Below are 288358 nucleotides of genomic sequence, written 5' to 3'. Positions count from 1 at the left end.
TTTGGCAAACTCCAAGTGGGTTGTCATGTGTCTTTAACTGAGGAGTGTCTTCCATCTGGCCACTTTACCATAAAGGCCTGATTTGTGGAGTGCTGCAGAGATGGTTATCCTTCTGGAAGGTTCTCCCATCTCCACACAGGAACTCTAGAGCTCTTTCAGAGTGACCATGGGGTTCTTGGTCACCTCCCTGACCAAGGCCCTTCTACCTCGATTGCTCAGTTTGGCCATGTGGCCAGCTCTAGGAAGAGTCTTGGTGGTTCCAAATGTCTTCCATTTAAGGATGATGGAGGCCACTGTGTTCTTGGGGACCTTCAATGCTGCAGAAATGTTTTGTTAATCTTCCCCAGATCTGTGTCTTGACACAACCCTGTCTCGGCGCTCTACGGACAATTCCTTTGACCTCATGGCTTGGTGTTTGCTCTGACATGCACTGTCAACTGTGGGACTTTATGTAGACGGATGTGTGCCTTTCCAATCATGTCCAATCAATTGAATTGACCACAGGTGGACACAAGTCAAGTTGTAGAAACATCTCAAGGATGATCAATGGAAACAGGATGCACCTGACCTCTATTTCGAGTCAGAAAGCAAAGGGTCTGAATACATTTTTTTTTTAAGAATTATACATTTGCAAAAATCTCTAAAAACCTGTTTTAATTTTGTCATTGTTTTTTTTAATGTAATCCATTTTAGAATAAGGCTGTAACGTAACAATGTGAAAAAAGGGGTTTGAATGCTTTCCATAGGCACTGTAAATACATATACAATTACAATGATACAGACACAATACATACCAAAATTATACTGTTCACACATTAGCCAGCTTTTGAAATAATTTATGAAAGTATTTGTGGTTGGTACAGTATGGCCTTGAGTTGATTTGGTAGTTGTTCCACTCGACACTGCTGGTATATAAAAATGTGTTTTTAACAGATAGATTTATATATTTAAATCAGTGAATATTAGTCTCTGGTTTTGGTATTACACAGGTGGACAACTCTAACAAATTAAAAATAGATGGATAGGTACCTGGGGGCTGATAATTCTGTGGACCAGACCTAGTTGAATTAAAACCACTGTTTTTTTTCCACAGATAGCCAGCCAGCTGATTAAAATGCACAACCTCCAGATGAGTATGAGGGGGAAGTTTAAGTACTATTCTTACAAGCTTGTTTTGACTGGTCTAGCTTATTCTGGTCTAGCATAGATGTTTGAGGCGTCTGGTGAACCATGATGTGCATGCATAATGAGAGTGACACTGGACTAGTCTACTTGCCAGAGCCTTTAGGGTATCAATATCAATGTCCCTAAAATGCACACCTGGGTAAAGGCCATATGCTAAAACATGAAAGCTTAGTAATGCCAAGGCTTTTTCAAACAATCATTTTTTTCAGTGGCCTTCAATAAAGAATGCCTTAAACATCTATGCAAAACGTTTCAAAATTGTTGGCTGTTTTTCTGTATGTGGTTTAATAAGTGCCATACCCTTTTGGAAGAGCACCTTGTTAAGGTTAGGTTAGGGGAGGAAACCTGATCCTAGATCTGTACCTAGGGGAAACTTCACCCAGAGCGTATTGTTTGACCAGCGTTCAGTAGCTCACTATATCAAAATCAAATTGAACAACTGCAGTTATGTTCTCAGTTTTATTTTGAGGAAACAGCAAGTCAAATGAGAAACATGTGGTAGTCTATTTACAGTGTATGTGGAAAGTATACAGACACTTCTTGTTGGAGCGACTTCAAGGCACATGTCACTTTTTTAATCATGTGGTTATCTTATGTTCTTAAACATCAACTTTGCCAATCAGAACAGAGTATTTAACAAAGCTGTGCTATACGGTACATAGCTAAATCAATACCACTTTGATTTATATTTAGATTCAGTGCGAAGCAAACTTCTCGACACAACGTCATGACCTCTACGAATGTTTTAGTTTATTATTTTTTCACTTAAACCAGGTTTTCATTTGTTCTTGTTTTTTTTTGTGCCTCTACTGACTTGTGTGTTGCAAATGAAAACATTGCAAAAAAATTGCTCCAAAACAGTGTTGACATTTGACTTATGGGAATTTGTGCGAAACAATGGCTTTGAGGCGCAAACAGTTGAAGGTGTTGCTTCTTGGGATGCCCTTCTTGTTGTTACTACCTCGTTTTTGTGTTTTGCATACACGTGTGTGTGTGTGTGTGTGTGTGTGTGTGTGTGTGTGTGTGTGTGTGTGTGTGTGTGTGTGTGTGTGTGTGTGTGTGTGTGTGTGTGTGTGTGTGTGTGTGTGTGTGTGTGTGTGTGTGTGTGTGTGTGTGTGTGTGTGGAGTGATGTACTTCTTTCTTTAAAACAAGAATTGACTATTTCTGCTGTTATCCACTGGGCAGTATCAGAAGAATTTCACTTTTCTTAACATGAATACAATTCCTAATAACCTCTGTAGCATTATTGGGTGCAAAATCAACTCAGGTCATTATTTTGTATGAGAACAGGTCATACACAGTATGTAACCATGTATCAGAGTAACCACTATAGAGCCAATTGACACATTCCAATTTCTCTGACCCTTTTAAACAACATACACTATTAAACAAAGGAGTGCCTTTTGTAGGTTGTTTTGGTCAATGCCTGATGTTAGTTATGCTGAATTTGTTGAAGGATGGAGGATTCTTCCTGTCCTTCTTCAGGAGAATGAGATACTCCAGGTGTTCTTGTCTTCTCTTACAAGGTGAATGTGGAGGAGGCCTTAATGTACATACTCCCTGTGTTCATGGTACAGACAGACGCAATAGTCACAACTTACAATGCTATACCACAGCCTTCTGCTTCTCCAAAGTTAGACATTAAAAAGAATATGAAGCAAGCGATGGCGTGAGAGGCAGACACTCCATTGCCATGGCCTGCTGAGAACAGCACCCAGTTTTTCCTCTGCCCTCTGTCAAAGCTGGTTGGTAGGGGCCCCAAAATCGTAGTGGAGAGAGAGAGGAGGGTTGTCTCTTACTCCAGCGGAATGGGATCCTGGTGTTGTTAATTGAGAGGATCTTCCTCCTTTCTATTTCTTCTGTTCTTTCCTTCTCCTTCTAGTGTCAGCGAGGTGTTGATTTAGTGTTTCAACCTCGGTAGGAGGTGTGAGAACCCCACATGAATTACTTTATCAAGAGGCAGGAACTTCAACCAGTGGTACCAGTGGTACTGTATGACTACAGTTGTATCTTATCACTGCCATGCAGGTACCCCCACAGATTTTTTTTTGGGGGGGGGGTTGGGATTGTCAGGATTGGCTAACCTTTGGCATTATGTGTCATAATAGAGGGGATGGCCGGTGTTTAGAGATTAACGCAACACCAACATGTTGGTTAAAGTTGGTTAGACATATTCAGAATAAAATATTATGGACAACGGAAGTATTAACAATGAATATTACAAACACTCTCCTTCAGTCAGCCTGGTGCTGTGGAAGAAAGCACCTAAGAGAGAGGTAGAAAGATTTGTCATCTGTCAGAGAATCATCTCCAAAACTATATATAGAAATGGTTGATATGTGTGTATGCCCTCGCATGTGTATTTACAGATCAATGTGTCATAGGAGGAAGATGTGAGAGAAAAGGAAACCGGTGTCAGGGGGGAAATGTTCTGTGTCCCTGGGCGCTGGTGGTGCCAGCTTAGCCATTAAGATGTTAGACAGAAAACCTCAGTTTCACCGTAAAGGCACTACAACCAAACACCCACCCCAACACCCTCATCTCAGCCACCTCCCCTTTTCAAGACTGCAAAGTGAGATACCACAATGGGCAGCCAGGTGGACTACTCTGTTCTCTGCTGGCCTGTACTGGAACTGCACAACTTTCTATTGGATCTGCCATCTCAGCTCTAGTCCTGTCCATGAACTTTAGCACACATCGATATAGGGCGTTAGTAGAGGAATGCGCACTAAAACTCTGGACCACAGTGAATTAGTAATATGATGTCATCCCCCACAGTGGGATTGTGTGTGTAATTGTGTGTGATCGTTTGTGTGTGTGTGTGTAATGTATTATGATATAGTTTCTTTATAGTACAAACTATGGTATTTTCTAAACCACTCAGTTTGTCTCATCCGTGTTTAAGACTGTGTAATCTCTACCTCTTTCCCATCCAAACAAGTAAATTCCACTAACAGGATAAGCTCATGGTACAATAGGATTTGTTGGTGTTGTAATCTTACCCAGCACGATACCTGGCAGGTTACAAGATTTCCAGGGACTTTGGACTGATTGTAATCTTACGGCTTGTGGTTTAATACATTATTATAGGCCATAATGCTTCTCTAGAGGCTTGAAATAAAGAGATAGTTTCACAAACATTTTAGGCCAAGTTTGCATATCTGCATTCCATGCATGGTTTACTTGGCAGGGGTTTCTGTAGAGCTAGTATTAGAATTCTACAACAAAAATAATATTGAGATTGGTTTAAAATTTCTGAAAACTATCCCATTTATATGACATACAGAGTACTCTACAAATTATTAATTTGGAATTATATTATGTTGAAAGGTGATTGTTTTGCTCGAGCTTTCCAATGCAGGATGTGTTATTTTACTGTTGAAAGGTGATTGTTTTGCTCTAGCTCTCCAATGCAGGATGTGATATTTTACTGTTGAAAAGTGATTGTTCCGCTCTAGCTTTCCAATACAGGATGTGATGTTTTTCTGTTGACAGGGAACATGAATTCATTGGTATTCAGGGGCTGTTTTGCCCATCTTGCTGTACTAGTGAATGCATAGACTTTGTGACAAAGTTGATGAAGCCTGGATTTTCATCACCAGACACACACACACACACAGGAGTCCTGTGCAGTGCACCCGATGCTGACAATACGGTATTACGGAGTTTTTAGAATCGGTGCAAGAAAAAGTGTATAAGGACATTGTACATTGTTAAACACATACAGTGAGGGAAAAAAGTATTTGATCCCCTGCTGATTTTGTACGTTTGCCCACTGAGAAATGATCAGTCTATAATTTTAATGGTAGGTTTATTTGAACAGTGAGAGATAGAATAACAACAAAAATGCAGAAAAACGCATGTCAAAAATGTTATAAATTGATTAGCATTTTAATGAAGGAAATAAGTATTTGACCCCTCTGCAAAACATGACTTAGTACTTGGTGGCAAAACCCTTTTTGGCAATCACAGAGGTCAGACGTTTCTTGTGGTTGGCCACCAGGTTTGCACACATCTCAGGGGGTATTTTGTCCCACTCCTCTTTGCAGATCTTCTCCAAGTCATTAAGGTTTCGAGGCTGACGTTTGTCAACTCGAACCTTCAGCTCCCTCCACATATTTTCTATGGGATTAAGGTCTGGAGACTGGCTAGGCCCCCTCGTCAGGACGCAGCAGTCTCCAATTTCCAATGCCTTCTGAAGCTATATAAAAGCCAGTGTTCTGTTCAGAAGAGTGATCATTACTGGGAGGTCATTGCAGAGAGATTGAATGTGATATAGATCATTGCTGAGAGAGGAGGTTGATGGCTGAGGGTTATAGCGTGTTGGTCGTTGGTATGTACTGTGTTAGTTGTTGCTGGGAGCAGTTGGTATGTTCTGTGTGAGTTTGTTGCTGAGATAGAGCTTATTTGATGTCCTTTGTTTCTTAGTTTGTTTGAGAAAGTTTGTTCCCCTGTTTCATTTGTTCCCAGGGGGGAAGGGGAAGGCAGGCACCTAGGGAGTGCTTAGGCAAGAGGCCAGCGGGCATACATATACCCGTAGTATATTCACTGTCTAGGCACACTAGGTAAGACCTGGGCGGACCACCCCCTGTATTTTGGTTAGAGCACCATGTAGTGCTAAATTAGGTAAGTAGTGGTTAGGCAGGTAAGGTAGGAGAGGGGGCATTGATATTTACTTTCTTTGCTTTGGTTCCATCCAGCCCCTTTTCCCCATATTACTTTGTGCCTTTTGTCATCCTTACTCACACCTACAGTCCATACCTCTTTCACTTCACTGAGAGTTGAGTTGAAGCAGGGTGTTGCGTTCCTTCTTCATAGGTACGTAACAAGCTCGTTACCTGTATAAAAGACACATGGTAGCCAGAAATCTTTCTGATTGAGAGGGGGTCAAATACTTATTTCCCTCATTAAAATGCAAATCAATTTATAAAATTTTTGACAAGTGTTTTTCTGGATTTTTTTGTTGTTCTTGTGTCTCTCACTGTTCAAATAAACCTACCATTAAAATTATAGACGGATAATTTCTTTGTCAGTGGGCAAGCGTACAAAATCAGCAGGGGATCAAATACTTTTCCCCTCACTGTAGATATGTGTATGCAGATGTGTGTGTGTGTGTGTGTGTGTGTGTGTGTGTGTGTGTGTGTGTGTGTGTGTGTGTGTGTGTGTGTGTGTGTGTGTGTATCTGCATATAAGCTGCAAGGGTATTTGTACAACACTTTGTAGTAGAAAATACCAAAACAGTTACTGATGCAACTTACTAGTGACCTGGATTTAATTACAACACACACAATCCAATAAAAAAGAGGAATCCAAGAATAGTTTTAGTCCATTTATTTTCTTTCTTTCCAATAATCCAAAATCAAACCAATACGATACGACTCAATGCGGTTGAAAATTGCCTGTGCTCCCAGGCAGACTAGCCCACACCTGGCAGCCATATATAATCAATGGGGACAAATCAAAATCAAGGGGGGTTAGTCAGGGCTAAACAGGTAAGTAAATAGGGAGGAAGAGAATAAAACACAAAACATGAGAAATGGCTCCTACATTCTAGCCCCTAATTGTGGCTGCAAGCCAAAATAAAGCATTATTATATTTCATACATCATACATACAGTATTTCTCATGTCCATAGTTCTTTTGTGTGTATTACTCCTTTGTTGAGACCCACCCGGGGCCATGTTGGTGTATGGGCTCCCGAGTGGCGCAGCCGTCTAAGGCACTGCATCTCACAACCGGCCGTGATTTGGAGTCCCATAGGACGGAGCACAATTGTCGTCCGGGTTTGGCCAGGGCAGGCTATCATTGTAAATAAGAATTTGTTCTTAACTGACTTGCCTAGCTAAATACATATATTTAGCTAGGCAAGACACATTTTTAAAATGTGTCTTTGTAAAGTGTCAGTATACTCTAATGTTAGTCCTACTATGTTGCTTCCTGCAGCAAGCAGAGCTCGCTGATTGGCCGCTCCAAGATGCTCGTTTTGGTCTTGAAGAGTGAACTCCTTACCTGACCCTTAGAATCAGGGAAGGGTTTGATGACTCTGGCCATCAATCAGGAGTTGCGTGGTGCTATATCGTCCACTACTAGTATAATGTCATCTGTGGTGAGACTCCTTTTTAAGAGCTTTCATTTTTGGCGCTCCTGCATTAATGGAAGGTACTCGCTGATTAACATTTTCCAGAACAGATCCATCAGATACTGAATCTGTTTGCATCTTCATCTGGAATTACAAGTCCTCCTTCTGAAGCAGCCCTGGTGGCATGATGGGTTTTACCTTTCAGTAGTAGAAGGTGGTTTGGTCTGAGGGCCTCCAGATCATTGGGGTCATCAGACGCTGTGGTGATTGGACAATCATTCAGGATAGCTTCCACTTCACAGAAAGCTGTCTGTAAAGCCTTCATCATCCAGTGTTTGTTTTCTCATGACTGTGGTCAGAATGGATTTTACCTGGCGTATCAGCCACTCCCACACACCTCCACGACTTGACCTCCAAGTCAATTTTATTCCTTCAGGAAGTAAGTTGCTTTGGATCTAATTTATTTTCTGACTTTTCTTTGCTGTAGTGTTGTCTTTACTCTCAGCATCCAAACAACTGCCAATTTTCAAGCTACACTGTGAAAAGATTTCTATTTGTTGAATTGTGGGGCTCTTTTCTTTTTTTCACCACTATGTGATTGACAGTGATGTCTTTCTTTACCTCAGGATCTTCAGAAGGGACGGGGCTCATCTGGCATTTCTGGCCCCTGTGACTCCACCCTCAACAGGAAATCTGGACCTTCAATCCATCTCTGTATTTCAGGAAAGATTTGCAGTCGTGCCACGTGACGCATCATCTGCTGGAATGACTTTGGAGCTCACATACCGCCACCCAGTAGTCTTTGACAAACCTCTGATGACTGAGACTCTGTTTGCCATGAATGTGTGCAACCTTGTTTCTTTGGCTATGTAGCTTAACACAGATTTCCTATCAGTCCAGAAGACAGATTTTTGCAGCTGAATCTGAAACTCTGATTTCAACATGGTATCAACACATACTGCAAGACCTACTGCTGAAAGCTCTAGTTGGGGAGGGTAGTTTAGCAGGGCCACTCTCGCTCTTTCCATGATGCATGTGACGTGGGGATCGTCTGTGGGGTTTCTTTGCAGTAGATAGGTCACAACACTGGCATCGCAGAAATGTTGCAACTGCGCAGATATTACCTTGCCGAAGCCACTTGGTTTGATGCATCTGTTGACATAGAAACCAGTCAGTTGGTTCAGATCTGCAAGACGTTTCTTCCACTGCTGAGAAAATACATCTGGTATTTCTTCATCCCAGCCACAGTTGGATTTGCACAGCTCCTGGAGTATTCTCCTTGTTGTCAGGATGAAAGGTGCAAGGAATCCCAGAGGATCATACACTGAGCACACAACAGATACTATACCTCTTGTGTGTGGTCGATTCTTCGTGACTGTTCGGAATCAAAGTGTGCCAGCCTCCACGTCCCACTGGACACACAGTGCTTTTCCACAGGTAAATTCTCTCTGTCGTGGTCAAGCTCTTTCACCTCTTTCACCTTCTCCACTGCAGGTAATGAAGCCAGGACAGCCAGGACAGCACGTCAGCTCTGAGGTCTCCGACCGGGGTATCCTCAACAGTTTTACTAAGTGCAAAGCTTGAGCAACGGGGGGATGAAATTGCACTGAATAGATGGACTGTCATCCCGTACTCTGCCAGCTGTTGGCTTACATCAACATCAGGCCACCACAGGAAACTCAGGAAGTCAACGTCCTGAGGTGGTACTCTGACCTGAAGGAACGTGCCCTCAGTATTGGCCATCAAGGCAATGGGCTCTGGCTGAAACTTGAGCAGAACACTGAGCAGTGTGTTGGATAGGTCTGGGCCTTGCAGGAGCTCGTTGTTGAGAGATGTGGCCTTGAATGAAGCAGCGCAGTCAAAAACCACATGGATAGTCTTTAATCTTGGATGGTAGACAGCATAAGGTGGAATGTACCACACTTGTCCTTCATCAAGCAGCTGGTCTTCTGGTACCTTTTCAACGTGACCTTTCTGTATGACCTCGTTCATAAAAACCTTTGTAGTACTCAAATAGAACTTTGTCATTGTTGAACTTCATTATGAGGTTAAAGGCTTGCTGTTCTGATTCCGAAAAGGGTGTTGAAGGTGGTAATGTCAACCCTTCAGTGTCGCAGAGTCTGATGCTATCTTTAGGAACTGCTGGTCATTGTGACGCTGTTCTGGGAAATCGTGATTGTATTGATCAAATCAAATCAAATGTATTTATATAGCCCTTCGTACATCAGCTGATATCTCAAAGTGCTGTACAGAAACCCAGCCTAAAACCCCAAACAGCAAGCAATGCAGGTGTAGAAGCAGGCTTGTTTTGCTTGACAAGGAGTGCTTCGATGTTTGCAATAGAGATACATGTTTATCTACGCTGGTGCTGCTGTTGAGTGGACCATTGACCATTGATATTCTGTGATTGTGTTTTCGTTGGTGACAGGAATCTGTCTCTGAGTGTAGACCTCTGGCAGCTGTAAGAATATACAGTTCTAGGCCCTTGAATTTGTAGCTGCTCAAATATTTCTCCTGTCCCATTGTTTTTTGAAGAATCTCTTTCTTTCTTATCCTTCAGATGGAAGCAAGTCTATCATCAGCTTCTCAATACAGGTTGCAGAGCTACCTGAGCAAGCATGTTTGATTTGGACAGGCAAGATGGCTAGAGTACAATCTCCGTTACCGGTCCCAGTATGGCCACATGTTGACATGAAGCACTGCTCACTGTTTCTTCTGATGTCTCCAGCAGAACTTCACCTCTCTGGGATAACTCCAGTCATCCGTCTTTACGTGCAGCAAACTGGGGAGCTTTCGCTGACACATTTTTACACGTCAGCCATCTTTTGTGGTACCCGCCAAAGTGTCCTCTAGTCAACAATTCAAAACATAAATATTTAATTTTTGAGAAAGTCCATGTTTTTTTCTTTGTGTGGTCTTCATGTGGTCTTTCTGCAGCACTCTATTGTGTGATAGCGTGAGCAGAATAAACATAGCTTTAGAAGAGCAGTTTACTGGCTGTTCTCCTGAATATTTTCATGCAGTTTACAGTGCCTCCAAAAAGTATTCACACCCTTTGACTTTTTCCACGTTTTATAATGTTACAAAGTGGGATTAAAATGGATTTAATTAACTTTTTTTTTCGTCAATGATTCACACGAAAAAAAACTGTAAAATGTCAAAGTGGAAGTAAAATATATTTTTTAAAGTTTTTTAGGGAAAATAGAACACTAATATACAGTTGAAGTCGGAAGTTACATACACTTAGGTTGGAGTCATTAAAACTCGTTTTTCAACCACTCCACACATTTCTTGTTAACAAACTATAGTTTTGGCAAGTCGGTTAGGACATCTAGTTTGTGCATGACACAAGTCATGTTTCCACCAATTGTTTCCACCAATTGTTTCCAGACAGATTATTTCACTTATAATTTACTGTATCACAATTCCAGTGGGTCAGAAGTTTACATACACTAAATTGACTGAGCCTTTAAACAGCTTGGAGAATTCCAGAAAATTATGGCATGGCTTTAGAAGCTTCCGATAGGCTAATTGATATAATTTGAGTGAATTGGAGGTGTACCTCTGGATGTATTTCAAGGCCTACCTTCAAACTCAGTGCCTCTTTGCTTGACATCATGGGAAAATCAAAAGAAATCAGCCAAGACCTAAGAAAAATAATTGTAGACCTCCACAAGTCTGATTCATGCTTGGGAGTAATTTCCAAATGCCTGAAGGTACCACGTTCAACTGTACAAACAATAGCACGCTAGTATAAACACCATGGGACCACGCAGCCGTCATACCGCTCAGGAAGGAGACGTGTTCTGTCTCCTAGAGATGAACATACTTTGGTGCGAAAAGACTCCACTAACCATTTCATTAGAATGTTCATGATGTCCCTGTGACACAACTGTCGATAGACATAGCTGGTAAATTTATAGTTAAATTGTTGCCAGCAGCATAGTTACAGTCACCAATGCTCTGGATAACAGAAAAAACAGCCTAACCAGCGTCTGGAAGTAGCTAGCAAGCTAGTCAACTCCTTGGCCAGAGTCCAGTGTGCACTCTGAATGCTCCGAGAGCGAAAGGCTCTGAATTTACCAACAGACAATCTGACAACACTCTGAGTTTAGAAAGCCCAGAGCGCACTCTGAGCACACTCTGGCACTCTAGATTGAATTTACAAACACACCCGTAGTATAAACCTGACTTTAGTCTTAAATCTTTGGTTGTTTAGTACATGGCCTCACATGTGAATCCTTAAAGAGATGGGTGGGGGTAAGGCATAAGAGGGTGTGAATGATGCTGAATGGGTGTAGACAAAGAAGAGCTCTCCAGTAGGTTTACCAGAACATTCCAGGGTAATTTTCTCAAAAGTGAGGATACAAGTTTATTAACTTTCAAAACAGAATTACTTTCTCATTGTTCCTCAACTGTAATGTATGATATACAATTTTCTAGCTCTGAGTCTCTACTTTTATCCAATGTAAAAAAACACAATTTCAAATTTCGCTACATGAGACCAAATCGAGCCGGTCGGTCACATTTGTGTCCAATATCCTTTAAGAAATTCTTCAAGCTCTGTCAAGTTGGTTGTTAATCATTGCTATATAGCCATTTTCAATTATTGTCATAGATCTTAAAGCAGGGTTCAGTCAAAACTGTAACTAGGCCACTCAGGAACATTCAATGTTGTCTTGGTAAGCCACGCCATTGTATATTTGTTCTTGTGTTTAAGTTATTTGTTCTGCTGAAATGTGAATTTGTCTCCCAGTGTCTGATGCAGCAGACTGAACAAGGTTTTCCTTTAGGATTTTGCCTGTGCTTAGCTCTATTCTGTTTCTTTTTATCCAAAAAACCCTCCATAGTCCTTGACAATGTCAAACATACCCATAACATGATGCAGCCACCACCATGCTTGAAAATATGAAGAGTGGTACTCAGTGATGTGTTGTGTTGGATTTGTTACAAACATAACGCTTTGTATTTAGGACAAAATGTTTAATTTATTTGCCACATTTTTTGCAGTATTACTTAAGTGCCTTATTACAAACAGGATGCATGTTATGGGATATTTTTTTTATTCTGTACAGGCTTCCTTCTATTCACTTAGTAATTTAAGTTTGTTTTGTGGAATAGCTACAATGTTGTTGATCCGTCCTCAGTTCTCCTATCACAGCCATTCAACTCTGTAACTGTTTTAAAATCACCATTGGCCTCATGGTGAAATGCCTGAGTGGTGTCCTTCCTCTCCGGCAACTGAGTTAGGACCGGCAGCTTTATCGCTGTAGTGACTGGATGTATTGATACACCATCCAAAGTGGAATTAATAACCAGTGGTGTAAAGTACTTTAGTCAAAATACTTCAAAGTACTATTTAAGTCATTCTTTGGGTTATCTGTACTTTACTATTTATATTTTTGCCAACTTTTACTTTTACTCCACTACCTTCCTAAAGAAAAAATTTACTTTTTACTATTTTTTTACATTTTCCCTGACACCAAAAAGTTCTTGTCACATATTGACAGGAAAATGGTCCAATTCACACACTTATCAAGAAAACATCCCTGGTCATCGCTACTGCCTCTGATCCGGCGGACTCACTAAACACAAATGCTTCATTTCTAAATGATGTCTGAGTGTTGGAGTGTGCCCCTGGCTATCTGCAAATGAATAGAAAATAAAAACATTTGTGCCATCTGGTTTGCTTAATATAAGCAATTTGAAATGGTTTATACTTTTACTTTTGATACTTAAGTACATTTTAGCAATTCCATTTACTTTGATACTTAAGTATATTGAAAACCAAATACTTTTAGACTTTTACTCAAGAGGTATTTTACTGGGTGTCACGACTTCCACTGAAGATGGCTCCCCTTCCTGTTCGGTCGGCGCTCGGCGGTCGTCGTCAGCGGTCTATTAGCTGCCACCGATTCCCTTTTCTGTTGGTTATGTCTTATTGGTTTCACCTGTTTCTCGTTTGGGGTTTGGTTTAGGGCTATTTAAGCCTGTTATGCCCGCCTGCTTTTGTGCGGGCTTGTTTCTCTGTTCTGTTTTGTGGATGGTATTGTTTTGTATTTTTCCGGACCGTTTGTGTCCTGTTAGGGTTAGGGTTAGGGTTAGGGTTAGGGTTGGGCCGGTCATTTATTAATTTATTTGCCTTTTCTCACCGGAATAAATACTGTTTTCCTTAAACCTCTGCTCTCTGCGCCTGACTGGGCACCCACCACTCCTAGTTACGTAACACTGGGTGACTTTCACTTTTACTTGAGTCCTTTTCTATTAAGGTATCTTTACTTTTATTCAAGTATGACAATTGAGTACTCTTTCCACCACTGTTAATAACTGCACCATGCTTTTTACCCATTTACCAATAGGTACCCTTCTTCGCGAACCATTGGAAAACCTCCATAGTCTGTAGTTGAATCTGTGCTTGAAATTAACTGCTCGACTGAGCACCTTTACAGATAATTATATGTGTGGGGTACAGAGATGGGGTAGTTATTTAAGAAAGTGGAAGTCTGCTGCACAATTGAAATATGTAGTAAAGGAGCCTGAGTAAAGGCAAGGAGAATATACATGGTTTACATTATCAATAGATTTCCATTGTCTCAACAGAGTCACAAACTGGATTGGCAACATCAGAAAGTATTTGAGGAGCTGCCACAAGAAATGTTCTGGAAAGTGTGCATTTTTGTTAAAACAATATATATTAATTTTTTTTAAAGACCTGGCTTGTACAGTGTTTGTTTCCTTTTGAAAACTTTAGTTGTGCTTGGTTAAGTTTGCCAGGCTCAATGGTACCAATGGTCCTGAAAGTGCAAACTTCACCTATCCAGCACGTCAGGCCAACTATTTCAAGATATTGAAATTAAACAAATGCTATTTTGACCCAGGTATGGATTTGAATGTCTTGTCATGATGTCTCCATAAGGTTCTCATTAACATGACATATCATGTAATGTCATAATTTGCTGACATTATGCCCATTTATGTAAAATCACTGCTCTCTGCGCAGACACCTTCATGCTTAACCAAAGAGATAGTGTCTGAGTACATAACTTGTAATAATAGTTTATGACAACTTATGTCAAACTTTAAATCTTGTTTAAGACAACCTCATGATGGATCACTTGATTCAAACAAAAGCCAGCTAATGCGTTGAGACGTTTTACTCTTATACAGTCTAAATGCATGGCAAGAGATGTCACCATATCATGTTTGACAATCTCCAAAGACTCCATAACAAATTAGATCCGAAAGATAGCATAACAAATGGTCAGCGGCATATTGGCAAAATAAGTCCTCTTCAAAGGGATCTAAAGTGTTGGGAGTATAAAAAGATCTTCAAAGACGGCCCAGTTAAGATTCAAATAGATTACACAAATACCAGATCTATTACAACTTACCGAGGTAAAAACTAAGAATACTGAAGTAAAAAGCTTGTAAAGGGGAGATATTATGAAGTAGTCTTAATTATTTATAAAATGTATCTTTCGTGTGCCCTCTTTTAAACTTCACATGTGTCATATTATAAGAACTAACGGTATAGAGACCTCTCAGCTCAACTGTCCAAAGCTTTGGCATTTCATAAATAACTTTTAATCACACCTCAACACAGTGGCCCCCATTACCAGCTCATAACATATTCACATCAGTCCACTTTGCCGCAGGCTTTAAAAAATAGTTGCACCTAAGGGATGGTCAGTTCTGTTCCGAGGCTATAATATACTTCAGGAATCTAAAGAATAGGAAGCCTAGGAAGCCTCAGGGTTCAAGTCATTAGTACCGGTTTTGAGAACTCAAGAGAAACAAAGAATGATTACTACCGGTCAGACAGTAGTTTGACAAATGGTATTTTACATCCTGACGTGTTTAAAAAAAAAACAAGTATTGGTTTAGGCGTAATCTTCGACATAGGGACAAATAAGCCACTTCTTGGGAATAGGCACTGATATGCAAATGAACAACAGACGTGTCTCAACAACAAAAAACAAATTAGTAACACATTTATCACCCATTCCTCAGTGAATAGAGAGAATGAGAAGAATGAGAGATGCACTGTGGGGAGAGAATATATTGAGATCAGTTGGCATGCCGACTATAAATTATAGAGTCACAGACTGGAGCGGTGATGCAATTATTCTTTTTGAGACAAATTCGAGCAATCGATCAGATGCTGAGGATGGCTGTCGAGCAGGCAGCCTGCAACACGTCAGTTGCTGGGAGTTTTTCGAGACAATTTATTTGATAGATCTTAGCAAGGGGAGAGAATGCACAGGGAGTGCCTCAGAGGTTCAATAACCCACCATTGGTGTTGTTCGGGACCAGGGGAGTAGAGCTAGCTGCAGAGATGAAGGTAGATGGTATGTTGAAAGATGGCTCTGATATTCAAGATCCAAGGTGCTTTGGGTGTCTCATGTGGGTTAGAGAAAAAGCAGATGTTATATAGGCAAGTATACTGTATATACTTGGACTTTTAAAAGTGTCCGAACGGGATGTTCATCCATGTTTCATGGATTTTATCTTTGAAATATGCCAATGTCACAGAAGAATACTACCAAAATAATACTTTTACGGAACAATACTACCATATTACTACCATCATTACCACCTCCAGTAAAATGTTGTCCCATGACGTCTTAATTACATATTTTTCTAGTTGTAACCGGGTAAAGACATCTTTTATTATGACAGCATATTTTGCCTGTTATCTGGTCAGATAATCTGATTAAAACCAGATTAAGACTGGTTAAGACAGATTAAGTTTCTGGTTGCTAAAAACAAGTTAACAAAACATCCTTTTACAACCAGTACACAACCTGACCATGACGTCATAAAACACATCAAAACGACATCATTGCAACCAGTTTTGCCCGCTGGGTCACCACAGTTGGTTCATCTTCACTCATCATTCCTAGTTCATCACATCCCTCCAGTCTGCCCTATCTTTTTTTCACCCCATTACCACCCTCAGTCCTACACAATCTTATCAGCCCATTATTCAGAGATACTGGCCTCCATCACTCCTCCATTATAGGATCCATTAACCCCTACTTCCCCTCACGGTGACCTTTCATCATCCAGCCTTCAGTACAACTTCACATCATCACACGTCAGCATCATTCCCATACTACGCCAAAAACATGAAAATAATATACCAAAGCCAAAGAGATAGGCCTATCTAATGGTTTAATGTGATTATGTGCTATATACAGTGGGGAGAACAAATGTTTGATAAACAAATTAATTACTTAAAAATCATACATTGTGATTTTCTGGATTTTTGATTTCGGTTCCGTCTCTCACAGTTGAAGTGTACCTATGATAAAAAATTACAGACCTCTACATGCTTTGTAAGTAGGAAAACCTGCAAAATCGGCAGTGTATCAAATACTTGTTCTCCCCACTGTATATCCACACGGTACAATGAAGTTCACATCAAATCTACTACAGAAATACGAGCGTGGCATATTTTTCTCTCTCGCTGTGCTTGTTTAATGGCTAATAAATATGTTCCATCATTTATAATTATTTAATGAGCATGATTACTAATTAATGAACTTCCCCCACTGTGTAAACTCAATTAACAATCTATAAATATTGGTTGTCCGATATGCAATTACTTTTCCCAAATGCTCTCTCAAACTCAAAATGGCTTTTTCTCAAACAGTAAATAGCTGAGGTTTGGGTTATTGAACTTGCAAGTGAATTGTGTACAGGACATGAGAGTTGTGATTGCTTTCTCAACATTTCTCAGTTTGCAAGTGGCTGTGAGTGCAATCCTCTTAACTCACCCGAATTTCAACTACTTTTGAATGTATCTTTTCTGTATCTTAAAGGAAAATCAGCCCAAAACAGTCTTCTTTCCCATAGAGCCTGCAAGGTAACAGAAATCCAGAAGGTCTGATACAATCACACTCACACATAAAGCGCCGATAAGCATGCAAGCAGTTCCACTAACTGTTTAATAAACTACAACTTCATACAGACACTGCTAATAAAAGTACAACTTCATACAGACACTGCTAATAAGACCCTTTAGTGAGAAGGAGATGTAAAACCATAATAGTACCCTACGCCTATATGATAGCCAGTCCTGCTATTGGACAACGTTCTTGAGCTCTTATCACCTCATCAGTAACATGGTTGCGGTATCCCAGATGACTACAGTCACTATAGCCTCGGCTTCCTGCTTTCTGATGGGGCCGGTTCAGTTTATTGCCCTATCTGTGCTTGGGTGGACCTGTCACTTTTAAGGACCGAATGGTGTGAGCCGCAGCTGCTCGCAGACTTTGCTGGTCTCGTAAACCCAGCAGGAGCCTCGGAGAGTGAAAGCCCACAAACAATCTGCTGCCTCTTCTTAATTGGATTGTGTGTAAAGAGGAAGTGAAGAAGACATGGGAGTGTTTTAGAGGATCAAAGAGGGTGGTTAAGATCCAAAACACTGGCAGGGGGAGATCAGGCACTGGAAAGGAGAGCACTGGAGCACTGGAAAGGAGATCTTTTGTATGAAACGGAGGTGGCCTAACAGTTAATCCAACTGTGTATTACAGAATGGTAAATTGGATCAAACGTACGATCCAGGACATGTTTGCATGAGATGAAGAGATAGTTGCTGCTACAGTGCCTTCGGAAAGCATTCAGACCCCCTGACTTTTTCCAGATTATGTTACAGCCTTATTCTAAAAAAAATATTTTTTTTTATTAAATCCTCAGCAATCTATACACAATATCCCATAATGACAAAGTGAAAACAGGTTTTTAGAAATTGATTGGACATGATTTGGAAAGGCACACACCTGTCTATATAAGATTCCACAGTTGACAGTGCATGTCAGAAAAGAAAACCAAGCCATGAGGTCGAGACAGGATTGTGTCAAGGCACAGATCTGGGGAAGGGTACCAAAACATGTCTGCATCATCTGAAGGTCCCTAAGAACACAGTGGCCTCCATCATTCTTAAATGGAAGAAGTTTGAACCACCAAGACTCTTCCTAGAGCAGGCCGCCCGGCCAAACTGAACAATCAGGGAATAATATCCTTGGTCAGGGAGGTGACCAAGAACCCGATGGTCACACTGACAGAGATACAGAGTTCCTCTGTGGAGATGGGAGAACCTTCCAGAAGGACAACCATCTCTGAAGCACTCCACCAGTCAAGGCCTTTATGGTAGAGTGGACAGACGAAAGCAACTCCTCAGTAAAAGGCACATGACAGCCAGCTTGGAGTTTGCCAAAAGGCACCTAAAGACAAGATTCTCTGGTCTGATGAAACCAAGATTGAACTCTTTGGCCTGAATGCCATGTCTGGAGGAAACCTGGCACCATCCCTACGGTAAAGCATGTTGTTGACAGCATCATTCTGTGGGGTGTTTTTCAGTGGCAGGGACTGGGAGACTAGTCAGGATTGAGGTATAGATGAACGGCACAAAGGACAGAGAGATTCTTGAAGAAAACCTGCTCCAAAGTGCTCAGGACCTCAGACTGGGGTGAAGGTTCACCTTCCAACAGGACAACGACCCTAAGCACACAGCCATGACAATGCAGGAGTGGCTTCGAGACAAGTAAATGAATGGCCTTGAGTGGCCCAGTCAGGGACCGGACTTGAACCCAATCGAACATCTCTAGAGAGACCTGAAAATAGCTGTGCAGCCACGCTCTCCATCCAACCTGACAGAGCTTGAGAGGATCTGCAGAGAAAATGTGAGAAACTCCTCAAATACAGGTGTGCCATGCTTGTAGTGTCATACACAAGAAGACTTGAGGCTGTAATTGCTGCCAAAGGTACTTCAAAAAAGTACTTAGTAAAGGGTCTGAATAATTATGTAAATGTGATATCTGTTTTTTATTTTTAGTAAATTAGCAGAAATTTCGAAAAAAACAGTTTTTTCTTTGTCATTGTGGGGTATTGTGTTTAGATTGATGAGGGGAATTTAAAAAAATCTATTTTAGAATAAGGCTGTAACAAAATATGGAAACAGTGAATGGGTCTGAATACTTTCTGAAGGCACTGTATTTTACCTGGGGTTTGAAATACTGTTGTGCCCTCAATTTTAACCCAGCACAATTTGTACTCTAGCACTCCATATGGAACATGATTTTCTGAAAGTAAGTAGCCCATCTTTCACTACGTCAATATTCGTAATGTTTCAATACATCAAGGTCCAGTGGAGATCCGTTTGTCTTGGACTGTCTCACTCCCACTCAGGTTGCACCTGAGCTTTCCTCACATGAAATAGGGATGAGTCAGTCAGCGTAGTGCTCCGTCCAATTTCAGCACCATGCCACTGTCCTCAAGCGCTGCTTTGTCTCTGCGAGGCTCAAACTATTTCAGCACCACGTGCTTTCCACCAACACATAGACACATGCCAAACTGCTCTCTCTCTCTCACTCACTCACACCAATTTCCAATACCACCTTAATTGTATGTAATATGTTTGAATGTTGATGTGAATCTTGCATCATTTAGACTATCCCCTGAGGACATTTAGCAGTCTGCCAATGGACAGATGTTTTAGTATGAAGCCATCGATGGAGCCAACACCCAGCTTAATTTACAGAGTCGTGAGTCAGTGATTGACCTTCAGTCACAGAATCACTGTTAGCCCTTAGAAAAGCATCCAGTTTATATGGAGAGTGGCTAATGTGGTATTATATATGGCAAAAGACTAACACTTATGTAGGCAGGCCTGGCCTGTGCCATTACAGGGTAATAGTACTGTTGGTGGCAGGGGTTGTGTCGCTGTAATCCGGGCTCAAATCTAAATACAATACCATCAAGAAGCATGCGTGCGACCAATTTTTATGAGCTTGAAATCCCTCTAATATCTATATGGACTAAAATGTATGCATATAAGACCCACGATGTGTAATCCTATGTCTAAGAAATCAAAGCCTTCACGATGCAACCTGTTTACATTTGACAGCCTAAGTAAGACAAGCCACTCATCATGCCTGGGAAAATTGGGTTTCAGCTTTCAAACACATTCTACAATGAACAAGGTATGTGGTGAGATGGGCTGTCCGTGAGCAATGTATCCGCCAAAAGATGGCAATCGACTAGATGCACATTTCTATTCTGTACTGTATGTCATTCCCAAAATATGTATACATGCATTTTAAGGGAAATATCAATAAAGTTTCTTCCAACAAAACATGACCCAAATGTGGCATTTCCCTGGTAATCAAGAGAGAAATGATGCACAATTAAACCAGTAAAGAATTGACCTATTTATTCTGCTTTACTTTTATTCCCATAAGAGAGACAGGGACCTCCTCAAGTAGTTGCCAAAAGACGCAGAGCACGGTCTTGATGAACATTGATTGAGTTACTCTTAACAGGTCCATCTGGCCCAAATTCCCTTGAGACATCATATACACACACCAAAGAAACGTAGCCTAATTACGGCAATCTGTCAAGCTTTAAATGGCAATTTACTATTAGCCTATGGGTATGATGGATTAACTAAAATAACGCTGCTTGTCGTCATATTTTGTATTAACATGAAAGTGAATGGGTGGTGGGTTGAATCGATATGCCTTTTTTCAAAGGAATATATTGGTAGCATATTTCCCCCTCTTTCTTCTACTCGCGACGTGATCTGAATTTTAAATTGCTGTACTGCAGCATTGTGTGTAACTACAATGCTCTTTATCCTACAAAATATTTGCATTTGGCTTCAACATTTTTGCTTAACGCGCTGAACAGTATCCAACACACTGCTATAAAGTGAAATTAATCTTCAATATATAGCCTAATCTATGTGGTAGTACTGCAACATTTCTCAAACCCAACCACATCTAAAAACCAACAACAGCCACCAAACAGAGTATTAGGTCAAGTTAATAGCCACACATCAACATGATCGATCATTAAAACCAGGCCAAAGAGTTCTGGTCTCTTTTCGCAAATCTTTCCATCACAAAAAAAAGTTACATTTGCTCATAGAGGTGATCACATGGAACTTCTTGCTATTTTGCGTAATAACCCAAGCATAATAACGCAAGCTTAATACGGCAACAATTATGTTTCAAACTAACTTCACGTTTGCCTGTCCTTGTAGATATAAAGTTCATACCTTGGCCATAGCCTTCGAAGACACAGAAGACTGGCATTTCACTTGGTGCGAAACCCCGGCAGTTTGGTTCATCTTGGAAACCCACGAGCCGTTCCTATCCCCCCAAAAATGTAAAACACCTGGCAAACACCGACCAAAGCAAAATATAAAGCAGTGACCGTCTTTCCAGCAACTCCCTGTTGCATATGTGGACTCCGGGTATTCGGCGACTGACTCTTTTGTCGTGTATGATGCGCGCAACTGGCTTCTTCTCCTCGATGGGTGCAGCGCCGGCGCATAGGCTATCTGAATTGGTATTTGCAACGCTGTCTGTGGTTTGATCCACTACACCACAAACCAAAACAGGCTTGGAGAAATATGAACTCGACCGGACATGTGTGATTGCCAGCACTATATTCATTTGTCATCAATTTACTCACAATCATTGTGAAGTTGTTGATTCTCACTTAAATATACAGAAAAGTTTGTGAAAACAACAACCATTGAAACAATATAACCAGGTTATTAATAATACTCTATCGCATTACAATGAAGTCATAAATAATCATACATATTCGTATTTTAAATGGAAGTAGAGCTACCAAATGATGCTACTCATTAACACCATTAAAAGTAATGTGCATTCGATGTTATCAATATGATCAGTTTTTACAGCGTAAAAATATATTTGAATCCCGGTCCAGCAACTGTCAAGTCAACACCTCAACTTCATTAAGCCATGAGGTCTGAACCTCTTGACGAGGTTGCTAGGCGTTGGGTTAAGGTCACTATAATACACTTGTCTAGGTGGACTATAGCAAAGGTTTTCTAAATGGATTACAGAATCACATTTATTGATGAGCAAAATATATTTACTTCATGGTTTGTGGCACACGTTACTTTCACCACTGCCAACAGCACATTTTATGGAGAGAGGGAAGGCTAGGGATATGGGAATAGTTTACAGGCTTGGACAGAAACATGTTTTTTCATGACACTGAGTAAATGTGTCTGCAGTGGCCTTCAGAACCTGATAAATTACTGTTCTACAAGCCACCCATGTCAGAGCCTCAGACTCACCTCCTGTGTATGTGTCTCTGTGTGTGTGTGTGCATCAGACAGAGTGCTTTTCCTTTCTCTTTCATCTATTGTCCTTTTTTTCTCCATTTAAAATTTCCTTTCCTCTCTTGCCTCCTCCCCCCCCCCCCCCCCCCCTGTTCTTTGGATCTATTGTCCCTTTCCTCTGTTTACCTTCCCCCTCTCATCTCCCTCTTCTCCTCTGTCTCCCTTGTCCCATGCTTGCACTCCAGCAAATACCTTTAGGCTCCCTCCAGCGTCCCTCTGTATCCGAAGTGTGAACTGAACAGTTGTGGTGCATCTGTTCTCTCACCGTGTACGGTTATCAGTGGGCTCATCAAAAGGCGTGTTACACCATGCCTCTCCATGGCATTTTGAATTGCGTTGTGCATATGAGGATTGCATATCAATGTCCATAATACATCTGAAATGCAATGTACCCACCACTCGTGTTTTTTTTAGTATACTAAAAACATACTTTGTATCTCAGTAAAACATGTTTCAATTTGATTCAATATGCTGATACGCAGTGTACTGGAATTAAATAACTATACAAATGCATTTCAAATGAGCAACATATAAGCCTAGAGATATAGGCCTTACTACATAGCAAAGAGTCAATGACATACTGTACTAGCAGGTATAAATCTGTTAATGATATTCAGAGATTGTTTTGCGTGGTGTTAACCACACTGTGACATGTACAAGCAGGTGTAAATGAGACACTAGCATTTAGCTACAGATTATGTGGTAATTATTTAGTATGCACAGATGTGTGTTGGAATACAAATTTGTTTGACTGTATGTATTGGACAGAGGTGCTGGGATGACACCATGAGAAGTGTTACTAAATCAACAGAGTCAGGTTTCCCTACATTTCATCTTAGCTACAAGCTGAAATGGTATGAGAGGTTTGAATGAGTGTGTGTGTTTCAGTGTCTGTGTGAGTGAGTGGTTGTGCCTGTGTGCGTGAGGGAGAGATTGCATCGGCGTGCATATATAGCCTACCTTAAGATGTTTTCCCAGTCTATAGCTAATTCAAATAAATGTGTTCGTTGTTTACTTGTGTTTTTTGTCTCTTCAATAAGAAATATTTTGAGTTCTTGAACGGGCTATGGGGAGAGAGCTGCAGGCGATTCGCATGGCTGAGCATGTATGGCCTTCTGATGGGTTCTTTCAATGAGTCCCAGGTTTTGTTTGGTGACTACAAAGCGCCATTGTGTGCAGAGCGCTTAACACTCGACAAACGGTGGACAGGAGGCTAATAGATTATACCTGCTGGGTATAGTTGGATGACACCGAACGATTGAATGAATCACCCAAGAGTGCCTGTCTCTTCCTCCCCACTCCATATAGATAGACTCGAGAAGCATGCGATGAGCAGAATCTGAACATACACAAGGAAGTGAGGAAGAAACATCATATTATGTGGCTAATGCTATGCAAATTAACTGTGCTAGCATACAAACACATCAAAGTAAACTTTGAGCTAACAAAGTTTGTAATACGTTGCTCAGTCAACCAAGACATCCCATTATGTGCAAGCTTATAACATCTTGAGGGCATTACAATCATGTCACTGCAATCTGGAATTTTAAGTGCCCCTGAAAAACAAATGTACGATCTGTAGGTCTGCATGCATATCTATATTCCGTATTATGATAACATCTTGGAACATCTCTTCCAGCTATTGTATGCATCGTCAGCAAATTTCTCAAGTGAAGGCCAGGGTACCCAATCTTGTGAAGATAAAAATAAATATCTACACAGTTTAGATTCTCCCATTGTTTAGTATAGCTATGTCTTGTATACAGTATGTGGACTCTTGAGTATTCAGATGTCCTTGGAACCACAATTGCATCATTCAATAGCAAAGGTTTCAAGGACTTGTGGTACAGGACCATAATGCTCCAATGTCACTATTGGCCAGAGCTGGGTTGTACAGTATATGAATATACAGTTGAAGTCGGAAGTTTACATACACATAGGTTGGAGTCATTAAAAATATTTTTTCTACTAATCCACACATTTCTTGTTAACAAACTATAGTTTTGGCAAGTCGGTTGGGACATCTACTTCATGCATGACACAAGTCATTTTTTCAACAATTGTTTACAGACAGATTATTTCACTTATAATTCACTGTATCACAATTCCAGTGGGTCAGAAGTTTACATACACTAAATTGACTGTGCCTTTAAACAGCTTGGAGAATTCCAGAAAATTATGTAAGGGCTTTATAAGCTTCTGACGGGCTCATTTGAGTCAATTATAGGTGTACCTGTGGATGTATTTCAAGGCCTACCTTCAAACTCAGCGCCTCCTTGCTTGACATCATGGGAAAATCTAAAGAAATCAGCCAAGACCTCAGAAAAAAAATTGTAGACCTTCCCAAGTCTGGTTCATCCTTGGGAGCAATTTCCAAATGCCTGAAGGTACCGCGTTCATCTGTACAAACAATAGTACACAAGTATAAACACCATGGGACCACGCAGCCGTCATACCGCTCAGGAAGGAGATGCATTCCATCTCCTAGAAATGAACGTACTTTGGTGCAAAAAGTGCAAATCAATCGCAGAGCAACAGCATAGGACCTTGTGAAGATACTGGAGGAAACAGGTACAAAAGTATCTATATCCACAGTAAAACGAGTCCTATATTGACATAACCTGGAAGGCCGCTCAGCAAGGAAGAAGCCACTGCTCCAAAACCGCCATTAAAAAAGCCAGACTATGGTTTGCAACTGCACATGGGGACAAAGATCGTACTTTTTGGAATAATGTCCTCTGGTCTGATGAAACAACAATAGAACTGTTTGGCCATAATGACCATCGTTATGTTTGGAGGAAAAAGGGGGAGGCTTGCAAGCCGAAGAACACCATCCCAACCATGAAGCACAGGGATGGCAGCATCATGTTGTGGGGGTGCTTTGCTGCAGGAGGGACTGGTTCACTTCACAAAATAGATGGAATCATGAGGAAAGTAAAATGATGTGGATATATTGAAGCAACATCTCAAGACATCACTCAGGAAGTTATAGCTTGGTTGCAAATGGGTCTTCCAAATGGACAATGACCCCAAATGGCTTCCAAAGTTGTGGCAAAATGGCGTAAGGACAACAAAGTCAAGGTATTGGAGTGGCCATCACAAAGCCCTGACCTCAATCATATAGAGAATTTGTGGGCAGAACTGAAAAAGTGTGTGCGAGCAAGGATGCCTACAAACCTGACTCAGGTACACCAGCTCTGTCAGGAAGACTGAGCCAAAATTCACCCAACTTATTGTGGAAAGCTTGTGGAAGGCTACCCAAACGTTTGACCCAAGTTAAACAATTTAATGACAATGCTACCAAATACTAATTGAGTGTATGTAAACTTCTGACCCACTGGGAATGTGATGAAAGAAATACAAGCTGAAATAAATCATTATCTCTTCTATTATTCTGACATGTCACATTCTTAAAATAAAGAGGGGATCCTAACTGACCTAAGACCGGGAATCTTTACTTGGATTAAATGTCAGGAATTGTGAAAAACTGAGTTTAAATGTATTTGGCTAAGGTGTATGTAAACTTCCGACTTCAACTGTATATGTATGACATAATGTGCCTGCTTAACTGCCCAAGGCTAAAAGTATGCAAATGGTCTCTCCCTGTTCGCTCTACTCTCAACCATTTTAATTTCTCAAGTGACTCGTTAGATTTTAGCTATAATGCCAATTCTTACCAACCAAAACATTCATCATTGACAATTTTAGTAAGGATGTAGAGACAATGTAGTGATATAGTTTCATAACATTTTATCTGCCAGTTTACACACTTCACACAGAAGGGATAGGGCTAATTAAAGCTATATTCCTGTGAATACAGCCACATTAATATGATTGTTAATATTTGCCGTATTCACTTCATAGAGTATCTGCACATTTATCAACCACCCCGGCAACTCATTAGCTTTGTTTGAAATGTTGACTTGCCCAACTGCAGACTTGCCTAAGTGCTTGGAACGTACTAATTGTATTTTAGGGGAATTTAAAAAATACCTATCAGAGAGAAGATCAGAGAACACACAAGAGGCTTATTCAGCTGTCACTAGAATAACGAAGTCAACAAGCCACTCTGAAAAATCTTTTAGCTTATTTTTTCAGATCATTCCTTGTCCCCACCTATAGGAAGTAACTGGTCTGAACAATCAAAATCTACAGTGGCAAGAAAAAGTATGTGAACCCTTTGGAAATACCTGGATTTCTGCATAATTTGGTCATACAATTTGATCTGATCTTCATCTAGGTCACAGTCTGCTTAAACTAATAACACACTGTCACACCCTGACCTTAGAGATCCTTATTATTCTCTATGTTTGGTTAGGTCATGGTGTGACTCGGGTGGGAAAATCTATGTTTTCTATTTCTTTGTGTTTTTGGCTGAGTATGGTTCCCAATCAGAGGCAGCTGTCAATCGTTGTCTCTAATTGGGGATCATATATAAGTTGTCATTTTCCTTTTGGGCGTTTGTGGGATCTTGTTTTCTGTATAGTTTATTTTGCCTTACAGAACTGTGCGCTTCCGTTTTTGTCGTTATTATTTTGCTTTTGGTGTCATCAATAAAAATAACGATGTACGCCTACCGCGCTGCACCTTGGTCCGGTCATTCCACAAACGAGAACCGTAACACACACAAACAATTATATGTTTTCATGTCTTTATTGAACACACTGTGTAAACATTCACAGTGCAGGGTGGGAAATGTATGGGAACCCTTGGATTTAATAACTGGTTGACCCTCCTTTGGCAGCAATAACCTCAACCAAACGTTTTCTGTAGTTGCGGATCAGACCTGCACAGCGGTCAGGAGGTATTTTGGACCATTCGTCTTTACAAAACTGTTCCAGTTCAGCAATATTCTTGGGATGTCTGGTGTGAGCTGCTCTCTTGAGGTCATGCCACAGCATCTCAATCGGGTTGAGGTCAGGACTCTGACTGGGTCACTCCAGAAGGCGTATTTTCTTCTGTTGTTGATTTACTTCTGTGTGTCGGGTCGTTGTCCTGTTGCATCACCCAACTTCTGTTGAGTTTCAATTGGCGGACAGATAGCCTAACATTCTCCTGAAAAACGGCTTGATAAACTTAGGAATTCATTTTTCTGTTGATGATAGCAAGCTGTCCAGGACCTGGGGCAGCAAAGCAGTCCCTCCACCATACTTTGCAGTTGGGATGAGGTTTTGATGTTGGTGTGCTGTGCCTTTTTTTCTCCACACATAGTGTTGTGTGTTCCTTCCAAACAACTCAACTGTAGTTTCATCTGTCCACAGAATATTTTTGGTCCATTATAGTGCATTATTGCAAACTTCTGACGTACAGCAATGGGTTTTTTTGGACAGCAGTGGCTTCTTCCATGGTGTCCTCCCCATGAACACCATTCTTGTTTAGTGTTTTATGTATTGTAGACTCGTCAACAGAGATGTTGGCATGTTCCAGAGATTTCTGTAAGTCTTTAGCTGACACTCTAGGATTCTTCTTAACCTCATTGAGCATTCTGCGCTGTGCTCTTGCAGTCATCTTAGCAGGACGGCCACTCCTGATTAACATCAAGGCTTTTAGAGATACTTTTGTAACCCTTTCCAGCTTTATGCAAGTCAACAATTCTTCATCTTAGTTCTTCTGAGATGTCTTTTGTTCGAGGCATGGTTCACATCGGGCAATGCTTCTTGTGAACAAACTGTTTTTTTACAGGGCAAGTTAGCTCTAACCAACATCTCCAATCTCATCTCATTGATTGAACTCCACATTAGCTTTTGGAGACGTCATTAGCCTAGGGGTTCACATAATTTTTCAAAGCTACACTGTGAATGTTTCATTGATGTATTCAATATAGACAAGACAAATACAATAATTCGTGTTAATAGTTTAAGCACACTATGTTTGTCTATTGTTGTGACTTAGATGAAGATCAGATCACATTTGATGACCAATTTATGCAGAAATCCAGGTAATTTCAAAGGGTTCACTAACTTTTTCTTGCCACTGTATGCTTCAAGATTGTTTTGATCATGTGGACTGGAAAATGTTCCTGGTCGCCTCTGACAATAGTACTGACGTGTACATTGACTCGGTGACTGGGTTCATCAATAAGTGCAGAGGATGTTGTTCACACTGTGAAGATTAGAACTTATCAAAATCAAAAATTGTGGACAGATGACAGTGTTCGCATAAAACTGAAAGTGCGAACCACCGTGTTTAACCATGATTGGGAACATTAATGTGTACAAACAGACCACCTATGACCTCCGTAAGGCAATCAAAAACAGTACAGGGACAAAGTGGAGTCGCAATTCAACAGCTCAGACACGAGACGTATGTGGCAAAGACTCCAGTCAAATTACGGATTATAAAGGGAAAGCCAGACACATCGCGAACACAGACCAGCTATGCCCCTTCTCCGCCCGCGTCGAGGAAAACAACATTGAGCCACCGACGCAAGCCCATGCTGCTCATGTGGACTGTGTGCTCCCGTTCTCTGTGGCCGACGTAAGTCATTTAAGCATGTTAACCCTCGCAAGGCTTCATCCCAAGTTTATGGACATATTCAATCTCTCCATATACGTCTGCTGTCCCGACTTGCTTCCACCAATGTTCCTGTTCCCAAGAAAAAGAAGGTAACTGAATTAAATAACTATCCCACCGTAGCACTCACTTCTGTCATCACAAAGTGCTTTGAGAGGCTAGTTAAGGACCATATAACCTCCACCTTACCCAACAACCTAGACCCACTACAATTCACATACCGCCCCAACAGATCCATGGATGATGCAATCGCATACTGCGCTATCCCACCTGGACAACAGAAATACCAACACTACAGTTAAAAAGTTTGGGGTCACCAAGAAATGTCCTTGTTTAAGGAAAGTAAAGTCATTTTTTTGTCCATGAAAATAACATCAAATTGATCAGAAATATAGTGTAGACATTGTTAATGTTGTAAATTACTATTGTTGCTGGAAATGGCAGATTTTTTATGGAATATCTACATAGGCGTACAGAGGCCCATTATCAGCAACCATCACTCCTGTGTTCCAATGGCACTTTGTGTTAGCTAATCCAAGTTTATCATTTTAAAAGGCGAATTTATCATTAGTAAACCCTTTTGCAATTATGTTAGCACAGCTAAAAACTGTTGTCCTGATTAAAGAAACAATAAAACTGGTCTTCTTTAGACTAATTGAGTATCTGGAGCATCAGCATTTGTGGGTTTGATTACAGGCTCAAAATGGCCAGAAACAAAGAGCTTTCTTCTGAAACTCGTCAGTCTATTCTTGTTCTGAGAAATGAAGGGTATTCCATGTGAGAAATTGCCCAAAAAACGGAAGATCTCATACAACGCTGCATACTACTTCCTTCACAGAACAGCGCAAACTGACTCTAACCAGAATAGAAAGAGGAGTGGGAGGCCTAGTGCACAACTGTGCAAAAGGACAAGTACATTAGTGTCTAGTTTGAGAAACAGACGCCTCACAAGTCCTCAACTGGCAACTTCATTAAATAGTGCCTGCAAAAACCAGTCTCAACATCAACAGTGAAGAGGCGGGATGCTGGCCTTCAAGGCAGAGTTCCTTTGTCCAGAGTCTGTGTTCTTTTGCCCATCTTAATCGTTTCTTTTTATTGGCCAGTCTGAGATATGGCTTTTTCTTTGCAGCTCTGCCTAGAAGGCCAAAATCCCGGAGTCGCCACTGTTGAGTCCAGGACCCAGTTGCACAGGGCGGGGTCGAGAAACCAGGTTCTCAAGCTTAATGATGAGTGTGGAGGGTAGTATGGTGTTGAATGCTGAGCTGTAGTCAATTAATAGCATTCTTAAATAGATATTCCTCTTATCCAGATGGGATAGGGCAGTGTGCGGTGTGATGGCGATTGCATCGTCTGTGGACTTACTGGGGCGGTAAGCAAATTGGAGTGGGTCTAGGGTGACAGGTAGGGTGGAGGTGATATGATTCTTGACTAGTCTCTCAAAGCACTTCATGATGACAGAAGTGAGTGCTACGGGGCGATAGTCATTTAGTTCAGTTAGTTCAGTTCTGTTCTACTCATATACTGTCTATACACAGCATTTGTACAATCAGTGTATAATGATACACTGATTGTACAAAACACCAGGAACACATGCCTAATATTGAGTTGCACCAACTTTTGCCCTCAGAATAGCCTCAATTCATCGTGGCATGGACTCTACAAGGTGTCGAAAGTGTTCCACAGAGATGCTGGTCCATGTTGACTCCAATGCTTCCCACAATTGTGTCAAGTTGGCTGGATGTCCTTTGGATGGTGAACGGTTAATGATACACATGGGAAACTGTTGAGTGTGAAAAATCTGGCAGTGTTGCAGTTCTTGACACACTCAAACCAGCACGCCTGTTACCTACTACCATATCCTTGTTCAAAGGCACTTAAATATTTTGTCTTGCCCGTTCACACTCTGAATGGCACACATGCACAATCTATGTCTCAACTGCCTCAAAGCATAAAAATCCTTCTTTAACCTGGCACCTCGCCTTCATCTACGATGATTGAAGTGGATTTAACAAGTGATATTAATAATGGATAATAGCTTGACCTTTGTTCACCTGGTCAGTCTATCTCATGGGAAGAGCAGGTGTTCCTAATATTTTGTACACTTAGTGTATTTAAATTCCGGGCTTTCTTAATTTTTTCTTTTATGGATTATGTGTGTATTGTTTTGTATTGCTAGGTATTAATGCATTGTTGGAGCTAGAAACACAAGCATTTTGCTGCACCTTCAATAACATCTGCAAATCTTTGTATGTGACCAATAAACTTTGATTTGACTCTTATTTGACTTGAAGTCACATAAGTGCAATGAAGGAAAGAAAGCTTCTTTATCTTTCTGAACCTATGGTAACTCTATGCTTTATCATTGTCTTAATGTTGTTGCCCTCATTCAGACTTTGTTACACCCCCCATCTGTGTCCCCCATAGTTGGCCAAACAATGTCTCATTATGCCTAAACTCTTGACATGACATGACTACAAAAAACAATTCTCAACCCTCTTGCATCCAGATCGAGTTTAAGAGGCTACCCAGATTAGTTCCCCTTTCCAATTAGGGATTGTTTATTGATACATCTGAGCCTAACAAGAGCCTCACGATCCAATATTCAAGTCTTGTATCTCTACTTGTCTTTTAGCCAAGCACTGTGACCCATTCTCCCTTTTCTGCAGAATCTGACAATATGTGACCGACCGGCTCAAATCGTTCTTATGTAGCAACATTTAAAATGGTGTTTTTAACATTGGATAAAAGTAGAGACTCAGAGCTACAAAATGGTATATCATACACTACAGTTGAGGAAAAACAGGAAAGTAATTTTGCTTGAAATTTGATAAACTTTTAAACTCACTTTTGAGAAAATGTGTTTTGAATGTTTTGGTACAACTACTAGAGAGCCCTTTGTCTACAACCATTCAGCATTGTTCACACCCTCTTAAGCTTTAGCCCCACCTATCTGTTTAAGGGTTGAACCGACCGTTCTGTACTAACAGCGGCAGTCAAGCACCCAAGCTAACTTGCTAGCTACTTCCAGACACAAATGAGAGAAAAGCTCACTGAACATTACTTGCCCTAGCAGAGCTGGTTAGCCTGTTAAGTTATCCAGAGCGTTGACTGCAGCTATGCTGTCAGATTGTCCATTCGTACTCTCAGCGTTCAGAGCACACACTGGACGCTCTGGCCAATGAGTAGGGTTAATTTGAACGTTCTGACCTCACAACGATAGTCAAGCACCCAAGCTAACTGCCTAACATTGGCTAGCTTGCTAGATACTTCCAGACACATGAGCGAACACCCCACTTTGACCATTTCACTCGCCCTAGCAGAGCCGGGTAGGCTGTGTTCATGTTATCAAGAGTGTTGGTGACTAACTGTGCTGCAGGCAACAATTTAATTACGCTTTTTTTGCCAACATTTACTGACACCGGCCATATTCAACGGGTGTTGAGGATTTGTAAATTCATCAGTTATTCTGCGCTCTTGTACACTCAGATGAGAGTCTTTTGTTAAGACATGCAGCTAGCTAGGTAAACAATTAACCATAATCACAACTCACGATGTTACTACCCTGTATGAATCTGCATCTAGCTAACCAACCAGGTTCAATGTTAGCTAGCTAACATTAGAATATAACAAGTCAAGCAAATTTCTCAGAGATACGAATATTAAGATCTTTTAGGTAATTTTAGCTAGCGAGCCAGCTAATGTTAGCTAACTTGAAATGAAAATACTTTATTTCCAAATTAGAAACATGTCATATCTGAAAATGTAGCTAGCGAGACTGTCTTACACATGGTCTGAAATCGGAGTAGATCGCCAGAGCGAATTTACAAACTAGTACGTCTATCAACAGTTGTTAAAGTGACAATCTATTGAAATGGATACTTGCATAGTGGAGTCTTTTGTTAAGACATGACTCATGACGTTACTACCCTGCATGAATCTGCAGGTAGCTAACCAACCAGTTTCAATGTTAGCTAGCTAACTAATAATAAGATCATACACGTGATGTTAGCTAGCGAGCCAGCCAGCTAATGTTAGCTAGCTAACAGTACACTTCAACTTCAAATGAAACTACTTTGTCAAATTTAAAAATGTGTAACATCTGAAAATGTAGCTAGCTAGACTATTTTACCCGTATGCATCATGGATGGACGCATCTCCTGTCGGATGCCATGGTTGCACTTAGTTTGAAAATGTTATCTGGAGACAGGTGTTTTCTCCATCTCCTTAGCTATCTAACTCGAATTCCACTGATTTCAAAACTTGGTCCTCCAGAAAGTGAATTCTGATTGGAAAAAAAGTTGACGTTCAAACGGCTCTCCTGTGACATTCACCTAGTTTCCTGAAATGGGTCACATGTACATCAACAACCAATACATCCACCAGATCCATCGGAATCAAGACCATCAAAGGCAGACAAGCAATAAAAGGATAAGAATACCTGAACAGAGCAATCCACAACCCATCACTCAAGAAAACTGTATAAGAATAACAATGGGCCACATGAACACCTCTATCAATCATGCTCCAGATGTCAAAGCAAGACTGATACAAACACAACCCACACAACATCAACATATACCTCATTTACAAACACAACATACATACCTACTACAGGAGGTTGGTGGCACCTTAATTGGGGAGAACAGACTCGTGGTAAGGCTGGAGCGAAATTAGTGGAATGGTATCAAATACATCAAAAACATGGTTTCCATGTGTTTGATGCCATTCCATTCACTCTGTTCCAGACGCTATTATGAGGCATCCTACCCTCAGAAGCCTCCTGTGATACCTACCTAACTACATGTTATGGAACATTTGCTATTTTAGTATTTCTCCAGTAGGTTTTCTGAAGGGGAAAAAAACTCCACTTCTATGTCAAATTTAATAAAACAAAACACTATAGTAAAAGCTACAGTAATGTTTGCAAAAACACTACAGTAAATAGTACAGCATACTATAATCCACAAAAACACTACATTAATTACTATAGTATATACAGTTTTCTTTTACTACAGAAGTTTTTCTCTTGTTATGCCAGTCACTGACACTCAATTAGCCCATGTCAGATAACACTGGTTTTCTTTTGGTAAGTTAGTCTATCTAAACATTCTCACTCAGATATCACTCAAAACTGCAGCACACATTTGCAGGTCATTTGCTGTAAAACTGCAAAAATGTCTCTACTCCTCATGGCAAAATGAGTAGAATTGCACTCAAAAACTTCAATTTTGCTCAGGACCCCTAAACACTTGGGCGGGCTCTGACTGCATGTGTGGGTATGGATGTGGGTACGCAGACCTGCAAACCTCTACGGACCCTCATGATGATTTCATATTTTTTGTGGACCCCAACCCCATCAAAGTTTCCCATCCCTGATTTATGCCATAGTATACTAATACTATTTTTTCATGGAAAGTCTGATCATAACCAAAGAGGCAATTGTCTGGTGTCCAACTTAAAAAGTCACTGTCACTATGGTGGACAATGTAGAAATCAAAAAGCTGAAATTAGTTTTATTTTGAAATAGTTCTGCACAATACCAATGAGACAAAGTGAGTTGAAAAGGTAATACTGTTGCTTACTGTAAGACGACTCCTAACCAGACCAAGTGGATTAGTAAATGACAGCTCATCTTTCATTTCAGGACAATAAGGCGATGTCCTTTATTGCTCTGACTCGTTCCCTAATTGAAATGTAACTTAACTATTCCACGTCTTAAGAAAACTTAACCCACTTATTTGCTCTCTATGTGTCTTCTCTATTCACTCTGGAAGAAAATAAAAAAAAACTAGATGATTGCTTTCCAACACTTTATAGAGTTGCAATGTCCAGTCGCTGCCTTCTTTCAATAGAAAAGACCATGGAAAATTAGGAATGACCCAAAGATCTGTTTTCTTCCATTTGCAGTGTGAGAGCAGCTAGCCTGAGGCATATGTTCAGCACCATCCATCTTTTGATTAATAATCTATATGGTGATCCATCTTCTTACGCAGAGCAGACCTCCTGCTCCGGAGGGATCCCCTGAGAAATGGCACTCTACACAAATGCCTTGAGGCTATGGCATTCACTGACTCTAAATAAGATTTGTTGTTCTTAGGGAACACACTATAATACTATTTAGCTAGCAAAGGGAGTATGGACCCATGGGCATGAAGTCACTTGTTTTTGCAGTCAAATATGGGATTAAATCCATTGTTGATTAATAAAGCCAGAATCCATGTTAATGCACATGTTTACAATCCTTCTGAAGCAATGACAGGAATGAGTAACAAGACAAAGAGTGTAGAAATTGTAGTTCAGTACAACGAATCAATCAATAAGCTGTTACACAAATTGAACACAAGTTGGTGAAAAAAAGTTGTATTTCATAAGCATAAGCACATAAATATGAAGCAACCCCCCCCCCCCCCCCCCCCCGTTGCTGAATTTTTTCCGATCATAAGCACACATTTATCGTTTCAGACGAAAAAAATTGCACCACCATATTATCCTGATATTCGAGCAATCTGAGAGTGAAACATGGTTGTATCACCTAACTCATGAGTAGAGGACCAGTCCAGCTATGGTCCCTGGACATGACGTCATCCCTCCAAAATATTTCTGTCACTGCTTTTGAACTCCTGTTCTAACAGTAAGTTGAAACTTCTCACAACCATTTCTAAAGCTAGCAGTGTATAGAAAAGCCTTGAATGCTTGAGTAAGAAAGGGCAGAATCATGTTTTTGTTGTGTGTTCTTGTAAAGGCTTGACATTTACTGTATTTTCTACCTGATTTAAGGATGAGATCTTCCTCCCTTTTAAAGTCACTGATATTCAAGCTTCCCTGCTAGTAATCCCTCATTCTGATGGGAAAATATGCTTGGCCTAATTTACAGGCTCAGACTTTTCCCTTGGTATCTCAACATTCAGACTTTCTACTTTCACAGGGTAGACTTTTGGTTTGAAACTGAATGAAGTGTAGCTATATCACAAAATAGCAAAGCATTTAGATGGCCACAGACTGGAATTCAATCATTGCAGAGATTTTAAAGTATTATACAGCATATTGGAGGTGCTGGAAATGTTTTCAAAGCAGCCTCATCTTGCCATGTTCCTGTGACAGCCAACGAGACAAGGATGGTTTGTTATAAAATAGCTTAGTCATTAGCATCAGTGGAAGTGTATTGCTGTACAGTTAATTCTGTTTTCAACTGAACCAGGAATGTCAATAACCACTTAAATACAAGATAAACTGTGCCAATCCGAGTGTAGCAAGAGGCAAAACACCATAACAATCTGTAGTGAGCAAATAAGGACTACATCATAGTTAAATGTTGAATATTTAATTAAGATAGGAAGTCCCCAAAAGTAACCAAGAAAAGTGTCAATCGGGTCAATGTTTTTCTGGACAGTATTAGGGGACAGGCTCCACATTCGTCCATTGACTTATTAAGTTTTAACCTGCCAAAACACACATACATTTTTTTACAGTTTACTATACAATGCTATAGTACTTACTATAGACAATGCTATAATACTTACTATAGAATTCTGTAGTAAACTGTAGTATACTTAAGTGATAATGCCCGACAAGCCGGTGTTTGGAGGATATATTGGCACGTGTGTTGTTAGGCCCGAGACGAAGACCCGGGTTGCCAACATATTCAAATAATTATTTGCAAATTTTCATTAAAAACTTTATTTTGATTAATTTATTCATACTATTTCATCGTTCCACAAGCTTCATCGTTCCACAACAACACAGCAAACACAATCACTTCAAACTGAAGCTGGAAAGACTGCAAACTAGCTGCACTTTGTTTCATTTTACCTATTTTCAATTTACATTTCTTTATATCCATAAAAATTATGCCAGCTGATTCATGATTTATCGACTGTCTGAGAAAAGCCGAATTTGAATATTGAAACAATGTTGCAAATGTCGGAGGTACAGAAAGCAAAGTTTATACAAATATCCACTGGTTGAAAACGAAATGTTAGTCGAAAAGAAATGTGAGATAAATGTCTTGATGTTTTTTATAGTGGAGATCAAGTTTATAAATTGCTTGGCTTGGCTGATGAGACAGTGGATTGCACAGTCAGATGGAACATAGTAAATAGGCATTTTAACATCATAGATTTAGCCGGGTGGTAACTTGTGGAATAGACACCGGCTGGAATGCGGTTTTAACCAATCAGCATTCATGATTAGACCCACCCGTTGTATAATGTAGAGTACTATACTACACACTGTGGTATCCCTCTAACATATGTAGTACTTACTATAGAATGTTCTAGTATACTGTAGAATACTATTGTAAATACCACAATATTATCCGCAAAACAACACTGTAATAAATACTACAATGTCAGCAAAAACTACAGTAATATTATAACTACAGTAAGTAATACTATATAACTATAGTAAATATTACAGAATTTAATTTGCATAAACCTTGCCCATTCCCCTCCCCCAATTTTTGTGAGAAAGTGAGAAACCTACATGTCTACCTACATACCTACATGTCTAGTACATGTCTAGTATAGAGCATATAGTGTGTTGCGTACAGGTTATAGAAAAGATCTGAAGCTCTGAACTATCCGTTCAAATAATACGGTAGTATTTACAATAGTATTCTACAGTATACTAGAACATTCTATAGTAAGTACTGCACATAATCAAGGGATGCTACAGTATATACTAGTTTACCACAGAATTATATAGTAAGTACTGTAGTATTCTGTAGTAAAGTGTAATATTTTTGGGGCGCTAAGTGGGCGCTAATAGTTTAGAACAGCAAAATGTGAACTTCAACATATAGCCATCTTTATGAATAACATATTTAGAAACATGTGCCTGACATAAACCCAAAGGGTAGGCCTGTTAATTAATATGTCCCATGTTGATAACCCGACAGAGAACGTGACCTGACTCCCAGATGCATAATCCTCTACTGTGTAAATCAATCCTGTACATGGTTGCTAGATATTTGACTTGTTTTCATATCTTGTACGTTTCGTCATGTTTACCATATCACCTCTGTCCTGCGTGATCATGCAAGTCCGATGGCACTGGCACCCAGGGAGAGACACGCTTTTTGATTACCTGCGGTACCAAACCTGGGGCCACCGCTTCGGCTTTAATGTATTTTTCAGCTGTGTAGAGTGCGGGCACTGTCTCTCATCCGTCATTCCCCTTTATGTGGGAGCCCCTAAATCCAGCGTCTTCAAAAGGTATTCATACCCCTTGACTTATTGCAAATGTTGTTGCGTTACAGCCTTATTTCAAAATTGATTGAATATATTTTTTCCCTCACCCATCTACACACAATACCCCACAATGAAAGAGAAGACATGTTTTTAGAAATTTGTGCAAATTTACTCAAAATTAAATAGAGAAATGTCTAATATGCATATGCATTCACACCCCTGAGTCAATACTTGATATAATCACCTTAGGCAGCAATTACAGCTATGAGTCTTTCTGGGTAAGTCTCTTAATTTTTTTATTCTTCAAGCTCTGTAAAGTTGGTTGTTGATCATTGCTAGACAGCCATTTTCAAGTCTTGTCATACATTTTCAAACTGATTTCAGTCAAAACGGTAACTAGGCCACTCAAGAACGTTCAATGTCGTCTTGGTAAGCAACTCCAGTGTATATTTGGCCTTGTGTTTTAGGTTATTGTCCTGCTGAAAGGAGAATTTGTCTCCCAGTGTCTGTTGGAAAGCAGACTGCACCAGGTTTTCCTCTAGGATTTTGCTTGTGCTTAACTCTATTCTGATTATTTTGATCCCCCCCCAAAATATCTTTGTCCATGCCGATGACAAGCATACCCAAAACATGATGCATTTTATTGAGCTATAGTCACACAAGGTCCACTGTATGAGGCACAGGCAGCCAGGAATCAAAAAGGGAACATAGTGTTTTAGTTGGTAGCATAGCTTGAGGCAACGTGGTTTCTATTCAATGGTTTAGTTTACTTTAAGTAAAAGTAGGATGCTAAGGATGTTTCTTTTCAGAATCCAAATTACCCCATCATGTAAGCTGTAGTTTCTGTTTAAAATTGAAACATGTCATATTAGCACTATCTGCAAAAGGGAAAATGGCAAAGTTTGTTATTGGTTTGGAACGACGATGGAATTTTTCACCCATTGAATACAGGAACGGAATCACAAAATGAATCTGCAGCCGTATTCATGTGAGCCAGACTGATCTGATGAGGTGAATCATTCTCTTTCTATGGCCCGTTACATAAGGGTTGCTGCGCTTTCTTCCAACGAAGTTAGATGGCAATCAGGTTTTCAATGGAGCTCATCAATCTGCTTTTTAATTTTAAAAAGTACAACTAAAAATGTGTTTTGGGTTACAGTTATGCAATGAATAAACTAATACTGTATCCATCTAGCACATTTCAAAAAGCAAATAACCAAACAGAGCTTGTATAAACATTTTCCCAGATCCATGCTCAGATGATGAAAGAGAACTTTAGCACGCCACGTCTCTGTCCCTCATCGGTTGGTTGTTCACATTGAATATCACAGTCACTTGGGGGATGTTGGGGGATGTAATATGAGTGCTACTCTAGTGTAAGGCCATTAACATGCAGCTTCTGCAGCTCTTCATTTTCTTCAGGAGCAGTAGGAGGGAGAGCAGATGCCATCTGTCATGTTTTATTAAGTCTGTCCTGTTAGCTGAGAAATCTATAAGAAGTCAATGTACTCCTCCCAGTATGGACTTGCTTGCTGAACCAAGGGACTCCATTCTCATTTCCAGACCTGCAGCCTGGTCCTGAGGCTTTTCTGCCTAAAATGGTCCCTTCCCACGGATGGTCAGTAATGGTACTTGTGTTAAGTGCATGATGTGTGGAGTCGCACATACGTTGCATTGAGCTAATATTTTACAAGAGGTTGCAAAATCTGTGAAGTACACACCAATATCCTGAAACACAATACATAGATTTCATCAAAGTATTGCAGATTGTATGTAGGCCTATGTGTTGTTGCTTTTGAATGGACCAAAATCTGGATGTGAATTTATATTCTGCTGTTACAATAGGCTAACTGGTACATGTCTTGGAGGTGTTAGGTGAGATAAACCACACCAGACAATGCAACACAGACATCGGTATGAACACAGTTTGAAGGTTTTGATTTCCTGACATGTTGTCACCTTGAAGCAACGTTCTTTCAGTTTAGGTTTGTTGCCCTGTCTTTGCATTGTATGTTGTGTTTTGCTAGTTCTTCATGCAAAATGGGGGTATTACCTACGGGTGCATACTGAGATCATTGTGTTTGCCTCAGGCTGAAAATGCATGACACAAGTCTACCTCCCTTCTCCTGAGAAGAAATTCAAATTTGTTTCCAGACCACAGCTTTTACAGTCTTTGATGACTATTTTCCACAATACTCTTTAGAGACTACATGCATGGAAACAACATAACTTGCCCCACAAATTTCAAGTTTGAAAATCTATGTAATAACCAAGTTGTAACATGATTAGCTAATAGACTGGGACAGTACCTGGGCTTTTGTACAGTCTTCAGTCACATTATCACGAGTAGCCTCGTGACACAAATCTTTTATCGTTGAGTTTACTCCCCCCTCTCTCAATTTCCCAGTCCTGTTGCAGTGGCGCACACTCACTCGCACACATCGTCCATTAGTTATTCAGAGTAACCCGTGGTGAGGGGAGGAAAGGCCTGGCAGACCTATACCTCAGAGTGGAAGGCTGATGAATAGGCCCTATCAAACACTGCATCAGGAAACTCCAGATGAGTCCACCATAGCGAGCTCCATCACCCAGCTGTATCTGAAACTTATAGTCCTCGACCACAATGTGAATGTATACACTTCACTTACTGCCTATTCAAATGAGACAGGTCTATTTGTGGACATGTGAAGCCTAGCTTTTTAGACAAAAAAATCTAATCAAATTTTATTGGTCGTGTACACATATTTTGTAGATGTTGTTGCGGGTGTAGCGAAATGCTTGTGTTCCTAGCGCCAACAGTACAGTAATACCTAACAATACAAAACAATACACGTAAATCCCCAAAAAATTTAAGAAAGGAATTAACATAGAAATATTAGAACAGGCAATGTCAGAGTACAGGACATAAATATATATATACAGTATGTATAGACATTATGGACAGTATATGAATGGAAAAGACTTGTACAGCAGTAGTTATATAGGGATGAGCCTTGAGTAGAATACAGTATATACATATTAAGTGGGTAAAACAATATGTAAACATTGTTAAAGTGACCAGTGTACAATGACTATGTACATAGGGCAACAGTTTAAGGTGCAGAGTAGAGTAATGGGTGGAAGCCGGTTAGTAACAGTGACTGAAGTTCAGGGCAGGGTACTGGGTGGAGGCCGGCTAGTGGTGACTATTTAACTGTCTGATTGTCAGGCGTGTGCGTACTTGTGGTGAAGTCAGATGCAGGAGAGCAGAGAATTGTGAACAGGCGCACACTTTATTAAGGCAGGAGAAAGATTACAGACGGACGCAGCTGTGTCAAAAACCTCCTCCAGCCAACAAGGCAAAGTGTAAAGCGCGCAAAAACAGTCACAAACCATAAATGTATAACAATTCAAGCAAGCTTCATGAAAACACACGGCAATGACGAATGCCAGCCTGGAGTGTTACAAAACACGTAACACACAAACGATATCACACAAAGACATGAGGGGGAACAGAGGAATAAATACATGCAGTGTGATTGGGGAATGTAAACCAGGTGTGCAAAACATGACGATACAAATTGGTAAATGAACAATGGAGTGGCTGCCGAACACTGCCGAACAAGGAGAGGAGCCCACTTCGGCGGAAGTCGTGACACTGATGGCTGAAGATAGAAGTTGTTTTTCAGTCTCTCAGTCCCAGATTTGATACAGAGAGAGTTCTAATAAGACTAGAAGTGTGTAAATAAATAGTTTAAAGATGGCAACTGGGAAACTCTATCATGCCATGTAGGCCTACTTATTGTTAATATTGTATGTGCTTGAATAGCTGTCATTGATTCACGACAACTGACAGGACAGCACTGCCCATTTTGAGGCTTCAGTGCACATCCCTATTACTACAGCATACCCGCCAGAACCATGTGAATTGGACTCCTGTTAACGAAATGTTGTCCATTCTCTGTTTTAGATTAAATCGGTTGTGTAATGCCAGTCCCCATTGGATGTGAATGTGTGAAAGCCAGGTATAGCGAATGCATTTCTGCAGTTACATACGATGGCTATTTCAAAGGTAGTGCTTAGAGGTCAGAGCACCAATTTCATACTCAATGACTGAGCTGCCTTTGTGTACTTCCCCTGCAGTTTTGACACATCTTCACTGAACATCTCATATCACAGTCATACAGACGAGGCAGACTCTCCTCCTCAGCCGTGGTGAGCGGTGGGGTTGTGTGGCTTGATTGTGATTGCTCCGAATTGGTAGTCCTAAATTGAATTTTTTGATGAAAACAACTTATCTCCTAAGACACAGATGGAAGCGCTTACATACCCTGAAGTGTATCCATGTTCTCCTTTATCTTGTGTGTGGTTTGACACAGATCCGTTGGGTCCTAGTACAAATGCATGATTGTGGCTAGAAATCTCACATGAAAAAAAGAATTCACCTCGAATATTGTAAAGGCTGCTGTAGTCACCTGATTCCTGAAGGTGTGTACTCCCAAAGTTGTTGACTTGTTGTGTCCGCAAGTTATCTAGCAGTTCTCCCCAGTTAGACGTTTCATACTGGCAATAAAAACAGATGATTGCCATCATTTCTTTGAGTCATTGCTGAAATGCATCAAATCAAACATAAAAATACCATTATAGAAGGTATAATGTTTAGTTCAGTTCAGTTGGTATAGTTCAGTTGGTATAGCCCAGATATATATATATATATATATATTACAGATGAGATCTATGAAAGCTATTCAAAAGTAGTGTGCGCCTTCTACTTGGCATAAGAATGACCCACACGTGCAAGTCATCTTAAGAGGGTTTTCTGTTTTTGGTCATGTAAAAGTAATGCAACGAGTTACTTTGCACAGCAAGTAGCAAGTTACAGTACTTTTACAGTTTTTTCCAACTGCTTACACACGTTTTCAAAACTGTCTCCTTTTTTCAAAACTCTACACACAATTCCCAAAACTGCACCCACAAAATGCGAAATGCCTCACATCTCCTTCAAAATGTAACACTGCATTCAAAATGCCATAAACACATGTCAGAATGAAGCATTTGCATCAAATGGCAAACACTGCTTTCATAATAGTACATTTTTGGATATACCATGTAAACACTGTTGTTCTAAATCTAAAACTCTTTGGTCTTTCATAGGCTTATATCTACATTTCAATACAATGTTCTACAGTGAAAGTAATCTGCTGAGAGGGGTAACAAGTACTGTACACTGTAAAAACCAATGCAATGTAGAAACAGAGGGGGGGGGGCAGTCACCAGTGCTAAGCTACGCTTCATCTCTTCATCTCCGGCCTGGGTCTGGCCACAATACTTTGTCCACATCACAAGATACGTTTTCTCTTGCCAAACATCAAGGGAAGTATCTCATAGCATGGCGTATCAAACCTTGGACAGAGGCAACCTCTATGTCCCCACATGCGTCCTACATTGCCTGGAGAAGCAGCATGCGGGCATTTTTTTTTCACCTTTATTTAACCAGGTAGGCTAGTTGAGAACAAGTTCTCATTTACAACTGCGACCTGGCCAAGATAAAGCATATCAGTGTGAACAGACAACAACACAGAGTTACAAATGGAGTAAACAATAAACAAGTCAATAACACAGTAGAAAAAAAGAAAAGAGAGTCTATATACATTGTGTGCAAAAGGCATGAGGAGGTAGGCAAATAATTACAATTTATCAGATTAACACTGGAGTGATAAATGATCAGATGGTCATGTGCAGGTAGAGATACTGGTGTGCAAAAGAGCAGAAAAGTAAATAAATAAAAACAGTATGGGGATGAGGTAGGTAAATTGGGTGGGCTATTTACCGATGGACTATGTACAGCTGCAGCGATCGGTTAGCTGCTCAGATAGCAGATGTCTAAAGTTGGTGAGGAAGATAAAAGTCTCCAACTTCAGCGATTTTTGCAATTCGTTCCAGTCACAGGCAGCAGAGAACTGGAAGGAAAGGCGGCAAAATGAGGTGTTGGCTTTAGGGATTATCAGTGAGATACACCTGCTGGAGCACGTGCTACGGGTGGGTGTTGCCATTGTGACCAGTGAACTGAGATAAGGCGGAGCTTTACCTAGCATGGACTTGTAGATGACCTGGAGCCAGTGGGTCTGGCGACGAATATGTAGCGAGGGCCAGCCGACTAGAGCATACAGGTCGCAGTGGTGGATGGTACAAGGTGCTTTAGTAACAAAACAGATGGCACAGTGATAAACTGCATCCAGTTTGCTGAGTAGAGTATTGGAAGCTATTTTGTAAATGACATCGCCGAAGTCGAGGATCGGTAGGATAGTCAGTTTTACTAGGGTAAGTTTGGCGACGTGAGTGAAGGAGGCTTGTTGCGAAATAGAAAGCCGACTCTAGATTTGATTTTAGATTGGAGATGTTTGATATGAGTCTGGAAGGAGAGTTTACAGTCTAGCAAGACACCTAGGTACTTATAGATGTCCACATATTCTAGGTCGAAACCATCCAGGGTGGTGATGCTAGTCGGGTGTGCGTGTGCTGGCAGCGAACGGTTGAAAAGCATGCATTTGGTTTTACTAGCGTTTAAGAGCAGTTGGAGGCCACGGAAGGAGTGTTGTACGGCATTGAAGCTCATTTGGAGGTTAGATAGCACAGTGTCCAAGGAAGGGCCAGAAGTATACAGAATGGTGTCGTCTGCGTAGAGGTGGATCAGAGAATCGCCCGCAGCAAGAGCAACATCATTGATATATACAGAGAAAAGAGTCGGCCCGAGAATTGAACCTTGTGGCACCCCCATAGAGACTGCCAGAGGACCGGACAACATGCCCTCCGATTTGACACACTGAACTCTATCTGCAAAGTAGTTGGTGAACCAAGCAAGCCAGTCATTAGAAAAACCGAGGCGACTGAGTCTGCCGATAAGAATATGGTGATTGACAGAGTCGAAATCCTTGTCCAGGTCGATGAAGATGGCTGCACAGGATTGTCTCTTATCGATGGCAGTTATGATATCGTTTAGTACCTTGAGCGTGCCTGAGGTGCACCCATGACCGGCTCGGAAACCAGATTGCACAGCAGAGAAGGTACGGTGGGATTCGAGATGGTCAGTGATCTGTTTGTTGACTTGGCTTTCGAAGACCTTAGGCAGGGCAGGATGGGTATACTGTAGGTCTGTAACAGTTTGGGTCCAGGGTGTCTCCCACTTTGAAGAGGGGGATGACTGCGGGCAGCTTTCCAATCCTTGGGGATCTCAGACGATACAAAAGAGAGGTTGAACAGGCTGGTAATAGGGGTTGCGACTATGGCGGCGGATAGTTTCAGAAATAGAGGTTCCAGATTGTCAAGCCCAGCTGATTTGTACAAGTCCAGGTTTTTGCAGCTCTTTCAGAACATCTGCTATCTGGATTTGGGTAAAGGATAAGCTGGGGAGGCTTGAGCGAGTAGCTGCGGAGGGGGGGGGGGGCGGAGCTGTTGGCCGAGGTTGGAGTAGCCAGGAGGAAGGCATGGCCAGCCGTTGAGAAATGCTTGTTTTCGATTATCATGGATTTATCTAGCCTGTTACCTAGCCTCAGTGCAGTGGGCAGCTGGGAGGAGGTGCTCTTGTTCTACATGGACTTTACAGTGTCCCAGAACTTTTTGGAGTTAGAGCTACAGGGTGCAAATTTCTGCTTTCCTGGCTGACTGCGTGTATTGGTTCCTGACTTCCCTGAACAGTTGCATATCGCGGGGACTATTCGATGCTATTGCAGTCCGCCACAGGATGTTTTTGTGCTGGTCGAGGGCAGTCAGGTCTGGAGTGAACCAAGGGCTATATCTGTTCTTAGTTCTGCATTTTTTGAACGGAGCATGCTTATCTAAGATGGTGAGGAAGTTACTTTTAAAGAATGACCAGGCTTCCTCAACTGACGGGATGAGGTCAATATCCTTCCAGAATACCCGGGCCAGGTCGATTAGAAAGGCCTGCTCGCAGAAGTGTTTTAGGGAGCGTTTGACAGTGATGTGGGGTGGTCGTTTGACTGCGGACCCGTAGCAGATATAGGCAATGAGGTAGTGATCGCTGAGATCCTGATTGAAGACAGCAGAGGTGTATTTGGAGGGCCAGTTGGTCAGGATAACGTCTATGAGGGTGCCCTTGTTTACAGATTTAGGGTTGTACCTGGTGGGTTCCTTGATGATTTGTGTGATATTGAGGGCATCTAGCTTAGATTGTAGGACTGCCGGGGTGTTAAGCATATCCATGTTTAGGTCACCTAACAGAACAAACTCTGAAGCTAGATGGGGGGCGATCAATTCACAAATGGTGTCCAGGGCACAGCTGGGAGCTGAGGGGGGTCGGTAGCAGGCGGCAACAGTGAGAGACTTATTTCTGGAGAGGTTAATTTTTAAAATTAGAAGTTTGAACTGTTTGGGTATGGACCTGGAAAGTATGACATTACTTTGCAGGCTATCTCTGCAGTAGACTGCAACTCCTCCCCCTTTGGCAGTTCTAGCTTGACGGACAATGTTATAGTTGGGTATGGATGTCTCAGAATTTTTGGTGGCCTTCCTAGGATTCAGACACGGCAAGGACAAGGCAGAGTGTGCTAAAGCAGTGAGTAAAACAAACTTAGGGAGGAGGCTTCTGATGGTGACATGCATGAAACCGAGGATTTTTCGATCACAGAAGTCAACAAATGAGGGTGCCTGGGGACATGCAGGGCCTGGGTTTACCTCCACATCACCCTAGGAACAGAGGAGGAGTAGGATGAGGGTGCGGCTAAAGGCTATCAAAACTGGTCGCCTAGAGCGTTGGGGACAAAGAATAAAAGGAGCAGATTTCTGGACGTGGTAGAATATATTCAGGGCATAATGCGCAGACAGGGGTATGGTGGGGTGCGGGTACAGCGGAGGTAAGCCCAGGCACTGGGTGATGATAAGAGAGGTAGTGTCTCTGGACATGCTGGTTGTAATTTGTGAGGTCACCGCATGTGTGGGAGGTGGGACAAAGAAGGTATCAGAGGTATGAAGACTGGAACTAGGGGCTCCATTGTAAACTAAAACAATTATAACTAACCTGAACAACAGTATACAAGGCATATTGACATTTGAGAGAGACATACAGCGAGGCATAAAGGAATCGCAGGTGTTGATTGGGAGAGCTAGCTAAAACAACAGGTGAGACAACAACAGCTAATCAGCTAACACAACAACAGCAGGTAAAATGGTGATGGTTTGGCAGAGAGGGTCGGATTAACTACACACAGAGCCTGAGTTCGCGGCTGGGGCCGTCAGATTATCCATTACTGTATTCACAGTATTATCCAGGCTAAAAACAGGGCTGGTATCTGTGCAGAAGGTAAAAGCCGCTAGCAGTGGCTAACAATGACTAAATAGCTTGTAGCTAATTAGCTGGTTAGCTTCTGAAGGTTCTTGAATGTGTTCTAAAGTTTAAAATAATAGCGATTCCATATCACATTGGGTGAGGCAGGTTACCGGAAGGTACAATCAAATTAAAAATCGAAAAGAGATTGAAAATAAATTGAAATATATGTACAAAAAATATACAAAAAATACGAGAAAATACAAAAGCACACGAGAGGACAAACAAACGTCTTCACTGCTATGCCATCTTGGAATACAACCATCAGGGTTGGCGATCATACACTTTCCAGCGCCAGGCTGAGAAGAATTCATCTAATGGATTTAGAAAAGGTGAATATGGGGGTAGATGCAAAACTACAAATTGTGGATGTGTGGCAAACCAGTTTTGGACCAGAACAACCCGGTGAAAACTAACATTGTCCCATAAAACCACAAATCTAGCAGGCTCCTGATCTGGATCAGGGACAAGCATTGTGAAAATTGCATCCAGAAAAGTGAGCATATGGCCGGTGTTGTACGGACCCAGTGTAGCATTGTGATGGAGGACCCCGTTTTGAGTGATGGCAGCACACATATTACCTCCACGCTGTCCAGGGACATTGGTAATTGCCCTCTGTCCTATTACATTTCTTCCGCGGTGCCTGGTTTTGGTGAGGTTGAAGCCAACCTCATCCACATAAATAAATTCATGGCGAATTGCATGGGCATCCAGCTCCAATACTCTCTGCAACAGACAAAAGGATATACAGATGAGTAAATATGGTATGTCTGGAAAGTACTGGAAGTAGTGTTGCATACATACCTCATGTCGCATATTCTTGACTCTGTCAGAGTTTCTCTCAAATGGCACCTTGTAAAGTTGTTTCATCGTCACTCGGTGCCGTTGGAGGATGCGTTGTATGGTCGTCAGGCTTACAGCATTGATGTTGTTAAATACGGTGTCATTATTCAAGATATGGTCTCTTATCTCTCGAATCCTAATTGCATTGTTGGCCAAAACCATATTTATAATTGCAGTCTCTTGTACATCTGTAAACAAGCTTCCTCGTCCTCCATGATGTCTTTGCCATTCCACTCTGTACAGAATTCAAACACAGTATGTGTTCAGCATAGGAACTGTAAACAATGTACAAAAAAATGTAGTACAGCATGTTAACCAACCTCATTCATTCAATGCAGTGCAGTGCAGTAAATGGATGGCTTAGAGTTTTAAAAAATTATGCAATACTATGCAGTCATACGTATTTTACAGTACATTACTGTAATGCTAAAATAGTCATTAGATAGTTGCATACCTGTTCTCATTTCTGAAGGTTTGAATTATGGATGCCACTGTAAATCGACTCAAGTTGGGCTGGACTCTCAGTCCAGCCTCTCTCATGGTCAAACCGTGGTTGATCACATGATCAACAAGTGTTGCCCTAATCTCATCAGAGATGGCTTTCCTTCCTTCTCTTCTTTGCCCTCGTCCTCTTCTTCCTCTTCCTCCCACTCCTCTTGCTCTCTGTCCATTGTTGGCATGCATTGTTCAAATCAGGTAATCTGACCTTTGACCTATTTATAGGCCTATACAAATCAAATCAAATTTATTTATATAGCCCTTCGTACATCAGCTGATATCTCAAAGTGCTGTACAGAAACCCAGCCTATACTACAGTAAAGCAGTGATTGGTTAGTGATCAGTTAAGCTATTCGTGTTTGCACATGTGAGAAGTGTGTGTGTGACCTGGTGAATAAGTGTAGCATTTTGATTGGTTGTGTTTGGAAAAGGAAAGCAAGTCGCTTCCTGTTAGATTTTTGTGTTTTAGGTAGAGAATTGTGTGTAGGGTTTTGAAAAAAGTGTTTTATGCAATTGACAACTGAGTCAAAGGCTGAGAAATAGCTTATGGTTTTGCACTTTGAGTGAGAGGTTAGAGACGAATTAGACCCAAATCATATAAATTCTGGCGCTATTAAAAATATTATTCCTTTTAGGGTTGTTTTTGTTTTTGTTACTTTGGTAGCCTCCATCCTGTGTGTGTGTGTGTGTGTGTGTGTGTGTGTGTGTGTGTGTGTGTGTGTGTGTGTGTGTGTGTGTGTGTGTGTGTGTGTGTGTGTGTGTGTGTGTGTGTGTGTGTGTGTCAGCACGTGTGTGTATAAACTTCTCACGTGCAGCCCTGGACATGATGGTGAATGCTGGGTGAGTCAGAGCAGGGCTGCTCGGGGCCTATTGATTCCCAGATAGCCAGTCAGCTCTATGTGGGACTCCAAAGATAAACCGCTACTGTGTATTTTCTTTTGTTGTATTTACTCTTTCCTCCTTTCCATGTTCTACCTCAATGGTTCATATATGACGGACATCCTGTTATATTTGTGCACTTCTGATCTCAAATGTTCCCACTCATCAGAGTTTATTTGGGGGAAACTCCAAACACCGAAGTGTCCAAATGTTCTCCTGGGTGGATAAAGACATCTGATAGCTTGTCTATGAGTGGACTGGCGTTCCAAGTGTGGGGGCTGGCATTCCAAATGACACCCTATTCCCTTTATAGCGCAACAGTTTTCACCAGAGCCCATAGGGATCTGGTCAAAAGTAGTGCACTATATATGGTATATGGTGGCATTTCGGATGCAGACAAGCTACTAATTTCCTAGGTCGTAGACAGCAATCACAAAGGTCAGATGGTTCTCCAATAATTCCTATCACTTGACCACATGTAAACAGTAAGGTAATACAGGTATGAGAAATACTGTATGAAAGTGATCATTATTTTTTTGTATTGGTCATTTGGTTACTGTTTGAGTTCATCTGTCACACTAAGAATTTGTCTATTGCACACAGTACCATAGGCTCCAGTTCAGAGCGCATAGCTCTCCACGGATTTCACTGACCGCTGGTGTAACTGACAAATTTAGTTTAGTGAAGGTCACTGACGTCACATCCTCCCTATTGACACCGGGCGGGGTAATGATCATTGGGATTGATATCGCGCTATTTGTTCAGCATGACTGATCAGTTGCAGCAGAGTTGAATCAATGCCTGACACCACTAGATGGCCATCGATAAATCCTCACCTTAATTAAAGTGAAGTCACTGCATGAATTATAACTAATCATAAGGGAACAATGAAGCTGACTGGTTAAAGGCCTGTGATATTATTCACAAAAGCAACTCACAGTAGTTGTGCTGATCTAGGACCAGTTTTGCCTACATCATAATGAATAAAAGGGGAACATGACCTTAGATCACTTCAGAGACACTGAATATATGCTCCTGCTGTTTCTGACAATTTCGTTCATCCACTGGGAAAATGTTTGCATTCATCAATCACACCTAAACAAAGGTATAGGACTACTCTGTGAAACAAAATAACAAAAACATAACTGGAGTGTCCATTAAGATTTTCTATAATGGTCAGTTAAAATGGAACTAACAGCATTTTAATAACATGAAATCTTGTAAAAATATGTTCATATACACTACCGTTCAAAAGTTTGGGGTCACTTAAAAAATATCCTTGTTTTTTTTAATAATGCACATTTATCAAATTGATCATAAATACAGTGTAGACATTGTTAATGTTGCAAATGACTATTGTAGCTGGAAACCACAGATTTTTTAGGGAATATATACATTGTCGAACAGAGGCCCATTATCAGCAACCATCACGCCTGTCTTCCAATGGCATGTTGTGTTAGCTAATCCAAGTTTAGCATTTTAAAAGGGTAATTTGATCATTAGTAAACCCTTTTGCAATTAGGTTAGCACAGTTGAAAACTGTTGTCCTGATTAAAAAAGCAATACAACTGGCTTTCTTTAGAATAGTTGAGTATATGGAGCATCAGCATTTGTGGGTTCAATTACAGTCTCAAAATGGCCAGAAACAAAAACATTTCTTCTGAAACTCGTCAGTCTAATCTTGTTCTGAGAAATGAAGGCTATTCCATGCGAGACATTGCCAAGATCTCGTACAACGCAGTGTACTACTCCCTTCACAGAATATCACAAACTGGCCCTAACCAGAATAGAAAGAGGAGTGGGAGGCCCCGGTGAACAACTGAGCAAGAGGACAAGTACATTAGAATGTTTGAGAAACAGATGCCTCACAAGTCATCAACTGGCAGCTTCATTAAATGCGTAGTACCCGCAAAGCACTAGTCTCAACGTCAACAATGAAGAGGCAACTCCAGGATGCTGGCCTTCTAGGTATAGTTGCAAAGAAAAAGCCATATCTCAGACTGGCCAATAAAAAGTAAAGATTAAGATGGGCAAAAGAACACAGACATTGGACAGAGGAACTCTCAGGACTAAGATTGAATCCTACTACACCATCTCTAACACTCGTTTGATGTGTTTGCAAACTATTACGTACTACAAAGAGAAACCCAGCCGCGAGCTGCGAAGTGACGCGAGCCTATCAGACAGGTTAAATGCCTTTTATGCTTGCTTCAAGGCAAGCAACACTGAAGCATGCATGAGAGCACCTGCTGTTCTGGATGACTGTGTGATCACTCTCTCCATAGCCAATGTGAGCAAGACCTTTAAACAGGTCCACATTTACAAGGCCCTGGAGCAAGATGGATTACCAGAATGTGTACTCAAAGCATGCGCGGACCAACTGGCAAGTGTCTTCACTGACATTTTCAACCTTTCCCTGACCGAGTCTGTAATACCTACATGTTTCAAGGAGACCACCATAGTCCCTGTGCCCAAGAAAGCAAAGGTAACCTACCTAAATGACTACCGCACAGTAGCACACATATTGGTAGCCATGAAAGTATGAAACCACACTGCCTTTTCCCACATGGACAAAAGGAACACCTATGTGGGAATACTGTTAATTAACTACAGCTCAGCATTCAATACCATAGTGCCCACGAAGCTCATCACTAAGCTAAGGAACCTGGGACTAAACACCTCCCTCTGTAACTGGATACTGGACTTCCTGACGGGTCATCCCCAGGTGGTAAAGGTAGGCAACAACACATCTCCCACGCTGATCCTCAACACTGGGGCCACTCAGGGCAACGATGAGACAGCCTATAGGGAGGAGGTCAGATACCTGGCAGTGTGGTACAAAGACAACAACCTCTCCCTCAATGTGAGTAAGACACAGGAGCTGATCGTGGACTACAGGAAAAGGCGGGCCGAACAGGCCTCCATTAACATCGACAGGGCTGTAGTGGAACAGGTCGAGAGTTTCAAGATGTTTGACAGTGGGGATGGTGTGTTCAGGGTGAGCCCTGTGTTGCTTTTACGCCAAACATAACGTTTTGCATTGTTGCCAAAAAGTTCAATTTTGGTTTCATCTGACCAGAGCACCTTCTTCCACATGTTTGGTGTGTCTCCCAGGTGGCTTGTGGCAAACTTTAAATGACACTTTTTATGGATATCTTTAAGAAATGGCTTTCTTCTTGCCACTCTTCCATAAAGGCCAGATTTGTGCAATATACGACTGATTGTTGTCCTATGGACAGAGTCTCCCACCTCAGCTGTAGATCTCTGCAGTTCATCCAGAGTGATCATGGGCCTCTTGGCTGCATCTCTGATCAGTCTTCTCCTTGTATGAGCTGAAAGTTTAGAGGGACGGCCAGGTCTTGGTAGATTTGCAGTGGTCTGATACTCCTTCCATTTCAATATTATCACTTGCACAGTGCTCCTTGGGATGTTTAAAGCTTGGGAAATCTTTTTGTATCCAAATCCGGCTTTAAACTTCTTCACAACAGTATCTCGGACCTGCCTGGTGTGTTCCTTGTTCTTCATGATGCTCTCTGCGCTTTTAACGGACCTCTGAAACTATCACAGTGCAGGTGCATTTATACGGAGACTTGATTACACACAGGTGGATTGTATTTATCATCATTAGTCATTTAGGTCAACATTGGATCATTCAGAGATCCTCACTGAACTTCTGGAGAGAGTTTGCTGCACTGAAAGTAAAGGGGCTGAATAATTTTGCACGCCCAATTTTTCAGTTTTTGATTTGTTAAAAAAGTTTGAAATATCCAATAAATGTCGTTCCACTTCATGATTGTGTCCCACTTGTTGTTGATTCTTCACAAAAAAATACAGTTTTATATCTTTATGTTTGAAGCCTGAAATGTGGCAAAAGGTCGCAAAGTTCAAGGGGGCCGAATACTTTCGCAAGGCACTGTATGTGAGAATTCTGTTCATTGATTACAGCTCATCGTTCAACACCATAGTTCCCACAAAGTTCATCACTTAGCTAAGGACCCTGGGACTAAACATCTTTCTCTGCAACAGCATACTGGACATCCTGATTGGCCGCCCCCAGGTGGTAAGGGTAAGGCAACAACACATCTGCCACGCTGATTCTCAATACGGGGGCCTCTGAGGGGTGCGTGTTTAGTCCCCTCCTGTACTCCCTGTTCACCCACGACTGCATGGCCAAGCACAACGCCAACACCATCATTAAGTTTGCTGACGACACAACAGTGGTAGGCCTGATCACAGACAACGATGACACAGCCTATGGGGAGGAGGTCAGACTTATAGTAGGCAGTCCACTTATAAAGTTGGTTTTGTAGCTTAAACTGGGAATTTTATATTTTTTACTGATATTGTGATTGTGTAACGGCGTTCTTCGTTTGTTGAAAGAGAGGACCGAAATGCAGCGTGGTGGTTACTCATGTCTTTAATGAAAAAAGTGACGATACATGAAATAACGAAATAAATACAAAAAACAACAAACGGAACGTGAAACTTATTACAGCCTATCTGGTGAACACTACACAGAGACAGGAACAATCACCCACGAAAGACAAAGCAAAACTCAGGCTACCTAAATACGGTTCCCAATCAGAGGCAACGAGAATCACCTGACTGCTGATTGAGAACCGCCTCAGGCAGCCAAGCCTATACAACACCCCTAATCAGCCGCGATCCCAAATACTACAAACCCCAATACGAAATACAATAACATAAACCCCTGTCACACCCTGGCCTGACCAAATATATAACGAAAACACAAAATACAAAGACCAAGGCGTGACAGATTGTCTGTTTGTTTCATATATGCAAAGTAATTAAAACGCTGTCAGTTCCACTTTAAAGCAATAATAAATCCAACACTGCGAAAAGAAAAATAAGGGAGAGCACGAATGTCATGTAAAAGAATGATGTTTAAATCTAAATATTTCAGCTGCAAGAGATGAAATAAGATCAGTTATTATTCTACAGGTGAAATAATCCAAAGGGAAGTAGTGTCCAGAAGAAAACCCCAAAATGTATAAGTAGGCCTTCGACATTGTCTTCCAAATGTTGGTCCTTAGGGGAAATTAAGTCCACAGAGGAAACTCCTTCACAATCAAAACAATATCTCTGAATTAAACAAGTTGAGTGATAAAACTATGCTTTTGACAGTATCCTACTTACCAAACATTTCTGACTACAACATGCAATCAGTCAAAATGGCTTCCCTCTTCCTGAAACACCCACTTTGTATGTACCTCAAACCAGGGCTGCGTTCAGTACGAAAAACATGTACTGGTGATGTTCAATTAAACAGAAATGCTGCTGTACTGAATGACCAGATGAAAAACCGGGAGGGGTTGGGTTGTGGTTTGGGGAACGCTGTCAGCATGCCCTTTAAATACGTCAAACATTGCTTCAAGCCACACCCACCAAACAGAGCCGACATACCTCAAAGTCTGTTTTAGAACGTACAAGAACGTTTTTGGAAAAGTGTTGTTCCTTACAAACCATTCCGCAAAGTAGCAAACGTTAAATCGAACTGAGAACACACAAGGAAGTGACTATGGGTGTGGCTATGGAGTGACTGGGGTGGGCTCTACCCACCCCAGTCATTCAATCATTTCAATCACACAATATGGGAGGAATATTCAAATTTTTGCCAGTAAACTTTTGAAAATCTGAATTCTGAATAGGGCTGCTAGTTGTTCACTTCAGGATAAAATTGAGATGGCAAACTTAATTTATGAAGTTTGCCATTTACTAATTTACATTGACTAATTACTAATGTGTAAATAGTATTCACTGTAGTGTTTTTGCAGTAGTAGTATACAGTAGGATACAGTAGTATACTGAAGTATTTAACTATGGTATACATACTGTAGTAAAAGAACTGTAATATATACTAAAGTAATTATTAACTTTTTGTCGAGTATACTGTAGAATTTACTGTAGTGTTTTAGTTTTATTATCCTTGACATAGAAGTAGAGGCTTTCTCCATCAGGAAACCGAATAGATAAATACTAAAAGAGTACATTTTCAGCTCTTCTTCAAATTTCGTTGAACTTATAAAGGCTTCATAATGCCTTCATAAGCACTAAATAAATGTATCTATAACAGTATATCATGCTTTATAATATATAAATCTACTGATTGTTGAAGAACATAATTAATACATGCCCCCTTGAGTTTAGTTAAACTGTCAAACTCCATGATAAACCAAATTATAAACTTGTTTTTCTCCAATGTTTGTAAACATTGTAAATATAAACAAATGCTGTATAGCCTCATAACATGGTTAAAACAATCATTTTGATATCAATCCTTGCATCCATAGCTCTGTCTATTCATCTGAGAGTGGTTACATTTCTCCAGTCCCATCCCTTGGGTTTTTACCAAAAGAGCCTATAGTAAATGCAGCATGTGGCATTCATTTTTCACATGTAAATATCACTTTTCAGTAGTGCCCAACGCATGCCATTCCATGAGCGCAGCATTGACTTTTCAACTTGAATCAATGAGCCCAATCTGTCCTCCATGACAACAAAATCATAAACAACAGAGTAGGGCTGGCTAATAAGTTCTTGGTTTTGGGGTTATGCTCAGGTAAAACAAGTTGGCTAATCTATACACATGCATATTTCCAAATCCTAGTCTTGAAGATCAAGGGGTATAACATTTATTGGAATGACTGGAATTCTGATACATTTTGGTTTTTAATGTAAAGATATAATTTAATTGTATTATTATATGTAGTAGAAAGCAATGGGTTAGAAGAACCAACCCATAAAGTAAAATGTAACATCCATATATGGCCAGCTATGTAAACTTTAACATTGATTTGTCCTGCAATAGATGTTGTTCAATTGATATTATACATTTTTGTCTTCTAATACCGCTTAAGGGGAAAGTAATCTAAAAGTAACTGAATGTAATCAGATTACGTTACTGAGTTTGGGCAATCCAGAAATTACGTTACTGAATACAATTTTGGACAGGTAACTAGTAACTGTAACACATTACATTTAGAAAGTAACCTACCCAAACCTGGTTATTGGGCTATTAACTTATTTTAGGCAGGCCAAAACACTATCCTATCAAAACAGGCATAAATCTGTCCCCATAGGAGAACCCTTTTTAGTTCCAGGTAGAATTATTTTTGGTTCCATGTAGAACCCTCTGGGGAAAGGGTTCTACCTGGAACCAAAAAGAGTTCTTCAAAGGGTTCTCCTATGGAGACAGCCAAAGAACCCTTTTAGGTTCAACACTTTTTTTCCAAGAGAGTTTAGGCCTAAAGTAAGGGTAGCCTACAGACTTGGTTTTGAATTATATGAAATAGAAAACAAGCAATTGTTACAGGAAAATAACTTCTAAATAGGAAGATCACCAGCATAATATTGTCTCTCGTCAGAATGAGAATCGGACCCATGATTTTTATTGACCAAAAAACACTCGAACAAAATAACAAAGTGAAAAACCGAACAGTTCTTTAAGGCAAATAAACTATACAGAAAACAACTACCCACAAAACACAGGTGGGAAAACAGCTGCCTAAGTATGATTCCCAATCAGAGACAACAATAGACAGCTGCCTCTGATTGAGAACCACACTCAGCCAAAAACAAAGAAATAGAAAACATAGAAATAAAGAAACTAGAATGCCCACCCTAGTCACACCCATGATGGGCATATGTTCGCTTGTAGCCTACATGGAGGGGTGTTTATGCTCATCCAAAACAGGAGCTGGCTAAAATAATGTAGGCCTACAATACATAGAGTTTAAAAAAAGAGGATGTCCACTCACTGTTTTGCTTCTCCCAAACTTGATCTTTTTTTTAGGCTTCGGTGATTAAGATTTATTTCAAAGAAGTCATGAGCCAAATACTTAATTGGTAGGTTTGGCTACTCAAGTGAAAAAGGTGTGTGTGTGTGTGCGTGTGTTTGTGTGCGTGTGCTGGCACTTGTGCGTTTTTCTTGCAGCCAAGAAAGATAATGTTCTCTAACTTTGCTCCATTGCAGTGATGTGTACAACACAGGCCTGGATGACAGCAGGACACAATGTAACCTTAGAAAGTGACAATGGTAGACATCGAGGCCTTTACTTTTCCATGATTCCATGGGTATTTCTGGAAAGGACAGTGACATGTGACACTACACAACAAATCACATGGTAATACGCCTTGACCCTTCTGTGCAGGAAATGGGGATATGGTTCAGTTTCCTGGCATGCATTATTGATTAAACTAACCATACATCTAATTACCATTTAAACTAATGCCTCTTTATCTAAGGACTTTAATTCAGTACTGCTTTGTTGGATATGTTGCTGAAGTTCCACAATAAAGACATGCAATATAGTAACAGATTGTAGTTTACTCTCTTCCAAATTCTTTATTTGGGGCACACCAGGTGTTGCACATTCCAAAGCTTATTATTGCATAAGGTGATTGATTTAGAGGGAATTAGAACCTGCACCCTTTAGAATTTAATAGATGGTAATTTGATTGTGCAGGTATTCAGGACGTACAACAATACAGCTCTCAATAGGTCCAGAGATATAATGTAAAGGGTATGTAAAAATCAATATTATGAAGAAAAATGCCATTTTAGTTCTCACTTCATGGGCCGTCTCTACAGTGAGTTTGGAAAAATGAGAAGCTTGAACAATGTCTCACGGTCTTTGCCTCCGATCCTGGACTTTTTTCCTCTGAGCAATGAGTGTTCTGATCACAGAAATGAAAAAAAGTGTGCTTCGTTCAAGGCCAACTGAAGTGGTTGTGACACTTGATTGCCATGTCGCAGGATTGCTTTTTAACAGAAAAACACATTGAATGTCAAGAGAAATAGAGGTCAGGGGGTTTTCAAATTTGCCACTTCTGCTGAGTGAAATGAAATTTGAACAAAGGACAAAAAACACAACATAGTTCAATGCTGCACTGAGAAAGAACAATAGAACATGGCACCTCTCCTTTAGGACCCCTTCATCCCTTTGTAGGTATTTGTGAACACACAAAACAATTATTATTAGTCATTTGAATCAGTAGTTTCTATGAAAGTATGTGATTGTTTGATCTGTATGCCATGTGAAGGTGTTTCTAAGTAATTCCTTATCATGTCACATGAGTGCTTCAATATTAGCTAAGGAGAGGATTCATTTGTGTAAGGATGTATGCATTTACAATATGGTATGAAAGGGGGTCGATATCCCGTGCAACTTCATCACTGAAAAAGACAAAGTCCACCAGTTAAAAAGTTCTTGAGTCAAAGTTGTTTCCAAGTCAAAAATTATGTAAAAAACATGGAAAACTGATTGGATTTGCATTTAACCTAAATTAAATGACATGGGGGGTCAATGCATTATTGTTACAAGTACAATTATTTTATTCACCTAACAGAAATGTTTTTTCAAAGGATCATGTTGACTTTTCTGTTGTTTTTATATAATAATTTATGCCAGTTAGGTTGAACCAGCATCACCTTGACAATTCAAATCCACGTGGAATTTTACACAATACCGTTCCAAGGGATCATCGACACATACCAACAGAGCCAAAACAAATGTGATCTATTATCATTACAAATACGTATTTCATTAAACTAATATTTATTCCGATCTCAAGCATGGAAAAAAAGTTACTGTTATTTTGATTTTTGTCAACTAATTGTGTATGTAATTTATTGAAATATACCAATGTAGAGAGGGCTGGGTCTGTGAACTAGAATTCGGAGGCCAGCTCCACTTTGGCTGTATGAGAGGCGAAATGATGAATTGCCAATCAGCCAAATGCATCCGAATGTCAAACAAGCTTGTCTTTGATCCTCTGTAGACTATCAACAAAAGCGAATCAAATTGCTATTAAGTATGCCCCCCAGGTAGCGTCACATCTGTCAGTGTGTCAATAACAAACCCTTATACGAAGTAGGCTTGTGATTTCTCAAGGGACCACTACTATCTGGAAGCCATTTTGTTGCCTTTCTCTTGTATTGATGAGGATATCTAAATAGGAGGCTCTGTCATAAGGGATAGGTTCAAACAATCTCTAGCAATAGATGATGATCTTTATGCTACATTTTACTCTCCATCTCCTTTTTTTAAATTGAAAATTATAAAAAAAATTGCACACTTTTTTGTTGTTGCCGCATCATCATAAAGAAAATCTATTTACGAAACCCATGCAATAATGGAACACACCGTTGTAGTGATGCCAAATAATTTCTCCAACCAATTGAGCCATCTAGTTCACCAATCATCTCATACAGCAGAAGCCTGGTGTCTTTCGGCCTCCTTTCTCCTGATTCTAGTACATGCATTGATATCAAAACTGGTCATGAGGAGAGGGGAACCCAAGGGGGTTGCGTGGACACAAACCCATGTCAGCCACAAGATATTCTGCCGTTTTCCTATCCTTTCCCCAGTCACGTCCTACATTTTACATTCAGAGCTCATTATTTCATGAGCCATATACAGTACAACTAAGTTTGAGATGCATCCCTAAACTTTTCACCTCTCCTTTCTACTTATCGTGTAAATGTCTTTAGCAAGAGTGTGTTGGGGAGCTGTTTTGTGAGACCATTGTTTAGTAGCCTACAATTCTAAGAGATAGGTGAAAAAGACAAAACATCTAAAATTAGATGAAGTGGTCAACAAAGCAACACAGCATATTATTTAATGCTGAGAAGTTCATGTGCCCTAGTATAACATTACGCAAATGCATAAACGCCCATAAGGAACATCAAGTAGACGCACATTTAAACATGTAGGCCTACACTTCTACTTCTACTACTCCTATGTAACTCAAGCTCGTCTAACAGCATTTCGTATTATTCTGTACGTAAATCCGATAAACTTCATTTAGTATAGTACATTACATTATGCATTGGTATGTATTCATTTGTGGATGTCCATCACCCATTTCCTCTAATACGTTACGAATTACAATTCATATTACATGTTACAGATTTTCAAAAGGTACAATATGTTACAAATTCACAAAATGTACTGTACGATATGAATTTGCAAAATGGGCATTAGAACTTAATGAGTTCTAGCTGGATGACTAATGTTAGTTAGCTTGCTAGCGTTAGCTAGGCTGGGGGTTAGGGTTAGGAATTAGGATTAAGTTTAGTAATTAGGTTAAAGCGTTAAGGTTGGAGTTAGGGGAAGAGTTGTCTAAAAGGGTTAAGGTTAGGGTTATGGGAAGGGTTAGCTAACATGCTAAGTAGTTGCAAAGTAGATTTTTAAAAAGTAGCATCTAGTTGAAAAGTAGCTAATTAGCGAAAAGTTCTCCGTGATGAGATTCCAGCTCGCAACCTTTGGGTTGCTAGGCATTCGCGTTATACACCCACCCATGCACCCTGGCCAACCACCCTACTTTCATTATTGTCTTAAGTAACCATCAACCATCTCCAATCTCATAAAACATTTTAGAAAAAGGCTCAGGGTCATTATCCTCACAAGGGGATGATGCCAGAGTGTTGATAACAGGCGTGCCAATAATTGTGGCGTGCCAATAACAGGCGTGCCAATAACTTTTTTAATCTAAATCCTTTCGCTGAGCAATGGAATCGTTTATTGGGGGTAGGGCCTATGAGGCTAGTGTGATGGGAAGGGTGCATGGGGAGGAACTTAATCAGATTTTTCTGCTTGCGTAAGTTACTTGATGTGGAATAGAGTTCCATGTAGCCATGGCTCTGTGTAATACTGTGCGCCTCCCATATTTGTATTTAATTATTATTTAACCTTTATTTAACTAGGCAAGTCAGTTAAGAACAAATTCTTATTTACAATGGCTGTCACACCCTGACCATAGTTTGCTTTGTATGTTTCTATGTTTTGTTTGGTCAGGGTGCCTCCACCGTCTGAGTGGGCATTCTATGTTGTGTGTGTAGTTTGTCGGTTTCTGTGTTTGGCATGATATGGTTCTCAATCAGAGGCAGGTGTTAGTCATTGTCTCTGATTGGGAACCATATTTAGGTAGCCTGTTTCGTGTTGGGTTTTGTGGGTGATTGTTCCTGTCTCTGTGTTTGCACCAGATAGGGCTGTTTTGGTTTTTCACATTTCTTGTTTTGTTAGTCTATTCATGTATAGTGTCTTTATTAAAGAACCATGAATAATAACCACGCTGCCTCTCCTTCGACTCAAGAAAACCGTTACAATGGCGGCCTACCAAAAGGCCTCCTGCGGGGACGGGGGCCTGGGATTATACAATATACAATATAAATATAGAACAAAACACACATCACAACAAGAGAGACAAAACAATGCTACATAAGAGAGACCTAAGACAACGACATAGCAGCAACACATGACAACATAGCATGGTAGCAATACAACATAACAACAACATGGTAGCAGGCCAAAACATGGTACAAACATTATTGGGCACAGACAGCAGCAACAAGGTAGAGACAACAATACATCATGCATAGCAGCCATAACTGTCAGTAAGAGGGTCCATGATTGAGTCTGAATTAAGAGATTGGGATGAAACTTTCCAGTTTGAGTGTTTGTTGCAGCTCATTCCAGTCACTAGCTGCAGCAAACTGAAAAGAGGAGCGACCCAGGGTTGTGTGTGCTTTGGGGACCTTTAACAGAATGTGACTGGTAGAACGGGTGTTGTATGTGGAGGATGAGGGCTGCAGTAGATATCTCAGATAAGGGGGAGTGAGGCCTAAGAGGGTTTTATAAATAAGCATCAACCAGTGGGTCTTGCGACGGGTATACAGAGATGACCAGCTTACAGAGGAGTATAGAGTGCAGTGATGTGTCCTGTAAGGAGCATTGGTGGAAAGTCTGATGACCGAATAGTAAAGAACATCTAGCCGCTCAAGAGCACCCTCAAGAGCAATCTATAAATTATGTATCTGTAATCTAGCATGGTTAGGATGGTCATCTGAATCAGAGTTAGTTTGGCAGCTGAGGTGAAAGAGGAGCGATTGCGATAGAGGCAACCAGGTCTAGATTTAACTTTAGCCTGCAGCTTTGATATGTGCTGAGAGAAGGAGAGTGCACCGTTTAGCCATACTCCCAAGTACTTGTATTGAGGTGACTACCTCAAGCTCTAAACCCTCAGAGTTATTAATAACAAGAAGAGGGGCATTCTTCTTACCAAACCACATTACTTTTTGTTTTGGAGGTGTTCAGAACAGGGTAGGGAAAGCTTGTTGGACACTAAGAAAGCTTTGTTGTAGGGCATTTAACACAACATCCAGGGAGGGGCCAGCTAAGTATTAGACTGTATCATCTGCATATAAATGATAAATGAATGAGAAAGCTTCCTACTGCCTGAACTGTTGTTGATGTAAATTGAGAAGAGCGTGGGGCCTAGGATCAAGCCTTGGGGTACTCCCTTGGTGACAGGCAGTGGCTGAGACAGCAGATTTTCTGACTTTATACACTGCATTCTTTGAGAGAGGTAGTTAGCAAATTAGGCCAAAGACCCTTCAGAGACACCCATACTCCTTAGCCGGCCCACCAGAATGGAATGGTCTACCGTATCAAAAGCTTTGGCCAAGTCAATAAAAATAGCTGCACAATATTGCTTGTTGACATCATTGAGGACCTTTAAAGATGCAGTGACATATCCATAACCTGAGCGGAAACCAGATTGCATACCCGAGAAAATACTATAGACATCAAGAAAGCCAGTCAGTTGATTTTGACAAGTTTTTCCAACACTTTTGATAAACAGGGCAAAATATAAATAGGCCTATAACAGTTAGGATCAGCTTGATCTCCCCCGTTAAATAAAGGAAAACTGTGCCTGCCTTCCAAGCAATGGGAACTTCCCCAAAAAGGAGAGACAGGTTAAAAAGGTTGGAGATAGGCTAGGCGATGATAGGGGCAGCAACCTTAAAGAAGAAAGGGTCTAAACCATCTGACCCACATGTTTTTTTGGGGTCAAGTTTAAGGAGTTCCTTTAGCACCTTGTACTCAGTGTCTGTCTGCTGGGAGAAACTTTGTAGCAGGGCAGTGGAAAAAGAGGGAGAAGTATCTGGGATAGTCCCATTAGAAAGGGTGGGAGATGAGGAAATGTTGGACGGGCAAGGAGGCATGGCTGAGTCAAATAGGAATCCTGACTTAATGAAGTGGTGATTAAAGAGCTCAGCCATGTGCTTCTTGTCAGTAACAACCACATCATCAACAATAAGGGACATGGGAAGCTGTGAGGAGGAGGGTTTATTCTCCAGGTCTTTAACCGTTTCCCAGAACTTCTTAGGGTTAGACTCACAGAGAGATAGAACTGCTCCTTAAAGTAACTAACTTTGGCTTTCCAGATAGCCTGAGTGCACTTATTTCTTATGTTTGGAGTAACACGTTGTGGGATTGGTAATAATCTGAGAAAGATTTAGGGAGTACCATTGTTTTGGGACTTGATCAGTTGGTTTAAGCATGTCCCCATTTACGTCACCTAGCAGGACAAATTCAGAATTTGTTTAAGGGGCCAGGAGAGAACTTAGGGCAGGTAGGGTACAGGTCGGTGCTGATGGAGGATGATAGCACCCAGCAACAGTCAACAAAAGCTATTTGAATGTTGAAGGCTTAAAACCAGCATATCAAATTGTTTGAGGACAGAATTGGTGGAGACAACCGAGCACTGAAGGTGATCCTTGGTAAAGATTGCCACTTCCCCACCTTTGGAAGATCTGTCTTGCCAAAAAAGGTTATAACCAGAAAGATTAACATCAGCATTAAAAATACTCATCCTTAACCACGTCTCAGTAATGACCAACAAATCTGGATTGGAGCTGTGTACTCACATTTTAAATGGATCCATTTTAGGTAATAAGCTTAGAGTATCAACATGCAGAAAACCCAGGCTTTTACGAGAGCATAAATCAGTGAAGCAGATATCAGAGCACAAGTCAGAATTGGGGCTAGCAACAGTAGATGGGCCAGGGTGTACATGTACATTTCCAGATATTATCAACAGTAATACAATCATGGCACAGTATAGGACAGGGAGGGCTCTGCAGTGCTGATTTATGACATCTGAATGTGCATTTGATGTCAACAAGATCATATTGTACAGGAATTTCAGGTAAGATGAATACAAAGCCGGCGAGAGGTTGTTAGAATAGGAAGGGAGGCCAAAGGTCCATGTAACCAATAGAGAGTCCTGAGTGTGAACAAACATAGTCTGTCCAACGGTTGGGTAAAGACAGTTTGTAGTCAACAAAATATGCAGGGGTCATGAGGCAAATGGCAAAATAGCAAAATGCGCAAGAAGAAAATCTAATATATAACAACTTGGGGCTAGCCATTGTAAATTCAGAGTCATTCGCAGCAACAGTGCATGTGTATAGTCTAGTCTGTTCTGGACTTCGGGACTGTGAAGAGATCACTGGTGGCATGTCTTGTGGAGTAGGCATGGGTTTCCGAGCTTGGTGCATTTAACATATCCATAATTCTTACGAAAACAAGTAATGATGAAGTCAGTCTTTCCTTTACTTTGATCCATGAGAGATTGATATGCAGATTATTAATTTTAGCTCTATGTGTATACTTAAGTGCCAAGTCCCTCTTTGTGGCACATGACCACACGACTTCAGAGATGGTTATCCTTCTGGAAGGTTCTCCCATCTCCACAGAGGAACTCTGGAGCTCTGTCAGAGTGACCATCGGGTTCTTGATCATCTCCCTGACAAAGGCTCTTCTCCCCGATTGCTCAATTTGGCCTGTTGGCCAGCTATAGGAAGACTCTTGGTGGTTCTAAACTTCTTCCATTTAGGAATGATGGAGGCCACTGTATTCTTGGGGACCTTCAATGCTGCAGAAATGTCTCTGCCTCAACACAATCATGTCTCTGAGCTCTATGGACAAATCCTTGATGGTACTTCGCCTGAAATAATTGGCCGCCTTTTTGAAAAATTTAGAGCTATAATCAGTTCTTTTAAAATCTATTTTCTGCAGTTCTGAGCAAGCCTACCTGATGTCGTTTGACCCCCACATGGAGTATGACAGCATCAGCCCCCGGCATCTGTCGTAGAATGGTAGGAAGCAGCCTTGTAATGTCCTGTACTCGTGTCCAGGGTAGCACATGGTTTTGCCCAAGAACCGAGACGTTTCTCACCATAGAACTGCCCATGACGACAGCTGGTGGAAAAAGCTGAAGAGGTGCGGCCGCTCTTTCACTTCGAGTGGCCTCGCAGACCCCCCGAGGATTGATGGGCTGTGAGGCCTGAATGACACGAGCCAGCTGTTGAATCCATCGTGGCTGATGGAGGGGGCCAGGAGTCTCAGACACCCTCACGGGGGGGGGGGGTTAGGGGGAGACAAAACAGAAGAGGGAGACAAAACAGAGGACAAAGGCGCAGGTGCATCCGGGTCCGATCCCCCATGGATGAAGTCGCCGAAACCTTTGGAGGAAGGCACCAGGAACCTACTGCATTTGCTACATCTTTATGTGCATGGGCTTTTCCCATCACCACAGATGATATTTATCTTTACCTACTGTACCTAATCATCAGAATGTAATTTGTACCTTTATATCTTTCCATCATCACCGTACCCTCCACAGCCACCAGCAGTGTTACTGAACACTGATACTCACTCATACACCGTGACATAACCCTGAAGAGCTTTCTGCCTCTCTGTTTCACTACAGAGACGGGTGGACAGTGAGGGAGCACACTGGGATGACCAGGTGAGATATGAACACAAGGTCTCATGCCTTTGAGGCTGTGTCTGATTGAGGCCGCTTTGATGTGCTAGGCCATGACGGGTGGAAAGATACAGACACCTCGGCGGCTGAGAAATTAGTGCCATCAGTGTCTCCACAGCTGGATTAATGAGGGCCTGTGGTGCTGAGCTAAGCAAAGGCTGCTTATTTGTTTGAAATCCCATCTCCATTAAATAATAATAAGGGGAATTCATGGGCTCCAGCAGCGCACTCCGCCAGCAGCAGCGCCGGCGATGCCCGCCGTGGTGTCGAGGGGTTTGTATTACGACAACAGAGCTCATCACACTTTGTAATCTCTGATGAAATTAAAATGGCCTGGACAGCAGCTGCAGCATTTTCTTACAATCACTACTCCCTGTCAGCCTACCCACCACCACCACCACCACATCTCCTTACTTGAAGGTCTCCTCTTTCAGATATTGTGTAAGATATTGTATAAGGCACAGTTTCTTGGTTCTGCATCTCTCCATGTGCCACAGATAATATAAAAGAAATTAAGCGGGTTCGTTTTTTTCCATTTGGACAAACACATAGGCTTACAGGTAGGTGTCTTGCGCCAACTATTCCCCCCATATCAGCCAGGTGACTCAGGTCAGCTGACACAGCGATTGTATTTGTCCTTATTGATTTGTACCTCTGACCAATCTCCATGAATTTTCACTTTGCCTCGCTCCACCGCACATAATAGAATTTAAGGGGGCAGAACGCACAGACACCGAAAAGCCATTTAAAAACAATTAGCATGTATCATTAGGCAGGAGGGAAAGAAAACACCTGAAGGAGAGATAGGGTGAGGGAGAGAGGGAAAAAAAGAGTAATGGTGGGGTGGTCCAAGGACATTAGTGTCACTTAGAGAGGGGAAGAGGTACAATGTAGGTGTCATGAAAAGAGTCCATTGCTGATGATCTCTGCAGTATGATAAGGAGCACCATTGTAACTGTAGTCCACACATTATAATGAATCCGTCATAATGACTACAGTAGATTTAATCAAATGTGAGAACAGGTGAATCTCTCAAAAGCACATTTCCGTAATTACAATTCAGCAACATCATTAACCCCCTGTGTACTTGGATAGCGATTGAAGCATAAGGGAAACATCCAGTGAACTAACAAATAGATGAAGCTGATTATCATTTTTTGTGGTTCTCACCCAGTATTAATTCAAATGAGTTTGGATGCTTTCTCCTGCTTTGGAGCATCTATAATAATTCTTGCCTTCGTTACATCAGTTATATTACAGGCCAGAGTATTGTTGTCACAAAAATAGTATGTGACATTTTGTGAGATTTATGTTAGTTTACCAGACATTAGTCAAACAATAATTAAGAAACTGTGAGTCCACTGAACCCCATTCAGACACAAATGCTTTACAGGTGAAAATGTGAGTTTGTGCCCAGATTCTGTCTACTTCTAAACTGTTACATCCTTATCTGCCACACTCAAAACAGTACAGATTAAAGGCACAGGTCATTTCCATGTAAAAGGACCCATGAGCGCCAACTTGTGAAGTTCATAGGAGCATGTCAAATTGGGTGTCAAATGAAAACTAAGAGTCCATTTTTGTATTAACTTCTTATGGCTGCAGGGGCAGTATTGAGAAGAATGGATGAAAGGTGCCCAGAGGTGCCCAAAGTAAATGACCTGCTCCTCAGTCCCAGTTGCTAATATACGCACATTATAATTAGTATTGGATAGAAAACACTCTGTAGTTCTAAAACTGTTTGAATGATGTCTGTGAGTATAACAGAACTCATACGGCAGGCAAAAACCTGAGAAGAAGTCCAAACAGGAAGTGAGAAATCTGAGGTTGGACGATTTTCAACCCAGGCCCTATTGAATACACAGTGGGATATTGGTTATGTTGCACTTCCTAAGGCTTCCACTAGATGTCAACCATCTTTAGAAACTTGTTTGAGGATTCTGCTGTGAAGTGGGGGCTCATAAGGGCTGTTTGAGCCAGGTGTCTGGTAGAGTGCTACAAGCTCTGAGGCGCGGTCACGAGAGAGTTAGCTCTCTATCCATTGCTTTTCTACAGACATAGGAATTCTCCGGTTGGAATGTTATTGACGTTTTATGTTAAACATCCTAAAGATTGATTCTATACTTAGTTTGACAAGTTTCTACGGACAGTAACGGAACTTTTTGACATTTCGTCTGCAACTATGGAACGCGCATCATGACTTTGGATTTGTTTACCAAACGTGCTAACAAAAGTAGCTCTTTGGACATAAATCGAAATAACATAGTATCGAAATAAATCAAACATTTAATGTGGAACTGTGATTCCTGGGAGTGCATGCTGATGAAGATCATCAAAGGTAAGGGAATATTTATAATGCTATTTCTGACTTCTGTTGACTACACAATATGGCGGATATCTTTTTGGCTGCTTTGTTGTCTGAAAGCTGTACTCAGATTATTGCACAGTTTGCTTTTTCTGTAAAGATTTTTTGAAATCTGACACAGCGGTTGCATTAAGGAGAAGTGTATCTATATTTCCATGCCTAACAATTGAATTTTCATCTACATTTATAATGAGTATTTCTGTAAAATGATGTGGCTCTCTGCAATATCACCGGATGTTTTTGGAACTAGTGAACGTAATGCGCCAATGTATACTGAGATTTGTTTATATAAATATACACTTTATCAAACAAAACATATATGTATTGTGTAACAGGAAGTCCTATGAGTGTCATCTGATGAAGATCATCAAAGGTTAGTGATGAATTTTATCTCTATTTGTGCTTTTTTTGACTACTCTGGCTGGAAAAATGGCAGAGACTTGGCGATGACCTAACATAATCGTTTGTGGTGCTTTCGCTGTAAGGCCTATTTGAAATCGGACACTTTGGTGGGATTAACAACAAGATTACCTTTAAAATGGTATAAAATACATGTATGTTTGAGAAATTTTACTTATGAGATTTCTGTTTTTCTGAATTTGGCGCTCTGCACTTTCACTGGCTGTTGTCATATCAATCCCGTCAATCCCGTTAACGGGATTGCAGCCCTAAGAAGTTTTAAGGTGCATATACATTTTTCAACAATTTTCCATCCTAAAAATGAGGAATAAGTGAAGGCTTTGATTTCTGGTCAAACAGATAAAAAAGGGTAATAGAAATATATTAAAACATAATATGTTGAAGTAAAGTCCTCTGCCAACTAATATTAACAATGACTGTTTATTGAGTTGGAGAAAAAAATTCTGCCTTCTGCAAGTTTAAGAAATCTCTTAAATGTAACTAAATTAATCTAACATATAATCCCCAAAAGTGATGATGTATCACGAGAGGGCCATAAACAATAACAAGTAACGCTGCATACTCCAAGAAGTTTTAAAATCCATTCCTGGCATTATTTTAAATAAATTGCTGAGGTGTAGTCAAGTACACAGTGCAAATATGATAAGTATTTCCTGTTCAACAAAACTGTATGATCAAGGCTTGAAATTAATTATATGCTTTCTAAATATAGTATAATAAAATTATAATTAGAGTAACTATAAGATTTCACGTTACTTATAAAATACATATTTGTATGTTTAGTGGCTTCCTGAACTGGTTAGGAACTCGCATTTCATCTCATATTAATATTGTCCGTCTATGACAAATAGAACGCTGTTTTGCTTTAAAATCTATTAATTATTTTAGATTAGTTGAATACATTTCTTATAAATCGACGTCTGAATGTGCTAGAGCGACAAAACAACTCCCTCCTGTCAGTGGCTGTGATGTAGGGTTCATCCATGAGTTGATGGACAGTATGAAGAGTATATTAAATGGTAGGAGGGACATCCAATCTTTAAGTGGTGTCAGATTTCACATCCTACGTCACACAGGTGGAAGAGAGACACTCATGAGTCCATGAGAGCCAGAGTGACCGCTTAATGCAAGCCATTTTGATCTACGCTGTCCACAGATACATTTATAAGAAGAAATGTCAGTCGGAACCGATACCAGAACCACGCAGGTCCCCCTAAACAGGGGACTCTACATCTAAGAGGTTTTAAGAAACATTGCCATGTGCCTTGAAATTCCATTACCAAAAATCCACATATTTTTAAGATATTTTCTCATTTGTCTCTCATGAGGAGGTAGAATAATGAAAGTTCACAGAAGTAACAAGTAAAGGCAGACCTATCAATTAGTTATGGTGTTTTTACTGATATTGATTTTGTTTATTAAATATTAAGTGAATAAAACTCTAAATTTATGTGTAGTAGAAATCAGGGGCCTGTGATGAAATTCCGTTACCACAATTCCGTTACTCTATTTCAATAACCAAAATAGAAGTCAATGTGTCATGTCATGGCTAACAACCCATTTTTTTCTGCAGATATCGATGATTATTAATTCGGAGCAGCTATTGGAAAACGTGAACACGTAAAACACTGAGGGAGTTTTACAGAAATTCTGTTAACAAACTTTCCATCTGCACAGCTCTTCCAGTAAATGTGTTTTTGTCAAATATTCTGTGTAAATTGATAAAAGTAGTCCATGTGCATAGATGGTTTTGTTCGGCATACATTTTAAGTGAAAAATCGCATTCTAAGTGCAATGCCATTAACGTGGAATTGCCACCCACACGTAGGTGCGAACACACACACCTGTAGACATGTATTTAGCTCCTCTAACCTGAAGTCGGTCTTTCAAAGCTGTGGTCAAAGGGTATCAAGTTCAAGCTTTTTATTACTGGAAGTGCTTCTATGCTGTCTTTTCTTTCAATGGAGAGCAAAGTATAAGTCAGACAGGAACAGAATTGATCCTGTTGGATAGGTCAAAAGTGACCTGCAAGTTTGTCCTGTATCTTGAATGGTTTATACAAAATACAGTGCCTTGCGAAAGTATTCGGGCCCTTTGAACTTTGCGACCTTTTGCCGCATTTCAGGCTTCAAACATAAAGATATAAAACTGTATTTTTTTGTGAAGAATCAACAACAAGTGGGACACAATCATGAAGTGGAACGACATTTATTGGATATTTCAAACTTTTTTAACAAATCAAAAACTGAATAATTGGGCGTGCAAAATTATTCAGCCCCCTTAAGTTAATACTTTGTAGCGCCACCTTTTGCTGCGATTACAGCTGGCAGCAAAACCTTCTGTAACAAAGAGATTCCATTCACAAATACTAGAGACCAAAAGGAGTTGTCTGCTGCCAACAATTTACGATTGACGTGAGGTGTCATAAAAACCCCACACCAAACCCTCCTCCGTTCTGCGGGTGAAAGGGCTCTGTAGATGCTGATCCATTGCAACCTGATCTTTGGATCTCTCACAGGTGTCAAGAAACTGCATGTTTAAAGACAAAGTTTATGGGGGTGTAGTGAGATACCCAATAAGCTGGATAATTATCTTCTCATCACTCATCTTGAGAAAACATGTACTAAAGACTTGGAAAACAATCAATTCGCCATCATTAACACAATGGAAAAATTGAATTATTTATTATTTACAGTAGCATTGGCGACTGAGAAAAACAAATGTATACAATTTGGCAAACAATAATGCAGACACTAGGGACGTGGTGTGAGCATGCGGATCTGGGCAGATGAGATGTAGACGTTGTTTGTGTGCGTCTGTAAGTTGTTGTTCGTATGTACTGTATAAGTTTGTATATGGAGTGAAAAAGATCCATTAAAACCATTTAAAAAAAAATTATTATAATAATTTTAGAACACAACTTGTTTTTTTATACTATCCCTTTTCTACCTTAGCTTTATGTATGTACTTAGTATTAATTGGACATCAAATGCTAGCTGAAACATTGTAACAGACCTAACAGCTTGCCTGCTTCTAGCATCCCAACATAAGACAGTACCGAGTTGTGTTGCACATAAGCAATGACTCATATCCCCATCTAAAGATTAACATAATTGATGACTGTGTGATACTTAACCTTTTTGTATCAGACGGGAGTCATCCAAGGCTCTGGGAACATGTCAAACAATAAATCATATAGAATAATGAACAGTTTAGTGAATACTTGCAGACATGTGGTTACTGTATACCACACAGTGCAGTGTTTGAATAAAATAAGTCTGTGTGGTATCCTTGACTTGCATTTCAGTTTGTTGAGGTTAATTATTCAGTACTTCCCAGCAACAATCCAACTTGTAGGTAGGCGGACCTGTACAGTGCATTCGGAAAGTATTCCCCTTTTCCACCTTTTGTTACGTTACAGCCTTATTCTAAAATGGATTAAGTAAAAAATTGTCCCAATCTACACACAATACACCACAATGCCAAAGTAAAAACAGTTTTTTTTGCAAATGTATTAAAAATAAAAAACAAATACCTTCTTTACATAAGTATTCAGAACCTTTGCTATGAGACTCGAAATTGAGTTTCAACTGATCATCCTTGAGCTGTTTCTACAACTTCATTGAAGTCCACCTGTGGTAAACTCTATTGATTGGACTCATTTTGAAAGACACACACCTGTCTATATAAGGTCCCACAGTTGACAGTGCATGTCAGAGCAAAAACCAAGCCATGAAGTCAAAGGAACTGTCCGTAGAGTTCCGAGACAGGATTGTGCCGAGGCACAGTTCTGGGGAAGTGTACCAAAAAATGTGTGCAGCACTGAAGGTCGCCAAGAACACAGTGGCCTCCATCATTCCTAAACGGAAGAAATTTGGAACCACATAACAAAGGGGAATCCCTATTGCCTATTGAAAACCACAACCAGGAGAAAAACATCTTGGTTTCATGATATCAATTTGCATTTAATCTATTCAACCTCTTACTTTCCAACAGAACGTAAACCGTTTTCAATGTAAATCCTGCACATATACGATGACAGGGAAACGAAGTGTCCTTTAAATCATGAGTGCGTTAACAGTCTAGCAGGTCTTCTAACCCCTGATCGAGGGTGGGGGTGTTTTGACACAAAATGTATTTCTATCTTCTCGGCACTAACTGCATTCTCCCAGATGATTGTTGGGAGATGACAGAGGCGGGTCAGTCCAGCCTCCAGTCATGAGGAGCATCTGCTCATGAGATAGACTTGTTCCTAATGAACATTTAGTAGGAGAGGCAGAATTCACTACTGCAACTACAAGGGAACATGTGCTTGGTCTGAAATTATTATGGGAGAGGGAATTCTCAGCAGACTTCTCATAGCTATGCAAATGAAACCACATATATTGTTCTTACACTGAAATGTGTTGTTTTACAGGGTCAGTTATAGTAGCTAAGTGCCTTCTTTAAGGGCACGTCCACAGATTTTTTTACTTTGTCGGCTCGGGTATTCAAACCAGCAACCTTTCGATTACTGGCTCAACGCACTAACCGTATACCTGCCGCCCTACCTGGGGCTGAAAAACCTATAAAACAAAAAGGTGGAATGGTTTCGCACTCAAAAAGATAAAGCTTGCATAAAGCTTCTTTAGTTATTATTACTTTTTAAAAATTATTTTCACTGCATCAGGGATAGCGTAATCAGACGTTTTGGTGTCACAGCCTTCTTCAATGTGTAGGTACAATTTTCTTTTAATATAAAAGCATTTGTCAAGAACAGTGCCTTCAGAATGTATTCCCACCCCTTGACTTTTTCAATTGATTAAATTGAGATTTTCTGTCATTTGCCCTGAGGTGCGTATCTTCAGCGCGGTGCCACCTGTACCGGTCCCACGCACCAGGCCTCCACAGTCCAGTACGTCCTGTGCTCCCCACACTCGCCCTGAGATGTGTGTCTTCAGCCTGATACCACCAGTTTCGTCACCACGCATCAGGTCTCCAGTGCGCCTCCACAGTCCAGAGCTTCCGGCGACAATTCCCAGTCCAAAGCTTCCGGCGACAGTTCCCTGTCCAGAGCTTCCGGCGATAGTTCCCAGTCCAGAGCTTCCGGAAACATTTCCCAGTCCAGCCCACAGTCCGGAACCTCCAACGACGGTTCACAGTCTGGAACTTCCAACGACCGTCCACAGTCCGGAACCTCCAGCGAAGATCCCAGTCCAGGGTCTCCGGCGACGGTCCCCAGTCCGGGATCTCCAGCGACTGTCCCCAGTCCGGGGCCTCCGGCCATGATCAGCAGTCAGGGCGTGACTAGGTCAGGGCGTGACTAGGGTGGGTACGCTAGTTTTTGTATTGTCTAGGGGTTTTTGTATGTATAGGGTTTTTGTAGGTCTAGGTGATATGTATGTCTATGGTGGCCTGATATGGTTCCCAATCAGAGGCAGCTGTTTATCATTGTCTCTGATTGGGAATCAAATTTAGGTAGCCATTTCCCTTTGGTGTTTATGGGATCTTGTCAATGTGTAGTTGCCTGTCAGCACTGGTTTGTATAGCTTCACGTTTCGTTTTGTTATTTTGTTAGTTTGTTCAGTGTTCATTCTTTAAATAAAGAAGAATGCCCGCATACCACGCTGCGCCTTGGTCCGATCCTTATAACAATGTGCTTATTATGTGCTTAGTCACATAATAAGTTGCATGGACTCACTGTGTGCAATAGTAGTGTTTAACAGGATTTGTGTACACCCCTTCATATTAGTGGATTTGCCGATTTCAGCCACACCCGTTGCTGATAGGTGTATTTAAAAAAAAAAAACTTTACCTTTATTTAACTAGGCAAGTCAGTTAAGAAAAAATTATTATTTTCAATGACACCGATTTATTCGATCTGGATAAATAAATTCTAAATTATTCAACTGTAATAGAGAGATCATAAGGAAAAAAAATGGAAATGAACCTAATAGAGGTATTTCAGAAATGTTAATCCTTCTTGCGTACAATGTTTGAGAGAAGGTAAAATCCTGAAAAATATTCAGGGTCACGACCTTGCAAGTTGGCCATTTCAAGGGGCCCTGAATAGGGAAAGGTGGGTAAAATCTGATTACCTCAGAGGGATAAGAGTGTTTTGTATCTCCTCAGACTTATTTTATTTCCCTTCTCCAAGAATAAACAGCCTATATCTCTGGCAACTCGCCGCAATTGATTTTCCCTTCTTTCTCAAATCACTCCACCTTAGGCTTTGCCTCCAGCCTCGAGATGGGATTCAATCCATCCCTACGGCCCAAAACAGTTAATTCAGATGGAGCCGATAGGAATCTGGCTCGGGTAAAGGGGCGTGAGGAGGAGATTCAATGCCGAGCATAAGAAATGAGTCCCGCTTGGACATATGAATTGTGACCTGTGACTTATTATATTTGTGGCATCCGTTGTAGTTTGTTAGACTGGCTCAGAATTGTTCAGCTCACAGTAGGCCAGTTGTTCAGTGTGATTTATGTTGCTTTTATCTTTTATATTACAATGTCCATCAGAATGCAAATTGAAAGTGTGTTTGGATTAAGTATTTTCTTGTCTGAAACAGTCATTTGCAAATATAGTAGGATAAAAATATTCTAGATACAAATAGCTAGCTGTTTTTCAGCGCATACAAGCCATCTGACAAAATGTGACTTTTACGCCAATATCAGGGGTGTAGGAGAAACTTTTGGAAAACAGGTTTAAAATGCTAATTTCTAGTTTTAAAGGTAGACCTGAACGGTCAAAGTGAAATTAATCCATTTCCACTTTACGCAATTATCAAAAATAAAATATCATGACTGCCCTCTCTCCTGCATGAAATTAACACAATACACCCTCTAGATTGAAGCTGCTATCATTTAATCAAAGATCATAATATCGTATAGTATATAATAATTCAAATTGATTCACACTATGACAGAACGTTAGTCTATGACCTCTATCAGCAAAGAGTGGCACTTCTCACTATCTTACCTGTTGGTTTGTGGCCTTTCGTTCTCTCTGCCTGTTTTCCTGTCCATCTGTGGGTATCATCATGGCTGCATCTCTCCTGCATGAAGTTAGCATATGCAATACACACTGTCAAAAGTAACTACCTAACTCATTAAAGAAATTGAGTAGTGGCTACTCAAACATATCTAACAGTCAGTAGAACTCAAATCATAAAAGTAGGACTAACTCATATGTCAATAAGATTTCTTATCACTTAATGTTTTAGAGTACTGTTAACAAATATGATGATATTGAGTAAATAACCTCATTTATTTGTGTTCTGCTAATCTAAAGTTGTTGAGTTTTAAACGTCATCCTAACAGTTATTAAATAAGTTGTTCCTACTTTATTCTTTATTAAAATAATAAAGCAGCAGTCTGTAACGGCTGTTGGAAGGAGAGGACCAAGATGCAGCGTGGTAAGTGTCCATGTTAGATTCATTCGATAAGCTGAACACTGAAACACAAAGTAAACAAAAGAACAACCAACACAGTCCTGTCTGGTAGAGACACAGAAAACAACTACCCACGGGACATGGACCCCACTCCACCTTAGTCTGGGCCCACTTAGGTGGCGCCTTTGGAGCGGCGACCCTCGACGCCGACCCCGGACTGGGGACCCTTTCAGTGGGCCCCGAATAGACGGGAGACTCTGGCAGCGCCGGAGTGAAGGGCGACTCTGGCAGCGCCGGAGTGTCGGGCAACTCTGGCAGCGCCGGAGTGTCGGGCGAATCTGGCAGCTCCTGACTGGCGGGCAACTCTGGCAGCTCAGGACAGACAGGCGACTCTGGTAGCTCAGGACAGACGGGCGACTCTGGCAGCTCAGGACAGACGGGCGACTCTGGCAGCTCAGGACAGACGGGCGACTCTGGCAGCTCAGGACAGACGGGCGACTTTGGCAGCTCAGGACAGACGGGTGACTCTGGCAGCTCAGGACAGACGGGAGCACCTGGAGGAAGGAGACGGAGAGACAGCCTGGTTCGGGGGGCTGCCACCGGAGGGCTGGTGCGTGGAGGAGGCACGGGATAGACCGGACCGTGGAGGCGCACTGTAGGTCTCGTGCACCGAGCCTGCACAACCCTACCTGGCTGGAATAGACCGCACTGGGCTGTGCTTGCGAACCGGGGACACCGTGCGTAGGGCTGGTGCCATGTACCCCGGCCCGAGGAGACTGAGCCGGCTTCATGGCACCTGGCTCGATGCCCACTCCAACCCCGCCGATACGAGGCGCTGCGATGTAACGCCCCGGGCTATGCCTGCGCACCGGGGACACCGTGTGCCTCACGGCATAACACAGTGCCTGCCCGGTCCACCTCACTCCACGGTAAGCACGGGGAGTTGGCTCAGGTCTCCAACCTGACTTAGCCACACTCCCCATGTGTCCCCCCCAATACATTTTTGGGGCTGCCTCTCGGGTTTCCTTGTCATCCATGTTCCCTCAAAGCACTGGCTCCCTTTACCTGCTGCCTCCGCTCTCCTGGCTGCCTCCACCTGTTCCCATGGGAGGCAATCACATCCAGCCAGGATCTCCTCCCATGTGTAGGGACCCTTCCCATCCAGAATGTCCTCCCATGTCCATGAGTCTATTCCACACTGCTCCTGGTGACCACGCTGCTTGGTCCTTTTTTGGTGGGTAGTTCTGTAATGGCTGTTGGAAGGAGAGGACCAAGATGCAGTGTGGTAAGTGTCCATGTTAGATTTATTCGATAAGCTGAACACTGAAACATAAAGTAAACAAAAGAACAACCGAAACAGTAATGTCTGGTAGAGACACAGAGACAGAAAACAACTACCCACAAAACACAGGTGGGAAAAGGCTACCTAAGTATGGTTCTCAATCAGAGACAACGATAGACAGCTGCCTCTGATTGAGAACCACACCCGGCCGAACACACAGAAATAGAAAACATAGAACACAAAACATAGAATGCCCACCCCACGCCTTGACCAAACTGAAACAGAGGCATAAAAAAGGAACTAAGGTCAGGACGTGACACAGTCAGACCAACGCCTCCTCTAGCCTTTTGGGGCCTCACCCTTGGCAGGGCATTGGGGCCCCACCCACTGTCATAGTGTCAGCCTGTCTGTTTGTTCATGGCTGTCTCTCTCCTACCATGATCATGAGAGCTCCAAACAATGTCTTAACACCTTCATGACCCATAATCATTGTGATGAAGTTAAAGACAGCTAAGCTGAAAACACTCAAAATTGCCAGCTAGTTTTCCAGTAGTGGTGTGTTTGTTGGCAGTTGCCAAGAACCTTACTTAGTCCTTTGCACTTTTTTTGACAGTGCCTATATACCCCTCTTAGATTTCTTCCCATTTTATTGTGTTATAAAGTGGGATTAAAAAGTATATAATGTGTCATTTTTTGTCAACAATCTACACAAAATACTCAATCTATACTTCCTTTCCCTGTTTGGGCGGCGCTCGTCGTTGCCAACCTACTAGCCATCACCGATCCTTTTTTCCTTTTTTGTTTGTTTTGTCTTTGGTTCTTTCACACCTGGTTTCATTTGCCATCATTTCTGTGTGTATAATTACCCCTGTTGCCTGCCTAGGTTTGTGCGGGATTATTCGTGTGATGTTGCTCGTTAAGGTTGTGCCTATTTTTTTTTCACGTATTTATACTGAGTGTGTATACATTTAGGAGTGTTGTTTTTTCCTCCTTTCGTGAGTAACGGGTTTCTCTGTTGTCGAGGGCGTTTTATTTTGGTATTGTACCTTACCGTATGTTTGTGGACTTGCCCATTAAAATACGTATCTCGGACATCTCTGCTCTCCTGCGCCTGACCCCTTCACATACCTCTAAATGCAATCTTGTCACAGTAATGTCAAGTGGAAGAGAAAACTTTGAACATTCTTTAAAGACTAATGAAATGTAACCACTAATATATCTTGATTAGATAAGTATTCACCCCCCAGAGTCAATACATGTTAGTAACACATTTGGTAGTGATTACACCTGTGACACTTCTTGGGTAAGTCTCATAAGACCTATAAACACAAGTATTGTGCAATATCTGCCCATTATACTTTTCAAAATTCTTCAAGCTCTGTCAAGGTGTTGGGGATGGATCATGGCTAGACAGCAAAGTCTTGCCATAGTTTTTCAAGCAGATTCAAGTTAAAATTTAACTTGGGCAGGAACATTCACTGTCTTCTTGGTAAGCTACTCCAGTGTAGATATGATTGTGTTGTAGTTTATTGTCCTGCTGAAAGTAAAATTATTTTCTGTAAAGCAGACTGAAGCAGGTTTTCCTCTAGGATTTTGCTTGAAAAACTCCCCAGTCTTTGCCGATGTCAAGCATACCCATTACATGATGCCACCACCACCACGCTTGAAAATAAAGAGGGAGTTACTCTGGGATGTGTTGAATTTGCCCCAAACATAAGGCTTTGCATTTATGTCAAAAAGTGTATTCCTTTGCCATGTTCTTTTGCAGCAACTTTAGTGCTTTGTTGCATACATATGCATGTTTTGGTATATTTTGATTCTTCTTTTCACTCTGTCATTTAGGTCATTATTGTGGAGTCACTACGATTTTGTTGATCCATCTTCAGTTTTTTCCCATCATAGCCATTGAACTCTGTAGCTGTTTTAAAATATATCGATGACCTCATGGTGACATCTCCACAGTTTCCTTGTTACACGGAGTGGAACAGGGGAACCCAAGAGCAGACTCAGACGAGGAGACTGGGATGAGGTAACCAAGGTATTTATTGAAGCACTGGGGGGAGATGGAGTGCAGGTCAGGGGACTGTCTTGGTATGTTTGGACCATGATAGTTAGTTGGTGATGTGGATGCCAAGGAACTTGAAACTCTCGACCCGTTTCACTACAGCCCCGTTGATGTTAATGGGGGCCTGTTCGACCCGCCTTTTCCTGTAGTCCACGATCATCTCCTTTGTCTTGCTCACATTGAGGGAGAGGTTGTTGTCCTGGGACCACACTGCCAGTTCTATGACATCCTCCCTATAGGCCATCTCATCTTTGTTGGTGATCTGGCCTACCACTGTTGTGTCGTCAGCAAACGTAATGATGGTGTTGGAGTTGTGTTTGGCCACTCAGTCGTGGGTGAACAGGGAATACAGGAGGGGACTAAGTACACACCCCTGAGGGGCCCCAGTGTTTAAAGGGTCAGCATGGCAGTAGCATGGTTGCCTACTCTTACCACCTGGGGAGTTTAGGTTTTTGTTCAACCCCTTATCTAGCACACCTAACTAACTGGTTGGTCAGCCCTGCAATAGTGATTTGTAAAAAAAAATGAGACCAATAAATCATCAAATAATCAAATAATCTGTAGCTATTATGCTCATCTGTTATGTCAACTATTCAAGCGTTTGGATTCGAAAGAAATGTACACCTGTTTAGGCGAGGTGTTTGACAGCAGAGTAGATCACTTGAAAAAGAAAAGGAGAGCCGCACACTCCAGGAACTCAGATGCAATCATTTAATAACCAACGTTTCGACAGACAAGCTGTCTTCATCAGCGTATAATGACAACCACTGCGGGTCACTAGTTTATATAGTGTCCATGGACAACACACAGGTGTCTGTAATCATGTCCGGGTGTGGCTTGATATTACTGGTTAATTTTCAGATATAAATAGAACATACAAAAAACATGAATGGATAGCATGTGATCATAGATACAATTTGGCTACATAGGCTTACAAACATTTACCATAAATAGCAAAATCACAATAATCACAAGAACGGCTTCAGATCAAAGTCTACGTTGAGACCGATGGGAGCAAGGGTCTTTAAATTAAAGATCCAGGCAGCCTCTCGTTTTAACAAATTGTTGAGGTCACCCCCTTCCCTAGGGAGGGTGACATGTTCGATGCCACACAACTAATATAATAATATAACTTAAGGGACAAAATCGAATGGTTCGCTTCCAAAAAGTTGGCGGCAACTGTGTACGACGAGTTTTTGCACCTAATGGTGCTACGATGCTCCAAGATTCGTACTTTTAATTTGCGCTTAGTTTTACCCACATAATTTTTACCACAAGGAAAAGTTATAAAATAAATAACTGCCTTAGTGGAGCACGTGATAACACTTTTGATTGGGATCTGTTTCCCTGTTTGGGGGTGTTTAAAGGATCTACATTTGTAAGTGCCATTGCATTGAGCGCAGCAGTTACACTTGTAGTTTCCATCATGTAGAGGTGCAAATAGACGTTTTGCAGGGGTATTTTGGGATGGTAAATCTGAATTTCCCAATTGATCTCTGACATTTCTGCACCGCGAGATTACGACCAAGGGAGGGTCGTATTCATATTACCGATACAGTCATCGGATCTTAGAATGTGCCAATAATTGTGAACGATTGCCTTAATTTGTTCAGAGCACTTTGAATAGTGGTTGGCGAGGATGCAAGAATGCTTCTATTTATGAGACTGTCCATGAAAGAGGTCATGTCCCGATTTGTTTTGGATTTTCTCAATGGCAGTATTAATCTGACCATTTTTTGTACCCCCTCTCCTTGAATTTTCTTTGTGCCACAGCCATATTTCTGTCAATCTGATTTAAAAAAAATATTTTGATAAGACAGAATTAGCTGTAGGGCAAACTGTTTTTCAAGGAAAGTGGGTGACAGCTATCCGCCCTCATTAAACTGTTACGATCATAGGGATTCCTGTAAAGATCATTGTACAGAATATTGTCCTCAAACAAAATCAGAAGATCAAGGAAACTGATTTGACTATCCAAGCGTTATAACACAACCATAAGTTAAGAAGCAGACACAATGAAGTCCACCTGGAACGCACCCGTGTCGAATCTGCAACTTGCAACGCGACCGCGGGCTAGCAATGTCAGTCAAACTAGCCAGTTGGGCCACGAGTTGAAAGGAGCTCGTTCAGAGGTGACGTTTAAATCTATGTTTTTGTTAAGGGAATTTTTATCAATGATGACTAATTATGTATACATTTCAATCAGGACTGACTAATCCGAATACTATTATGTTACTGTACATGTACTAATCAGAATACTAAATGTTACTGTATATGTATGAGTTTTCATTCTTGATCCCAGTACTGAAAATAATGTGTGTGTGAACGTGGGCAAAAGTTAGAACAATGGCGGTCTGTTCTTTGGTGCAAATGAATGAACTATATCTCCAGACTGTCTGGAATGCTTATCTACACTGACTGACCTTGGCTCTAGGTGAGGAGGGAAGGCTTGAGAGCTATAAAGCCTTTCTACCAGTGTCAAGAAGAAACGGAACATTTAGAAAACGCTGATGTCATTTTCAGTTTATAACCTGTGGTAAAATGTGTATGTACTCAGTACTCTCTTGAATAAAGGCTGTTGCTTGACTTTAAGACCAGGGCTCTGTCCATTCCTATAAAATAAGGGTCTTACAAATTCTTATGAATTGACAGAGTGTTTAATTTTAATTGGGAATTAAAACAGTGGAATTAAATTCCTTCAACAATTAAAAATTATTATATTGATTTATGAGCTGCAAATGTAATGCTCACTTATTATTTCTTAATGACCATTTTGCTTCCTATGGCAGGCAACAGAGGTCTGGTTGTCGGCCATGCTGGAAATATGATCTTGCATTATTGTGTCATTGTCAATACAGCACATCTACATCATGATATGAAATGTTGATTTTAACCTTCCGACCAACTAGTGGGACAGATGGCGCCCCACTGTCTGATTCATATCACGTGATTTCTGATGATAGTTCTCGATTATATTGACTGATTGCTATTGTCTGGGGTGAAAGAGACCAGTACTCAGTGTAGGCAGAGAAGTGACTCAGAGAAGTGACCTGTTCAAAATAAGTGTCCCTCAAAGACAATGCCAACTTTTTTTATTGGTGGGGGGGGGGCATTTTATCTTCTTCTATCATTGGGGAGGACATGTCCCCCCCCCCCCCCCCCCCAGCTCCTACGCCCTTGGCTAATATACCTATGCTATACATTATAGGATTTATAAGATATCGTTAGCTTGCTAGCTTGCTAGCTTGCTAGCTTGCTAGCTTGCTATTGAGACGCATGTTGGTTAAGGCATGCGTCTCAATCATCTTGATGACTACCAGTGCCTCTTCCTCAGTCAGACCACAGCTCAAACGTGTGTGGATAAACTACCCGAAGACCAACTTTTTTTTAAAGAAGCCTCAATCATGTTGTTGCAACAATAATAACATGATTTGTTTACTTCTGGAACGAGTGGAGTGTCTCTTTAAAATGTAGAAGTAGCGTATAAGTGATTGGATACAAAGTATTTCCCTTGACAGTCATTTCCAGTTATTGTATACAGGCTAGAAATGGCAGTGCCATGAACTATAAAGGTTTTATAAATGCATAGTCTGATTTATGGTTCAGGGGTGAGTGTGCAACAGAGGTGTTAATGAGTTTACACGGCAACCTAAACAGCAAGGCAAATAAATGCTTTTAGATGCTCCGGAAATTACGACATCAATCTGAATGTGTTGCAGGTGAGAGAGACACTGCAAGGACACCGTTCTTTAACAACCTTTTCGACATAAAACACGAGTGTACTTCTACATGAAAAAAAACCTTGCCAGCTCCAGAATTTATAGCAAACAAAATTGAATTTCAGTATACTCACAAGAATGCCTGGTGTTAGCCGATGTACTCTTAATGAGCCTACCGTCCAAGGATCTTATGTTATGTTCAGAAGTAAACTGGCTCTGGCAGCCAAAAACTAAAAGTAAATTGTTTCAAAATTACGATATGGTTCTCGAAAACATAAAGCCCTTTACTTTCATATCACATCAAAATAATTTCACAAAGCAAAAAATACACTTACATTGTTTTAACCGGCTTTATCACAGTTTCAGCCTACAGTATATTTTTTTCAGTGACAACGCGTTTCTGGCGGCCTTCTTCCATTACACACAGGCGTTCGGAGCATGCTACATACAGTGCCTTCAGAAAGTATTCACACCCCTTGACTCTTTCAAAATGTTGTTGTGTTACAGCCTGAATGTAAAATGAATTAAATGTAGATTGTTTTGTCAATGGTCTACAAACAATACCCCATTATGTTTTGTTTTTAAATGTAAATGTCTTAAGTCAATAAGTATTCAACTCCTGTATTATGGCAAGCCTCAATCAAATCAAATCAAATCAAATTTATTTATATAGCCCTTCGTACATCAGCTGATATCTCAAAGTGCTGTACAGAAACCCAGCCTAAAACCCCAAACAGCAAGCAAACAGCAAGCAATGCAAGGTAAGTTAATGAGTAAAAGTGTGCTTAACAAGTCACATAATAAGTTTCATGGACTTCAATAATAGTGTTTAACGTGGTTTTTTAATGACTACCTCAACTCTGTACTCCACACATACAATTATCTGTAAGGTCCCTCAGTCGAGCAGTGAAGGGCACCTATTGGTACAGTTGATAAATTAAAAAAATTGTGAAGTTATTTAAACTTTGTATGTTGTATCAATACACCCAGTACTATAAAGCTACGGAAGTCCTTCCTAACTCAGTTGACGGAGAGGAAGGAAACCACTCAGGGATTTCATCAAGAGGCCAATGGTGACTTTAAAACAGTTACAAAGTTTAATGGCTGTGATAGGAGAAAACTGAGGATGGATCAACAACGTTGTAGTTACTCCACAATACTAACCTAATTCACTAACCTAAAGGGAAATAATCTCCAAAATATTGCTATTTGGAAAAAAAATAAAACTTGTTGGAATTTCAGTTTAATCAACCAGAAAAGACAAAACAAATATTACAACAAATGTTACGGTTAGACGCAAATATACTAATTGATCATCATTATTTTTGTAAATAAAAAAAACGGTATCTTTGTAAATTATATCATAAATAGTACTGGTGGAGTTGTCACACATGCAGCTAAGAAAAATATATGGAAATGTCTGCTCTATCCAAAATTACAACCAACTAATTGAAGCATTTCCGCCAAAATCAAAGAGACAAGTGGAAGGGGGAGAAAGAAAGGAACTTGTCTGTCGGCCCTGCATTAAAGACCAAAACTGATTAAAGGAAAATATGATAAATAATAAAGTATAGCAGTTTCATTTAAGGACCAAAAAATGTGCATCTGTGCCTTAAAGGTTGCAAGGTTCGATGTACCTATACTATGGCACATGGCTTCTGAACTGAAACACAAAACTACGCTGGATTCAAAACTTGGAATTTTTCAATTTAAATTATTATACAACATTTTTGCAACCAATAGAATGTTATATATATGGGGGATACAACCATCCCAGCTCTGCAGATTTTGCTGGGAAGAGACAGAATCATAAGATCACTTGTTTTGGTACTGACCATGTAGCTTGTTTTTGTCGTAGGTTCAGGAATAATTGAATAATATCAACATTTACCTGGAGCTAACTCAAATAGCAAATAGCACTTCTGGGAGATTTGAAAAGTTATAGTCAATTGAACAATAATATAATAATACTCTTTAATACTAATAATAATACTCTTTAATATACAATCTGTAGAAACTATGAGAATAGAAAGGTTCAGAACTTTTGTGAAACATTACAGCACAATTAAAAAAATATATGAGAAGTAGAAATCAAAACTGGATGGTGTTCAGAGATACGTAGACATACAGTGCCTTTGGAAAGTATTCAGACAACATGATTTTTCCACATTTTGTTACGTTACAGCCTTATTCTAAAATGTGTTAAATACATTTTTTTCACTCATCAATCAACACACAATACCCAATAATGACAAAGCAAAACCAGGTTTGTAAGAAAGTTTTGCAAATTTGTTACGGCTTTCTTCCGTCGAAGGAGAGTCGGACCAAAATGCAGCGTGGTTAGTTCGATACATGTTTAATGAACGAAAATACGAACAAATACAAAAACAACAAACGGAAATGTGAAAACCTAATACAGCCTGTCTGGTGAATACAAACACACTGAGACAGGAACAATCACCCACAAACACACAGTGAAACCCAGGCTACCTAAATATGGTTCCCAATCAGAGACAACGAGAATCACCTGACTCTGATTGAGAACCTCAGGCAGCCATAGACTATGCTAGACACCCCTACTCAGCCACAATCCCAATACCTACTAAAACCCCCAATACCACAACACAACACAAAATAACCCCATGTCACACCCTGGCCTGACCAAATAAATATATAAACACAAAATACTAAGACCAGGGCGTGACAAAATGGAAATATTTAATTTACATAAGAATCCAGACCCTTTACTCAGTCATTTGTTGAAGCACCTTTGGCAGCGATTACAGCCTTGAGTATTTTTGGGTATGATTCTACAAGCTTGGCACACCTGTATTTGGTATTGTTTAGGACTGTGGAGTTTTTCACAATAAAAAAAAGTATGGAATGGAGCAAAGCACAGGCAAAATCCTAAAGGAAAACAGGTTCAATCTGCTTTCCACCAGACACTGGGAGAGGAATTCACCTTTCTGCAGGACAATAACCTAAAACACAATGCAACTGGAGTTGCTTACAAGGAAGACAGTGAATGTTTCTGACTTAAATCTGTTTGAAAATCTATGGCAAGATATGAAAATGGCTGTCAAGCAATGATCCACAACCAAGAATAATGGAAAAATGTTACACAATCCAGGTGTGGAAAGCTCTTGAAGACTTACTCAGAAATACTCACAGCTGCATTCACTGACAAAGTTGATTCTACCAAGTATTGACTCAGGGGTGTTGAATACTTACAGTTTGTAAATGAGGTATTTCTGTATTTCATTTTCAGTACATTTGCATAAATGTCAAAAAACATGTTTTCACTTTGTCATTCTGGGGTATTGTGTGTTGATCGGTGAGAGAAAAAAATCTCTTTAATCAATTTTGAATTCAGGCTGTAACACACCAACATGTGGAATAGGTCATGAAGTATGAATGGATATGAAGACACTGTATATTTTGCATTCTGATGGGGTACGACAGTTGAACTAAGCGCATTAGGAATTTATAAGTTATATTCTTCAATAATCAATGGGTATATTTAATTCATTTCTATGTCCAAAAATGTATACAGCAACTGCTGTTTGCCCCTTTAACTGTTATTGGGGGGAAATGCTAAACTGACCCAAGATCAGCATTTAGGGGAAACTTCACGCTACACCCCTGAATGTAGACAGTATAGTCATCATCACCACACACTCCACACTAAAGACCAAGGTCCAGGATGTATCCTTGAGAAAGCTTCACCCAAACTTTCTTGAAGGTCTTCAGTCTGATAAAGTGCATCCAGGCTTTTAAAAGCTGCATCAAGCTATCTGATGCCGACAGACCAGCCAACGTGCAGAGCTAATGCTATTTTCTCAGAGAAGCAGTCAGCCACTGCAGATCACAGTTGTGTTCCTTTCGCAATGATGTGGGATAAAAACAGCGGAGCGTGGATGGGCAACATAATATAAAGTTTGCAGTTTCTTTCACAAACTTTAATTCTAATACTTTCCCATTGCCACGCTGAAAGTTTAAAAGTATTTCAGACTGGTTGAAAAAAATATCTGAGAGAATTCCTCAAAAACATTTCCAGTACTTCACATCCCCCATAATCGTCAGTCGGAGAGCCAATGAACAGCCACGATATCAGTCAGCACTGTGGTTGCCTCAAATCCTGTGCTGTGAAGGATATTGGCACCCAGAGAATTATGGCAAAAAATAGCCATTGACTAATGTTAAGCTGTGCTTTCTCGATTCTTTCTATATTGATATACTGGCTAATGATTGGTGCAACTTGGGAATGTTACCGTTTTAGTGTAATGCGTTTAAAAAGTGTTTAAATTCACTCAATATAGAATGGACTAAAGCCTTATGGTGTTGTGAGGCTAACATGACATCTGAACCATTTGGATGCCAATCTGTCAACCAAGCCGAGTGTAGCTACACTCAAATTGACATTATAGACGGCAATTCTAGCCTACAGGTGGGTTAAAAATAGACCTAAATGCATATTTCAACAAAACAAAAAATGTGTTAATAGCTTGCCACCACTGCATAAGTAAATACAGGTGCCTCTGGTCCAAATACAAAAATGTTTTCACTCCGAGCAGGTTTTGTACATGGAAAGACTGAAGTATATGCTGCCTTCTGCATCCCTCGTCCACACCCCTAACAGTAAGCTTCAAAGCTCAGTACTCTATGCTCCTGTCCTCCTGTGTCTCGTCACGTGGCTTCTCTGAACCGGTGGCACATCTTTAACAATACCTACAACACCTGCACCTTGACACTGCCATCCACAGAACCCTGTATAGACACCTCCAAACCTGTCTCTGCTCCCGCGGTCTCTCTGACAGCACCAACAGCCCACGAATCACACCCTATTATCCTGGAGTCATCCTCAAAGGAGCATTGGAGGTCAGATACGAGACTATTTACCACATCTGCCATAGCTGCCATCTGGCTCAAAGGGTTTCCTTGTTGTTGTGACACATTGATCTGGCAGACAGTAACCTTGAATAACAAATAATTTTGACAGGTTTCTGGTGTTTGGTCTGCACAGACAGTACAGTGATTGGACTTTCACTCAAACTTTTGGGCCATGACATTTACTCGAAGCTATCGATTTGTTTGCCAGGTGTGTCCTGTAGAAATAATTATTTTACAGAATCATCAAAAATAGTCCCTGAAGTATTATGTGTCTTTATTCACAAAGAAGATTTGATGTCATGAGATTTCTGTGAAATACAGAAGTGTCTTTGTGTACAAGATGTATACTTGTTCTTTGGGGACAGTGGGACACTGTGCCTAGAATATTTTTGCTTGCGATGCCAGGACAATACCTAGATTTAATAGGAATGGATTTACCTGCAATCCTTTAAAAAAAAACAATAAGACTGGATTAATTAATTAAACCTCTACAGGATCGGTGGGTCCCCCCCGCGAGATGGTTGAGCTAACGTAGGCTACTGTGATTTAACATTATGGCCTTTCTCTTGCATTTCAAAGATGATGGTACAAGAAAACACAAAAAAAAACTCTGTTTTTTTTCTTTGTATTATCTTCTACCAGATCTAATGTGTTATATTGTGCTACATTAATTTAACATTTCCACAAACTTCAAAGTGTTTCCTTTCAAATGGTATGAAGAATATGCATATCCTTGCTTCAGGTCCTGAGCTACAGGCAGTTAGATTTGGGCATGTCATTTTCGGCTAATTTTTCTTTTAAAGGGCCGGATCCCTATTAAGAGGTTTTTAAGCATTTACAATGGAAGGTAGTTTGGCACGGAGAAGATAAGAGTCAGCCTAATCTAAATGACCCTGTCATCGGATAATGCCCACAGCTTAGAAGATATGTGCATTTGGAATGGCACACTGAGGTCAACACGGCCATCTGTTTCTCGCACGTCTCAATTAAAGTATGTTTACCAACTGCAAGGAGTAGTACCGTAGCTCCTGCAGTTATTCAAAAATGACTTCTCTCCCACCCCCAGCTAAATCTATGAATGTCCTCATACAGATCTCCACCAAGGGTTAGCTTAGGTATTCAGCCCATGAGGTGTATGATGCAAAACATGTCTGAAATTATCAACATTATTTGAATATACACTTCATGAATTATGGTTGAATTTACATGATATCTTCCTTCCTGAAGCAACTTCAGGTCAGTGCATAAGACATTAGAGAGGCTGTAGAAAATGCAACGTAGTTCTTATGTAGGTATTTCTCATTGTGAAACGCCTCATAGTTATAACCCATATGACCTAATACGTCTAAGTGGAAATAATGAGCCCTGAATTCATGAAAGCAACATAAAAACAAGGAGGTAAATAAGAAGCTGTGCTTGGAGCGCTCCCTCGTTCCATCCCTCTGTCTCTCCCGTTAGCTCTTATCCAGAGGATGGGCCAATCATTTTCTCCTCTGTCCTTCTCTTCCTCCTCTCCTCAGACTCCTATCACCCCCGACATCTCTTCTGTCTCCCTGATATCTCCTTCTGGATGCGATCCCAGCCACTTCTATTCAACCCTCAGACTTCAGCCTCTTTTTTATCTCTCCTCTTTCTCCCCAGGCTCTTCGATCTACCCTGACTCTGCAGGGTCCAGCCTATGTCCGTCCGATAAAAACCCACCCGACGACATTGACATCCGGCTTCCTTCATCCTTCCTCCTCCCTTTCTCCTTCAATCGTTGTTATGACCTGTTTATTTCACCTGGGTAGAATGAAAATATAGACTTAGATCAGGCTAGAGTGAAGCACAGTGGAGTTCTCATTTCTGAGATAATATCTGGTTTGAAGTTTAGTTTCTCAAGTAGAGCATTTCTGCACGTTGTGGGGATAGTTGCTGTCAATATCCAAATGAGCCTTCTGGTCCAATACATCACATATCTATTGAGGTTATTTTGAATTCCACACATTGCAGCTAAACTTTGAATTGCAGCATACGTAAGATTGGTTAACTGAGTATACAGTAAGTGTACTGGTTAAAATTTCAACTTGAGTATAACTTAATATTATTGGTTGATCATGTAGTCCTACCATTTACATCCAAAGGTACATACATTTTATTGATTGAAATGTGGATTGTTATAGCACAATATTGCTAACAATATAACCATAAACATGAACATGATAACCTTTTATTCTTAAATGGTACAAATACATTTAAAGAACCTTTAAAGAACATTATGCAGAGAGCAGGATTTAGGGTGTTTGTTCTCTGAAGGGACCCATTTGTTTTCCTTTGTGTTATGTGTTGGTGCTGTGCCCTTTGGGCTCAGGGAAATTGGAAAATAGTTCAATTAGCACTAAGGTGCTGAAAAATAACCCTCTCTCCTTTTCTGCGTTTGACTTTTTTCCTGCATTAAATTAGAGATGAAAACTCCCTTTGGTGAAACCAGCCAAGGGTAGGTGTGGACTCCAAATGTATAGCTTTCTGGTGAATGGACAACCCACAGACGCACGCACACGAACACACACACACACACAGAGTCTTGTACAGCTAACCTTGTGGGGACACACAATTCAGTCCCATTCAAAATCCTATTTTCCCTACCCCTAATCCTAAACCTAACCCGTACTCTTACCCTTCACCTTACCCTAACCCTAAACTTAACCCAAAAACCTAACCCTAGCTCCTAACTCTAACCCTAAAACTAATCCTAACCCTTAACGTAATTGAAAAACCCTAACACTAATTCAAACCACCTAGAAATAGCATTTGACCTCGTGGGGACTAATAAAATGTCCCCAATTTTTGTTGGTTTACTATGCTTATGGGGACTTATGGTCCACATACACACACACTCACTCCATCAGGTTCAGACAGGTGACTACTTAAGTGTGTCTGGATGGAACAGTGGGTCCACCAAAATGGAGACAGTGAATCGTTTCCACCTTGATGTTTGTTATTACTGTGGTCATCTTCCAGGAAGCCTTTCGACCCTCTCCATATGATTGACAATCGTTCAAGTGAGGAGGCATCTGATTTCTGGCCTATCACAGTAGATGGACCCTGTATTGCTCCCCTGGTTTTCAGTTATGAACGCACAAGGACCTGCAATCACCCGGGTCTATATGTCATTAGCCATCAAATGACATCGAACATTGGATGTGTGACGCCGAGGGAGCGGCGGCTATTCAAGTCCCCCCCAATGGAAATGCTGTGTCCAATCGATCTACCTTGTGTGACACATTGGTATTTAACCTACCCACAAACCTTTCCTGGACGCTGATTGCCCATTATATCGGAAATGGGCTTTGATCTGGGCTCCAGGGCTCTGTCTCTGAACCTGCTCCCCACTCTGTCATACGCAGAAGATGTTGTGTAGACTCAAGACCTGCGAAGCCACTTATTTCCTGTCCTCACTCAGTGTGCGTATTCAGGCAAATGTGTCAGGGTAAACGGAAGTCCTTCTCATTGTGCTTACAGGCTTATAGAACTCATGCATGGGTTTTTCACTGTGATAATGAAAAACAATTTTACCTAGGCGGAACGAGACACTTTCTGTCTGAAGAGAGAGCACCGTGCATTTTAGACCCAGAATGATAATGTACTTTAGGATACATACTATCGTTCAAAAGCTATTTTCACATTGTTGTAATATTCAGCTAATTTGTCAGTGTAACTTTAGTTGAACCCATATTTGCACATCACAAAACCAGACACTGCACGCAAAAGTATACAGTGGAATGAAATGGGTGCAATTATTGGTGTTTTGTTAGGGGATAGGCCTAGGGTCAGAGTTGTTGACGCCGAACCGAAATTGGTTGAACCTGCATCAACAATTGGAATGTTTTGATTGTTCTGTTTGAAATAATAGTTGGTTTGAACTTACTTTTTGTGATACAGTGTATACAATCAATCACATATATAAAGTTGTTTCATATGAATTATATTCAAGACACACTATACTACAAACCAACACCAAAATAACATTTCCCATATAACACTTTCTAATTTCCTACCCCACACATAACTTATCCTTTGTCAACAAAACTCATCTGTTCCTTCTGTCACAGTTAATGTATACATCAGAGCCTTGCTTTGTCCCAGCTCGCACAAAACAATACCATATGAAAATTGCATATTTAAGTGCCGGTCACCGAAATTGATTTTCTGTTTGCGAAATAAGGTAGGTAGGTTCCTTTCTTTCTAGCAGGAACCTATTACCTGTGCTCAAAGAAGAAACCTCTTCTCCATATAAATGAGGCTATCGTTTCCCAGCTCACTCTCTATTTGTCCTGCTAGTGTTGGGGGAATCCGAATGCTCATGTTTATTTTTCTAAATTCATTGGCCGATGAGGACCTAGGTGCCGACCAAGTGAAACTGAAGCACTTACGAGCCTTTCACAGGTGTAATTGGGGCCGTTACCCTAACGCTAAAACCTAGAAATATCCTGAAACCCTGCCCTTTGGGGTAGTTTCAGTCACCCTTGCCAGGTTTCCAGGTGTGTATGGTTGGTGAGCAAGACTTGGAGTGAGCTAGCCAAGGAAATTCTGGTAACGCTTTATATTACAGCTAGGAATAAATAGGTTTATGTAAAGTGCTACCGAAATCCTGCCTTCCCTTCATCCTTTTCTTTGTAATTACTACAACCAGTTATGGGTCTCTTGAACAGCAATGATTTCCTTTCCAAACCATTTTCATTGGTGAAGAACAGGCTCATGCTCAAGTTAGCTCTGATTTGGTTTTCAGGACTAATTCATAAGAGCTGACAGTGAGTTTCTACTTTGAATTGTGGTGTAATTTGCCTGTGTCAAAAGTATCTTACATTAGAGCAGAATCTTTTTTTAACACCAAGTGGCGCACCAAGTCTTTTCCCCTTAGACAAGCAAAATAAGTGGAGATCAAGACCAACTACCTTGCCTAAGTGACTAATTAGGCACTCGTATTTGCTCTGAGTGGACATCACCAAAAGAACCCTGCGGTCTCCAATCTCCTCCAGCATCCAGTCCACTTGCGTGTAAGTGGTCCGGTTCCATATTGTCTTTCGCCAAAGGGCTATGCATTCACGTACACACAGACACTGACAGTTTATGGTGGCTTTGATTCTCTTTAAGGACAGAAATAGCCCACAGGTAGGAAAAAGTTATCCTCAAGCAGTCAGCAAAAAATGGAATTCAACGGAGATGAACGTCCGACAAAAATAGCACAAACAGTTCCTTTTTTAAGCTGATGCTCGGAAGAAAATAGTTGACTGGAGTTGTACTTTGGACAGAAAAAAATGACAATGATGTACCTCATATACAGTTGAAGTTGGACGTTTACATACACCTTAGACAAATACATTTAAACTCAGTTTTTCACAAGTCCTGACATTTAATCGTAGTACAAATTCCCTGTCTTAGGTCAGTTAAGATCACCACTTTATTTTAAGAATGTGTCATGTCAGAATAATAGTAGAAAGAATGATTTATGTCAGCTTGTATGTATTTCATCACATTCCCAGTGGGTCAGACGTTTCGGGTAGCCTTCCACAAGCTTCCCACAATAAGTTGGGTGAATTTGGGCCCATTCCTCCTGACAGAGCCTGTGTAACGGAGCCAGGTTTGTATGCCTCCTTCCTCGCACACACTTTTTCAGTTCTGCCCACAAATTTTCTGAGGGATTGAGGTCAGGGCTTTGTGATGGCCACTCCATTACCTTGACTTTGTTGTTCTTAAGCCATTTTGCCACAACTTTGGAAGTATGCTTGGGGTTGTTGTCCATTTGGAAGACCCATTTGCGACCAAGCTTCAACTTCTGAGTGATGTCTTGAGATGTTGCTTCAATGTATCCACATAATTTTACTTTTCTCATGATGCCATGTATTTTGTGAAGCACCCCCACAACATGATGATGCCACCCCTGTGCTTCACTTTTCTCCAAAAAGTACGATCTTTGTCCCCATGTGCAGTTGCAAACCGTATTCTGGCTTTTTTTAATGGTGGTTTTGGAGCAGTGGCTTCTTCCTTGCTGAGAGGCCTTTCAGGTTATGTCGATATAGGACTCGTTTTACTGTGGATGTAGATAATTTTGTCCTCGTTTCATCCAGCAGCTTCACAAGGTCCTTTGCTGTTGTTCTGGGATTGATTTGCACTTTTCGCACCAAAGTATGTTCATCTTTAGGAGACAGAATGCATCTCCTTCCGGAGTGGTATGGCGGATACGTGGGCCCATGGTGTTTATACTTGCATACTATTGTTTGTACAGATGAACGTGGTACCTTCAGGCATTTGGAAATTGCTCCCAAGGATGAACCAGATTTGTGGATGTCTACAATTGTCTTTCTGAGGTCTTGGCTGATTTCTTTTGATTTTCTCATGATGTCAAGCAAAGAGGCACTGAGTTGGAAGGTAGGCCTTGAAATACATCCAAAGGTACACCTCCAATTGAATCAAATGATGTCAATTAGCCAATCAGAAGCTTCTAAAGCCATAACATTTTCTGTAATTTTCCAAGTTGTTTAAAGGCACAGTCAAAGTAGTGTATGTACACTTCTGACCCACTGGAATTGTGATACAGTGAATTAGAAGTGAAATAATCTTGAAATAAAGTCTGTAAACAATTGCTGGAAAAATGACTTGTGTCATGCACAAAGTAATGTCCTAACCGACTTGCCAAAACTATAGTTTGTTAACAAGAAATTTGTGGAGTGGTTGAAAAGCGAGTTTTAATGACTCCAACCTAAGTGTATGTAAACTTCCGACTTCAACTAAGCGCTCATGCATCTCAGTGAGTCTCTGGCCTAAGGCCACAGCCACACTGAGGTTAATGAACACAGATTCAATTGTATATTCAAAAGTACAACTCATCTCTTTCTTCTGACAAGTTCGCACGAAAAGACGAATCGTTTGTGGGTTTCTTCATCTTCAGACAATAATCTTGGTTGTCCGGCAACGGATGACTCCCATTCGAAAAAAACATGGGCTCCCTCAAATTCTTCAACACGAAATCCCAATGTGGCCATGGCCTAATGCTGGCATCACCACCTGTTCTCTGTTTGATATCACTTCCTGATGGAGTATTCTTGATGGAGACATAAAAGCCTTATCCCATTCTCCTGTCTTGCAGTCTCTCAATGCATGTTATAAAACATTTCCGGGGTGCGAGGGTGTGGCAGCGCATTTCCCTAGATCATTTTGCAATCGACCTGTGAGAATTCATGCCAGTGACAAACCCAAAGTGTTTTGTACTCAGCAACATGTCACACATTTGGCAGTGCTTAGAGCTCAGACCGCAAGACAGAATGGGACAGGGCAATACATTCTAATGTGACATTTCTCAAGGATCCCTCGCAAATGACAACTCAATGGCTCCAATGAAAAGATTGACTTATGGGTAAAACTACAAAAGTGTAAAGACTTTGTTTTGCATGTCAGTCACATTCCACACTAAAACAAAGCATCAATTCCCATCAACTATATAAAAATATCATCTTAAGATCTATGCTAAATGTCCAGTGACATCGCACTGGACAAAATTTGAGACGCAGCAAACAAGAACCCAGTCAAAAATGGATATATTCCAGTCTTTTCGCTTTTTGTTCATCATAGGCTGGAGATCTTTATGACACTGTGGGGTGTTGACTGCGTTTGCTGCCCGTGCTTTTAAATTTCTGTTTGAAATCTCAATAAAAATGCTAATCATGAAGAAAAAAAACGATAGCCCACTTAAGAAACAAATCTGAGCCTTTATTGGAATGTTGCGAGGCATTAAATAAACAAATCCCATCTTTTTTTATTTTTTATAATTTGGTATTTAATTTGAAAACAAATCTAGGCTAACAATACTGGTCCGACAGTCACGCTCTTTCAATTTCATTGTTATTATTTCATGAATCGTTTTATTTTCTTTCGCTAAGACATAGAAGAGGGAAATCTGGCATGGTCGAAAGTGAAAGCGAAGGCATGTTAATGTTAATGTAGAATTAAAGGGAGAATAGCAAGGACAGACAATGGGGGAATGATGAGGGAGAAACATTTCAGTTTTCTAACTTAAGAAAATACTGCGTATCAAAGCTGCATTGTGGGTTAAAACAGTCACTTGCTGATACTGGTATGCAATAAAAACTTTCCCCAATTTCCCAAGTTTTACATATAAAAAACCTTTACGAAATATAAACAAGCTCTTGCTGTGATACACAAAGTGAAGTGCATTTGAAGCAGAAAAATTAAATGGAACATAAAGACGACATTAATATGTTCTATAACCTTGGCATGATCAACGATATCTTCGAGTCGTCAGATATCGCTCGGACTCAAGTTCTTTTAACATAAATAATGTTTTATGACTTCTGATTTTATTATCATCAATGTTGTTGTCATCATTACATCAACCACCACCATCCTTACCATCATCGTTTAGCTTTCTGCATGTTGCTTGACAGATCCGGAAATGATCTTTTATTGTTTTGGTTTAGAAACCATATTTCCCTCATTTTGGAAAACAAAAACAAAACAAAAAAAGGAACATTCACAATACATTTTCCAGCCGGACTGTTTCTTTTTTTCTCATAAAAAAAACAAAAACAAAAAAAAAAACTCTGTATCGCCTCTCGTTCTGTACATCCAGAGTGAACAAGCAATCAAAAAGGCCAAACTCACCACCCCTGACCCACTGTCTCCCCTCCCAACCCAACCCTACCGACCCCACCCGGTCTAACCATTAGGATGTTGGAGGGCCACAGTTAAGACATGACTCCGAACACGGGGTTGTGGCGACAGATGCTAGGGCCAATCTCCTCATAGTCCTTTTTGGTGTGGCATACCTGGTAGAACTCAGGCTAGAAAAGAGAAAGCAATGCGTTGATATTTGGCATATTTGAATAGAAGACAAACAAATGAAAACATAAACAACCTTTGTGTGCGGTTTTGACGCTTGTTTTTGAATACTACTTGTTCCTGTCAAAAACCAGCACCTAGAACTCGACACAATGCTGTGCAGAGGCTCCCTCCTTTTTTTTCATCTTAAAAACATGTTTCAGATGCGCATCTCAACCATACAAACCAAAAAGGACATGTCATGAAACAGAAACAAATAAATGATGCCCTGGACAACCTAAGACTAAAAGTCTGTAATGCTGTGCTGTAAAGTCTCACGCTGATGACAACCCACTTCACAGGCACATCACACAGTCCCCAGAGTTCCTGTTGTAAAAAAGGTTGGCTCATCATGTGTCATGCAATGTTGTAACCTACCGAAACACTGTCAAAGGATGCTCCCCAGTACATTATGGGCGTTTCCCTTTCATATTCAATTAAAATAAGGACTTTATAAAAAAAAAAAATTCAACTGAGTTACAGGGAAACTGGAAGATAGCATGGCCTTAAGTAAGCACGACATGGCAGTAATCATGCTGACAATGCAAATCACTGAAATTCAGCTAAAGTGCTGACAGTAATCTTTCAGCACTACTACATTTTTAGGTAGACAAGTTTTGCAGATGGCATATAAAATAACATTTTCTGAATGACATTTCCAATCATTAAGTTGCTTTACTATGTGCCAAGTAAGAGGTTTCCTTATAACAGGAAATGTGTGCCATAGAACAACTAATACTAATTTCCACAATTTTAGTTTTAGTACCGTTTCTCCCTACAGAACGGCGCATCGGATTTGTGAAACTTACAGTTGAGGCTAACATGGATCCTCCGAACCACACTGCATATCTCTGCATATGATGAGTGATGACTTGCACATCAATTGGTTTGGGCTGAGAGGGCAAAAGCAAACAACACAAATAAAGATCTTACATTTCTCACCTCCTACATTAACCTAATGCTCTGCCAAAACTGTAGCTGGTTACAACAAAGAGAAAAAAAAACAGGAAAAAGAACAGGAGCAGCTCGTGGGGACCACTATTATTAGGCTAAAGAGACAACTCTAGTAAGATCACCATGACGAGAGACTGCTCTCACCTTGAGCTTGCCCCCGCTCAGCTCCTCGCTCATCTTCAGCCTGGCATCCACCGTCCTCTTCAGGTCCCTCTGCAGGCGCCGCCCAAAGTCCCTGAACATGGTGGAGCCGCCCGACAATACAATGTTCTGGAGAAGAACACAGTGTGTCTAGTTAACCAATCTTAACACATGCCCTAACACACAAAACAGGGTTCAACTCGAGCACACACACCACATGCATACACACAATATTGAAAGTGCCCAGAGAACCGATAAGTCTGTACAAGTCAAACCCAAAGTGCTGATTGGATATTAGTTGGATGTGGTTTTTAAACCAATATCTATGTAGTTCAGGGATATGATTACCTTGTAAAGGGGACGTCTGACATCAATGGGGCAGTTCTGGATAACCTCGTCCACAACTTCAGAGATGGGCTGGGTGAAGTCAGGATTGGCAAACTGGTGGATTGTGAGGAAGAAGAGTGTGAGAGAAAGTTTAAAAGTGTGTACATGCCTATGTTCACAGATAAATATCTTAAAGTGGCAATATGTAACTTTTTGGTGGACCTGACCAAATTCACATAGCAATGTGAGTTATAGATCTATCATTCTACCTGAAAGCAAGCCTAAGAAGCAGTAGACCTGTCCTATTCCTATGCTTCCCGTTCTTAAGTTTATCTTTTACTTTTGGGTTTGTACACCAGATTCAAACAGCTGAAACCATATTTTTGGTTTTGGAAAATATATTTCACAGCGGTTTAGATGGTACTATGATTCTCTACACTATACTAGCTTATTTTGTCACATACACTGAAATTAGGCAACCTACTAGAGTTTTAGCAACCAGGAAATGGCGGAGCAATTTCTGCATAGTGTAGCCTTAAAACAACATCTTAACCATTTTAAAGACGTCTTTATCCATCATCCACTCTGGCCTCTGCAGCCCTTAACTGAACAACTCATCTTCTGGCTGTAGTTTATTTATAGGTAATCTGTGCTTTCAGTGTGGTAGTACCCTACGTATGATGGTCCTAACCACTCATTTGAAGCTACTCTAACCTAGAGACCTGGGGGTCAGAGTTCTGCTAACATTATGCTAATGTGGGATGGCACTGAAGAGGAACATCTCCCAATCATAGTATGCTAGGTAATTAGCATAGCGCAAACCTCTCGCTATGCAGCCGTTTAAATAGCAAAGTGCTCACTGCTAACCTCCGGGTGGAAGAAAATCTCAGGGCCGAGGAAGCGCTCGTAGCCTACGTCGACGGTGAACTCCTTCTTGCTGATGTTGTTTATGCCGGTGTACTGCTTGATCCACTTGGAGCCGTCCGTGTCGTACTTGCTGAACTCTTTCACTAGGTCCGGACACACGTAGCTGAACCGCTCCTGGTGTAAAAAGACATGGAAGACAAAGCGTGAGTGGATGCTTAACTACAGTGTAACTGGCGGCATTGGATTTGGAAGGATACAGCTTTAATGTGAGGGTATTTTCATCCATATAGGGTGAACCGTTTAGAAATTACAGCCCTTTTTGTAAACCCCCCCCCCCCCCATTTTAGGGGACCATAAGTATGGGGACAAATTCAGTTATTTGTGTATTTAAAGTAGTCAAACGTTTATTACTTGGTCCCATAATCCTAGTACACAAACTTGGATGCATTTGCCGTTTGTGTTGGTTGTTTCTCAGAAATGAATGGTAAAAAATGTATTGTGCCACTTAATGCAAATAAGAATATAATATTAAACACTTTCACATTAAAATGTGGATGCTACCATGATTACGGATAGTCCTGAATGAATCGTGAATAATGTTCAGTGAGAAAGTCAGACGCAAAAATATCATACCCCAAGACATGCTAACCTCTCACAATAGGGGAACTATGAATCTCAGACCAAATACTTAACTTGTTACTACTTTAATACACATAAATGCATTTGTCACAATACTTTTGGTCCCCTAAAATGCAGGGAATATGTACAGAAAGTGATGTAATTTCTAAATGGTTCACATGATATGGATGAAAATACTCTCAAATGAAAGCGGATAATCTGCACTTCAACCTCATAGTCATTGTATAATTTCAAATCCAAAGTGCTGGAGTACAGAGCCGAAACACAAAAAATTTGTCACTGTCCCAATACTTTGGAGCTCACTGCATGTTACATCATGTAGGACCAGTGTGGTCTTACAGAGCAGAACTGAAAGTTTAAAAAAGTTAAATAGTTATTTATCGTTTTAAATTTGAGAATTTATCTTGATGAGCAAATCAACTCAGGGAGGTAAAAACATATTGGTTAAATCCTGAGACCAGTGACTCTTCTTCCTCGATTAAGCTGTTGCTGATTAAGGACCTACATGATTTCAGCCTTGTTAAGACCCACATGAGTTTGGCCTTAATTACATTCTAAATAATTTTGTCAAAAAACCCAGGACTCCACTTAATTCTCCATAACACACGTTGTGGTAGATATGAACGCAAATGATTGGATAGCTCTTTTCCAAGAGCAAGAACACTGAATACAAATCAAGCTACCAATTGCAGTCAGTAGTCAAGTCTCCGTAGGATGAAAAGCCTGATAAGTGTTTGTCTCGTGGTGAAAAACAATTATCTTCAACACAAGGGCCAACAAGGATTTTAGATGAGTCTTCCAATAAACATTTACTGCTTTGGATCAAAGGAAGCGAAGTGAATCACAATGGATTCTGGTAAATACGAGCAGCAATTACAAGCATGGGTTTAATGGGAACAGCACACCCTAAGAAACACCAGGGGAGTCAAGCGGTCTATCTTGAATTGTAAACCGAACAAAACAATCAAAATCAGAACCACGTCTATGTATCCCATGTTTCAAACTTCTTCACAAAAGAGCAGTTTGAATATCAAGTGATGTTGTTCTTTGCGTTGAGGTATGAAACTTTCCGGTGGAATAAGGGTTCCACCTAGTGTTCAAGTCAACACACTACAGGCAAAGTGAACATGTCACATCCTCTTTAAGACATCTTGGTTTAGTATTTTCTTTATTTACATTTCATAAAACATTGTGAGGTGTGCTAGCACTATTCATTTACTCAGTCAACTTCCCAACTTTAAGTGCAAACAGTGACCAAATCTTAACTGTGTGAGTGGCGGCTGGTGGTTGATAGAGGAATGCTGTTGGGGCGCATACCTTCATACAGTCACAATATATTTAACCTTTATTTTGACAGGGAGACAATGTTGAGACCAAGGTCTATTTTCCAGATGAGGCCTGTATAGCACCACAATACCCGTAAAAATACAACAAAACACATTAAGCTACACATTCATATACAAAATAAAATACACAACAATACACGAAAAGCAAAACACAATTATATATATATATAAAAAAAAACTTATTCAGTAGAAAGGTCACGTTACACCCGTCTGAATTTATCTAGAGGCACCAATTCCTCCAACGGCATCCAAGGGTTTAAGAGTAGAGGCGGCTGCACTTTGATAAATAGTATCACCATAATCAACAGGTAGAAAGATTGACTGCACAATCTGCTTCCTGCTGACTAAAGAGAGACAAGATCTGCTTCTGTAAAAAATAAATCATTTAAAATGTAGTTTAACAAGCTCAGTTGTATGTTTTTTGACAATTCAAATACTAAAGTATTTGTACGCATGGACTCGATTATAGCACCATCCGAGGAGTAGTGCAGTAATATCTTACAATTACACAACATATACCCAATACACACACATCTAGTAAAGGAATGGAATTAAGAATAGAAAAGTATATGGATGAGCAATGTCAACACGGCATAGAATAAGATACAGTAGAATAGTATAGGATACAGTATATGCATATGATAGGTAATACAATATATGTAGACATTATTAAAGTGACTAGTTTTCCATTTATTAAAGTGGCCGGTGATTCTAAATCTATGTTTATAGGCAGCAGCCTCTAATATGCTAGTGATGGCTATTTAACAGTCCGATGGCCTTGAGATAGCGGTTTTTCAGTCTCTCGGTCCCAGCTTCGAAGCACCTGTACTGACCTCGCCTTCTGGATGATAGCGGGGTGAACAGACAGTGGCTTGAGTGGTTGTCCTTGATGATATTTTTTGGCCTTCCTGTGACATCAGGTGCTGTAGGTGTCCTGGAGGGCAGGTAGTTTGCCGCCAGTGATGTGTTGGACAGTCCGCACCACCCTCTGGAGAACTCTGCGGTTGCAGGTGGTGCAGTTGCCGTACAAAGCGGTGATACAGCCCGACGGGATGCTCGAGTGTGCATCTGTAAGGAGTTTGTGCGGGTTTTAGCTGACAAGCCAAATTTCTTCAGCCTCCTGAGGTTGAAGAGGCGCTGTTGCGCCTTCTTCAAAACACTGTCTGTGTGAGTGGACCATTTCCGTTTGTCAGAGATCTGTACGCCGGGGAACTTGAAGCTTTCCACCTTCTCCACTGCTGTCCCGTCGATGTGGATAGAGATGTGCTCCCTCTGCTGTTTCCTGAAGTCCATCTCCTTTGTTTTGTTGACATCGAGTGAGAGGTTATTTTCCTGGCACGACACTCCCAGAGCCCTTACCTCATTCCAGTAGGCTGTCTCGTCATTGTTGGTAATCAAGCCTACTACTGTTGTGTCATCTGCAAACTTGATGATTGAGTTGAAGGCATGCTTGGCCACACAGTCATGGGTGAACATGGAGTACAGGAGAGGACCGAGCACGCACCCTTGTGGGGCCGCAGTGTTGAGGATCAGCGAAGTGGAGGTATTTCCTACATTCTCCACCTGGGGGAGGCCAGTCAGGAAGTCCAGGACCCAGTTGCAGATGGCGGGGTTCAGTCCCAGGGCCTCAAGCTTATTGATGAGCTTGGAGGGTACTATGGTGTTGAATGCTGAGCTACAGTGGTTCTTCCTTTAAAAGTTTTGAGCTTATGCCACGACCGTTAGTGGTAGATGGTGGCATTTGGTCATTGCACCACACTATCACAAGGGTGAGTTAGAACGCTAATCTATTACATATTCTCACAGACCAGATTTGTCCTTAGATATTAATTTAGAATGCTCCAAATTGAATTAGACATCCAGGGCCATTTTATTCATCTGCAAGTATTTTAATTTTCTGAGTTCTGATAGTCATGTTATACCAATTATTATTATTACATTTTTACCCCAATCTCGTGGTATCCAATTGTTAGTAGTTACTATCTTGTCTCATCGCTACAACTCCCGTACGGGCTCGGGAGAGACGAAGGTCGAAAGTCTCCGAAACACAACCCAACCAAGCCGCACTACTTCTTAACACAGCTAACACATCTAACCCGGAAGACAGCCGCACCACTGTGTTGGAGGAAACACGTGCACCTGGCGACCTGGTTAGCGTGCACTGCGCCTGGCCCGCCACAAGAGTCGCTATTGCGCGAGGAGACAAGGATATCCCTAACGGCCAGACCGCCCCTAACCCGGACAACGCTAGGCCAATTGTGCGTCGCCCCACGGAGTTATACCAATTACTATTGGATTATTCACCATGGCAACCACTTGTTAGTGTAACATTGAAAATTGTAACATAGATTTTTTTTTAATTCAATAATATATTTGTACCACTGTAGATGCTGTGTTTATTTACAGTAGTGTATTAATTACTCTAAAGTTTTACATTTCTAACTCCAAACCTCATGCAACTGCAAAATGCCTGATTAAGCACATCATGCGCAGTATTTTTTCATCATCTTTATGCTTTCGTTAATAAAATGTTAAAAATAATCTTTCATAATGCAGATATTTATTTCAACTGCTGTACATCTCAGCTACATAATCCCCAATCTAACAGTATTTTTTTTAAATGTCTCCAGTAGATTTTCCATTCCCCCTGAAAGCCCCAATCTGCTCACTTAAATGAATAGAGATCCTGGTCATGGTGCTACAGTATGTTGGCCTGTGTGGCCTGTATGCCAATTAATAAGTTATACTAAAACACCTACTGTACAGTAAACAGGACTCTTGGGTCTACAGCTCCATGTTATTTCAATAACTTAACTTCAAAGATGCCCTCTGGTGGTCAAACTAGCATTAACAAGCATTAATGGCTGACACTTAAATAACGTGCCATAGAATTCTGTGGCACTCCGCAAGCTGTGCCGCAGTATGACAACTTTTAAAGGAATAACCACTGTATAGTCAATGAACAGCATTCTTACATCATTAGTCGTTAATCATTAAACATACACCCCCATCCTTCTTCCCAGAGATATTTATTCCGGTCTACACCATGAACTGGGAATTTAGCTGGCTGGACCGATTCAGGCAGTATATCCGAGAAAGTCATGTTTCCGTGACGCAGAGTATGTTACAATCCCTGATGTCTCTCTGGAAAGAGACCCACGCTCTGAGCTCATCAACTTTATTATCCAGAGACGGAACATTAGCGAGTAATATACTCGGAAGCGGCGGGTGGTGTGTGCACCTCCTAAATTGGACTCAAGGAACACCCCGAGTACCTCTCCTTTGCCGGTGTTGTTTTGGGTCGGCTTCTGGAATCAGTTCAATTGCCCTGGGGGGTGCGAACAAAGGATCTGCATCGGGAAAGTCGTATTCCTGGTCGTGATGCTGGTAGTGCTGATGAGTTACCATCGCTCTGATATCTAATAGTTCTTCCCGGCTGTATGTAATAACACAAAATATTTTCTGGGCTAACAATGTAATAAATAATACATATTAATAAAAACCGAAATACTGCAAAGTTTCCTAAGAGCAAGAAGTGAGGCAGCCCTCTCTGTCGGCACCATTTTCACAAAGTACCATACCATGTAAATCTCTCACGGACAAGGTGACTTTTCTTAACAAAATGAATTGTGGAAAAACGACTGGAACCATTTCCTAGTTTGACTGCTAGGTTTTATGGGTATTACGACTCATACTGTGGTACTCTATTAAGCACACATTTTAAAATCTGTAAGGCCTTCCTGCACAACAGCAACATCAGACTAATTACATACATAATAGGATCATCTGCATATAGATTAAATCTAAAAAAAATTACAAATTGACTATAAATAGTGAAATGAACAGGTCCTGGTATCGACCCCTGTGGAACACATTTACATATTTCAAGAAATTCGTACTTAACCCAATCAATCACAATGGTCTGAGTTCTGCCACTAAGGTAATCATGAAACCATAAATAGGTGTCAGAGCTCAGGCCTAACGAGGACAACTTAATCAATATAAACAGTATCAAATACTGTTTAGAGATCCACAAACAAAGCAGCACATTTAATTGTAGTGTCTAAGACATTGACAAAATGGCGTAGCAGTGCAGACGTGTTTTGTTCGTTCTCTCGTGTACTTTTGTATTTGTGTGTATATATATATATATATTTCAATTTTATTTTCAATCTATTCTCCATTTTAGTTAAATTATACCTTCCGGTAATCTGCCTTACCCAATGTGATACCGCTATTATTTTTTCATTTTTAGACCTTATAGAAAGAACCATCTATCCATCAGAAACTAACCAGCTAATTAGCTACAAGCTATTTAGTCATTGTTAGCAACTGCTAGCGGCCTTTACCTTCTGCACAGATTCCAGCCATTTTTTATTTTTACTTTTTATTTTTTAGCCTGGATAATACTCGCCAGCCTACCAGTAATGGACTGTCTCGCCACTACAACGCAGGATTCCTGCAGTAATCCCTGGACCATTACTCTTGATCTTTACAGCTAGCTAGCACCCACCGAGTTACCCAGTACCGAAGCTATCCCTGAGGCCCAACTCTCGGCCTACTCAGTTGTTCACCTGGACTCCAACACGGCTAGAACACACTACTCCACCGGATCCTTGCCGTAAGCTTTGGACCTTGGCACCGGATCACCGCGGCTACCGAGTGGCTATAGTGGCTAATGCCCCTGCGTGTGCTGTGTTGCCCGCGTGCTAGCATAGTAGTGACTAGTCCGCGGCTTCCCTGTTCCATCTATTGCTGCCCCCTGGACCCTATGATCACTTGGCTACATAGCTGATGCCTGCTGGACTGTCCATTAATCACGGTACTCCATTCTGTTTATTTTTTGGTTTATCTTTCGGCTCCAGCCGCGAACTCAGGCCCTGTGTGTAGTTAACCGACCCTCTCTGCCCATTCATCGCCATTTCACCTGTTGTTGTTCTAGCTGATTAGCTGTTGTTGTCTCACCCGTTGTTGTCTTAGCTAGCTGTCCAAATCAACACCTGTGATTACTTTATGCCTCGCTGTATGTCTCTCTCATATGTCAATATGCCTTGTATACTGTTGTTTAGGTTAATTATCATTGTTTAGGTTTACAATGGAGCCCCTAGTTCCACTCATTATACCTCTGATACCTCCTTTGTCCCACCTCCCACACATGCGGTGACCTCACCCATTATAACCAGCTTATCCAGAGATACGGCCTCTTATCATCACTCAGTGCCTGGGCTTACCTCCGCTGTACCCGCACCCCACCATACCCGTCTGCACATTATGCCCTGAATCTATTCTACCACGCCCAGAAATCTGCTCCTTTTACTCTTTGTCGCCAACGCTCTAGGCGACCAGTTTTGATCGCCTTTAGCCGTACCCTCATCCTACTCCTCCTCTGTTCCTCGCGTGATGTGGAGGTAAACCCAGGTCCTGCGTGTCCCAGGCACCCTCATTTGTTGACTTCTGTAATCGAAAAAGCCTTGGTTTCATGCATGTCAACATCAGAAGCCTCCTCCCGAAGTTTGTTTTACTCACTGCTTTAGTACACGCGGCCAACCGTGATGTCCTTGCCGTGTCTGAATCCTGGCTTCGGAAGGCCACCAACAATTCTGAGATTTCCATACCCAACTACAACATTTTCCGTTAAGATAGAACTGCCAAAGGGGGAGGAGTTGCAATCTACTGCAGAGATAGCCAGCAAAGTTCTGTCATACTTTCCAGGTCTATACCCAAACGGTTCGAACTTGTAATTTTTAAAATGAACCTCTCCAGAAATAAGTCTCTCACTGTTTTTGCCTGCTATCGACCCCCCTCCGTTCCCAGCTGTGCCCTGGACACCATTTGTGAATTGATCTCCCCCCATCTAGCTTCAGAGTTCGTTCTGTTAGGTGACCTAAACTGGGATATGCTTACCACCCCGGCAGTCCTACAATCTAAGCTAGATGCCCTCAATCTCACACAAATCATCAAGGAACCCACCAGGGTTAAATCTGTAAACATGGGAACCCTCATAGACATTATCCTGACCATCTTGCCCTCCAAATACACCTCCGCTGTTGACCTCATCCCATCAGTCGAGGATGCCTGGTCATTCTTTAAAAGTAATTTCCTCACAATCTTAGATAAGCATGCCCATTAAAAAAATGCAGAACTAAGAACAGATATAGCCCTTGGTTCACTCTAGACCGGACTGCCCTTGACCAGCACAAAAACATCCTGTGGCGGACTGCAATAGTATCGAATAGTCCCCGTGATATGCAACTGTTCAGGTAAGTCAGGAACCAATACACTTAGTCAGTCAGGAAAGCAAAGGCTAGTTTTTTCAAGCAGAAATTCGCATCCTGAAGCTCTAACTCCAAAAAGTTGAGACACTAAAGTCCATGGAGAACAAGAGCACCTCCTCCCAGCTGCCCACTGCACTGAGGCTAGGTAACACGGTCACCACTGATAAATCCATGATAATCGAACATTTCAATAAGCATTTCTCAACGGCTGGCCATGCCTTCCTCCTGGCTACTCCAACCCCGGGCCAACACCCCCCCCCCCCAGCTTCTCCTTCACCCAAATCTAGACAGCAGATGTTCTGAAAGAGCTGCAAAACCTAGACCCGTACAAATCAGCTGGGCTAGACAATCTGGACCCTCTCTTTCTAAAACTACCCGCCGCCATTGTTGCAACCCCTCAACCTCTCTTTTGTATCATCTGAGATCCCTAAAGATTGGAAAGCTGCCGCGGTCATCCCCCTCTTCAAAGGGGGTGACACCCTAGACCCAAACTGTTACAGACCTATATCCATCCTAACCTGCCTATCTAAAGTCTTCGAAAGCCAAATTAATAAACAGATCACTGACCATTTCGAATCGCACCGTACCTTCTCCGCCGTGCAATCCGGTTTCCGAGCCGGTCACAGGTGCACCTCAGCCATGCTCAAAGTACTAAACAATATCATAACCGCCATCGATAAAAGACAGTACTGTGCAGGCGTCTTCATCGACCTGGACAAGGATTTCGACTCTGACAATCACCGTATTCTTATCGGCAGACTCAATAGCCTTGGTTTTTCTAATGACTGCCCCACCTAGTTCACCAACTACTTTGCAGACAGAGTTCAGTGTGTCAAATTGGAGTGCATGTTCTCCGGACCTCTGGCAGTCTCTATGGGGGTAACACATGGTTCAATTCCTGGGCCGACTCTTTTCTCTGTATATACAGTGCCTTGCGAAAGTATTCGGCCCCCTTGAACTTTGCGACCTTTTGCCACATTTCAGGCTTCAAACATAAAGATATAAAACTATTTTTTTGTGAAGAATCAACAACAAGTGGGACACAATCATGAACTGGAACGACATTTATTGGATATTTCAAACTTTTTTAACAAATCAAAAACTGAAAAATTGGGCGTGCAAAATTATTCAGCCCCCTTAAGTTAATACTTTGTAGCGCCACCTTTTGCTGTGATTACAGCTGTAAGTCGCTTGGGGTATGTCTCTATCAGTTTTGCACATCTAGAGACTGAATTTTTTTCCCATTCCTCCTTGCAAAACAGCTCGAGCTCAGTGAGGTTGGATGGAGAGCATTTGTGAACAGCAGTTTTCAGTTCTTTCCACAGATTCTCGATTGGATTCAGGTCTGGACTTTGACTTGGCCATTCTAACACCTGGATATGTTTATTTTTGAACCATTCCATTGTAGATTTTGCTTTATGTTTTGGATCATTGTCTTGTTGGAAGACAAATCTCCGTCCCAGTCTCAGGTCTTTTGCAGACTCCATCAGATTTTCTTCCAGAATGGTCCTGTATTTGGCTCCATCCATCTTCCCATCAATTTTAACCATCTTCCCTGTCCCTGCTGAAGAAAAGCAGGCCCAAACCATGATGCTGCCACCACCATGTTTGACAGTGGGGATGGTGTGGTCAGGGTGATGAGCTGTGTTGCTTTTACGCCAAACATAACGTTTTGCATTGTTGCCAAAAAGTTCCATTTTGGTTTCATCTGACCAGAGCACCTTCTTCCACATGTTTGGTGTGTCTCCCAGGTGGCTTGTGGCAAACTTTAAAAACTACACTTTTTATGGATATCTTTAAGAAATGGCTTTCTTCTTGCCACTCTTCCATAAAGGCCAGATTTGTGCAATATACGACTGATTGTTCTCCTATGGACAGAGTTTCCCACCTCAGCTGTAGATCTCTGCAGTTCATCCAGAGTGATCATGGGCCTCTTGGCTACATCTCTGATCAGTCTTCTCCTTGTATGAGCTGAAAGTTTAGAGGGACGGCCAGGTCTTGGTAGATTTGCAGTGGTCTGACACTCCTTCCATTTCAATATTATCGCTTGCACAGTGCTCCTTGGGATGTTTAAAGCTTGGGAAATCTTTTTGTATCCAAATCCGGCTTTAAACTTCTTCACAACAGTATCTCGGACCTGCCTGGTGTGTTCCTTGTTCTTCATGATGCTCTCTGCGCTTTTAACGGACCTCTGAGACTATCACAGTGCAGGTGCATTTATACGGAGACTTGATTACACACAGGTGGATTGTATTTATCATCATTAGTCATTTAGGTCAACATTGGATCATTCAGAGATCCTCACTGAACTTCTGGAGAGAGTTTGCTGCACTGAAAGTAAAGGGGCTGAATAATTTTGCACGCCCAATTTTTCAGTTTTTGATTTGTTAAACTTGTTAAGTTTGAAATATCCAATAAATGTCGTTCCACTTCATGATTGTGTCCCACTTGTTGTTGATTCTTCACAAAAAAATACAGTTTTATATCTTTATGTTTGAAGCCTGAAATGTGGCAAAAGGTCGCAAAGTTCAAGGGGGCCGAATACTTTCGCAAGGCACTGTATCAATGATGTCGCTCTTGCTGCGGGCGATTCCATGATCCACCTCTACGCAGACGACACCATTCTGTATATATCTGGCCCTTCCTTGGACACTGTGCTAACTAACCTCCAAACGAGCTTCAATGCCATACAACACTCCTTCCGTGGCCTCCAACTGCTCTTAAATGCTATCAAAACCAAATGCATGCTTTTCAACCGTTCGCTACCCGCACCCGCTCGCCCGACTAGCATCACCACCCTGGACGGTTCCGACCTAGAATATGTGGACAACTATAAATACCTAGGTGTCTGGCTAGACTGTAAACTCTCCTTCCAGACTCCTATTAAACACCTCCAATCCAAAATCAACTCTAGAATGGGCTTTCTATTTCGCAACAAAGCCTCCTTCACTCATGCTGCCAAAAATACCCTCGTAAAACTGACTATCCTACCGATCCTCGACTTCGGCGATGTCATCTACAAAATAGCCTCCAATACTCTATTCAGCAAACTGGATGCAGTCTATCACAGTGCAATCTGTTTTGTTACCAAATCACCTTATACCACCCACCCTGCGACCTGTATGCTCTAGTCGGCTGGCCCTCGCTACATATTCGTCGCCAGACCCACTGGCTCCAGGTCATCTAAGTCTATGCTAGGTAAAGCTCCGCCTTATCTCAGTTGACTGGTCACGATAACAACACCCACCCATAAGCACATGTTCCTGCAGGTAACATGATCATCTGATCACTGATCATCCCCAAAGCCAACACCTCATTTGGCCGCCTCTGCTGCCAGTGACTGGAACGAACTACAAAAATCGCTGAAGTTGGAGACTTATTTCCCTCACCAACTATCTGAGCAGCTAACCGATCGCTGCAGCAGTATATAGTCCATCTGTAAATAGCCCACCCAATCTACCTACCCCATCCCCATTCTGTTTTTATTTTATTTACTTTTCTGCTCTTTTGCACACCAGTATCTCTACTTGCACATCATCATCTGCTCATTTATCACTCCAGTGTTAATCAGCTAAATGGTATTTATTCGCTCCTATGGCCTATTTATTGCCTACCTACTCATGCCTTTTACACACACTGTACATAGACTTTATTTTTTCTACCGTGTCATCGACTTGTTTGTGTTATTGGCTTGTTTATTGTTTACTCCATGTGTAACTCTGTGTTGTTGTCTGTGTCACACTGCTTTGCTTTATCTTGGCCAGGTCGCAGTTGCAAATGAGAACTTGTTCTCAACTAGCCTACCTGGTTAAATAAAGGTGAAATAAAATTTAAAAAAAGATCATTAACAACTAAAAGTGGTGCTGTAATAACGCTATGCCCAGGCCTAAACCCTGATTGGTTTACACTCAAAAAACATTTCCCAGAAAGAAAAAAAGAGCAAAGTTGTACATTTACAAAGGTTTCACAAAGCTTAGCTTGACAAGGAAGCCTTGAAATGAGGTGATAATTATTAAGATCACTACTATCCCCACCCTTATGAAGTGGTAACACAAGAGCTGATTTCCATACTTTTTGAATATTTCCTGATAACAATATTAAATAAAACATGTGGGTTATTGAGAAAAATATGTTGGGAGCTGCACACTTAAGCAGACCGGGATCCAATTGGCCAACCCCTGTGGATTTTTTGTTGTCTATTGCTAGAAAAGCATCCAGGACTTATTTTTCTGTAAATAGCCTAAAAGAAAAGCAAATCCCCCCTATTAACATCCAGCCCAATATCATTGTGAATATGCTTAAAAATTATTTCAAAGATAAATAAAATTGTGATTAAATGCATCAATGATGGCATTTTTTTTGTAATGAGGCTTGTGTTTGAATTAATTTGTTGTGGCAGAGAGGAGGAAGTAGAACCCTTCAGGGGGTAGACAGTTTTCCAGAATTTAGCCGGGTTCCCATTACAATCCGAAAAAGAGGTAACAAAATAATCAGGTTTAGCCTTACTAAATTTGTCTTACCCAATGATTCCTCAGTTGCTTAAAAGCTTGCCAGTCTGGGCCTAAGCCTGTGTTCATAGCCCAGACCCAAGCATCATCTCTTTTAGTGTACCAGGTATTCGATCTACCTTTAATCCTTCATTTTTTGAAGGGAGCATGGTAATCCACAATAGTACTAAACACATCTGCAAAAAGATTGAAAGCTAAATCAGGTTCAGGAATGGAATGGATAAAATACAATCAAGGTCACTAAAATAAAGATCATGTAAAAATGCCTGTTCACTGAAGTTAAAGTTCCACTTTGTTATGACACGAGGCTTAGATTTTTGTATTCTCACATCTCGAACACAAACAAGTGGGCAATGGTCACTAATATCTTGGGTGAAGACACCAGTAGAAATCTATTTCTCTGGTGTATTCGTTAAAATAAGATCAATCAGAGTTGACTTTGAAGGATCTTCAGGGTTGGTCCATGTAGGATTAGTCACCAGCTGGGTTAGGTTTAGATCATTACATGCGTCTTTTACACAATTTAGATCACCCAGGATAATAACTTCTGATTTAGTAAAAGACGGCAACAAACTAGTTAACTCCTCGAGACCCCTATGGCAGACAAAGGCTTAAAGATGATAGCACAATATTTGGCAAGGGACATAGATTTCAGTAAAAAGACAAATTATTTTTTAATAAGAATGGCCACACCACCACCTCTAATATGATTATCAGCTCTGAACACAACCCTCAATATTAATATCAGATTCCAGAATGTCCCCAGAGATCCAAGTTTCAGTCAATACCAGAATGTATAGCCCAGATCTTGATGTAATCCAGTTTAGGAAGTAAGCTCCTAATGTTCAGATGCATCAAACCAAGTCCTTTATGATGTTTAAAGTCACACGGAGTCTCCAACTCAAACAAGCTACTTCCAGTAGGTGGTAGCAGGCCCTATCTGACGGTTGATATGGATATAGTTGGTATGGCTTAGGGCTGGGCAGTATACCATATTTTACGATATACCGTTATCGATGCATGGACTGGTTTGGGTTTTTACTTGACCTTCTATAACGGTATTTGAATGTTTGGTTTGTTAAATGTGATATGCCGTGTGTAATGTCCAATTTTGTAGTTTACTTTGCTACTTGAGTCATCGCTCTCCATGCCGCTTTCCACACAGACCGAGCCCCGCCCCGTCAATCAAGGAGCACATTTGTTGTTCCTCGACCACCAGACACTTGCATTCAGTCTGCACGGTCAATGCAGCACATGCAACAATGTTGATGACAATGATGCCGTTTTCACTTTGCTTCTTAATATAAACCCACTAGCGTTCTATAATTAAACTAATAGTTTGTGTTTCTTACATCTGCAAACAGCTAGTTTCTATTTTCTTAGCAAATTGGGCCTGAATGTTGTTAGCCTCTAATAAATGTACTGAGGCAACGCAAACGTAATTAGCTATACAGCCTGATAATACCAGCGATGACGTAGACCTAAATCAGCATGTTGTTTGGGCAACAGTATCTTCTAAATCAAAGAGGAAGACACAAAGCAAGAACGTTAGCTACATGAAGTAGCGAAGAAAAACATTCAATATAGCCAAATATTATAGGGTGCCCTAGGAAACACTGTAGAAATCAGCATATCAACACTTTGGTTCCTACCCTGTCACAATAACTCCTCCCTGGCATTTTCATTTGTCGTCATGTCAAACAACACTGTATACAAAGTGCCCACTATAATAGAATTAGAATAATCCTTCTATTTCCATGATTCAAATAGTTCACACAAGTGTTTTTGCTCTAAATTGCAAGTCAAATTGCAATTGCAACACTTAGTTTAAAAAAAGGTCTAGATTGTTTGCCCATATCATGTAGCAGTGTGGAAATGATCTCAAATGAGTGCTGTAAATGCAGAAATTGCTGGAAATTAATTTTGGTAGAAGTTGAATTGAACAGTATAAAACAGAATGGAGAAAGACCTGTTGAAATCACTTAGAATGTATGTCTTGCCACCCTACGGTAACACACTACTCAAAGCACATGTTGAACTTTCATAAAAAAAACATAAAATACTGTCCAATTATATATATTTTTAAATACCGTGATATGATATTTTGACCATATCGCCCAGCCCTAGTATGGCTATAAGATTGCATGGAACTGCCCCATTTGGTCTATCCCTAATAGTAATAGAAATTGGAATTACTTTTTAGGCCCTGTGGCCACAGCCAATGTCATTATGAGGAACTCTCAGAGTAACCAATTATGGAATGTTATAAACTGACTTACATGAGCTTTGGTTGCTATTGTGCAACAGCCCAAGCCCTCTACATGATTTGAAAACCAATAAATGGGACTAGTAGACTAGTGCCAGAAAGACAAAACAGTGAGACTTCTGCCAGAGTGGTCAGTCCGGGACCAGAGTGACAGGTATTGTGATGCAGTAGCGTGATTTGCATGGAACTTGTGACCTGTTGTAGTCAAGCCAAGCTAGTATGCTAATACCATATAGAATGTGTTGTAAATCGTCCCCGAAACAGTTCTTGTGAAAGCGAAACATACAGTATTTTGTTGGCCTACGGAACTGCAACAGGGTATATAATTTCTGTGTGAAAATGCCCTAAGACAACACAGGATCATTTCAATTAGGAATTCAACATTCTGGGAAAACTTGCCTCAGAGAACCAGGGATACAGTTAGGGTTGAAAATGTGGTCTAGGATTGGCTCCTTGACTATACTATGAACCGGTACAGTGGTTAGTAATAGGATGAGAGGTGGATGATCGGAAATGGAGTTCGCTGCAACCTACCTTGACTGCCTTGGCTGTCTCCAGGGACTGCTCTGGGGGGATGCCCACCTCCCGCTCCCTCAAAAGCTGCTGGGTGAAGTAGGTGATGTCACGACCAGCGATGGGAATGTGCTTTATACAGCTGCCGATGACGTAGCCCTCAGCCTATAGCAACACAAAGACAGACGAGTCAGAGTTCACAATGCTTGGAGTAAGGTGATGTCACAGCATATAAGAATAAATAGGTCAAAGTAGATGCATATATGTTTAAATTATTCTTCTGCTACTACTATTTTATTTTCACATTGTCCTTTTCAGCATGGTTTCCAGCAAATATGGTGGATGTGTAACAAGGCCAGGCCAGTACAGCTTAAATTTGGCTCAGTAGTGTGAAAAGGGTATGAGGGAATATACTGTATACTTTTACCAAACTTGAATGACCATGAATAAGCAGTGGCTTGTACATCCTGCAGGGCAGTTTAAAACCAAAATGGTGACTAAATCACCATTGCACAACTTGTGTTCTTGCCAGGAAATTCCTTCTTTACCTAAGTCTGTGTGTCAAAAGTATACAGTGGCCTACTTTCATAGTTTCCTCTCCATCATCTGCACTGATTGAAAATAAATGGACAAGAAAGAAGAAAAAAAAACATACCCACAGTATGAATCTTTTCCCTGGCTTTTACCAATCCAGTCTTTTTTAAGATCAGTTCAGAAAATATGAAAGGAGACAAGCAAATGAGGCCACTGAAAAGTATTGAGACGCATGAACCTCAACTTGAACGATTAGAGGTCTGGCTGAGGTGAGGGAGCCTTTCACTACAACCAGGGTTGTGTTCAGTATGGCACACAGAATCCAAACACTTTGTAATGTAACAAACAAAGCAGTTCAGATTGTACCTCCCCATTACAAAAAGTTCTCTCCCTATACTGTGTTTGTAATATATCTGTATTTTCTGTCATGTGTGAGAAGGCTGTCGTTGGGCAGCTGATGTGCCACTCACCACAGGGATAACGTGGGTGACTCCGTCTCCACTGTCGATGACCGTCCCCGTCAGTGTCCTCTCCCCTACCTGTCTGGATGTCCAGGAGGCCGCCAGTGCCAGAACAGCCTTGGGGGGGGGCAGAGAAAACAGCATCAATGTGACACCATTGTAAAACAACACTGTCGTGTCCTACATCAGCAAGTCCGCAATGTCATTGACCACATCCTTTACCACAACATTAAACAGCAGAGGACAGAGGCAGTTACGGAGTCTGTGTTTTATACAGTTTAACAGCATATCAGCTCTGTGTGTGCTAGATAAAATTGTGTTCCCAGAGATTAAGTTTACCTGCACTGCGATGTAGAGCCCTGGGACGTTGAAGGACTCAAACATGATCTCTGCTGTGTACTCTCTGTTCTCTGGTGTGTTCAGAGGAGGCTCTGTCTGCAAGAGGACACCACAGTACTGGGAGTTATGACTTCCACACACAGACACACTAATCCAACCCGCATCAGGTTTAATAACAACCACATGGACACTCAATTAGGGCTGGCACAATTACCGAAAAACCGACGGTTATGACCTTTTAATTATTTTAGCGTGTGGAATGAACAGCTGATTGAAGACCGGATGGCCGGGCATTTGTGCGGTAGAGTCCAATTCAGCGTTAACATGGACTCGTTAACAACGTTTTTATTTAACCTTTATTTAACCAGGGGGGCTAGTTGAGAACAAGTTCTCATTTACCACTGCGACCTGGCCAAGACAAAGCAAAGCAGTTCGACACATATAAGAACACAGAGTTACACATGGAAAAAACAAACATACAGTCAATAATACAGTAGAAAAAGTCTATATACAGTGTGTGCAAATGAGGTAGGATAAGGGAGGGAAGGCAATAAATAGGCCATGGTGGCGAAGTAATTACAATATAGCAATTAAAACACTGGAATGGTAGATGTGCAGAAGTTGAATATGCAAGTAGAGATAGTGGGGTGCAAAGGAGAAAGATAAATAAATAAATACCATATGGGGATGAGGTAGTTGGATGGGCCATTTACAGATGGGCTATGTACAGGTGCAGTGATCTGTGAGCTGCTCTGACAGCTGGTGCTTAAAGCTAGTGCGGGAGATATGAGTCTCCAGCGTTAGTGAGTTTTGCAGTTCGTTCCAGTCATTGGCAGCAGAGAACTGGAAGGAAAGGCAGCCAAAGGAAGAATTGGCTTTGGGGGTGACCAGTGAGATATATCCGCTGGAGCGCGTGCTACGGGTGGGTGCTGCTATGGTGACCAGTGAGCTGAGATAAGGAGGGGCTTTACCTAGCAGAGACTTGTAGATGACCTCTAGCCAGTGGGTTTGGTGACGAGTATGAAGCGAGGGCCAGCCAACGAGAGCGTACAGATCGCAGTGGTGGGTAGTATGGGGCTTTGGTGACAAAACGGATGGCACTGTGATAGACTGCATCCAATTTGTTAAGTGGAGTGTTGGAGGCTATTTTGTAAATGACATCGCCGAAGTCGGGGCTTCCTATTTTCGCAGAAAAGCATCCTTCACTCATGCTGATGGTCGGTTTTACGAGGGTATGCTTGGCAGCATGAGTGAAGGATGCTTTTCTGCGAAAATAGGAAGCCGATTCTAGATTTAATTTTGGATTAAATAAATATATTATTTTTGGTATTATTTTCATGCTGAAGATTCAAGAAAAACGTTGCATTTTTCAAAATATTCCACCTAATTCGCATTATTTTTGTAATACATTACACTTGACCGTTCTTGAATAAGTACCTTCATTTCTTTTAATTTTTCCTCTATTCACCTATTTTAGGTGAATAAACGTCACCCAAAATTCCATGACCGTCACCTCAATTACATGCAAAACTCCTCGCTTTGAACCTGCAGAACAGGTCTTAGTTACAATGCATTTTAAGAGCCTCACAATGCATTTATAACTGTCAGGGTTAAGTTAAGAAGTCCTTTTGAAATAGGCTCTATTTTCAACCTTTTAAGGAATAGTCAACTTTGTGTTAATGGATCACAAACACTGGCTTTAAATGCACCCCATTTCACAGAGAATGAGAACATTTAGTTTCAGTTCCCTTCACTAGAGGATCCATTTCACATGGCTCACAGTGCCGATATAGTCATACTTCCTCAAGACTCTTGACATTTATGACATCACTTTTTTAAACCACGGGTGCACAACTTAGGCCCTTGAGTTCCATAGTACAGATGGTTTTTGTTTCTCCCATGATGTTGGAAAGAGAGCCTACCCTCTATCCATCAATATGGTTTCTTCCTATTCCGTAAATGTCCCATTTGGCCCATGGGCCTCTTACCAACAGGAAGTAGTGGTCCTCAGGCTCTGCCCTCAGGTACTTGAAGATGACCTGCTCCATGAACCTCTCCATTAGGTCCCAGTCCTCCACGATGCCGTGACGGATCGGCCACTGGTGGGCGAGAGGTCAAAGGTCAGTCACACAGGCAAACACAAAGGCTAGTAAATTACTAAGTGACACCAAGTACACCAACATACACTTTAGTGCATGGTTGAATGAAACTTCAAGTACACCAACTTACATTTAGGACATGACCTAGTGACAAACCAGGTACACTGAACGAAAATATAAAACGCAACATGTAGTTGAGTTGGTTTCATGAGTTGAAATAAAAGATCTCAGAAATGTTTCATACGCACAAAAAGCTAATTTCTCAAAAATGTTGTGCACAAATTTGTTTACATCCCTGTTAGTGAGCATTTCTCCTTTGCAAAGATAAATCGTTCCACTTGATACATATTAAGAAGCTGATTAAAAACAGCATGATCATTACACAGGTGCAGTGTGCTGGGGACAATAAAAGGCCACTCTATAACGTGCAGTTGTTACAACGCCACCAATGTCTCAAGTTCAGTGAGCGTGCCATTGGCATGCTGACTGCAAAAATGTCCACCAGAGCTGTTGATAGAAAATGTAATGTTCATTTCTCTACCATAAGTCACCTCCAACGTTGTTTTAGAGAATCTGGCAGTATGTTCAACCAGCCTCAGAACTGCAGACCACGTGTATGGCATCGTGTGTGCCAGCGGTTTGCTGATGTGAACAGAGTGCCCCATGGTGGCAGTGGGGTTATGCATGGGCAGGCATAAGCTACGGACAACAAACACAATCGCATTTTATCTATGGCAATTTTAATGCACAGAGATACAGTGACGAGATCCTGAGGCCCACTGTTGTGCCATTCATCCATCGCCATCACCTCATGTTTCAGCATGATAATGCATGTCCCCATGTCTCAACGATCTGTATACAATTACTGGAGGCTGAAAATGTCTCAGTTCTTCCATGACCTGCATACTCACCAAACATGTCTCCCAATGAGCATGTTTGTGATGCTCTGGATCAACGTGTAGAACAGCGGGTTCCAGTTAACACCAATTATCCAGCAACTTCGCACAGCCATTGAAGAGGAGTGGGACAACATTCCACAGGCCACAATCAAAAGCCTGATCAACTCTTTGCGAAGGTGATCTGCCTCATGCAGAGTGACACATGGTGATCACACCAGATACGGACTGGTTTTCTGATTTTTATTGTTCAGCATACAATAACATACAATTTGTAGGCCTGCATGGCTTAGTGACACTAACATACATTCAGCACATGGCTTAGTGACTAGCTGTGACAGATGCAATATGGAAACTTCACGAGAGGCCTTGGAATAGGAATCTGTTAAACACACAGTATGTGAGTTATCACGACGCCTCGCAGGCCGCGTGACACGCCTCGCAGGCCGCGTGACACGCCTCGCAGGCCGCGTGACACGCCTCGCAGGCCGCGTGACACGCCTCGCAGGCCGCGTGACACGCCTCGCAGGCCGCGTGACACGCCTCGCAGGCCGCGTGACACGCCTCGCAGGCCGCGTGACACGCCTCGCAGGCCGCGTGACACGCCTCGCAGGCCGCGTGACACGCCTCGCAGGCCGCGTGACACGCCTCGCAGGCCGCGTGACACGCCTCGCAGGCCGCGTGACACGCCTCGCAGGCCGCGTGACACGCCTCGCAGGCCGCGTGACACGCCTCGCAGGCCGCGTGACACGCCTCGCAGGCCGCGTGACACGCCTCGCAGGCCGCGTGACACGCCTCGCAGGCCGCGTGACACGCCTCGCAGGCCGCGTGACACGCCTTACATGACAACTTCCAATTGGTGGGCTTGTGCATTGTATTGGTCAAATTACTTTTAGGCTGTCATGTTTTGCTGTCATGGTTGGCAATGGGCAGGTTTGTTTGTGGTTTATGTGAGCTTTGATATACTGTATTGGGTGGGCCTTTTCAAGTCAACAGGTTCGGTACCTTTGTGGCGTAATTGGGCTTGTCTATCCCCTCGTCGCCAATGAAGAAGTCCAGGTCGTCCACCCCCTTGACCGTCCTTGATCCAACCTTGGCTGACTCTTTGATTGCAATACCTGGGAGGGAGCATGTGAAAGAGAGCGAGAGAGCGCGAGAGAGACGTGCGACAAAGAGAGAGAGAGAGAATCGATTAGACTAAGGCTGTGTTTGATGAAAGAGCTTTGTTAGGGATACTATGTGTGTTCTCTAAAGAAGACACTAATTCAGTCAAACACCAAGTGCAAGAGTGAACTATGCCCTCACTGTTCACTATCCGGACTTGTATTCCCAACGCAAGGCCCCAAAGGGTTCCACTTTGAAACCGTGTTAGCTCTCTGCTTGACCAGCTTTAAAATTACTTTGGTCTAGGCAACACAACATTTAAAAAAACAAAATCACCACTGGCTGAGTTCAAGTTCAACAGTCAGGCCTACCCTCTTATGTGAGGCGAATCGTCTGGACAGATATACTCACATGATGGAACGATAAACTGTGGCTCTGTGTTCCCTGCATACCCCAGCTTTGTGTATCTGGAAGAGAGAGAAAAGGTAGCAACTTCATTAGATTTAACAGCCATGGTAGACTTAACACATGCTCACTGTGCACATTTATGTTGTATGGGTGCCAGTTTGTAAAAAATAAAATAAAAATATATATATTTGCAAGCCTAGACTATATTTTGGTTAGCTTCAATACAATCCCTGTTCTTCCATGGATCAGAGCCAACAACTGCAGCTCGACTCTGAATAGCCTACCCTTCGTTAGGAAGAGTGTAAAAGGGCATTTGGAATCAAAGCAGCTATTCATATATTTCCCAAAATACAACACGCGTATAAATCTTAGCATAGCGTCATCCTACAACTGGTTTGAGTGCCAGCAGTGTTGCATTTGAAGTTCACTTGCAGTAGGCTAAAGCCTTCCACAGATCGATAATGAAGCCTAGAGTGCTCAACCCAAAAATGTACAGAAACTGTCAAAATCATTCAAATGGGCATATTAGTTTGAAAGTTGCCAGTCTGCAGAAATCTCTGTGAAAACTTGGGATGGGCATTTAGGCTAACATGGCACAGACTTCCAGCACATACCTGGAAACCTATCGAATGGTCTTTTTTTGTGGTCAAAACAATTTCCCAAATTTTTCCCACGTATAGGCATAACCCTTGGAACATAACCTAGCTTAAATACTACATCAAATACTTAAATACTAGTACATTTCATGAGCCTTTCTATGATCCTTTGTGTAGTGGTGTTTTGCTAGGCACATGCTAGCCAGATGTCGGCGGCTGTGGCTCTGTTCTCCCGTCGTTTCCTGGACAGGGCCCGTGGGAATGATAGAGGACACTGTTGAAGAGTGCCAAAGCACAGTGTGCATCAAAGACTACAGTAGGCAAGTAACTCCTAGTCATAACAGTGCAGTCTTTCAGTTCATGTACTTAGGAGGCAGTAGCAGTCTCTAAAGTGCATGAATCAAACATAAGGACATAGCCTAGTTGATACACACACTAGCTAGAAATATGGTAGGGCTGTCCCCGACTAAAAAAATGTCTTAGTTGACCGAGAGTTGTACTGCTCTTTCGACCAATCGATAAAACACACACATGACTCAAGAAAGAACACGTGTTCACACTGTGTTCAAAACAATGACGGCGAGTTCCTGTGTGACTGGTGCACGTTGTCTCGCTCTCCTCTCTACAGCAGCGAAAAGGCATCACAGCACAGAAAATGTTTATTGCGCTGTCCGTGCTGAAGCTGCAACATCATTTACGCCATGTAGTTTGTTAATTGTTTCTGACTGAAAAGTTATGTTTACGAAATCCCTCATTTTTTGGGGAAAACAAATAGCCCATTCCCCCAACCCTTGCTCTCTTTACGTGAAAAATGTAAGCAGCGCATGCATGTGACCAATAGCGCCTGACCTATAACCTATCATAATCACATCAATAAATTGTTTAGAACAATTATAACTCCGAACAAGTGACAGCAGAATGGATGAGGCGGACGTGAAAAAGAAACTCGAAATGGTTACTCAGGAGGGAAAGGGGAAGTCATCTACGGAAGTTGTGGAAAAAGTACTGGAGATCAATAAATCCAACACACCTATAAAAGGATGGTATAGGAGGATTGTGTGTGCCAAACAGTTGCTGTTAGATTACAATTTCTCTTTTAATTTTTTTATGACAATTTCGAACAGTGTACACACTAAATAAGAATACCAGAGACTAAAAAATAAAAAATAAAAAAATAAAGTAGGGCTTGGCGGTATACCGTATTTTATGATATACCGGTATTGATGCAGGGACCGGTTTGGGTTTTTAATTTACCTTCTATAGCGTTATTTGAATGTTAGGTTTGTTAAATGTGATACGCCATGTCTAATGTCAATTTTTATAGTTGGAAACTTCGCTACCGGAGTCATCCCTCTCCGCTCTTTCTCGCCGTGCCACTTTCCACACAGACCTAGCCACACCCTGTCGCTCAAGGAGAGCATTTGATGTTCCTCAACCGCGAGACACTTGCGTTCAGTGTGCATGGTTAATGCAGCACATGCAACAATGTTGATGTCAACAATGCTGTTTTCACTTTGCTTCTTAATATGAACCCACTGGCGTTCTATAATGACACTATTAGTTTGTTTCTTACATCAGCAAACGAGCTAGTTTGTATTTTCTTAGCAAGTTGCCCTAAATCTTGTGAGACACTAATTGTTAGCTGCTAATACTAATATCTAGCTAATAAATGTACTGAGTAAGAGCAAACGTAGCTACCTAATACAGACTGATAATACAAGTGATTGTGTAGACTCACTGACATTTTCAAGCTCTCCCTGTCCGAGTCTGTAATACCAACATGTTTTAAACAGAACATCATAGTCCCTGTGCCCAAGAACACTAAGATAACCTGCCTAAATGACTACCGACTTGTAGCACTCACATCTATAGCCATGAAGTACCTTGAAAGGCTGGTCATGGCTCACATCAACACCATCATCCCAGAAACCCTAGACCCAAACCAATTTGCCACTCCAACAGATCCACAGATGATGCAATCTCCATTGCACCCCACACTGCAATTCGCCACCAGGACAAAAGGAACACCTATGTGAGAATGCTATTCACCGACTACAGCTCAGTGTACAACAACATAGTACCTTCAAAGCTCATCAGTAAGCTAAGGACCCTCGGACAAAACACATCCCTCTGCAACTGGATCCTGGACTTTGACAGGCCGCCCCCAGGTGGTAAGGGTAGGTAACAATACATCCACAACACTGATTCTCAACACAGGGGCCCCTCAGGGGTGCGTGCTCAGTTCCCTCCTGTACTCCCTGTTCACTCATGACTGCACAGCCAGGCACGACTCCAACACCATCATTAAATTTGATCACCAACAACGATGAGACAGCCTATAGGGAGGTCACGTGGTGCCAGGACAACAAGACTAAGGAGATGATTGTGGACTACAGGAAAAAGAGGACCGAGCATACTCCCATTCTCATCGATGGGGCTGCAGTGGAGCAGGTTGGGAGCTTCAAATTCTATGGTGCCCACATCACCAACAAACTAACATGGTCCAAGCACACCAAGACAGTCGTGAAGAGGGCACGACATACCTATTCTCACTCAGGAGACTGAAAAGATTTGGCATGGGTCCTCAGATCCTCAAAAGGTTCTACAGCTGCACCATCGAAAGAGCATCCTGGCTGGTTGCATCACTGCCTGGTATGGCAACTGCTCAGCCTCCGACCGCAAGGCACTACAGAGGGTAGTGCGAATGGCCCAGTACATCACTGGGGCCAAGCTTCCTGCCATCCAGGACCTCTATACCAGGCGGTGTCAGAGAAAGGCCCTAAAAATTGTCAAAGATTCCAGCCACCCTAGTCATAGACTGTGCTCTCTGCTACCACACGGCAAGCGGTACCGGAGCGCCAAGTCTAGGTCCAAGAGGTTTCTAAACAGCTTCTACCCCCAAGCCATAAGACTCCTTAACATCTATTCAAATGGCTACCCAGACTCTTTGCAGTGCCCCCCCCACACACACACTTGTCAAGAGAATATCCCTGATCATCTACTACCTCTGATCTGGAGGACTCACTAACAAATGCTTTGTTTGTAAATTATGTCTGTCTGAGTGTGCCCCTGGCTATCAGTAAATAAAAAGAAAATGGTGCCATCTGGTTTGCTTAATATAAGGAATTTGAAATGAGTTAGACTTTCACCTTTGATACTTAAGTACATTTTCTCAATTGCATTTACTTTTGATACTTAAGTATATTTAAAACCAAATACTTTTAGACTTTTACTCAAGTAGTATTTTACTGGGTGACTTTCGCTTTAGTCATTTTCTATTAAGGTATCTTTACTTTTACTAAAGTATGACAATTGGGTACTTTTTCCACCACTGCAATTGAGTGCAGGAAATGCAGAAATTATAAAAGTGCTGAAATTTGTTTTGGTTGAAGTTGAATTGAACAGTATAAAACAATCAGAATGGAAAAACTTTCTAGGTGATTTCAATGAGTCTATGTGTTGCCACCCTCGGATAACGCACTACTCATAAAGAAAACGTAGAACTTGTATTATTCAAAAACTAAAAATACTGTCAAATACATCATACCGTCCATAAAAAAGAATAAAAAAAGAATACTGCAATATATTTTTTCCATATCGCCCAGCCCTAATATAAAGCCTTTATTACAGCAGACTAGAAACAGTTGCATGCATTTGTGAATTGCGGTTTATTTATTGTTAAGGCAAATTATTCAAAATTCCCTTTGTCATTTCATTTGAAAACTAAAATGCTTGATTGCATTTCAAAGCATGAATGTCTCGTTTGCTGTGTGATGGCATGAAATAATGATACAGTAGCCTATTTACTGAAATACAGGCGTAAATAAATTAAGACTAAACAGGACGCGCTCTTAGGCCTACAGCTCGATGGATATACAAGGCTACTAAACAAAGCCTACTAATGACAACGACATTACATATTATTATAATGATGATCATAATAATTGTAATACAATAAGAAGGAGATCAAGAAAAGAGGGTATAGGAGCAAGAGCTGTGTGCATATTATGTGTGACAAAGAGGTGCTGTATTATCTTTCTGCCTGGTTGGAACAGTGTAAACACTAAATAAATAAGTAATACCACTCTGTTCTAACAAAACATTTTTGTAAAGCCTTTATTACAGCAGAGCAAAGATTAAAAACAGCCGAATCTGTGAAATTGCTTTGTCCGACATTTTACCGTTGCATGAGGCTTGGTGCACACAGAATCAGTAGGCTATTAAAAAAAAACACTCAAACAGAAAACAGAAGCAAGATCTGTCTAACTTCTGTAGATACTGTATATGTGGATGATTTATAAAGCCAGGTACATTTAACAGTTAGGCTATTGATTACAGACCTAATTAAGTTGGGGTTTCCTCTCTACTAAATTTGCTTAGACAATTAGGCTAAGGCATCATCTCTGCTGCTGCTGCCTCCGCTGCATTGTTCTCAATCCCAATATGCTGGTTAACTTTACTATTATGCACATAGCAACATAGGGAAAGGCACCAATTATACGACGCACTGTAAATTACATTTAAGAACCGAGGACAGCGACCCTATCCATCGAGGGAGAAAGTGCATTTGTAATAAAATTGATTTTAGTGTGCACCATTATTTTTACATTACATTTCAGTATCACATGTCTTAGAGTGATGGACTGTGCCATCCCTGTGGCCTCTGCAATGGATTAGTCCATTGAGACAGGTGCAAATCAGACAGATGTCTTGTGCACCAATAAAAAATATATATTTTGCGACTGCTCGATTAAAGAAATCTCGGTCGACCAACAGTCTATCGACCAAACAAATGACCAGTCGACTAAAATGTGGTCAGCTCTAGGATATAGCCTAGTCTAGTTGAGAAAATACCTTAAGGATTTAGCCTAGTTGAGACAATACCATAAGGATATAAGTCTAGCTTAGTTGACACTACAATAAGGATGAGACATTGTCTGAGGTGCTTTTCAATTCCATAGTTTCAATGAATAGGCTATAGCCTAGCTAGAAAGTAGGCTAGGCCTAGTTGCTTATAAAAGCCTAACTATGAGGGAAGAAGGAGAATTCTACTATGTGCACTTGGAAGACACAAAAACATAGGCTTCATTCCACTGAACAGCCCTAGCTTGTCTGGGGTAGCTACCTGCCTCAACAAGCCTGTTACACCACACTGGTGGTGTAGCAGTGGACACAACCACAAACAGAGGAGTGTTTCAATTCCAAATCAACCCCCTAGCCCAGGGTTCCCAACTGGGGGCCCACAGGCCGAATTTGGCCCACGGGTGTGGTTTTTTGGTGCCCCAAGTGTTCTGAGCAAATTAGTATTCTTATTTAGCGTTGTCATTGTTGGACATAAAATACTAAATTAAAAACACGAGGAAATCAGCTCCAAGTGATTTTAATTTTGGAAATCTTTACCCAACTATCCCAATGAAAAATATAGAGGCATGATCGTATACAAATGTAAGCAATGACTATGTTTTAGTCAAATATATCTGTTTGGGATTCTTGCGGTCAATTTGCATTGTACAAACTATTTGTAATTAAAAAGAAATCAGCCCAGGGCTGAATCTACTTGCTGATCCCTGCCCTAGCCCTTCGTCACTATATCTTAAAGGATTGGATAGGTGAGATAGGACAATGGACAGCCTACCTTCCTCTCGAACTCCCCCGCTCTATAGTGGGGATATTCTGACATACTGCTTACACCCAATCTTCTAAAAATCTAGGCCCACTTTCTATGAAAGAGAAGGAAGGTAGGGGATAGAGTTCAATTCGGGATTGGGCAGTGGGCCTGGACTGGGTAGCTCTCTCTGAAATGCTAACTAGGCCTATCCACTAGGCTACACTGTGAATCAAGGCCAAATGCAGGCTAAATTTAGACAATGATTAGGCCTAAATATATACGAAATAAAAACTGTTTGCTGTGGATGATAAGCAAAGGACGACTCCACCCTGGTCGCAGGTACTAGTCTCAGTTGCAAGCCTGGCCTGCAACACCTAGCCTACATATGAAGCATTTGTTTTGACCAAGAATGGACCCCTGCAAAAAATATATAATACACAGTGGCCTACATAAAATAGTGGCTCTTTCACATAGGCCCGAACACAACTTTTACAGAGGAGTGGACAAACTAGCCCTACAATAACAGTGAAATGGAACAGTTGAGCTCTAAGAATAGCATCCCACTTGTGCATGAGGTAAAAGGATGTGGAGTTCAGTTCACACATTTTGGCTATCTGAGCGTGACTCATGAGCTGTGTGGTGGTGTACTCGATTTGACTTCTGCTGGTTTGGTACTTTAGCATCTTGGCCTTCTCAGCATTTTCAAACATCTGCTTTACAAAGGAGTTAGCCTCATTCTCCATCCTCAGCTGGAGTTTCCTGTCCTCTTCCCCAGCGAGGACCAGATGCACTAGTCTAATAGCCCAAAGGGAGGGGGGAAGATAAGTGGAGAGGTATGCAGGGCAACATACGGAGTAACGAGTTCAAGTCTTTACATGCGAGTTCAAGTCTTTACATGCAAGTGCTGCAGCACAGTCGCATCTCAGTTAGGCAATAACTCTAACTATAGTATTAAACATAAATCCCTGTCATTTCAAATAATCTACATCTAGGCCAAGGTTATATCAAATGCATACATTGGATATTGCTCCTTAGATTAAATCATGTACATTGATAAACAATGAATAGGCCTAACAATGAACACAAGTAACAGATGCAGAGCATTGCACTAGCAATAATTATTCAAAGACTGAGGACCGAACAAAAACATTATTGTGTTACTGAATAAGATTCACCAAAGTGATTATTTGCTAAAACGAGGCAACTAAAATGTTGTGGTTTGCACAGTTTGATAATGAGGGATAAGCCTAAACCCAACTGTTCCTAATTCACTGGCTTTGAATACATCTTGGGACGGGCAATTAATATATTGGCATCCAAAAATATTGGGCATAAAGCAGAACTATGCACAATCAATGAAAAGCGTTGTAGAACTGTGAGGTCACCCTTGCTTCCCTTGCTTATTTACGAATTCGAATCAGTCTTTGTTATTCAGAAAAATAATTCATGTAGTTTCATTTGAGATATTTAAGGATCAGACTAGGGCTAAAGTGAAGAAATTAGAGAAGTTTGCTAATCAAAAAAACATGTTCAGATGCCGAAAACGACCATATATGGACTAAAAAGCGTGAATGAGGAAGTCGACAATATAGGAAGTCGCTCTGCGCATACTCAGAGTCGGGATGACTTGTAGTGAGCACTAAAATTACTTATGGACTGCATCGCTAGTAGCTACCATTAAATAGTACAAAAAAAACATGCAAAGCCCATTTATAAATGTCCACTCAAAGTAAGTCAAATATAAAACAGTTCTATTAGAACCCCAGCAATGGGGTTAGTATTTATTTTGTATTGAAAAAGCCTTTCCGACAGAAGAAACATTTTCTGATAAAGCAATTAGCAAGCTTATAGACATCTAGCTAACGCGTTAGCCAACTAGCGAACACAGCAAACCGCATAGTCAATTACAATGAAACAGTCGTGCAATAACGACCTAACAAAACAACTAAAACACATTTGTTTCGCAATGCATCGGCATGAACGGTTACATTGATTATATTTAGCAAGCTAACTAGCAACACACCCAGTTGCTGACAGCGATGGGCTCTGTATCGGTGACACCCAAAATCTCGATGCTCTGTATAGCTTACCCTGTACCACAGTCGACAACACACGCCGGTAATCGTCCTGCCATCTCGTGTACTTCTGGTAATCACAAATGTTTGTTTTGAATTGAAAGCAGTCTGTGTCGGGTGGAGGATCTTGCAAACCGTCCACAGGAGTACGGAATCCAGAACCCGCACAGTACAGTTTTTACTTCCGCACTCGGTCTTGGACAGGCAGGTCGTCACTAGGTAACACAGCCACAAAGTCAAAACCCCCGCCTCTTTCTATAATTTCTCAATTTAAAATATGATTTTAAACCTTAACCACACCGCCAACATTATGCCTAACCCTATGCTTTAAATAATAAAAAAAGCAAAAAAAAGTCATTAATATTTTCCGATATAGCCAATTTGTACTTTGTGGCTGCGTTATCTAGTGTAAACAGGCAGGGAGAGGCAAGATGGCTGACGCCGGGGAGCGCTTTAGCAATGTGGTGGTTCACAGTGGCCCCTGTGTTCGAAGGTAAAATAGAGACATACGTGTACATGCATATAAAATATGATTTGCACATGTCAAATATGAGTTTCACCTGTATTATCAGTTTTGTAGTCGCACACAACACTTGCAAGCACGTAAGTGATGTGTGAATAAATTACAACACTTGCAAACATAACTTGCTTGACACATTATGTGAATACATTGAATAAGATTTGCAAGCATGCCACTCAATTTGAGAATTAATGCAACTACTTTACTAAACTTGCAACTGGGGAGTCTTCATCTATGAATCAAAACTACATTTGCTCATGTCGAATCTGCTTGCTCCGAGTTTAGCGTCTAACCTCAGTTCTATTTTGTCCCAGACTTCTGCTGATGAAGTTTAGCCCAGGAAGTCACTGCATTGCCGCTGCATTGCTTAGGATTTTTTAGGCTGGGTATATGTAAACCACTTTGTGACTGTTGATCAGGGCTGTCCTGATTAACTTGAAACAACATTGTCATGCATTTATAATAAGAACAGTGAGTGTTGTGTTGGTTATATATCCGTATTTTACAAATGTGAACGTTTAGCCGATCAGGAGTGGACTTCATTTTAATAAAAATGATTCGCTAGGATGAAATCTACCACTTTTCGAATGAATACTCCTTGTCGGAACCACAACGTTTTCTATGTATTTATGATAAATATTCTCTTTTGTCAATAACAGCTTTTACACATCCTGGCAACATGCTTGACTGAAAAAAATATTGAAACGTGTCTTTAGACTATGGAGATTATGGAGGTGATGCTGTTGCCCATTTTTCTAGTAAAATATTCACTGTCCCCCCTACCTCTCAGGCTCATGTTTGCAGACTTCCTGATTAACCTGATCCTGTGGGTGGAGGGCTTCTTGGCAGCCATCCCCTTCAGCACGCTTGTGGCCATCTTGGCTTTGTGGTTTGGCATGTCTGGGCCCTTCACCTTTGTGGGTGCCTAGCCTACTTCGGCTTCAAAATGCCTGTGAGTTTAACCTATCAATCACGCTGTCTGTATGGAGAACTCTTTCAGGTCATCTTACATCATGTGCATTTCCCCCCTAAGGTTGCAATCTCTTTCAAACTGGCATAAATCAGAGAAAACATAGCATACTAAGAAGGGTTTGTCTTGATGTGTTTCTATGCTACTCTCTGCTCCAGGCACACAATTTATTTTTTTTATTTTTTTTACATACAGTACCAGTCAAAAGTTTGGACACCTACTAATTCAAAGGTTTTTCTTTAGTAAAAATAAACTCAGGAAAAAAAGAAACGTCCTCTCACTGTCAACTGTTTTTATTTTCAGCAAACTTAATGTGTACATATTTGTAGGAACATAACAAGATTCAATAAGTGAGACAAACTGAACAAGTTTCTGGAAATGGAATAATGTGTCCCTGAACAAAGGGGGGGTAAAAATCAAAAGTAACAGTCAGTATCTGGTGTGGCCACCAGCTGCATTAAATACTGCAGTGCATCTCATCCTCATGGACTGCACCAGATTTGCCAGTTCTTGCTGTGAGATGTTACCCCACTCTTCCACAAAGGCACCTGCAAGTTCCCAGACATTTCTGGGGGGAATGGCCCTAGCCCTCACCCTCTCATCCAACAGGTCCCAGATGTGCTCAATGGGATTGAGGTCGAAGCTCTTCGCTGGCCATGGCAGAACACTGACATTCATGTCTTACAGGAAATCACGCACAGAACGAGCAGTATGGCTGGTGACAATGTCATGCTGGAGGGTCATGGTGAGACAAAACCACGACTCGTCAGTGAAAAGCACTTCTTGCCAGTCCTGTCTGGTCCAACGACGGTGGGTTCGTGCCCATAGGCGACGTTGTTGCCGGTGATGTCTGGTGAGGACCTGCCTTACAACAGGCCTACAAGCCCTCAGTCCAGCCTTTCTCAGCCTATTGCGGACCGTTTGTGCACTGATGACAGATTGTGCATTCCTGGTGTAACTCGGGCAGTTGTTGTTGCCATCCTGTACCTGTCCCGCAGGTGTGATGTTCGGATGTACCGATCCTGTGCAGATGTTGTTACACTTGGTCTGCCACTGCAACACAGTACGGACATTGCAATTTATTGCCCTGGCCATATCTGCGGTCCTTAAGCCTCCTTGCAGCATGCCTAAGGCACGTTCACGAAGATGAGCAGGGACCCTGGGTATCTTTAATTTGGTATTTTTCAGTCAGTAGAAAGGCCTCCTTACTGTCCTAAGTTTTCATAACTGTGACCTTAATTGCCTACCGTCCGTAAGCTGTTAGTGTCTTAACGACCATTCCACAGGTGCATGTTAATTAATTGTTTATGGTTCATTGAACAAGCATGGGCAACTGTTTAAACTCTTTACAATGAAGATCTGTGAAGTTATTGTGATTTTTACAAATTATCTTTGAAAGACAGGGTCCTGAAAAAGGGACGTTTCTTTTTTTGCTGAGTTTATTTGGTTGAGATGCAAGGCCTGTTCTAGCTTGGTATGTCAGGAAATTGGAAATGTGAATTGGGCCAAGTCAGAGGTAATAAAACATTTAGTTTAATATCTCTTATGTTTAATATATTCAAATGAATTACACTACCGTTCAAAAGTTTGAGGTCACATAGAAATGTCCTAGTTTTTTAAAGAAAGGCACATTTGTTTTGTCCGTTAAAATAACATCAAATTGATCAAATGAAGTGTAGACATTATTCATGGCCTTCTAGGCAGAGTTGCAAAGAAAAGGCCATATCTCAGACTGACCAATAAAAATAAAATATTAAGATGGGCAAAAGAACACAGACACTGAACAGAGGACTCTGCCTAGAAAGCCAGCATCCTGGAGTCAGTCGCCTCTTCACTGTTGAAGTTGAGACTGGTGTTTTGCAGGTACTATTTAATGAAGCTGCCAGTTGAGGACTTGTCATTTTGTATTAGGTTCCCCATCAGCTAACACCATAATGCTAGCTAATCTTCCTGGGGTCCAACACCAATTAACAAAACATTACAAACAACCACAATCAAGACTTCAAACAATCAACAAGTATACAATACAGATAATTAAAATACCTGACAGGAAACACATTTAACATTCTTGTGAGGCGTCTGTTTCTCAAACTAGACACTAATGTACTTGTCCTTTTGCTCAGTTGTGCACCGGGGCCTCCCACTCCTCGTTCTATTCTGGTTAGAGCCAGTTTGCGCAGTTCAGTGAAGGGAGCAGTACACAGCGTTGTACGAGATCTTCAGTTTCTTGGCAATTTCTCGCATGGAATAGCCTTCCTTTCTCAGAACAAGAATAGACTGACGTGTTTCAGAAGAAAGTGTTTGTTTCTGGCATAGCTATTAAGCTATATCTATTTACATTAGGCTATAGCCTACAAATAGCTATACCACGTAGTCGTAGGCCTATTAGGCTATAAGCCTACTGCAAATTGTTGTTTGTTCCTGAACTGGCCGAATGTCAGAGCTATCCTTCAGCACCAGAAGTTGGTTCAACTTTAATATCATTGCGTGATCCTGGCAGTCCATTCAGCACCACAGAGGGTGTTCCAACTCATTAAAATAACACTCATCAAGATCTGTTGCTTATGCCTAATAGGTCCGTGTGCTTATGGATAATTCCTATTTAATTTCATCTCAGCAAGGCCAAACGAGGAAATGGATAATTTTATAATTTTTCAAGTTCAAAACGAAAATTGGATATCAACTTGTTTTCTCGTTTGTGGTCTCCAAAATTGTGCATCGAATAACAAAAGACAAATGATGACTAAATGTATCCTATTTTATTTTTGTACCTTGAAGTACACACCCCCTAATATAACATTCAAGCACAGATAGAACAATGAGAGATGGAGTGTCATGCCTGTGGGAGAGAGCGTGCACAGAAATTATCACAGTGCCTAAAGTGTCGGGCAGAGGGTCCACGAGAAACCCAGCAGGTGATCGGTCTGGGGGAAGCCCTGGCGGTGATGAAAGATCTACCATGACAATTTTCAAAAAAAAAAATCCAGTGTTAATGTTTCTGAAAGTTAAGCACACAATAGCCTACAGTTACAGTAGAAGTCAATGTGTTTGACAGTAATCAATATGTTCCATTATAGGCCATAGCAAGACGTGTTGTCACAGCTCAGGCATATCACTCGCAGATGTGTTTAGATCGACCAGTGGCCTGTTTGTTTGTCTTCATTGAGTTTAGAACAAAATTACAAGCGTCGTTCAGTTGTGGCTTGTTAGCTCCGACAAAGACTTACTCATGTACGTGTTCATGTATGTGTCTAATAAACCCATATTCCATATCACGATGGACTCAGTGTATTATTGTACCACAGTAAAACTTCAAATGAGGTTAATAGAGAGCATAAAAGCTTTGAAGAAATACCAGCAAAACATAACCTAGAATATTTTACTGGCTAACTACAGTGCGTTGGATCAAGCTGCATCTCCAATAGTCTTTCACTATCTCTCAGCTTTGTTTGACAGTACAGTCTGTCACCACTATAGGCCATATCAAGGTGGATTGTCACAGCCTTGATATCACTCATAGATATGTGTAGAATGGTGCATTGCCATTATCTGTTATGATTAATATATATGTCTTGTATTTCCAACGCAGGTTTAGTGATAGACTTCTCATATTTGGCAAAGTCACTTTCTCCAGATCTATAGTGTTTTTGTGTTGATTTATATCTAAGTGATGGTCATTCAATTCTGGTGTTATATTTTACATGTAGCTTGTAAACTGCTCTGTGTTCATATTTAATTTGACGAAACAGGAGGGTGTGTTGCACTTCAGGTTGATAGTATAGGGAGCAGAGCACAGCAGGTTAAAAGTTTCAGAAATTTGGGTTTAATGACTTCAACACTGAGTAATGGCACTCAAGCTGCTCAATTAGGATTATAGCAGTTTTGATCATTTGAATTCGTACGGTTGGTCACAAAAACCAAAGCAACATTCGCAATGCAAATTAAGGGCATTTCATTCATTTGGACATTTGCTCAGTACTTGAAGGGTGTCATTTCCATTACTATTGAGTTGCAAACACCGATTGGAAGGTGAGTGTTGAGACAATATCTTCTCTGTATCCATCTGCAGATCCAGAGGCATCAGGTCCTCTTTTATCCTAGTCAAATTAATTGTGCCCACCATAATTCTAATGACAAACAACATATGAGAGCTGAAGTCCTACTTTCAGCGTATAATTACTATGGGAGCAGCCAGAACATTTTGAATACTGAAGTTGAAAATAAGTAAAACAATATGACAATATGAGTTTCCAGACCAGGGGCACAAATGCACAAATGAGTGAGATTTAATACAAAAAATTAGAGGTATACCACATTAGTACACATTGTTGAAATTAGGACAGGGATTGGTGTGTTTTACTTTGTTTTATTGAGCCAAAACCTTCACGTTATCCTTTGAAATGTTGAATGTTGTTCTAGAGTCAGATTGTCTCAGCATGGTAGGGTACAGCAGGGTTAGAGAGATATGCAAACTTAGTCATGGGGCCAGGCCTTTTGCTTCTCATTAGGGTGTTGTATGAGGAAGTAGTGTAGGACCTTGAGAGATTCTTGATAGGGCTGAGTGACTGGACTGTGTGAATGGTCCTGTCAATGGGAGAGAGTGGGACACCAATAAATAGGCTGATTTGTAACTTATTGTATTGGCTGATGTAACTGGATGAAGTTCATGACAATCTGCTCAGATGCCATAGTGTCCTTCTCCCAAGGGCACATTCTGAACCCACACACACAATATCAGCATTGACTGTAGCTTCACTGGATATTGTTGTATTGAAATGGGTCAGAAATACCTATTTTACCTTCATTTAACTAGGCAAGTCAGTTAAGAACAAATTCTTATTTTCAATGACAGCCTAGGAACAGTGGGTTAACTGCCTGTTCAGGGGTAGCACGACAGATTTGTACCTTGTCAGCTCGGGGGTTTGAACTTGCAACCTTCCGGTTACTAGTCCAACGCTCTGCCTAGTGGTTAGGTAACCATTTATAGTAACTTAAGTTCATTAAGTACTGCCCTACCAAGCAAATCAAATGTTATTTGTCACATGCGCCAAATACAACAGGTGTAGACCCTACAGTAAAATGCTTACTTACAAGCCCTTAACCAACAATGCAGTTAAGAAAATACACCCCATAAAATTAAGAGATAAGAATAACAAATAATTAAAGAGCAGCGGTAAATAACAATACCGGGGCTATATACGGGGGTACCAGTACAGAGTCAATGTGCGAGGGCACCGGTGTCGAGGTAATTGAGGAAAAGCAAAAAAGGCAGTAATTGCTCATTTGGTCTAAAATTTTGCTACATGAAATACATGCGGGCAAGTATCCTGCCTCTATTGTGTTTTGGAGAAAACGGGGGTCATGTTAGCAATAACTGCATAAAGTTACTGTGAAACCAAGGTAAATAAAATACATTTTTTCAATACATTATTCTCAGTTCAACGCTATGAGCAGTTATTGCCTGTTTTGTTTGGCAGTGTGTAAATCTCACCTTTCTGCAGCAGGTAGCTCTGCCCGGGCCGCTTAATTTTTGTTTTTTTTACTTAGCAGGTTGAGGGACTAACGTTAACTACAAGCTAGCATGAGGGACTAGTTTACTTCCACTAGCCAGCCTGCTAGTTAGTCAGCAGTAACGTTAGCAGGCTAATGCTAGCTAGGAAAGTGGTGCAAGCCAACTGTGTTGAGTTCGTTCTATTGGCATGATAATTGAAGCACCTTGGCTAACATTACTATTTTTATCTTCCTGTCACACACATTTCTAATCCTTTCTATGTGCGGCGGACACTTCAGATCAACCCAGACTGTAAACACACACGCTATGCTCCATGAATATTATATTAGGGTGTGTGTGTGTGTGTATATATATATATATATTTTTTTTTTTTTCTTCCTTTATTTGTTTTCGATGCCCAATTTGGAAACCATGAACGAGTTGATATAACATTGTCGTTTTGCTTTTCAACAAGACAAATTATAAAACGATTAATTTCCTCTTGTTTGGTCTTGCTAAGATGAAAGGAAATATGAATTACTCATAAGCACACGGACCTGAATGCATCTGAGAAGTTTTGGAGACTTGAAATGGTAGTTTGGAATCTTGATACAATGAATGCAATATCTACCATATTGAAACTGAACATATCATTTCAACTAAATAGACATTTTAAACTGAATGCAATATTCACTCAATTCAATTTCAAATCATGAAATACAAGGTCAATTGATGAATTCAATGATTACATTTGTGCATTACAAATTCAAAAATATGAAATTCAATATTTGAATACAAATTCTAAAGTATCGAATTCAAATACAATTTCTGTTGGCACCGAAATCGCTCCATAAATCAATGTCTTGCAAGATTATGAATATACATAACTGAATATAATAGCATAGCAGGCCTATACCTTTACTGTTACACCAAAAACACAAAAAGTTGGACAGTCACAAAAAAGTGATGCGCCAAAACTAAACTGAGAACACCACTTAATTGGCAGTATATATGCTTTGATTGAAAATACAAAAAAAGGCAAATAGATTAACACCATTTGTTCTTATTTGCTCACAAAACGGTAATTCAAGAAGATCTAAATGCATATTCCCATGAAACTGATTGAGATCAATCAAATGAAAAGGTGAAGAATTATCATTCATGATTGACAGTGATGATGGTCTATTTTAAAATGAGATATGCCTAACTTGGTGTTTGAGGGTATTAAAAATATAATATTTTCTTGGGAGAATGTGTGGGCATAGGCAGACGTTGCAATGGGAAGATGGATTTTATGCATATTCTAAAATGATAGTCTAAAATAGGCTACATCGTTTGGTACAAACTTTGATTAAGGAAATGATGACGTAATTTACTTTTTATTTTAGGTGGTTGTGCCTTAACATCTAATAAAATATAATTTTGCAGTAGAGTGAGATACACACAACATCTCAGTCACTGACCTTTGGCCTAATGTATATACACACACACACACGCTCAAATCAAAGTTTATTTGTCACGCGAGCCGAATACAACCGGTGAAGACCTAACAGTGAAATGCTTACTTACAGGCTCTAACCAATAGTGCAAAAAAGGTGTTATATGAACAATAGGTAAGTAAAGAAATAAAACAACAATAAAAAGACAGGCTATATACAGTAGCGAGGCTATAAATGTAGTGAGGCTACATACAGACACCAGTTAGTCAGGCTGATTAAGGTAGTATGTACATGCAGATATGGTTAAAGTGACTATGCATATATGATGAACAGAGAGCTCTGGGCCAGGAATGAATTTTACAGTGCTAGCTACATAATTAAGCCATTGCATTTTAATACACACATGCATTAGACAGTTTGAAATTAGCCAATGGATTAATCTAATTTGTCAATATATACTTGACTTCCTTCCAATTTGCCTATGTTGGCATATACTTATTTGTATTGTGTTGTTTTCATCCCACTTAATTTTCATATAATTCCATAATTTTCTTCAAATCAGAGCTTAAAAATGCAGCTTTTGTTTTATAGACCTTTCCAAAATTGTCATCAGATACAATGGGTCATCATTATCATCAGACAGATGCAGTATGTCAAATAGCACTTGCACCTGAGGATCTCTAAAAGATCTGTCTGGTTCCCACTGTCCTTGTTTTTCTGACAAATCTGAGAAAAAGGGCATGGATTATGGATTTCTAAAAAGCTTGCAATATCACAATGGTCCTCTTCTCAGGCGTGTGCACTAGTCTATTGCAATTCTTTTATTCAAAATAACTCTGATATATGCTGTAGTATTCCTTCAACAAATTCAATTAATCTATTGTGTTGAATATGGTAGAATTATAGTATTGCTTCAACAATTGTATTAATTCATTGTATCAAATTTGATAAATGAATGTTGACACATGCCTCCAATGACTTGTAGATTTAGATTGACTGTGATATATATTTTTTAAATACTCTGATATATAGTATTTCCTTCAATATATGGATTGATTTTATTAATATATATATTTTGTATACTGTACATGTCGATAAAATATACATCCCATATCAATTTTTTGATTCTGTGTAGGCCTACATGTCAAATGTAGATTTTCTACCAACCCCAGCTGCACTCTTGCTGCTTCTTGTTGAGTCTAAAATATTCTACATAGCCCCAAATTAAGACTACATATCCCAAAAGTCTCTGCGTCTTATTTAAATGACTAAGTAGAGTCACCTGAGCAGGAATCATAAGGATAGTTAATGTTTACAACAAAACCAGTTTGTTTAGATATGTGTTTTCATCGCACACTGTACATGTATTACCGATGATCAAGCTATTGTATTTTCCTGCAAAGACGAGGAATGAACGACCACGTCAAATAGAAGGAAACCTACTTCCCATCTAGCTAGCTAGGTAACGTTAAATACAAATGATTTGTTGATGGTAACGTTAACTAGCTACTCTGTAGCTAACGTTAGCTGTAAACTTCGAGAAAGCTAGCTAGTTCACGCGTTGGCTAATAATGGCTCTAGTACTGCAGTTCCCATATTGCAAAAATAACTTGTTACATTAATTTTAAACGAATCCGGGTAAACTAACAACTAACGTTAGCTAAATTAGATAACTGCTGTCTAATCGGCATGATGTTGCAGCTAGTTAATAAACTCGTGAGTCCTTGCGAGCATAGGAAAAAATGGTTTATCTTGCTAGTAAGTTAGCAAGCCAACTACCCCCTCTTTCGCTCTTGTTTGTCCTATGAATGATGAATCGAGCTAGTGAGCTGCTTAGAAAGATCTGATTATCAAATGAAGGGCACCTCCGCAAGCACTACCTCTTAACTAACGTTATAGTGTTACAGACAGTAATCTGTCAGAGTGACGTGTCAAACTCCTCTCAACCCTTTGACAAATGTATGTTGTGCATGCCTCATTGAGCGTGATTATTCGATTTAGCTACTTGGCTAAAAATACCTGGATTTTTTCCCTGACCTTCATCGGGAATGTACTCCACAGTTCTTTGATGTTGCTGTGGATGAAGGGCTACTTTGTAACGTTAGTTAAATAATGCAAATCTGAAACACCCTATGCAAAGGATCAATCATAGTTGTAACGTTAGCGTACATGATTCCTCCCTAGTAGACAAGCATAGCTAAGGCAACACTGAGCAAACATTAGAACAATGAATGCGTTCATTCATGAGCCGCTCCCTGTCTGCTAATCCAGTGGTTCACAACCTTTTTTTGGTTACTGTACCACCAACTGATTTTTTTTTCTCTGCCCAGAGTACCCCTGAAGTACCCTATCATATCATGTGCATTTTACCAGTAGGGCTATGGTCTTATGAGTCTTCTCAAGTCCTCTTGTGGATAGACCATGTTTCAAAAGGACCTAGCTCTGAACCTTAGGCACCTCTGATTTCACCTCTAAGATCTGGTGCATTTTCCAACTAAAACGGTTTCATAATGGACAAGTTCAGGTTGGTCCCTGTTTTGGCCTGTTTGCATCCTAGTAAGTACACCCATGAGAGAGCTATATGTGTTTACTCAGGTTGTGCAAAAATGTGCATTTAGTTAAATCTAGCAGGAATGATGTAGGCTTATGTGTTTTTATTAGGAGAGCATAGCATACTTCATCAATGACTTTTCAGACTAATCCGTGAATAGTCCCGTCGTACCCGTCTGTGTGGAGGCCTACCTCTTTTCTGCTGATTGATTTCTTATTTTTCAAATGGTCTTTGCTATGCTAATGAACATTGTCAAGTTATTATTTGGTTTCCCTGTTTCATTGCATGTGAAGTATGGTGCCTGTGAAGCCCCATGTTGGTGTTCCTCTTTCCTGAACCGGTCTGCACAGCAACTCCTAGAGCCAACGTGCCTTTCCTGGGGTCGACCTGGTAAGATCCTAAAGAGTTCTTATAAAGTAATTGTAAACTCTAATATTTGTGGGTAAACCAGTTGAAAGGTGTACAGATGAAAGAATGTGTTCAAAGTAGTTTGTAACGTCACAAAGAAGTTTTGGTTGAGGCAGCTTTGAAGAAAACCCACATTCTTGTATCCTGTAAAACCATTGTCACTAAACAGTTAGGCATAGCCTATATCATCTTTGTCTGGGTTTCAGATATCTATATGGATTTTGACCCAAACCGTAACGTTCAGTGTTGTATAACAATATGACATTATAGTAGATTGCGGTTGATGGGTTTTGTGCACTCCCTACAGGATTGTTGGACAGTGTTTCTCATTATCCACTGACACGGTTTCAGATTCCTGCCTGTTCCGAGTCAGAAAGTCCAAAACTCTGAAGAATCCTGTATTAGGATTTCCAGGTACTGTCACATCTGAAGAACATCTCCCAGACATCTGTTTTTGGTATGTTTATGAACTGTTTTGAAATGTTTGTGTGTTTGTCCAGATGGTGTGGGTGTTCATCATGAACCGGATGGGTTCTCAGGGCAGCACGGTGGCCCAGCAGAGACGCATGGCCCTGGGGGTGGTCATCCTCCTGCTGGTGGATGTCATCTGGGTGGCTTCCTCTGAGCTCACCTCAGTAAGACACTAGCACTTCCTGTAGACCAGGGGCGCACATCTCCCCTGGTTTCGTGGGCCACATTCCTACTTGTATTTGCTTTTATAGCTTGGAACTGATTGGCTGGTGCAATCTACAGACAGTGTACAGTGAGAAATGTATTTAGGATAATATGCTCAATCTTAAGACTAGTGCTCAATTACACGACAATGCTTGACCACTAACCCCTGCCCCATAGGCACTTGTGTAGATCTGAAAGGATTGACTAGGAATATGGTAGTAGCTCCACCTTGCCTACTAGTGGGGTCACGTTTTCGCCATGTTGCTCATAATATCTATCCAGACATTTTTAATACCCCCCCCACCCTGTACTAGGAATAGCCACATCTCAATAGTTTCAAAGTGACATTTGAACAGTAAGTCATACTTTTTTCACCTCTATTTCCCCCCAGTACATATTCAAGCGGCAGGAGTACAACAAGCCCTTCTTCAGCACGTTCACCAAGACCTCCATGTTTGTGCTGTACCTGCTGGGGTTCCTGCTGTGGAGGCCATGGAGGCAGCAGTGCACGGGCAGTCTCCGGGGACGACACGCTGCCTTTGTACGTATAGCACTGACGTCCCACAACCACATGGGGGCAACAAAACATTGTTGTTTCCCTCTAAAGATAAATTGTTGCTTAGCGCATGCAGTATATTTGTAGTGGTTGTTGATACTAAGGTAATGTTGATTTGCTATGATGAAACAGCCCAATCTAACCTACAGTATTTTCCCATAGTTTGCTGATGCCGAGGCCTACTTTACCCCCTGTATCAACGACACCAGTTTGAATGACCATACCCTAGTGAGTATAATTGATTTCCTTTTTTGTATTCTCCCTGACTCACATTTAGATTTTACTGTTGGCTGGCTGAATATACTGTAATGAATGTAATGATAAGAAATGCTTTTAGTTGAGTGCATTAGTTGAAGACTTTCTTTCTTACTTCAGAGTGAACCCCTGTACGTTCCTGTGAAGTTTCAGGACCTTCCCACAGAACAGACAAACTGTGCCAATGGAGACTGTGATTCCAGTGAGTATTAAAATATATATTATTTTATATATAGAAATAAACCTTTATCAGACTAACAAACAGACTAAGAATGTAGATAAAATATTTGATGAAGATCTATAAATAATCATATTGCCTTATTCAGCTGGTAAACCAAGCCTAAAATATATTTTCTTAAATTCCTTTATTTACCTAGGCAAGTCAGTTAAGAACAAATTCTTATTTATAATGAAGGCCTACCCCGGCCAAACCCTAACCCGGATGACGCTGGGCCAATTGTGCGCCGCCCTATGGGACTCCCAATCACGGCTGGTTGTAATACAGCCTGGAATCGAACCAGGGTGTCTGTAGTGATGCCTCTAGCCCTGAGATGCAGTGGCTTAGACCGCAGCGGTTGTTTAATGAGTGTTTCTTTTTAAAGAAACCTTCAATAATCAATATTTCATCATGTTAGTGAGTAGGAATCCTGTGGATTGTCTTGGTGATTGAGATGATCTTTTCCATGTTCAATCATTTAGGCTACTTGCTTCTCCCTATGGGCAATCTGTGTTCTCTTCATCATAGTGCTTGTGGTTAAATTCATGATTGACAGACAGAATATGATAATCCTGACCACAGTGAGGATAAGGTGCCTCACATAACTTGAATTTCTTTATTGATATCCATGGTTTTTAGATATAACATAGGCCCTCTCGACAGGCTACAACCAGGGTGGGACATTTACTTTTTGTTCCACCAGACACTGTGTCATGTAGATTTATACATCTACCAGCCAAAATATTTTTTTCGCCATAATTACACAAAATGTATTGCAAATAACTGAAGAACGTGTTATGTAACATTTCTAAAACAATAAATGTATTACTAGTAAGAAGTAATGTGGTATATTGCTAATTACATTTGTGTGTTTTAACCAATGTACTGTAGGTTAAAATAACTTTGATAAAAAAGTCAAACAGTTCTAGAACTGAACATCAATCAAGAATAAACAAAGTGCCTGCCCTGCCACAAAATGCTGAGTGATACAGCTTATTTATTATTATTAGTTCAGGGCTGTAACGCTGACATTTTTTACAAGGACTACATGAGTTGATATTTAGGAGCAAAACAAATATGTTCAGCTGCCCCTCTGTGTCTGTCTGTTAGAGATAAGAATCTCTGTATCTGCACTAGCAGCAGAGAGTTGGCGCAAATTCAAACTAATATTGAAAAACAACCTAGTGTGTGACAAAACGATGTGACTAACCAAGAAACACGAGTACAAAATCACACTTTACTAGCCTTTCAGGTCAATTTCACCAGCTTCTACATTTGGGGTTTGGAATTTAAAAAACTGTTCCCAAATGCTGTGTATGACCACCTGCCAATGTGGCTTGTGAAACAGACATTCTTACCCGCCAATGCCAAAATCGACCCTCATTTGGCGGGTGTTCATTTCCCACGCTGGCTACAAACACGAATGGTTCTGTGATTTGACTGGCAACCGGTGCCCACCTGCCTCCCTCCCTTGTTGTATTGGCTCCTCATCTTGTCGTAACAATTTAACCAAACATTTAGAAATCTAGAGTCCCTTGTATATGAATTGCAAAGCCATAGCAACAATGATTTATATCATAAGCAAACATTCTAAACTCTAGATTTTTCTCTGAAAAAAAAATCATTATTTGAAGAGGGACAATGTACAGTACAACAATCTCAGTACACATAAGTACACACTCAGTACACATTTGTTGTACCAGATTTAGCCAACAGCTAAACATACAAACAAGAAATATATTATATATACGAACATGCAAACATTAAAAAAAGAAATAAAAATGTTTTATAAAAAAAGAGATCGGGACATACAGGTGAGTTTCCACACAGAAGTCAAGACATTGCACATAAATAATCATTGAACACATAAGTTATTGGCTAAGGTTGATCTTTACATGTAAAGACCTTGGCAAATAATGGGGTTGTAGAATGGGACTGTTAAAGGGAAGCTTCACCAATAGACACTATTTGGGATGTTTTTCCAGCCTCTACATCATTATGAGTGATGAGAGGGTGCTTCAGACATAATTATGCACTATAGCTGGATTTTTTTTTTTTTGCGCCGGGAGAGTTCAACCAATGACGTCATTGATTGATTAAGCCTGCTGTCTGATCTAAAATTGAATGGAGTCATGTTTTGTTGCAATAATTGTGGCCTTTGTGTTTTTCCAATTGCATGATCATGCTAGCAGTGAGTAGATATGGTTGTCCTTGTTCGTGATTGGGAGTCCCATTATATGCTTTATTGTTTTTACCATCGAGGACCACTTTGGAAACAAGCGATTTAATTAATGCTTTCAAGTGATATCCTCTGGGTCCACATTGTACATTTTGTTGTGTATGTCTGTTACCCAAAATAAATTCAATTCAATTGGGCGGAGCACAATTGGCTCAGTGGCTTCCGGGTTTGGCCGTGTAGGCCATCATTGTAAATAAGAATTTGTTCTTAACTGACATGCGTAGTTAAATAAAAAATAGAGCCATTGGACTATCTGCCAGGACATTACAGGATTTTTAGGTTGACTCATTTTGCCTGGCTTTGTAAAGAGACTAAATACAGCCTGACGGGAGCACAATGAACTGTTCCCGACGCTCGAAGGCAGGCTTTTCAAAACAGGGGATGTACTAGTTTACAGGTTCACTGGAGCTATGGTGAGCTCTAAAAGTTTTAGAACAGTGACACATTTTTTGTTGAAATGATACAATGACTATGAAGTTAAAGTGCAAACTGTCAGCTTTAATTTGAGGGTATTTTCATCATCCATATCGGGTGAGCCGTTCAGAAATTGCAGCACATTTTGTGTATATTACCCCATTTTAGGGGCCGAAAAGTATTGGGACAAATACACTTATGTGTATTAAAGTAGGTCAAAGTTTAGTATTTGGTCCCATATTCCTAGCACGCAATGATTACAGCAAGTTTGGGACTACAAACTTGTTGGATGCATTTGTTGTTTGTTGTGGTTGTGTTTCAGATTATTTTGTACCCAATAGAAATGAATTGTAAAATCATTTATTGAGTCACTTTCATTGTAAATACAAACAGAATATGTTTCTAAACACTTCTACATTAATGTGTATGCTATCATGATTACGGATAGTCCTGAATGAATTGTGAATGAGTGAGAAAGTTAGATTTCCCCCCCCCCCACACTGATGAAAGGTTAGCCTTGGGAGTATGATATTTCTGCATTTAACTTTCTCACTCATTGTTATTCACGATTCATTAAGGATTATCATAATCATGGTAGCAATCACATTAATGTAGAAGTGATTAGAAACATTCTTATTTACCATAAAAGTTTTTGTGACAAAACTATCGGTAGAGTTGAAAATGTCATGGAAACACATTGAACATTTCGATTTTTGTTCGGTACATAAAAAGTCAATTTTGTGTGCACTACGTCATCGTGCGCACATTTTTATCCACTAGTCTGTTTGGTGTAAACGCACCACTGGTGGTAAAATGCGCATATTTTCTTAATGCAGATTATTTTTTCATGAAAATCTGTCGCCAATTGGCGGAAACCGAGCTAATGGCTGCTACTGATGATTCCTCTTTCCATGAAGAGCTGGACAATGTTTATTTTTTCTTTAGGAACATGCAACCCTATTTATTTGAGTCGGAATACACTGAAGACAAGTTGACACAGCAGGGATAAATAATAATTACGAGTGCTGCAAGCAGCGGTGGCAGCTTAGACCAGCTGGACCAGGACTCAGGAGGGCAAGTAACAAACGAGTAAGTTGTTTTGCTGTCAGTAGCCAGGTAGCAACATAACCATTCATTTGACTCGTGGCAGTGTTGTTCAGTACAGTACAATTTAATGATTGATTCGGCAATAAGTGGGCTTGCTAGTATCACTACAAGCCAAGCTAGCTGTGTTTTGCTATACCTAAAATGTACTGTAGTCTAACGTTATAGCTAGTTAACCAACTAGCCTAGTTAGCCTCAGTGCCTGTCATTTAAGAGCAAAACTGGAGAAGGGTTTTGATGATGATGGCAGAGAGTAAAGAAATGACTTTGGCTTTATGACTCATATTAGTCTTGGAGTAACGATACCTGTGTGTTCTAGCTAGCTAGAGTGTGTCTGTGGGATGTCTCATTCTACACCATGCTGCTACAGTAGGAATACAAACAGTACACAGGGATTGCCTATGAATGTCTAATAGTGGTTTTTGCCTTTCTCACAGACGATACCGCTTGGACACAAAGAAGTTGACTCTCAAGAGATGTGAAAGGTCCGATAACAACAATCGTCCCTTGTATCAAAGTGACTCCGAACACCTCACTGCACCACCCAAACACACCATATGCAAGTATTCCCTTTTTAGAACTAGTGTTATAAGCGTTAATGGTATCTTTCTTCTACTGTATGCCATACATTCACATAACTGTTCCTGCATACTGCTGTGTAAACTCATCTGTCTCCAGAGCAAATAAACGCTGTCTTGATTACAAGCCATGTCTACTTATATGCTATATTGAAACATGTTTACTTGCCAACAAATTATTTTACATGATTAACCAACGCACTGCATCATTTGTTTTAGCAATAGGATTGTAGCTAGTTTATCCAAATACATTATATGAATATCACAATGAATTGATCCTGAAGTTGAAGTCAACACTTTATTGGTTTCAGATGCAGCTGGAATCATTTAGTCACTTGTCAGTACACACAAAATATTATGTACAACAGCTAGCAATCTCTATACCGCAATGCAGTTGTGAGCATACAAGGCATTCTATATTATACTACATCAGTCTAACTGAATATGGATGTTGTTTTGGTTTAATGTTCCAGGCAGGTTCCAGAATGTTCTTCACCTGGTTGAACCTCTTGTGTTTTGGGTAATGGCAGCTGGTTAGCAGGCGTTGGCGATGTTCTTCACCACCCACTGCTTTGACCTGAAGACTGATCATGAGGATGTATAAAACATGAAGACTGATCATGAGGATGTGTAGCCATACACTAAATCATGTTCATCTGTACACAAAAAAATTGTACAGTAGACTGGTATGTGTTTGGTTACACTCAGAGTCAATAATGGGGCATTGAAATGGGCTGTTAGCAAAGATGTGAGACGTTTGAGGGGGACTTGACTAGTTGTGTATGATCACCTACAGTGTGAATAGGCTAGGAGAGTATACTAACAGCCCCTCTCCCCCATGCCAAAGAACTGACTGCAAAGGTGTAAAAAGTTTGAGGAGGTCTTGTAGACCGTTTAGTATATTTAAGCAATAAGGCCAAGGGGGTGTGATATATATGGCTAATTTACCACGGCTAAGGGCTGTTCTTAAGCACGACGCAACACGGAGTGCTACGACACAGCCCTTAGCCATGGTATATTGGCCATACATCACAAGCCCCCGAGGTGCCTTATTGCTATTTTTAAACTGGTTACAAACATAATGCTGGGCTTGAACCACCCATTTTATAATGGCTATTTTGTTTGAGGGTATTGTGCTTTCATAAATACCTTTGGCTGTCCTGGCTTGTTTCAAAATCAGATGAGGTTGAGCTTATTCTAGGTTGAAAGCTTTCATCAAATGGGTCTACGGGCTCTGTACTACTAAAACTGGTGTCAAGGTCATTAGCAGCAGCAGAAGGATTAGTCTGTAGGACACACAGTAGTCAGTGATTAGCCAACATCTTACTACTTTGTTCCCATCAATCAGGGCTGGTCCTTGCTGTTCTGCCGCCCAAGGCGAAACCGAAAAACGCAGGCCCCCTGCAAAACTAGAATAGTCCCAGTAACAAAATGACATTGAAGTTATGTTCGATTTAGGTTCAGAATGAAAGGTGAAAAAGTATTTTTCGAATGTTTAAAATACATATTTTTCCAGAAGTAAAAAAAATACCATTTTTTTCGGTTGTTGAAATCGGGCATATTTTTTGTTCTGAAATTACATTTTTGGCCCAAATCAAGGCTGGTCCAGACCAGACAAAATTTGAACCAAACATAGACGTCTGTGATTGGTTCATGTTTGGTCCGGACCGGACCAGTGGATGTGGAAATCGAGGCCGGTCCGAACTGAACAAAAATAAACATCTAAAAGGCATCGGTCCATGCTTACGAGCCTACAGTTTATGAATGCCCATCCATGTGGTAAGCCTACCTTCCAAGACGTTGGCTTGTGCTTACTGGGGTGTAGTTTACCATGTCTGCCCACAATGTAATTTTATGAATGCCCATCCATGTGGTAGGCCGACTGTCTGTAGTATTGGCTTTATTGGTCCTGATTCCTGTGAATAATCAATTGGCCTAATTAAGCTCTTAATATCAGCTACCCAACTTTATCAGGAGTTATCGTGAGCCTATTTGCAATGTGTTTACACAGTGGGAAATGCAGAAGTATTTAATTTTTCGCTATGCTCAGCTTGTCAAAAATGTACAGATTAAAACTTGAGACCACTGATCATGACAATGGGGTAAAACACCTGGACAACAGTTGTGATTGTCCATTCCAGATTGTCCATTTTACTTTGACCTGTCCTCTTTTTAGGATATGTTAACATTACAGCACATTTTCTTTTGATTGAGCGCCATTTAGGTTAGGCTATTTGATCGGAGAAACCTGCATGATGTTAAAGGTGTCCATCTCATTACATTTTATCTCCAGCCTGTAGGCTACAGAAAAAGTCCACATGCTCTATCTACCACATCCTATCTGCTATATGATTTATGTTAGATTATTTTTTGGACGGAACGTTGGTGGAGCACCGCTGCGACCTCTCCTAACTGCGCCTTTGACAAAGTGGGCACTGCTTATCACAGGGAGGCATCAGCGCTCACCTAAAAAGCCCATATACCATTGGTTGAGAGACCGTTTTTGTTGTTTTGGGGCAGAATTATGTGAGGCTTTATGTGTTGTTGGTGCGTCTAGCTCAGAAAATGCCACCCTCGTCAGTCTGCCGCCATGGGCGGTGCCATCAATAGACACTCAAACAAGGTACTATATCCACCCACCCCCTTACTGATACTGCCTTTTCTCAAATTTAGTCTTCAAGCCTTCAATCAACTATGCCTCCACAATACAGAGAGAACTACAGTAGAAGTTGTAGCCCATTTGTAAACACACCAGCTGTGACAAGACACAGACTATGTTTATGCCTAGCTCCAGTATATTTATTTCTTCATCATTGAGTCATGGAAAAATGTATCTAATGTACATATTCCGGTGGCCATTTGATTAATTGTTCAGCAGTCTTATGGCTTGGGGGTAGAAGCTGTTAAGGAGCCTGTTGGTCCTAGACTTGGCGCTCCGGTAAGGAGCCTGTTGGTCCTAGACTTGGCGCTCCTGTACCGTTTTCCGTGCGATTTTAGGTGATAGATGTTCCGGGTACTGAGCTTGATGTTGATGCCACTGCATTTGTTGATGGGATCGGACTCTAAATACAACACAATGTTAGTCATATTATCCTCTGCGGCAGTTGGCTAGCGAGCTAATGTAACCTAAGGTTAACTTGCAAGGTTACAAGTCACATCACCAGATAGCAGCTGGTTAATTACATTCATATTATTTGGAATGTCTTGCCAGCGTATTATGAAAGCTAGCTAGATGTTGGTTTAGATAAACACATGTAGTTCGTTAGCCAGGTAACGTTAACGTTAGCTTGACTTATTTTATACTGCGCTAATGTTGGCTGATGCCTTCCTCTTTGAAGTGAAGAAGAACATCGATGGAATAGCATCACTTTTCAAAGTTTGATGACATGGCAACCCCATCAATTGAGATTACGGGTCTGTTTCGAAGTCCTCTTACTGAAAGTGCTGGCAACAGACCGGCATTTTGATATGTCTCACATCATTCTATACACCTCCACGGGGCTGTCCTCTTTGTGGTTTGCTTACAACCAGGAAATGTAGCTGGTCCGTTTCTACTGGTGGGATTCTAAAACGCTCATATATGCGTGGAGTGAGAAAATTCAACATTTTTTATGACGCAAATTACATGTAGTACATATATAGTTAAATAGAGCAGCCGTTGTTGGTGTTTCATACTGGAGAGGGAATGCAAAATATTATTTATATAACACCGTGAAATGTACCTTTTTAAGGCGCCCACATATTAGGTTCGGTTTGCTCCTAGCAGAACTCGGCTAGGCGACGCTAACGTCTCTGTCTCGCATACTCTATTAAAAGACCTTCACTTGAAAATATAGAAAAAAAAGTGGCAATATTACCGTTTGTCCCTCTTGGAATGCCATAGCAACAAAATAGCCAGTATATACTTAATCAGAATTAATCTAAAAACGAATCAAGAAATCGAAGTAATTTAGAATTTTTTTTTGCCTAGGAGGTCGTCTTTGCGTAATTTTACATCTAACGAGATGTTTGGTGTAGTGTTTCTGATGAGCTGTGCGATGGGATGGCCCTCAAGTTTGACCCATGAGTGAGTTGAAAGAAAAGGTTGACTCACGAGAACTGGGTCTGACCTTTTGAGTGACCCTCTGGCTTAGTTTCCTCTATTGTTTCTCATTATGAAACGATTACATATTTCTCTGTCGATCGTTATAGAATGATTATAGTACATTTGGAGATTACGTACATCTTTGCTTCCAGGCTCCTACACTTTCAAGTGTCCAATCAAAGCTGCCCAATTCAATCCCATGCTATTTTTGTGCCACAAGCCCAGTATACGGCACCGGATGCTTTTTAGAAAACGGCTGTGCTAAATACTCATTGCTTTTTTACACAAGTAGAATAAAAGCATGCGTTAGATGAAGGGTTCATTGTCTCGTTAATTTCATTTGTCATGCTGTGATCCATCTAGCTACCACTTTATTAACTTCTTATACAAAGACACAAAGGCCTAAAACACTGATCTCTCTCGCTCTCTCTGCACCCCTCTATCCTCCCGCCTCTCAGCCTCTAAAAAACAGCGGGTGCGCTTCAGCAACATCATGGAGGTGCGCCAGCTCCCATCTACACAGGCCCTGGAAGCCAAGCTGTCCCGTATGTCCTTCCCCGCCGCCAAGGACCAGGAGTCCATGCTCCGCACTGTGGGCAAGCTCACCGTCACCGACGTGGCCAAGATCAGCTTCTTCTTCTGTTTTGTGGTGAGTATAAATTTTAGAGTGTGGGAACTTGTGTTGTTAGTGTCTGTAGACTTATTAACTTGGTAGACTCTCAAACTTTAGTATACTAGCTGGGCACCTGCGTATTAAGTTGGAGGAAGAAAAGTCAGTATCTTAAATACATCTTTGGAGTATATACATTTGAGATTTGGTTCAATTGCCTAAGGCAATAAAGGCTTTTTTTCAAAAAAAAATGTATGTCTGTCAACTTAATCTAAGTAGTTAAACTTGTCACATTGCTGTTAAGTGTCAGTAGTAGGTGAGTTAACTACACAGTTTATTATTATCATTAATGAGTTATTGCTGCTAGTACCACTAATTTTGCTGCAGTGTGTTTGCTGAAGAATACCCCCAGGGTTTCTCTCAAATTTTGCGCACAAGTTTGTGTACATCCCTTTTAGTGAGCATTTCTCCTTTGCCAAGATAATCCATCCACCTGACAGGTGTGGCATATCAAGAAGCTGATTAAACAGCATGATCATTACAGAGATGCACCTTGTGCTGGGAACAATCAAAGGCCACTCTAAAATGTGCACAATGCCACAGATGCCTCAAGTTTTGAGGGAGCGTGCAGTTGACATGCGGACTGCAGGAATGTCCACCAGAGCTGTTGCCAGAGAATTGAATGTTAATTTCTCTACCGTAAGCCATCTCTGTCATTTTAGAAAATTTCGCAGTAGGTCCAACCGGCCTCACAACCACAGACCACGTGTAACCACGCCAGCCCAGAACCTCCACATCTGGCTTCTTCACATACCGCATCGTCTAAGACCAGCCACCCAGACAGCTGATGAAACTGTGGGTTTGCACAACTGAAGAATTTCTGCACAAACTGTCATAAACCGTCTCTGGGAAGCTCATCTGCGTGCTCATCATCCTCACCAGGGTCTTTACCTGACTGCAGTTCGGCATCATAACCGACTTGAGTTGGGAAATGCTCACCTTCGATGGCTACTGACACGCTGGAGAAGTGTGCTCTTCACAGATGAATCCTGGTGTCAACTGAATCGGGCAGATGGCAGACAGCGTGTATGGCCTCTTGTGGGCGAGTGGTTTGCTGAAGTCAATGTTGTGAACAGAGTGCCCCATGGTGGCGGAGGGGTTATGGTATGGTGTAAGCTAAGGACATTGAAAACCATTGTATTTTGTCGATGGCAATTTGAATGGACAGAGATACCGTGACGAGATCCTGAGGCACATTGTCGCGCCATTCATCCGCTGCCATCGCCTGTGTTTCAGCATGATAATGCACGGCCACATGTTGCAAGGATCTGTACACAATTCTTGGAAGCTGAAAATGTCTCAGGTTTCCATGGCCTGCATACTCACCAGACATGTCACCCATGCTTTGGTTTTGTTTACCTACCCTCTGTTTCAAATGCAAACTTTTTTGCATTTGTGGCACAAATCCATTCATTGAGTTGGCGTCGGATGGTGCGAGTTAACTCTCTTAACTTGGGTCTGAATGACTTGAATCTGTGTGGCAGTTGATCGAGGTGCTTTCTCCACCAATCCTCCGGTTCCATCGAGTTTCCTCTTGCACCAATGTCCAGGGAGGTTGGTTACAGAGGCATGGGCCTTAAACATATTGATAACATTATGTACGGTGGAAACAGGAACATCAAGGTTTCTGGAGATTTGAGATTGTCGAGAGCATTGGGCAAGTAACTGAAAGGTTGCTGGATCGAATCCCAGAGCTAACAAGGTAAAAATCTGTCGTTCTGCCCCACTGTTCCCCGGTAGGCTGTTATTGTAAATAAGAATTTGTCCCTAAGTGTCTTGCCTAGTTAAATACAATTAAAAAACACTTTAAAATATATTATTGTCTGACCTCTTCAGATAATTCATTTTTTATTTTTTCCATGCTCATTGCGGTACACACAGTAACACAGAGCAGGGAGAATGAGTCGTTTTCTCTATTAAAACTGTTTGAATTAGTGTGTTTTTATATTGCAGGCACCCCAGGTGAGTTTAATTCCAAAGTAAAGAAGAATCACCTGCTTGAAATCAAATTATTTGTAACTACTTCCAGACGGTGCCAATAATATTGTCTGGGTCATATTAGGACTTCTTTGTGGAATAAGCGAAGATGTTGTAAATTATTCTTGTTTTGTTCAACTGCAAACCGAAGACATGATATGTGGATACCAAAATATTTTTTCAATAGTCATGGTGCATTATTTGAAAATATTACAAGGGTGCCAATATTTTTGGCCACGACTGTATATACTCGTTGTTAGGGTGGGATTGGCGTGGGGGTTTCGTGGGTGGCTTTTTACCATTTATTTTGGAATCATCATGTCTTACTCATTGTGAGAATTTTTTGGAGGTCCAAATCGGATGTTATTTTAATGTATTGAATATTATATGAATCCTAACATTTAAAGTGGCCAATTTGGGTGCGATCAGTTTGCTTAATTTCTCAGAGATCAAATTATATTTCAACAAAATGTTACAGGAGTCTTATCTGTTTTTAACTACAGAAACTATTTAAGAACCATCTGAGATGGCGGGTGTCTAACCTCTTTCTTGTGCTTTTTGAGGTGGAATGACCCCCCCCCCCCCCAACAAGTCATGGCTTTGGGGTTTGCCCTTCATGAATAGTGTAAATTAGTGTAAAATAACACATTATGCATGCAGAATCCTGAACTCGTTTATCTTACAAACTTTGCGCTTGTAAACAAATCTTTGTATCATCACTCATTTCCCACATGAGCAATGACTCAGAGCTGAGGGAAGACTACACACATGAGTAATCGTCAATCTACCGTAATTTGGTACACATTAGAAGTGTGTCATGCTGACCCGTATCCCCCTCCTGCTCTCCCTCAGTGGTTCCTAGCCAACCTCTCCTACCAAGAGGCCCTGTCTGACACTCCGGTTGCCATAGTGAACGTTCTGTCCTCCACTTCAGGTGAGTCCGTACACTAAATATGACTTTACTCAGCTAATTTTACATGTAGGATCTTACAATGGGAAAAAAAACATGGATGTATAAAATAGAAATGTCATTATTGTTCCTTTGTAAAAACTTTGTTGCAAAGAAATATTACGTTGTTAGAAAACAGAATGGGTGTTTACCTTGTACAGGTTGTTGGTATTCACGCTAGTATTTGTCTCGCCAGGTCTCTTCACCCTCATCCTGGCGGCCGTATTTCCCAGTAACAGCAGTGACCGCTTTACTCTGTCCAAGCTTTTAGCTGTGGCTCTGTGGTAAGCCATGATATCAGCTGAATAATTGTAGTTACTCTGGCTTCTTACTACTATCTGTAGTTACATTGTTTGTCTGGTCCCTTTCCCCATAGCATGGGAGGAGTGGCCCTGGTCAGTTTTTCCAGCATGGACAGCCCCGACGGGAAAGGTGCTACAGGTAACAATGGAGATAAGAAGTGCTCCAGATAAACATCCTTCCTCAAAACCTTTTTTTGTTTTTGTTTGTCTTTTTTCCTTCCTCCTGTTACTTTTCTATCCCTCTTCATATTGTGTCTATTTGTCATGTCTTGTACTGTACTTGATTTGTGTCCTAGAAATGTGCTATATAAATACAATGTATTATTTAAGCATGAAATCATCCACGATGTCACGTTTGCTTGCATTGCAGAAAAAAAAGCATTTTGAGAGTAACCATGACAAAGGGGATGTAATTAGCATAACATAACATGATGAAGTCGTGTCATGTTCAGGCTCCCTGTGGTCGGTGGCTGGGGCTGCGCTGTACGCGGTCTACATCGTCATGATCAAGAGGAAGGTGGACCGGGAGGACAAGCTGGACATCCCTATGTTCTTTGGTAAGGAGATCATAGTTAGGTCTTAAACATCTTACTAGAGTCAGGTGTGGCAGCTTGGTCTGTTGCTGATTTTCAGATGCTCTTTTCACTGATATAACTCCATATAATGATCCTGAATTGTGTATAAAGTAATTATATTCAATTAAATGTTTGTAATATGTAATATATAACATTTTCACCTGCAAATAGCACTAAATGTCAACACATCAGTATTAATGAAGTTGTCATCTTCTCTTAGGATTTGTGGGGTTGTTCAACCTGCTCCTCCTATGGCCAGGCTTCCTTGTGCTTCACTACACAGGCTTTGAGGCCTTTGAGCTGCCCAGTAAGCTAGTGTGGACCTACATCCTCATCAACGGCCTCATCGGCACTGTGCTCTCCGAGTTCCTCTGGCTCTGGTGCGTCTCGGTTGATGAATGAATGAATGGATTGATTGGTTTGATTGATTGAATGACCGCATATGTATTCACAAATTCACAAATTCATGTTGTTCCTATGACCAAAGGAAGTGAAATATTCCTCAATATTAAAATAGACATGACACGCTGATAATATTTAAAAAACGCAGGCATATCGATACACTTGGCTCCTCATTCATTGCAGCTGCAGCATGAGTGGAAGTATGGAGAAGCATGTTATGTAATGATGATGAATAAAAAGTGTTGATGGGACTGAATAAAAACCTAGACATGAACGCACTCCTAAAAACAGCAGCTCTTTGCTGTATTCATGAACAGTCTTTCTCTGGTCATGGTTTTGAAAGTTATGAAATCTCAGTAGGCTGGTATCCAATTTTGGTCATGGAAGCTGTAGGCACGGTGATTTGAGCAATCCGATTGGCCAGCGCAGTAGGAGATCGACCTGTTGGTGACCACGGGGCTATAGTGTGATATGCAGCGTTATGCCAAGTGATACCTTTTTAATTTATTGCGTAAGAGGAGCATTTTTGCATTTGATTTAATTGTAACCTTGTTGTGTGTTCAATATAATGTTGTGTGTTCTCTCCATAGGGGCTGCTTCCTCACCTCCTCCCTCATAGGCACTCTGGCCCTCAGCCTCACCATCCCACTGTCGATCATAGCAGACATATGCATGCAGAAGGTAAGAGGGGGCACTATTATTACTGCATGTCTATGTTGCCATCACACCATTGAGCATGGCTGCTCTACAAAAGGTGGTGTGTCAGTTTATAGGTCAAATAAAGTGGAATTGGTTTGTGATGGATGCTTTGTCACATGGCACTTAGCGTAATGAATTTTATGACAGGGTATCATCTAGCAAGGTTATGAGTGAGCTTTGTCTGTCTGCCTGTGGGGATCTAACTTTGAAGCCTTAGAAGCAATTCCCTTAGTAGATTGCATGGGATATAACATAATTTGAAGTTTAAAAATATCATGGTTTTTTTGTGCCAATAGTTAGAAAACTCCCATGCTTCTGATGTTGGATATCCAGTCTGTTGAGATGTCAAGTCAACAACTCTCATTTCATAAATACATGACATGCTAGCTAGTAACACTGAAGTTCAAGTACAATGCACTCATCTTGTAAGAAGCCACCCTTCTGAGATGGTGGTGATTGTTATACATGTAGCTTTATTGCAAGTATTGGAATATTTTTGACCCACTGTTAGGCAGCTGGCACTTGCTGTACATCTATAGGTGTACTATATAAGCGGCTATCACATTCTTTATTGCTATATTTCGGTCCCCAGGTGAGTTTCTCCTGGCTGTTTTTCGCTGGAGCGGTTCCCGTCTTCCTCTCCTTCTTCATCGCCACTCTGTTATGTCACTACAACAACTGGGACCCCGTCATGGTGGGGCTACGAAGAGTGTTTGCCTTCATATGCCGCTCGAAACATCGGATTCAAAGGTACTGGGAAAAACACTTGCTACTCTTTGTATTGTTGCCTACTGTTTACTTGGCCAATGCTTTGTAAGGTTTGATTTTCACAGTAATTGTGTACACACACACTTACATTTGCCCAAATTGAAATGTGCCCCGTTGAATCATGGACAATGGATAGTGTTAGTTGCCATTAGGCTTGCTGGGATTGTATTTCAATTATTTTGCGTTTATGGAGCTAATTTGATATATTGTGATTGCACTCAATTCTTATCTGAATGCTAGTTGTTCCCATTCAGGTAGTGATTATGATCATGGTCATGGCCTCTTCCCTCAGATTGCCAGAGGACAGTGAACAGTGTGAAAGCCTTATTCCCTTACACACTGTCTCCCATGACAACGAAAGCTTCAGCTCGTGATCCACCAGCCAGTCACAGGGTAAGGAGACACAAATTAAAATGTTCTATGTCCTGTTACAATCTGAGGTTACGTACATAGAGCCATGACTACATGGAACTCTATTCCACATCAAGTAACTGATGCAAGAAGTAAAATTTGATTTAAAAAAACAGATTAAAAAAACACGTTATGGAACAGTGGGGACTGTGAAGCAACACAAACATAGGCACAGTAATAAATAATAAACCTGACTCCCTTCAATTCTGCTCGCAAACATGCATTCTTTGGACAATAAAATGGACAAGTTATTGGGAAGATTAAACTACCAACGGGACATTAAAAACTGTAACATCTTGTGGATCAAGGAGTCGTGGCTGAATGACAGCAATATCAACATACAGCTGGCTGGTTATACGATGTTCTATCCTGCCGGTACAGCACTGTCTGGTCTATGTATTTTTGTAAACATCAGCTGGTGAACGATATCGATAGGAAGTCTTGAGCTATTGCTCGCCTGAGGTAGAGTTTATCATGATAAGCTGCAGACCACATTACCTACCGAGAGAGTTCTCATCTATATTCTTTGTAGCTGTTTACATACCACCACAGTCAGAGGCTGGCACTAAGATAGCATTGAATGAGCTGTGTTCCGCCATAAGCAAACAAGAAAATGCTCACCCAGAGGCGGTGCTCCTAGTAGCCGGGGACATTAATGCAGGGAAACTTAAATCAGTTTTACCTAACTTCTATCAACACGTTAAATGTGCAACCAGAGAGAAAAGAGCTGGACCACCTATTCTCCACACACAGAGATGCATACAAAGCTCTCCCTCGCCCTCCATTTGGCAAATCTGATCATAATTCTCTCCTCCTGATTACAAGCAAAAATGAAAGCATGAAGCACCAGTGACTAGATCAATAAAAAAGTGGTCAGATGAAGCAGATGCTAAGCTACAGGACAGTTTTGCTAGCACAGACTGGAATATGTTCCAGGATTCCTCCAGTGGCATTGAGGAGTACACCACATCTGTCATTGGCTTCAATAAGTGCATTGATGACGTCGTCCCCACAGTGACTGTACGTACGTACCCCAACCAGACACCATGGATTACAGACAGCATCCACGCTGAGCTAAAGGCTAGAGCTGCTGCTTTCAAGGATCGGGACCCTAACCTGGAAACTTATAAAAAACCCTCCTCTGACCAACAACGAGACCGCCTATAGGGAGGAGGATAGAGACCTGGCTGTGTGGTGCCAGGACAACAACGTCTCCCTCAATCTGATCAAGACAAAGGAGATGATTGTGGACTGAGTACGCCCCCATTCTCATCGACGGAGCTGCAGTGGAGCAGGTTGAGAGCTTCAAGTTCCTTGGTGTCCACATCATCAACAAACTAACATGGTCCAAGCACACCATGACAGTCGTGAAGCGGGCACGACAAAACCTATTGCCCCTCAGGAGACTGAAAATATTTGGCATGGGTCCTCAGATCCTCAAAAGGTTCTACAGCTGCACCATTGAGAGCATCCTGGCTGGTTGCATCACTACCTGGTTTGGCAACTGCTCGGCCTCCGACTGCAAGGCACTACAGAGGGTAGTGCGAACGGCCCAGCACATCACTGTGGCCAAGCCTCCTGCCATCCAGGACCTCTATACCAGGCGGTGTCAGAGGAAGGCCCTAAAAATTGTCAGACTCCAGCCACACTAGTCATAGACTGTTCTCTCTGCTACCACACGGCAAGTGGTACCGGAGCTCCAAGTCTAGGTCCAAGAGACTTCTAAACAGCTTCTACCCCCAAGCCATAAGACTCCTGAACATCTAGTCAAATGGCTACCCAGACTATTCACATTGCCACACCCCCCTCCCCACACCACTGCCACTCTCTTGTCATCTATGCATAGTCACTTTAATTAACTCTACCTACATGTACATACTACTTTCTGTCGGTTAGGGGTTCGTAAGTAAGCATTTCACTGTAAGTTCTACACCCGTTGTATTCGGCGCATGTAACTAACATTTAATTTGACACAAATCTCCTATTTGTCCAATGATATTTGCCACTTATCATCTGGAAAACACTGGATTCACTCACTTCCTATAATCATGTAATTGTTTTGTCTTTGAACATCTGTCGTGCATTTATCTACTTCAATGTTTAGACAGTATTGAGTGAGAGAGGAAGGACAAGTAAATATTTTAGATAAGACCATCGCCCACCTACTCCAAGGAATCTGGATTTCACCATGTGAAAAGAAGTAATTAGTTTTCCCTTTTTAGGGTTTTCAATACATTTTAAATGAAGACATGGTGTCTCGTAGAGGTGCTGTTGGTGAATGCTGTGTTAGAGCTAACCATTGAGTACTTATTCTGAGCTTCCAGACTATCGAGGATTTGTCTGATAAATACCCTCCCCCTTTTACCAAGGTAGACATGCAGCTAGTATTCTGCTGAATTTATGCTGATGATTATGTAGCAAGGTTTTTTTTTTCTCAACGCAACCAGCTGGAGGCTGTCAGTGGTTATCATAGCAACAATGATGACTAAAGCTGTGTTTGAATACTCATACTAACTGCACTAACCGTTCTATATGTGACTTAAATTGTAGTATGTAGTATGCTTATTGGTTTGTTAATTTGTTAACTTCTCTAACCTTACGAAGCACGTAGCATATCATTACAGCAGTTGCTTTTATGTACCGGTATGTTAGCTAGATACCGTCCTAACATTAGTTGGCTACTAATATATAGAACTTACCAGTATATTAACTATATGCTATCTAACTACCCAGGGTTTATTGACTTGATTATTCACGTCATTCTTAGCATAGCTAAGTGGTATAGTTGTGTGTTCTCAATGGATATTGTTAATGAAGTTGTATGCTAACAAGCTAAGCTAACAAGAAGTTGCATAGCAACAGCATCAACTTCCGGTAGATGGGCAACACAGCTTTAGTCACAATGCGTTTGAGACCTTCCCTGGGGCATCTAACGACCTGATATCGGCAAGTTAAAAAATATGACAATGTGAACAACAGTCACATGAAATGGATGTCTTTCAGATCTCCCTTTTTATATCAGAATAAGTCAGTGAGACCTGCAAACATCTGTCTCCAATAGAAAAACAAGGTGTACGCTCACCTTTTTCTGTCTCTCACCAGATCGTGAATACAGTGCGGAGCGGCATGCTGAAGTGACAATCTTGAAGCAACCAATCAGAGACTTTGAACTATGTCCAGTGCCTCTTATTCAAACGATTTATTCTCTGCAGTGTGGAGTTGACGTTCCATCTCTACAAGATGAACTCTTTTTACTTTGTACAGTGTTGATGCGACTCGTCGTTGACTGAGATTGTGTGTTTTGCTGTGTTGGATGTGTAAAAATTAAAACTTGATGGTACTGAAGGTGCCGGCCTTTTATCAATGATTAATTATGGCCACTTCAATTGGTACACGTTTAAATAAAGGGACAGAGTGGTTTCATAAGGAGAAGAGCAAGGTTGTTATTCCAGCGGCAGAAATTTCTAACAATGAAAGGGTCGCTGCTTGTTCACAGGAGTAGGTTTGGGAGCAGGAAAAATGAATTATCGTTAATGTAGAAATAGTATGGGTGGAACAAGTTGGTCATGGATTTGATCATCAGGCTATTAGGTGACTTACACATCTGATGTAGAGATCTGGGCGTATTCACAAATGGTCACAGAGTTAAAGTATTGATAAAGGATTAGTTTTGCCTTTTAGATCATAGTGAATAAGGATTTATCGACAGGGAGGATCTGTCCCTTGATCAGCACTCTGAGACACAGAGTAGCAGTTCCTGTGAACAAGCAATCTCAGATAAGGAGACGGCATTACAGCCTATGAACTACCGCATTTGATTTCTCCCCCATATTCTAAATCTCTCCATCTCTGGCCCCTGGCAGCCAGGTAATGCTGGATCATGAAGGCAAACTGTGATGAAGCCTTTTGTATGTGTTAGAATGGGAACTGACATTAACCCCTCGACTAAGCTAAGCTGCTCTACAGAAGTTATAATGCTGTTGCCTTTCCAACCGAAAACAGTAACCATCTCAAAACAGGTGTAAATACTGTACTACGCCATGAAATTCGAATGACGTATTCTTTCTTTAGTTTGTATTTTGAAAAATGACTACTACAAAGACCCTCTGAGTATCTAGCCTTTTTGTTCTTTAAAGTCTTGACTGTTATGACACTAAAAAGGATTTAAGACAGACCAAGTACATGGATTTTCCAGAAGCACTATTTTTCATCCAATTAGATTCCCATAGTCTTAAAGAGAAAATGTTAACACTTCGGGGTGTGTTGCAGAGCCACGAATGGGGACCTGATTTGATTAAATATCTTTCACCTGTTGAAAACTGACAATTCTATGCTATAATAGAGTTTCTATGTCCAACAATTGTATTTTAGACACATTTTGTTTGATCAGTACATGAAATGAAAATCAATCACCCACTCACCCTTATTCTATTGATGATTTTATTTGACTTAAACACATGTTTGATCAGTTAAAGTGAACTGTCTCTTCTGTAACCCTTGATGTACACCATGACAAAGGGCATGTTATCATGTTATTCCAACAGCTGTCAACCTATGTACAGAACTTTATGGAGTGTTTGCCCGGCACCCATTGTGGAAGACATTTTATGACTTGAGCTAACTGCAGGAAGTAATAACTTGCCCTGTAAAGTGAAAAAAACTTCAGCCCCTCAAGTGCAGGTTTAACCTTTGTCCAACTCAGTTGTTACTTTCACATTGTAAAAAAATAAACAAGAATCTACCCTAGCCAGTAGCTTTTATTACCATCAGCTATGATTCTTGCACAAAGGAAACCAGCTGTGAGATGTATTTGGATGTTTCATACATGTGGTTCCTGTAGCCTATTTTTACTTGCGAAAAACCCAGGCACTCTGGAACTATACATCCTATGAAAGTTGATCATTTTTTTCCTATCTAAACATTTATCAGATTTTCCCCCATATCATCCATGTTGAAGTCTCTTATTGATGGGCGAGGTGCCAGATACACAAGTTCATTGTATATATATATAACGCGTTTTCAAAAATGTATTTTTTTCATCGGTTCTTATGAAATGTGCGTATATCGTAAGAAGGTTGTTTTTTCTTTCTCAGGTACTTTGGTGGAAGGATGACTTTTTCCTCTGTCCAATCAGATTTTGTTTTGGTAATTTCCTGTCCTTTATTAATGGGTCTCTTTTTAAAAAGATGTATACAGATTTATCTAAGTGTGATCATCGTAGTTTACCCTATCATCACAGGCTCTTTTAAGAGCGGTGGGTGTGGTTCTGGGATTTTTGCTCACCGTTCTTGTGATCATTTTGACCCCACGGGGTGAGATCTTGCGTGGAGCCCCAGATCGAGGGAGATTATCAGTGGTCTTGTATGTCTTCCATTTCCTAATAATTGCTCCCACAGTTGATTTCTTCAAACCAAGCTGCTTAGCTATTGCAGATTCAGTCTTCCCAGCCTGGTGCAGGTCTACAATTTTGTTTCTGGTGTCCTTTGAAGATGAAACGTGGCTAGGTCTTTCAGCATGACAATTATTCCAAACGCACCGCCCGGGCAACGAAGGAGTGGCTTCGTAAGAAGCATTTCAAGGTCCTGGAGTGGCCTAGCCAGTCTCCAGATCTCAACCCCATAGAAAATCTTTGGAGGGAGTTGAAAGTCCGTGTTGCCCAGCAACAGCCCCAAAACATCACTGCTCTAGAGGAGATCTGCATGGAGGAATGGGCCAAAATACAAGCAACAGTGTGTGAAAACCTTGTGAAGACTTACAGAAAACGTTTGACCTCTGTCATTGCCAACAAAGGGTATATAACAAAGTATTGAGAAACTTTTGTTATTGACCAAATACTTATTTTCCACCATAATTTGCAAATAAATTCATTTAAAATCCTACAATATGATTTTCTGGATTTTTTTTCCCTCATTTTGTCTGTCATAGTTTAAGTGTACCTATGATGAAAATTACAGGCCTCATCTTTTTAAGTGGGAGAACTTGCACAATTGGTGGCTGACTAAATACTTTTTTGCCCCACTGTATATAACAAAAAAAAACGTACAAAAACTTGTGGTTAACTCGGACATACTATAGAATATAGCATTCTTATAGTAGAAATATAGCAATAACTATAGCAATGTTATAGTGATCCTATAAGATTATTATAGAAATATTCTAATGGGAAATTTGGACATACTATAGTATTCTTAAAGGAATAAGATTACTTTCCTAAAATATTTACCTAGCCTAATATTTCCCAAATGATTTCGGTCATTTTTTTCATTAAAATCCAGGAAGTAATTTTCAATTAATTTGTGCCAAGCCGCGACTTGGGTCAGTCAGAACTTACAAATCTTTGAAACAAGAGGAAGAGTAAGTATCAACCAGATGACACAAACTGAAAACTTTAGCTCTAGTAGGTCGATTTTTGTAACATGTTTTAAAGCAAAACAGATTGTTCTTGGGCAATTCAATAACAAGACAACATTTGTTGCATAAAGAGAGGATAAATACATCGTTTTTCATACATTCTAGATACAATCGTAAATGTCGCATTTTGAAATATAATTGTAGAATTCTAAATACTGATCCAACTAGCCTAAAAACGGTATCTGGTAAAGGCTAATGCTTAAGGCTGGGTTTCTGTACAGCACTTTGAGATATCAGCTGATGTACGAAGGGCTATATAAATAAATTTGATTTGATTTAAGCAAATGTTCTAAGGAGGTTAAAAGTATTTTTCGATGAAACACCCCTTTAAGTAAATGTATTTGAATTATAAAACCATTCTCGTCGTCCTTTCTGCCATGACTCAAATTGTTTGCTTGCTGTACTCCGTTAGATAGTTTTAGTAGTTAACGAGAAATAGTTTCGTGAATATGTTTTGCATAATCCTATATGGCACTCTATAAATTAAACCACTTATAAGAAAAATAATGATTGCACTATATTATGCATTAAACATTTACATTAAATTAAGCAAAACTGCACATGCATACAATATTTTTCTGCTTGCTGTATTGTTACAATGTTCATACACCTGCTTTTGTATTCAAATTGTGACTAGTTTGCATCCCCGCTGTACAGCTCAAGTCACCCTACCATGCTGTCTCGTAGGGTTGTGACGGCTATGTCTTGGAGTGCTGCTTTCGGGGTTTGGATGAAGGGTGTACATGCACCAGTCATGATGTCTGGGAATACACAGGATGACAGACCGATTTAATACAGATTCATTCAACCACCACCTTCTAACTTCTAATCATATTTTTTACTCTCAATCTCTACTCCTCATATTTCTGATCATCATGCTTAAACCAAACACACTCACGGTTAGAAACTGTGTTTCCTCTCTCACCAATGTGAGTTTTGGAGATGGGTGTGGATCCACTAGCCATGATGTCTGGGAACACACAATATGACAGACAGTTCGAGAAAGTGAATAGGGATTCATTCAACCACCTCCTTTCATCTTTCCTACTCCCAATCTCTACTCCTCATTCTGGTCATCATGCATAAACCAAACACACAGACACCCTTTGAAGTTGTGTGTGTCATTCTCTCCCTCTTTAGGTTTTTCACCTTGTGGAGCAAACCTGGCAACTCTGAAAATATAGAACATAATGTGCTATCATTACACTTGCATGTAATATGCATTCAACTATCAATTGGTAGACACTACAACTGCACCTACTCACAGATACACCTACAACTGAACCTAATCACAGTATCACAGTTTGCAAACGACACAACAGTGGTAGGCCTGATCAACGACAAGATAGCCTATAAGGTGGAAGTCGGAGACCTGGCCGGGTGGTGCCAGAATAACAACCTATCCCTCAACGTCACCAAGACTAAGGAGATGATTGTGGACTACAGGAAAAGGAGGACCGAGCACGCCCACATTCTCATCGACGGGGCTGTAGTGGAGCAGGTTGAGAGCTTCAAGTTCCTTGGTGTCCACATCAACAACACACTAGAATGGTTCAACCACATGTAATTCAAGCAGACCGTTTGTTCATCAACAGCATTCTAGGCATCTCGTTTAAAAAAAAAGTGTGTGAAAGTTAAGAGGTCGATACAAAAAAAGCTTTTTCTTTCGAAGATATTAAGTGTAAATGTATTTATGTGGATGGATGGCTTGTCCCTCTGCCAAACACTTATGAGAGAGATTAGTTATGGGTGTTTTTTAAAGAGCTGGTTGATGTTATTGTGCTGATTGATAATGAGAGCTGATTCTCATTTGCAGTGGTGACCTGGCCAACGTACTTTAATTCAGGTCCATCCAGTGTGAAGATATGTTAGGGACGTGCAGCTTCCCGTTAAAACGCATGCATTTAGTTTCACTGGAATTGAGCAATATTTGGAGATCACAGAATGTATGTTGAATGTCATTGAATCTGTGTTTCTAATAGTATCACTCATTGATAACTTACCAGGGACATACATCAGTGATGCAAGGCCATCACTTATTATATTGGATTGTACATGTGGTTAACATGTTCAGTTGAATAGATTTAAAAAATATATAAAAAAATACATTAACATTAATATTACTTGTCTGTTTTTTACTAAGATGCAACATGTTTTTAATTGATCTAATGTATTGAAAGTATCCATCCCAAAAATCCACACTACTTTAAAAGTAACCTGGCTATACCCATGTTGGAATATAAAATAAATATTGGTTGGCTTTCTTTTTTTGCTTGCAGGAAATGTTTTTTCTTGGATAATATTCATCACTTCAATTAGAATACTATAACAAACCCGACAGGAATAGCCTGTAGGAATTCTTTCAATAACTTCAGTGGAATTATATGGAAAATAATACAGGAACGCTATTTAAATTAAGAATACTATAGAGATGCTGCATAACATTTATACTATTGAAATCTTATTGGATATTTTGAAGTCATTATAGGTCAAAAATACATACTATAGAGACTCCTATAATCATTCTATATTATTTTCATAGCAAAATAACATCATAGCATACTATAAGCTAACTATAGGGTATTATAAAAAACGTACAGTTTCTTATAGGAATGCTATAGTGCTTTTTTAAGATACCTTTTTTTGCCATCTACTTTACTATTTTTATCTTAAAATCTAAACCTATTTCAATAACATCACAAAAAAAGTTAAAGCTGGTTAAAAGCTGAAAAAGCCATGAAATTCAAATGAGCACCACAGCCCTAACTGTGCACTACCAAGACTTTCCAGCACACAGCTTCAAAATCTGCCACTTTTCTGTAGCTATGTTGGTCTACTGTGCTTCAAACAACATGTACTCACCACAGGGCCGAGTGGTACACTACGAAGCAAGCTAGATTTACTTATAAAGCTAGCCAGCTTCAGTTAGCTAAACATTCCAGCTCAGGCCTCATCCATACTACGCAGGTGGATATTGCTCGTCTGCCTGCCGGTAACCCTAGCAAGCTTGTACCTGCACGTGCGTCTCGCACATGGCGAGTCAAACGCCAAACTCTTCTTTGAGACAATGCTGGAACATCAATCCATAGGCGGGTCAGTGTCACATTTTAATTTGTGCTGAACTCAAAATAAAAGTTATTTTGGGAGTTCAGCAGGCTTTGATGTGAAATAGGCTTTTAGAAGTGCCGTCTTTATTTGATTATTTATCCTTAATGTCGTCTTTGGTGTGCTGATCAATACATAAGCAGCTTTTTTCCCACTCCGAACTATATGCAATCATTGTATTTAGTTATCCAAAAGTTTTACTGTGTGTGAAGTTTCAAATGTATTCTGTCATTACTACATTTGTAATGTGATAGGTGTTTTAAAATGACTATTTTTTATCACAAAAATATTCAAGAAAATATTTAATCAGTCGTCTTCCTCAAATGAAGGGGATGATGACGCAATCTTTGCGAGAGGGAGGGAGTCTGATTTCATTTTTCCTCAATTCTAAGCTCAGACACTTCATTCAGGATCATTCTGAAGGATTTGTTGCCATAGAAATGTACCTGACTTAAAGGTGAGCCACTTTCGTGGTACCGGTTATCCTGAGTTGAACTCAGAGTTGACCAAAGTTCTCCTCAAACATGATTTGTAGTGTAGGGCTCAGGTTACCTAGGATTTGTTAGCTAAGGTTGACTCACACTTTATAATTTTGTTCTGTATCTCTGTTATTGGTCAAAGAACTACCTACAAAATACCCAAGGCTAAACGACTTCTGGTTCAGACGTTGTGTTGTATTCAGTGAATCCTCTTCCGCTCCGCTCATTAGGTTGGAAGATAGCAGTATGTTCATGGTCGTTCATTTGGCCAGATAGTGTTTTTAATTCAGCCTGAGAAGGCCAAAAGCCAAATCAGGGGAGCAGATCTCCACCTAACACCATCTTGTATACATTTTTCAGACTTCTCTATTGAATTGTACAATGGTTTTCCTTCCTGAAAGACAAATATAATTTTTTTATTTTTTTATTTAACTAGGCAAGTCAATTAAGAACAAATTCTTATTTTCAATTATGGCCTAGGAACAGTGCATTAACTGCTTTGTTCAGGGGCAGAACAACAGATTTTTACCTTGTCAGCTTGGGGATTTGATCTTGCAACCTTCCGGCTACTAGTCCAACGCTCTAACCACTAGGCTACCTGCCTCTCCAAATAATAGTGATAGTATGAGTGTTGTTTTTAGTATAGTATGTACAGTGTAATCTACTGTACCTCATTGCATTGACCCACAATAAGCTATTATCAATTTATGTCCAAGAAATCCTGCCAAAAACATTTGAGAGACCTTTTAAGACCAACTTACGAGTCAGAAACTGGTACAGAGGAAAAACAATAGATCAACTCTTGTATTGTATGATCTTTGGTGTTTATGACAACACTAATTAGAAACCACATTCCTGTTTATAGAATGTATATTTCTACTAGCTACAAAAGATGAACACAGAAGGTAGAAGTGAAATTATGTCAGCAGATTGTCTTGAATATATGGCTTTCAAATACATTTCTGGTTTGGATCCAATCTGTCAAGTCATTGAAGATAATTGCAGTTACATGGACAAATTCCATATCCAAATTCAGCTGGCATGAATTGTAGTAATGGAATTGGACCATAATTGTGAAAGTCTCATGAGAGGATAAAGCTCTCACCTATCCTCATAAGCTGACATTGGGAAATGTCATACCTGTCTCTGTGTTCTGCCCATTGTACTATTGTACATTACTTGCAGAGATACATTTCTTTCGTGATTCATCATGCACTCAGTTCAGCTGTTTTGTCAAACGCACGTCAGCATCTCGTCTTATACAACATTCAAATATCAGTTTTACAGAGACATTTACAATCAGGGCAATTACAGAACATAATGATAGATCATTAGGAAAATATAAAAGGGATGAAAATGAAGAGGTAGGGTAATTATTGTAAACAAACCAAATTGATTTAGCTAGCTTCGCTGTTGAGAGTGCACCTGTTTGACAACGCTTTGTCATGCAGATAGGCCTGGGTTATCATGCTTTATCTGCCTGAGAGCTTTTGAGGATACCGAGATTGGCACTCAACCAATCAAGTCTGTGCTCTAATCAGATTTGTAAAACCTGCTTTATAACTTTACCCACCTCAAATTGTTGTGGAATATGCTTATGTGAAATCAGAGCGAATTGCAGGCCAAGTTTTCATAGAATGGATACAGTCACTTTTCCTGTCTTAAATCAAAGTGTTAGTATTTGTTTGATTTACTTCCTGTCTGGAGCCAGCTCATTGTTAATGTCAAATGATATGCACTTGATACGGCCTGAATAGAAAATGTGTGCACTTTAATTCAGTCATGTCTGGCTAATTTCAATACAACTTCCTCCATTCGAACTTTTGAACTTCCATGTACCGGTATGTCTTTTGTTACATTCATCCTACACAGTGAAGTTATTTCACCACTTCTGTTTTCTTAGAAAGCATGTGGAAGAGTGTCAAAGTCATTTGTATACTCTGAAATAGTTTTAATTTGTGTAAATAAGCCTAAGAATAGTGTTTCAATAAATGTGCCATGTAGCAAAGTTATATTTTTTAGTTCTGGCAAGTATTATATTCATCCAAATGGGAGTTGATAATATTCGGGAAGGGCCACACCTCTGTAAGACTAAAGTGATGTGTAGTAACCCTTGGTCCCGCCTACACACAACCACCCTCGTCCCTGAAGTTTAGCCAGGGTTCATACTGCACTTGAGTAGTGATAACAGAACAGGGCCGTGCTCTCTCTCTCCCTTGCTCTGAAGTTTAATTTTTAACTCGTAGGAGAGAGGAGATAGGAGAAAATCAGTGCCTGCTGTCAGGGTGCAGCTTGAAGCATGGCACAAGCAAAGGAGTAAATCCGATACTTTCTGGATGAAGAACTGTACGGACGGTCGATGGTACAAAACTCAGACTTCAGGCCAGTAATGGATAGTCCTGCCACGCTGAGCCGTGTGTTTCAAAGAAGCTAAAACGAGGAAGAAACTTTCTGGTATGTCTAATAGGATCCTAATATTCTTCTGTGATATGGCTTATCTGGGCAACAAAGAGGTCAAACAAAGAGGTGTTAAGTTAATCTACTTTTAGAGTTAACCACGGTTTTGGACGAGGGTGTCAGAAATATATTATTTTATCTCTGAAATATATCTCTCTCCCTGGCTGTTTGGATTTCCTCTGGGCTCTATTACAGACTCTGCCCTGCTGAACTGATACGCTAGGAAAAAATCTATATCTGGAAATCGAAACTCAGTAACCATGAATGAGGGGGAGGCCGAGATAGCCGAGGAGAAAGACTGGAAGGAGCTGGAGCCCAACTATGCCATCAAAGTCTTCCTCACTGTCCTGTACAGCCTCATCCTGCTCACAGGCATCGTGGGTAATGGAATCACCATTCGGGTGACACAGGTGCTGCGGCAGAATGGCTACCTGCAAAAGTATGTGACGGACCACATGGTGAGCCTGGCATGTTCCGACCTTTTGGTCCTCCTCATAGGAATGCCCGTAGAGCTCTACAGTGCCACGTGGTTCCCCTTCACCTCAGCCTCGGGTGACGCTTCCTGCAAGATCTACAACTTCCTGTTCGAGGCCTGCAGTTACGCCACCATCTTGAACGTGGCGACGCTCAGCTTTGAACGCTACATTGCCATTTGCCACCCGTTCCGTTTCAAGGCCCTGGGCAGAGAGCGAACAACTGGGAGTCTCATCGCTCTCGCCTGGGTCACGTCCGTGTTCGTTGCCCTCCCGCTGCTGTTCGTCACAGGAATGGAGGGCTATGTCCCAGAGCGAGCCATCATGCCCGTCCAGAACCTGACGTTCTGCACCAACCTGAGAAACCAGTGGGGAATGTACAGGGCCAGTATCTTTGTGGCGTTCATTGTGTACATGGTGGTGCTGGTCAGCGTGGGGGTCATGTGTCGGGCCATGATCCTGGTCCTTCAGAAAACCATGGGGCCCATAGGAAGAGGGGTCAACGGAGTTGAGGACAAGCCAAAACACGAGAGTGCCAGGGTCAAAGCCGCAAAGAAGCAAACCATCCTTTTTCTAGGTAAGTTGACACTTTTACATTCTACCTAAAATATCTAATTACAATTTTGAAAGGATGATGATACATTTTGTTTAGCCAACTGGTGGCCACAATGTGTGTGTGTCCGTGTGCATGTTTGTGTTACACAAGGCGTGTACACCATTGCATTCCAACTGGTAGACAGTGTAGCTGTTGTGACAGGGCTGCCGGAAAATGTGTGGCGATTTTGATTTAGGTTAATAAAATATATTGTTGCAAAGAGTTAAAAAGATGGCCAAAGTGTTGTTTTTTAGTTCTATTTGCCTCATGATTTGTCAACTCACAACTCGGGCACAATTTCTCTGTCCTTCACATTGGAGTGCTTCACATCGAAGTGCTGCTGCAAGCTCTTTGCTGTGTCTTGACCAATCAGATTCACGGAATCACAAGTCGTGCATGCTGGACGCAACGCACAAATCTCAAGGAGTTCTCTTCACTTTCCTCCGGCATTGAGTATTTCGTCAAGATGACGACCTAAGCACGCAAACTTCAAAGAGCTAGTTAGCGAAGTCTCTCAATTAATTTTTTACAACCTGAACTTCACTCAATTCAAAATACTGTAAATAAAAAAATATGTATTAGTCACTATACTGTTGGTTATTGACCTAGAAGAGAATGTCAATGTCAACATTTTCCTCAGGATCCGGTCCTCTGAAAGCTAGTGTCAAAGGAGCTAGCAACAACCATTGCAACAACACTAAGGCTACAGAGCAAAAGCATCTGACCACTACAATGTCCTGGCTACCCCCTCCTCATCAGTACCAAAAGACAGATGCAGCGATTCCTCTCACGTTTCCCCCATTAAAGACCACAACCCAAAGATAAAGGCAAACCCGGGGAAGGAGATGAAAATGAACCAAAAGTAGACAAGATTTCAAATGCAACACTACTTGGAGATAACATGCTCAAAGACAGGTTCGATAAGCAAGACAAAACACTTGAGGACATTAACTCTCAAATCAAACAGAACAATCTCATGATCACGAAAGCATCTAAGGTGTTTGAATTCAACGCTGCTGAGATAAACGAAAAGTGCTTACCTGGAAAAGAAGGTCTCATTACTCCTGAAAGACAACAAGGAGGTAAAGACCAACCCTATAGAATTACAGTGCTATAAAAGTAGATGGAACCTCTGCATCAACGGAATGAAGAAACATTTTGTCAGCTCAAGTTTGCATTGGGTTTATATTCAAACTTGGGCTGACTAGGCTACCTACCCTTTTCAATCTAAAAGTATTAACTGGAATTAATCTATAAAAACAATAGCTGACATAGACTGTAAGTCAATTTCTTTTTCGGCCTACAGTTGTATATGTCAGGACTACACTATGCCAGTCTGCATAAAGCAAGCTCTGTTAGTTCTATTGTCCAATCATGTTGCTTTCTCTGTGTCTGCCGCTCTCGGCCCCAAGCTCTGATTGACTCCACGACACCATTTTTAAAAGTTATGACCCTTCAAAGGATTGATTTCACACATACGTCTTCTGTTTGGGGTGGTCTGTGCCATTACTGTCCACAGAGAATCTCAAGGGAACTCACATGAAGAACACGCCTGTAGTTGGCCATGTTATATTGATGTCACGTGGATAGAAATAAATACCACACAACATTGAAGTGTGTATACACATTTCGTATGCAGAGTTATTTCTTCATTAGTTCTGGACCGTATTATTGTATTTTCTCATGTCTCGAATGAATGTCAAGTCCTCGTGTGCTGGAAGCAGGAAGCCTTGTTTACTGTACATTTGTTGACAGAGACATTGGTCTAGAATTGGAGGCCTGTAATCCATCTTGACATTGACTATAATGATTATTTTGTGTGGCTGCGTGCAGACAAGTCAACATGCACATGTGAAGTGTTTGCTCTAAATTGGTTACAGGGTTTCCAGGCAATAGTTTATCCAAACAGCAAATAATACCACATGGCAAAGAGTATCGGAAGTCAACGTGAATATAATGTATTGTTAGGTTCTAAATAAACCTTGTAGAATTTCACAGACAATTAGTAAAGCTTAAACCAAGTTTATTCACCCATTGGGTCATACAGCGGCACAAGACATATTCACACAAGCACTGATATTTTGTCCTTTCTCCTATACTGAGTCTCTTCCTACACATCTGAAAAGACAATGCATCTCTTTTGCTCGACAGAACTTTAGTGATATCTGTTCTTCCTCACCTCATCTGACCTGACTCACTCCTCTCCAACTCACGGCTGTCATGTTGACTTGTACCAGAGTGTCTCTTCTCCTCCCATAGGATCCTTGATGGCTAACAATAATATATCCGGACAGAATGAAAACGTTATACATTCCCCTCTCTCCCTCAGTGAGCTGAATAAGTATATTTCAGATTTTTAGAACCCAACAGTATGATATATTAAGATTAAAATTACTCTATTAATGGTACAGCAGATCTCACTGGGGGTACTTGTGTTATCAAATTGAAAATGGGCAGATTTACTTCAATTTGGCACTTGATAATGTAAACTGAGAGAATGTGTAACCTCATCTCTCCTCAATACTGCACTCTGCTCCTCTCAACCACCTACTTGAACCTTTCACTGTATACATATTAATATTTAGGACACAGACATACCCTTGCATTTTTACATTTCTGTGTGTCATCTATTATATATTAAATATAATTATATCATATATAGATATATTATTCATCTAAATCAACAGTTATATAAGTGATATAAATTTGCAGAATGTCCAGTTGTAAAATATAGGCCTACAGTAGCATATACGCTAACCATATCATGTACGCTTAGAAACCAGGCATATGCTAAATCATCATTGGATTCGCCTTAGAAATGTGTAGCTTCTTAGTTACTTTGTTCATGTACATCCTAAGGCTTCTCCATTGCTAAATACCATCACAGCCCTTTCAGACAACAACAATCTCCACAATTGGTTATGCCATCGTGGCTTCCATTTCACTGCTAGACCAGTGATCACTACTTGAAGGTACAACAGCTCACTGAGCAGTGCTTAAAGAGCTGTCCTTCAACTGATTGCAAGGTAGGAATATCAGTGCCTGGCTGGTCTGCTGCCACTTGGCAAGTGGCACTTTGGAAGGGATTCATATGTATTTATGTGTATTTGTTTTCAGAGCGGTGTGGTTGTATTCAACAGCTAGTATTGCAACATAGCATCCTTGAGATTGTGTTGCAATCAGAATGAAATAATAATAATACATTTAATTTGTATAACTTCATGACAGTGATATCTCAATGCTCTACATAGACAAAAATGTAAATAATGATTTAAAGAAATGACAAAAAATACACAGAACAAAAATATAAATGCAACAAAAAGATGAAATAAAAGATCACAGAAATGTTCCATACACACAAAGAGCTTATTTCTCCCAGATGTTGTGCACAAATTTGTTTACATCCCTGTTAGTGAACATTTCTCCTTTGCCAAGATAATCCATCCACCTGACAGGCGTGGCATATCAAGAAGCTGATTAAACAGGATGACCATTACACAGGTGCAACTTGTGCTGGGGACAATAAAAGGTCACTCTAAAATGTGCCGTTTTGTCACACAACAAAAGAAATTGGCAGTATGTCCAACCGGTCTCGCAACTGCACACCGTGTATAACCACGCCAGCCCAGGACATCCACATCCGGCTTCTTCACCTGCGGGATCATCTGAGACCAGCCACCCAGAAAGCGGATGAAACTGGTTTGCACAACCAAGTTTTTTCTGCACAAATAAACCGTCTCAGGGAAGCTCATCAGTGTGCTCATCGTCCTCACCCGGGTCTTGACCTGACTGCAGTTTGGCGTCGTAATCAACTTTAGTGGGCAAATTCTCACCGTTTATGGCCACTAGCACACTGGAAAAGTGTGCTCTTCACAGATTAATCCCGATCTCAACTGTACCAGGCATATGGCAGACAGCGTCTATGGCGTCGTGTGGGCGAGTGGTTTGCTGGTTTACATTGTAAACAGAGTGCCCCATGGTGGGGTTATGGTATGGGCAAGCATAAGCTAAGGACAATGAACACAATTACATTTTGAATGCACAGAGATACCGTGACGAGATCCTGAGACCCATTGTCGTGCCATTCATCCGCTGCCATCACCTCATTTTTCAGCATGATAATGGACGGCACCCATGTCGCAAGGATCTGTACACAATTCCTGGAAGCTGAAAATGTCCCAGTTCTTCCATGGCCTGGATACTCATCAGACATGTCACCCATTGAGTATGTTTGGAATGCTCTGGATCGACGTTTACGACAGCGTGTTCCAGTTCCCGTCAATATCCAGCAAATTTGCACAGCCATTGAAGAGGAGTGGGACAACATTCCACAGGCCACAATCAACAGCCTGATCAACTATGCGAAGGAGATGTGTCATGCTGCATGGGGAAAATGCTGGTCACAGAAGGCACTGTTTTTTTGATACCTTAAAAAAAAAGTAGGGGCATGTGTCCGTGACCAACCGATGCATATCTGTATTCCCAGTCATGTGAGATCCATAGATTAGGGTCTAATGAGTTTATTTCAATTAACTGATTTCCTTATATGAACTGTATCTCAGTAAAATGTTGAAATTGTTGCTTGTATATTGCTTGTATATTTTTGTTCAGTGTAAAAACATTTAGGATCAAGACAGGAAATAGAAGTACAGTAGTAGAATAGGTGCTAAAAGGACTTAGAGTAGGACTATAAGAAAGACAGTCTGTATAAATATGTTATAAGGCCCATTTTAAAAGTTCTGATTGATGGAGCAGCTCTCAGATGTTCAGGGAGAGCATTCCATAGGCGAGGGGCAAGGGGGCAGAAGGCTTGGTCCCCCATAGTAGAGGGACGTGAAGCATTGGTGAGTTGCTAGAGCATAGTAAGGTTAAGTACATGTCAAAATAAATTAACAGTGTCATGGAGAAAGTGCAATTTTGTGAAAAACTGTAAAGCAGTCCCTGGTTGACAATTGCTGGTCCTGGGTTCAAGTCCTAGTCTGGGCTACCTCCCGAATTTGCTGCAATATAAATTATGTAGATGTTCGTCAAACCCTCATTTTCCAGTCTAGTGTTCATTGTGTGAGATGATTTATCCTGTGTCATGCTTTGTACCATCTGCTCCCCCTTTTCATGAAAAAGGGCTTGACTACGTAAGGTTCCATTAGCATGACTGTAATTTAGCCAGTAGCTTCAGTAATTTATCAGCCTCCCGGTAAGGTGGGGCAGGAAGAATTCATCAGCAGGTCTAGAACAGTGTTTTTTTCACTAACTAATCTGAGAGATTAACTAATGCCATCAGCCTGATGATTTGAGTCTCAGAGGGCACAGTGTTACCATTTCTAGCCACTTACCTGTAACACGGCGCTGTAGTATCAGGGTCAAAGACGAGACGTTTAAATTTGGTGTCCCAAGGCCATTCATTTAACATAAAAATATAAATATGTAGAAATATAATATTAAATCACTCAACACTTACCCTTCTTTTGACCCAGAAATGTTTGTGTTGCAAGTCATTGACCTCTAAAGTGTCAAAATGTCCTTTTGGGTTAAAATTCTAATGAGAGAAGTGTTTTTAAAAGGTAGAAATTCATCCTAAAAATATAAATGAACACCCATGGCATAGTTGTGCTAGTGTTTGCAACAATACATAGAATAATAGGTGACATACTGCATCTAAAAAATATTTAAAAACTTTAATAGCTTTTGCCCAGACTTCTGCACTTCATCAATGTCAATCAATATAGCAAAGGTAAAATGCCATTTTCATGCATATCACATGATTGTAATCATGTGACATCACAAATAATACCCATTGAAGACCCTCTATCAAAGTGATGAGGTGAGTAAATCTCTCTGAAATATTTGATGATTTCACCTTTTCACCCTCTAGTAACATCCACATGTCCTTCAGAACAACACAGAAAACATACTTCTAATGTTATTATTTTATAAAAAGCTATATTAAATATGAAAAGTAAGGATAATCTTTATAGGTCATTACTTTATATAGGTGGCCAAGGAACTTCCTGTTAAATATGTTTATGTTTGAAATCTGTTGTTCAGTATCACACTTTTGTCCTTCAGCACAACAAAAGTTTAAATTGTTACAATTGGCTCATTCATCCCCCTCCTCTCCCCTGTAACTATTCCCCAGGTCGATGCTGCAAATGAGAATGTGTTCTCAGTCAACTTACCTAGTAAAATAACAGATAAATTAAAAAAATACAATTAAAATTGTTATACCACAATGTCACCCATTATGCTGAATGACAGTAGCTTTGTTATCCCATGTTTTCACTAGTTTACAACATTTAATCATGCAATTCATAGTTACTTGTTGAATGAATACTGAATGTTAGCATTTCAAACCATTTTATGGCATTTTAACGTATTTCAAGGCACATTATCTTTATATTGTAGATGCCGTTGTCTAATAAGGAGAGGGCTGCACGGCACAGACAAAATATTAAACGCAGATCCAGTTGTTAGGGAGGAAAGACTAGCCAGAAGAAAAGCAAGGTATTGTTTTCATGGTTTCATGCTACTGTCAGCAACAGAATAGGATATAATAGGATATAAAGCTGGGTGGATAACACTTAACATTAAGTTGCACTATTACACTGTAGTTAATGTTTTATTGAACTGCAGTTAAGGTATAACTGATGGATTGTTAATATTGTATTACACAATTATGGATACATTTTTGGATTTTGAATTATATTAGTTAATAGCTGCTTCACATTTGGGGAACTTTATGAAGAATTGAGACTGTACAAGTTTGAATTGAAGTAGTTTGATGGGCATTTTATGTAGCTATTTTGTGTAGCTGAAATTGCATGTGTGTACCTGCAGTTTAACTGGCTGCACCAAGTTAAGCAGTGCCGAAACTTAAAAGACACACTTAAAGAACACAAGGTTGTAATCCACATGGACTTTTGAAGAAGATTATGCGTGTAAGCTGCATACAGAGGTTCAGGCTTTTCATTTTTGGGGCAGCCGTAAGCAGGCAACTGTACACACAAGTGTTGTGTACACATCACAGCAATGCCAATCTTATGTCTCCATTTCAGATTCCCTTCGGCATGACGAGTGTGCCGTGTGGGCTGTTCTAAAGCCCGTCTTCGATAATATGAAGGGGAAAAAACATCCCTGACCACACTATACTGCATGAGTGAAGGCCCCGTCACACAATATAGAAATGCAAATCATTTCTACCTACTGAGCACGGTGCCATTTCTCATGGGTTTCAAAAGGGTAACGTGGAATTTTTCTGAAAAGTCCCACGGAAAAGGTGCGCCCGTTGGGTTTGGTTGTTCCGTGAAACGTTGTGCAGGTGAGTTTGTCAAAAAAACAGCAGTGACCTCCAGAGCCCAAAGGAGCTCTACACCATGCTGGAGAAAACGCAGTCATGTGTAAAGTACTTCTGGATTGCTAAAGATGAGATTAACCGATTTGATAAAGCCGTTCCAAATAAATTGCCAGCTGTCAAAGGAACCTTAAAAATCCTCCAGATCCTTGCAAAGGAACCAGGAAAGATCCACCATCGGGAGGTGTCCTGCTGCTCCCGAGCATGCATCTCCTGTGAGTGCAATGCTCCAACAGAGGTGGACTTTCAGAACCAAAATGCAGAAACAGAAGACAGCCTATCCACAATGGTGAAACCACCAGAGGACTTAAACGGAAAGTTCGTAATAGTCAATTACGATTACCAGCCATTTGTCGGCCAAGTTTTGAAGGTTGTGGGAGAGGAGATGGAAATCAGTTGCATGCAACAAGCAGCTGAAGTAAATAATTAATTTGCATGGCCCCAAGTTAAGGTCATCACATACTACTTCAAGTCGGATGTCCAAGCAGTAATCTCCGAACCAGAGCCGTTTACTACAAAACAAAGGTATTCAATACTCTGCAACTCTGACTGGGAAAAGTTTACAGAGATTCATTAGTCCAAATTCCAAGTTATACACCAGTTAGGCTACAGAATACTACATAGGCCTACACAAGAAAATGACATACACAAGCCATCTAAAAATAAATCCATGTTTTAAAGATGTTATTGAATGATGAGTTCAGTTCGAGAACGTTGATGAGTTCCATTTGATGTTCAGACAATGATTTCGTTTAATATTCTGATGTTCAGAATACAGAAATGTTTTGTTTTGATGTTGGTGGGATCATTTTTTATGTATTTTCTTTCAAATGCCTGATGTGACGTAATTTCATGATATTACTTTGAGAAAGATATCCACTGTTTCGTGATGATTTTAAGCAAAACTACAGTTTTTTTGCACAATGTTTATGGAATGTTTTTTAATTGATGCTTTGTTTGAAATGTTGATGAGAATTTAATCCTACGTGAATTAAATTGTACCTCATGTGTCAGTTAAACTATGTTGCATAGTAAAACCCATGTTCTTTATGTGTGTGGTGTATAAATCATCTCTCTCTCTCTCTCTCTCTCTCTCTCTCTCTCTCTCTCTCTCTCTCTCTCTAGTATGGAAGTGATCAGCTAGCCTGCACATTTTAAACATCTTATGTTTATTTCACAGTTTTATATCTTAAAAAATAGCTAAAAGAAAAATACTATTGCTACTACTAATAATAGTTAATATGATCATTATTGTTATTGCTGAAGGAATCACATTTAATCAATATTAGTGGGCTGTAGTGATATGTGTCATTCAGGGTAACAACATAGTGTCATACAGTATAACACCAGTATTTTATATTAAAATACAATAATTTTGTGTTGACTCAGAGAGACAAAAACAAATCTCAAAGGATGAAGGGAAATAGATTTTCATAGATTTATTTCAGATAGTTTTTGTAAAAAAAAGAAGAGTTGTACCCATGACACGTCAAATATGTGATATTCAAAATAAAATGACATTTTTTCTGGGTAGTTATATTTCTGCCAGTCCAAGCATGGATATATAACCTTGTGATTATGAAAAATGGGCATAAAATTACGATTAAAAAAAACAACACTTAGTGTTATACTGAATTACATTTTAATTGGGTACATTCACATGAATCACTGTAAAAATTAATGATTGGCTTTATTTTTTAATATAACTATATAAGGGCATAGGTGACACTCCATTGAACATAAAACAAGCATTTTAGAGAATTGTAATTGCTGTTTTATTTTTTTTTTGAAAACCTTATACGTCTTTGACCCATCAACATTCATTATGCTTTTTCTGTATTAACACAAGACACATTGATGTAAAGTAGCACATTGATTTTAAGACTTGCATGTCCTTTTGAAACCTTATCCTAAACTTTGTAAACGTTGCTCTTTTGCACCCCAGTATCTCTACTTGCACATCATTATCTGCACATCTATCAATCCAGTGTTAATGCTAAATTGTAATTATTTCTCCACTATGGCCTATTTATTGCCTTACCTCGATCATTTTACTACATTTGCACACGCTGTACATAGATTTTTCTATTGTGTTATTGACTGTACGTTTGCTTATCCCATGTGTTTTTGTCGCACTGCTTTGCCTTATCTTGGCCAGGATGCAGTTGTAAATGAGACCTTGTTCTCAACTGGCCTACCTGGTTAAATAAAGGTGAAATCATAGAATAGTATATTTTATACAATATTATTATTTTATTCATGTTATATTTTAAAGTAAGTGAACACACTCAAACATAGTAATAACTGATTGACCCTATGGTGTAATGATCTCATTGCCTGGAGTGTAAAAACAAGATGCCATTTTCAAGGGTCGGACTCAATTACATGTCGGCCCGTACATCTTCACTGGTTTAATTGTGTCTTTGAAATTGGATAGAGTGAAAATCAGATTGAGTGTACAGTATGTGCTCCGGTGACCTCCCTACGGGTTCTGGTTCTGACAGGACAGGGGGATGGCTGGCCATATTACAGTGATGAAGGCGTGAAATGGGGTTTCATCCATTAGCCCCTACTCATTGTGCACTGGAGCAGGCATAATTCAGCTTGTCAAGCAGCATGGACACTGACCCCTCAATCATGTCATACTGAGCCAATGGAAATTAAAAGTTAAATTACATTGTTTTGAGATAGTTATCCTCTGATGATTAATATCATGATGATGATCATCCTGAAGCAAAAAAGAGTACACTTTCTACTCAAACAGGCATAAATTATTCTTACCAACCGATTTAATACTATTTTCTACACCTATATTTTCTTTAATTAAGAAAATAGAAATGTCACATATGAGCTTGTCTGACTACTATGCTTACAACTGCCTATTTCAAATTTATGAATCTCCTAAAAAAGCCACAAGATGCCGTTTCAACATTTCATTACTGCAAAATCATACATTCTGTGATCAATTAGAAATTTCACTAAATTAATTCATAATGATCAATTAAAATTATGTCAATGACCCCTGGATTCTTTGGGATGCCACCAAAGTTTTTTTTTAAATAATGCAACTGCATTTGCATCTTCGCTGAATAAATCACAATAAAAGAAGACATCAGATTTGGACATTTGTTAACTGTGTTACAGCGTTCTCAACAAACACTCTTTTCAGACCCGGTAGCTATTACTCTTTCCAAAGTCAAGACATAATTTAATGTTTTGATTTTTTTTTAAATAGCAACATTTGCCATCCATCGAGTAAGACTCAACCATTACTTCCATGGTAATCATTCAAAATAGGTATTTTGCAACAATCACAACTAAATTTAATCTTAGCGACTGTTCAAACCAATGGAAATAATCTGGGTGGCCATTTGATTAATTGTCCAGCAGTCTTATAACTTGGGGGTAGAAGCTGTTAAGGAGCCTTTTGGACCTAGACTTGGCGCTCCGGTACCGCTTGCCATGCGGTAACAGAGAGAAAAGTCTATGACTTTGGTGACTGGAGTCTTTGACAACTTCAAGAAATAATACAAAAACAACATTGTAAGCCTATGAGAACCCGCTATAATGTTTTTGTTTAGACGTAATAACTGTAAATTTAGCTTATGTTGAATGGGTACAGATGTTGAACATCAGTTGACATCCCTGAAGGTGGGTGTGTTCAGCTGTTCTAACATAATTGCAAAAGGGTTTTCTAATGATCAATTAGCCTTTTAAAATGATACACTTGGATATGCTAACACAACGTGCTATTGGAACACAGGAGTGATGGTTGCTGATAATGGGCCTCTGTACGCCAGTGTAGATATTCCATAACAAATATTCAGTTTCCAGCTACAATAGTCATTTACAACATTAACAATGTCTACACTGTATTTCTGGTCAAGTTGATGTTATTTTAATGGACAAAAAATGTGCGTTTCTTTCAAAAACAAGGGCATTTCTAAGTGACCCCAAACTTTTGAATGGTAGTGTAAGTAAAACTATTTTAAAGTACTACTTACTTAGTTTTTTGGGGTGTCTGTACTTTAATTTACTATTTATATGTTTTACAACTTTTACTTTTACCCCACTATATTACTAAAGAAAACATGGTACTTTTTACTCCATACATATTCCCTGACACCTAAAAGTACTCATTACATTCAGAATGTTCAACCAAGACAGAATTAGGGCACCTATCAATATAACACTTTGTCAACCCTACTGCCTCTGATCTGGCGGACTCATGAAACACAAATACTGTGTTTGTAAATGATCTCCGAGTGTTGGAGTGTGCCCCATGTATGTCCGTAATTAAAAATAATAAGAACATCTTGCCGCTTGGTTTGCTTAATATAAGGAATTTGATGTATAACATTTACTTTTACTTTGTACTTTTACTCAAGTATGACGATTGAATACTTGTTCTACTGCTGTACTTGAGTATATTTAATACCAGATACTTTCAGGCTTTTACTCAAGTAGTGTTTTACTGGGTAACTTTCACTTTTACTTGAGTCATTTTCTGTTAAGGTATTTTTACTTTTACTCAAGTATGACCTTTGAGTACTTTTTCCACCACTGGTCTTCACTGATATGTCTTTAACACCAAGGAAACATTTTACAATTAAATTGGCCTCATCGCCCAACTGTTGTTCACTCTGTCCCCTAAATCAGGTAGGCACGTTACTTCATATGATGTGGGAGTGCCCTGCAGTTAAATGCTTCTGGGGCAAGTTAATTTCATAGTGAATGAATTGAAATATTTAATGCGTTGCATCTATTATGTTACTTAATGATGACAACCCCACAATCTGGGGCGACAGCGTAGCCTAGTGGTTAGAGCGTTGGACCAATAACCTAAAAGTTCAAATCTCTCAGCTGACAAGGTATAAATCTGTCATTCTGAACAAGGCAGTTAACCCACTGTTCCTAGGCCATCATTGAAAATAAGACTTAACTGACTTGCCAAGTAAAATAAAAATGAGAGATGATTACTGCTGGCAGGCAGAACTGCTACAAAAACATCTCTTGACTAAGATGGCAACCACCTCACTCTTTCCCCCAATTCGCCAGTGGATACAGTTACTATTAGAAGTTATTAGAGTAATTGACAATGGTGAATGGTGGAACAATTGAGTCCTGGACAAATCTTACTATTATCGGTGACAGTACCAGTAACGAGGAAAGAGATAATATCGTGTGTAACTACTACACAGACGAGGATGAAAATAATATGGACACCAACTTTAATTAATACCCCAATAACAAGTTAATAGGTAAATATTTGTCCGTTTTGTTGCACTACATGAAGTGCTAATCTCTGTAATGAAATTATAAACTATTAATGGCATCGTATAAGCAGTTTATTAAAAAGTGCCTTATGTAAGGTAAAGTTTAACCGGATAATGTTAACACATGATAGCATTATTTATACTAAACTGTCTCTAACCACTATTTCAAACAATGTATTTACATAAAGATATGTTTATTTGTTAATGGTTATACAGTCAATAGGATATTTATACATGTAATATATAATTTGCGAATACTGAAAAGGACGAGTAAGAATTTTCTCTCAATCTGCGATTATCTTAAGTCATACAGGTAACTATTAATTATGATAATTAGTAATTAACAACTTCTCAGCAAACATAATGTACCGAACCACTCCTTGTAGCAGATGAACCTCAGCTTCCTCTCACATTTTTACGTATCCCCAATGGAGCTTTTTAGTGGTAATGCTTCCGCAAGGATATGTGGAGGAACAATTATCATCCCAACCCTCCCTGTTCTCGTACTCCAAGGCATCCCTGTTCACCCACAGACAGTAGCCACTAAGGAAGTGGAAACCCATCTACACTATCAGTGTTATTCTTTATCCCCTCCTGGATCTTTCTCATTGCTGACGATGTCAGTGAAATGCTTTCTACAGTAACGCACGGCCTCCCATGTCTTCTTCTCATGGACCAGGGTCATCTGGCGCATCTCCTCAAAGCAGTAGAAAGTTAATCGCAAATCACTGAACTGATACAGTGTCTTAAACTGAGTTGATTGAGTGGTTATTCCAACACCTTTTCCACATAATTTGGTTATTGGTGTCCCAACCAATAGGTCCACCCAAACCAGCTACATCTTCAATGGAGGCCAAGCCAGTGTAGTGCTCACTGCAGTACCTACAGTATGTGCGTTTGTGCTTTTTATCTGGCTGTCCACGTTGAAGAGCTCTCTCAACAGACCAGGCCACCCCACATAGAGCTATGATGAAGAGGCCAGTGTATCTGCTCTTCCCCTGCATGGTGCCTCAGTGTTCTGGGCGGACTGGAGGTGGCCCCCTCGTCTTCTGATGCTGGTGCTCTTTGTGACCGTGGGTCACTGCGTTTACCCCAAGCCCATCCCTTAAGGAAATGGTCAATCTGCCTCTCAGGCAAATTCTTGGAGTCATGGAAAATCCTCCCTGTCTCCTGATGAGTATGTTGGATGAATATGGGGGGAACCCATTTGAAGTGATATTCTGTTCAATTGTCATGCTTCTTTGACTCAACTCACTTTACAAATGAGTTCTGGGTAGGTCTGATGAAGTATTCATTTTGGAGACTTCTTGTTTGGGCATGTTCATTTGAGATTAATCTAGCAAGTCTAATTGTAATGCTTCACTATAAAAATTATCTCATTTTATGAGTATATATTTAATTACAAACTGCTGATTGGCTGGCAGCTGTGGTATATCAGACAGTATATACAACTGGTATGACAAAGCATTTACTTTTACCGCTCTAATTATGTTGGTAACCAGTTTACAGTGCATTCGGAAAGTATTCAGACCCTTTGACTTTTTCCACATTTTGTTATGTTACCACCTTATTCGACAATTGATTAAATAAATAAAATCCTCATCAATCTACACATAATACCCCATAATGACAAAGCAAAAACAGGTTTTATTTTTTTACTTTTTATTAATCACATTTACATAAGTATTTTGTTGAAGCACCTTTGGCAGTGATTAGAGCCTTGAGTCCTCTTGGGTACAAGCTTGGCACACCTGTATTTGGGGAGTTTCTCCCATTCTTCTCTGCAAGTCCTCTCAAGCTCTGTCAGGTTGGATGTGGATTTTTGCTGCACAGCTATTGTCAGGTCTCTCCAGAGATGCTTGATCGGGTTCAAGTCTGGGCTCTGACTGGGACACTCAAGGGCATTCAGAGACTTGTCCCGAAGCCACTCCTGCATTGTCTTGGCTGTGTGTTTAAGGTTGTTGTCCTGTTGGAAGGTGAACCTTCACCCCAGTATGAGGTCCTGAGCGCTCTGGAGCAGGTTTTCATCAAGGATCTCTCTGTACTTTGCTCTGTTCATCTTTCCCTCAATCCTGAGAATACAGCAGTCCAGTACCCTACCCCAGACCAGTCCCTGCCACTGAAAAACATCCCCAAGCACGATCCTTCCACCACCATGCTTCACCATAGGGATGCTGCCAGGTTTCCTCTAGACGTGACGCTTGGCATTTAAAGCCAAAGGGTTCAATCTTGGTTTCATCAGACCAGACAATCTTGTTTCTCATGGTCTGAGAGTCCTTTAGGTGCCTTTTGGCAAACTCCAAGCGGGCTGTCATGTGCCTTTTACTGAGGAGCTGCTTCCATCTGGCCACTACCATAAAGGCCTGATTGGTGGAGTGCTGTAGAGATGGTTGTCCTGTACCTGAGCTCAATTTTAAGTCTCATAATAAAGGGTCTGAATGCTTATGTAAATATGGTATTTCAGTTTTTTAGTTGTAATACATTTGCAAACATTTCAAAAAAACTTTTGGGGCTTTGGGCTATGGGGTATTGTGAGATGTATTTATTTTTCAATCCATTTTAGAATTAGGCTGTAACATAACAAAATGTGTGAAAAATGAATTGGTCTGAATACTTTTCGAATACACTGTATAATAGCAATAAGGCACCTCGGGTTTGTGATATATGGCCAATATACCACAGTTGCGTCGTGCCTAAGAACAGCCCTTAGCCGTGATATATTGCCAGTATACCACACCTCCTCGGGCATTATTGCTTAATTATACTTTCATTGCAGTAGTATACACAGTAGTATTTAATACACTCAAGTACTGTAGCCTATGTTGCATGAATTCTTGTCTGGTCAACTTCACATTGAAAGCCAGTTCTATCTAAACTAATGGAAACTTTGAACCACAGTGTGCCTTACTGTTTAAGAATTGTGTATTCTGAAATTATTTGAAAAGCAGCACTAGTGTCTCAAGTGGAGATTAGAGATGAATCATATAAGATACGTCCAAAATAACACCCTATTCCCAATGTAGTGCACTACTTTTGACCAGAGCCAAATAGACCCTTGTCAAAAGTAGTGCACTACATTGTGAATAGGGTGCCATTTGGGATGCATGGCTTTGTTCTCATTCAGATTGCGACAGACACTCAATCAGACTGTCGTCTTCCACCAGTTGAGAGGGAACAGCAGGCAAATCACAGCTTTGTGTGACAAACAAATTGAGTCAAGAACATGCAACACCCTTCACCCTCCCCTTAACCTGAATAGGAGCAGGATGACTGAGCATAACTGAAAAAATGTTGGAACAGTTTTAGTCTAAGTCCCTTTGTAAGCCTTTTAAAGAAGAGTAACGGCCAGCTCTTCCACAGATAACTGTAAAAAAACAGCAATATTATGAACACTACCCCACTGCTGGGCGTAGTCATAGGTGTTACGAAACCAGCTAGCTAGCATACTAATATTGCAACACTCGCTAAGTCTAGGGATCCTAGGCCTAGCTAAATGGTCTGTAACCTGATTTAATGTGTGCATTTGTGTGAGAAGTTGGAGTATGCAGACCGTGTTGTATGCATGTTCCCCAGGAGACAGCAAACTTACCTGGATCCAGGGCCAGCTCAGTCTTGACTCCTTGGTCGACTAGCTCAAACGAGTTATTGACGTTTACATTTTAGTAATTTAGCAGACTCTCTTATCAATAGTGACTTACTTTTAGTGCATTAATTTTAAGATAGCTAAGTGGGACAACCATATCTTAGTCATAGTAAGTACATTTTTCCTCAATAAAGTAGCTATCAGCAAAGTCAATGCTAGTAAGTGGTGACCAACAAATAATAGTACATAGAAAAAGGACAAGATATAGCTGGCCACCAAAAATTGTTCTCCCTTTGGAAACCTTTTTTCTAAGAGCATATGTAGAAAATAATAGTAAATCCAATATATTCATATTTCTGGAAAAAAGTGTGTCAGTACCCCACTGTGACCCTCACAGAAAATGACAATAATATATTCTGCAAAACCTGCAAAATTAGGCTACTTTACTACAAATGAAAATGCACAATAGACCGCGTCTGAAATCAAGAAATACAAAAGCATCTCCATAATCATCTGACACACACTGCCAATATGTTCTTCATATTGACTTTGTCTTGCAAAGGTGAGCAAGGTGAAGAAGTTGTTCTGGTTGATTCAGTGTATTTGCAGGCAGTTAACAATTCAACAGTGTCAAAAAAGTAAGCAACAATACAGACCAGACAGTTAACTGTAAATGTGTGGATACATTTAATCAGGTCATATAAACTCAACTCATATTACAACCAGTCAGTCCCCCAAAAATGTTTGTTTCAATCAAAGTTGTTTCAAAAGAAGTATTCCACTACACCCGCAATAACATCTGCTAAATATGTGTATGTGACCAATACAATTTGATTTGAAGAAAGCACCCTGACAATAGGGGTAGACGTAACATAGTAAACGAAAATCAGGGAAACTCATTAGTATGAAATGTTATGTTTGGTATGCTATGTCCGCGGTCAATCGACCACCCCTCATCTCTGTCAAACATTCCCTAAAACACTTCTGCGAGCAGGCCTTTCTAATCGACCTGGCCCTGGTATCCTGGAAGGATATTGACCACATTTCGTCAGTAGAGGATGCCTAGTTGTTCTTTAAAAGTGCTTTCCTCACCATAAGGAAGCCCCTTTCAAAACATTTTGAACTAAGAGCAGATATAGCCCTTGGTTCACTTCAGACTTGACTTGTCACGCCCTGGTCTTAGTATTTTGTGTTTTCTTTATTTATTTGGTCAGGCCAGGGTGTGACATGGGTTTATTTTGTGTTGTGTTTATGCATGGGGGTTTTTCGTAGGTTTTGGGATTGTGGCTTAGTGGGGTGTTCTAGCAAAGTCTATGGTTGCCTGAGGCGGTTATCAATCAGAGGCAGGTGATTCTCATTGTCTCTGATTGGGAACCATATTTAGGCAGCCGTATTCTTTGAGTGTTTCGTGGGTGATTGTTCCTGTCTGTGTTAGTTGTCACCAGATAGGCTGTATAGGTTTTCACATTCCGTTTGTTGTTTTGTATTGTTCGTATTCATCGTCATTAAAGATGTCTCGATTTAACCACGCTGCATTTTGGTCCGGCTCTCCTTCGACGGAAGAAAACCGTAACATGACTGCCCTTGACCAGCACAAAAACATCCTGTGGTGTACTGCACTAGCATCGAATAGTCCCCGCCATATGCAACTTTTCAGGGAAGTCAGGAACCAATATACTCGGTCAGCTAGGAAAGCATTTTCATACAGCTAGGAAAGCCTTTTCATACAGAAATGTGCATCCTGCAGCACTAATTCCAAAAGGTTTTGGGACACTGCAAAGTCCATGTAGAATAAGAGCACCTCCTCCCAGCTGCCCACTGCACTGAGGCTAGGAAACACTGTCACCACCGATAAATCCACGATAATCGAGAATTTCAATAAGCATTTCTCTACGGCTGGCCATGCTTTCCACCTGGCTACCCCAACCCCGGCCACAGCTCTGCACCCACCGCAGCAACTGGCCCAAGCACCCCCTGCTTCTCCTTCACCCAAATCCAGACAGCTGATGTTCTGATAGAGCTGCAAAATCTGGATCCCTCCAAATCAGCTGGGCAAGACAATCTGGACCCTCTCTTCCTAAAATTATCTGCCGCCATTGTTGCAACCGCTATTACTAGTCTGTTGAACCTCTCTTTCGTATCGTCTGAGATTCCTAAAGATTGGAAGGCGGCCGCAGTAATCCCAGTCTTCAAAGGGGGAGACACTCTAGACCCAAACTGTTAACAGACCTATATTCATCCTGCCCTGCCTTTCTAAAGTCTTCGAAAGCCAAGTGAACAAACAGATCACCTACTATTTCGAATCCCACCGTACCTTCTCCGCTATGCAATCTGGTTTCCTAGCTGGACACGGGTGCACCTCAGCCACACTCAAGGTCCTATACGATATGGTAACCGCCATCGATAAAAGAGTACTGTGCAGCCGTCTTCATCAACCTGGCCAAGGCTTTCAGCTCTGTTAATCATCGCATTCTTATCGGCAGACTCAACAGCCTTGGTTTCTCTAATGACTGCCCATACACATGGTTAGCAGATGTTAATGAGAGTGTAGCAAAATGCTTGTGCATCTAGTTCCGACCATGCAGTAATATCTAACAAGTTATCTAATAATTTTACAACAACTACCTTTTACACACAAGTGTAAAGGAATGAATAGGAATATGTACATGTAAATATATGGATGAGCGATGGCCGAACGGCATAGGCAAGATGCAGTAGATGGTGTAGAGTACAGTATGTACATATGAGATGAGTAATGTAGGGTATGTAAACATTAAATAAAGTGGCATTGTTTAAAGTGACTAGTGATACATTTATTCAATCCAATCTTTTGTTATTAAAGTGGCTAGAAATTTGAGTCAGTATGTTGGCAGCAGCCACTCAATGTTAGTGATGGCTGTTTAACAGTCTGATGGCCTTGAGATAGAAGCTGTGTTTCAGTCTCTCGGTCCCAGCTTTGATGCACCTCTACTGACCTCGCCTTCTGGATGATAACGGGGTGAACAGGCAGTGGCTCGGGTGGTTGTTGTCCTTGACGATCTTTTTGGCCTTCCTGTGACATCAGGTGGTGTTGGTGTCCTCAGGTGGTGCCAGGTAGTTTTCCCCCGGTGATGTGTTTTGCAGACCACACTACACTCTGGATAGCCTACGATTGTGGGCAGAGCAGTTGCTGTACCAGGCGGTGATACAGCCCAACAGGATGCTCTCGATTGTGCATTTGTAAAAGTGTGTGAGTGTTTTTGGTGACAAGCCAAATTTCTTCAGCCTCCTGAGGTTGAAGAGGCGCTGTTGCGCCTTCTTCACCATGTTGTCTGTGTGGGTGGACCATTACAGTTTGTCCGTGATGTGCACGCCGAGGAACTTTCCACCTTCTCCACTACTGTCCCGTCGATGTGGATAGGGGGGTGCGCCCTCTTTCCACGATCATCTCCTTTGATTTGTTGACGTTGAGTGTGAGGTTATTTTCCTGATATACATATTTTTCTATTGTGTTATTGACTGTATGCTTGTTTATCCCATGTGTAACTCTGTGTTGTTGTTTTTTTGCACTGCTTTGCTTTGTCTTGGCCAGGTCGCAGTTGTAAACTTGTTCTCAACTGGCCTACCTGGTTAAATAAAGGTGAAATAAATACAATTGAAAAAATTGTGGAAGTCCATCATCCATTCCGTTTCATATGTTACGCATTACAATTCAAATTATGTCTTGTGAATTACAATTCATATGATATTGTACGAATTGCAATTTGTACAATATCTTAAGATTTTGCAATATGTATTATACACTGCTCAAAAAAATAAAGGGAACACTTAAAACAACACAATGTAACTCCAAGTCAATCACACTTCTGTGAAATCCAACTGTCCACTTAGGAAGCAACACTGATTGACAATACATTTCACATGCTGTTGTGCAAATGGAATAGACAACAGGTGGAAATTATAGGCAATTAGTAAGACTCCCCCAATAAAGGAGTGGTTCTGCAGGTGATAACCACAGACCACTTCTCAGTTCCTATGCTTCCTGGCTGATGTTTTGGTTACTTTTGAATGCTGGCGGGTCTTTCACTCTAGTGGTAGCATGAGACGGAGTCTACAACCCACACAAGTGGCTCAGGTAGTGAAGCTCATCCAGGATGTCACATCAATGCGAGCTGTGGCAAGAAGGTTTGCTGTGTCTGTCAGCGTAGTGTCCAGAGCATGGAGGCACTACCAGGAGACAGGCCAGTACATCAGGAGACGTGGAGGAGACCGTAGGAGGGCAACAACCCAGCAGCAGGACCGCTACCTCCGCCTTTGTGGAAGGAGGAGCAGGAGGAGCACTGCCAGAGCCCTGCCAAATGACCTCCAGCAGGCCACAAATGTGCATGTGTCTGCTCAAACTGTCAGAAACAGACTCCATGAGGGTGGTATGAGGGCCCGACGTCCACAGGTGGGGGTTGTGCTTACAGCCCAACACCGTGCAGGACGTTTGGCATTTGCCAGAGAACACCAAGATTGGCAAATTCGCCACTGGCGCCCTGTGCTCTCCACAGATGAAAGCAGGTTCACACTGAGCACATGTGACAGTCTGGAGACGCCGTGGAGAACGTTCTGCTGCCTGCAACATCCTCCAGCATGACCGGTTTGGCGATGGGTCAGTCATGGTGTGGGGTGGCATTTCTTTGGGGGGCCGCACAGCCCTCTATGTGCTCGCCAGAGGTAGCCTGACTGCCATTAGGTACCGAGATGAGATCCTCAGACCCATTGTGAGACCATATGCTGGTGCGGTTGGCCCTGCGTTCCTCCTAATGCAAGACAATGACCTCATGTGGCTGGAGTGTGTCAGCAGATCCTGCAAGAGGAAGGCATTGATGCTATGGACTGACCTGAATCCAATTGAGCACATCTGGGACATCATGTCTCGCTCCATCCACCAACACCACGTTGCACCACAGACTGTCCAGGAGTTGGCGGATGCTTTAGTCCAGGTCTGGGAGGAGATCCCTCAGGAGACCATCCGCCACCTCATCAGGAGCATGCCCAGGCATTGTAGGGAGGTCATACAGGCACGTGGAGGCCACACACACTACTGAGCCTCATTTTGACTTGTTTTAAGGACATTACATCAATGTTGGATCAGCCTGTAGAGTGGTTTTCCACTTTAATTTTGAGTGTGACTCCAAATCCAGACCTCCATGGGTTGATAAATTTGATTCCATTGATCATTTTTGTGTGATTTTGTTGTCAGCACATTCAACTATGTAAAGAAAAAACTATTTAATAAGAATATTTCATTAATTCAGATCTAGGATGTGTTATTTTAGTGTTCCCTTAACTTTTTTGAGCAGTGTATATTACAAATTCCAATTTGTTGTGGCTAAATTTAATTAGGTGGCTAATGTTAGCTAGGCTAGTTGTTAAGGTTACGGTTTGGAGTTGGGTTAAAGGGTTAAGGGAAGGGTTAGCTAACATGCTAAGTAGTTGCAAAGTAGCTATAACGTAGTAAGTAGGTGTAGTTTTGCAACTAGCTAAAAATGCTGAAGTTGTACATGATGAGATTCGAACAAGCAAGCTTTGGGTTGCTAGTCGTTTGGGTTATTAACCATACCAAATGTAACTAATTTGAGTGTCTCGGATTTTTCATTTAGTATGTTATGTCTAGTCTAAGAGACATTTGTCTGTTTCTATTTTCACCTATTAATGCACAGAGGAAGGGATTCTCAAAGATGGTGCTCGCGCGAAGCATATCAACAGGTAGGCTATAAAAGGTGCAGATTAGACGCTCTACCCAACTCATCCAGAAAAAAGTAGGCACAAGCTCAAAAAAAAGTGAATATTGCCTGAAAAATGTTGCGTCCTAAAACACAAATAATAAGTAGTGAAATATTGATGTTCATAATATCCTTGAGGAGGCTTTAGTAGTGGGTGCAGATATTTAATTTGAAGTCAATCCACATGGTTGGGATTTTATTTTGGACAAATTGGATAATTACGTTAGATGATTCTGGTATGCAGGGATGATGAAATGAGGGGTAAAAGCATGTTTCCTCTTTTTCCGCACCAAAAATCTGGGCCCTTTTTTATTGTGCTCATAAGAACTAAACTAAACGACCTATCCTATCCCATAACATAGGCTATACTATATTTGTAATCGTGCAAAGTCATGACTGTGTATTCCCCCTAAAATATGTTTTTTGTATATTCTATAAAGGTTTACAGCACCGCGGTAGAGTGAAAACGGTTTTACATTAGTATTTCACTGATTTGTATTTTGTACAAAAGCATACTGTATGTGTTTGCAGTTACACGTAGCACTTGTTTGACTTATTTGCATGTCATTTCGCCTTGTGTGCAAAGATGTTCGTCTCTGTCTCTTTCATTGTAAACAGACAATCATTCAGAATGGTTAATGTTCGGTATGACAATGTGTTTAGTGTTGACAGGTTGAGACTTGCTTTACTCTCAGGTCCTATAAACTAACATAAGTCAGTATCTATTGCGTTTAACCAGAAGATGGCAATACACTCCCTTTTCAATAGAAACATGTAAATTGACTATGCATGTTTAGGCCTTTTTATTTGATTGAATTACTGTTATTGTTAAGTCTTTATTAGTGACTATGTATAGGCCATAACATGGACTCTTATCAACGTGATGAAACTTTGTTGCTCTTTGCTGAAACAAGCGAACGAGTCTTTGGTTGCCTAGGCAACGCCCTCCACAATGCCACAGCTGCAAACATATAAATAAAATGGATAGAACTAGTGGTGTAAAGTACTTAAGTAAAAATACTTTAAAGTACTACTTAAGTATTTTGGGGGTGTCACGATCATCATATGGAGTGGACCAAAGCGCAGCGTGGTGTGAATGCATAATTTTAATGGATGACGAAAAACACGAAGTAAAACAACAACCGTGACTGCTAATGAAACATAGTGCTAACATGCAACTAGACATAGACAATAACCCACAAAATACCCAAAGAAGATGGCTGCATAAATATGGTTCCCAATCAGAGACAACGATAAACACCTGCCTCTAATTGAGAACCAATCTAGGCAACCATAGACCTACATAAACACCTAGATGGATACAGCCCCATAAATCAAAAAAAAAAAACTAGACAGTACAAACACCCTAGATGAGACAAAAATACACATACCACCCTCGTCACACCCTGACCTAACCAAAATATATAAAGAAAACAAAGAATACTCAGGTCAGGGCGTGACAGTAGGGGTATCTGTACTTTACTACTCAGAAACGCTGAGAGTCAAGACCACAGGATATAGTGATCAAACCCTAGAGTAGCCAAAGCCCCCCCAAAATGTAAAAAAAGAATGCAAAATATGTTCAATATTTACAGAGTTCTCTGCCTAGGTTACCTTATGGTGCCATGGCATCCACGGAACCATCATCATTTGACTGGCCAATTACTGTAATCGAAAATTCCATGACCGTCACAGCCCTACGTGTACCACTGCATAGACCCGCAGTGCAAATGATGTCTATAAAAATGTGCGTCATTGCCGAAGGCTTATTTTAATCAATCCACTTCACCTGGCTCTACCTCACTCCCCTTAGGGTCATAAAATTATCATATCACTCTCAGCTACTCTAAAATTCATAACTGCCCAATATTGAGAGACAGGAAGTACAGCAGCAATACATTCAGAAATGCATTGATTCATTTTCCTATAGAGGTCTTATTGAGTTTACGGTCAAATTTGTGCTTGCGTTGACAGTTTTTTGTCTCAAAGCGACATCCTTATTCAGGAGGTCTACACATTTTCATATATTTGCTTTGCGTATCATACTGTATTTCTGTGCTGAGATTTCAACTAAAGTTAATCAAGCTGACATGACAATATTGTAGCAATGCTCCATGCGGGTTTCGAACGCAGTTCTCCTGGCTCTTAGGCAAACTTGCTTACCACTGCTCCAATATGGTTAAGTGGCTTGGGGTAGATAGGCACGTTACTATCTAGACAAGGCCTATTATACTATACTGAGAGAGTTCAGTGAGACTAGCCAAAATGTATCTGTATGGGGTTGTTAGAAGTGCTCATTAAAAACATTCTGGACTGTGGTAATCACCGCTGTCAGTTACCTCTGAAAGAGTCAGTTACACCACTGTCACCTTGCCAATTTACCTTGAAAATAACTTTTTAATCTTGGGCGGACTCCGTGACTTTGGAGAGTAATTAAAAGCAGTGTGCCAACTTGTTCAGTTGCCCACACATCACAAATAGAACATAAGGTTAATTGCTTTAGATATTTTTGGTCGGTCACGGCAGCTCGCATTTGCGAAACTAATATTCATTTTTGTTTTGCCGCCTTCAGCCTTTGACACACGCCCTTTTCAGCCAACGTGGTGTGAACATTGTCTGTGTAGCGTGTATTATTCCACACTGACAAGATAGCAATGTGGTGTGGTAAAAGCTGTAAGCTTCCAATTGGCCTCTTCATCCCCCTTCCTCTCCCCTGTAACTATTCCCCAGGTCGTTGCTGTAAATGGGAATGTGTTCTCAGTCAATTTACCTGGTAAAATAAGGGTTAAATATAAAAGTGCTTTGAGGCATAAACATACAGAGTGGTTTGTTTGCTTCCTTTCACTTATTGGTTGGTGGCTTTGACATGGCTATTTTTCTATTAGAGTAAATCAGACTTGTTGAGGATGTTGTGTGTAAGTACTTGACACACCCCGTGTTGAATAGCACTCACAGCTACATGGGATTTCAATCTTCTCTTGTCACAATGGTGTAATTATCGTTTAACAATTGGTAATTAGTCTACACTGATAAGTTTTGTGCATGAACAGTCAATTTATTCACATTTTCCTGTCTCCTCTTATTCAATGGAGGCATTGCTTCTCGTCGGTTTCTTAATGTGAACAGAGACTCAATACTCCTAGACTTCACAACTTCTTCAAAACAAGTCTGCTTGTCATCAAGTTACAGTGTATGAGGCCTGCACCACCTATCTGTTGACTATGCCCCTTTGTAAGGACTTCCTACTCACTGAATCAGTCTTAGACTATATCCTTTAAACCTCTCAGTCCTTTAAAGACCCGTTCCCCTCTATCAACTCTCTCTCATCCCCCAGTCAGCCAGAATGCATCCATATTTCATAAACATGGTGACAACCCTATTGCCACCTACACAACTCTTAAACCGCAGTCCATTGGATCGATGTTGTTTATTTATTGTGTATGACTGCACCACAGACGATGGTCCCCTTTTTACCTGCCGGATGGTGAAGTAAAACAAACCTCAGGGAAGGATTTGTGACAAGAGATGTATGATTCCCTCCAGGCAGGTCGATTTAACACCCTCTTTCCTCTCCTCCCTCCCTCCATCCTTTTTTCCCTCCCTCCCGCAGAATGACAGCCACATACTTTTAATGATGCGCTCCCTGCCTTAGTGGTGTTGCTATCGGCAATCCTACCTCAGAGTGACAGCTCGACTCACTAACTCACACACAGGAGACAATGGCTGACAGGGGAGAATAGCATGGCTTCATAGTGTGACGGCACAGAGGGCAATGACAGAATAATTGTGTGGGTGTGTTTACTTGTCTTACAATATGTAGGGCTTGATGTGATAGTGGTGGGATACAAATAAGTATCAAGTTGCCATAATTTGACTGATTCATTTTACATGACATACTCAATATTGGATGCTAGAAGCATATGCAATTTTCTGTAATTGTTCTCACATTTTGGTCTTTGAGGATACTAACATCACTGAGTAGTTTGTGAAAAATTAGAGAATTTGTGACTGTATTTTTCTGTAATACCTTTCAGTAGCACTTGTCAAACTGTTACCTTGTTAAATGTCCAGTGCAGTCAAAAATGTGATTTCTTTGTGTTTTATATAAAAGTATAGGGACTGTGACATATTTCTCGTTGTTTTGACTCAGACTGTCAGCTTTAATTTGAGGGTATTTTCATCCATATCAGGTGAATCGCTTAGAAATGTAACGGAATTCCTCTTCTTCAGAGGAGGAGTCGCAAGGATCAGACCAATGTGAAGCGTGGTAATTGTCCATAATGATATATTTAATAAATCAACTGAACAAACAACCGAAACAGTCCCGTATGGTGAAGGTACTAACACTGGATACAACCACCCACAAAACACAATAGAAAACAGGCTACCTAAATATGACTCCCAATCAGAGACAACGACTGACACCTGCCTCTGATTGAGAACCATACTAGGCACATAGAAATATAACAACAGGACAAAACATAGAATGCCCACCCCAACTCACGCCCTGACCAACTAAAATAAAGACATAAAAAAGGAACTAAGGTCAGAACGGGACAAGAAATTAATTTTTGTACATAGTCCTTCCGTTTTTAGGGTACCCAAAGTATTGGGACAAATTCACTTATGTGTATAAAAGTAGTCAAAAGTGTAGTATTCGGTCCCATATTCCTAGCACGCAATGAGTACATCAAGCTTGCGACTTGACACACTAGTTGGATGCATTTGCTGTTTGTTTTGCTTGTGTTTCAGATTATTCTTGAGAAAGTTAGACGCACAAATATCATACCCCTCCAAAAATGCTAACCTACCCCTGTTATTGTAATGGTGAGAGGTTAGCATGTCTTAGGGGTATTATATTTGTACGTCTGTAACTTTCTCACTCATCATTATTCACGATTCAGTCAGGATTATCAGTAATCATGGTAGCATCCACATTAATGTAGAAGTGTTTAGAAATGTAGTCTATTTTTATTTACAATTAAAGTGACTCCAAAATGACACACTACAGTATTTACCATTCATTTCTATTGGGCACAACATAATCTTAAACAAAAACAAAACAAACAGCAAATGCATAGAAGTTTGTGGAGTCACAAGCTTGATGTAATCATTGTGTACTAGGAATATGGGACCAAATACTAAACTTTAATACATATATAAGAGAATTTGGCCCAATACTTTTGGCTCCTTAAAAAGTGCTGTAATTTCCAAACGGTTCACGCGATAGTCTGCACTTTACCTCATAGTCATTGCATCATTTCAAATCTAAAGTGCTGGAGTACAGAGGAAAAACAAACCATACTATGAGGTTGGAATAATATTGTGAAATTTATGATAATGCTTTTTGTGTAAGAGCTGTTTGAAAAGACCACCTGAAATTTCAGCTTGTTTGCCTGGGTGTTTTTTTTTTGGACCTCCTGGTGACATCACCATGCGGTATAAGGTATAGTAATAGACGAATAACAAAGAGCGTTTGCTCTCCTCTGCCAATAACAGCTAGTTTTCAGGTTACACATCCCACTCATTAGTGTCCTCCAATTAGACCCCTTTCTCAGACCACTCCCAGACAGTCCTAGCAAAATCCTTGCATGAGAAATTGCATTTTGCTAAGAATAAATTTTTGTTTCTTTTTGACCATTTTAATTCAAAACAATCACAGTATAGTACTTAATTGTTAACCAGAAATTATTTGATAGTGAGATAAAAAAAAACATCTGCATTGGATCTTTAAAATGTCAATATTTCAATGTTTATAAGAAAGCTTCGACCTGGCCTTCCTCTCTCGATGGAAATGCTTCAGGGTTGTGGTGATCTTTTGCACAGTGTGTAGCACTGAGAGGCCTCAGGTACAATGAGATGAGTTTCTTGTGTGCTACCTTCTAGCAGTAGTATCTTGCCCATACCTAACCCCTCAGAGACACTGAAAGCTAGGCCCTATCTCTACAGTGCCATTGTGCGGTGACAGGTATAGGCCTATTATCATTGTGCTACTGCACAGCGTTAGCCTACGTCAATGGTATGGGTAGGCTAACATATTTTCCTGTAGGCCCATGTCTGTCTAAAGACTGTAATGTTGTGTATAAATATGTGACACACTTTTTCTTTATTTTTTCCAAAATGGTTGATGGTTCTTTGAGATGCCCTGTTGAGGGTAGGGCTACAGGCATACAAGGACAAATATGGGGGAGGACAAGTTTTCCTTTCTGTAGCTCCTCGAGGATAAGCAAATGCCAGGAATTCGCTTCAAGGCGTTTTACTCGATGGAAACAAACAATACAGTGGCCTGGTGTGTACAATCTTGACTTTGATATGCTCTTAAAAAGCAATTAAAAAGTAATTCAGAAAGGGAGACAAAACATGCCCTTCGGGATGTGTTGAGGTATATTAAGGTTAGTCATTATTTTTCAGAGCAGGTGCTTTTAAACCTTTCTCTTAAAAGCGGAGGATAGACTTATTTAGTATTATATTCTCTTTTAAGGGTTGGTCATGAACTTTCCTGAATACCTGCAGTGTTTTTCCAAGAGACAATTCAGTCCTTTTCCTTTGATATTCTCAAAAGTCAAACTACAACCTAGTCTAGTTAGAAATATATGAGGGAATATCACAGAGACCACACATCGACATGGTCGACCAGAATTGTCTAGAATGTCATTGTATGCTGTAGCGTTAAGATTTCCCTTCACTGGAACTAAGGGGCTTGGCCGAACCAAGAAAAACAGCCCCAGACCATTATTCCTCTTCCACCAAACTTTACAGTTGACACTATGCATTCTGGCGGGTATTGTTCTCCTGGCATCCGCCAAACCCAGATTTGTCTGTCGGTCTACCAGATGGTGAAGCCTGATCCATCGATCCAGAGTGCACGTTTCCACTGCTCCAGAGTCCGATGGCGGTGAGCATCATTTTAGGCTGGTGTGTGGCTGCTTGGCCATGGAAACACATTTCATGAAGTTCCCGACGAACAGTTCTTGTGCTGACGTTACATCCAGAGGCAGTTTGGAACTCGGTAGTAAGTGTTGCAACCGAGGTCAGACGATTTTTACAAGCTATGTACTTCAACACTCGGCAGTCCCGTTCTGTGAGCTTGTATAGCCTACCACTTCGCGGCTGAGCCGTTGTTGCTACTAAACGTTTCCACGTCACAAAAATAGCACTTACAGTTGACCGGGGCAGCTCTACCAGGGCAGAAATTTGATGAACTGACTTGTTGGAAAGATGGCATCTTATGACTTTGAAAGTCACTGAGCTCTTAGGTACGAGCCATTCTACTGACAATGTTTGTCTATGGAGATCGCATGGCTGTGTGCTCAATTGTATACACCTGTCAGCAACGGGAGTGGCTGAAATAGGCAAATCCACTAAATTGAAGGTGTGTCTGTAACAGTATAACTTTAAACCCTCCCCTCGCCCATACCCGGGCTCGAACCAGGGACTGGATGTGGAGTGGCCATCACATTGGAGTGGCCATCACAAAGCCCTGACCTCAATCCTATAGAACATTTGTGGGCAGAACTGAAAAAGCATGTGTGAGCAAGGAGGCCTACAAACTTGACTCAGTTACATCAGCTCTGTCAGGAGGAATGGGCCAAAATTCACCCAACTTATTGTGGGAAGCTTGTGGAAGGCTACCCGAAACGTTTGACCCAAGTTAAACAATTTAACGGCAATGCTACCAAATACTAATTGAGTGTATGTAAACTTCTGACCCACTGGGAATGTGATGAAAGAAATAAAATCTGAAATAAATCATTCTCTCTACTATTATTCTGACATTTCACATTCTTAAAATAAACTGGTGATCCTAACTGACTTAAGACAGGGAATTTTTAATAGGATTAAATGTCAGGAATTGTGAAAAACTGAGTTTAAATGTACTTGGCTAAAGTGTATGTAAACTTCCGACTTCAAGTCTACATTTTGGTAGTTGTAAATTAACTAGGCAACAGGATAGATAATAAACAGTAGCAACACAGTATGTTATGAGTCGAGGATGAGACGCAGGCGCAGAGGACACAGAGCGGGATGCCTCGTAAGGATCCGCAGAAGGCAAGGAAATCTGCCGTTACTGTCAATATTACTCTTCAACGTGCAATCATTGGAAAATAAATTAGACGAGGTACGATCACGAATATCCTACCAATGGGACATCAAAAACTGTAATATATTATGTTTTATGGAATCGTGGCTGAATGATGACATTAATATTCAGCTAGCGGGATATACGCTGCACCGAAAAGATAGAACAGCACACTCCGGTAAGACGAGGGGAGGCAGTCTGTGCATATTTGTAAACAACAGCTGGTGCACAATATCTCAGGAAGTCTCTAGATTTTTCTCGCCTGAGGTAGAGTATATTGTAATAAATTGCAGACCACACTACTTGCCTAGATAATTTTCAGCTATACTTTCGCACCACAGACATACGATGGCACTAAGACCGCACTCAGTCAGCTTTATAAGGAAATAAGCAAACAGGAAACCACTCACCCAGAGGCGGCGTTCCTTAGTGGCCGGAGACTTTAATGCAGGGAAACATAAATCAGTTCTACCTAATTTCCATCAACATATTAAATGTGCAACCAGAGGGAAAAAAATTCTAGATCACCTGTACTCCACACACAGAGACGTGTACAAAGCTCTCCCTCGCCCCTCCATTTGGTAAATCTGACCACAGTTCTATCCTCCTGATTCCTGCTTACAAAAATTAGAGCAGGAAGCACCAGTGACTTGGTCTATAAAAAAGTGGTCAGATAAAGCAGATGCTAAACTACAGGACTGTAATGCTTTCACAGACTGGAGCATGTTCCGGGATTCTTCCGATGCCATTGAGGAGTACACCACATCAGTCACTGGCTTTATCAATAAGTGCATCGAGGACGTCGTCCCCACAGTGACTGTACGTACATAGCCCAACCAGAAACCATGGATTTACAGGCAACATTCGCACTGAGCTAAAGGCGAGAGCTGCCGCTTTCAAGGTGCGGGACTCTGACCCGGAAGCTTATAAGAAATCCTGCTATGCCCTCCGACGAACCATCGAACAGGCATCAACATAGGGCTAAGATTGAATCGTACTACACCGGCTCCGACACTCGTCTTATGTGGCAGGGCTTGCAAACTATTACAGACTACAAAGGGAAGCACAGCTGCGAGCTGTCCAGTGACACATGCCTACCAGATGAGCTAAATCACTTATATGCCCACTTCGAGGCAAGCAACACTGAGGCATGCATGAGAGCATCAGCTCTCAGCTGAGCATCAGATTTTATTTTCAAATCAAAATCAAATCAAATTTATTTATATAGCCTTCGTACATCAGCTGATATCTCAAAGTGCTGTACACTTTGAGATATTTTGATTTGTGTGTGTAATCATGCTCGCCGTAGCCGACGTGAGTAAGACCTAAACAGGTCAACATTCACAAGGCTACAGGGCCAGACGGATTACTAGGATGTGTGCTCCCAGCATGTGCTAAACACCTGGCAGGTGACATTTTCAACATGTCCCTGATTGAGTCTGTAATACCAACATGTTTCAAGCAGACCACCATAGCCCCTGTGCCCAAGAACATGAAGGCAACCTGCCTAGATGACTAGAGACCTGTAGCACTCGTCCGTAGCCATGAAGTGCTTTGAAAGGCTGGTAATGGCTCACATCAACACCACTATCCAAGAAACCCTAGACCCACTCCAATTTGCATATCGCCCAAACAGATCCACAGAAAATGCCATCTCTATTGCACTCCACACTGCCCTTTCCCACCTAGACAAAAGGAACACCAACGTGAGAATGTTATTAATTCACTACAGCTCAGCGTTCAACAACATAGTACCCTATGTAGCTCATCACTAAGCTAAGGATCCTGGGACTAAACACCTCCTTCAGCAACTGGATCCTGGACTTCCTGACGGGCCACCCCCAGGTGGTGAGGGTAAGTAGCAACACATCTGCCACGCTGATCCTCAACACTGGAGCCCCCCAGGTGTGCGGGCTCAGTCCCCTCCTGTAATCCCTGTTCACCCACAACTGCATGGCCAGGCACGACTCCAACACCATCATTACGTTTGCAGATGACATAACAGTGGTAGGCCTGATCACCAACAATGACGAGACAGACTATAGGTAAGAGGTCAGATGGTGCCTGGTCTGGTAGTGCCAGAATAACAACGTAACCAAGACTAAGGAGATGATTGTGGACGACAGGAAAAGGAGGACCGAGCACTCCCCCATTCTCATCGACAGGGCTTTAGTGGAGCAGGTTGAGAGCTTCAAGTTCCTTGGTGTCCACATCACCAACAAACTAGAATGGTCCAAACACACCAAGACAGTTGTGAAGAGCGCCTATTCCCTAAGCCTATTCCCCCTCAGGAAACTAAAATGATTTGGCATGAGATCAGGCACTACAGAGGGTAGTGGCACTACAGAGGGTAATGCGTATGGCCCAGGACACCACTGGGGCTAAGCTGCCTGCCATCCAGGAGCTGCCTGCTACCAGGCTTTGTCAGAGGAAGGCCCTAAAAATTGTCAAAGACCCCAGCCACCCCAGTCATAGACTGTTCTCTCTACTACCGCATGGAAAGTGGTACCGGAGTGCCAAGTCTAGGACAAAAAGGCTTCTCAACAGTTTTTACCACCAAGCCATAAAACTCCTGAACAGGTAATCAAATGGCTTCCCGGACTATTTGCATTGTGTGCCTCCCCCCAAACCCTCTTTAACGCTGCTGCTACTCTCTTTTTGTCATATATGCATAGTCACTTTAACTATACATTCATGTATATACTACCTCAATTGGCCCGACCAATCAGTGCCCCCACACATTGGCTAACCGGGCTATCTGAATTGTGTCCCACCACCCGCCAACCCCTCTTTTTACGCTTCTGCTACTCTCTGTTCATCATATATGCATAGTCACTTTAACTATACATTCATGTACATACTACCTCAATTGGCCCGACCAACCAGTGCCCCCATACATTGACTAACCGGGCTATCTGAATTGTGTCCCACCACCCGCCAACCCCTCTTTTCCGCTGCTGCTACTCTCTCTATATGCATAGTCACTTTAACCATATCTACATGTACATACTACCTCAATTAGCCCGACTAACCGTTGTCTGTATGTAGCCTCACTACTGTATATAGCCTCACTGCTGTATATAGCCTCACTACTGTATGTAGCCTCACTACTGTATGTAGCCTCACTACTGTATATAGCCTCACTGCTGTTTTTTTCACTGTCTTTTTACTGTTGTTTTAATTTCTTTGACTTACCTATTGTTCACCTAATACCTTTTTTGCACTGTTGGTTAGAGCCTGTAAGTAAGCATTTCATTGTAAGGTCTACACACCTGTCGTATTCGGCGCACGTGACAAATAAACTTTGATTTGATTTGAAAAGAGGGTCAATGAAGATAGTCCTGGTAGCTTTTTGGTTAACAATTTAGCAGTCTTATGGCTTGGTGTAGAAGCTGTTCAGAGTCCTGTTGGTTACAGACTTGGTGCATAGTCTTATCTGCAGTATCATGAAACAGTCCACAATATTATCAGCTTAGCATTGAGCAGTGTTTGGACATTTTCTGTTGGCATGTTCTGTCAGTCATCATTGATGAGATTGATCATGGCTACCAGAGCACTTCTGGAAGTCAAAGCTATAAACAGACAAAATGTGTGTTTTATAGCCTACCAGTTGGCATCAGAAGTGCCTTGTAAGATGTATGGCAATGCTCACCACACAAGTCACGTTAGTTGCACTCCCCACACACAAAGATGTTGAAGGTGAATTGCTTAACCAACTTACCAACAACTTTTCTCCACTTCCTCTTTCTTTCCTTCTCTCACTCCCTCCATCCCTTCCACCTTCAGGTTGGGACTGTGACATGACCAGAAAATAAGAATATGCCTGTTCCTAATTGGCACTCAGCTGTAGAAAGCCTTGAGGACCAGCAGTGGTCAAATTGAGAGATGAATGGATGGAGCAAGGGAGGCATTCTTCTTTTTGCCCTGGCTCCCGGCTCCCACAGTCATCGTTTTCCATAAAGCATTGTTATGGGCCTCCTGTATTAATCAGAGTAAAACCAATGGATGCTGGAGCCCAGGTTCCCTCTACAGCATTAGTGGGATTAATACAGAGCTCTACTCCTCTCTGGTGTGAGGTAGTTTGTTTTAGTGTCAAGTCTGTACATTCTTAGAAAAAAAAATCTTCCAATAGGGTCTTTGTCCCCATAGGAGAACCCTTTTTGGTTCCAAGTAGAACCCTTTTTGGTTCCAAGTAGAACCCTTTTTGGATTCAGGTAGAACCCTTTTGTGTTCCTTGTCGAACCCAAAACAGAACTCTTCCATTGGCTTGAGGCATCTTGACATACCACCTTTGTGGTGTTGTAATGGAACAGTATTGTCATTATACCTTTTAATTTTATTCATCCTACTGACTATGCCAGTTACAATTTAACGTGGAGTTATCTGTTATGTCATGGCACTTCAATACCTCTCTTGCCAATTTGGCCTGAACCCTTTGCTGACACAGAGCCCCGCCGATCCATCACGACTGGTCTGCTGACGTAATTCGGCCAATGTGCTCTTTTACCGGCCTCTGCATCGTGGCTGTGGTGACGATCCATCTGCTAGCCCCGACCTGCTTGCTTGACTACCGAACGGCTCCCTGTTTCATCTATCGCTACTCATTGGACCCTATGATCACTCGGCTACACAGCTGATGCCTGCTGGACTGTTCATTAACACGGTACTTAATTTTGTTTATCTGTCGGCCCCAGCCTCAAACTCATGCCCTGTATGTAGCTAACTGACCCTCTCTGCCCATTTATTGCCATTTACACGTTGTTGTTGTCTTAACAGTTTACCCATTGTTGTCTTAGCACTCCCAATCAACACCTGTGATTGCTTTATGCCTCTCTCAAATGTCAATAAGCCTTGTATACTGTTGTTTAGGGCAGTTCTCATTGTTTTATTTTACTGCGGAGCCCCTAGTCCTGCTCAACATGCCTCAGATAGCCCCCTTGTCCCTCCCCCACACATGCAGAGACCGCACCTAGCTTAACTGGCGCCTCCAGAGATGCAACCTCTCTCATCGTCACTCAATGCCTAGGTTTACCCCCACTGTACTCGCACCCTACCATACCCTTGTCTGTACACTATGCCCTGAATCTATCCTACCACGCCCAGTCTGCTCCTTTTATTCTCTGTTTCCAAAGCACTAGACGACCAGTTCTAATAACCTTTAGCCATACCCTCATCCTACTCCTACTCTGTTCTTCTGATGATGTAGAGGTTAACCCAAGCTCTGTGTGTCCCGAGGCGCTCTCATTTGCTGACCTCTGCAACCGTAAAAGCCTTGGGTTCATGCATGTTAACATCAGAAGCCTCCTCCCTAAGTTTGCTTTATTCACTGCATTAGCACACTCCGCCAACCATGATGTCCTAGCCGTGTCTGAATCCTGGCTTAGGAAGGCCACCAAAAATTCTGAAATTTCCATCCCCAATTACAACATTTTCCGTCAAGACAGAACTGCAAAAGGGGGCGGAATTTCAATCTACTGTAGAAATAGCCTGCAGAGATCTGTCATACTATCCAGGTCTATTCCCAAACAGTTCAAGCTTTTACTTTTAAAGAACCCACTCTCCAGAAATAAGTCCCTCACTGTTGTCGGTTGTTATAGACCCCCCTTAGCTCCCGGCTGTGCCCTGCACACCATATGTGAATTGATTTCCGCCATCTATCATCAGAGTTTGTACTGCTAGGTGACCTGAATTGGGATATGCTTAAATAAGGATCGGGGTCCCGCTAGCGGGACAACTTCCGGTGAAACTGGAGGGCGCGTAATTCAAATAAATATTATGGATTTTAAACATTTTGGTACATATATGTGTCTTATATTGGCTGAAAGCTTACATTCTTGTTAATCTAACTGCACTGTCCGATTTACAGTAGCTATTACAGCGAAAACATGCCATGCGATTGTTTGAGGACCGGGCCCCACATCAAAGTATTTTTACACCGGCACAGGTTTCATACATTCACATATAAAGATTAAATATTCACTTACTTTTTGAAAATCTTCCCCTGATTTGTCATCCAAAGGGAACCAGCTATAACATGTAGTGTCGTTTTGTTAGATAAAATCCTTATTTATATCCCAAAAAGTCAGTTTAGTTGGCGCCATCGATTTGAGTAATCCACTCGTTCAAATTGCAGAGAAAGGAATCCGAAAATCTACCCCTAAACTTTATTTCAACAAGTCAAAATACATTTCTATTTACTCCTTAGATTCCCTAAAATTAAATCAAACTATAATATTTATTTAGGAAAGAATTTCTTCATGGCGCGCACAAACAAAGATTTCCAAGCCTGTGTCCTTCTACTAAAACTGTTATTACTTATTCGTTTTTGGAAGTTAAACCTGAAACCTTGAACATAGACTGCGGACACCCTGTGGAGGCCATAGGAATTGCATCGAGGGAGCTAATTTACAATATGACATTTTTCTTGCATTTCTAAGATGGTCTCGCAACAACAAAAAAATCTGGTTGGTTTTTCTTTGGATTTTCTCCTACCATATCTATTGTGTTATATTCTCCTACATTATTTTAACATTTCTACAAACTTCCGTGTTTTCTATCCAATGGTACCAATTATATGCATAACCTGGCTTCAAGGCCTGAGCTACAGGCAGTTTACTTTGGGCACGTCATTCAGGCGGAAATTGAGATAAAAGGGGCCTAGCCCTAAGAAGTCATATTTTCAGAATTGGTGGGTCCCCTGCGGGATGGTTGAGCTAACGTAGGCTAATGCGATTAGCATGAGGTTGTAAGTAACAAGAAAATTTCCCAGGACATAGACATATGGCAGAATGCTTAAATTCTTGTTAATCTAACTGCACTGTCCAATTTACAATAGCTATTACAGTGAATGAATACCATGCTATTGTTTGAGGAGAGTGGACAGTTTTGAACATGAAAAGTTATTAATAAACATATTAGGCACTTTTGGGCAGCCCTGATACAACATTTTGAACAGAAATGCAATGGTCCATTGGATCAGTATTAAACTTTGCACATGCACTGCTGCCATCTAGTGGCCAAAATCGAAATTGCACCTGCGCTGGAATAATACATTATGGCCTTTCTCTTGCATTTCAAACATTTTTTTCTTTGTATTATCTTTTACCAGATCTAATGTGTTATATTCTCCTATATTCCTTTCACATTTCCACAAACTTCAACGTGTTCCCTTTCAAATGGTACCAATAATATGCACATCCTTGCTTCAGGGCCTGAGCTACATAAGTTAGAATTGGGTATGTCATTTTAGGCAAAAAATAAATAAATTAAAGAGTCAGATCCTTAAGGAGGTTGCAAAGGAGGATAATGAAGAGGAGAAAGCGAAGGAGGATGAGGAAGAGGATGATGATGATGAGAAGGAGGAAGAAGTGAAGGAGAAGGATGATGAGGAGAAGGAAGTGGAGGAGGGGAAGAGGAGGAGGAAGATCAGGACCCCCACCTCCCCTGTCAATATTTCTTCATTATATCTAAGTCCATGGATCCAGTAAGGGCACTTTTAAACCTGGAAAAATCTCCAGTTGTTTGCTTGTCTGTCGGGCACAAATGTACTTGCTGCCCTCGCATAGCAAATGGGTTAAGATGTGACTGTCTATAATGTTGGGATGCTATCCAGCCACTGTGGATGATCAAATTAATTAGCTAACTAATAGATAATCGTCCGTCGTTAAACCACTCAAGCAACTTCATTCATTCCGAAGAGGATATGAGTCATATTGCACTAATCTAAGTGATTTTCTCACAGAACCGTAGCTGTTTATTTAGATAGATCAACACTTACAGAGGCAAACAGAGTTTCTACATTTGTTCCATATGCTTTGTGATTTCTTTGGAAGAATCACTAGGCATTGGAAAAGTTCAGAATATGATCTGAAAAGACTGCTATTTATTTATTTATTTTCACCTTTTTTCACCTTTATTTAACCAGGTAGGCCAGTTGAGAACAAGTTCTCATTTACAACTGATATACAACCTATCCCTCAACGTAACCAAGACTAAAGAGATGATTGTGGACTACAGGAAAAGGAGGACCGAGCACGCCCTCGTTCTCAACGACAGGGCTGTAGTGGAGCAGGTTGAGAGCTTCAAATTCCTTGGTGTCCACATCACCAACAAACTAGAACGGTCCAAACACACCAAGACAGTCGTGAAGAGGCCACGACAAAGCCTATTCCCCCTCAGGAAACTTAAATGATTTGGCATGTGTCCTGAGATCCTCAAAAGGTTATACAGCTGCAACATTGAGAGCATCCTGATGGGTTGCATCATTGCCTGGTACGGCAATTGCTCGGCCTCCGACCGCACGGCACTACAGAGGGTAGTGCTTACGGCTCAGTACATCACTGGGGCTAAGCTGCCTGCCATCCAGGACCTCTACACCAGATGGTGTCAGAGGAAATTGTCAAAGATCCCAGCCACCCCAGTCATAGACAGTTCTCTCTACTACTGCATGGAAAGCGGTACAGGAGTGCCAAGTCTAGGACAAAAAGGCTTCTCAACAGTTTTTACCCCTAAGCCATAAGAAACCTGAACAGGTAATCAAATGTCTACCTGGACTATTTTCACTTTGTGCCCCCACCCCCCAAGCCCTCTTTTACGCTGCTGCAACTCTCAGTTTATCATATATGCATTGTCACTTTAACTATACATTCATGTACATACTACCTCAATTGGCCCGACCAACCAGTGCTTTCGCACATTGGCTAACCGGGCTCTCTGCATTGTGTCCCACCACCCACCACCTGCCAACCCGTCTTTTACGCTACTGCTACTCTCTGTTCATTATATTTGCATAGTCACTTTAACCATATCTACATATACATACTACCTCAATCAACCCAACTAACCGGTGTCTGTATGTAGGCTCGCTACTGTATATAGCCTCGCTACTGTTATTTTTCACTGTCTTTTTACTGTTGTTTTTATTTCTTTACTTACCTATTGTTCACCTAATACCTTTTTTTGCACGGTTGGTTAGAGCCTGTAAGTAAGCATTTCACTGTAAGGTTGTTTTCCTGTTGTATTCGGCACACGTGACAAATCAACTTTGATTTGATTTGACCGGTCCAAGATAAAGCAAAGCTGTGCAACAAAAACAACAACACAGAGTTACACGTGGGATAAACAAACGTACAGTCAATAACACAATAGAAAAATCTGTATACAGTGTGTGCAAATGAAGTAAGGAGGTAAGGCAATAAATAGGCCAACAGTGGCAAAGTAATTACAATTTAGCAATTTACACTGGAGTGATATATGTGCAGATGAGGATGTGCAAGTAGAAATACTGGTGTGCAAAAGAGCAGAAAAACAAAAAACAAATATGGGGATGAGGTAAGTAGTTGGTTGGATGGGCTATTTACAGATGGGCTGTGTACAGCTGCAGCGATCGGTAAGCTGCTCTGACAGCTGACGCTTAAAGTTAGTGAGGGAGATATGTCTCCAACTTCAGTGATTTTTGCAAGAGAACTGGAAGGAGAGGTGGCCAAAGGAAGTGTTGGCTTTGGGGATGATCAGTGAAATATGCTGGAGCGTGTGCTACGGGTAGGTGTTGCTATGGTGACCAGTGAGCTGAGATAAGGCGGAGCTATACCTAGCAAACACTTATAGATGACTTGGACTTGGAGCCTGGATTGTGTTGGAGAGGCTTCCATTAATTAAAGAACACCCTCTGTGTTCTGTTAGGCAAATCACATTTTATTGGTCACATACACGTATTTAACAGATGTTATTGGTAATTCTCGATCCACAATATTGCAAGGGATGTACATATATTTTTCCAGCAGCAGATTATGATCAATAATGTAAAAAGCTTATTTGGCACTTATTTGACACTTATTTGGTCATGTTATTGTGGCACATTATACCCCTATGCACTTTTTGTGATTTTTACATCCCAGTACTTACTGGGTTACCTTCAGACTACTCCCCTGAAGCAGAACAACCGACACCTTAGTGTTTGTTTGTCACTCCAACGGTTCGGTCTTAACAGTCGGTTTTGTGAGAAGACCTTTTTGAAATGAGGACATCCGTGACAGAGAGTTCAGACGACTGCTGTACAGCTTGTGTATGTCGTAGAGCCAAACAACTGGCACTGTCATGTTTGTGATACTCAATTTTCGATGGTGGTGACATTAGTTTGTAGCTCACACGGTTCTGAACTATTTTATTTTCCGTATCCTCTCATGTGTACAAAAAGGCGGCTTTCACAAGCCCCATGTTATGGAATAGGCGCAAACTTTATATTGGCGGGAAAAAATAGGGGATTGAGCTACAGCCACTACAAGAAAAGATAAGTCTCTAGCATAAACCATAGACATTCAAATCAGTAGGTAGTGATAGCCCCGACGTTATTCACATATTCCTATGGAAAACTTACAATGGCATGAAGCAGGAAGTATTTGAATTGCTGAATGGGACTGAAGTGCACCAAAATATTGCTAAGTATCCTTGTGAAAGGGGCCGTAACTTGCAAAGGATCATGGCCGATGTAGTCATTTTCATCTTGCCTCAGACACATGCAAAGATCAAACGAGCCTTCTTGTAGCCTGCCGGCCCATGATTGGTCTCTGTCAGCACGTGGTCCTGTGTGACTACAAATGTTTTAGTCAGAATGGAACACTATTTAATTAAATATCTTGACTTGTAGCAAACTTTTAAATAATTAATCATGGAGATCGAACTTGATCATAATAAACTAATGTTAGAGCCCAAAAATGGGCATCCCCCCCCCCCCAAAATTGCTTACGTTCTGGAAATCGTAATTTACATAGGCTTTCTAGGACAGACCAGGGCGTTTGGTACTTCTAGGTTGCCACGCAGTAGCCGACCAGCAGAGCTCTTGACTTCACACTCCAGACCGGACACTGGGGGCCTGGCCTAAACACACGGAAGCTATTCAATATTCACAATGACTTCACTGTGTGACACACAGGTGTGTCAATCAACTCTAGGGCGTTTTTAACCACACATTTGCTTACAGGTTCTATAACCTGTTTGTACTACGTAACAATAGTGGTGTAACTACCACGGAGCGATATCTAGCCACACAATACGATAGACTCCAGTTATAGACGAGACAGGGAATGAATTGGTTGAATAATCAGCTTTAATTGCTTTCTAATTAGTAACTGGACCTGTATTATCCTTGACAGGAGAAAGTAATACTTTATTAAGGGGGCTCTGTGGTACTGTCTGTGTATGTGTGTGTGGCATGGGACCAGGCTGTCCAGACGGTTCTTTCATAATATACAGTGTGAGGAAGCAGGAGCGCCCAGCAGGATAGCAGAAAAACAAACAGACCCAGAGCCAGAACATAAGTGTGTTTCGCCAAGCATGTATGATAATGGTGAATGCTGGTGATATACAGTGTGTGTGTGTTGGGAGGGAAGGGGGGATATGTATATGTGGGTGTGCACAGTTTGTGTACCTTTTGTGTGCCTTGACAACAAGGTATGACTACAAATGTTTTGACTTGTATGTGTGTGGTGTGTGTTTATGGCATATGGTTATGGCATTAGATAGATATTAGATACTGTATTCAATCAAAGACCCACAGCACAACAACAAAAAAACACCAATCAACATTCATTGACAACTACCATTATGGAGGCTATAACATTTGAACGTTTTACAGTTGTATTCTATTGCTGTTTCACGGGCACCAATCCATGCTGGCCAAATGCCAATGTTCCAGGTGACTGGCCACATTAGAATGAGGAAGCCATGGGATAGGAAGAGCCAAATCCGGGGATCGATTGCCTCCACAGGAATTTGGAGCAAATAGAATAGCAGTCAGCATGGTCTTCATGGCTCTCTGCTAAATGTAACATTTGGACATGGTATCAGCTAAAAGGTCACGCGGAAGATAGACTTAATCAATTCTCAAAGAAAGCTCACTCAGCCTTGCTATTGTCATTGATTTTTATTAAACTGACAGAAATGTAATAAGGTGTGTGGAAAGAAATGTTGCTCAAGGGCAACAAACTCCACACTTTAGTAATTTGTGTGTAACTGCTTATGATCCTAGTCATGAATCTTCCATTTGACAAGGAAGAAATGAACCAATTGGTTGCACTGGGTTATTTTGAATATATTATAGCCTAACACAAGTCCCCAGTTGTTTTGAATTGAAGAAAACTGGCATTTAGTACCCTTTCCTCAAAAGCAGTAGGGTAGTGAAGACTTTTGTGTTGTGTGGACCATGAACTCTTGGCTTGGTTTGTGAGTAGCAGATCAGAGAGCTGTGTTCTCATCACCTTTGTATGTATACTGCACCTGCGGGACTCTAATGCTGCACCTGCGGGACTGTATTAGTCTAATGTGAACCAGTGGACCTGTGGATAGCGCCAATAATGATCATCCACTGAAAAGTGTAAGCACGGCCTCTTTTGTCTGTGTCTATCCGATAGAGAGCTCTTAGTGTGTGGTGTGTTTTGCTCTGGCTCTTTATTATCTCTCCACTGGCTTTATTCTCCTTCTCTCTTGTTATCCTGTTTCTCCTCTTTATCTCTGTCCTTCCCACTCTCTCTCGTCCCGTCTACCTCTTTTTCTTTCTTGCAGCCTCTCCCTGCTCCCTCCCTCCCTCCCTCCCTCCCTCCCTCCCTCCCTCCCTCCCTCCCTCCCTCCCTCCCTCCCTCCCTCCCTCCCTCCCTCCCTCCCTCCCTCCCTCCCTCCCTCCCTCCCTCCCTCCCTCCCTCCCTCCCTCCCTTCTTTCTTTAGCTCTCCCTCTGTCCTTCTCATAAGCCTCAAGTCATGCGCTTGTCTTGTCAAGGGTTATTGTGACAGGCCCCTGGTTGATTTTCCACACAAAGTGGTTAAAGGTTTTTGCCATGAAAAAAAAATGGTTCTCAGGCTTCTTTGGTATTCAAAAATGTCTCCACAATCATATAAATTAACTTAATTTATTATGCTCCATCAAAAGCATACACAGAGTAGTGCATTCCCATGTCCCACAACCCCTTCAGCAGTCTAACTGAGACATATGCTATGCTCCAGTCTCATATGTATGGAGAGTAATGTGCGTGTGCAGGAATGAAGCACGAGAGCAGCGTATACAGTACCGTGTGCAGGCTTTTCATTTTAAAATGCTGCATTGTTGCACTGCTGCATTGTTTGGAAGGGAGGCCACTGAAGGCATTTGTTAGCTGTCTGCATGTTGTGCGTTGACTGAGACAGGCAATTGGCCCTGTTGCCACTGACCCTGCTGGTAATCAGCTGACTCTGAGTGCAGTGGCCTGTCCAGCCTGTATTGGGTTGACCTCTGCTATGGCTAACATGCTATGGTCACAGTGGCCTGCTCATGGATTGGCCTATGGACAAGCTAATATGGGTTACGGTGACCGGTGGAAGTGGGCCTGTGGCCGTCATGGTTCCTCGTTCTGCTTGGGAAAAATCTAAGTTGAAGCTGGTAGCACAGATTCGAGCTTGTTAATGGAAATTGTATTGTTTCACTGGTCTGTGAGGTGTTATGGCTTAGGGTATTGATACTTCACATAGATCAATATGCATACTACTGCGCTCCACACTCTCATGCTCTGAGTGCGTTTTCCAACCACGTTCACTTAATTTTGTTCTTGTGAGGACGAGAGTGTGGAGCACGCATAAAGCAATACATTTGAGAAGCACTCGCACTCCCCCTACTTCCTCACACTTTGCCTCCTCATTCATTAGACCTTCTTCCAGCCAGGACAATGGCAACACTAAACTAAACAAGATATACACAAAGCAACCGTATTACTTCATAACTATCAGCAAGCTATATGTGAATCGTAATAATGTAGCTAACCATAGTTTACCAGGCAAAAATGACCTAAAACGAATATTATGCAGGATAGATGTCAATTCTACTACTAGCACTAGTAGCTAGCCAGTTAGCCTTATTGACTTATTATGGGCTTGCCATCTACGGTACGTAGGCAGGTAAACATGAACATACAGAGTACGCATTCGAGAAGTGCCCTCCGTGCTCTTCGCATACTTTGATATGGACTCATACTCCGACCTTTCCGTGCTCCAATTTTGAGTAGTATGCGTCTCTGACATACCTATCTATCGTTATAGATAAAATTGACATTTGACATGAAAATAATTACAAATCAAGTTAACGTAGCTAACAAATAGCTGCTATGGAGTACTAATGACTGGCCTAAAAAGTTATTTCATTATTTGTCTATAGAAATTATATGGCCCAAACCGTGACAGTTGAGTGAGAAATTCCTCTCGGGATTATTAAGCTCATTTTCAATTAAAGGCCAACATGCACAAGAACAACTTGGTCTGCACAATACAAATAGCCAGAGAAGCAGATCTATTATTGATGGTCAAATTATCACAAACCCCTTGGTTATAGTAATGTAATATGGTGAGATATTTCATGCATAGTCATACACTCAGAAAATTGTGCTGTTTTTGTCAACATTTTCTTACATTTCGACTAGTGAAAATTTGTCCAGATGTAAAAAAAAGAAGGTTTGAACACCACTGGAGCAAATACAGATTTAATAGCTTTGTTATTCATGTATTCGCCCTCAATATTCTTTGAGAGGTTTCCATTTGACTTACCCTATCAGTTTTCTGTTTACCCCTTTAGGCATGTATTGTCTAGAGACATGTTTGTGATGAATAAAATATACATACTTTTTTTGCCTCTCCGATGTCTGTAACTCGAGCTGTGGATCTTGTCAATTTCGATTTCCTTGAATTGATGTCAATTGGGAAATCGGTGCCCATCGACACGTTAAGTTTGAGTTCTTGATGCATTCAGTAAACACTTTCAGGAAGTTGTATCTTCAGCATGCATTTGTTGGTGTGTAACTAAGCATTATTAATTTAGATTTAGAAATATGGTTGAGTGTGGATATTGGACATAATGTATCTTCAACACAGTACTAGCATGTGCATAGGTAAGAGAATAGTTAGACTATAATAGTCCAAACTCACTACCACCCAGGGTTGGAGTTTAGCCTCCACTGTTACATCTACTACTGCCACGCACTCTACTGCTCATCCCGTGTCTCATTAACCTGCCACCACTCCCCCAGTGCTCTCTCCCTCTCTCTCTCTCTCTCTCTGTGTGTGTGTGATTGTGTGGGCAGAGATAGGTGTGCTGAGTCAGAGCAAACCCTCACAGCTGCAACCTGTTCCATAATCAAGACCTCTACAAATAGTCAGCCCTGCCACTTCCACACTGCCAGATCGTAATCTCTGCTCAGTCAGTCTACGGTTCTATCCGTTTGTTACTATTTTGATCCTGTTATCCTGTTGTGCCTGTTTTCCTTGCCTGACACGGTTTTCCTCTCTGCTACAGTTCTGCCCGCTCTGACTCTGGTCCATATCTCCAGTCCCACGTCTCCTCATCCTGCTACTCTGCCCTGGATTCCCCACTGTACTGCTCCCTTGGATTCCCCTCCTGACCTGCTTACCCTGTCCCAAACCCTCTCGCTCCAGCCTCAGCCTCCGCACCTAGTTTCCTGCAACCCGCCTGAGCTTCCCCTGGCCTGCACTCCATCTTCCCCATGTGTTTCAATAAATACCTTGGTTACTTCATCCCAGTCCCCTCATCTGAGTCTGCTCTTGGGTTTCTCTGTTCCACTCATTCCAGAACGCGCTCACTGAAACCATCAAGGACGAGTTGCTGTCCAGGGATGAGCCTGATAGACTCGATGAACTCATCTCTCTCGCTATCGGCATCGACAACCGTTTCAGTGAGCATTGGAGGGAGAGAGTAGGTAGGGTTGCATGCACCATAACATCTGTTCAGCGCCTTGTTCTCCTTCTTCGACTGCATCCCTTTCCAAGGCTCTTCCTGATCCTGAATCCATGCAGTTCGGCCGGACCCGTCTCTCTCCAGAGGAGAGGCAGCGGCGAATTGGCGCTAGGAGCTGCCTATACTGTGGCCAGGTTGGTCACTTTGTCTCCACTTGTTCCCTGCGTCCAGCAAAAAAGGGGGCTCGGCAGTAGTGGGGGGTGAGCCAAATCGCCTGCCCATCTTCCCCAGACCCTTGCTTGAAGGCAACCTTGTCTGTCAGAGACAGGCTTTTTCTCTATCTGCTCTCATCAACTCGAGTGCCGATGGGAGCTTCCTGGACCGAGGTGTTGGTCCTGGACACTGTCCCACTCGGATCACCCCTTGATACCAATGCTCTCAACGGACAGCTCCTCGCCCGTGTCTGAGAGAACCATCCCTGTCATCCCAGGTCTCTCTGGAAACCACCAGGAAAAGATCCGTTTCCACATAATCGAATCTCCTTTCTCCCCCCTGGTTCTTCGCCATCCATTTTTAAAGCTACACAACCCAAAGATTGACAGGACCGCCGGAAAGGTAACCACTTGGAGTTCATCTTGTCTCTCTAATTGTCTACATTCTGCCCTTCCCCCTCCCTGCCTTGTCTGTGCCCCAGTTCATTCCAGAACCTCCGGACCAGTCATCAGTTCCTCCAGAGTATCATGATCAAGCTCCTGTGTTCAGCAAGCACCATGCCCTGTCGTTGCCGCCTCATCGGCCGTACAACTGTCCCATTTACATGCAGCCTGGAGCTCCTCTTCCCAGTACCTGGTTATTTAACCTCTCTTGCCCCAAGGAAGAGGCTATGGTGAGGTACATCCAGGATTCTCTGGCTGCAGGACTCATCAAGCCATCTTCCTTCCCGGTGGGTGCGGGGATTTTCTTTGTGAAAAGGAAGAATGGGTCACTGAGGCCGTGCATAGACTTCCGTGGGCTGAATAATATCACAGTAAAGAACAAGTACCATTTGCCACTCATTAGCTCAGCTTTTTCCCCCCTCCATGGTGCCATGGTGTTTACCAAACTCGACCTCCGGAATGCCTATCACCTTGTCCGCATAAGAGAGGGGGACGAGTGGAAGACTGTGTTCAACAAACCACTGGGTCACTTTGAGTATTTGGTCATGCCTTTTGGTCTTACTAGCACCCCGGCTGTTTTCCAGAACCTAGTCAATAATGTGCTGAGGGATGTGATTGGATACTTCGTTTTTGTCTATTTAGATGAAATCCTGATTATTTCCAAAGACCCTGAGTGTCGCCAGCAACACATTTGCCAAGTTCTTCAACGGCTGTTGGAGAATTTTGCTTTTTGTTAAAGCTGAAAAATGTGAGTTCCATGCTGCCTCAGTGTCTTTCCTGGGTTATATTATTGGACAGGGATAGTTATGTATGTACGCCAAGGTCAAGTTAGTCACAGAGTGGCCACAGAGTGGCCTGCGCCCTCCAACCTGAAGCAGCTACAGCGTTTCCTGGGGTTTGCAAATTTTTACAGACATTTCCTCTGCAACTACAGCCGTCTGGCTGCACCTCTCACCCCTCTCACCTCCACCCCATTCCACTGGACTCCTGAGGCTGAGGCAACATTCCTGAAACTCAAGCGTCGCTTCACCTCCGGTCCTTAGCCTGACCCAGGACTCCATTTCATCGTGGAGGTGGACGCCTCTGACACCGGGGTAGGTGATGTTCTGTCTCAACGTGATCCTTCTGATCAGACGTTCCACCCATGTGCATTCTTTTCCCGTAAGCTCTCACCTGCAGAGAGGAATTTTGACATTGGAAACCAGGAACACCTGGCAGTTAAGCTGGCTCTTGAGGAATGGCGTCACTGACTGGAGGGCTCTGTCCCCTCCCTTCATCGTGTGGAATGACCATAAAAACCTGTCCTACATCCAGACCGCCAAATGTTTGAACTCCCGGGAAGCCAGATGGGCCTTGTTCTTTGGTAGATTCAATTTCGCACTCACTTATCGCCCCGGTTCAAAGAATACCAAGCCTGATGCCCTCTCCCGCCAGTTAACCATCGACAACACGGGTACCGAGCCAGAAGCCATTGTGCCATCCACCTGCATCAATGCCGCCTTTGCCTGGGAGATCGGGTCCCGTATCTCAGCCTGCTCAGTTTGTGCTTGGAACAAAACCTCCACTAAACTCACTTCGAGCTGCTGCGCCGTCTTCCCATACCCAGTCGCCCCTGGTCACACATAGCTCTGGACTTCATCACTGGCCTTCCCCCATCTAACGGTAACTCTGTCAGCCTCACCATTATTGACAGGTTTTCTGAAATGGCTCACTTCATTCCGCTCTCCAAGCTCCTGTTCTCCAGGGAGACTGCGGACCTGCTAGTCCCCATGTGTTTCGTCTGGATGGCATTCCCATTGACATTGTTTCCGACAGGGGACCCCAGTTTACCTCCTAGGTATGGAGATCCTTCTGTTTAGCTCTTGGTATCAATGTCAAGTCTTTCTTCTGGATATCATCCCCAGACCAACGGCCAGACCAAACAGGCCAACTAAGAGATGGAGAATGCCCTACACTGCATGACGTCTGCTAACACTTCCTCCTGGAGCACTCAGTTACCCTGGGTTAAATATGTCCACAACAACCTCACCAACACCTCATCAGGTATGTCACCTTTTGAGTGTGTTCTGGGTTACCAACCCCACTTGTTCCCCGCCCAAGAGGTTGCGGTTCCCTCTGTCCAGGACCATCTGCGCAGTTGTCTTCGTACCTGGAGGAAGGCTCAGGTTGCCCTTCTCTGTGCCCAGACAGGACCCAGTCCCAAGCCAACCATCGCCGGGTCTCAGCCCCAGTCTACACCCCAGCTCAAAAGACATGGCTCTCATCAAAGGACCTGCCATTGAAGGTGGCATCGAAGAAACTTTCCTTCCCTTGCCTGACACGGTTGTCCTCCCCGTTACTGTTCTGCCCGCTCTGACTCATGGTCCAGGTCTCCAGTCCCATGTCTCCTCATCCTGCTACTTTGCCCTGGATTCCCCACTCTACTGCTCCCTTGGTTTCCCCTCATGACCTGCTTACCCTGTCTCAACCCCTCTCGCTCCAGCCTCAGCCTCCGCACCTGGTTTCCTGCAACCCGCCCGAGCTTCCCCTGGCCTGCACTCCATCTTCCCCTTGTGTTTCAATAAATACCTTGGTTACTTCATCCCAGTCCCCTCGTCTGAGTCTGCTCTTGGGTTTCCCTGTCCCACTCCACGTAACCTCCACATGCTAAACTGTCAGCTTAGTCTACTTTAGTTTAACGCTTAAAGCATATCATAGATGTCCTGAGACCATAACTCATGGTTTGTGCACCAATTATAGCATAAACATAACACACCAGGCTGATGCCAATTATCTAAACCTATACTGTATGTTTGACATTAAAGTTTCTCTGTCTTGAGTTTTTGAAGACCCATTCCTGACAGTTGGTAGATTCAAACTAAACCTTTACTTCATAGTTCCCCCAGGGATAAAGTGAAGGTTAGCTTGCTGCTTCACAGCCATGATTACTGTATGACTTTGCCTCATTGTGCATTCACACTGTGGAAGAATTCTGTTTGTAAATGGAAGATCAACCTGCTGAATGACGTCTTTCAAATAGACTCAAGTCTGCACAAAGAACATGTATGAGCCAAAGCCAACAGGAACTGTCATTTGCATGTGGATTTCTAGATAAGCAGCTGAGTATGTACTGGTAATAAGAATAGTGTAAATAATTATGTCTTGTAGAATCTACAACTTCATGTAAGTGTTTGTCAGCAAATTGTTAAACTAAATTGTTCAACTATTTATTTCAACACTTAAGGTGTTAGACTGTTTAATACTTATTTGTTTTAATACTTAAAAGTGTTCCAATAAATGAATGAGGATCGTAACTATGTGTGCGGGAGTTATTCTTTTACAATCAAGCAAATTGTTGCCACTTTGTCCTGCAGTGTAGAACCTATTTAGCAGTGTTTTCCCCAAAGAGGTACATACAACATTAGCCAGGTAGGAATGTATCAAAAACCTGTGCCTCATCATCACAGAGGATTTCTACAGTCTGAGAACTACCAAGAAAATGTTTTGGTACTTCTTATTAAAATCCCATATAATTTATTTTGGCAAGGATAATGTTTAGTCATAACAATGTTTTTCAGCATTTGCCTTTATTCTGGGTTTTTCTTTTTAAAATAATTGCCTGGCACAGTTACACTTCAGTTACACCCAGCTAAGAAAGCCCCATTAATGAAAACATAAATCGGATAAAAATACATATATCCCTGTTTAGGTTTTTTCTTCATTTGTTGTATAATATTTTTCATTAGAATGGGTACTGTTGTAGTCTGACATTCAATAAAATGAGCAAGGAGACAGTAAGAAAGTTTAATTACCCTTTAGGGAATTTCTCTAATGGACCCCTCACAGTGTCGACCCATACTGCACCTCTTACACTCTCAGCTCCACTTTACTGTGAAACAGGGCTGAAGAAAATAACTCCACACACCATCATTTCTGTTTTCCCTTTTTTTGAATTTCACAGCATTACAATGTCAGTCCTCAATTCATAATAGTAGAATGCTGATATGAATATAAATAAATACAAATTATTTAACTGCAATTTGAAATCACCTTGCCCTAAGGACTAGCTGGCAGTGTTTTTTTTTACAACAGCACAGACCTGTATTTTTTTAACAGTGCACTTAATCTCAACGGGCTGTTTTTGTCTTAGTATAATTAGCATTATAAATCACCAGGGGAAACTAAATCAGTTAATGTAAAGAGACAGCACAAAAATGTCCAAAAACACACCAAAGCATATCATTGCATCAACGCTGGTTTAGATGGCAAAGCAAACCCAATCTACACAAAAATATTTGCATTATTCAGTAGTCCATTGACCTGGGTTGAAATACTATTTTGGGTATTTCAATGACATTTCAGAGTAAGTACAGTATTTGGATATTTCATTTAGAATAGAAGTAGTTGAGTATTGGAATGTATTTGGAAATACATTTGGAAAGTATAGGCATGTACACTGAATGTATAAAACGTTAGGAACACCTGATGTTTCCATGGCAGACTAACCAGGTGAATCCAGGTTAAAACTATGATCCCTTATTGATGTCACCTGTTAAATCCACATCAATCAATTGAGACATGGATTGTTATGTGTGATATTCAGAGAGTGAATGGGCAAGACAAACTATTTAAGTGCCTTTGAACGGGGTACGGTTTTCTCACTGAACTGAATCCTGTGTGTATCTAGAATGGTCAAAGGACATCCAGCCAACGGCAGGCCAGTGGTTGAAAATGGGTCATTGATGAAAGAAGGCAAAGGAGGCTGACATGAGTTGTGCAGAGCAACAGACGGGCTACAGTTAGTCAACTGAGTGTCTAGTTTGAGAAACAGACGCCTCACAAGTCCTCAACTGGCAGCTTCATTAAATAGTACCCGCAAAACACCAGTTTCAACGTCAACAGTGAAGAGGTGACTCTGGGATGCGTGCCTTCTAGGCAGAGTTGCAAAGAAAAAGCCATATCTCAGACTGGCCAATAAAAATAAAAGATTAAGATGGGCAAAATAACACAGACACTGGACAGAGGAACTCTGCATAGAAGGCCAGCATCCCGATGTCGCATCTTCACTGTTGACATTGAGACTGGTGTTTTGCGGGTACTATTAAATGAACCTGCCAGTTGAGGACTTGTGAGGCTTCTGTTTCTCAAACTAGACACTATAATGTTCTTGTCCTCTTGCTCAGTTGCGCACTGGGGCCTCCCACTCCTCTTTCTATTCTGGTTAGAGCCAGATTGTGCTGTTCTGTGAAGGGAGTACTACACAGCGTTGTACAAGATCTTCAGTTTCTTGGCAATTTCTCGCATGGAATAGCCTTCATTTCTCAGAACAACAATAGACTGACGAGTTTCAGAAGTAAATTCTTTGTGTCTGGCCATTTAGAGCCTGTAATCGAACCCACAAATGCTGATGCTTCAGATACTCAACTAGTCTAAAGAAGGCCAGTTTTATTGCTTCTTTAATCAAAACAATAGTTTTCAGCTTGTTCTAACATAATTGCAAAGGGTTTTCGAATGATCAATTAGCCTTTTAAAAGGATAAACCTGGATTAGCTAACATGGTTGCTGATAATGGGCCTCTGTGTGCCTATGTAGATCATCCATAAACATTCTGCTGTTCCCAGCTACAATAGTCATTTACAACATGTCTACACTGTATTTCTGATCTATTTTATTTTATTTTAATGTACAGAAAATGTCGAAGTGACCCCAAACTTTGAACGGTAGTGTATATGAAGTCTGGTGTGACGTTTGCAATTCTATTGCTTTTAATCTTATCTTAATCTTATTATTTTGTCAAAATGTTTTCAACTTGTGGGTCTTTAATCAGCAGAGGACTCTCCAGATTTTCCTGGTTTTAATTTGACTGAATTAACTGTTTGATACATGGAACTAGGTAGTACTGAATTGAGTCACACATGTCATATGTAAGTAGGGGGGCTACTTTGACCCAAATTACTTAATAGAATTCTATGGGAAAGCCATTCATTCCTGGTGCTTTTCTCCATGCAACTGTTTTAACAGCATCTAATATTTATTATTGGGTGATCTCTGTTTTTATTCATTATTTTTTGTCTGCTGATAATTGCTTCAGAGTTGTTGAGTCTAAGAAGGCTATAGGAACAGTCCAACTGTTGTTTAATTCTGATTTATATACATTTTCCTAGCTTTTAAAATTGTCATTGTGTTGTTGTTTTTAATTACCGCTTTGTATCTTTATCTTTAAAAAATTTAAAATTATTACTCGTTTGGTGGGAGCTGCAAGATATCTATCAGGTTTATTTGCCACACTCAGTGTATTTTAAAATATGAAATATTTAAAGGCCCATGCATTTGAACCCAGGTCTTCTAGGTGGTATTTGAAATAATATATTTGTAAATAAGTATTTGAAAATAGTTCTTGCTATTTATAGGAAGTTATTTGAAAATACTTTCAAACACTTCAAATAGAAGTAGCTGATTTAGCCACTTTATTTGAAAATACACAGAAAACAAGTATTTAAATAACAAATACTTAATATGCATATATTTTAACCCAGGTGTGGTCCACTGCCCCCTACTACCATTATCGAATATTCTTAATTACTTTTTCTCTTTCCTTCCTTCCCTCTCTCTCTCGCTCCCCCTCCCTCTTTCTCAGGTTTAATCGTGGGCTCCCTTACCGTGTGCTGGCTGCCCAACCAGGTGCGTCGCCTGATGACTGCCGCCGTGCCCAAGTCCAGCTGGACCATGTCCTACTTCCGCAACTATGTGGTGCTGCACCCTGTGGCCGACACCTTCTTCTACCTTAGTTCCGTGCTAAACCCCTTCCTGTACAACCTCTCTTCCCGCCAGTTCCGACAGGTCTTCGTCCAGGTGCTACGCTGCCGCCTCACCATCGAGCACGTAAACAAACGGACTCTGAGGAGCTTCGAGGCCAACTCCGCCCGCTCACTGCGGCCCCTGCTAAAGTCACTGCGTCGTGGTGGTGGCAACAGGTCTACTCAGACTCAGAGCAAGGAGTTCAAGATGCCTACATTCACTACCTTCCATAGTCCTAAGGACACTCCCCCTCGCAGCCCTGAGGAGGCCCTCCCCACAACCGATGAATCACTTTCAAATTCAGTCGGAAAGGGAAACATCCCCGAAGAGACTGAAATATAAGTTTATTAAAATACACGTATGACAGTTGTTTTGACTTGTGCTCTAACATGCTTCTTGGCTGAGGTTATGAAGTAGAATTGACGTTGTGAATCAATACAGTCCAGAAAGACTTCTAGGTGACTTTGAAAGATGAACCAAAAGAGAGACACTTAGCTGTGTTCAATATTACAGTATTGAATTCATCGGAGAGGGATACAGGGTGTCATCCAACTCAGATTTCAACAATCTACCACAACCTGTTTTGTCAGAGAGGTGCCTCTACAGACATAATATGTGAGGAGTCTAACATAGTAATACATCCAGTCAAAGAACAGTCAGGACATTTTTACCAATTTCATCTCATACTGTACATTGTAATACCTGGAACACTGGAAAAGCTTGGTATTTGAACAGTGTTAATTACAGTGATTTCTTTCCATTACATGAGATGACACTTCTCTTGGCCCTACTGTAACTCATATTTTCACAGTCACTTAAGATGCCACTGAAAACTAAGCTCAACATTATTCATCATGACATGGTGTCTGCATTGTACATTGTGTCCAAAGTATACTTTTCCATTCATTTGTATGGCATCCACTGACAGTGTTGACCACTTCCTAAATTGGACCCAGTGCATATGATTTGATCTCAAGACAAATGTAATTTATGTTTCATCACTACAGTATCAGCATCATTATTTTAACATTAAAAATGGTCACTTCCTCTGTTGTGTTATTTGTGTTTTTCTTCATCTTTTGTCTCTGTACTCCATTTAATCTACTGTACAAATAAACCTCATCCAGTTCATCTATAAATGTACATATTACCTTCTAGTGCCCTCAGTTGGCCAGTCAACAGCTATGTTTCCATGAACTTGTCCAGTGATTTTTTTTGTTGACATTTAGAAAGTCTGCATAGAAAATACATGTGACAATTGCCTGTTACGGTGCGTTTCCAATTAACTATCTTGTGTCAATAAAAACAGCTGTACATAGTGACGTCACACCTAAAAAACATTTTTTTTTTAGCAAAAACCTACAGTGTAGAATAAAATGTGGTTTAAGTGTTTCTATTACACATTTAGGCAAATAGCGCATTAATAATTTGGCGATAGCCAGTATGCCCTCTTACCTATCTGTTTAATTTCTCAGGTAGGCTTGCAAAAGCCAGCAACATTGATAAAATGAAACCATTTACTAATATTTGCCATATTATAATAACTATCATGTGCCAACGTACTGCCACCGTCCATGCCATGGTGAAACTTTAATGTAGATCTGAAATAATTGGATGGTAAAACTTGCCAGCAGGGCAAGAAAAGCAAGGCAAAGCAATTCAGGCCTTTGTGAAAGTCAGGACAATCCTTGTCCTGCAAAGAAACATTCATTTTATAGTATTTTTTGTTGTTGCAAGCAGTTGGCATTTAGAACTAAACGTGGAGTGGAGCTTTAAAGTTATGCGATGACATCATGTGCCCAGCATACAGTACTAGTCAAAAGTTTGGACACACCTATTAGTTCAAGGATTTTTCTTTATTTTTACTATTTTACACATTGCAGAATAATAGTGAATACATCGAAACAATAAAATAACACATATGGAATCATGTTCTAACCAAAAAAGTGTTAAACAAATCAAAATATATTTTATATTTGAGATTCTTCAAAGTAGCCACCCTTTGCCTTTATGACAGCTTTGCACACGCTTGGCATTCTCTCAACCAGCTTCACCTGGAATGCTTTTCCAACAGTCTTGAAGGAGTTCCCACATATGCTGAGCACTTGTTGGCTGCTTTTCCTTCACCCCACGGTCCAACTCATCCCAAACCATCTCAATTGGGTTGAGGTCGGGGGATTGTGGAGGCCTGGTCATCTGATGCAGCACTCCATCACTCTCCTTCTTGGTCAAATAGCCCTTACACCGCCTGGAAGTGTGTTGGTCATTGTCCTGTTGAAAAATAAATTATAAGCTCAAACCACTAAGCTCAAACCAGATGGGATGGTGTATCGCTGCAGAATGCTGTGGTAGCCATGGTTAAGTGTGCCTTGAATTCTAAATAAATCACTGACAGTGTAACAAGCAAAGCACCCCCACGCCATCATACCTCCATGCTTCACGGTGGGAACCACAAATGTGGAAATCATCCGTTCACCTACTCTGCGTCTCACAGAGACAGAGTGGATGAGTCCAAAAATCTCAAATTTGGAGTCATCAGACTGAAGGACAGATTTCCACCGGTCTAATGTCCATTGCTCGTGTTTCTTGGCTCAAGCAAGTCTCTTCTTATTGGTGTCCTTTAGTAGTGGTTTCTTTGCAGCAATTCAACCATGAAGGCCTGATTCACACAGTTTCCTCTGAACAGTGGATGTTGAGATGTGTCTGTTACTTGAACTCTATGAAGCATTTATTTGGGCTGCAATTTCTGAGGCTGGTAACTCTAATGATATTATCCTCAGTAGCAGACGTAACTCTGAGTCTTCCATTCCTGTGCGATCCTCATGAGAGCCAGTTTCATCATAGCGCTTGATGGTTTCTGCGACTGCACTTGAAGAAACTTTCAAAGTTCTTGAAATGCTCCGCATTGACTGACATTCATGTCTTAAAGTAACAATGGGCTGTTGTTTCTCTTTGCTTATTTGAGCTGTTCTTGCCATAATATGGACGACGGCTTTTACCAAATTGGGCTATCTTAATAATTTTGCACGCCCAATTTTTCCGTTTTTGATTTGTTAAAAAAGTTAGAAATATCCAATAAATGTCGTTCCACATCATGATTGTGTCCCACTTGTTGTTGATTCTTCACAAAAAAATACAGTTTTATATCTTTATGTTTGAAGCCTGAAATGTGGCAAAAGGTCGCAAAGTTCAAGGGGGCCGAATACTTTCGCAAGGCACTGTATACCAACTCTACCTTGTCACAACACAACTGATTGGCTCAAACGCATTAAGAAGGAAAGAAATTCCACAAATTTACATTTAACAAGGCACACCTGTTAATTGAAATGCATTCCAGGTAACTACCTCATGAAACTGGTTGAGAGAATGCCAAGAGGGTGCAAAAAGCTGTCATCAGGGCAAATTGAAGAATCTCAAATTGAAGATATATGTTGATTTGTTTAACACTTTTTTGGTTACTGCATGATTCTATGTGTTATTTTATAGTTTTGATGTGTCCACTATTATTCTACAATGTAGAAAATAGTAAAAATAAAGAAGAATCCTGGAATGAGTAGGTCTGTCCAAACTTTTGACTGGTACCTTCAAAATTATTTGGCAATCAGCATTTATTGAAAAAAAAACACTGTTTCCATCATCATTGTAGCAATAAGGAAAGTTCAGCAAAAGTAAAATCCACCCCTGTCAAATGGATAAAAATTGTTGATCTATATCTTCCGTTTCCATTACACATAGCTTGCTTTTGTCAAATAAACTTGGGTCATTGGTTAACCTGCCTATTGTCTATCAAACATGTGGTGCACCTGACTCACTCGATAAACATATTTGTCAGGATCAATACCTCATTTCAGTCAATGTCTTTAGACCTCAAGTTACTGTCCATATTAGGACATTTTCTAAATACGGTGTCCATATTAGGACAGTGTCACACATCCATTAAAGATATGGACACCGTACGGGCTGGGAAACCTTTCACTGAAACACAGGCTGAGTCCAAAAGCTGGACCACAGTCTTGATGAGACCAAACCAGCCAATCATAGGCTCTGTCAGCATAATATGGAGGATGGGTGCAGGAGGATGGGGATAAAAATGAGGGCGAGGCTGTGTGGTGGGATTAGAGACGAGGCAGCAGAGGGAACTCTTTTTCTGGAACTCTGTTTCTTCTGACGCGGTCCATTACAGAGGGGTGTGTTGCAGCAGCTGATGCACACTGAGTTGAGTTTCCCCGTGCAGAACTGCTGGTAGCCAGAGGAGGCGATGAGGCAGGCACCAGACGAGGCGCAGGACTTGCGGTAGTGTTTTCCTGAAAAAAAGGACAGAAACATCACCTTTAGATACTGTATGCCAAGATACTTATAGCACACCTCTGAGGTAAGCTGAGCTGTACTACACTGTGGGCTTGGTTAGCCATCCACCATAGTTGCTGGAACCGGGCTGGTCAGGACGCCATGAAAATAAAATACAGTTTGAATCAGGCAGTCTGTGTATGTCTGTGTGATTGTTTATGGAAAGCAAATCTACACCTAAAATGTGTGGTTTATTAGAGGAGTTCTAATAATTAATACATTGTAATACAGCCATACAGTGCACAGACAAGTTATTAGATCTGGTGTTAGACATTAATGAACATTTGGAAAATCGTCCATCGATCGATTTCCTGATCTCTATGTACAGTGTGTGGCATAACTAAAACATGTATCCAGGGTTCGGGCACTCCAACTAGACGGTGTGGTCAAGGTGAGACTCTTGAGAGAGCTTCTTTACTAATTCAGTGATCCCATAGTGAATCTACAAGCTCTGTCTTCACAAAGAAAACCAATTACCACGTAATGGAGTCAGGTAATGTATGCCCTCTTCAGTACCTTGTTACCAAACGCACAATAGCAGAAGGTGGTCCTCCTGAGTCACAGAAGATGCATTAGTCATCATTCTGAGATAAAAGTCAGTCCATGAAAATTACAATTACAAGGTATGCACCAATAATCACCTGGATGGCTATGTATTCGTATGCCTTCGAGTTGATTCTCTTGAAGATTATTACCCGTGGCCGTGGCCACCGAATTTCTGTTATGTTCAAGATATCGGGCTCTTGAGAATGATTATGTTAAGAATTTTCCAGTGTATGAATTTTCTACAGATAGTCTGCTGTAGTGTAATCATATTGTGAGAGGACATTGGGTGTGGCACTGCTTATCATTTAGAGTGCAATGTACATGTAGACCTGTGGCATACAATACAGGGAAGACGAAAATTAGCTGAGTCTGAGAGTGATACTTACACTAAATGACCAAAAGTATGTGGACACCTGCTCGTCGAACATCTCATTCCAAAATCATGGTCATTAATATGTAGTTGGGAAGGCTTTCCACTAGATGTTGGAACATTGCTGTGGGGACTTGCTTCCATTCAGCCACAAGAGCATTAGTGAGGTCGGGCTCTGATGTTGGCCGATTAAGCCTGGCTCGGAGTCAGCGTTCCAATTCATCCAAAAGGTGTTTGACGGGGTTGAGGACAGGGCTCTGTGCAGGCCTGTCAAGTTCTCCCACACCGTTCTCGATAAACCATTTCTGTATGGCACCTTCTTTGTACATGGGGGGCATTGTCATGCTGAAACAGGAAAACAGACTGTTGCCACAAAGTTGGAAGCACAGAATCGTTTAGAAGGTCATTGTATGCTGTAGCATTAAGATTTCCCTTCACTGGAACTAAGGGGCCTAGCTCAAATTATGAAAAACAGCGCATTTCTACTGCTCCAGAGTCCAATGGTGGCGAGCTTTACACAACTCCAGCCGACACTTAGCATTGCACATGGTGATCTTAGGCTTGTGTGCTGCTGCTCGGCCATGGAGACCCATTTCATGAAGCTCACAATGAACAGTTATTGTGCTGGCGTTACTTCCAGAGGCAGTTTGGAACTTGGTAGTAAGAGTTGCAACTGAGGACAGACTATTTTTACGCGCTATGCGCTTCAGCACTCTGCGGTCCCGTTCTGTGAGCTTGTGTGGCCTAGCACTTCACAGCTGAGCCATTGTTGCTCCTAGATTTTCCCAATAACATCACTTACAGTTGACCGGGGCAGCTCTAACAGGGCAGACATTTGATGAACTAACTTGTTGGAAAGGTGGCATCCTATGACGGGCCACGTTGTAAGTTACTGAACACTTCAGTAATGCCATTTTACTGCCAACGTTTGTCTACGGAGATTTCATGGCTTTGTGCTTGATTTTATACACTTGTCAGCAACAGGTGTGGCTGAAATAGCCAAATCCACTCATTTGAAAGGGTGTCCACATACCTTTGTATATATGGTGTATGTGAATAACCAGTGTCAACAGGACATGCAAAGCAAAGCATGAAATGCAGTTATAGGGAGAGGCTTAACTCAACACAGAGAACAGTGTAATAAAGAAATTGTTTACAGTTGGTGTCCCATTTAGAAAGACAATATTGTAATTCCACTTCTCTTCCCAACTGGTAACAAACAATCAATTGTAGGCTAAAAGCGAGGGGATGGATATCCTGGCACGCCACACGCCACACGCCACACGCAAAGCTTTCACGTCGTGGAACACTGTACTTAAATGAAAGACAATAGCTTAAATGAAATTTAACTTGTCATATGCTTCGTAAACAGGTGTAGACTTACTGGACCTTCCCAACAATGCAGAGAAAGAAAATAGAGAAATAATACAAAATGAATAACATGTAATAATAAAATGAATAATAAATACACAATGAGTAACGATAACTTGGCACAGGGTACAAGTACCATGTCAATGTGCAGCGGTATGAGGTAATTGAAGTAAACATGTAAATATAACTAGGAATAAAGTGACTAGCCAATAGGATATATAGTATAATAAACAGTAGCAGCAGCATATGTGAAGAGTCAAAAAAGTTAGTGCAAAAAGGGTCAATGCAGTCCGAATAGCTATTTGGTTAACTATTTAACTATTTATCAGGCTCATGGCTTTGGGAGTAGAAGCTGTTCAGGGTCCTGTTCCAGACTTGGTGCATCGGTATCGCTTGCAGTGCGGTAGCAGAGAGAATAGTCTGTGACTTGGGTGGCTGGAGTCTTTGACAATTTCTAGGGCCTTCTTGGATGGCAGGGAGCTCGGCTCCAGTGATGTACTGGGCTGTACACATTACCCTCTGTAGCGCCTTGCAGTCGGATGCCAAGCAGTTGCCATACCAAGTGGTGATGCAGCCTGTTAAGATGCTCACAGTGATGCAGTTGTAAAACTTTTTTGAGGATCTGAGGGCCCATACCAAATAGTTTTAGCCTCCTGAGGGGGAATAGGCATTGTTGTACCCTCTTCACAACTGTGTTGGTGTATGTAAACGGGGTCGTGGTCAGCCCTCCATTCCCTGTAGTCCAAGATCAGTTCCTTTGTCTTGCTGACGTTGAGGGAGAGGTTGTTTTCCTGGCACCACATTGCCAGGTCTCTGACCTCCTCCCTATAGGCTGATGGTGTTGGAGACATGCCTAGCCATGCGGTCATGAGTGAACAGGGAGTACAGGAGGGGACTAAGCATACACCTCTGAGGGCCCCCCGTATTGAGGGTCAGTGTTGCGGATGTGTTTTGCCTACCCTCAAAACTTTAGGATGGCCCGTTAGGAGGTCCAGGATACAGTTGCAAAGGTAGGTGTTCAGTCCTAGGGTCCTTAGCTTAGTGATGAGCTTGGAGGACACTATGGTGCTGAACGCTGAACTGTAGTCAATGAACAGCACTCTCGCATAGGTGTTCCTCTTGTCCAGGTGGGAGAGGGCATTGTGGAGTGCATTAGAGATTTTGTCATCTGTGGATCTGTTTGGGCAGTATAGGAATTGGAGTGGGTCTAGGCTGTTTCAAAGCATTTCAAAGTCATTTAGACAGGTTACCTTGGCATACTTGGGCATGCTATGGTGGTTTGCTCGAAACATGTAGGTATTACAGACTGGATCAGGGAGAGGTTGAATAGATACTTGCCAACTGGTCAGAGCATGCTCTGAGTACGCATCCTGGTAATCCGTTTGGCTCTGTGACCTTGTGAATGTTAACCTGTTTAAAGCTTACTCAAATCAGCTATGGAGAGCGTGATCATACAGTCGTCTGGAACAGCTGGTGCTTTTATGCATGGTTCAGTGTTGCTTACGTCGAAGCGAGCATAGAAGGCATTTAGCTCGTCTGGTAGGTTTGCGTCACTGGGCAGCTTGTGGCTGGGTTTCCCTTTGTAATCCGTGATAATTTGCCAGCCCTGACACATCTGATGAGCATCAGAGCTGGTGTAGTTGGATTTAATCTTAGTCCTGTATTGACGCTTTCTTTGCCTGTTTGATGGCTCGTCTGAGATCGTAGCATGATTTTTATAAACGTCCAGATTAGTGATCCGCTCCTTGAAAGTGGCAGCTCTAGCCTTTAGCTCAGTGTGGATGTTTCCTATAATCCATGGCTTCGGGTTGGGATATGTGTCACGTTCATCATAATGATTGGACCAAGGCGCAGCGTGCGTAGAGTTCCACATATTTTAATAAATCGAAACTCACCAAACAAAACAATAAAGCACAAACGAAACGTGACGCTAACAGTGCTACTAGGAAACTATACATATTCAAGATCCCACAAATCACAATGGGGAAAATGGCTACCTAAATATGATCCCCAATCAGAGACCCAATCAGATTACCACAGTTAATACTGTGTAGTTACATAGTAATAAGGGCAACTTAATGTAAAGCATAACCAGGGCATTTTACTCAAAAAACACGTTTTCATTTCCTGTCAGTCCACGATTCATATAGTCTCAAAATAGCATTCGTTTGTACCAGGGGTTGGAACCAGATTTTTTTTCCAATCGCTCTGTTCTGCGCAGAACCCCTATTTATTTATTTGCGTTCCAGTGTACCGACCAGCGCAGAGTGGCGCAGCGGTCTAAGGCACTGCATCTCAGTGCTTGAGGTGTCACTACAGACACCCTGGTTCGAATCCAGACTGTATCACAACCGGCCGTGATAGGGCGGTGCACAATTGGCCCACCGTCGTCTGGGTTTGGTCAGGTGTAGGCCGCCATTGTAAATAAGAATTTGACTTGCCTCGTTAAATAAAGGTTAAATAAATTAAATAAATAAATCAAGTTCTGAACCGTTCGCAGCCCCCCAAAAATAATGGTTCATATAGTTTTCATAAATTTTTCCCCTAATAAATAAACATAGTTTTTACATATAGCTCAATCATTTACTCCACCAATTGGTTTGGATAGAGTAGCTTGCTGTGGAACATGTATGATAGTTGTTTACATGTTTGATGGACAGATAAGTGCAGGTGCGAGATGCAACTGAAATGTTACAGTTGGAGAGAGCTTATCCCAGACGGGTATCAGAGAATCTGCCCCCTTGAATAGAAAGTAACTTTTTTTGAAAAACGTAGAAAAAATAGACTTGACTTATTTCACACCATGTATTCAGCGCACATCACCGAGAGCATTCCTGTGGAACTTAGTGGGGACATGCTTCTGACATCAATTCTGCCAAAAGCAGTACCGAGTGTGTGAATTTCTAACATTTCTTTTCAATTAAACTCTGAAGCCCTTGTCGATACGATTGTCACTCTTACACCATCTATTGATGAATCACAGTTAATTCTGTCATACACACAGACTCCATTTTCCACATTACAATACATTAGAAAAGACAGACATTCACAATAAACACTGCTTCTGCCAAAGTCACAAATATTATATTGAGACTTGGAACTATCGCTACTATGACATCTAATTGAAAATGAATGGTATTTAATTAAATTATTTTTCTTTCTTATGGTTTAACTAACATTTAGTATTGTGTGTCATCAACATATACAGTGTCTGTCTTATGTAAGGATTTCAATGTATAGGCAATTGCTTCAGATTGCAAGTAAGTGGTTAGGAACTGGTGATTTGCACAAAATGAGCTTTGAGTTGTTCATAATCTAATTCAAGGAAAACAGTCATGACTCAAAATACAGTCATCATAACTCAAATCTAATTTTGTACACAACCGTTCAGAAAACAACAAAATGTGCACCTACAAAAGTCTTCACATCTGTGTAAGTAAAGCCCAATAGACTTCATTCATGACTGAACGTCAAAGTATAAATACTACCGGTGCTAGCGAACCTTTGAGCCTAGTGTCAAACAAATGTTGGCGCTGAGTTAGTGCTCAGCTGACACCTTGTCTCAGAAGGCCCCTCTAGCATCCCTATTAGTGTACCATTTCAACCATGGAGTTGACACTGTCACTGTGGCTCTCCAATATAAAAGTGGAAACTGAGGTGGTGACATATGTCATTCCATTTAAAATTCTTTGTACACAAATTTGTCATCACAGTGGCATCCTAAGCTGGTAAACATGACAGTGTTTGAAAAGCTCGGGGAGGGGGGGGATAAGAAAGCCTCGGATGAGTAGTCCATGACAGCATAGCAAACAGAGATGTATCAAACTGTAGTTTGTTTTCTATTGTCAGGCTACGAAAGTGAAACATTCAATAACCATTCAAACTTTCACCTTATTTTGTGTATGACATTCTGTACCTAATGTTCCATAATTGGTACCTCATGTGAGATCATAGAAATATGCATAATGACATAATTTTAAGCTAATTCGCTAATATGGATGACTGCATGCATTATCTTGAAATTTGCATGCGATTCCTGAGGCACTCTGCCGTCATTTAGATTAAAGTGACAGTGCCACTATGCCCTTTATGTATTAGGCAGTATGATTGTATTCCATACCAGCAACAATGGTGCTGTAATTTAAAAAGCGTGAGCCGAGTAAGTCTTGCCAATATCATTATAACAAATCTTAGATCACCAGGCAATGGTGAAACACTCATTCATATTGCATGAACGACCATTAAGATTCCAGACACAATCGTGTTTTTGACCAGTTTTCTGCTAGAGGGATTTAATTTCAATTTCAGAGTGGAACTCCAAAGAGTCTGCAGCACTACCCGGTCTAAATTATCGTGTTGAGTTATTTTGTGGTAAAAGAGAGTAAAAAAATGTACCATATACTCCCAAACACTAATGAGAAATGATATGGTTGGCTGCACGGACAGCGGCGAGTGGACCCTCGTGTGGATCGGTGGGATTTCACTTTTAAATGTGGGTTTTTCTGTGCCATGCAGGCAGAAACGCAGACAAACCTACCGAGTGGACTTGGCAAACTGGACAGAAAAATAATCATGTGGTTAGAACCTCTACTGTGGTTTCAATAACGGCACTGCGGTGTATTTCAACACAAACAATAATGTCATAGTTATAATAGTTGTAATCTCTGGGTGGCTGAGACTAGGCAGGGCAAATAAATCAATCGCAGCACGTTATTGGACTCATTCAGCACTTTTTAATCCAATTAAGTACAATACCATTGGAAATTAGTGTTGAAAGTTTAATTTATATTCCTAAAACTTAAGTGTAAAATTATGCTATTACTGCTTCCTGTTTAACATTTCCAAATTAATAACCAATATGCAGAAACAGTTTGTGATATATTGAAAACCTAACCATAAAATGTACTATCTACACATACATGTGCAACAATACTAATCATATTACTTTTATTTTTTTTAAACAAGCACCTTTTAATCTGCACACGCACCAAAAACTCTTGTGTTTTGACAAGTGGCAATACATCACTGATATCGTTTAGGGGGAAATCAGCTGGTGTGCTGTTGAAACAAAATAATGGTTAGAGAACAACCTGCAGAAGACAGTCAGCTACATTTTGGAGTGAGGCATTGTGATTTGGGGGTCGCCAAAACTGAAAGAGAAACACAACACTTATTTGTCAATCACTCATATCGATATCACGTTGAAATCCATTGCGCGAGAGGGGGAGATCAGCATTTCTCAAACTCGGTTCTCGGGACCTCCAATGGGTGCATGTTTTGGTTTTTGCCCTAACACTACACCGATGACTCAAATGATCATACCTTGATGATTAGTTGATTATTTGAATCAGTTGTGTAGTGCTAGGGCAAAAAACTAAACATGCACCCTTTGGGGGAACGATATCACGCTGAATAGAACAGGGGGCAAACGTCTGGGGTGAAGAGCTGTTTAAACCAACACTATTCAAAGGCCACACAGAAACTTGGAATAACCTATACATGGTTGGTTAGACGAGTACTTGTAGCTTATATCTACAGTATATATTTTGGAATGTCAGATGTTGATTTCGGGAGGCCGCCATCACGGAAAGGGGAACAGACCACCTTTTCTGTTAGTTAGCGTAAATTAATCACGACGCTTCATAGGATATATAGTTTGACTGTAAAATCCATGTATTGGTGTGTGGCCAGCTAACTACTATAGATTAGAACTCAGAGTTCTAAGACCTGCTCATCCCAGCATGTAACAAAATCAAGGGTACAAAACCAAATGTATTGTTCTGTTTTAAGCAATCAAGCTTATGCCATAGTGATGACTATAAACTTTTATACTAACGTCACCAATCTGCGGTAAAGAAGGATGTGTAATTCCATTACATTTTATGGGGTGAAAATGCAAGGTTGTGTAAGTTAGTAACACAAACTGTCCACTTTCAGGAAATGATCACAATATACAATAATTGAATATGGGAAAAGTATTCAACATGTAAATTTAAGATGATAGTAAATGTTGCCCAGTCAAAAAATATTGCAACTGTTTTGAACTAATTTAACCATTTAGAGAGTAAAAATTGCTGTCAAACACTATTTAACCGGGTGCTTTTAGACAAGAGCCTCCATAGTGTATGTGCAGCATCCTGAACGTTTGACATCCCTACTGAGACAACCTTTGAGAGATATCCTTGAAGGACCACTCTGTGTAAATACGTATCTTCTGATGAAGGCTATATTTTACACTTTCAACAGTTTACTATCAGTTTTATAATGTATCAAACACAACAAAGCATTGAAATTAAATGCCATTAATTATATTATATTATCAATATAAATCTGTCATCAAGATATTTATTTAAAATAAATATATATTTCACCTTTATTTAACCAGGTAGGCAAGTAGAGAACAAGTTCTCATTTACAATTGCGACCTGGCCAAGATAAAGCAAAGCAGTTCGACACATACAACAACACAAAGTTACACATGGAGTAAAACAAGCATACAGTCAATAATACAGTAGGAAAATAAGTATATATACAATGTGAGCAAATGAGGTGAGATAAGGGAGGTAAAGGCAAAAAAAAGGCCATGGTGGTGAAGTAAATACAATATAGCAAGTAAAACACTGGAATGGTAGATTTGCAGTGGAAGAATGTGCAAGGCAGAGATAGAAATAATGGGGTGCAAAGGAGCAAAATAAATAAATACAGTAGGGGGAGAGGTAGTTGTTTGGGCTAAATTATAGATGGGCTATGTACAGGTGCAGTGATCTGTGAGCTGCTCTGACAGCTGGTGCTTAAAGCTAGTGAGGGAGATAAGTGTTTCCAGTTTCAGAGATTTTTGTAGTTAGTTCCAGTCATTGGCAGCAGAGAACTGGAAGGAGATGCGGACAACGGAAGAATTGGTTTCGGGGGTGACCAGAGAGATATACCTGCTGGAGCGCGTTCTACATATGGGTGCTGCTATGGTGACCAGCGAGCTGAGATAAGGGGGGACTTTACCTAGCAGGGTCTTGTAGATGACCTGGAGCCAGTGGGTTTGGCGATAAGTATGAGTCGAGGGCCAGCCAACGAGAGCGCACAGGTCGCAGTGGTGGGTAGTATATGGGGCTTTGACAAAACGGATGGCACTGTGATAGACTGTATCCAATTTATTGAGTAGGGTATTGGAGGCTATTTTGTAAATGACATCGCCGAAGTCGAGGATCGGTAGGATGGTCAGTTTTACGAGAGAATGTTTGGCAGCATGAGTGAAGGATGCTTTGTTACAAAATAGGAAGCCAATTCTAGATATAACTTTGGATTGGAGATATTTGATGTGAGTCTGGAAGGAGAGTTTACAATCTAACCAGGCAACTAAGTATTTGTAGTTGTCCACATATTCTAAGTCAGTAGTGCAGTTGGACGGGCAGGCAGGTGCAGGCAGCAATCGTTTGAAGAGCATGCATTTTGTTTTACTTGTATGTAAGAGCAATTGGAGGCCACGGAAGGGGAGTTGTATGGCATTGAAGCTCGTCTGGAGAGTTGTTAACACAGTGTCCAAAGAAGGGACAGAAGTATACAGAATGGTGTCATCTGCGTAAAGGTGGATCAGAGACTCACCAGCAGCAAGAGCGACATCATTGATGTATACTGTATACTGTATACTGGAAGAATTGAACCCTGTGGCAACCCCATAGAGACTGCCAGAGTCTCGGACACCTGTTGTCCCCTCCAATTTGACACACTGAACTCTATCAGAGAAGTAGTTGGTGAACCAGGCGAGGCAATCATTTGAGAAACCAAGGCTGTTGAGTCTGCCTATGAGGATGTGGTGATTGAAAGCCTTGGCCAGGTCAATGAATACGACTGCACAGTATTGTTTCTTATCGATGGCGGTTAAGATATCGTTTAGGACCTTGAGCGTTGCTGAGGTGCACCCATGACCAGCTCTGAAACCAGATTGCATAGCGGAGAAGGTATGGTGGGATTCGAAGTGGTCGGTAATCTGTTTGTTGACTTGGCTTTCGATAGGATAGATATAGGTCTGTAGCAGTTTGGGTCAAGAGTGTCCCCCCCTTTGAAGAGGGGGATGATCGCAGTTGCTCTCCAATCTTTGGGAATCTCAGATGACATGAAAGAGAGGTTGAACAAACTAGTAATAAGGTTGGCAACAATTTCGGCAGATAATTTTAGAAAGAAAGGGTCCAGTTTGTCTTGCCCGGCTGATTTGTAGGGGTCCAGATTTTGCAGCTCTTTCGGAACATCAGCTGACTGGATTTGGGAGAAGGAGAAATGGGGAAGGCTTGGGCGAGTTGCTGTGGGGGGTGCAGTGCTGTTGGCCAGGGTAGGGGTAGCCAGGTGGAAAGCATGGCCAGCCGTCGAAAAATGCTAATTGAAATTCTCAATTATAGTGGATTTATCGGTGGTGACAGTGTTTCCTATCCTCGGTGCAGTGGGCAGCTGTTTTCCGTGTGTGTGTTCTTATTCTCCATGGACTTTACAGTGTCCCAGAACTTTTTTGAGTTTGTGTTGCAAGAAGCAAATTTCTGCTTGAAAAAGCTAGCCTTGGCTTTTCTAACTGCCTGTGTATATTGGTTTCTAGCTTCCCTGAAAAGTTGCATATCACGGGGGTTGTTCGATGCTAATGCAGAACGCCATAGGATGTTTTTGTGTTGGTTAAGGGCAGTCAGGTCTGGAGACAACCAAGGGCTATATCTGTTCCTGGTTCTACATTTCTTGAATGGGGCATGCTTATTTAAGATGGTGAGGAAGGCATTCAAAAAAAAAACAGGCATCCTCTACTGATGGGATGAGATCAATATCCTTCCAGGATACCCCGGCCAGGTCGATTAGAAAGTTCTGCTCAGTGATGAGTGTGATGAGTGGAGGTCGTTTGACCGCGGACCCATTGCGGATGCTGGCAATGAGGCAGTGATCGCTGAGATCTTGGTTGAAAACAGCAGAGGTGTATATAGAGGGCAAGTTGGTTAGGATGATATCTATGAGGGTGCCCTTGTTTACGGCTTTGGGGTGATACCTGGTAGGTTCATTGATCATTTGTGTGAGATTGAGGGCATCAAGCTTAGATTTTAGGATGGCTGGGGTGTTAAGCATGTTCCAGTTTAGGTCGCCTAGCAGCACGAGCTCTGAAGATAGCTGGTAGGCAATCAGTTCACATATGGTGTCCAGAGCACAGCTGGGGGCAGAGGGTGGTCTATAGCAGGCGGCAAAGGTGAGAGACTTGTTTTTAGAGAGGTGGATTTTTAAAAGTAGAAGTTCAAATTGTTTGGGTACAGACCTGGATAGTAGGACAGAACTCTGCAGGCTATCTTTGCAGTAGATTGCAACTCTGCCCCCTTTGGCTGTTCTGTCTTGTTTGAAAATGTGGTAGTTGATGAAGATTTCTGAATTTTGGTCTTCCTAAGCAAGGATTCAGACACGGCTAGAACATCCGGGTTGGCAGAGTCTGCTAAAGCAGTGAATAAAACAAACTTAGGGATAAGGCTTCTAATGTTAACATGCATGAAACCAAGGCTATTACGGTTACAGAAGTCATCAAAAGAGAGCGCCTGGGGAATAGGAGTGGAGCTAGGCACTGCAGGGCCTGGATTCACCTCTACATCATCAGAGGAACAGATGAGGAGTGGGATAAGGGTACGGCTAAAAGCTATGAGAATTGGTCATCTAGAACGTCCGGAACAGAGAGTAAAAGGAGGTTTCTGGGGGCGATAAAATAGCTTCAAGGTATAATGTACAGACAAAGGTATGGTAGGATGTGAATACAGTGGAGGTATTGAGTGATGATGAGAGAGATATTGTCTCTAGAAACATCATTGAAACCAGGTGATGTCATCGCATGTGTGGGTGGTGTAACTGAAAGGTTGGATAAGGTAGCAGGGCTAGAGGCTCTACAGTGAAATAAGCCAATAAACACTAACCAGAACAGCAATGGACTAGGCATATTGACATTAAGGAGAGGCATGCTTAGTCGAGTGATCATAAGGGTCCAGTGAGTAGTGAGGTTGGTTGGGGTCACGGCGATTTAGACAGATAGCGGGCCATCGGTAGCAAGCTAGCATAGGATGGAGGTCTGTTTTTAGCCACCTCGTGCGTTTCCGTCGGTAGATTAGTGGGGTTCCGTGTGGTAGAAGGGATCAATCCAATTGGCAAAATAGATATAGTTATAGTGACCCAAGACAAATTGTCCGATAGACTTATTCAGATAGCAGCCGATAAGACAGCGAACGATTATCGGACCGCAGATGGGAGTTCAGGTAACTTCGCAACAGAGGGGCCAGTTGGATAACTCCCTTGGGCAGATAACTTCAGTAGTTCAGTCGTGAAGGCCCGGTGGGGCTCTGCATCGGCAGTAAAACTGGTCCGGATAGGTGATTGTAGCCCAGGAGTTGCTGATGGAACTCTTCAGCTGGCTAGCTCCGAAATAATTGATGTTTGCTCCGGGATCGACGTAAGCCAATAGTCACACGGATAGCAGCCAGCTAGCTGCAAGATCCAGGTGTAAATGTCCAGAGTTTGCGGTTGAAATCCGGGGATGTGGAGAGAAAAATAGGTCCGGTATGTCACGTTGTACAAAACTGGCGATAGCTTTTCGAGCTAAAGGATAGCTGATGACCACAAACCGGCTAAATATACAGTCTGTATAGGAATGAATAAGAGAGGAGGGCATATTCCGTAGTTAAACCAAATGCAGTTGTGTTCACAACTATGGCTTATAATGCTTCATCATCTCTTGGACCAGACACTTCACTGAACCAAACCACACATTGATCTGCCAATTATAATGGACAAGGCTGCAAAAATACTGACTGATATTTACCCTCCTGGCAAATGGCTGGCTATTAAATATTGAATCCGCATTACGGGAAACAGCGACGCTGTCTGTCCCTGCACCTTTGTTATTGTTGTTGTTGTGTGGACGAAACGGAGGTGGTGTCATATTCTGACCTTTATTTCCTTTGTTTTGTCTTTATTTAGTATGGTCGGGCGTGAGTTGGGCTGGGCAGTCTGTGTGTTTTTCTATGTTGGGGTTTTGAGTTCAACCTAGTATGGTTCTCAATCAGAGGCAGGTGTTGTTAGTTGTCTCTGATTGAGGATCATACTTAGGTAGCCTGAGTTTCACTTTTGAGTTGTGGGTGTTTGTTTTCCGTGTGTGTGTTTCTTGCCACACGGTACTGTTTCGGTCGTTTCACGTTTATTGTTTTGTAGTGTTCAGTTTATGTCTTTAAATAAACGTTAAGGATACTTACCTCGCAGCGCATTGGTCCTCCGATCCTTCTCGCTTCTCCTCGGAAGAGGAGGAGGAATGCCGTTACAGGTTGTCAAATGTGGTAAAAACAATGCAGTACATATTCTGCTGTTCTATCGCAGGTGAAATGATGTCCGAGGCGGAAAAAAACTGTGTGTTATTTTTGAAGTAACTTCTATGCTGATATAATATCCCAAACGGACATGAGGGGAGAACAACCATCTTCAGAGTGCACTGCTGAGTTTTGCAGGTTCACATCCTGTAAGTACAGTGTCCATTGTTGGACAGTGGAAGGTGTATACAAGTCACTTTGAGTTGGGTTAGTCTTATGTAGCCAGACATAGACATATTCTCACCTAGAAGCCTGGCTTGAGGGGGTGGTAAGGATAGACTGAAAATACATAATTTAGTACATTTCATCAACAGGTGCTTTCCATGTTTGCCATGACGACGTGAGGTCGCCTAGCCAGAGAGCTCCTGTACATTTTGTAAATATTTTAACACTTTTTAAGTATGTTTTGTTACATTTAAAAAAAAGCTGTTTTGATCACATAAACATGGTGGTCTTCAATCTCAAAGTTAGAGGAATTGTTCTATCAGTTTGTTTGCCTTGGCTAGCTGGATGGTTAATGTTTGCATTTAAATAATCCAGCAGCTGCTCCGGCATTTTGGTTCACCTGCCGATTGGAAGGTGGAGTCTATGGTGTCTAAGGTGTCAGAGGCTGAGGGACTCTTCCTGACCACTGCTGATGGGTGGTTGATTTCTTGCGCTTTACTCCAGCCGAAGCATCACCCAGGTGGGTGCTATGCTGTAGGCAATGGAAGATCAGATAACTACGAAGGAGAGGCTACTATGGTGGAATTCGGAATGTCTGACTAAGCGATGGGCCTTGATGAAGAGCTCCTGGCCTGTCTGACAGACTGACTTTATCCCTGGGTGTACAGTACCATCGATGCGCCCTCCGCTTAAGCTATACAGACTTTTCCAAACTGCCTCAACATTTTTATAAATAACTGGCATGAAACAAACAAGGACAGCATCTGGACAGGGGGAACGAAACTACATTGGGGATGAAACTGAGGAATAGACAGACATAGGGGTGGCAATCAATAAATGATGGAGTCCAGGTGAGTCCAATGAAGTGCAGGCGTGCGTAATGTTGGGCCTCCTGGCACCCTCAATAAGTAATGGAGTCCAGGTGAGTCCAATGAAGCTCTGATGTGCGTAAAAATGGTGACAGGTGTGCATAATGATTGGCCGCCTGGCACCGTAGAGAATGGGAGCGGGAGTAGGCATGACAATATCATAACTTGGTGGAATGGTGGAAACAAATTGGTGGACTACGTTATTGGTGTCCTGATAATCTTCCTTTGTTATTCTCATGTCCTTCATGATCCCAGAGCTGGGTTCAAACAATAATATTTTAGCTGAATATGACTGAGATTACCTGTTACAATGTAACTAATATGGAAGTCTTAAAAGCCATAGGTCTACCACATTTTGGGAACATATTCATGTGCTGAAAATCTAATATTTCACTTACTAAACAGTGTTTACTTCAATCATCCAACACGCAAGTCATGAATATGTATGAAGTTGAATATAAAATATATTTTGAGGCTGTAAACAGTACAATAACATAAAAGCCAACTTCACATCAAATGAAAGTAGTAGTTGATCAAATCCAAAACCGACAAAAACATTCCAACAGTGGTACCCCGTAACTGTCAATCACACGATTACAAATCTCAACCTAACCAAATTACAAATGTACTGTGCTCACATTACCACATGGATAACTTCAATAATAATTTAAAGGCTTGGCAATATAAGGACTCTCCATTGGCTAGTATCCCAGTGATTCAATGGAATGATCAAATAACTCTATCGACAACCTTCACAAGGGCATGTTATTCCAAATCTCAACCTGACCAAATGACACATGCACTGTGCTCACATTACCACAGGGATAACTTCAAAAATCATTTAAAATCTTTACGAGCCCGTATGGGAGTTGTAGCGATGAGACAAGATAGTAGCCACTACAACAATTGGACACCACGAAATTGGGGAGAAAAAGGGGGGTAAAAAAATGTATAAATCTTTACGATATAAAGGAAGTGTGGACTTAACGCCCCATGACTGACTGCATTTGAATTACTTTCTGACATACAGTAAATGAACTCGTATGAATAGTAACGCCAAATTTAGATAAGCTGCAAAATAGGGAATTACATTTCAAATCAAATTTCATTAGTCACATGCGCCGAATACAACAGGTGTAGACCTTACAGTGAAATGCTTACTTACAAGCCCCTAACCAACAGTGCAGTTAAAAAAAATACGGATAAGAATAAGAAATAAAAGTAACAAGCAATTAAAGACCAGCAGTAAAATAACAATAGCGAGACTATATACAGGGGGGTATCGGTACAGAGTCAATGTGCAGGGGCACCGGTTACTATATACAGGGGGGTACCGGTACAGAGTCAATGTGCAGGGGCACCGGTTAGTTGAGGTAATATGTACATGTAAGTATAGTTATTAAAGTGACTATGCAAAGATGATAAGAACCGAGAGCAGCAGCGGTGTAAAAGAGGTGGAGGGGCAATGCAAATAGTTTGGGTAGCCAATTGATTAGATGTTCAGGAGTCTTACGGCTTGGGGGTAGAAGCTGTTTAGAAGCCTCTTGGACCTAGACTTGGCGCTCCGGTACCGCTTGTCGTGCGGTAGCAGAGAGAACAGTCTATGACTAGGGTGGCTGGAGTCTTTGACAATTTTTAGGGCCTTCAGTTGAGGCGGACAGGGCTTTTGGGCAACTAAGGTTTCTGTTTACCTCGGCGTCCGTGCTGGCCCATCCGGATCCCTCTTTGGCGTTCATAGTGGAGGTGGACGCGTCCGAGGCTGGGATAGGAGCCGTGCTCTCTCAGCGCTCGGGTACGCCACCGAAGCTCCGCCCCTGTGCTTTCTTCTCGAAGAAGCCCAGCCCAGCGGAGCAAAGTCAAGGCCTTGAAGGCATGGAGACCTTGGCTTGAGGGAGCTAAACATCCCTTTTCTCATATGGACTGACAACTGCAATCTGGAGTACATCCGGTCAGCGAGGAGACTGAACCCTCGCCAGGCAAGTTGGGCCATGTTTTTCACCCGTTTTGTTTTCACCCTTTCATACAGACCAGCTTCCCAGAACGTTAAGGCAGACGCACTTTCCTGGCAGTATGACACAGAGGAGCGGTCCATGGATCCCACTCCCATACTCCCCGCCTCTTATTTGGTGGCACCAGAAGTGTGGGAGCTGGACGCGGACATTGAGCGGGCGAAAAATGCAGAGCCCACTCCCCATCAGTGTCCAGCTGGGCGTCTGTACGTTACATCTGCTGTCCGTGACCGGTTGAGCTATTGGCCCCACACGTCACCCTCCTCTGGTCATCCTGGGATTGATCGGAGAGTGCGCTGTCTTAGCGGGAAGTACTGGTGGCCCACCTTGGCTAAGCATGTGAGGGTTTATGTTTCCTCCTGTTCGGTGTGCACCCAGTGTAAGGCTCCTAGGCACCTGCCCAGAGGTACGTTACAACCCTTACCCGTTCCACAACGTCCATGGTCGCACCTGTCGGTTGATTTCCTAACTGATCTTCCACCTTCAGAGGGTAACACCACGATCCTGGCCATTGTGGATTGTTTTTCTAAGTCCTGTCTCCTCCCTTTGCCCGGCCTGCCTACAGCCCTAAAGACTGCGGAGGCCCTGTTTACGCACATCTTCCAGCAACATTGGGTTGCCTGAGGATATAGTGTCTGATCTGGGTCCCCAGTTCACTTTGAGGGTCTGGAGGGCGTTCATGGAACGTCTGGGGGTCTCGGTCAGTCTTAGCTCAGGTTTTCACCCCGAGAGTAACGGGCAGGTGGAAAGAGTTAACCAGGATGTGGGTAGGCCCGGCTGGAGGAGTGGGCAGCGTTCGTGCCTTGGGCAGAGATGGCCCAGAACTCGCTCCACCACTCCTCCACTAACCTCTCTCCCTTTCAGTGTGTGTTAGGGTATCAGCCGGTTCTGGCTCCGTGGCATCAGAGTCAGACTGAAGCTCCTGCGGTGGATGACTGGTTCCGGCGCGCGGAGGAGATATGGGTCACCGCCCATGTCCATCTTCAGCACGCTGTGCTGTGCCAGAAAGTGGGTGCAGACCGTCACCACAGTGAGGCCCCGGTGTTTGCACCAGCGGACCGGGTCTGGCTCTCGACCTGGAACCCGCCCATCCGCCTGCCCTGCCGGAAGCTGGCTCCGCGGTATGTTATAGGTTACAGCTTCCTCCTGATTACCGCATTAACCCCTCGTTCCATGTGTCTCTTCTCTGGCCGGTGGTGGCTGGTCCGCTCCAGGAAGCTGAGGTGCGGGAGGTTCCTCCGCCCCTTGATGTCTCCGTTCAATCCATCCTGGATTTGAGATTTCGGGTGAGGGGCCTTCAATACCCCGTGGACTGGGAGGGGTATGGTCTGGAGGAGAGATGCTGGGTTTCGGAGGAGGACGTGTTGGACCCTTCTATGCTGCGGGATCTCCAACGTCTCCGTCCGGATCGCCATGCGCCTCATCCTCCGGGTCGTCCCCGAGGCTGGTGTCAGCACGCTGCTGGAGCCGAGCGTCAAGGGGGGGGGGGTACTGTCACGACTACTGCCGAAGTCGGTTCCTCTCCTAGTTCGGGCGGTGTACGGCGGTCGACGTCACCGGTCTTCTAGCCATCGCTGATCCATTTGTTTTGGCTGGTTGTCACACACACCTGGTTTCAATTCCTTAATTACATGTTGTATATGTTCCCTCTGTTTCCCCCATGTCCTTGTCGGGAATTGTTTATTGTAAGTATGTGTGCTTTACGTGACATGTGCGATACGGGTTTTTGTGTTTTGTTATTTTTGTATGCCGGTAGTTATGTACATTAAACGGCTCCAACTATTTACCAAGTTCTGCTCTCCAGCGTTTGACTTCCAAGCCACCAGTTACGCACCCCTGACAAATGCACAGATCCATTAAAATAGATAAGTGACAGACACAGACCAGGTAAGGCACACCATAAAACATTTATATGAAACAGTCATAATTTATGTTACTGCTGTTTACCATGTAGATTGAATAATATTTTATGAAGGTGTTGACATGCTCATGTGTCATGTTACTTTAACTGTATGTGGATGGTTAAATGGTTAAATTGACCATGTCAAAAGTCATTCATGGACCACATAAATAAACCTGTAGCCTACAGCTCTAAATGGTTGTCAGGAATTATTTCAATGTAACTATATTTAGTATTGTTGTACACTTCATTAACATGTACATTTTTATGCCATTTGGCAGATGCTCTTACCCAAAGCAACTTAGATGAGCAATTAGGGTTAAGTGCTTTGCTCAAGGGCACATCGACATATTTTTCACCTAGTCTGCTCTAGGATTTGAACCAGTGACCTTTCGGTTATTGGCCCAACGCTCTTAACTGCTAGGGTACCTGGTGCCTGTCCAAAAAATCTATAAATGTCCCACTAGATGAGCATTCTGTGTGGAACCACAACTAACAATATGCCCATTCTGACAGAGCAGCATCCATCAATATTATGGTCATTGCATGATTTCCAATTCTAAGCCACTGTATTTGTTTGTATTATTACACTGAATTATTTACCATCTATTGTAAGATGGCTGCCAACATAATGACGGGTAGCGATTATATATTCTTAATGACAGCCTCTACACAAGGGAGAGGCAATTTCTCAGCAACTGGAGTCCTCAAGTAGGCCACGCTGGTTTGGCTGAAGCACTCCACAAAAGAACAAGCAGCCATTGAAATGAACTGCAACCAAGCAGAGACAAGCAATCATCATCATCCCAGCCAGGGGAGTGTGGGAAAGCAGAGCACTCTAGCCAAGTGAAACCGCAACACACCCTGTCATTTCTCAAGAAATAATCTGAGGGGGATGATGATGAGGGAGGGAGGGAGGGAGTAGGCGATTCTGTCCCTCAGAGCATGGCTGAATAATGGCCATCATTTAAATGTGAAGTGTAGTTTTATTTTCTAAGATGGATTTTCTTCATAGATGGCTCTTTTGGGTGATGTTCACAGAAACTCCATTGTTCTGCCACCAGCCACTTGGTTGGAAATAAGTTGTATAGTTTGATGGAAGCAGACATGGAGTACATGGCTTGGGATCTAGGCCTTAATCTCTCAGTTAGAATGCGCACGTCAGACACCTCTATCTTTCTAGGAAGCAGAGCAGTGTACTTACCTCAATCAAATAGACTCTCATTGTGGTTTTTAATGAATGTGTCTGCACAGAGTCAAACAAAATGGAAAAGTATCAGTTACATTTCAAACACTGATAAGACTTAAGCAGGTCAAAGGAATTCCCAGAGCCTCGTTGGCACAGCGGAGTCGATAATGACAAAGCAGAGATAAAAGCATAAATGTACATGTGCATTCATGTGGACATTTTCATAATGTGCTTTCGACTCCACAGTACAATGTCCATGCCCTTTGGATCTTGAATCAAATCAAATCAAATCAAATGTATTTGTCACATACACATGGTTAGCAGATGTTAATGCGAGTGTAGCGAAATGCTTGTGCTTCTAGTTCCGACAATGCAGTAATAACGAACAAGTAATCTAACTAACAATTCCAAAAAAAACTACTGTCTTATACACAGTGTAAGGGGATAAAGAATATGTACATAAGGATATATGAATGAGTGATGGTACAGAGCAGCATAGGCAAGATACAGTAGATGATATCGAGTACAGTATATACATATGAGATGAGTATGTAAACCAAGTGGCATAGTTAAAGTGGCTAGTGATACATGTATTACATAAGGATGCAGTCGATGATATAGAGTACAGTATCTACGTATGCATATGAGATGAATAATGTAGGGTAAGTAACATTATATAAGGTAGCATTGTTTAAAGTGGCTAGTGATATATTTACATCATTTCCCATCAATTCCCATGATTAAAGTGGCTGGAGTAGAGTCAGTGGCATTGACAGTGTGTTGGCAGTAGCCACTCAATGTTAGTGGTGGCTGTTTAACAGTCTGATGGCCTTGAGATATCATGTAATGCTTTGAAAGACAGGGGCTTATTGTGTTTGTTCATCTGGAAGGAAAAAATGGTTTCCAAACAGAAATCACCAATTTCGAGAAGTGTGATAACAAAGCAGACCCAGTGCTAAGAAACTGGACCCGTTATGAAGATAATCCAAACACCAGGAAGAAACAAACAACCTACAAGGACAATAGACCCATAGGAAAGATGACTCCAACACTATCAAAGGTGGATCATAAGACTGAGACCATGACCAGATATTTATGTTGTACAGTAAATTACTTTGTATACAAATAGGTGAAGTGGCTAAATGGGTTTGTGGACTTCAAGAAACAGCAGAAGGTGCACCCCCCCCCCCCCCCCCTATCTACATCGGCAGAACTGCAGTGGAGATTATGGAAAGCTTCAAGTTCCATGGCGTACACATCACTTACAAACTGAAATGGACCACCCACACAGACAGTGTGGTGAAGAATGGCGCAACATTCAATCTCTTCAATCTCAGAGGGCTAAAGAAATGTGGCTTATCACCTAAGGTTGGCAATACTGGCAATACTCATCTCATATGTATATACTGTATTCTATACTATTCTACGGTATCTTAGTCACTTAATAATGTTAACATATCTTGCATTACTCATTACTAATCTCATATGTATATACTGTATCTTAGTCCGTTCCGCTCTGACATCGCTCATCAATATGTATATAGTCTTAATTCATTCCTACTTAGATTTGTGTGTATTGGGTATATGTTGTGTAATTTGTTAGATATTACTTGTTAGATGTTTTATTTTTTATTTATTTTTTATTTCACCTTTATTTAACCAGGTAGGCAAGTTGAGAACTGTGACCTGGCCAAGATAAAGCAAAGCAGTTCGACACATAAAACAACACAGAGTTACACATGGAGAAAAACAAACATACAGTCAATAATACAGTAGAAAAATAAGTCTATATACAATGTGAGCAAATGAAATGAGATAAGGGAGGTAAAGGCAATAAATAGGCTATGGTGGCGAAGTAAATACAATATAGCAATTAAAACACTGGAATGGTAGTTTTGACAGTAGATGAGTGTGCAAAGTAGAAATACTGGGGTGCAAAGGAGCAAAAATAAATAAATAAATAAATACAGTAGGGGAATGGGCTATGTACCGGTGCAGTGATCTGTGAGCTGCTCTGACAGCTGGTGCTTAAAGCTAGTGAGGGAGTTAAGTGTTTCCAGTTTCAGAGATTTTTGTAGTTAGTTTCAGTCATTGGCAGCAGAGAACTGGAAGGAGAGGAGGCCAAAGGAAGAATTGGTTTTGGGGGTGACCAGAGAGATATACCTGCTGGAGCGTGTTCTACATATGGGTGCTGCTATGGTGACCAGCGTGCTGAGATAAGGGGGGACTTTACCTAGCAGGGTCTTGTAGATGACCTGGAGCCAGTGGGTTTGGCGACGAGTATGAAGCGAGGGCCAGCCAAAGAGAGCGTTCAGGTCACTGTGGTGGGTAGTACTGTATATGGGGCTTTGGTGACAAAACGGATGGCACTGTGATAGACTGCATCCAATTGATTAAGTAGGGTATTGGAGGCTATTTTGTAAATGACATCGCCGAAGTCGAGGATCGGTAGGATGGTCAGTTTAGCCAGCAGCATACCACCCTGCATACCACTGCTGGCTTGCTTCTGAAGCTAAGCAGGGTTGGTCCTGGTCAGTTCCTGGATGTGAGACCAGATGCTGCTGGAAGTGGTGTTGGAGGGCCAGTAGGAGGCACTCTTTCCTCTGGTCTAAAAAAAATATCCCAATTCCCAGTGACACTGCCCTGTGTAGGGTGCCGTCTTTCGGATGGGACATTAAACGGTGTCCTGACTATCCGAGGTCATTAAAATATCCCATGGCACAAATCGTAAGAGTAGGGGTGTTAACCCCGGTGTCCTTGCTAAATTCCTAATCTGGCCCTCAAACCATCACAGTCACCTAATAATTCCCAGTTTACAATTGGCTCATTCATCCCCCTCCTCTCCCCTGTAACTATTCCCCAGGTTGTTGCTGCAAATGAGAACGTGTTCTCAGTCAACTTACCTGGTAAAATAACGGATAAATAATAATACGTTTTACAAGGGTATGTTTGGCAGCATGAGTGAAGGATGCTTTGTTGCAAAATAGGAAGCCAATTCTAGATATAACTTTGGATTGGAGATGTTTGATGTGAGTCTGGAAGGAGAGTTTACAGTCTAACAAGACAACTAGGTATTTGTAGTTGTCCACATATTCTAAGTCAGAACTGTCCAGAGTAGTGAAGGTGGACGTGGAGGCAGCGATCGGTTGAAGAGCATGCATTTTGTTTTACTTGTATTTAAGAGCAATTGGAGGCCATGGAAGGAGAGTTGTATGGCATTGAAGCTCGTCTGGAGAGTTGTTAACAGTGTCCAAAGAAGGGCCAGAAGTATACAGAATGGTGTCGTCTGTGTAGAGGTGGATCAGAGACTCACCAGCAGCAAGAGCGACATCATTGATGTATACAGAGAAGAGAGTTGGTCCAAGAATTGAACCCTGTGGCACCCCCATAGAAAGTCCCGGACAACAGGCCCTCCGATATGACACACTGAACTGTATCAGAGAAGTAGTTGGTGGACCAGGCTAGGCAATCATTTGAGAAACCAAGGCTGTTGAGTCTGCCGATGAGGATGTGGTGATTGACAGAGTCGAAAGCCTTGGCCAGGTCAATGAATACGGCTGCACAGTATTGTTTCTTATCGATGGCGGTTAAGATATCGTTTAGGACCTTGGGCATGGCTGAGGTGCACCCATGACCAGCTCGGAAACCAGATTGCATAGCAGAGAAGGTATGGTGGGATTCAAAATGGTCAGTAATCTGTTTGTTGACTTGGCTTTTGAAGACCTTAGAAAGGCAGGGTAGGATAGATATAGGTCTGTAGCAGTTTGGGTCAAGAGTGTCCCACCCTTTGAAGAGGGGGATGACCGCAGCTGCTCTCCAATCTTTGGGAATCTCAGATGACACGAAAGATAGGTTGAACAAACTAGTATTAGGGGTGGCAACAATTTCGGCAGATAATTTTAGAAAGAAAGGGTCCGGCTAGCCCGGCTGATTTGTAGGGGTCCAGATTTTGAAGCTCTTTCAGAACATCAGCTGGCTGGATTTGGGAGAAGGAGAAATGGGAAAGGCTTGACCAGGGTAGGGGTAGCCAGGTGTAAAGCATGGCCAGCCATAGAAAGAAAAATGGTTATTCAAATTCTCAATTATAGTGGATTTATCGGTGGTGACAGTGTTTCCTATCTTCAATGCAGTGGGCAGCTGGGAGGAGGTGTTTTTATTCTCCATGGACTTTACAATGTCCCAGAACTTGTGTTGAGTTTGTGTTGCAGGAAGCAAATTTCTGCTTGAAAAAGCTAGCCTTGGCTTTTCTAACTGACTGTGTATATTGGTTTCTAACTTCCCTAAAAAGTTGCATTTCATGGGGGCTGTTCGACGCTAATGCAGAACGCCACAGGATGTTTTTGTGTTGGTAAAGGGCAGTCAGGTCTGGAGAGAACCAAGGGCTATATCTGTTCCTGGTTAAAAACTAGTTCCTGGTTTGTATTTTTTATTTTATTTTACCCCTTTTTCTCCCCAATTTCGTGGTATCCAATTGTTTTTAGTAGCTACTATCTTGTCTCATCGCTACAACTCCCGTATGGGCTCGGGAGAGACAAAGGTTGAAAGTCATACGTCCTCCGATACACAACCCAACCAAGCCGCACTGCTTCTTAACACAGCGCGCATCCAACCCGGAAGCCAGCCGCACCAATGTGTCGGAGGGAACACCGTGCACCTGGCAACCTTGGTTAGCGCGTACTGCGCCCGGCCCGCCACAGGAGTCGCTGGTGCGCGATGAGACAAGGACATCCCTACCGGCCAAGCCCTCCCTAACCCGGACGACGCTAGGCCAATTGTGCGTCACCCCCAGTATTATATAATTATATATTATATAATAACTAGTATAATAACCAATATTACTCCACTGTCGGAGCTAGAAGCACAAGCATTTCGCTACACCCGCAACAACATCTGCTAATCACATGTGTGACCACAACAATTTGATTTGATTTGGATTTGAAGGGGTCAAATAATAAATATTTAAAAAGTTGCATTAAAACACTATCTGGTTTGCCTTGCCTGAAGAAGATAATGTTCACAAAACACATTGACTGCACTATAACCAGTTCATTTGTCTCTGTGGTTTAATTTCTGAAGAGAACCCATGTTAAATTGGCTCATGTTACGTAAGTCTACAACTTCAACAGATATTTTTTACATGCAAGGATTTTCAACAACTATTTTTATCCAAGGTTTATAATGCTCAGTCAGAGTATTGGAGCCACGTGATACACAAATGAGATGTTCTACTTGCAACAGTTAGGCAAATAATTTATTATCACTGTTTAACATGCTTTACCTTCTCCCCACTACTTGTTATTTTTAAATATTGAAAGGGTTTTATGTAAATTAGTTGGGTTTCCAATTCTGACTTGGACATAATAGCTCCGCTGAATGATTTAATGTTATATTTTCACCTTCATCACAGTTATTCTGGCTAACTGACTATGATTTTGAATGCTGATTAATACTGCACTGGTGAATACACAAGTGGTATGACGTGGTAGGTGGAACAACTCAGGATGACAGAGGAACAGGTTGCTAAGGTGGATAAAAAAATTGGCACACCGCTTTGGAAGGAAAGTTCCCAACAAACCGAGACCTATTGTGGCTAGGTTGACCCATTACAAAATGAGTGCTGAAAAGAAGAAGGGAACTGAAGGAACAACGTTCTATATCAATGAGCAATATTCTGGCGAGATCATGGATAGGATGTGCTTACTATAGCCTAAACTTAAACACCACAGGGCACAGGGCCAGAAAGTGCGCCAGGTGTTGGACAAGCTGTACATTAACAACCAACTCTTCAGGGACTCCAAGATTACGACCTGGTTGTGAGTAACCACGCCTAGCCAGTAATTCCAAATTAGGCATACACAACATTACATACTTTTCTTTCTCTCTCTCTCTCTCTCTCTCTCTCTCTCTCTCTCTCTCTCTCTCTCTCTCTCTCTATTCTTAGATTCAATTGAAAAGGTGAATAAGATAGTTGAGAGGGGTGTTGTGTTACGGGAGACACAGACACTGGTATTTCCGCTTATGAATCCGGTGAAGAAAGTTATGCTTTCTAACGTGCCAGCATTTGTTAGAGATGAAGTGTTGGAGCGAGAGTTATCTCGCCATGGTCAAATCGTATCTACAATAAAGAAGGTTCTTTTTGGATGCAAATCTCCGTTGTTGAAACATGTCGTGTCTCATAGGAGACAAGTGCATATGATTTTAAAAAAGGACGGAGATTAACTGAATTTAGCGTTCAGCTTTAAGATTGATGGATTTGATTATGTCTTCTATGCATCTACTGAATCAATGAAATGCTTTGGCTGTGGAAGAGAGGGGCATTTGGTGCGTAGTTGTCCCGAGAATGAGCGAGCTGAGCCTGGTAGTAGCTTTAGTGCGGGTGCAACTAACGCACCACCGCGAAGGGATGAACATGCTAAGGGTGCAGGGGAAGAGAGAAGGTGGGCAGATGTGGTTGGAAAAGTAGGAGAGGAAGGCATTGTGGATACGGGGGCAATTGTGGTAGATCAGAATAAAGAGGGAGGGGAAACAGTAGGTGAGATTGCGACTGCCGTCGCTGAGGTGGTGCTGGAAAATGAAATTGGAGGTCAAGAGGAGATTGAAATAACGGAAAAGGAAGCGGATGTTTTCAAAATACCCAAGAGTAAATGGAAGAATTTAAGGGGTGGTGAAGGGTCTAATTCTAAGAGAAAGGTAGAGAGTGATAAATCAGTTGAAGATGAGCAAGGTGTAGAGATGGTGGAGTTCTCTTCTGGGGAGGATAGCGAGAGTGAGTCATCTGATGCGTCACAACAATATAGTGAGATAAATGGGGTGGAAGGGAGGTATGGGATCGAGAAGATACGTCAATTTCTGAAGTTGACAAAAGGGAAGAAATATATGCAGGATTACAATGTAACTGATTTTTTCCCTGAACGTGAATTGTTTATTGAATCAGCAAAGTTTCTGATGTCAAAAATTACAGGGGGAAGTTTGAAAAGCCCTGAAATTGCTAGACTCAAGAAAGTGGTCACGAGAGTGATAAGTGATGTAAATTCTAAAGAAAATGAAAGAGTTCAGTTGCAGTTTTAACTCTGAAAAGAGATGTGGTGGCTGTATCTTCCTCTGTATATTTTTTTCATCCATGAGCAGTTTTAAGATTTCTTCTTTAAACGTAAATGGGGCAAGAGATGTTAAAAAAAGAGCCATGGTGTATGAGTTAATTAGGGGAAAGGGAAGTGACATACATTTTCTACAAGAAACGCATAGTAATTTGGAAAATGAAGTTATGTGGCAACAGGAGTGGGGGGGGGCAGTGGTGTGTAGTCATAAAAACTCAAAAAGTGGGGGTGTGGTTATATTGTTCTCAAAAGGGTTTTTGCCTTTGTCATATGAGGTTGAAGAGGTAGTTGAGGGGAGGTTATTAAAAGTTAGAGCAAGGTATGAAAACATCACTATGTGTCTGATAAATGTATATGCCCCAGTGGTGACAGTTGAGAGGGTATGTTTTTTAGAGACATTATCAAATACCATTGAGAAATGTAACAAAGAAGATTATTTATTTATTGCTGGGGATTTTAACTGCACATTTAGCGATTTAGATGGAAATCACCAAGAACCTCATATAGCCTCAAGGACTTTTTTAAAACGCCTCATTGTAACACATGAACTGTGTGATATTTGGCGGAGTCAACATGGAGGAACAAGGCAGTACACCTGGGCGCATGTGAGAGAGAACATCATCTCTATGGCCAGGTTAGATAGGTTTTATGTTTTTGAGCATCAATCTCAGGTCTGTAAATCAAGTGTGATAACCCCAGTGGGATTTTCTGATCATTGTTTAATAACAGAGGTGGTGTTCATTAACGATGTAAAACCCAAAAGAGCATACTGGCATTTTAATATAACTTTATTGAGTGATGCTCACTTCAGGAACTGTTTCAGTTTTTTCTGGGAGAGGTGGAGGTCTCAAAAGGCCAGTTTTGTATCCCTTCAACAGTGGTGGGATATAGGGAAAATCCAGATTCAACAATTTTGTAATCAATACACGAGGAATGTCACCAAGGATATCACCAGATCAATGAAATCCCTAGAAATTGAAATAGTGGAACTCATGACGTTGGTTGAGACCACAGGAGATCGAGGCCATACTCAGGCCCTCAAGAGGAGAAAAGCTGCATTGGCAGACCTGCTGGGTATCAGAGCACAGGGGGCACTGGTGAGAAGTAAGTTTCAGGGAATATCTGAAATGGATGCCTCATCCAAAGTTTTCTTTGGTTTAGAGAAAAAGAATGGACAAAGAAAAATTATTCATTGTCTCAAATCAGCTGTTGGACAAGAGCTCACTAGCCCTAGTGAAATTAAAAAGAGGGCAGTAGAGTTCTATGCTGAGCTCTACAAGTGTGAGTACAAAGAGGATAAAACAGTGACACAGCAGTTCTTTGATGGGCTCCCAAAGGTGGCTGCAGAAGCTCAGATTGAGCTTGAGCAACCATTGTCTTTGCAGGATTTATACACTGCATTAAAAGGCATGGAAAATGGAAGGGCATCAGGCATTGATGGGCTTCCCGTTGATTTCTTAAAGTCTTTTTGGGCTATGTTGGGAGAGGATTGGTTAGAAGTAGTTAATGATAGTTTAACCAGAGGGTTACTACCAATAAGCTGCAGAAGGGCTGTCCTCACCCTACTGCCCAAAAAGGGTGACCCCGAGAGAGGTGAAGAACTGGAGGCCGGTGGCTTTATTGTGCACTGATTATAAGATATTGTCAAAGGCTTTGTCCAACAGGCTGAGGGAGGTGATGGGGCAAATCATACATACGGATCAGTCTTACTGTGTTCCTGGCAGGCAGATAGGGGATAACATTTCTCTGATTCGTGATTTTTTGGACGTCTCTAGGGCTATTGGGCTGGATGCTGGTCTAATTTCAATTGATCAGGAAAAGGCATTTGACCGAGTTGAACATCAATATTTATGGCACACGTTTGAGGCGTTTGGGTTCAGCTCTGGTTTTATTGCCATGATAAAGGTGATATATGGTGACATTGAAAGTGTATTGAAAGTTAACGGTGGTTTGAGTGCTCCTTTTAAAGTGTGTAGAGGTATTAGGCAGGGATGTTCTTTGTCAGGAATGTTGTATGCCATTGCTATAGAGCCACTACTAAATAGCATTAGAAGTCGCATTGCAGGGGTGTGCCTTTCAGAGGATATTCCTCCTATTCGTCTCTCAGCCTATGTTGATGTAGTTGTGTTAGTGAAAAATCAAGCGGAGGTGGATAGCTTGAGTCTAATGGTTGATCGTTTTAGGGGAATATCCTCTGCAAAGGTAAATTGGGAAAAGAGTTGTGCTTTACGGATTGGAGAATGGTCTGGAGGGATCATGGCTTTGCCAGGGGGCCTAGAATGGTGTAAGGGAGGTTTTAAGTATCTTGGAGTGTACCTAGGAGATGAGGGGACTATGGAAAAAAATTGGAGTGGGGTGGTTGAAATGGTGGAAGGGAGGATGAGGAGATGGCGTTGGTTACTATCTCGTATGTCATTTAGGGGGCGCACTATTATAGTTAACAATGTGATTGCCTCTGCACTGTGGCATCGGTTGTCAGTTTTAGAACCACCATCTGGCCTTTTGGCTAAGATACAGGCAATTATTGTGGATTTCTTTTGGGATAAATATCACTGGGTTCCACAAAGTGTTTTGTATTTGTCAAAAGAGGAGGGGGGACAAGGTCTTGTACATCTTGCTAGTAGGGCTGCTGCTTTCCGGTTTCAATATATTCAAAGGTTGCTTTATGGACCGGAAAATGTGGTGTGGAGAGGGGTGGCAGGTCTTATATTACAGCGGGTTGGAGGATTAGGTTTAAAGAAGGCTTTATTTCTGGTTGATAGTAGCCAGATTTCTAGGGAGGGAGTACCTCCGTTTTACAGAGGCCTTCTCAGAGTGTGGAGCATAATGAAGGTGTCCAGACGAACTTCAGCGGAGTCAGTGCATTGGCTGTTGGAGGAACCTCTGGTGTATGGGGCAAGACTGGATTGTACAACTGCAGCTGTTCCACATTTCTCCAAGATTCTGGTGAAGGGGAAAATCATCACCTTAAAACAGTTAATGGCCATGGCTGGGCCCGCCTTAATGGATGGAAGACGGGTGGCAGAACATTTGGGGATGAGGTCAGAAAGGATTGTCGGACAAATGCTGGGGAGCTGTAGGAAGGCTCTGTCAGCGGAAGAATGGGGTATGCTTAGTAGCCACAAGAAGAAGGTACAAGATGAAGACGTCTCATTTCCAAGACTAGGGATTACACCGAATATCCCAGAGTCAGAAAGAAAGGCGTTATTGCTGGATTTGAGAGGGTTGGAGGAGGTGGGTTTGGATGAGGTGAATGGGAAGGACTTGTATAGGGGGTGTGTCAAGGTGTTGAATAAAGATAAATTGAAAAATAGAAAAGACACACCATGGAGGGTAAAATTGGGCATTGATGACAAGGTAAAGCCAGCATGGAGAGCACTGTACAAGCCACCGTTACAAAAGGGTACTGGTCATATGCAATGGAGGGTTTTACATGGCATCATTGCAGTTAATGCTTTTGTATAAACTCATCAACTGCTTTTGTATTAACTCAGATGTTAGAGATGGATGTCCTTTTTGTAATATAAGAGAAACCATTTTTCACAGTTTTATGGAGTGTGAGAGGATAAAACCTCTATTGGAAATGCTGGAATCTTTGTTTAAAGCTGTAGGGGAGTTTTTCAATAACACTGTTTTTATTTTGGGGTTTCAATATAGTAAACAACAGAAAAGAAAATGTCAAATGTTAAATTTAATTTTGGGACAAGCTAAGATCTCAATTTTTCTGAGTAGGAAACATAAGATAGAAACGGGATATGGGCAGGATGTAAGATGTGTTTTTAAAGGATTAGTGAAAGCAAGAATAAAAGTAGATTGAGTTCTTTTCAGCTGTAAAAGATCTCCTATTATTTGAGGAGAAGTGGGCCTACGAAGGAGCGCTTTGTTTTGTAGAGGAGGGGGAATTATTTTTTGCTGATGAAATAAGTTGAATGTATATGCTATGTATTTATTTTTGTTTAGAATTACATTTGTTGTTTCATTTCTGAAAAGGCAGTGTGTCATTATTTATGTTAACACTTGAGTAAAAAATAAAGGTTTTATAAAAACTCAAACTCTCTCTCTCTCTCTCTCTCTCTGCGCTCTTAGGGGCTGTTCCCACCCCTTCTCGCTCTAAATCAATACAGTTTGGTAAACTGTGGATATGTGAAACCATAATCGTCCACGAGTGACAATTATTATTATAATTATTACGACATTTTTTTTGTCTGGATGAAAACGCACTTAAATGATATAGTACTGAATGCCACTTCATTAAGGGCGCTATCAGAAGGGGCAAATCAGTAGGCTGGCTATTGATGCGGATGACAATACAGCAAATATAGTCATTGTCTGTATAGTCTATTGATATACAGTTGAAGTCGGAAGTTTACATACAGGCCGAGTTTAAATGTATTTGGCTAAGGTGTATGTAAACTTCCGACTTCAACTGTATGGGGCCAGTCAGCTATTTGGCATATATTGTGTAATGAAAGAGAATTGTATTTTTAGTTGTGATATTGTGTTAGAAGTTATTGATTAGGCTACTACTATAAGCGATTGCTTATGTCTGCAACTCACAACAGATGTTCATCGAATGAATAGGCAAATGGGACACTGATGGATTGGAAGTAGAGTCCTTATGTAAGGGCAAATATAAGTGCATTTCAGCTCACCCACGTTTTCAGTAGGCCTTCATGAAGAAATGACAGGCTAGGACCTATATGAACAACAACAGAAATACGCAGGCCTACTGTTTTTGATGCACATCAGCCTTGGGCCCTTCTTCCCTTCTTTTTCTGTCAATTCTTCTCTTCCATTTAGGTGGTTATGTGTAAAGCCCAATGTAAGATTTCAAAGTTATGGTTCATTGATTATGGACAATCAGGCTTATACATTGTGCATAATGAGTTGAAAATATAGCCCATTACAGCTGCAGCCATGTGATAAAATGAATTACTGGCAGTAATTGTCACTATGGTATTCAGTCGCATCGCACTCGGCCGACAGCTTAGGGGAAATTCTTTGAAATACAAGCTACTCCTGTAAACCAGTAATGGTATGAGGCAGCCAATATGATGGTTGATTGTTTAGACTAGACTATTGTTAGTACATGTAATATATACTTAACAAAAATATAAACACAACAAGTAAAGTGTTGGTCCCATGTTTCATGAGCTGAAATAAGGCATCCCAGAAATGTTCCATACGCACAACTGGCTCTAACCAAAATAGAAAGAGGAGTGGCTCAAACCAGAATAGAAAGATGAGTGGAGCGTGCAAAACTGAGCAAGAGGACAAGTAGTAACCAAAAAAGTGTTAAACAAATCTAAATGTATTTTATATCTTCAAAGTAGCCACCTTTTGCCTTGATTACAGCTTTGCACAGTCGGCATTCTCTCAACCATCCTCATGAGGTAGTCACCTGGAATGCATTTCAAATAACAGGTGTGCCTTGATAAAAGTTCATTTTTGGAATTGATTTCCTTTTTGATGCGTTTGAGCCAATCAGTTGTGTTGTGACAAGTATACAGAAAATAGCCCTATTTGGTAAAAGACCAAGTCCATATTATGGCAAGAACAGCTCAAATTAGCAAAGAAAAATTACAGTCCATCATTACCTTAAGACAAGAAGGTCAGTCAATATGGAACATTTCAAGAACTTTGAAAGTTTCTTCAAGTGCAGTCGCAATAACCATCAAGCGCTATGATACAGCTGGCTCTCATGAGGACTGCCACAGGAAAGGAAGACCTAGAGTTACCTCTGCTGCAGAGGATAAGTTCATTAGAGTTCCCAGCCTCGGAAATTGCAGCCCAAATAAATGCTTCTCACAGAGTTCAAGTAACAGACACATCTCAACATCAACTGTTTAGAAGAGACTACGTGAATCAGGCCTTCATGGTCGAATTACTGCAAAGAAACCACTACTAAAGGACACCAATAAGAAGAATAGACTTGCTTGGTCCAAGAAACATGAGCAATCGACATTAGACTGCTGGGAATCTGTCCTTTGGTCTGATGAGTCCAAATTTGAGATTTTGGTTCCAACCAAAATTGGTGAAATGCAGAGTAGGTGAATGGATGATCGCCGCATGTGTGGTTCCCAACATGAAGCATGGAGGAGGAGGTGTGATGGTGTGGGGATGCTTTGCGTGTGACACTGTCTGTGATTTATTTCGAATTCAAATTACAGTTAACCAGCATGCCTACTACAGTATTCTGCAGTGATACGCCATCCCATCTGGTTTGCGCTTAGTGGAACTATAATATGTTTTTCAACAGGACAATGACCCAACACACCTCCAGGCTGTGTAAGGGGTACTTGACCAAGAAGGAGAGTGATGGAGTGCTGCATCAGATGACCTGGCCTCCAAAATCACCCGACCTCAACCCCATTGAGATGGTTTGGGATGAGTTGGACCGCAGAGTGAAGGAAAAGCAGCCAACAAGTGCTCAGCATATGTGGGAACTCCTTCAAGACTGTTGAAAAAGCATTCCAGGTGAAGCTGGTTGATTGAATGCCAAGAGTGTCCAAAGCTGTCATCAAAGCAAAGGGTTGCTACTTTAAAGAATCTAAAATGTAACATATACTTTGATTTGTTTAGGTTACTACATGATTCCATATGTGTAATTTAATTGTTTTTATGTCTTCACTATTATTCTAACAATGTAGAAAATAGTCATAATAAAGAAAAACCCTTGAGTGAGTAGGTGTGACCAAACTTTTCACTGGTGCTGTATGTGTAACAAAAAAACAGTAACAACAAAAATGTAAAAACGAAGTTACTTTTGTCCTCTAACGAAGGGGGGTGCACTGCAGGAATTTTGCCTGTCATCAGAACCATTGACTAAACATGGGCTAATTCAAGCTATGTTGATCCAAGATCTGTGAAGTCAGCAAACTATAGAAGTTTAGCAGGCTATCTAGGAGCTCAGGTGGATAGATTGATGCCAGACCCACAGAGTCCAAATTTGTTGAATCATTGTTGTTTTCACATAATTTCCAAAGAATTCAATGTGATTTAAGTTCAATGAACGTGGAAAACTGACTGGATTTTCTATGAGTAATCAACAGAAGGGAATTTAGTCATTTTTCACCCAATTGTTTACCTATATTCATTGACAGGGTGACATTTTTGGTTGAATTCATGTTAGTTGACATCTCAACCAATGTAACTCAAAACTAGACGTTTAACTGATGTCTTTGCCAAGTGGGGTAAAGTCCTTCATGTTTATTTGAATGCATTCAGGTCTTTTTCAAACTCACAGAGCGAATCTCCAACCATTTATGTATTATGTTTGTACACGTTACAGATAGAAGGCACCTTGCGGAAAGATCGACGCAATCGTCAAGACCAAACAACCCAAAACACACCTTTCTTGGCTCGATTGGCCTACTGTATGCTTCTCACAGAGTAGAAGGGTTGAAGTCAAGTAAGTTCATATCATATGTGGCTTACCATCTTCCTTCACCAGTACCTCCTTCTGACACATGTCCTGCACGTTGACAGTGCAGTTGACGATGAACTCGGGTGTGGAGCAGTCATTGTGAGTGACCTCTTCACACTGATAACACTGGATCTGCAGTGCCAGCCCTGCAACATACGTGAGAAACACAGGTTTTCCATTGCAAATCTGTTCCTAATTGACTTACCTGTATGAATCAAGTTTTTTTTTTAAGAACTCAAAATCCATTACAATTCAATACAAAGGTATAAAGTGAGACATTAGTATGCCCATAGACAACGAAATATACTGTGCAAAGAACACATACAGTATGGCATGGTATGGTCAAACTATGAAACAGTTCACAAATATCTGTGCAGACATGTCCAAACTATATAACTCATGTGGAACTCAGCCTTATTTTTTCACTACTTCTGCAACTATAGTCCAATCCTGCACTTTGGCACATTTCACCTTTTTTTCCTCTGAAAATATTTTGATATCGGCTAATATGACAAGATTCCTGTTACAACTCCAGCTGCAATTACTGTGGCTAAGTCATACAGTATAATCATAAAATATGTATTGTAATTCAACAAAACCCTATAACTTGACATCAGCAGACGTGAAACATTCACCTGATGCATTGTGCTTGTTGGAGAGTGTGCTCCCCTGACAGAACATCAGATTTCGGACATTTTTTCTTAACAGGCCATTGTGTCCCCCAACAAATCACACGAGCATCAGAAAGCCCTGTCAGACCTTATTCAACTTGAAAATGGACCTGAAAAATTATGTAAATGTAGCTTATTCACCTAAATGTAGCTTATTCACCTAAATGTAGCTTATTCACCTAAATGTAGCTTATTCACCTTATCTACCAACTATGACCACAGCAAGCAACTTCATCCACCTACAGTTGAGTAGTGACTGGGTTTCAAATAAAAATGTAAAGGGAACAAGTTGACTGCACAATGAGCACTGCTCCATCATCCAGTGTGCAACAGTATGCCCCATCCAAATGTCACTCATTTTCTGGAGTTCTGCTTTGGTAATCATACATCTTAAACTGTTAATAAGGGCAGACAGTTGGGAAATTGCCATGCCAGGGTACATGGGCATTTTTTCCAGGTACCCAGGGGAAAGTTACACTAATTCAGTCAAACCAGGTTTCAGGGATACATCAAAAACGACATTCTTGGCAGGCAGAGAGAAACATTTGATATGCAGCACAGGAGAGCTCTATTAGCATTAAACTCCCTCTATTACGTGAGCAAAACAAATTATGTTGATGTCATTCAATGTTAAGCAATAGAATGAGACTACCAAACATAATATATTCCCAGTGCATCATTTGTAAATCGGGAGGTGCCTGAGCAAAATGTAAGCACGGTAGTGTTGTGAAATAGGGAGCTCTGAGGTACCGGAACGCATGAGAAAAAAAAATCACCTTTATAGTAAAGCATTGCATGCATATCATTGCATTTGCGTAGTGGCATAGAGCAGTAGAGTAGAGGCATTTGCAGAAGTTGCACACATGGAGAATATTTTTAGTGGTCAACAGTTTGGGGAAAATGTGGCTTTTTATAAATGCATTTCATGCAATTCTACATAATTTTACATTACTGGAGACGTTGGCATAATCTTTTTTAATGACTTGTTCAAAACATGGGAACTCGTAACTGGGAAATCTCTGACTTCTGACTTCAGTGCATTCAAGACAACTGAGAACTCTGGGGAAAAAAGTCGTTTTGAACGGTCATCCAACACAGAATTCCAAGTCGAGAGCTCAGGCCTCTTTCTAGAGCTCCGACTTTCTAACATGAAGATCACTGATGTCATGATTCAACCTACTTTTTTCCAGAGTTCCCAGTTGTCATGAAAGCACCATAATACCACACAAATGATGGAAATGACAGGCTACTTGACACTGACATCAATACAATTGGCCTTGTGTTGAATCCATCAATAGCCTAGGCCTAGGTGTGTGCAGACACACAATGTAGCCTACAATATCAGGAGGAAATTATAGTCCTAAAAATGCTTTCCATCTTTACTGACTCACTCAATGATGCGCAGCTCACTCGCTGGTGATGGCTGATGTGCTCGTGCTAAAAGCCTCTCTCTCGCTCTCTCTCCTTTTACTTTATAAAACAATAGGCCTATTTGAAAGTTGATCAAATATTTTGGTAGCCTACAGCAGATAGATTAGAGACATCTCTTTTCAGCAGGAGCCATTTGCTTTCCAACCTGTGTTTTCCAGCGATTGTATTTGAAATATTGCTAAAGGCCTGTTTTGTATGCATGCTGTTTGTTCACTTCACTGGTGTACACTCTGCAGCTAGGCCCAAAAAATGTTAAGAAGCTGATGGTCTGTGGCTAAATCATATGCTTTCTCGTGGTGTAGTAATCTATTATAAATAATTTCATTTATTTCTGAACAGACAGCAGTAACTCTATACATTTGGCAAATGTATTTCAATTTATCAGGGGTGCTGCAGCGCCTCCAGAACCCTTCGCACACACAACAGTTTCACACTCAAGTCATGCAAATATGTACAAAAAGTATTTTTGCAGATTTCGTTAATTTTTGTGCATTTTTGTGTAGCTTAATTAGTGTGAAAAGAAACACATTTTTGAGCGACTTCATTCGTAAGAAAATACATTTTTGGGGGGCAAACTTCGGGACAATTTTAAAAAATGATTAGAGCAATGCATGATGGGCAATGGTGTTCCACACTGCCTTTTTTTGTGTCTCACTTATTTATTTTTAAAAAAACGTGTCAACAACCCAATATTTTTGATCAACCTGGTTGTCACCAAAATAATCATAATATAATAGCAGCCTTTTGTTGTTGCTTTTTAAAACATTTTTTTATTAATGCCAATACTGTTTTCTATGCTTGTTTTCACTTATTAATACTTTGGGATACTGGTGCAACCCCTTTTTGTGTGTAGTGAACAGTAGGCCTACATTATTTTCTTCATAGCGCATTTCATATTTCGTGGAGCCTACATTACAATTTTTTTTTCATAATGCATTTAATACAAGGCTCCACTTTATTGTGTACATCACACCATTTCTTTCATAATGCATTTTATACAAGGCTATGTGGAGTTTTGTGAGAGTTGCCAGATTGGAGAATAAATACAGACGTTTCTGTTATTTTTTTTGTGGTATCGATGAAGCTAATTAATTGGGGAAGGGGGATACATTTTCATTATGGGAAATTATAATACAAACCATAATACACACACACACACTCACTTTGTTTGTACTGATGTTATAACCAACTCTTGACTTTGTATGAATTATCTGTAATTAAATATTTGTATGTAGTTGTCATGTATTCATTATCTTTAACTAGTTAAATGTTTGTAGTTTGCATGTTTCAATAGTAATTAACATGGTTAAGTAGTTGTAAATCTCTGCTTGAATTAGCTTTTGATATATATGCCATTTTTATACATATTCCATGTTTTCACTGACATAAGCCCCAAAATTGCCCTCGCTAGAAGCATGTGTTTCAGACATAAGGAAGTGGATGGCTGCAAACTTTCTACTATTAAACTTGGACAAAACAGAGATGCTTGTTCTAGGTCCCAAGAAACAAAGAGATCTTCTGTTGAATCTGACAATTAATCTTAATGGTTGTACAGTCGTCTCAAATAAAACTGTGAAGGACCTCGGCGTTACTCTGCTGCTGCTCCAGTTTCAACTGTTCTGCCTTATTATTATTCGACCATGCTGGTCATTTATGAACATTTGAACATCTTGGCCATGTTCTGTTATAATCTCCACCCGGCACAGCCAGAAGAGGACTGGCCACCCCACATAGCCTGGTTCCTCTCTAGGTTTCTTCCTAGGTATTGGCCTTTCTAGGGAGTTTTTCCTAGCCACCGTGCTTCTACACATGCATTGCTTGCTGTTTGGGGTTTTAGGCTGGGTTTCTGTACAGCACTTTGAGATATCAGCTGATGTACGAAGGGCTATATAAATAAATGTGATTTACTCTGGACCCTGATCTCTCTTTTGAAGAACATATCAAGACCATTTTGAGGACAGCTTTTTTCCATCTACGTAACATTGCAAAAATCAGAAACTTTCTGTCCAAAAATGATGCAGAAAAATTAATCCATGTCACTTCTAGGTTAGACTACTGCAATGCTCTATTTTCTGGCTACCCGGATAAAGCACTAAATAAACTTCAGTTAGTGCTAAATACGGCTGCTAGAATCCTGACTAGAACCAAAAAATTTGATCATATTACTCCAGTGCTAGCCTCTCTACACTGGCTTTCTGTCAAAGCAAGGGCTGATTTCAAGGTTTTACTGCTAACCTACAAAGCATTACATGGGCTTGCTCCTACCTATCTCTCTGATTTGGTCCTGCCGTACATACCTACACGTACGCTACGGTCACAAGACGCAGGCCTCCTAATTGTCCCTAGAATTTCTAAGCAAACAGCTGGAGGCAGGGCTTTCTCCTATAGAGCTCCATTTTTATGGAACGGTCTGCCTACCCATGTCAGAGACGCAAACTCGGTCTCAACCTTTAAGTCTTTACTGAAGACTCATCTCTTCAGTGGGTCATATGATTGAGTGTAGTCTGGCCCAGGAGTGGGAAGGTGAACGGAAAGGCTCTGGAGCAACGAACCGCCCTTGCTGTCTCTGCCTGGCCGGTTCCCCTCTTTCCACTGGGATTCTCTGCCTCTAACCCTATTACAGGGGCTGAGTCACTGGCTTGCTGGGGCTCTCTCATGCCGTCCCTGGAGGGGGTGCGTCACCTGAGTGGGTTGATTCACTGTTGTGGTCATCCTGTCTGGGTTGGCGCCCCCCCCCCCTTGGGTTGTGCCGTGGCGGAGATCTTTGTGGGCTATACTCAGCCTTGTCTCAGGATGGTAAGTTGGTGGTTGAAGATATCCCTCTAGTGGTGTGGGGGCTGTGCTTTGGCAAAGTGGGTGGGGTTATATCCTTCCTGTTTGGCCCTGTCCGGGGGTGTCCTCGGATGGGGCCACAGTGTCTCCTGACCCCTCCTGTCTCAGCCTCCAGTATTTATGCTGCAGTAGTTTATGTGTCGGGGGGCTGGGGTCAGTTTGTTATATCTGGAGTACTTCTCCTGTCCTATACGGTGTCCTGTGTGAATCTAAGTGTGCGTTCTCTAATTCTCTCCTTCTCTCTTTCTTTCTCTCTCTCGGAGGACCTGAGCCCTAGGACCATGCCCCAGGACTACCTGACATGATGACTCCTTGCTGTCCCCAGTCCACCTGGCCATGCTGCTGTTCCAGTTTCAACTTCCACCTGACTGTGCTGCTGCTCCAGTTTCAACTGTTCTGCCTTATTATTATTCGACCATGCTGGTCATTTATGAACATTTGAACATCTTGGCCATGTTCTGTTATAATCTCCACCCGGCACAGCCAGAAGAGGACTGGCCACCCCACATAGCCTGGTTCCTCTCTAGGTTTCTTCCTAGGTATTGGCCTTTCTAGGGAGTTTTTCCTAGCCACCGTGCTTCTACACCTGCATTGCTTGCTGTTTGGGGTTTTAGGCTGGGTTTCTGTACAGCACTTTGAGATATCAGCTGATGTACAAAGGGCTATATAAATAAATTTGATTTGATTTGATTTGATAATGAAATAATTAATCAACACATTACTGTAAATAAATGGACACTACCTGTTATAAAACGGAAATTGCTCTCCGTAAATAAATGGTAAGAAATGCTCAGTCTAGGGAGCCTCCCAGGTGGCGCAGTGGTTAAGGGTGCTGTACTGCAGTGCCAGCTGTTCCACCAGAGACTTCCACCAGAGACTCCACCAGACACAATTAGCCTAGCGCCTTCCAGATTACACTAGGGCTTGGCTGGTAGGGAAATCCTTGTCGCACCAGCGACTCCTGTGGCGGGCCGGGCGCAGTGCGCACTAACCAAGGTTGCCAGGTGCACGGTGTTTCCTCCGACACATTGGTGCGGCTGGCTTCCGGGTTGGATGGCGCTGTGTTAAGAAGCAGTGCGGCTTGGCTTGGTTGTGTTGTGTATCGGAGGACGCATGACTTTCAACCTTCGTCTCTCCCGAGCCCGTACAGGAGTTGTAGACAAGATAGTAGCTACTAAAACAATTGGATACCATGAAATTGGGGAGAAAATGGGGTAAAATTCACAACAACAAAAAATTTAAATAAAAAAAAAAGCTCAGTCTGAAGTGACATGACTTTCACTCCTGGGTGAGGATCAAAGAGAGCCCCCCACCCCCTCTCTCCCTCCAGAGAGGAAGGGGGGCCTTATGACTTTAATGACTGATGGTCATAAACTCTCCTCCTGCAGTATTGAACAAAGGAATCTGATGTGTGTGTAGAGAGAGAATCTTGCCAAAACTTCAAGCATCAAAAGATTGGGCATTGGAACATTAGTTTTCAAATCCAAACGTCTGTAATGATTGGTGAGGACCCAAACAATAAATCCTTTCAAAAGTTGATTGTTTTGTGGACGGTATAACTAAATAACTCTACAAATGTTAATTCTACAAATGTATACGTCAGTTATCAGATTTGAATGTTGTAAATATTAAACTATTTGTGAGAAGATGAAATGTGATTTTAGCCTTCTAAATGAGATAATTGTTTTTATATAAACTTTTGCCAAGTCAGTAACCACACTCAAGTGAACACAGACATTGTTACAACGTGATGGAACCACCCTTCAATGCGAGTACATAGATGAATGGTATCAACATTTACATTAGACCAGAAAGCATGGAGTGGTGGCTACACATTGAAATGGTTTAGAACCACAAGACCAAAAAATGGTAAGACTCAAACTCTCGAGTGAAGAAGATAAAGACTACATCGCAACATTCAGTCTGCAGCTGTTTAAGTAGTTTAGTCTAGTAAACTCGACCCAAAGAACCCCGCATGTGTTCTCTGATGTATCCAGTCTAACGAACACTCAAAGACAAAAAGCCTACGACAACTGAGGACATGTGACCTCTGGTGGACAACCAGAGACTTACACAACCAGAGACTTAAATCGAACTACTCGCCATAGACGGACGGGAGATTTCAACAGAGAGACGACAAAGACCTACAAGCGTAAATATGTGTTGCATTTCTAAATCCGAATGAGCGGTTGTTAGGGTGCTAAATATCCATATTTATGATGAGCGTATTTCCCACATGTATGTACAATCAGCCCACTCTCTGTCTCTCCCGCTCTTTCTTTTCCCATTCCTTTCATTGTGTAACAAGCCGTCATATCGGGTTAGTCCACTAGGGACTTTTCATTGCATTATGTTAGTAATCAATTCAACTTATGTATGTTTGTGTTTATGTATTTCTGTGTGATTATTTAGTTAGTTAGTAAATAAATAATTAAGCCAATTTGTGTATCGCTGAATCATCATTTAGACCAGGGTTCGTGCAGATATCCAAGAATTTTGCGACGTTCAGAATGAGACTGATATGAAGAAATAATGATTAATGGATGACTGGTATGATAACGATATTTTATTATATATATTTTTAACCTTTATTTAACTAGGCAAGTCAGTTAAGAACAAATTCTTATTTTCAATGACAGTCTAGGAACAGTGGGTTAACTGCCTGTTCAGGGGCAGAACGACAGATTTGTACCTTGTCAGCTCGGGGATTCCCACTAGGCTACCCTGCCGCCCCAAGATGCATATCGGATATATTCTGATATATTCCTGAGTTAATTCGGGAAATGGTAACTCATTAAGCAAACTTTTTCCATGGTGCCCCAAGTTACTAATGAGCTAATTGTTAGGTGATTAATTTAATCATGTAATAATTTAAAGTAGTTAATAGATTTGATAAAATAGCCGTCATCACATTAATGGTAGTCACGTCACGGCAGAAGCCATTCGGCTGCGGGTTTCACAGCCCTATAATAATGATACACGTCATATCAGCTTAAAAAGGGTTTATTTGCAACATATGGGGTATAATGTGTTGGGAATAGTGGAATAGGAGAGTCTGAAATTAACTAAATACCCTAACCTTAAGCTATGTTCAATGTCAGCAGCAATTCCCAGTGAGATATGCTCAGTCTCAAGCCGTTCGTCTATGGGTTTCACAGCCCTAAAATACTGAAAATACTACAAGTTATATCACTCTGGGGTATAACATTTGGGTAAAGTGTTATAGGAGAGTCTGACATATAACCACTAACTTGAGTTCAGTCTTTGCCAATGAGAACCAAGAGGGCCATAGTTTCATCCGTCATGACTGGGAAAGACTTCAATTTTAGGCCATAAGAAATCCTTCATCCATCTCATTAGATCAACAGTGATTAATATTACTGGTTTGCATCCTAAAAAAAGGATAGTTGTGTTTTGCTGCATAACACACTTACATTATTTGTCTTCTCATATGATGTGGATCATTGACAGGTTATTAGATGAGAAGCTTCAGTAACAAAAGAACACCATGGTTGTAATAACACTTTCAACAGGAAGTTTGCAAATGTGTATCATGAGTTTGTTTTGGGTCCACACTGGTAAGTTAACTTATGTAAATGTCTAGTCACAGAGGATTTTCTTCTGAATAAATGGCATAGCACTTTCCATTCCGCTTCAGGCAACTTTGATGTAAGGCTTGATCATACCTGTAGTGACTACTTCTATCAGTCATTCCCATTGTTGCTTATCCATTGTTCACTAGATATATCAATGTAATTACACCCAACACAATGTTGAAAAACAGAATGCTTCCCACCACTAGATCACTTAACTAGACGTGAGCTGGACGTGAGCCCAACACTGCCAACAATATAGCAGAAGAAATTGCAACAGGGACTCTAACCAGGGCTCATACATGGCAAAGTGAGCTCTAACAGCCATTGACGTGAAAACCTAGTAGGCCTCTGGACAGAGGCAGTAGGCCTGCAATGTTGGCATATGCCTTGTTACAATAGCCTAAGTCTATAACATGATTGACATGACCGTAAAAATCATCATGAAACGGCCTTGGAAGTGCCATTAGTGTAAGCAAACATAATTCATTATTTTACATTAACCTGTTTAACTGCATTGATATGGCTTAATTGATCATTGCAAATACCATGCAGTTGCACCAGGGGAATTTAAACCAAACAGATTTTTGCAGGTCTTCTGTTTCCCCACATTTAATGATGAATTAATTTCCCATAATGGAAATGTATCCCATTTCCCCAATCAAATAACTTCCTCAATACCACGAAAAAAACCGGACAAATACAGCTATAACCCCAATTTGGCAACCCTCATAAATCCGACATAGCACCAGTTTCCAAAAGTATTAAGAAAAAACAAGCACATAAAACAGCATTGGCATGAATAATAAATAAAAAAACGTAAGGCTACTATTTTATTATAAGTATTTCGTTGACAACCTGGTTGTTAACAATATTGAGTTGTTAACACGTTTTTTTTATATAAATAAATGTGGGACACAAAAAACCCATTGCAGAACACCATTGCCCAAACTGCATTGCTCCAATAACTTTCAAAAGATTTTTTCGAAAGTTTGCCCCCCCAAAAAATGATTTTTTTCTATGAATGAAGTCGCACAAAAATGTGTGTATTTTCCAACAAATTAAGTTGAACAAAAATGTGTGTATTTTCACATGAATGAAGCGACACAAAACCACATAAAAAGGCACAACATCTGCTGAAATACTTTCTGTGCATATTTGAATGAATTGAGTGTGAGATTGTGTTGTTCTATAAGGAAATAAATAATGACGTGCAAAGCTGGAGAGATGAGAGTTGCCGGCTCATTCATGTCTATCAGAGCAGAGCGAGGGAGAGAGATCATAGAGCGTGAATCTCGTTTCAGTTCTAAGAGACACAGACGCACTTCTCATACGGCCACGGCCATACGTTGGTCTCAAACATATAGTGCATTCGGAAAGTATTCAGACACCTTGACTTTTCCAGATTTTGTAACGTTACAGCCTTGTTTTAAAATTGATCCAATTATTGTATTTCCTCATCAATCTACACACAATACCCCATAATGACAAAGTGAAAACAGATTTTTATACATTTTTGCAAATTCATTTCAAATAAATAACCGAAATACCTTATTTACATAAGTATTCAGACCCTTTGCAATGAGACTTGAAATTGAGCGCAGGTGCATCCTGTTTCCATTGATCATCCTTAAGATGTTTCTACAACTTGATTGGAGTCCACCTGTGGAAAATTCAATTAATTGGACATGATTTGGAATGGCACATACCTGACTATATAAGGTCCCACAATTGACAGTGTATGTCAGAGCAAAAACCAAGCAATGAGGTCGAAGGAATTGTCCACAGAGCTCCGAGACAGGATTGTGTCGAGGCACATATCTGAGGAAGAGTACCAAAAGATTTCTGCAGCATTGAAGTGCCCAAAAGAAAACATTGGCCTCCATCATTCTTAAATGGAGGATTTTTAGAACCACCAAGACTCTTCCTAGAGCTGGCCGCCCAGTCAAACTGAGAAATTGTGGGAGAAGGGCCTTGGTCATGGAGGTGACCAGGAACCAGATGGTCACTCTGACAGAGCTCCCTCCAGAGTACCTATGTGGAGACGGGAGAACCTTCTAGAAGGACAACCATCTCTGCAGTACTCCACCAATCAGGCCTTTATGGTAGAGTGGCCAGACGGAAGCCACTCCTCAGTAAAAGGCACATGACAGCCACTTGGAGTTTGCCAAAAGGCATCTAAAGACTCTCAGACCGTGAGAAACAAGATTCTCTGGTCTGATGAAATCAAGATTGAACTCTTTGGCCTGAATGCCAAGCGTCACATCTGGAGGAAACCTGGCACCATCCCTATGTTGAAGCATGGTGGTGGCAGCATCATGCTGTGGGGATGTTTTTCAGAGGCAGGGACTGGGAGACTACTCAGGATCGAGGCAAAGATGAATGGAGCAAAGTACAGAGAGATCCTTGATGAAAAGCATTCAGTACCTCAGACTGGGGTGAAGGTTCACCTTCCAACAACCCTAAGCACACAGCCAAGACACCCCAGGGGTGGCTTCGGGACAAGTCTCTGAATATCCTTGAGTGGCCCAGCCAGAGCCCATACTTGAACCCGATAAGAACTTCTCTGAAGATAACTGAAAATAGCTGTGTGTTGACGCTCCCCATCCAACCTCACAGAGCTTGAGAGGATCTGCAGAGGATCTGCAGAGAAGAATGGGAGGAAACTCCCCAAATACTGGTGTGCCAAGTTTGTAGCGTCATACCCAAGAAGACTCAATGCTGTAATTGCTGCCAAAGGTGCTTCAAGAGACCACTAAGAGTCTGAATACTTATGTAAATATGATATTTTCGTTTCTTTCCCCCAGTTTTTTTCTTCAAAAATGTCGAAAAATCTGTTTTTGCTTTGTCATGGAGTATTGTGTGTAAACTGATGAGGGGAAAAAATATTTAATCCATTTTAGAATAAGGCTGTAACATAACAAAATGTGGAAAAAGTAAAGGGGTCTGAATACTTTCCGAATGCACAGTATGTTTGATACCAACGCATGGCCGTGGCTGTGTGAGAAGCGCGTCTGTGTCTCTCAGAACGAGATTCAAGTTCTGTACTTTCCGAATGCACTGTAGGTTACAATGTTGCGCAAACCTTAAGAGCATTCGACCCAACCCGAATCAACTCGGGGTCTTTAGGATACCCAATTAAGAGGCAATTCAAATTAACTTTGTTCGCTTTTATTATATATTCACATGTATATATTTTTTATGATTATTTTTCATGCCATGAGAGGTACTGGATCCGGACAAATAGGTCCTGGAACGAAACAGTCCAAAAATTAAGTATTCTCAAACGGGTAAGTGTAGTAGGCTACGAGGAATGTGTGATAATATAGGCATCAATACGCACTAACGGGTACCGGTTGCATACACACCTTTGTCAAAATTATTTCGAACAGTGTTTCCATCTGTAAGCAGGCTTGTCTCATTCTCTTGACATCCACACACTGGTGTAAAGATAATAATTTTGCGTTCCCACGTCAACAGTGCCAAACCGTGCGTAAAGACGCAGTAGGAAATATCACAGAGAAGTAAAAACTACCGAAAATGTTATCAACTCCCCCCCCTTTCAAATTAACCAAATTGCTTGCGCACCAGGGTAACCTACTGGCAATCACTGACCCACCCTGAGCTTATCTTCCTCTCCAGATATTGTTAGAGCGTTAAAACAATTAGTAAAACAAAACACGTTATTAATACTATGCCTACTCCATTTAGACGCATATCGTCTGGTATTACACATAATTTAGGTAGACTATCCATTGCATTCCAAAACGTCTTGCAGCGTTACAGTTAACAAATCCCGTGGGTAACATACCTGCTTTGAGGATAAACCAGAACAAAGTTGTATAAGTAAGCAGCCGCATTCTTTTGATGGTGTCGCTTGGGAAGGACACATTAGACCTGGTGATGTTGCGAGCAGTGCACAGTCCATTTATGGATCCGACGAGCGTCAATGGTAGCTTCCTAAACGTTCAGTGCTGCGTACCTCTGATTCGACAGTGAGACCAGCCACGGCACTTGCCAGAGATAACTGGGAGGGGAGTGGCGGTCGCAAGTGTACAGTGTGATATGATTATGTGTTTAATCCCAAAATGTTATGATTTTAATCAGATTTCCAGTGCTAAAAAAGTAATCTATAACCAGGGGCGAACTGGGACAAAAATTCAGCCCTGGCATTTTTAGTCAGCGTGACACATTTCAATTGATCTATTCTGACTGAGTGACTGACAGAGAGTCAGAACAGGTATCACTCTCTTTGATGATTGCATTTGTGACTCACATCCTGGATTTGGTTTTATGTAGCAAAATGTGAAATTGTTTTATTTTATTTTATTTTTTTACATTGGATGAAAGTAGAGACTCAGAGCTACAAAATGGTATATCATACACTGCATTTGAGAAACAATGGAAAATAATTCCGCTTTGAAAGTTGACCCCCTTGGGTTGTGCCCATGGCGGAGATCTTTGTGGGCTATACTCAGCCTTGTCTCAGGATGGTAAGTTGGTGGTTGAAGATATCCCTCTAGTGGTGTGGGGGCTGTGCTTTGGCAAAGTGGGTGGGGTTATATCCTTCCTGTTTGGCCCTGTCCGGGGGTGTCCTCGGATGGGGCCACAGTGTCTCCTGACCCCTCCTGTCTCAGCCTCCAGTATTTATGCTGCAGTAGTTTATGTGTCGGGGGGCTAGGGTCAGTTTGTTATATCTGGAGTACTTCTCCTGTCCTATTCGGTGTCCTGTGTGAATCTAAGTGTGCGTTCTCTAATTCTCTCCTTCTCTCTTTCTTTCTCCCTCTCGGAGGACCTGAGCCCTAGGACCATGCCCCAGGACTACCTGACATGAGGACTCCTTGCTGTCCCCAGTCCACCTGGCCGTGCTGCTGCTCCAGTTTCAACTGTTCTGCCTTATTATTATTCGACCATGCTGGTCATTTATGAACATTTGAACATCTTGGCCATGTTCTGTTATAATCTCCACCCAGCACAGCCAGAAGAGGACTGGCCACCCCACATAGCCTGGTTCCTCTCTAGGTTTCTTCCTAGGTTTTGGCCTTTCTAGGGAGTTTTTCCTAGCCACCGTGCTTCTACACCTGCATTGCTTGCTGTTTGGGGTTTTAGGCTGGGTTTCTGTACAGCACTTTGAGATATCAGCTGATGTACGAAGGGCTATATAAATAAATTTGATTTTATTTGATCAACTTGTAAACCCACTATTGAGAAAATCGCCTTTTAATGTTTTGGTATCTAGTGAAGAGCTCTTCTTTGTCTACACACATTCAGCACCTTAAGCTTTAGCCCCACCCACCTCATTTTGCTCTCGGAGTGTACACTTGATGCTCTGGCCGATGATTTGTTTACCTCTGGATAACATGAAAACAGCCTAACCAGCTCAGCTGGCAAGAATTTCATTACGCTTTTTTGCAGACGTTTACTGACACCAGCCATATTCTACGGGTGTTGTACGCACGTCAAGTAATGTTAGCTAACGAGCCAGCCAGCTAAAGTTAGCTAGTTAAACAACAATGAACAAAGTTCCAACACTGCGTAACATAAGGCGCTAACTAAAAAAGAAAACGGCTCTTGGAAACAAATCATAACGTTAGCTCGCTAGCTAACAATACACTTTAGCTTGAAATGAAACCACTTTCTGTCAAAATTAGAAACACAACATATCTTAAAATATAGCTATCGTAGCTAACGCTAGACTATCTTACCTGTATACTGTACATCAACATGCATCATGGACGCGTGTCCCTGTCAGGAATGCCATACCACGGTTGTCCTTAGTTTGAAGATGTAATCCGGAGACAGGTGTTTTCTCCATCTCTTTAGCTATCATACTCTAATTCCACTGATTTCAAAACTTATTCCTCCAGAAAATGGAGAGCAACACTTACGCAGCTCCACTACAAAATACATTAAAATATTGTTCAATAGGATTACCAACACAGACTGAAGAGCTCAAATAGACAGACGTCTTCAATATGGCAGACCAAGTCGAACTCCTCTCTCAGCATGTACAGCCCACTCATTATCTCAGCCAATCATGGTTAGTGGGAAGGTTGCTCACTTTTTCTGTGGCTTTGGGATAGGGGGCAGCATTTTCACTTTTGGATAAATAGCGTGCCCAAATTCAACTTCCTGCTACTCATGCCAAGAATATAAGATATTCATATTATTATTAGATTTGGGTAGAACACACTCTAAAGTTTCTAAAACTGTTTGAATCATGTCTGTGAGTATAACAGAACTTATGTAGCAGGCAAAACCCAGAGGACTAACCATTCAGAATTATTTATTTTTGAGGTCGCTGTCTGTTCAATGAACTCTCATGTGGCAATGATATTTCTTAGGCACTTGTTTGCAGTTTCTACCACTTCCACTGGATGTCACCAGTATTTGGAATTTTGTTGAGGTTATTCCTTTGTGCAATGAAGAAGTACGGCCATCTTGGAAAAGGGTAACGCCTTTGAGAGTTGGGCAAGACTTGAAAAGTAGCGTTAGTTTCCTCTCGTCCTCTTTTGAAAACAGATAGACTCGTCTTCAATTTGATCGATTATTAACGTTTAAAAATACCTAAAGTTGTATTACAAAAGTATTTCGAAATGTTTTGGCAAAGTTTACAGGTAACTTTTGAGATATTTTGTAGTGACTTTGCGCAAACTGGAAGCTGTTTTTTTCTGGATCAAACGCGCCAACGCGAGTGCCAACGAAAAAGCAAAAGAAGCTCGTCAAAGGTAAGGCATGATTTATATTTATTTTTGTTCTGCATTTTGTGTAGCGCCTGCAGGGTTGAAATATTATTTATATCTTTGTTTACTGCTGTGCTATCATCAGATAATAGCTTCTTATGCTTTCGCCCAAAAGCCTTTTTGAAATCTGACATGTTGGCTGGATTCACAACGAGTGTAGCTTTAATTGAGTATCTTACGTGTGTGATTTAATGAAAGTTTGAATTTTATAGAATTTTATTTGAATCTGGCGCCCTGCATTTTCCCTTGCAATTGGCCAAGTGGGACATTTGCGCCCCCCTATCCCAGAGAGGTTGTTAACCAAGAAGGCTCGTAATGTAACAATGTTATTTATATTTACAGATGGTGCACAAGTTTGTTATTAAGGCACATGAAAGGTCACGTTAGAGAAGGCATTTTGATGATTATTTTTTTTATATGTTCAAACGGCTCTCTTGTGAAGTTGTGACTTGCGACATACGCCAAGTTTCGTGAATCGGGTCACATTTGACTTTGAATGTGAATTTGCGCCTCCTCAGCTCAGCCAATCAGAAAACCGGACCTGCAAATCTTGGTAGGGGGCCGGCCGTTGACCGCTGGTCAGCAAAATTCTCAATATAGATTATTATGACAACAGAGTAATTGCGCAAAAGTAATTTAAAAAAATGGCCCATGGGCCGCCGGACATGTCAAATAGCCAGTCTGCCCATGTATATAGCTATTTTGTATGCCTTATCAGTATTCATGTATATGAACACAATGAGATATGTTTTTCCGTTATGATTGCATGGTTGTGTTGATTTTTTTGTGTAACATTTCTAATGTTGATTCAGGAGTTAAATCCACTCTGTAAGAATGGTGTAAAAAGCACCCCAGTGTTGGTGTTGATAACCAGAGTTATTGTTTTACACTATGGAGAGTAAACAGTCTCAGCCAAAACCACACCCATCATTATCATACAGTGCCTTGCAAAAGTATTCATCCCCCTTGGTGTTTTTCCTATTTTGTTGCATTTCAACCTGTAATTTGAATGGATCTTTATTTGGATTTCATGTAATAGACATACACAAAATAGTCCAAATTGGTGAAGTGAAATGAAAAAATAACTTATTTCAATAAATTCAAAAATACATTTTAAACGAGAAAGTGGTGTGTGCATAAGGATTCACCCCCTTTGCTATGAAGCTCCTAAATAAGATCTGATGCAACCAATTACCTTCAGAAGTCACATAATTAGTTAAGTAAAGTCCACCTGTGTGCAATCTAAGTGTCACATGATCTGTCACATAATTTCTGCAACACCAATAAGCAAGGGACACCAAAGTTGTGGTGAAGTGCAGATCAGGGTTGGGTTAAAAAAATGTTCTCCAAAACTCTGAACATCCCACAGAGCACCATTAAATCCATTATTAAAACATGGAAAGAATATGGCACCACAACAAACCTGCCAAGTGACAGCTGCCCACCAAAACTCACGGTCCAGGCAAGGAGGGCATTAATCAGAGAGGCAACAAAGAGACCAAAGATAACCCTGAAGGAGCTGCAAAGCTCCACAGCGGAGATTGGAGTATCTGTCCATAGGACCACTTTAAGCCCTACACTCAGAGCTGGGCATTACATAAGAGTGGCCAGAAAAAAAGCCATTGCTTAAAGAAAAAAATAAGCAAACACGTTTGGTGTTCGCCAAAAGACATGTGGGAGACTCCCCAAACATATGGAAGAAGGTACTCTGGTCAGATGAGACTAAAATAGAGTTTTTTGGCCATCAACGAAAACGCTATATCTGGCGCAAACCTAACATCTCTCATCACCCCGAGAATTACATCCCCACAGTGAAGCATGGTGGTGGCAGCATCATGCTGTGGGGATGTTTTTCATCGTCAGAGATTGGGAAACTGGTCAGAATTGAAGGAATGATGGATGGTGCTAAATTCAGGGAAATTCTTGAGGGAGACCTGTCTTCCAGAGATTTAAGACTTTCCAGCAGGACAATGACCCTAATCATACTGCTAAAGCAACACTCAAGTAGTTTAAGGGGAAACATTTAACTGTCTTATAATGGCCTAGTCAAAGCCCAGACCTCAATCCAATTGAGAATCTGTGGTATGATTTAAAGATTGCTGTACAACAGCCAAACCCTTCCAACTTGAAGGAGCTGGAGTAGTTTTGCCTTGAAGAATGGGCAAAAATCCCAGTGGTTAGATGTGCCAAGCTTATAGAGACATACCCCAAGATACTTTCAGCTGTAATTGATGAAAAAGGTGGGTCTACAATGTATTAACTTTAGGGGGGTGAATAGTTATGCACGCTCAAGTTTTCAGTTTCTTTGTCTTATTTCTTGCTTGTTTCACAGGAAAGAATATCTGGCATCTTCAAAGTGGTAGGCATGTTGTGTAAATCAAATGATTCAAACCCCCCAAAAACTATTTTAATTCCAGGTTGTAAGGCAACAAAATACGAAAAATGGGGTGAATACCTTCGCAAGCCACTGTATTTCCCAGCATGCTCTACAGCAGGTACATTTTTTAGGATTGTTTTTCAAATCTGTGTTTTTGCATGCACGTTGATTGAATGATTGATTTATCTTGATTGAGAGATTAATCTTGATTAATCAAAGATAAATATCACACATTTTTCTAAACAAATCCAATCTGTTAGTTAGATTTATTGCACCTGTTACTGAAATGGCTGTTCCGGTTAAAATGGTTTAGGTAGGCTCCTTTATCTATGTTCCTAACCCTGACTGTCATTCTGAATGCAGGTTGTGGGTGAATAAAAATGCCAACTTGGATATCCAATCTCTGGCTGAATTCCAAATCACTCTGCCAGCCATCATAATGTGACTTGCAGGCTTGATGTGGCCTGTAAACTTGGAATTTCCTAACATCACTGTCTTAGGTTTAACTAGGCCATCAAAGTAAGGCCTTATGATATACTGTATGTAATGTATTTTCAAAAAGTTTTTATGATAACTTTCACCAATGTGCTCATTTGGTAAAAGCCACAGGCCTTTGAAAGCAAAGAATTCAACAATCATGTCTCTGTCACCAACAAATAATGTCATGGGGGTTGACTCTATACGTCACTCAAAAAAGAAAAGGCCCACGGGAAATGTGTAAATGAGGCTTTACACCACACAGTGTTAAAACAACACCCAAAATGATTTACTGTAACAGTGCTTTTGTTGAACACTAATAGGAGTTACGTTTAGATTAACACTAGTGTTGAATTGAAATAACACTGTGATAGTTAATTACCCTATAGTGTTATATTTAAGTAACACCGTCAAGTGTAATGAAAGCAGTGTTGATTTTTTTTACACTACATTAACACTCAAAATGTAACACTGTGTACTTTTTACACTCTATATAGTGAGACCATATGTTATCTGAGGTAGTGCTAAAATTTACTCTTAAGTGTTGATTTATCACTGCAAAATGTACTGTGTATGTAGAAAGGGTCATAGTAGATAAGATACAGTACATTTTTCTGCTAAGAGATATCAGAAATAGTACAGCATGGTGCTCTTTCCAAATAAGAGTTTCAAACTGAGCTGCAATTTCCTCTAGAAAACCATCTAACACCCTGTCTCGTGCTGCTGAATTGCGCTCCACGTCGATGTACTTTTTCCAGGCTCCAAACTAATTTTCACTAGATGGCTGTCTACACCTGCCCACATGTTCCTGTGTGAAGGTTAGCGACATCTTCACAAGGAACACTGTGAATGTATACTCTATGTCAACCTTCAAATGTTCCACCAGAATGACTAAGACTTTAATCAAGAAGAGGTATATACTGTATAATAGCCTATTTGTCAAGCCTATAGCCATTGCTGACCAGTTCAACATCGTTTATTGCACTGTTCCTTTCTTTTCAAAATGGTTTGTAGTTTATTTATCAAACCTTTATTTACACACGTAATTCAATTAAGAACATATTTTTATTATTAATGATGACCTTTCAAGAGATAGACAGACTTTTTTTCTCCCTCCATCATACCCTCTTGACAGGATCAGAGGGCTATTGAGGAGTTGCTCTTGACCTAGGCTACTGAGTTAAGTTAAGTTAATTAGCTTTATTTATTCCTCCATAATTGCCCATCAAGAGACTGTTAATTGTTAAGAATACCCTGCTTCATTAGAGCTCAAAATCTGTTAATTGGCCCCAGTAAGTGGGGGATTACGAATACTTTAATTATGACTTTTTAAAAATAAAACCCCTTGGGGGTTAACTGAAACAAGATCTTTGTATTTAGTTGAAAATAACAGTCAACTCATTGTTACTAAGGGCTGGATTCTATCTCTATTGCCAAAGTTCCACATTGTACTCGATTAGCATTTAAAGACAATGTTCCCATGTTAGCAGAGACTGTGTTCCCGGCAAACTCTGCATATGTCGGCTCAATCGGAAATGACCGTAATATTTCAAGCATGCTATACATTCCACTGAACTCCGTCGATGCCGATTGATTACAGCCATAAGGCTCATGTTGACTGTAATTCACCAGTTTGTTATCAACTAAGCTTGATCTCTCTCTTTAGGGTTAGAACATTGCAGATTTTGTGAAATGTTTGTGAATTGTGAAGTTTTCTTGTCTTATTATACCTGTCATGAATGCCGCTGAATGATATTAAAACCAGCATTAAACCTGATCAGCATTAGATCTGCATAATAGAGTGGTTGACATTTACATTTCCGATTGAGCAGACATATGCAGCGTTTACCGTGAATGTGGTCTCAGAGAACTCAGTAACATTGCCTTTAAAAGGTGCATAGCTGAAAAGTGGCGATCGTATTGAATCCCAGGATAACACTGTTACCCAAAGCTTGCTTAAGGCTCCATTCAATCCGCAATGCCAAAGCTCAGCGCTATAGCACAATTTTAATTTCAATGCAATTGTCCCGCGTTCGCGGAGACTGCCTTCACGGTAAGCACTGCATATGTTGGCTCAATCGAAATTACCTTTACATTTCAAGCACCCTATAGCGCTGAACTTTGGTACGGATTGAATTGAGCCCAACCTTTGAAGCATTGGCTTGGACAGCAAGGAAAATATCAGAAACTACAGTGGCTTAGCAAGTGTTCACCCCCTTGGCATTTTTCTTATTTTGTTGCCTTACAACCTGGAATTAAAATAGATTTGAGTTGTTTTTATCATTTAATTTACACAACATGCCTATCACTTTGAAGATGCCAAATAATTTTTTATTGTGAAACAAACAAGAAATAAGACAAAACAACAGAAAACTTGAGGGTGCACAACTATTCACCGCCCCAAGTCAATACCTTGTAGAGCCACCCTTTGCAGCTATTACAGCTGCAAGTCTCTTGGGGTACGCCTCTACAACCTTGGCACATCTAGCCACTGGGATTGTTGCCCATTCTTCAAGGCAAAACTGCTCCAGCTCTTTCAAGTTGGATGGGTTCCACTGGGTTTACAGCAATCTTTAAGTCATACCACAGATTCTCAATTGGATTGAGGTCTGGGCTTTGACTAGGCCATTCCAAGACATTTAAATGTTTCCTCTTAAACCACTTGAGTGTTGCGTTAGCAGTATGCTTAGGATCATTGTCCTGCTGGAAGGTGAACCCCCGTCGCAGTCTCAAATCTCTGGAAGTCTGAAACAGGTTTCCCCCAAGAATTTCCCTGAATTTAGCACCATCCATCATTCCTTCAGTTCTGACCAGTTACCCAGTCCCTGACGGGATGTGTTCTCGGGGTGATGAGAGGTGTTGGGTTTGTGCCAGACATTGTGTTTTCCTTGATGGCCAAAAGGCTCAATTTCAGTCTCATCTGACCAGAGTACCTTCTTCCATATGTTTGGGGATTCTCCCACATGCCTTTTGGCAAACACCAAACGTGTTTGCTTATTTTTTTCTTTAAGCAATGACTTTTTTTCAGGTCACTCTTCCGTAATGCCCAGGTCTGTGGAGTGTAGGCTTAAAGTGGTCCTATGGACAGATACTCCAATCTCCGCTGTGGAGCTTTGCAGCTTCTTCAGGGTTATCTTTGGTCTCTTTGTTGCCTCTCTGATTAATGCCTTTCTTGCCTGGACCGTGAGTTTTGGTGGGAGGCCCTCCCTTGGCAGGTTTGTTGTGGTGCCATATTATTTCCATTTTTTAATAACGGATTTAATGGTGCTCCGTGGGATGTTCAATTTTTTTTATAACCCAACCCTGTCTTTACTTCTCCACAACTTTGTCCCTGACCTGTTTGGAGAGCTCCTTGGTCTTCATGGTGCTGCTTGCTTAGTGGTGCCCCTTGCTTAGTGGTTATGCAGGCTCTGGGGGCCTTTCAGAACAGGTTTATACATACTGAGATCATGTGACACTTAGATTGCACACAGGTGGACATTTTTAAAACTAATTATGTGACTTCTGAAGGTAATTGGTTGCACCAGATCTTATTTAGGGGCTTCATAGCAAAGGGGATGAATACATATGCACTCACCACTTTTCTGTGCGTTTTTTAAACAAGTAATCTTTTTAATTTTGCTAAACCAGTTTGGACTATTTTGTTACATGACATCCAAATAGAAATCAATAGGTTGTAATGCAACAAAATAGGAAAAAAGCCAAGGGGGATGAATAGTTTTTCAAGGCACTGTATCAAACGTTCAAATATACAACAAATAGACCTTCAAATAACATTGAACTAAAGGTCTCTGCGGTTCAGATGCTGAAATGAAATATGGTATGACAACAGGATCAAGATGCGGAGAGAGACTTTTAAACCAATAGCAAAACCTTTGCTGCCCTGTACATTTTGCCTGTTGGAAAAAGAATCCCGGGGTTCATGCTGAATCAAGATCTATTCATCAAAGGGAAGGCATATGTCACAGTGACTTAGAGCCAGGACTTAAGTCATCTGACAGCTGTCACTGCTCAAGGTTAAACGCACTTTTACTTTCAATGGATTCTTTAGAAGTTACAGTAGATCCACATTCTAAGACAGATTTGGGAGAAAAGACAGGTGAGCTTTCGCAAAGGTGAGATTCGAGTCACTGTGGTAATCAATGATTATTTGACCCATGGACTTAACTCTCAACAGTGGTGTTAAGGCAATGTGACAGCTTTGTAAGTCTGTTATGTACAGTATACACTGCAAGCAGATTTTGTACTTTCAGTATATTGGCTGTGTATGTACTAATGCCCTCACAAACCACATTCACTGTTCACACACAGACATGTGTGTGATTGTTAAAAGTATTTATTTTGGTCAATATAACACTATAACTGTCCTGAAATGACAAAGACAAAATGATAATGAGGTCTTAGTTGAACATTCCACCATAAGATGGCTTGATCACACCTTTTTGGCAATGTTTCACTTATTTACCCTTGTTGGAAGTTCCACTGTTTACTCACAGGAGCATCCCTATCAACATTGGAGTGCTACTACGGAGGGAATACAGGAGCACACCACTTCCCAGAGTTTCTCAGCCCCTCGTGAGAAGGCAAGTATCAATAATTCAATGTACAGTACATTCCCATTGGTGCATGACCAGATTGAGGTGTGTATTTAAAGGCCATGGAAGCAACGTGTGATGTTTGTGTTTTTTTCAGATCAGAGGGAGCAGGTGCTCAGCGCGATGCAACTTGAGGAAGAAGAAGGTGTGCCAGAATGGTTTGGGACAGAGACGAGGAAGGGCTTCTTGCTAACACTGGAACTGAAAAAAAAAACGGAGCGGAGCTACGATGAAGTTTTGAAGGCGCATCAGACTGATCAGCGGCAAAATCCAGACTGGTTCACAAAGTCAACAGGGAAGTGAAACGTTAAATGCCTGTCAAAGGACCAATATTGCTGTCTTTTAATCTCACTCCCTTTTAACGTACCTGCAATACCTGGCTCACTGCTTTTAAAAGAAAGGACAAATGCTTTTAAAGTATTGACAATTGATGTGGATTGGATTATTACTGTATCTATTTTTTTGAATACTGGACTGTTAGTGTTAAGAGGTGATTATCATGAGAGCAACAATTCCTCGACCTTGTGAATATTGAGCCAACAGTTGAGAAATATTTGCTGTTCCTTGTTTATTTGTGCATCAGGCCCACACAGATGAGTGGACAGAACCGGAGTAAAACGAGGCTCGGAGCTGGCAGGCTGGCAGAATTCCCTTATCCCCTAAAACAGGAAAAAAAAAAAAATTGTGTGTGTGTAATCGATTCCACGCTAACCCCTTTAGTTTCCAATCTGCCTATTGTTTTAAATAAATGTTAATACTTTTTGCTGAACTCTTGCTTCCTTGTGTTTCACAGTTACTGTGGTTCCCAACTGGTCACTAGAACTCTAATCTTTTGCAGTTAACCGTCCTGGTGCTCCAAACCTCCAACAGTTGGCGTAGTCAGGTTTTTATGACATAACAATGTCCCCTGGTGGTAGCAACACCATAAGTGCTGAAATAGTTTATTTCACCCCGATGGGTTTTGGATAGAACATCGGACAAATGATCACATAGAGGAACATGACTGGCAATGAGTTCTGAGAAAAACAGACAGCTGAGGATGAATAGTAAAGAACATTGTAATAACCATACTTATGTACAGCATACAAATACTGGGTTTTACCATGTCAGTACCATGTCGGAAGACTTCCTTGACGCGTTAGAATTGCTTAAATGTCTAGTACACACGTATATACTCATAAAACATCAATTAACAGTTGTTCATATTTTCTTAAAAACAAATGCAATATTGCAACAATTAAAGGGTTGTCATGAGTATAAACAGTGATATACATTTGTAAGTGTGCATTAGAGGAAAGCAGTGGTATTTCATAAGTATTCGTGGCATCCATTCAAATGACTTATTTTGTTTGAAATTGTAATACTTTAATCTGTTAGCAAAAATATTTTATAGTCGTCAATTAATGTTACACAATAGTTTCTGTTTCATACATAAGGTTAAAAGGGCAATCTGTGATTGTATTGACTATAACTTAGAAATTCCTAATTAGCTTAGCTCGAGTGTCATACCAAAATATAATCTTGTTTTACTCCATTGTTTAATTGTAAGCAAATACTGTACAGCCTCAAAACATGATTAACACAATAATTAGAATATCATGTATGCTCAGTCCTTGCACACATATCTCTGTCTAAGAATTTGAAAGTTGTTAGATTTCTCCAGCCCCACACCTCAGATATTTTACCAAAACAGTAGCTCAGAAACGTTGTTTTTGTTGAAATGGAGATTGCCTCTTTAATGTCTCTTTATAGGGAGTATCATTCGAGACTATCTCCGTAGTCATATGGAAAATTGACCTGATATGTATCCCAATAGTTTTAGGGAATTTTTGGCTTGCTTCTCAGAAAGCCCAAAGTTGTTTTCTATCATACTACATTTACACATTTTGTCATAAGTGGTGACGTAGAATGGACTATGGTTGGTTGGGAATATGGGGGCAATACAATAGGTCACAAGAGTGCTAATATATTTTTGATATGTCCTTATTCTGCCTCTGTTGTGGTGTCTAAAATACCCCAGGTTACCAGGACTGATTATGCACTACTGTATACCCAGGAGGAGAGAGACCACCCTGGGCTAAATGGTCGTCACAATGTATAAAAGTCAAGGTAGGGAAACAATTTTTAAAAAGAGTTAGGGAAGCAAAACATTTCATATAGCAGCCGAAGTAGCCAAACATGTCATGATGCATTCATAACAATGAAAAGATCAGTAGAGTACACAATATGCATTTTATTTGGAGCGTAAAAGTGAGTTGCCTAAACGCAATATCTCACACAGTTATTTTATACATATAAAGTTTATACAGAACATATTCATACCCTTTAAATTATTGCATATTTTGTTGTTTTTACAGCCTGAATTCAAGATGGATTAAATGGTTTTCTCTCACCTACACACACCACCATGCTTGAACATGTGAAGAATGGTACTCAGTGATGTGTTGTATTGAAGACATAAAGTTCTTTTTTTTTACTTTAGTGCCTTATTGCAAACAGGATGCATGTTTTGGAAAAAAATGTATTCTGTAAATGCTTCTTTCTTTTCACTCTGTCATTTAGGTTAGTATTGTGGAGTAAACATAATGTTGTTGATCGACTCAGGGACCTTACAAATAACTGTATTTGTGGGGTACAAAGATGAGGCAGTCATTCACAATCAGTCCATGCAACTTATTATGTGACATGCTTAGCAAATTTGTACTCCGAAACTTATTTAGGCTTGTCATAACAAAGGGGTTGAATACATTTCAGCTATACATTTTTTATTCATTTGTAAAAAGTTCGAAAAACATAAT

At 41.1% G+C, this 288358-nt stretch overlaps 4 protein-coding genes and 1 long non-coding RNA gene across 11 annotated transcripts; 2 read left to right on the top strand and 3 right to left on the bottom strand.

Moving 5' to 3' along the window:
• Nucleotides 1-96146: 96146 nt before the first annotated feature.
• On the bottom strand, nt 96147-129483 carry LOC109865553 (actin-related protein 3-like). Its single transcript, XM_020453828.2, has 12 exons — nt 129267-129483; nt 120976-121031; nt 120466-120578; nt 118454-118564; nt 116466-116561; nt 116136-116243; nt 115153-115296; nt 99585-99758; nt 98739-98831; nt 98394-98519; nt 98105-98188; nt 96147-97258 (listed from the first exon to the last, which is right to left on the bottom strand). Exons 1-12 carry the CDS (start codon nt 129308-129310, stop codon nt 97163-97165), a joined length of 1245 nt encoding a protein of 414 aa, XP_020309417.1. The 5' UTR covers nt 129311-129483; the 3' UTR covers nt 96147-97162.
• A 6559-nt stretch (nt 129484-136042) lies between these two features.
• On the top strand, nt 136043-224142 carry LOC109865536 (solute carrier family 35 member F5-like). 5 transcript variants are annotated; one of them, XM_031793821.1, is made up of 17 exons: nt 136043-136141; nt 140516-140612; nt 140938-141044; nt 141131-141265; nt 141697-141846; nt 142024-142089; nt 142237-142318; nt 151211-151401; nt 154252-154333; nt 154545-154632; nt 154725-154789; nt 155103-155207; nt 155446-155605; nt 156218-156308; nt 156919-157076; nt 157387-157487; nt 160608-162251. In XM_031793821.1, exons 4-16 carry the CDS (start codon nt 141131-141133, stop codon nt 157466-157468), a joined length of 1455 nt encoding a protein of 484 aa, XP_031649681.1. In that variant the 5' UTR covers nt 136043-136141; nt 140516-140612; nt 140938-141044; the 3' UTR covers nt 157469-157487; nt 160608-162251. The 5 variants fall into 5 exon arrangements, with proteins under 5 accessions (XP_031649681.1, XP_031649688.1, XP_020309405.1 ...); XM_031793828.1 differs by lacking the exons at nt 136043-136141; nt 160608-162251 and adding exons at nt 138949-139133; nt 224038-224142; XM_020453816.2 differs by lacking the exons at nt 136043-136141; nt 160608-162251 and adding exons at nt 138949-139133; nt 165057-166184.
• LOC116354412 (uncharacterized) lies at nt 146953-150608 on the bottom strand. 2 transcript variants are annotated; one of them, XR_004203637.1, is made up of 3 exons: nt 150526-150608; nt 147818-147954; nt 146953-147252 (listed from the first exon to the last, which is right to left on the bottom strand). It is a non-coding gene; the product is annotated as an uncharacterized LOC116354412 (long non-coding RNA). The 2 variants fall into 2 exon arrangements; XR_004203636.1 differs by lacking the exon at nt 150526-150608 and adding an exon at nt 150391-150470.
• LOC109865525 (G-protein coupled receptor 39) lies at nt 169666-225247 on the top strand. Of its 2 annotated transcripts, XM_020453790.2 has the most exons (3): nt 169671-169954; nt 170153-171007; nt 224038-225247. In XM_020453790.2, the coding sequence occupies exons 2-3, from the start codon at nt 170218-170220 to the stop codon at nt 224538-224540; spliced, it is 1293 nt and encodes a 430-aa protein (XP_020309379.1). In that variant the 5' UTR covers nt 169671-169954; nt 170153-170217; the 3' UTR covers nt 224541-225247. The 2 variants fall into 2 exon arrangements, with proteins under 2 accessions (XP_020309369.1, XP_020309379.1); XM_020453780.2 differs by having other exon boundaries at nt 169666-171007.
• A 2464-nt stretch (nt 225248-227711) lies between these two features.
• Nucleotides 227712-275373, bottom strand: LOC109902346 (ly6/PLAUR domain-containing protein 1-like). Its single transcript, XM_020498633.2, has 3 exons — nt 275180-275373; nt 262853-262987; nt 227712-228502 (listed from the first exon to the last, which is right to left on the bottom strand). The coding sequence occupies exons 1-3, from the start codon at nt 275226-275228 to the stop codon at nt 228246-228248; spliced, it is 441 nt and encodes a 146-aa protein (XP_020354222.1). The 5' UTR covers nt 275229-275373; the 3' UTR covers nt 227712-228245.
• Between the last annotated feature and the right edge of the window lie 12985 nt (nt 275374-288358).

The sequence above is a fragment of the Oncorhynchus kisutch genome, linkage group LG2, assembly GCF_002021735.2.
Source record: "Oncorhynchus kisutch isolate 150728-3 linkage group LG2, Okis_V2, whole genome shotgun sequence".
Classification (NCBI taxonomy): Eukaryota; Metazoa; Chordata; class Actinopteri; order Salmoniformes; family Salmonidae; genus Oncorhynchus; species Oncorhynchus kisutch.
Note: the sequence above shows the minus strand (reverse complement) of the source record. Positions and strands in the feature narration are given on the sequence as shown.

Bases quoted from the DNA above. Each gene is read 5' to 3' on its own strand.
- LOC109865536 (XM_031793828.1), top strand. From the start codon at position 141,131: ATGGTGTGGGTGTTCATCATGAACCGGATGGGTTCTCAGGGCAGCACG. The intron at 155,208-155,445 runs GTAAGGAGATCA...ATCTTCTCTTAG, and splicing joins GGACATCCCTATGTTCTTTG to GATTTGTGGGGTTGTTCAAC. The intron at 156,309-156,918 runs GTAAGAGGGGGC...TTCGGTCCCCAG, and splicing joins CAGACATATGCATGCAGAAG to GTGAGTTTCTCCTGGCTGTT.
- LOC109865525 (XM_020453780.2), top strand. From the start codon at position 170,218: ATGAATGAGGGGGAGGCCGAGATAGCCGAGGAGAAAGACTGGAAGGAG. The intron at 171,008-224,037 runs GTAAGTTGACAC...CCTCTTTCTCAG, and splicing joins GCAAACCATCCTTTTTCTAG to GTTTAATCGTGGGCTCCCTT.
- LOC109865553 (XM_020453828.2), bottom strand. From the start codon at position 129,310: ATGGCAGGACGATTACCGGCGTGTGTTGTCGACTGTGGTACAGG. The intron at 98,832-99,584 runs GTTAGCAGTGAG...ACAATCCACCAG, and splicing joins AGATTTTCTTCCACCCGGAG to TTTGCCAATCCTGACTTCAC. The intron at 98,189-98,393 runs GTGAGAGCAGTC...TTGCCCTCTCAG, and splicing joins TGAGCGGGGGCAAGCTCAAG to CCCAAACCAATTGATGTGCA.
- LOC109902346 (XM_020498633.2), bottom strand. From the start codon at position 275,228: ATGCGGCTGCTTACTTATACAACTTTGTTCTGGTTTATCCTCAAAGCA. The intron at 262,988-275,179 runs GTATGTTACCCA...CGTATGTTGCAG, and splicing joins CTGGTTTATCCTCAAAGCAG to GGCTGGCACTGCAGATCCAG. The intron at 228,503-262,852 runs GTAAGCCACATA...CCTTTTTTTCAG, and splicing joins GGTACTGGTGAAGGAAGATG to GAAAACACTACCGCAAGTCC.